The sequence below is a fragment of the Pygocentrus nattereri genome, chromosome 18, assembly GCF_015220715.1.
Source record: "Pygocentrus nattereri isolate fPygNat1 chromosome 18, fPygNat1.pri, whole genome shotgun sequence".
In the NCBI taxonomy this organism is placed as follows: Eukaryota; Metazoa; Chordata; class Actinopteri; order Characiformes; family Serrasalmidae; genus Pygocentrus; species Pygocentrus nattereri.
The window spans coordinates 18,651,373-18,939,730 of NC_051228.1; the positions used below are offsets into that span (position 1 = coordinate 18,651,373).

Genomic DNA, 288,358 nt, shown 5'->3' on the forward strand with positions numbered 1-288,358 from the left:
CTTCTCAGAAGAGTGGAGGCTGTTATCGCTGTAAAGGGGTGCAACTCTATATTAATGCTTAGGAATTTACAATGGGACGTCCAGCAAGCTCATATAAGTGGGATGTCCACATTTGGCCATGGTGTATATAAAGGCACTAAAAACAGTGTTTAATTCTGAGGGATAAAGAAAGGTTGGTAAAAAGAAGTAACGATGAATGATGACTGTTTTGGGCACATAACCCCACACAGATAATATAAGTGGAATACAAGGAAAAAATACAATATATGAACATTTTAAAAAATAAGAACACAAATGCTGACCAGAGCAAACAATAACATTTTAATTTACATTTTCAGTATTCATCACATCCCCAGATGAGCAGTAAGCACATCATGGACACAGTGTTTCTGTGAAGTGGTCAGGAGCCAAACAGAGCAGACTGGACAAATCACAGTTGACTGCTTTAGAAAACTACAGCAAGGCACGCTGGAGCTAGGGATTTGGTGGGGGCGGTGGGGGGGATTTTCAGAGTAATTTGAAGAACACTGATGGTTTGTGCACAACATGAAGACAGACAATTATGCTTTCTCTCTTTATGGACTTTTCAGAGGTAGTTCTCTGTTAGAGGTGGAAACTAACAAAATACATCTGCTCTCATTACATATAATTCAATTTGACCTCAGTTTATTTGTCACACGGCAACACTGCATAACACAATGTGTTTAATGAAAGCAAACCTTAAAAACTGAGTTGAGAAACTAGGAGGTCCTAATAAAGTGCTCCGTGAATGTAGGTGATGTCAGTAGCTAATGGGAAAAATGTGTTTTACTCGACTAGGGGGAAGAAATAAACCTAAACCATGTCAGCAAAATGCTCCCCACACTGTGTAAAAGAGCCCCCAACAAACCCCCAATGCGACAAACCTAAATGAAAGCATGTCGGATCAGGCTAGAGATTTCTGCTCCCCTGGCCAGCAATTTGAAACTTTAATGCCATTGTTATCTCCATCGGTCGTGTGAATGGAGACGGACTCCGGCTGGGAAGATTTTGTGCTGTATGTGCAGAGTTGAGCCAAAGAGAACCATGTATATATGCTCTCCTTCTGAGAAGTAGCACTTTATAGTGAGACATAAGCACAATTAAAGGACCTTCTATACTGCTTAGAAATGCTCTTCACTGCATTTAAACATATCAGACCCTCACTGCCCTGTTCCCATCCTGACCGCAAGTCTAAGTTAAGTGGCACATTGTTCTGTATTTTCCCCCCCTGAGGTCCACTAATGATGTTTGTGTGGGGTTATGTTTCCAAAACGGTCTGGACTGAAATCCGCCTAATAACTTCAGTGTGAATGGGTGGGGCTAAGTGCTCATATGTAATGTGTAGTTCTTTGTCATGCTGCAAAAGGTTTGATTTCAAAACAGGCTGTTTTTGTAGTTTAGTTTCCATAAAAGGACTGGAGAGTGAACAGTATGTTCAATGAACTAAATGCTTTTACTTTTGATTTATTTGCATCTTTACTTCTAACTTTTTTCTTTTCATTTCTATATCAAAAAATTAAAATATTTAATAAAACTGCAAAAGATGACTTATTTTACTGCAAAACGGTAACATACTTTTCATCAAATCATACTAAAAGATCAAATTCTACCTATAAACAAGTGTGAGTTTAGAGTCTGCACTCTTTTCCCAAACTTACTTGTTTCAATGAGCTAACAGTCAAAATGAATTGAGCAAAATGCAAAAAGCCCTGTTTTTGGCCACTGTAGGGCTTCAGTGGATCAAAGGTGTCGTTGACATATGTTAATCTTTTTGTGCTTTTTGTTTATTCTTTTCATATTTTTTCTTTTTATATTAAGTATGTTAATATCTACCATCTCCTACCATTGAGCAAGCTAACACTCCTTAATGATGGTAAAATGGCTGTAATACATGCCTTCAATAAAATCAAGCAAACTGTGTATGACGTGCATACTTTATAAAAAAATAGTTCCACTATTTCATATGAAACTAGACTTTACTGAGCTTAGTACAAAAGATGTTTACACTGTTTACAAAGCTGCTGTGATGTCTGAGCTGCCAAGTAAAGTAGTTAAATTAAATTTCTTTCTACATAGTTTGTTGGCTTGTCTAAATTAGATGGATAGATACAAAAATATGCAATAAGATCTGTCCTGAGATAAATAGGCAGTGCAATAATGAATGTATAAGGAGGCACAGGTAACAGCATATAATGGTAATACTGAATAAATATGTGCATATATTGGTACTGAAATGTAAGACAAAATCCAATGACGTGCAAATAATTTAAATCCTATATTTATTTGAAAATAGTACAAAGACGACGTATCAAATGTTGAAACTGAAAGTTATATTGTTTTTTTTTGTTTTTTTTTAATATATGCCAATTTCAAATCTGATGGCTGCAACACGGTCAAAAAACGTTGGGATGGGGCAACAAAAGACTGGTAAAGCTGTGTAATCCTACAAAAAAAAAAACCCAAAACACCTGAAGGTTAATTGGCAGCAGTCAGTAACATGATTGAGCATAAAAAGAGCATCTCAGAGAGGCTGAGTCTTTCAGAAGTATAGATGGGGAGGAGTTCACCACTCTGTGTAAATAGTGTAACTATTCAAGAATTGGGCTTCTCAATGTAAAATTTCTAAGAACTTTAGCTTTTTTTGTGTTCACCATTTTAGTTGTAACATTTCACTTAAAAGTCCTTATTTTCTATAACATTTACACAGATTTTAAAAAAGTGATTAATCTCAATTAACTATATGAAATTCTGAGATTAATCGCAATAAAAATTTTAATCGTTTGACAGCCCCAATATATATATATATATATATATATATATATATATATATATATATATATATATATATATATACATATATATACATATATATATATATATATATATATATATATATATATATATATATATATATATATATATATAAAAGCATAAATACAATGTGGTTGACAATGCAGTAATGCACGTCCTCTCCAGTGAATGGACAAGTGACTATGTACTGTAAACAAAAGCCTGTGTTAACAGTTAACAGTGCAATATGGAATATGTATAAATGTATCATCAAATTCGCAGTGCATGAGTGGAGAGATAATAATGTCCCATAATGTCCTATTGGTGCCCAGTGAGCCTGTCCTGTCAGTGGCTCAGTAAACAGTAATGTCCCAGCACAATGTCCTGCAAGCTAAATGACTCTGTTGCCGAAGGTATTCTGCTGTCTGACCAGTAGGTCATGGAGGGGGTGTGATGTACTGTTTAGGATAGCATTGTTTATTATAGCATAGTATATATCATAGTACATAGCATACTGTTTATTAAGTGACCTTCTTTCCACCACCACTTTAAAACCATCCTGTGAGCACCCCAAGACAGAGCCAGCCTTCTTGATCAGTTTCTTGAGGTTATTTGCATCTGCCCCTCTGAAACTGATTTCTCAGCAGACTGCTGCAAAGAACACTGCACCCGCAACAACAGACTGGTTGAACATCTTGGTGCACTCATTAAAAGACCTGAGCCTTCTCAGAAAGTAGAGACTGCTCATCTCCTGTACACGGCCTCTGTGTTGGCCCACTAGTCATATTTTGTCATCAAGCAGGAAATCTAGATATTTGTAGGTGTCTACCAGCTCATATTTTCATATTTCATATTGTCATATTTTGATATATCCTCTGCCTCCTGGAGTCCACCACCTCCTTGGTGAGTAGGTAAGTAAATAAGTAAGTAAAGCTTTATTCATATAGCACTTTTCCAGAGTGACTCACAAAGTGCTTTACAAAATGCTTACAAATAAAATACAAGACAATTAAGATCATTATGATCATATATTCAAATAAGTAATTCACGCAGTTTAAATATTCAAATGAACACCAACTTATAAAGCACATTGATCAAAAGCTGTTAAAAGCAAGAGAATAAAAATAAGTCTTTAAACGTTTTTTAAAAACTTCAATTGATTGATTGAGGAAGATTATTCCACAATTTTGGGGCATAAACTGCAAAAGCCCGGTCCCCCTTTGATTTTAAGTTAGTACGTGGAACAGTTAATAACCTCTGATTTGAAGACCTTAAAGTTCTCACACTATGAAGAGGACGTAAGAGCACAGTAATGTGTGCTGGAGCCTCGTTATGAACAGCCTGATAAGTGAGCATTAAAATTTTAAAATCAATTCTGTAGCTTACAGGCAACCAGTGTAGAGAAGCCAATACTAGTGTAATATGTTCCCTACGCTTTGTCCTAGTGAGAGGACGAGCAGCTGCAATTTGAACAAGCTGTAGACGAGCCACCTCTCTCTGTCTCAGAAGTAAATAAGGCATTGCAGTAGTCCAAACGGGTGGAGACAGAATCATGAATAATTTTTTCAATGTCAGAAAAGTGAAGGAAATTTCTAACTTTACTAATATTTCTTAGTTGAAAAAAGCAGGATTGAAGAAGGTTCTTGATGTGTAAGGAGAAACTGAGGTGGGAGTCAAAAGTCACACTCAGAGTTCTCACAATGGGCTTTGCCTTTAAACCAACACAATCAATACCTAACACCTTTTTGGACATTTCCTTAGAGCCCACAATTCTTTTCATCATTTAGTTTAAGAAAATTTTAAGAAATCCAGGTTTTAATGGCTGTCAGACAGTTGGTAAGATTAGCCAATCTACCAGTGTCATTTTGACAGATAGATATATCTGTGTATCATCAGCATAAAAATGAAAAGAATCACCTAAAGGGAGCATATATAAAGAAAATAAAAGTGGACCCAAGATAGACCCTTGAGGCACTCCACTGCTGAGAAATGCAGGGGCAGACATCCTGTCACCCACAGACACCAAAAATGACCTGTTTGATAAATAAGAATAAAACCATTTTAGTGCTGTCCCAGAAATTCCAGCCCATTGACTCAACCTTTCCAATAAAATACCATGATAAATGGTATCAAAAACTGTGCTAATGTACAAAATAACTAAAAGTGATACCTCACCAGCATCAGCATGCATTAAAAGATAATTTAAGACTCTCAGAAGAGCTTTCTCAGTGCTATGTTTTGGGCGAAAGCCAGATTGAAAATTTTCCAGAATGGCATTGTCTTTAAAAAACTGCATAAGCTGAACTGAGGCTGTCTTTTATAAAATCTTGGAAATAAAAGGTAATTTAGAGATAGGCCTAAAATTATTTCAATTTGATGAATCAAGATTTGATTTCTTAAGAAGTGGTACAACACAAGCTTGTTTAAAAAAGTCAGGAAAACAACCTGAATTAAGAGACTTGGTCTTGGTCACATTGAGGATTAGATGGTTCCTCATACACCATGTAACCAATCTTTCCACAATGTTTCTATTCTCTCCTTCCTGCCCATCCCTAATTCACCCAACCACCACAGAGTCATCAGAAAATTTCTGAAGGTGGCAGTGGTCAGCCCTGCATTGGAAGTCTGTTGTGTACAGGGAAAGAGGAAGCGGTAGAGCACAGCTCCCTGAGGTGATCCAAAGTCCAGCTGACCAGATGATCTGACAGGCAGGCTCCAAACAGCACATACTGGGGTCTTCCAGACAGGTAGTCCAAGACACATGAAATCATGGACTTGTCCACCCGCATTTTCTCCATCTTCTCTCCCTGCATGAGAAGTTGGATGATATTTAGCAGTATTTCTGACTATTTGCAAATGCTAACAGTGTTTTGATGATTTGACAAATTCTTCTGCAGTCACTTCTGGTTGAAAGTATCTTTTCCTCCTTAATCTGACATTTGCCTACCTGTGTAAATTGATCAAATTGTAAGTCGCTCTATAGAAGAGCGCCAGCCAAATGCCATAAATGTAAATGTTTACGTTGCCATGGCTACCCTACAGTTAACCTCTACGCCCACACAGAGAAACTTAGTTTTTCTAGATTTTTTTAATTGTTCCTCAAATCTGACTTTGGCCAATGATCAAGTCACAAAGTGAGATCACGGAGTTGTAACATTTGCACTCAACTTGCCAGCCCCTTCAAATGATCACAGCAAAGGAGTAGTTTCAGCTTAACTTTGGTCTAAATTACACACAGCAGGGTTGATGCAAATAAAGAAATCTGTTAATCTGCACTTCAATAAAAATGAACCTACACTGCCTCTCCCACGGGACTGGGGTTTGTACTTTAGGCCAAGCTGGCTTTTATCAGCAAGGCAGAGCCACTTTCACTTATACGGTGGCTTTCATCAGTTCATTTGCTGACAGCAGAAGGAGGCATCATTGATTTTTGACTCTGGCTGCTATTACACTCATTCTAAATAAAAGACAGAGTGACCGGCAGTGAAAGATGCAGCTAAACAGCAATCTCAACGCTTAATTTCAGCTCCTCTAAAGTCAAGGACTTCCACTGAGAGAGGAGAGCTGACGAGAGCAGAGGAGGTGATGAAGGCAATCTGGCTACACACTTAAACATTGTGGTTCTCTAAAGGTTCTTTAGTGAAAACTAAATGGTTGTGTACAGGGAAAGAGGAAGGGGTAGAGCACAGCTCCCTGAGGTGCTCCAAAGTCCAGCTGACCAGATGATCTGACAGGCAGGTTCCCAGCAGCACATACTGGGGTCTTCCAGACAGGTAGTCCAAGACCCATGAAATCATGGACTTGTCCACCCGCATTTTCTCCATCTCCTCTCCCAGCATGAGAGGTTGGATGGTATTTAGCATTTGATATGAACACTCAATGAACCCTTTGCATGATTAAATGGTTCTTTGCATGGTGAAAGGGTTCTTCAGATTCATAAGAATGTGTTGAATATGGTTCTAAATAACACCAAAAAGTGTTCTTCTATTGTGTAGTGGAAGTAACATATTAACAATACATCTACTTAATGTAAGTAATGTGTCAACAGAACATCTTCAAGATATTTACTTCAATGTGTTCAGATGTTTTACTGTAAAAAAAAATGCACCTTTTAAATTAAAAAAGTAAGTAGCTCCACTGTAAGAAAATAATTCAGGTAGTGACAAGCAATAGAACTAATTTTGTTCAATGAAAAAATCACACAAAGTATTTATTTAGGTTGAATAAAACTAGTTAGTTTCCTTGGTACCACAGGAAGTAATTATTTAGGTTGATCTGATGAGCCATTTTTTACAGTGTGGGTTAACTTGAAATGTTGAGTTAATTGAACTGAATTATCCTTTTGTAGATCCAATATTACAAGTTGTACATGTTTAAAAGCTGCATTTTACTTTTTATAGTGTAAGAAATGTTCTGACTTGAGGTGCAAAGGTCTAACTCACTCCAGCATCAGTGAGTTTATTTTGTGTTTAAATACTGTGTCATTGTATCAGTTGTGCAGGACTGATTGATATGAAGCTGCAATTGTCCATTTTGTCTCAGCATGGCCGTCTTTATGGCAGAGCTGTGAATAGTTTTTCACAGCAGGGGGTTCTCAGCCTTCCCCTTTCACCATTTATTGCTTGCTAGCAACTCAAGACAGAGTCACAATATTTCCCACAACAGTGACCTAGTTCATCATTCATAATCAATATTCCATGTGCAATATGATCAATACTCCATGTGCAATATAATTAAGACTATATGTGCAATATTCCATATGCAATACGTGTAAAATATTCTTATAGTGTAAAGACTTTTTTCCTTCTTTCTATTTAGAATGTTTATATCCTTAATTTTGTGAAGGATATAATGTATATTTTTATTTTTAATATTATATATATTGTCTACAGTCATAAACTGTACCTGTGTTAAGAAATTAACTAAATTAATTACTATATTTATTAATATTAATATTCATTCTCTGCTTGTTATTTCCTTGCTTAAGTGCCTTGCTATCCCTTTGTTGCTGCTGCACTGAGAATGTCCCTGTTAATAAAGGATGATCGTATTTTAATTTATTAAATAATAGACAAAATAACAAGAACAAAAATAAAGTGTTTAAGGCTGAAAAATCCAAACACATGAAATGGAATAATAAAAGTGCTAAAAACATACAAAGTGCCAGACACAAGGCTTAAGTATTAAACTTAGCTTATTATATATGCAGTGCTAAAAATAAAGTGCAGTAAGAATCAAGCTAACAACTGGTGAACTGGCTTACTACTTTATTAAATAATAAGTTGGCAGTAACAAGTAGCTTTATTAGTTTTTTGTATATTGTACATCATAATTTTGTGCACAACTACATGTCCTAAATTATCCAGACACATCTCCTAATTAATAGATTCATCTATTCTGAGGTGATGATACATTGCTGACACAAGTGATAATTTGCATATTCAGCCATTTGATCTCTATAGAAAAGGCAGTAGAATCAGATGCTCTAAGTCTAGGCCTAAGGGCATTATGCTCAATGCTACGCGTTGGACTGTGGAGCATTGGAACCATGTTATCTGGAGTCATGAAGTTCTACTGAACATGTTTGGGTTGAGTTGAAGTGAGGAAGCCCCACTGAACAATTCTAGGATGAATTGATATGATAAAGCTATCACTTTATGATATGTTAGAAATATGAAATCACTGAAGAGATTTCTGATTAGTTGGATTGATGAAGCTCCAGTGAAGACATTTGGAAAGTGTTAGAGAGAGGAAGTTCTACTTAATACGCTTTGAATAAGTTGGAGTGATTAAGCTCCAATGAACACTTTTGGAATGGGTTAGAGAGATGAAGCTCAATCAAATACATTTGGAATGAACTGGAGTAACACAGCTCCACTGAATTACTTTGGAATGAGGTAGAATGAGGAAGCTCCACCAAACACCTTGGGATTAACAGGAATAATAAAGCTTGGTTGATCACCTTTGGAATGAGTTAGAGGGAATAAACTCCATTTAGCACCCTTGGGATGAGTTGGAGTGATGAAACTCTGTTCAACACCTTCGGGATGAGCTGGAGTAATGAAGCTCTGCTGAGCTCCTTTGGAAAGAGTTGGAGTGAGGAAGCTCCATCAAACACCTTTGAGATGAACTGGGATAATGAAGCTCAGTTGAACACCTTTGGAATGAGTTGGAGTGATGGAGCTCTGTTGAACACCTTTGGGATGAGCTGAAGTAATGAACCTCCATTGAACACCTTTGGAATGAGTTGGAGTGAAGGAGCTCTGTTGAACACCTTTGGGATGAATTGAAGTAATGGAGCTCCATTGAACACCTTTGGAATGAGTTGGAGTGATAGAGCTCTGTTGAACACCTTTGGGATGAACTGAAGTAATGAAACTCCATTGAACACCTTTGGAATGAGTTGACGTGATTGAGCTCCACTGAACACCTTTTGGGATGAAATGAAGTAATAAAGCTCGGTTGAACAATTTTGGAATGAGCTGGAGTGATGAAGGTCCACCGAAAACCTTTGAAATGAACTGGAGGGATGAAGCTCCACTGCACACCTTTGGAATGAGTAAGAAAGATGACGCTCCACTGAACACCTTTGAAATAAGTTGGAATGAAGCAGCTCAACTGAATACTTCTGGAATTAGAGGAATTGAGCTCCATTTACAACCTTTGGTATGAGCTGGTGTGACGATGCCACCAATTGAACAGCTTGGATATGAACTGCAACAACGAAGCTCCACCGATCACCACTGGGATGAACTGGAGTAATGAAGATCTGCTGAGGATCTTTGGAATGAGTTGAAGTGATGAAACCCCATTGAACATGTTTGGAATGAGTTTTGAGTTCTGTCTGTGAAACACTGCAGTTGCATGTTGATGCACTCCAGAGACTCAAGACTAGACTCAGACTCAAATGTACCTCTCTGATGGACACGTTCACAGCTATGAACAGTGTGAATAATTTTAGTGACTACATGGACAGACACTTTATTGACCATTGCTGGAAGATCAGCTGCTGTTACTTTGAAGGATTGTGAAGCAAAGATATGCAGCCAATAAATTCTGATATACACTTTCTGCAGTGTGTGTAAAATGAGCACCGCACACATGCAGGCCTCTCCCCTGAGTAAACAGAAGCAGTGCTTCGAGCTGGTTGGCTGGTTATAGATCCTCAATGGAAATGATTTACAGTGCTTTAGTGGAATGACATAATACTTGTGACAGTTGGATGCAATCAAATCTAATCTATTGAGCAACATGCTGCAATTACCCTTAAGGGCAGAAATCCATTCAGCCTGCATTGATCCAGGAAGCATGTAGTGGGAATTAATTTGGTTGCAAATTCTACGCCATGAGGATTTTTATTGGACTTACTGCCCACACATGCAGAGCAGCTACACACATGGCACTACAAAAGCGTTTCACAAAAATAAATATATCAATAAATTAGCTTTTGCAAACGATGCAAAACTGCTTTGTAGAATTAAATCATTATAAACAGTCTTAATGTAAATCAAAAGACTGCATCAACAGTTTGTGTAAAAAAAACTGTTATCAAATGGGTTGTGTAGAATTAGTTATATTAGTCATTTTTCTACACATGCTGTTTATACATTAGTATAATTTTGCATAAATACACTGCTTATACAACAGAACTGTATAAGCAGTTATTTTTGCAGAAATGTACACAATTGTACACAAACAAACTGCTCAACAAGTCGTTTCCTACTGCAAAAAAGTTATTATACAGCCACTTAATTCTACATAAATACACTGCTTATACAGTCATATAAATCCACACAATCTGACTTTGTGAAATCATTTATTTCTATGGAAATAGATTGCTTATAATAAGTGAATTTCACATAATCTGCTATAGTCATATAGTTCTATTCCTCCTTAGACGTAAAATAAAACTCTGCTGATCATTCTAACCCAGTTTTAGCAATAAATGCTTGTTAACACTGTAGTTAACGTGGCCTATATCTGCTACTTCACCAACTTTTAACCTTGAAAGTTGGCATGCAGGCTGGTCACATGTCAATGCAGATAACAACCTCACCTAGCTAATAGCTAACAAAAAGACAAAGAGAAAGATTTAAGATGAACAGAGATAATTTGGGGATGAATGGACTCATTTGTATTGATAATCACAGCTGGTTTCCTGCAACGTTTAACCTGCAACGAGAACTGACAAGCACTAAAAAGTCGTGAGGCTGAAGTCAGCTTCTTGTTTGAATTTTCCTGTTTGAGAGAAGTTAAATATTGAGAGATATTTTAGAAGAATCTTAAAGCAAAGTTGTAAAAAAAAAAAGTCAGTCTGCGATTTCATTTACATTATTATTCTTTTTTAGCCTATACTTATACATTAGCACATTCTGAGATATATTTACATCCAAGATGATAAAATGTTTCTTCAATAAAAAGGACATGAAATGTTGTGGCTCCCAAGGTGGTTAGATTTTTGTCAAAACTTGACAAAATGGGTCTTCTTAACATTTGGGTTGTGAACCCTAGTCTAGCTAAATCTTCTGGTAATTTTTTTTTGGGGGGGGATTTTTACCCAATTTTTTGTGCTTTCTAAGACTCCTGGCCACAGATGGCTGTAGCATCATCAGGGATCAAGCTCACAATCTCCTGATGACAGGGCCAATGCTTAGATGGTTGCATAACTCAAGAGCCAGCTTTTAGTAATTTGAAGCAACTTTAAGTAACAATTTAAGTAACAATCAATTAGATGCTATGTTGAATGACATCTCTGTCGTTGCCACTCCAGATGGGAATGCCTCCTATAGTGCTATGTAACTTTGGAGGAGGAGCATGAGACCTCTCATGAGAACTGCGTAATGCTTTACAGCACCCTGTCACACACTCTTCAGCTAGCTATAAGAAGCTAGCTCAGTATTCCCAACATGGACATTATGGCAGAGGCTGTGAAGAGACCAAAGATGATGATGTTGGAGGAAGTGAGGAAGAGAAAAAGAGAGAGACTGACAGAGCAAGAGACTAGACAAGAGTAAATCTTGGACTGGCTTTAAAGCTAAAAGAGATAAAAGAGAGAAAAGGATGCGAGACTCATGGCTAACGGAAAAACAACAAAAATCCAACAACAGAGTGTTCATCCCTGCCAGTGATATTTAAGAAAAGCCATAGGCTTCAAACTTATCTGTGTCATTCCTGTCTCACAGAGTTTTGTAGTTTTTCAGGATGCTAAACATCATCTAACCTCAGTCCTGTTTCAGGCTAGCATGCAAAAAAATAAATTCATTTCATGCCAAAAAATGTTTAGTCAGTGTTTGTCAATCTTATGGCTACTAAGCAGCGTCATGTAATAAAATCCAGTAATGTTAGTGTATCATATAAGGTGACACATTTTTTCTGTTCTGATGTCTTTGCAGATGTTATGCCTAATTCCAACTCCCTGGCAGAATCCAACTACTCATGCATGCATGTCATGCAGGCTTACAGATGCTACAGACGACATTGATAATTTCATTTGTTTACACATAGAGCGTCCATATGCCTGTGTGATGCACATGTATGCAAAGGGGAGCTGGATATCTGTATCCTTCAGCTCATCAGCAAATGCATGGGTCCATGAGGGGGCGCTAAAAGCATGATTTGTGTATTTTGTGTAATTGTGTAAAATATGAAAAATACCAATTTTTGCACAATGCTACTTGAATTTTCCAAGCACTCTCATTTAATGGTACACAAATACACTTCTAATGCAACCATTTAATTCTACACATATGTACACTGCTTATACAATATCAGTAAATGAGTATAAGAAGTCTGTGTAGAATTAAATGACCACGTGAACAAACTGTTCATGTTGAACTAAATGACAACATGAACAAACTATTTATGTAGAATAAAATGACTGTCTCAGCAGACTGTTATGTAAATCATATAATTCAACACAAGCCGACTGTGTATAATATTCTACAAAACTGTTGCTTAGGTTGTTTATTGTCATTAAGTCCTACACCCTGTGCTACAGTCATTTATTTATACAATCTGCTAAACCTGCTACAGAAATTCCACACAAATACACTGCAGATAATATATTCTAAATCTACAAATATACACTACTTACACCACTATTTAAATCTACACAAATACACTGCATATACTATAGAATTAAATGACTATGACCAATGTGACTGTAAACTTTATGGACTATAAACAATATGATTGTATAGACTTAAATGACTATAAACAGTCTGACTGTAGAATTAAACCACTTTAAATAGTCGGACTGTATAGAACTAAATGACTATAAATAGTCCAACTGTAGAATTAAACCAGTGTAAACAGTCTGACTGTGTAGAATTAAGCAATGGAAAACAGTCTGTTTATATTCATTTAATTCTACAGACCCAGTCTGACTCTGTAAAATTAAAAGAATGCACACAGCCTGACTGTGTAGCATTTGATGATTATAAACAGTCTGACTGTGCAGAATTAAATGACTAATCTGTTTGATTGTGTAGAATTAAGTGACTGTAAAATCTGCCTGCAGAATTAAATGACTAATCAGTCTGACTGTGTAGAATTAGGTGAGTCTAAACAGGCTGACTGCAGAATTAAACGACTAATCAGTCTGACTGTGTAGAATTAGGTGAGTCTAAACAGGCTGACTGCAGAATTAAACGACTAATCAGTCAGACTGTGTAGAATTAGGTGAGTGTAAACAGTCTGACAGCATAGAATTAAGTGAGTGTAAACAGTCTGACTGTGTAGAATTAAGTGAATGTAAACAGTCTGACTGTGTAGAATTAGGTGAGTGTAAACAGTCTGACAGCATAGAATTAAGTGAGTGTAAACAGTCTGCCTGTGTAGAATTAAGTGAATGTAAACAGTCTGACTGTGCAGAATTAAATGGCTAATCAGTCTGACTGTGTAGAATTAGGTGAGTGTAAACAGTCTGACTGCATAGAATTAAGTGAGTTTAAACAGTCTGACTGCATGGAATTAAGCAAATGTAAACAGTCTGACTGTGTAGAATTAAGTGAGTGTAAACAGTCTATGTGGAATTAAGTGACTGTAAACAGTCTGATTGTGTAGAATTAAGTGACTGTAAACGGTCTGACTGTGTAGAATTAAAGGACAATACAGACGATGTAGAATGTACATGAAAGGAATGTAAACAGTCGAACTGTGTAGAATTAAAGGCCTGCAAACAGTCTGTGTAGAATTAAAGGCTGCTCATTGAAAGTATGGAGCAGCAGGCTGTCCATTTAAGCGATGTTAAAATGAAGTAATAGTCTGAATTAACAGTGAACGCAAGGTCATATAGAGACTTGTGGTCAGCAGATTTGCTTCAGGGAGACCACCCGGCGTTGTTTTGCAGCCGTCACTGGATTGGTGGGGGCTGGAGGCTCAGAAGCGAAGGGGAGAGAAGAGGAGAAGCTTTTTTTCAGCTTTTCTCCAGCCGCTTTCTCCTTCAGCAGCGCAGAGCGCAGCGGACACAGCTATGAGGGAGGACACATGAGGGGGCAGAGAGAGTCAATGTGCCCATTTCAGGCTGTCTGGCAGAATCACTAAGCGCGTTCCAGAGGAGGAGGAGAGCGCACCACTGCGTGCATTACAGCTGAACAGTCCTGCTCCGGCGGCTCTGTGCTGGAGAATGTGAGGATGGAGAAGTGAGGCTGTGAGGAATCAGCTGAGCGGAGTCAGAAGTTGCCTACAGCGTGTTTTTTGGGGGGTGAAAATGGGAGAAACGCTCTCGACTCTGGCTTAAAAAGAAGTTGATTCCTCGTCTGGAACTGGGGAACGCACATGGACGGAGGAGAGAAAGGCTGGAGAACAGCTCTGAGAGGCTGCTCTGCTGGAGAACGCGTTCTTAATTGTTCTTGTAGACGTTTCTAAGGTTCTTGGACGTGAAGTGGGAGCTCTGTTGGATTGTAGGTCTGTGAACGTGGAGATGGACCGCAGGGCTGAAGGCTGCCGTTTGAAAGCCACTCAGAAAGTGGAGATCTAAAACTGAGCCGAAAAGGGAGATTTACTCCGCGTCTGGAGATCGCAGCACATTTAAAACGCAGCGCAGAGGGATTTTATCATGATTTTGCTCAATGTTCTGGCTGTGCTCTTCCTGCTGGGTGAGTAGAAAGCTTGAGCAGCCTTACTGAATCCATAAAAAGTGGTAAAAACATTGATTTCGAGCTTGAACGATTTGTTTGAATGTTTGAAGGAACTGCGTAAAGTAGCGCTCAAACGGGCAGAACGAAGTGCGCTCTGTGGTAAAGAAGGTGGCATTGCAACGCTAAGCTGTCCTCCGTTTAACTGCGCGTGAGCGTCCCTTCTGAAAAGCGTGTTTTCGGCATATTTTGGCTTTTAAGTTCCTCGTGCTCGCGGAGAGGGGCGCGCTCCCGCGCGGAGCTCTCCAGGGTGCTGAAAACGGGGCCAAAATACAAACTATTGTACTCGAGCTGTGGTCAAAACGTGACCAGCACGATCACTCGGTCACACTTTCCAGTCACAATGCCCCTCACAGCCGTTCAAGCTCAAGCACGCGCCTCATTACAATTCAGCTTTTATGAACCGATCGCGCGTGAGATCCCCGCTTCTTTCCAATCAGACGAGGATGGATTGTGTTTGACGTCTCCAGAGGAAAAAACTACTTACAACTGTCGCTTCCACTTATTACGAGCCGGGTAATTTAATCGTGCGAAAGCAGCTGCAGTTCCCTGCCCCGCCGATAGATGTCGCTTTCTGCAATCTTAAGTGCACTGTCTGTCCGAAAGCACCCAGGCCTTTCTAATGAGTAAGGTCAGCTACTTTAAGGGCGCCCATTTCTGACTCAGCTTGTGTAATCTCCATAGAAAAGCTGTGGACAGAAGAATGGGATGCTATTAGGGTCAACATGCCCAATGTTGATCCAGGGTTAGAGGGGTATTAAGCCCCCTGCATTGGGTTGCAGAGCAGTGAGACCGTGTTCTCTCAAGTGATGAAGTTCCATCCAATACCGTTGGGATGAGGTGGAGTGAGCATCCTCATCAGTACCTGACCTCATTTATGCTCAATCAAATCCTCACAGCAATGTTCCAACATCTAGACGCTTCACCAGAAGAGTTGGGAGGGAAAAGACAGTAAAGAGGGAACAAATTCATCCCTGATTGTAAAAGATATGTTAGATTTTTCAACACAACATGATGTAAACATTAGCCGCAACTAATGCATTTATTATTGAATTATGAGAATATAATCATATAAAATAGATTGGCTTTCATTTTCTGTGCTTTCTATAATCAGTCATGTGCTCTACATGTTTGTATGACGTCAATGTGACGTTTTCAGCTGCGTCACAGTAAACCCTGAAATGAGCAGTAAGTAGTTCCACATGCTAAAGTGCAAATTTGATGGAAATGCATTTCATCAGTTTTATTAAAGTCATTAACATTTAGTTCTTTGTTCTTTTTGTGGATTTAACTTCATTCTCTCGAGCTGGTTCTGCTCCTGTTAATGCTTTACTGTTGCTCACTCCTCTCACTTTGGAGCTTTAGCGTTAAGCATTTATGTTTTCAAACATTTCCTGAATTTGTAGATGCGCCCTTTCCATTCCATCTTATCATGAGATCATACGTGACTCACATCTGGAGTTATGAGGCTATGAAGAGGGGCTGAGATACACGTCATCTGCTTCTCACTGTGTGGAACTGGTGGATTTGTGAGTCCATCTACATTCTGTGTAAAACTGACCAAAGGACACTCAGGAAATCACTAACGACTGAACCGTCACGCCAGAAACCCTTCATTCTTCGTTCAGTCCACATTTGAGACACATGAAATGGCGTGCAGAGAATTTACAGCTGCTGAATTTGCTGCAGCGGTTTTGGAAAGTAGTGTGAAGATTAGTGTGAAGAGCATTTTGATTATGAAACGAATGAGTAGCATTTTATATGAAGAGCCATTTTTGCAGAATTTATATACACAAATCCAGAAAGAATGACCTCAGTACAAACCTCAGACAATACAGTATGCATTCATTTTTTGATCAAAACAATGAAATTCTTAGGCAATTTAGATGTAAAAATAAAAAGTATAATACAAAAATAAATTCCATCAGTAAATAATTCCAGCAGTTACACTTGTTTAGTTGTATTCAGCATGCCAAATCAATTTAAATTGAGGTGAAATTTGAGATTTCTTGGTTGTTTTCTCAAGATTTACAATCAGTTTGTAATCATTGTGAAGGTACGACAAAACAAAAAAGGCAGAAAAGGTTCTTTGCTTCATTGCCATTGAAGAACCACCTCTAGTTCCTTAAAGAAACTTTTGGTGGACCTCTATTTGAAGATATGTGAATAACCTGTAGACAATAAAATGGTTCTACACCAATTTAAACTTTTTTTCCCCCAACAACATTGTATGTCTCAGCTAGGAACCATTTAGTAATGAGATCTCCCTTCAGCGCTGCCTCCTGTCTAACTCTCCTCATATCTCCTTCTAGATGATGTGGTGGGCTCCATGGTCAGTTCCTCCAGCCTCTCTGGACTGGGCACTCATGGCTGGAGGGCTCCGATGGACTGCCTGCGGGCGAGCGAGATGTGCAACCAGAATCCTCAGTGCAGCTCACGCTTCCGCATCATGCGCCAGTGCCTGGTGGGTCGGGACAGGACCACCATGCTGGCCAATAAGGAGTGCCAGGCTGCGCTGGAGGTCCTTCAAGACAGCCCGCTGTACGACTGCCGCTGTAAGAGGGGCATGAAGAAGGAGCTGCAGTGTCTGCAGAGCTACTGGAGCATCCACATGGGTCTCAATGAAGGTAGGATAATGCTTATCTTTGGAACCTCTGAGCTACTAGCAGGCCTGCCAGACGTAAAGCAATAGTTTGGGCAAATACAACATCAGCTGACCAACCAAGAAAAGTGTGGCATTGTTTTGCACTTTGTAGCACTGGAGCTAAGAGGCTGATGTAGCTAATAAGTAGTAGACGTTTATACCACAGCAATTAGAATGATACTTGCTGCATGTCTAAATAATGTTGGTGCTTTACAAAATCAATTGTTTTGTAATGTTCATTAACATTAGAAAAGAACAATTTACCCATGCAAGGTGCTACTCAAACAGTAAAATGGTTATCTGAGATGTACTAGTTTTGTAGAGAGACATGTCTTTACTAAAGAATCCTTGAGGAATCCACTTTTAAAATTCTTTACAATCACAAAAAATGGTTTACATTTTAATGGCCACTACAGTTGGCATCATGCTTAGCTCTTAAATAGTCATTATGGGTGTGATGAAATAGACAGTACTGTGGTGATGCAGGTCAAAATTGTGCATTTTAAACAATGGTATAGGTGATATTAAATACAGTTATTATAGATGCAGATCAAGAGTGCAAAGTGACAGGTGCTCAAGATCCTGTATTGTTGTGCTAATAAAGCTTCACCACCATGTGGTCAGTGGTGATGCTATGGTGGTCATTGATGAAAGGGATAGAAGGAGTTGAACAATTGTACAGCAACACAGGGGCTATGGTCTGTACCTGTACACAGATATAGTGGACCAATAAGGTAGGTGTTTCTGATCGGAGTTCATAAGTCAATTTAAGTGAACCTCTGAGGTGTGAATTCTCAAAGATGTGAGCCTCTGTGGTGTGAGTTGAGTAGTGAGTCAGTTAATAGTAGGTCTAACTCAAGTCTTGAGTATCTGGAGTGTGAGTCCAAGTTAAGTCTTGAATCTCTGGGGAGCGTGTCTGAGTCAAGTCTTGAGTCTTTGGGGTGTGAGGCCAAGTCAAATCTCGCATGCCTGGGACTCGAGTCCAAGTGAAATCTCGAATCTCTGGAGTGTCAGTTCAATGGGAGTCTCGTGGCTCTGGGATGCCTGTCTGAGTCATGCTTTAAGTCTTTGGGGTGCAAGGCAGAGTTGAATCTTGAGTGTCTAGGGTGCAAGTGCGAGTCGAATTTCAAGTCTCTGGTGTGCAAGTCTATGTCAACTTTTGAGTCTCTGAGGTGTGAGTTGAGTAGTAAATCAGTTATTGGTGAGTCTGGGTAGAGTCAAGATCTATTAACGGGTGAGTCCAAGTTGAGTCCAGAGTCAGTTAAGGATAACCTCAAGTCACAAGTCAGTTAATAGACAGTGTGAGCCAAGAGCTATTTAAGGGTGAATGCAAGTCATGATGTCAATCAAGGGTGAGCTGGAGTCACAAGTCAGATAAGAGTCCAAGTCTATAAAAGTCAAGTCATGTTATGGGTCATTCATTCTGTGACTGAAGTGTTGAAATGGCTAACTAGTGTAGAAGACAGGTGGAAAAAGGTGGATGAACTGGCAAGTCAGCACATTTTTACAGGATCTTCATAAAATGACAGAAATTCTGGCTAATACCTGCTGAACCACGGGAGTTACTTTATGCTGGGTTTGAAGCATTTGATGTTGCGCTATATTGAGAATTGGCTTGGTTGTTCTTTGTCAAGTGATAGCTGCTCACTTAGACGGGAGTTATTTTAAGTACTTTTTGCTCTTTTCTGAAGAGCAACTGGATTATTTTTATCAGCACGAAGCCTTCAAGTGCATTTATAAGCGTGTTTGAGAAATGTCCAGTGTTTGAGTGTGGCGAAATGAAGGCTTACCTGCATTCGTGTCCTGATTTTTCTGTGATGGAACGCTGAGACTCCTGGGACAGCGTTTAGCTTTTTGAGCGTGTTGGGGAATCATTAGAGGATTTAGGCATTTTAAAGCAGGCTGAATTATAACCCATCTGCTTTGGCAGTTGCTGCAAGAGCCACAACAAATAGTCCTATTGATGCGAGTAATCAGGGAGCGCTTTTAAAGCCACTGCCGCTATCAGGACTGCTATTTCAATGAGGCATTGTGGACTGCCAGCCGTGCTAACTGCCTGCTAAGGTAAAACACGTACAAACGTGCGCACAGAGCTTCCTTTCATCATAGCCTGTGTTTAAACAGATTACACTCTCCAGAAAGTTAATTCCCTGCAAATGTAGCACATCCTGACACCATCACATTAGAGAAATCTGTGGGGGCAACATGGAGTGCAGGATTCAGTGGAAATGTTTTATTGTTTAGCTGAGGCTCAGAATCATTAGGAGCTGCCCAGGGCAGCGGCTGCTGGCAGGATTTTCACTCTAAGCAGGTGTGCCAGTATACAGGCTAATAGCTGCTTGTTTATGCTGTCAGTTTATTGGGTTGCATATTTATTTTTTTCAGCTGTGTCTAGCAAGTTTAACATGCAGAATGGCTTCCTATGTTCTTAAAAATAAATGTTTCTAAAAGGCGCCTGGCCTGGATGCAAGATTCTTGGAAAAACTTTGAATTGCTCAATCTGTGCAGTCACAAATGAATCCTTTCATAGCTGCAGTTGGAAAATCTTTACCAAACACTGGTAGAAATCCAATTCAACTCAGTGGCAAACTATGGCTATTAGAGTGAGGCCTTCAGTTTAAGATATAAATGCCAAAAGACCAGCACTAGAGCTCGGTCATCCGGGTAGGAGCTCAGAGTAGAGCTGCTACTCCTCCACACCGAGAAGAGCCAGTTAAGGTGGTTCAGGCATCTGATCAGGATGCCCCCTGAATGCCTCCCAATGGGGGTGTACCACACACAGCCTACTGGGAGGACTCGCTGGAGGGATTATTTCTCCAAATTGGCCCGGGAGCAGCTCGGGGTCTCCTAGAATGAGCCGGAGGTGGTTGTGAAGGACAGGGTTGTCTGGGATTCTCTGCTGTCCCAACAGCTACCATGACCCTATCTGGATTAAACCTACCTATTAACCTACCTACCTATTAAACAGTTGAGCATGATGATGATGTTAGCACTAAATTCATACTTTTGCCCTGAATGGAATGTTCAATCATTAGTTTTAATAAAATAAATAATTAAGATCGGGTCACTCAAAGCAAAAGGATTTTAGGCACACTAATAAACACACACACACACACATTTTCCAAGCCGCTTCTCCTTCTGGGTTGCGGAAGGTGCTGGAGCCTATCCCTGCCCGTTCAATTCTAATAAAGCAATGCTGGATAGTCTTGTTGACTGTTTTGATATATTAAACCACACATGCTTAATAGTGTAAATTAAAAAATAATACGCAGGATTAGTGTCGCTAATGCTAACAGTATTTTGCTAATGAACACATCACTAGAGAGTGCATACCAACTTATTTCCCTTCACATTTCTGCACTGGACCCAGTTTTTGGCCTACTTTTGGCAACTCTGTAACAGCTCAGCCCCCTTATTAAGTTGTTTTTTCCTTCAGACTCTTCTTCCACAAAATCCACTACAGCTCGTTATGTCTGCCAACAACGCAGCAAAAAGCAAAACACATAAAAAGTGCCGGTTTGTGTGAAGCATCAGAGGAGCGAGTGCAGCCATGGTGATTGCAGCCCAACAGAACTCAATCAAATCCACTGAAAAGCACACCACATACAATCGGCCGCAGCTGGCCAGCAGGCTTACATGACAAATCCATCCAGGCAGGAGCACCCTCATCACCCGTTTATCTTTCACTCGACTCTGTCCAACAAGCCCGGCTGGGATTTTCTCCTGCTGAATAAATACAACAATACAAAACACATGCAGAATCAGTGAGAAAGGCACAGGGGTGGACACTGAACGAGGGACAGGATGGGAATAAAACATGTTCATGTGTTTGAGAGAGAGAGAGAGAGAGAGAGAGAGAGAGAGAGAGATAGATAGAGAGAGAGAGAGAGAGAGAGAGAGAGAGAGATAGAGAGAGAGAGAGCGAGAGAGAGAGAGAGATAGAGAGAGAGAGAGCGAGAGAGAGAGAGAGAGAGAGAGAGAGAGAGAGAGAGAGAGAGAGAGAGAGAGACTTAGAAAGATGACGAGATTTAGAAAGCTGATCTCAAATTTTGAAACGTACACAAATTTAAAAATTTCAAATAATCCTTGGAGGGGTGCACACAGGCTGATAATTATGTGTCAGCATGTCACCACCTGGCACTGGGTGACAGTCCCCATGTCCAACCCTACTGACACCCACCCTCCATTTCCCCAACCTTCTGACCCCCAACACTGCACACATGCTCACACACTCTGTTCTGGTTCATTCCTAAGGTGTTTGATGGAATTGAGGTCAGGGTTCTGTGAGGGCCAGTCAAGTTCTTCCACACCAAACTCACCCAGCAATGCTTTTATGAACCTTGCATTGTGCACTGGGGCTCAATCACGCTGGAACAGAAAATGGCCTTCCCCTAACTGTTCCCACAAAGTTGGAAGCAGACAATTGTCCAAAATGTCTTGGTCTGCTGAAGCATTAAAATTTCAATGTAACTAAGGGGTCTAGGCCAATACCTGGAAAACAACCCTGTATCATTATCCCTCCTCCACCAAACAGCTGGCAGTCAGGCAGGTAATGCTCTACTGGCATTTGCTGAACAACAGGCTCGTCTGTCAGACTGTCAGATAGAGAAATGTGATTCATCACTCCACAGAGTCCAGTGATGGCATGCTTTACACCACTCATTTCATATATTGTTATATCGCTGCTGTCAGTGCAAAACCTCATATTTCCATTTTTGTCATTTTCCAGTTTTTTACAGAATTTGAAAATACCTTTTGTCCTTTATACTGTGTCAACTTTCATGATGAATAGGCCAAAATAAACGGTACCAAATTGCTTAGAAATAAGTCTGGTTCCACTGACTTACATTAAAAGTAAAGTAAATTTTTTCCTTCTCCTGTAAAGTTACCATTTTGGAGATACAAGTTTTTGTTCCGACAACAGTGATATGTTCATGTTATTGTCATTGTTGTCACTGTTATAATGCTTTGGCAATACTAGACCTTACAGTCATGCCATTGAGGGTTTGCCAAAAAAAAGCAGAACGCTGAGGTCCAGTCTGGATGTGAAACGCCACAGCGCTCTGCTGGAGCGAAGCCTTCTCTCTCTCTCTCTCACTCTCTCTCTCTCTCTCTCTCTCTCTCTCACGCTTCAGAGAGCTGTCAGCGCTGGCGATATTCAGTCCGATCCATGACAAAGACAAGAATGCTGCTGCATGACGCTGAGTGAGAAAAAAATCTCCAACAGAGACTCTGCCAAAGCAAACACGTCTGTGGGCAGATTTAGAAACAGAAGCTTTTTGCTATTCACACCCAATTGGGTGAAGCTTTCCATCTCAATTCTTTGGCAGAAAGAATGGTCAGTGTGCAGGATTAACCGCACCTACAGACAACATGACCAGTCAGAGACACAGAGGCCTCAGAAATGAGGAAAATGGCACTCTTTAAGAGTTCGTTCCAGACAGTGGGACAGACTAAGATAAAAAAACAATTAATACTTAAAGGACTAGTTCAGTGTTTACATGCTAATCTCTATCTACCACATCTGTAATAACATCATGTAACATTTATCTTGGACAATAACGTCCCTGTGCATTTATTCAGTATTTTAAATAGTTCTTTTATGTCTATATAGAACTAGCATGTCAAAGATCAGAGTTTACCCTAATCTTACACTCTGATTTCAGTTCATGAAAGTCTACTTAGCTGATGAGCTGAATCAGTTAGGTTTAATGAGAGAGTGTGCTGAAGTCTGCAGTGTTGTGTCCTGCAAGGACTGAAGCCTGACACATGTGACATAGAAGGTGTGTTTCAACCTTTATTTTGACTGGGAAGAGGGTGACGTGCAATATAGATGAGCAAATGACAAGGGCTTGAAAAAGTTGATAAGAAATTGACCAACTAAACAAAAGAAAATCATCAAGATAAAAAAGATTTATATATTCAAAATTCAATAAAATAAACTTTGTTTGACCTTGACAGCACCACAAAGTAAATTAAAACTTGTCTCACAATGAAGCTTTCAGTTTAAGATGATCTGCCTCAACTGTCAGAAAGTGGATAATATCACCCAGCATGCCGCTTCCAGGCTGTTGTTTGAGTTGTGATGCTAATAAAGATGGAGCTGCCCCTCTGTCTGACCTTTCAGGGTCAAAAGCCGAGCAAAACTGCTCAATATTGTTTTGGAAACTGACCGGTGTGAAATGTGCAGAGCAAACTAACAGCTCTGAATTAAAGATGTCTGGGATTCTGTTAACAATGTGGGAGCTGAAGTTGACTTCCCATTCAACAGCTTGTTTTACACATTTTCCATTCCATCATAGATGGTGCCACAGTTATATTCTGAAGCCAGTACAAGCTGTAGCATTTAAGGTGGAACAGAATTCAATTAAGAAGCTGGCAAACATTAAAGATGATCATCAGCCCACTGACAGATCGGTGCTTTTGAAGGGATTAAAAAGTGCCAATGTTCCTTCACAGTCTGGAACACTACCTTTCTGTACACAGTCAGCCATTTTGGTTGCTGCTGCCTTGTTGTTGTTCTTTGACTGAGCTTGAACGTGGGCTGGTATATGTAAATTTTGTAGGCGTAAATATTAATGAGTCAAGTTACCTAACAGTTTAGGATTTTGGAATTGGCCTATTTTACTGTCCTTTCTTTGCAAATTCAGGATTTGTGTTTGAAGAAGAAAGCTCAGATCAGATCTCTGAAGTTATGTGATTATTCCAATAGTCATAAAAATAGCATACTCCGATGTAGAAATCTGATTAAGAAATCCTCTAAATGGATGGATTTTAGCTCAGTAATCAGATTTCTCAGTACATGTAAAATGTTACTCTGATTTCTTTTGGATTTCTCAGTCTGTGCATGTGTGAAAACAGACAGCAGTACTGGAAATAAGAAGCAGCATTGCGAGACACAGTAAAACACCTTTTGAGCGACGCTGAAACCAAATATATGCTTGACAAAATGAAGGATTAAATATGCTTCATCTTCTAAATGATGTACACTGCTCAAAAAAATAAAGGGAACACTTAAACAACACAATATAACTCCAAGTAAATCAAACTTCTGTGAAATCAAACTGTCCACTTAGGAAGCAACACTGATTGACAATCAATTTCACAGCTGTTGTGCAAATGGAATAGACAACAGGTGGAAATTATTGGCAATTAGCAAGACACACTCAATAAAGGAGTGGTTCTGCAGGTGGGGACCACAGACCACTTCTCAGTACCTTTCTGCTTTCTGGCTGATGTTTTGGTCACTTTTGAATGTGGGTGGTGCTTTCACACTCGTGGTAGCATGAGACGGACTCTACAACCCACACAAGTGGCTCAGGTAGTGCAGCTCATCCAGGATGGCACATCAATGCGAGCTGTGGCAAGAAGGTTTGCTGTGTCTGTCAGCGTAGTGTCCAGAGCCTGGAGGCGCTACCAGGAGACAGGCCAGTACAAAGGAGACGTGAAGGAGGCTGTAGGAGGACAACAACCCAGCAGCAGGACCCCTACCTCCACCTTTGTGCAAGGAGGAACAGGAGGAGCACTGCCAGAGCCCTGCAAAATGACCTCCAGCAGGCCACAAATGTGCATGTGTTTGCACAAATGGTTAGAAACCGACTCCATGAGGATGGTATGAGGGCCCGATGTCCACAGATGGGGGTTGTGCTCACAGCCCAACACCGTGCAGGACGCTTGGCATTTGCCAGAGAACACCAGGATTGGCAAATTGACCACTGGTGCCCTGTGCTCTTCACAGATGAAAGCAGGTTCACACTGAGCCCATGTGACGGAGTCTGGAGACGCCGTGGAGAGCGATCTGCTGCCTGCAACATCCTTCAGCATGACTGGTTTGGCAGTGGGTCAGTAATGGTGTGGGGTGGCATTTCTTTGGAGGGCCACACAGCCCTCCATGTGCTTGTCAGAGGTAGCCTGACTGCCATTAGGTACCGAGATGAGACCCTCAGACCCCTTGTGAGACCATATGCTGGTGCGGTTGGCCCTGGGTTCCTCCTAATGCAGGACAATGCTAGACCTCATGTGGCTGGAGTGTGTCAGCAGTTCCTGCAAGACGAAGGCATTGAAGCTATGGACTGGCCCACCTGTTCCCCAGACCTGAATCCGATTGAGCACATCTGGGACATCATGTCTCGCTCCATCCACCAACGCCACGTTGCACCACAGACTGTCCAGGAGTTGGCGGATGCTTTAGTCCAGGTCTGGGAGGAGATCCCTCAGGCGTTGTAGGGAGGTCATACAGGCACGTGGAGGCCACACATTTTTACACTTTAAATGTGTGTTTTTCCACTTTAATTTTGTGTGTGACTCCAAATCCAGGCCTCCATTGGTTAATAAATTAGATTTCCATTGATGATTTTTGTGTGATTTTGTTGTCGGCACATTCAACTTTGTACAGAACAAAGTATTCAATGAGAATATTTCATTCATTCAGATCTAGGATGTGTTATTTGAGTGTTCCCTTTATTTTTTTGAGCAGTGTATATTCAAATTTTCAGGTAAAGTGGTGTGATGTTTTTTTAAAAAAAAAGCAGTGGCATGAAGTTTACATCATCTTACATCTTATTCTGTGACTTTATTGGCCAGTTGTAAAGCAGAAATCTGATTACTCGTGACTCATGTAGGCCCGGAGTTTCATCATTATCTGATTACTCAAGTGTGTGTAAACTTGGATTACTGTCAAAATCTGATTTTCTGCAGTTATCAGATTATTAAGTGCATTTAAACACACTCAGTGTTTGAAATCCACGGTGTGTCAGTTCCATGTACTGAACTCTGCTTATTCAACTGTGCCAATGTAAATGAAGTTTGCCATTCTATTGCAACTTTAATAGAATGCAATAGGCAGTTGCTTCATGATAGTAGCTAGGTGCTTCGCTTCTATTAGAAATGTTTGTCAAAACAACACTATGGCTAAAATAAAAAATTTAACTATTGCTACATCTATTGTAATCATGTTTACTTGCACCTTACAGTGCTGTCACTGTAGTCTTTATGGATTTTCTATAAAATATAAGACTTTCTGATTAAAGACTATAGAACCCCCCTTCTGATGAAGGTGGGAGGAGTTTTGAGAAACTACAGCTGCTCTGTGGTGGATTCTTGAGGCTTCAAAATGTTTTCTTTTTGTTGGTGAATGTAGCAGGCATGGCAAGTTCATTTCTATGGTCCCTTTCTTGAAAGGCAGTCAATAGAGCAAACAGTGTTTAAAAAATTAAGCACCAACATGACTTTAACTCTATCTCCTCTGACATTGCCCATGTCCTGGAGGCGAGAACTTGTCAAGGCCGACACCAGATTATACTTTTTTCAGAGTATAATGCAAGGGAAAACAAGACTGAAATCAGTGTGTAGTTAATTTTACATATCAGCTATTATACTATTAAAAATAGTTACCAACAATAACAATAATAATAACAATAATAACAACATCAATACTACTACTAATAATAATAATAATAACAACAATAATAATAACAACAACCAATCTACAGATCAGGCTTACTTATTGCTTGTTTTAAGATAGACATTCTAGTGGAATGGTGGCAAATGAAGTGAAACGTCGCAGGAGGTAAAAAGCTAATGAAGCTGCTTTGTGTGCTAGTGATGTCAATCATGTGTTTGAAAACATTTATATTTCATTCTAATCATTTAGTTAATTATGCCATCATTGGCCCTCTAAGGACCTCTCATTCCCCATCAGTAAAGCTCAAGGAACACCAGGGTGCTTTCCAGCCCACTTGTGTTCCACAGCTCAGCAGCAGAGAAATCATGCTCAGCAATACTGCAAATCACAACAAATATCATTAAACACACATTTTAGGCCAGAATGCCTCTTAAAGTAAATATTTATTTTTTTCTAAGCCAGGGATACACATCAAAAGTATTACTTGTGGTATTTGATTGGACACTACAGCAGAAGTGGATTAAGCCAAGCCTTGGACCTTGGCATTTTATGCACCATTCAGAATTTCACAGACAGACAGACAGACAGACAGACAGGCAGGCAGGCAGGCAGGCAGGCAGGCAGGCAGGCAGGCAGATAGATAGACAGATCGATAGACAGAGATGTAGACAGAGATAGACAGACAGACAGACAGACAGACAGACAGACTACTTCACAGCACACAAACCACTCAATCATTTAGGTCTGTATTGCAACAGTGAGACAAACTGGCAGAAATACTAATGGATATAATAACAATAATAATAGATGTCTGGAAGTTTGTTTGAAAGCTTAATGAGTGGTTTAAGGAAATGGCAGACTAATGGATGCTACTATTATCAAACTCATTTAGAGTCATTAATCAAGTTTGCTACTTACAATTAAAAACATGATTTTGTGCTTTTCGTGTTTATTCACATACTAATGAAACACAGTCACAACAATAAGAAAGTTCAAGCAATGTCTCTGTATCAGTGAAAGAGTGAACAGGCCATTTTACAGTTTAGCAAGACATCAAATTTACACCGTGCCCTCTTTACCCCAGACGAGCTATGTTGAAAATAAAAATATACTGTAGCACCGCATGTGCTACCCCAGGCTCAAGGAAGACGCTGGAGGCAGAATTTAGGTTTGCAGCAGCCATGTTTCTTTATTCTCCCAAATAAATCAACAAAATAAACAAAACCAACTCTATGTTGGCCACTTTTCAGTGGCTGATGCTAACTAGCCTTTTCAGTCTCTTCACCAAGCTTTTCAGCTCTGTCAGTCTCTTGCTGCTGTTGCTGATGCTGCTGCTTCTTTTCTTTTCTTTTCTTTCTTTCTTTCTTTCTTTCTTTCTTTCTTTCTTTCTTTCTCTCTCTCTCTCTCTCTCTCTCTCTCTCTCTCTCTCTCTCTCTCTCTCCGTTCCCTCTCAGCTCTTTTTAAAGGCGCTCACGCTGCCAGCCAGATCAGCATCAGCTGGCTCTCATTAATCCGGGAGACATGCCTCCCTCACAGGAGTCAGGGCCGGAGGCCTCTGGCGGATCAAGCTCCATTTCCCTGGTGGAGGTCACTGAGGTAGTTGGCAAGCTCTTCAGTGGTAAGGCACCGGGGGTGGATGAGATTCGTCTGGAGATGCTTAAGGCTCTGGATATTGTGGGGCTGTCATGGCTGACGCGCTTCTGTAATATTGCATGGACCTCAGGAACAGTACACTTGGACTGGCAGACCGGGGTGGTGGTCCCCATTTTTAAAAAAGGGGACCGGAGGGTGTGTGCCAACTATTGGGGTATCACACTGCTCAGCCTCCCTGGGAAAGTCTATGCCAAGGTACTGGAAAGGAGACTCCGACCTCTTGTGAAAGGTTCTCCGGGAGTATGGGGTACTACTCCAGGCCATTCGATCTCTGTACTCCCAGAGTGAGAGCTGTGTTCATATACTCAGCACTAAGTCGGACCCTTTCAGTGTTAGCGTTGGGCCCCGGCAGGGTTGTGCCCTGTCTCCGCTACCGTTCGTCATTTTCATGGACAGGGTGTCAAGGCGTAGCCAAGGTCTGGAGGGCATTATGTGCAGAGGCCGGAGGGTGGCATCTCTGCTATTTGCAGATGATGTTGTTCTTTTGGCTGAATCACGTGGATGCCTCCAGCACTCACTGGAGCGGTTTGCAGCGGTGTGTGAAGCAGTTGGTATGTGGATCAGCACTTCCAAATCTGAGTCCATGGTCTTAGCCTGGAAAAGGATAGCATGCCCACTCCATGTAAGGGGAAGGGACTTGCCCCAGATGGAGGAGTTTAAGTATTTTGGAGTCTTGTTTACGAGTGACAGGAAGATCGTGAGATCGGCCGTAGGCTGGGACAGGCGGCAGCAGTAATGCGGTCACTGTACCGGACTGTAGTGATGAAGAGGGAGCTGAGCCATAAGGCAAAGCTCTCTGGGTACCGGTCGGTCTACATCCCGACCCTCACCTATGGTCATGAGCTGTGGTTAATGACGGAAAGAATGAGATTGCGAATACAAGCAGCGGAAATGAGCTTTCTTCATCGGGTGGCGGGCTCCACTATTTGAGAGGAGCCAGCTGATGTAGTTCAGACATTTGATTTGGATGCACCCTGTATGCCTCCTGTTGGTGGTGTACCAGGCATGGCCTACCGGGATAAGACCCCGGGGTCATCCTAGGACCCGCTGGAGGGATTACATCTCCAAGTTTGCCTGGGAGCGGCTTGGGGTCCCTGGGAATGAACTGGAGGAAGTTGCGGGGGACAGGATCATCTGGGATTCTCTGCTTTCACAACTGCTACTGTGACCCTATCTGGATTAAGCGGTTAATGACGATGATGATGATGATGATGATGATGATGATGATGAAGACTTTAACACTGCTAATATTGCCATAACACTGCTGGTATTACTTTAAATCTTATGTTGTTAGCTCAACTGCAGGTATTAGTTTAAATCTGCTGGTGTTGGTTTCAAGGTGGTAATTTTGCTGCTTTCATTATGTTCTCACCTCTGACACCAATTACACATCATGCTAACAAGCTGAGCAGGAAGTGCTTCATAGTGCTCAAACAATGTCAGTGTGTGATATTTCTGGTCAAGAGCTCTTTAACTTGCTGCAATTTCGAAAAAGACCAAAATCAGTGAGCTTATTAAAATGATTGGTCTCCAGCATTTAGAAAAGGTGGAAAATGACTTTAAACTGCTGTTTACTAAATGAAGCAAAATGATAATTCTTGGTTTGGGGCCAGTAAAAATAAAAAAATCACTGAGTTTGAGGTCAGGATCTTGTTGATTGATACAATTACATACTTGTTTATATAGTGAGTACACATGCAATTACATTTACATTTGCTTACTGTTTTATGATTGTTTCAATGTAAAAAAAAAATCACAAAAACAGTAAACCTTCCCAAATTGGCTGAAAAATAAGGCTGTACACAGAACAATAAATCTTTACAAATTCAAATAAACATAAATATCTCTTCTGCTCTTCTGGACATAATTGAAATTACATGCTTTTGTTATCACCACGGCAACTGAGCTTGCTAAGGGGTAAACTCTAGGCTGTACTGTATTAGATCTGCATTAATAAGCAGAGGGGATACAGTATTTGTACGGAGGAGTAAAAGCTTAGGGGCAAACGTTTAATACACGCTTAGCCCAGAATATAAAGCCAGCAGAGTTTCCCCTGCTGTACGACCACACTGACAGAATGAACAATTCCTCCTGCTTGGAGGCAGCGTCTAGTTTGTTCCCGTATAGCGTTCCTATATCTGTGCGAGTGGCCACTGAGGGTGATTATGTAATTAGCGAGCCACAGAGCAGCCTGGGAGCCTCACTCGTGCCTATGCAAATCTTTATTTTCAGCTGTCCATGTTAATTAGGGGATTATGTTGCAATTGGCTACTAAGAATAAAGCATCTCAGAAACAAGCCTGTGTATTATTCCTTAAAGACTGTTGTGTAGAGTTACTGAAGGAGAGACGCCTCATGCCAAGTAGGCCACTGTACAGCAGCATGGCATCGGGACAGACTCTCATTGACTCTCATCCTTCAGTGTTTGGAAGGTGGGATGTCTGTGAAAGTTGGAAACAAGTAGAACTTTAAGAATTTTGGGAAATAAGTCAATATATCAACACACTGTATTCTATAAACATTTACTAACCATATACACTGTTGTTTAACAGTTTATATGGTTGGGATATTTATATTATAAACTTTAAAAAAACTTTTTATTTAATATTTCAAAAACTTAGTTAATAGGACATGATGGAAATGGTAAATAATATACTATAATTATCTGCTTGCGTTAATTTTTTGGCAAGTTACTTGCCTTAATATTTGATCTCAACTTTTGAAATATGATAAACTCTGGATTTTAATATGATTAGAACTTCATTCTGGATCTCAATTGTATTGAAACTTCATTCTGAATGTTAATCTTATTAGAACTTCATTCTGAATGTTAATCTTATTAGAACTTCATTCTGAATGTTAATTTTATTAGAACTTCATTCTGAATGTTAATTTTATAAGAACTTTATTCTGGATATTAATTTTATTAGAATTTAATTCTTAATATTAATGTTATAAGAACATTATTCTGAATATTATTTTATTAGAACTTCATTCTCAAAATAAATTTTATTAACTTCATTCTGGACATTAATTTCAGTAATTTAGAATACATTTTCATTTGAAATACCCTGGTTTGTCATAAAGTCAATGATGCCATGTATCTCAAACAAGGTTTCCAGGACATTTGAAGGATAAACAGCCCAGATTCTATATCATACTTAACAGCAGTGATGAGGTTCTGTAATATAACCATCATTCTTCTTACACCAAACCTGCCCTGGCAGTTTGTTGGCAAAAGCTCTATTTGAACCAAACAACCTGGTTCCAGTAAGAGTTTTAGAAGCGTTTTGCAAACTCAGGGTGTTTAGATCAAAGAAAGGGCTTTTTTCTGGCATGAATAGATTTGGACATTTGGTGGCTCCACAATGCTTACATGTTCCATGCTCCAAATGTGATCCTTTCAGACTTTCACCCTCTTCACTGTTCATGGGGGTTAAATAAACATTCCTCTTCCAAGCAAGTTCACTACAGCTCCAGTTGTCCATCCATCCATCCATCCATCCAATCCATCCATTCATCCATCCATCCATCCATCCATCCATCCATCCATCCATTTTCTAAGCCGCTTCTCCGTCAGGGTCGCGGGCAGCTCCAATTGTAAAATTCTTAATTAATGCCCTAACAGTAACCTGGAAATTGTCAGTGCTGTAGCCAACACACTTTTATCTCATTGTGTTTGTGCATTCTTTGAAATCCCTGTGTTGTTGAGGGAATTTGGCCTTTGTGGCACCTCAAATTGATTCCTCAGTGTGACAAGAAGTTATAGATGACTGTTAAGAATTCCTGAACACTCAGGTGCATTTAAAGTGGAATATAAAGGGAGAAAAAGCTTCAGCTACAGAAGAATTTCTATGGACACCAATAATTGTGGTATATGGTTTTATTAAAAAGATAGTCAGTGACAAGAATTTGTGTTTTCAAGACTAAATTTATTTCAAATAAAAGTTTCTATAAGTTTTCAGTGTGCGCTAATTAATCACAAAAGGCTTTTTCCATTACCTTTTTTTACTCATCTCTGCTTGGGTGCCAGTTATTATGAAACTAACTGTGTTTCCACTATGATGATGCTCTGGGTTGCATTTTGAAACCCACTGTGGTGAATATATCATAACAATCAAGCAGAAGTCCTCCCACACTTGCAGATGCACCTGAAGCTTCCTTTAACCTCCTAACACTGCAGCTAATGAGGAGGTTCAGCGAGTACGTTTTTCGGTTGTTTTTTTTTTGGAAACAACAAAGCGACAGTTTTGCAGTTGTTTTCGTAAATGGTTTTGTAGAAAATTATATCAGTGTAAATCAAGCTAAATGTCCAATTAACTCTCTGCAGATGATGAATGTAAACCTAACTGCAATAATGTTTATTTAACATTCTGCAAATTTTTCTAATTAATTGGGAACAGTTAGCATCATTATGAAAACTGATAAGCGGTCAGAACACAGTTACATGTCTAGACTGAGCTTTTATAAAAATGTTTCAGATTTTTCTGATGGCCTGAAGTCATCGTGGACCAAATGAATTCAAAATGTTTTCCTGTAGAGGGTGAACGGCATAAGGTTTTGAACAATAGATATGGAAATGGAGGTTTTTTAAAGAGGATGTTTAATCAAAAATGATTAGACCACATCCTCCTAAAAACCCTACCACCCCCACACCTCCAACCCAAAGTTTTTAATTAGAGGAGCGCAGTAGGTCTGCGTAGGGGAAAAGGCCAGAATTCGCTAGTTATTGTTGCACCTGACAAATTGCAAAACAAAGCCATCCCCCTGCTGCCAAGTCATCTGGTATTTCTCTCTTAATGAATGGCGTTCGTTCAGACCCCACAACAGATTAACTCGGTTCTGCAGAAACAGTGTGTTTACTAATTGCATGCTTTGATTAGCAGAAGGAGCAGCTTGTGGAGGATTTAAGCTCCAGCCCACCTCGTGGAAGCATCCTGAACACTTATAAATCATGCTGCGATTAACTGTTTCTTTCATTGAGCTCTGCTCAATCCAAAATCATCCCTGCAGTAACACAACAGAATGCTGTTCACCTTCATAACATGCTTGAATTTACTAGCTAAAATGTCAACTGACAGGTCACAAATTTGTACTACTGACAGCTTAAACCAGGGGTTGGCAACATGTGGCTCCAGAGCTGCATGTGGCTCTTTTACCCTGTTGTGACCAAAGCAAAGTAACTCTGCGTTTTTGTCTATATTATTTTCTTAGCCTGTACTAGTACATCAGCACATACTGAGACATATTTACGGGCAAGAAGGTCAAATGGACATGAAACGCTGTGGCTCCCAAGATTTTTTTTGAAAGGGCAAAATGACTCTTCTTAACATTTGGGCTGCCGACCCCTGGTTTAAACCCTCATGTTATGTTGGGGGTCCTGTAGACATCAAGCTCTATCTTTTACTTTGACTCAACAAAGCAAGCTAATAGTGCTTAATTGATAAATAGAAAACTACTGTAGAAAATGCAGTGCTCTAGCAGTGGTAGATGGTTCCTAGGGAGTTGGTAGTTGCTAGGCAGTTGGTATGGTATTGCAGGTGGTTGCTAGGGTGTTGGTAGATGGTTGCTTTGGTTTCAGAGTCAGTTTCGTAATAGCTGATTTGTTGATAAGTCAGTTGCTATGTTGTTTTATTGTGTTACTTTAGAGAGGTGCTTCGGTAGTTGCTATATGGCTGCTATGGTGTTCCAGTTGGTTGTTGGGGTATTTCTTTGTGGTTATTAGGTGGCTGTTTAGTTGTTGCTACAGTACTGACAGGTGGTGGCTAGGATATTTTAGGTGGTTGCTAGGGTGTTAGCTAAGCGTTATTCAAGGCGAAGTATCCAAGGCAGTGCATTAGTGCAATGCGTAAGAGCAGCTGTTCCTCAGGTTACTGAGAATGTCAGGTCAGGACATGATCAGACTGTTAGCAATAACAGTCCATCAACTATATAGAGAGGGATGTTATAGTAGAGCTGCAACACATAAATCCCCCATTATAAAAACCTGTGACCATCCGAAAAAGTCAGCAGTGTAAAAATCATCAGCACCAGAGATGTGGAACTAGTAATACGATCAGTAGAGTCATCCTTCACCATATTCTCTACCGATGGGAAATTTTACTGGCCACTTTTCCCCTTAGAGGGAAAGGTAACTCCAAATTAACAAAAAGTAACAAAGATAAAAGATAGACTAACACAATGTGTGAAAGCGTGGGGCTAAATTGCTGTAGGCTGAATGTGTTTATATGTAAATATGTTTATTTCGGTGACATAAGAAAAAATATGAATCAGAATGAGCTTTGAGTTTTTGTATTTTCTTTTTGTCCATATGTATAAAAACAATGCTTTGACCCGTACGATATCAAATTTATCTTATTTCAAAAAGGTGAAAAAATTCAAATGTTCTATAACTCATTGCAATGTGATTATTCTTCTCACAGCTAAAGAGCCTGTGGTTCATGTTGAGTTAAACAGTTCTTTCCTTTTCCCGAGATGACGTACGGTTCGAGCACACGCACACGTGATGGCCGCTACATTGTATAATTGATTTCCTCGGAGGAAAGCAATTTCAAAAGCAAGCCCAAAACTGTTCGTCTCACGCTGCTTCCCCGTTGCTCCGATTACTGCTGACTAGCCTGCCTTCTATCTGGAGAAGGCAGAGAGGAGAAAAAAGAGGAGAGAAAGCAGCCGAGCGACAGAGCACAGCCACTAAACCCATTCTGATGGTGATAATAACAGACTGGAGTCCTATAGAAGTACAAACAGTGGAGCCCTTTTTGCTGCGTGAGTCCGATATCCACTCTCATTTACCTGATAATGTAGGCTGTGTCCAGCACATTAAGCTTTTCACTCTCAGATCACCACTAATGTAAACTCGCCTCTTCTTCATAAAAACCTAAACGCTGCACATACGTTCCGGTCTGTAATTACTCATCCAAAGGTTTTCGAAATCTAGAAATGTGTTATTCAATCAGAGACTGGGCTCATTTCAATAATGGCTTCGGCTAATGGGTTCCTTTTTAGGAGGAAAAAAAAAAACATTCTGCAGCAAAAAGAGCACTTTTCCAACAACAAGTGCATTTTTCCCCATCACATATGAGTCAATGAGTGCTAAGTTATGCAATACAAGTCAAAAGTTTATAAATGTATGTTTTTCAAAGGCTTAAAGTGACAGTTCAGTACAAAAATCTGATGTAGGGGAAGAAGCCTCTACTATCCATAAATTACTGTAAAGCTGAAATTGATAACGCACAGGTACAGGATCGTGTACAGTGGATCAGACTCAGCTGTGCTGCTGGTGTTTTTATACAATCTGTCCTCTCGCTGTCCACTCTATTAGACACTCCTGCCTTGTAGATGTAAAGTCAGAGACGATAGCTCATCTGCTGCTGCACAGTTTGTGTTGGTCATCTTCTAGTCCTTCATCAGTGGTCACAGGGTGCTGTTGGCTGGCTGTTTTTGGTTCTTAGTCCAGCAGCGACACTGAGGTGTTTAAAAACTCCAGCAGCACTGTTGTGTCTGATCCACTCACACCAGCGCAACACATACAAACACACCACCACCACGTCAGTGTTACTGCAGTGCTGAGAATGACCCACCACCCAAATAGTCCCTGCGCTGTGGGGGTCCTGACCATTAAAAAACAGGGTAACAAAGTATGCAGAGAAACAGACAGACTACTGTCTGTAACTGTAGAACTACAAAGTGCACCTATATGGTCAGTGGAACTGATTAAGTAGACAGTGAGTGTAGAAACAAGGAGGTGGTTTCCAGGTAATGGCGGATTGTAAAATAAAAAAAATTATTAATAAAATAAAATAAATAAATAAAACTGACCTAAAAAAGTTTTGAGGGAAATCAGTCCCAGGAACACAGTGATCCAGTTTAAATTTCAGAATTAATTAGACCACAAATGTGTCAATATTAGATATGCCACCATCATTTAATTTCACAAGGGGGCAGGATGTCCTCCCTTAACACCCCAACTTCCTTTCCCCAAATGTGGTCAATCAGCCAAGTGATGATTGGTGTCTGAATTTAGTTAAGAAGTAATGGAAGCATGTTAGCATGGTGCAAACTAAAGCTAAAGCTGCATTAACACAAATAGTTTTTTGGGGTGGGGGGTTGGGGGGTGGTGTCTAAAATAAATAATATTTTAAATATTTAATAAATATTTAAATATTTTTCCACTGACTCCACACTGAAATAAAAATGCAAATATCACAGTTTTGAACGCTTTTATACTAAAAGAAAAATCCAGATTTTAAATGAGTGGTGTTAATGACCAGCAAAAGACATGAAACTTTATCAACTTTATCAATATCTTGTCATAATTATTATAGTCGCATGCATAAGTTTGGGCACCCTGGTTAAATTACATGCAGATGGCTTTGCATGAGGATGGTCAGGCTATAAATACCTTCGTGGTGTGCGATGAGATTCATAGATTGAGAAGAGGCGGTACAGTACAGTGAACGTCTCATTCGGTGTGTGGAAAATGGGTCAGGAAGCAGATGTTAATGATTGGCAGAAAGGAGTGATGGCATTACAGAGTTTCAAAGGCCATAGTGTGAAGGAAATAGCTGAATTTGCAAGTGTATTGAAGCGTACGGTCATATGATCCCAGTCTACAGGAAATTCTCACCAGAATTGTTGCTGAAAGACGAAACTGATAGACAGGAACCGCTTGTGAAGAAAAATCTCTTCGCTTCCAGGCAAGAAATGCTTCTAGAATTCAACGTGGGTTCTTCATAACCAATTTCTGAAAGAACACTCCACAGGAAGCTGCAAACTGCAAGCATATGAAGCAGAGTGGCACGCAAGAGGCCTTTGCTCACTCCTGCTTACAAAGTTGCGTGGTTACGGTAGACAAAGATACACAAGACTGGACTGTTCAAGCCTGAAAATGTGTCATCTGGTGAGATGAATCTTGTTTATGCTGTATGTGAATGATGATAGTGTTGTGTTTATTGTAGACCTCAGGAAGCAGGGTATGGTTCAAGGTGGAGAAGCTCCATGATGTTCTGGGGGTGTTTTAATCAAGCAGATATGGGTTCTTTGGTTGAGGTGACAGTAAATTTGAACCACAGTGCCTAAATTGAGCTGGTGGACAACCAGGTTTTGCTTTTTGCTCATCATCTCCCCAAGGAACATAGCATTCCTATCCCTGTATTTCAAGATGTTCTCACATTCACAGGGCTGCAAATGTGAATGTGATTGGCATGATAAACATTCAGGAGCATTCACCCATGTGGGCTGCCCCACAAAATGCCCAGTTTTGAATCCTCTTGAAAATCTGTGTGTCTACCTGGAACAGTGAGCAAAACACCAGGAAAGGATCTATCAAATCTGGCCGAACTGCAAGCATTCTTTGATGCAAGAGTGGCTGAACATTGATGTCGCTTACATCCGGAAACATGTCCAGTCCAGCTAAATTGAATCACAACTATTATTCAAGCTTGTGACTATATGTTTTGTCCAGTGAGCTTAATTATTACAGTCATATGCAAAGGTTTGGGCACCCCTGGCTGAATTCCATGTAGTTCCAGGTATATACTTATGTATATATATGGTTTTGCGTGAAAATCCCAGTAGATCAGCAGTTTCTGAAATACTTAGACCAGCCCGTCTGGCACAAACAACCACGCCACGTTCAAAGTCACTTAATTCACCTTTCTTCCCCCATTCTGATGCTCGGTCTGCACTGCAGCAAGTTGTCTTGACCACCTCTAGTGGTCTAGTAATAAAGTGGCCGGTGAGTGTAGGTATACATATATATATATATATATATATATATATATATATATATATATATATATACATATATGTATGTGTGTGTGTGTGTGTGTGTGTGTTATGGATGCTAACAGTTAGCGTGAGCTATATAACTGTAATCAGGGAGTGGTCAGAAGGTTTAGACATAAGGTCAAAGTCTGGAGGACACTGAGGAGATGTAATTCACTGATCTGGACCATCAGAGCTGTGGTTCTGCACTGTGAGGAGCAGAAGAGACAGAAAAGCACTTTTAATATTAAAGCTGCAGCTCTCTGAGGGTTTTAAACACGCCACTGAAGATGCTCTATCAGCACACAGAACACCAGCATTTGCACTCACACTCACACACAGGAGGTTAATTACTAATTATACCAACTTTACTGTCAGCGGTAATTAAAACAGGAGCACAAAGACAGAGTAAAGAATAACAGGGCATTTAATCACTGAGAGAGAGAGAGTGAGAGAGAGAGAGAGAGAGAGAGTTAGAGGGACAGTACAGAGAGAGAGAGAGAGAGAGTCACTTTAGAAATCAGGCCTTCAGAGCCAAAAAGAAAATATTATATTAAGACTTTTTTCACTCTCTCTCTCTCTCTAGTCTTTCTCTCTCTTACACATTCTTACTTTCATAATTATCTTGCTCTCTCTCTCTCTCTCTCTCTCTCTCTCTCTACCTATCTCTCTCGTACGCTCTCCCTCTCATCTGTCTTTCTCTTTCATTCTGGCTTACTCTCACTCTCACTTGTTCTGTCAATGTCTCTCATTCTCTTTCCTTCTGTCCATCATTGTTTTTCTTTCTTTCTTTCTTTCTTTCTTTCTTTCTTTCTTTCTTTCTTTCTTTCTTTCTTTCTTTCTTTCTTTCTCTCTCACAACTTCTTTCTCATCTTCCTTCCTTACTCTATCAACTTTTCTCCCTCTTTTTGTTCTGTCTCCTGTCTCCATCTCTCTTTTTCTCTCTTTTCCTTGTTGGCTGGTTCTCCTTTTCTCTCTCCCTTAATTGTTTCTATCTTCTTTTCTCTCTTTCTCTGTCATTCTCTCCCTCTGCCTCTGTAATTCTTTCTTTCTGTGTCCTCCCTCAGTTGTTTCTCTCTCCTCTCTCTCGATGTCTTTCTTTCCCTGTCCTCACTCACGTTCTCTCCTCTGTCTCTTCTGCCTGCATCTGTATTTTTTCTTTCTCTCCATTTTTCTTTGTCTCTTTCTCTGATAGATGTCAGTGATGGTGGAGTCTTGTGGTAAATGAGTGAGTATAAATCAGTGAGCTGATCTGTCAGTGGAGCTCGTTCTCTTTTATTTTATTTTAGACGGATGTTCTTCTTCAGCCGCCACAACAAACTCAATGTGACTGATGAGCTTTTCTTTATGAGCTTTTTTAAAGGATTTGGGGATCATTAGCCATTAATGTCGCAGTAAGAATGCTACAAGGTCACTCAACTCTGGAACATGTCTGTGTTCTGAAAGTTTGAAGGCGCGTCTCCCTGCGCTGAATCTAATTTTGGCCTCACTGGAGGTCTCTCCATCTGTTGAACTCTTTTATGTCCACAGAGAGTGCGCTGCTCTTAATAGAATAATGGACAAAGTCGCAGCCAAGGACAGTATCAGAGCGCTGTACACACTTGCTGCCAAGAGCTGACGGTTATATACCTGCCCGGCTGAAGAACAGACAGAACCAGCCGGTGAGCACCAACCCACCAGATTTATTATGCCAGCATATCAGCGCCACCACAACCCACACTCTCTGAGTCTTTAAAGGGGAATTCCACCAATATTTCAAAATTTCTGCAAAATTCAGTTGAGATGGTCAGTTTCAGAGTGGTCTGGTTTAGAATGGTTTGGGTTTCTTTACAGTGGTGCTAGGAACTGGGGTCATCACGACTACAAGACAAACATAGCTATTTTATTTACTATTCAAAACCTACATGTGTCTGAGTTTTATATTGAATGTTGATGATAAAATAGTGGACAATCTGAAATAAAGCATTTTATTGGGGACTGTTTTGCCTCGCAACACCCTACATATATATTTCCACCATAAATTGAGTTTCAAGGCCAAACACTTCTGCAAATGGTTCTACATAGTACCAAAATGGTTCTTCTATTGCTGTGATATCAAGCTTCTATGAATAGCAGAATCCTTTTTGGTGCTACATAGAACCCTTTCTAAAAAGTTATTCTCTGCCACTCTCTGTCAACCTAAAGAACCATTTCACCACGCAAATGTTTTTTGAGTGTTAAGGGCTCTATATAGAACCATTGTCTTTACTATAGAACCCATGAAGAACCATCTTTCCTGAGTGTAATTATGTTTATTTTGTTAAAACAAACTTTACCGTATGTTTCAGTGGTGTGACATGAGGGACAGGGATGCAGTCTCACTTCCTGTTCTAAAATGCAGGGGGGTGGCTAAAATAAGACTCTGCCTACAGACTAAAACTGTTTCAGCAGTGACTTGAAAACATGGGACAGCATTTTTTTACTTAGTTTTTTATTTTAAAAATTAAACTCATGATAAAACTACATCTTTGAAAAAAAAATTAAAAAGATACTTTTGAAAACAACATTCAAAATTTTGGAAAAGTAATTTTGCAAGTGTAAATTTAGGGGTTAGGGCTTGGGACAGACTCATGTACATACATACTGAAACACACAGACAAAGGTTATTATCAATTAATTGATATTGTATTATAAGTAATTGATATTATAAGTAATTATCAAGTTGTTAAAATGTATTCATTTTTAGTGTAGAGATTACGTTTTTTTTTGCCTTGTACAATTTTCTTCTACTTGTATGTTTCTACAAATATTTTACAGTCTGTTTTGGCTTGAATCCAAGAGTTGACCTGTAATTGATGGCTTTATAATCACTGATATCTGGCAGCTTTTTGCAGCTTTTTTCGACCATCATCCCACCCAAATTATATTGCATTATTTCAAAAAACTGGAGAGGACATGTCCCTCCGAATTTGCATCAGTGGCCTTTGCAACACCAGAATCCATTTAGTAATAAAAAAAAAAAATAAATTGAGAATCCAGGTGTCCCAAACCCTTTCATAGATGATGTATGTCATTTCTGAGAAAGCAGATGTGCTGCCTCTCACTCGCATCTCTGGTGAGTGTAACGGGGACACACACTTCTATCTCTCAGTTTATCTGCCTTATTATTCCCTTCCTCTTTGTGTTTTCATGGTGGCGTTGCCCCTCAGGGACCACTGCTCTATTTTCCCCATGCAGACACGTTGTGGTGGTGGGGGGGGTGCAGGGCATGGATTAGGCCGGTGTTTGGTGGATTAACTCTTTGAGCAGACGTGTGCAGTGTGGCTCATGAAGGTGGTGGTGCTGAGTGGCAGAAGCTGCAGATAAAGCTGATCCAGGATGATCCTGTAAAAGAGCGGCGGGCAGGGGGCCATTCAGGGAGAACACAAATGTCCAGGAGAGACCAAAAGGTCCTGAGCCCAGGTGGTCGCCGTCCTTAGTGGGAGGATGTTGAGAATGGTGCATTGTGGGAAATGGCTCGCAGTTTGAAGGGCAGGATGCACCTGGCGTGTCAGCGTGGCACCGTGGCAGGGTCGCACCACCCACAAGTGTTAATCTCTGACCTCACAACCACTCAGCCGCATCGCAAAGGCTGCAGCTCACATTACTATGGAAGCTCCTTCACTGCAGGTAGAGAATAGAAACAATCACCTGTTTTTATTTCTCCTTCTCCATTTCTGGCAGCAGTAGAACGAAATATTGGCTTTGTTTCTCCAAATCAATGTAATCACTTTTCTTGAGTTACTGATTCAATGTCTTAATATAATGCATTCACAAAGCCCCATTTAAAAAAAAGAAGCTGGGATTCTGTGTAAAATGTAAAAAAAACAAAATGCAATGATGTACAAATCGTTTAAACTCTGTACTATTTTCAATAAAATATAAAGACAATATATCAAATGTTGAAACTGAGAAAGTCTATTATTTTTTTAATTTGATGCCAGCAACATTTTCCAACAAAGTTGGGACGGGGCAACAAAAGGCTGGAAAGTTTGTGTAATGCTAAAAAAACACCTGTTGGTTAATTGGTAACAGGTCAGTCACATTGATTGGGTATAACAAAATATCTCAGAGAGGCTGAGTCTTTCAGAAGTAAAGATGAGGGGTTCACTACTCCGTGAAAGACTACATGATCAAATAGTGCAACAATTCAAGAATAACGTTTCTCAACATAAAATAGCAAATACCTTTTGCTTTTCATGATCTACAGTACATAATAACATTAAAGGATTCAGGGAATCTGCAGAAATCTCCGTATCCAAGGGACAAGGCTGGAAAATACTGGAAACCAGTATTTGCTGGCTGTGATCTTTGGGCCTTCAGCTGGCACTGCATGAAAACCCGACATGATTCTGTAGAGGAAATCATTGCACGGGCTCAGAAACACTTCATTCATAACTGTGTAACATCCCTACCCTTCATACCTGCACTGAGGTATAACTTTATTAGGGAAAGGGCCTAGGTCTTAACTGATATGTTCTGATCTCTGAGTCTAGCAAATTTTCCCTCTTCTGTTACTAGTATAATAGCATATAGGTGTGGTTTGCTTGCCTTCTCATGAAAAAATACATAAATCCTATTACTATTGTGAATGTTATGCTACCAAGACCAAATACAAGCAACTCTAATAGTGTACTATTTACCCCCTCAACGACTCCAGTTATGATAACAACATATCACCAAGAAATAAAATAAAGGAAGAGCAAATCTGCTGAAATGACAGAAAAACTGGACTTTGGCTAATAAGCGTTATCATCACTCCTAAAGAAAATACTTGCACAAATATAGCCAGATATTGAACTCTTCTGACTGAATATAGAACAGCTCATACCACTGCGTAAGCCTACACACTCAATTTATGCTAGGGGAAAATGTTTTTCACGTTGCTTGAGCATGTGGTGGCCGAGAACACAGAAAATGACCCCTTCACTTCACAAAGCAAACAAAATTAAATGTTACTTCTGGCAACAATGCCAGTCAACTGTCTGTCTAGATCAAATCCAAGAACTCAAACCCTTATTCCTCTGGAACAATCTGTGTGCTGGCCTGGTACTTCAAGCAGGCTAGCAGACTCAGTTCTGTCACAACAGTCAAAGAGAAGCATCCGTTTCTCTGCGGCTGCTACTAATTCCTGTGTAACCTGTCTGAGCCTGTGCATAGTAATTAGCTTAGCAAAAGTCCATATACAGAGCTAATTGTTAATGTAAACCAAACAGTAAAGCTGGTAAACTAAGAGAACTCACTCAAATCAAACACGAGCTGGATTAGTTCACATGAGCTCAATTCTACAACTAACACAGAGAAGTACACTGACTGGCTAAACTTTGTCTAATTGCATCAGAAGTTTGACCTTTAAATTAACGTGAGAGCTTTTTTTCATCTCCCCTCTCTCTACTCCCCCCAATGAGAACATTCTCTTAAAGGGACAGTCACCAAAATATATTACTACATATTTCTGTCCTCTAGTCTCACTAATTCAGTAGACTATTGTATTATACATTCATTTTCAGCTAGGCTGCAACTGCATCAGCAAAAGTTAAAACTCTAAAACGCAAAGAAGAAATTATATATAAAAAGGATCCCGCCACCTTCTCTGGGCCAGAGCTCATTTGAAATGAACTGAGGTGAAGTGGAAAAGTGTCCTGTGGTCTGACAAATCAACATTTGAAATTATTTTTGGAAATCATGGACATTGCGTCCTCTGGGCTAAAGACCACTCAGATAGGGGTGCACATGGCATGGGTCACGTGCACATCTGTGAAGTTGCCATTAATGCTGTAGTGCATATAATGGTATGCTATATACATTTCAGGGAAGGCCTTGATAATTTCAGCAAGACAATGCCAATGTATTAGAACAGCATGGCTCCGTATTAAGAGTCAGATTGCTAAACTGACCTGCCTGCAGTCTAAAAGTCACCCAGTGAAAATATTTGGAGGGTTATGAAATGAAAAAATATGTCAAATGAGACTCAGAACTGCTGAGCAGCTGAAATCCTGTATCGAACAAGAAATGGCAAAACATTTCACATTTCACTACAGCAGTGTCTCCTCAGTTCCCAAACGTTTACAGGGTGTTGTTAAAAGGAGAGGTGAACATGCCCCCATACCAACTTTTTTGCAATGTGCTGTTGGCATCAAATTCAATATATTTTTTTCAAAAACAATAAAATTTTTCAGTTTCAACATTTGAAATGTTGTCTTTGTATTGTTTTCCTTTAAAAATATGGTTTGCATGATTTGCCTATCATTGCATTCTATTTTTATTTACATTCTGCACAGCATCTCAACCTTGTTGGGAATAGGGTTCCATTTTCATACTGGTAAGTTAACACATTTTCTCAAAAATAGTGACTTAAATCTTTAAATATCATCACTCAGTTTCTTTAAATATTGACTTAGTGTATCCAAATTATGACTGATTTTCTCAAAGAGTTTACATATCTCAAAATTATTATTTATTCTCTCAAATAATTGACCTACTATTGCAAATTAGTTTTATTTTAATTGACTTATCTTGAAATAATTAAATTATTGACATAATATCGCAAAATTATGACATTTCTCAAAATGTGCTATTATCTCAAACTTCTGATTTATTTTCTCAAATATTTGACTCACTATCTTGAAATGATGATTACCTTTCTTACATTATTGGCTTGTTTCCTCAAATAATTTATTTAACATCTCAAAGTAATGACGCATTTTCTTGATTTTGTGAGATGATATGCTGAAATCATGAATTATTCAATTTTGGGTAAGAATGCAATTATATTGGTATAATACATCATTATTACAAGATATTAAGATAATAAGGTGCAAAAACGTAGTATAATATAGTCACTGTTGTGACACAGTGAGCCAATCAGTGAGTTTGGTTCAGTTCAGGGAGAATTTGCAAGTCATTTGGTGTGTCAGACTCAAAAAAAGTGTGAGATTCTCACTCTTTTAATAATCTCTTTAAAGTCTTTAGAGACGTCTACTGTTCCGAGGGCTTTAGGGATTGTGTGCTTTTGCAGACTTTTTTTTCAATTTGCTGTCAATAGAAGCGACAAGTTGTGCGCACTGTTTTTTCTGCTGGAGATGTCTGTTTTTTTTAGTCCTGCGGGTCTTTGTTTTAGTGTAGAGAGCTCTCGCAGCTTGTTGCACAAAGCACATTCAACTTAAATAGGACCGAGTTTCAGGTTCTTAAAACCAAATGAAAGATCTCAGAAACTTGTTATACAAATATGATCTCAGAACTACTGCATTGAGGACCATTGTGTGGCCACATCATTGTAACCAGCTTGTATTTTAGGGGAAAAATAAAACAATTTTCATGTCAACTCTGACATGTGTGTCATCATTAGTGAACGTTTCTATTTTTTTGTTATTGTTTATCTTGTATTGTATAGCTAATACAATGTATTTCAAGCACATTTCTCTTTTGTAATCAAGATTAGTAAATAATCTGACTGATCAACTTTTTGCCTGAGAAGTACTAAGGAAACTTTCACTCTATTATATCAATACTTTTAATTCTTTATAATACTTACAGCTGAATTGAATCATGAAATGAAATGTCGATTTAGTGTATTGAATCAAATCGTTCATAATTCACAAAAATTGCCTTTGAATCAAATCAAAAGCCAATGAATTGTTAATCAAATTGGTTAGCTGTGAGCTCAAAGATTCACAAGGCATATCACAACCACTGTGTTGCAGGATAATTGCCAGTGGTGGACAGTAAATAAGTAAATGTAATTCGTTACTGTACTTTCGTTTTTTCGTGTATCTGTACTTTACTTAAGTATTACTTTCACTCCACTATATTTCAAAGTCAAATATCTGACTTTTTACTCCACTACATTTTGAGAAATCTGTCGTTCCTTTTGGTTTTTGTGTGTATAAAATGTAACATGTCAAAACAAAAGAACCACAAAGCAAGAACACCAATCAGGGCACAGCGGTCACTTTGTTCTGAGCTTGTTTTGACCTGTTGGTCATACTGACCCAGTGCAGCACACGGTTCAACGTCAGCGCAGCTGCATAAAATTTTGGGAGCACATACGTCCCTAAATGATGAACTAACCAGACTTTGTGTAAATAGACCACAATATAGAAATATGTACACACATGCAGTTTGACTGGCACGTTTCTTTTTTTCTGAATTCATACAAACACTTTCATTTTATAGTAAATTAGTTTTGGTTAGTTTATGTTTACAAACAGAGACCTACAGATCAACACAGTAAAGGAAAACTTATGTGTGATCCTGAGTTTAAACTTGTAACTTGTTTATTCAACTTGTTTATTAACTAATTTACAAAGTAATCTTAAACTGAAACTTTGCTTGTTTGTAAAAGTGATTTCAGAGCCACTCGGTTCTCCCTGATGGAAACTGTTTGTCTTCAGTGTTTTGTGCTTATGATCATTTTAATAGACGTCAGCGTCACTAATTAATGATGTTCTATTAAAAGACTGGTTTACCAAGAGAGACGCTGGAGGACTTTCACCTAAAATGAGTTCATGAAGCGAGTCTTGTTATAAAAATGATAACAGGACATTAGTCATAATTAATCTTTTACTACTTTTACTTTTGATACTTAAGTACATTTGAAGGCAAATTCTTTTTTACTCAAGTGGAGGTCTAGAGTAAGGACTTCTACTTTTACTGGAGTAATATTTTACCTTGGGTAGCTCTACTTTAACTCAAGTACTTGATTTGTGTACTTCATCCACCTCTGATAATTGCTAATATGCTACTTCGTCCATTTCATGCAGCCTTAACACAGAAACATCTTATCAGTCCAAAGAAAGTTGAGCGTTCCTTCCTCAGATTAGCAGAGCTGCTGTGTAGGATTGGGATTAGCCCTGGATTATGAATGCTAGATTAAAAGTCCAGCATAAGATCCACCACAGAGGGACTAATTTGAGATTTTCTGCCGCTCTGGCTCCAGTCATATGGCTGCTAAGCCCCAGTGCTCTGGGAGCAGACGTGCTCCTGAAAAAGCCTTTGTTAAGAGTAACAAGGAAGAATGGGTTTGTTCTGAGCATCATTTTTTAAAATGATTTTATTTTTTATCTTTTTGAAAAATTAATCTCTGAAGTCAGGTAGTGTCTGATTCATTTGTGACAAATTTGTTTTAATTTGCAGAAACAGAGTCTGTTATGGTCTCTTGGGGCTCTCATGGCCTTTTTATTCTCTAATATTGCTTGTTTACGTTGCAGGAGAGGAGCTTTACGAGACGTCCCCCTACGAGCCCATGCACTTCTCTGATGAATTCCGGCTTGCCTCCATTATTTCGGGTAAGAGAGATCATTTTTAATTGGAGCCACACTCAGCACTGAAGGTTGTTCTTATGAAATGCATTGTGCATCACTGACCTCCAAGGTTAGAGGCCCGTGGGGGTGGACAACATCAAATTATTGAATTTTTATTTTTTTTGTAAAATGCAGAGGGCGAGTGAACAGAGGGGTCGAGTTCAGGGCACATGCAATCAGGACAAATACAAATTTGCATCTTTTCAATGTCACATTTGTTCACATGAAACCTCAAGCTATTTGTCTATGATTCAGCAGCCCTCTCTGTTTCTCTCTCTCTTCTAAATACAGCCGGTCTTTATTTGGGCCAGAATAAAAGCTTTAAGGTGGTTTGTCACTGTTTATTGCTGTGTTACCTCGATTCAGAAATAGGTTGGCAGATTCATTTTTGGTCATAGCCTTGAAATATCACAGTTTTACCCATTTTTATCTGTAAATATTGCTAATTCATCAGCAAATACAATGTTGAGCCTGAAATGAACGATTTACTAGTCTGAAGACTAACCAGTGCATCTGTACATTAACATACTTCTTATTATTTTACAAATTTAATAAGGGAATTGGGCCCTAAGGTGGAGTTTAATGAGTTATTGTGCAGATGCACTACAGAAATACACAAAAAACATGCTAGGAATCCCTGTGGTGTCAACTAATTATGACTGATAGCCTACAATCTTAAAAAAAGATGGTTCTTCAAAGGTTTATTTAGTAAAGGCAATGGTTTTGTATAGAACAATAACACTAAAAGAATCATCTGCATGGTGAAATGGCTCTTCAGAATGATGAACAATGTATTGGATATGGTTCTATGTAGCATCAAAAAGAGTTCTTCTATTTTTATTATGTCAAGCTTGTAAGAATAGAAGAACCCTTTTTGGTGCTATATTCAGCCCTTTCAAACATAGTTACATATAAGTTACATATAAGTTAGATATGGCACAATTTGAAGAGCCATTTCTCCATTCACAAAAACATGAAAGCTTTCATGTGGTTCCATATGTCACCAAATAGGGTTCTTCTTCTGTTACAAGCTTGACACCATAACAACAGCAGACCCTTGGTGCTATGTAGAACCATATACAACACATTCTCCATCAATATAAAGAACCATTTCACCATGCAAAGAACCATTCAAGCATGTAAATGATTTTTTGAGTGTCCATGGTTCTATATAGGGCCACTGTCGTTGCTAAAGAACCCGTGAAGAACCATCTTTAAGAGTCTAGTCACTGAGATACAGGCTAATAAATGCAACAAAGCTAGTGTTACTGCATTTCTTATGTCTGTTGTTGAACAAAAACATAAAGAAAAAAGCAATTTAGACTTTATTCAGTGCAAACTGGACACAAGAGAAGAGTGTTTACTTTCAGTTGGAGAAAAAGAGGTATGATATCTAAATAGCCAAACTGCAGCTTATCTATCTCATCTCTCACTTGAGTAATCTGTTCTCTCCACTGTAATGATTATTCAAAGACAGTTACTACAATTACACAGCTCCAATAAGATAAAAACACATAAGCACTTCAACACGGCTCTCAAAAAGGCACCCCAAAGAATTTGAAGCTCTTCCCACCTTTAAGATCATTAGAAAGGGGTTTTGCTCATCTTAAAGCCAGAAAATCTCACTCAAGAGACACTGAAGACCACTGGAGGATGCATAGAAATATGTTTACAGACTCATTTGGGTAAAGCCTTTCTTTAAGGAGGGATAGGATCACTTATTGTTTTTTTTATAAAAGCCATAAAATCATTAGTACATTTTTTTCGCTTTTTCCGTTTTGTATGCATGAATGTTTTACTTTGTTACCCAATACTATGGTCCTGGCTCTACTTCTGCACATGCTGCAGCAAGCTGCTCTGTGAGCCACAGCATTAGTGAGTGCAACACTGTGACGCAGAGAAAACAGCAGGAAAAGCACATTTTTTCATTCTGAGATTAGAGGTTTATGTTTAAACATCAGATCTGATTTTTATGGATGAAAAAGCAAATGCAATGTGTAATGCACAGCTGCCTTCACATCAAGTCCAATGGGATTTATTTCATTAAAAAAAGGAAAAAGACAAAAAAGAAGAAAACAATGGACCCATTGAGAAGTACGGCTGTCATGTTTGCTGGGTAACAGCCCATTCTGTTAAAAAAATGTAATAAACACCAACAAAACAACACAACTAAAACAAACTACAACAGCAACCTGAACCCAAAATTGTCCCGGCACTAATTTGAAGACATTGTACCAACATAAAGATGTCAAGTTTCATTGAAATGATCAATGAACCCAAAACTATAATAATCACTCTTAAAAAATGGTACTTCAAGGGTTCTTTGGTAAACACAATGGTTCTTTACAGAACCATTAACTCTCAGAAAAACATCTGTGTGCTTAAATGGTTTGCTGCATGGTGAAATTGTTCTTTAGATTGATGGAGAATGTGTTGGATATGGTTCTATACAGCACCAAAAAGGGTTCTGCTATTGTTCTGATGTCAAGTTGGTAACACAATAAGAAAACCTTTTGGTGTATAATAGAACCATGTGCATGTTGAAATAATTATTCAGATCGATGGAAAAAGTGTTGTATATGGTTCTATCTGGCCCATTTTGGGGCCATATAGAACCCTTTTCAAAAAGGTTCTATGTGGAACCATCTAAAACATGTTCTCCATCCATTCTACATAGAACCATTTTGTTTAGAAAAGCACCCTTGAAGAACCATCTTAGAATGTACAGTACAATATACGGCAGGGTTTTCTTTTCCTCATTCAACATCAGACAGGCTGATTCATTAACAGAAGTCCAGTGTGAGATTCCAGTGCAAATCCACAATTTCTTAAATCAACTCTACCCATGCCCTCAGAGTATATCCCCCCATCACACATATTCAGATCCTCTTATTCACTCAGATCAGCCAACATTTAGACCAGCTCTGTTCTGTACTGCCTGAGGCTTCCAATCACTAAAACATGAGCTGGTACATCTCATTATTAATACCCAGCTAAAGCAGAGGAAAGTCCCTGACCACTAACATGAACTCTGCTAAAGTTCTGTTTACACTGAAACTGCTCTTGAAAAGACACAATAATGGTTCTTCAAGGGTTCTTTAGTAAAGATAATGGTTCGATATAGAGCCAAGAGCCTCTTGCATGACTTCATGACTCTTTGTATAGTGAAACTTTTCTTCAGATTGATGGAGGATGTGCTGTAGATCCATACTTAGAAAAGGGTTCTATGCAGCACCAAAAAGCCCTCTGCTATTGTTACGATGTCGAGCTTGTTATCATAAAACAGTCATTTTTGGTGCTGTATAGAACCCTTTTTAAACATGTTTTATATAGAACCATAGAAAACATGTTCTCCATCACTCTGAGGAACCCTTTCACCAGGCAAAGAGCCATTTAGTCATGCAAAGGTTTTTTGAGTGTCCGTGGTTCTATAGTTCTTTAGTAAAGATAAACATGATACACCCTCAAAGATGGATCTTCATGGATTCTTTGGTAAGGATAATGGTTCTTTATAGAACCATAAACACTGAAAGAACTCTTTGTATGATTAAATGATTCATTGCATACCTTGCAGACAAAACCTCCATTTTTTGTCCTTTTTGTGCAGAACTTGAACATGTCAGCTGACATTTATGATGTGTTAAAATTTTAACGTGAAAGTTCCTTTTTTGTTCCAATAGAAATGACCTGAAAATGACTTCAACGAAATTTGTAATCCATTCAAAGTAGAGAATGTTTATACTGTCTCCTGTATTGTTACAATGTCAGAGATACCAGGTTTTGCTGCACCAGTGATGGCAGCTGACACTGGAATCTCTGTTTAGCTGCTATTGGATGGTATTTTCACAATTCTGATCATAAATTCTGGTTCCGTGCCAGATACCACAGACACAAAAACACAGACTGTGCTTCTAAAAACATGTTTCTTTAAGGGTTCTTTAGTAAAGAACATGATTCTTTATGGTTCTGTAAAGAAGCATTATCCTTACTAAAGACCCCCATCCGTCTTTAAGGGTGTAGCATGTTTATCTTTACTAATTAATATAGAACCACAAACACTCAAAGAACGCTTTGTATGCTTAAATACTTTTTAGATGGAGAATGTGTTGTGTTATATGGTTCTACGTAGCATCAAAAAGGGATCTTCCATTGTTAAGATGTCAAGCTTGTAACAGTAGAACAACTCTTTTTTTGTAATATATACACAACCAATTTCAAAACGATTTCCTACTGAAACATGTAAAACACATTCTCCACCAATCTGAAGAACCATTTCACCATACAGCGTTCTTTGCATGGTGAAATGGTTCTTCAGATTAATGGAGAATGTGTGGCTTATGGATCTATATGGAACCTTTTTTTAAAAAGTTTTATGTAACACCAAGAAGGGTTGTTCTATTGTTACAATACAAGCTTGTTACAATAGAAGAGCCCTTTTTGGTGCTATACAGAACCCTTTCTATATAAATAAATAAATAAATATATAGTTGCTGTCGTTCCCAATCGCTTCCACTTTGTTATCATACCACTGAGTTGACTGTGGAATATTTAGTAGTGAGGAAATTTCACGACTGGACAGGTGGCGTCCTGTCACGGTACCACACTGGAATTCACTGAGCTCCTGAGAGCGACCCATTCTTTCACTAATGTTTGTAGAAGCAGTCTGCAGGCCCAGGGGCTTGGCTTTATACACCTGTGGCCATGGAAGTGATTGAAACACCTGAATTCAATGAAGTTGAAAGTTTAATATATCTAAAGCCATAAAGCCAAGACTAAGAGAGTAATATCAATAACACACTACAAACAGCGCAGACTAGCTTAGCACAGTAAGAGATGGCCATATGATGTGAGAATTGGTTTAAATGAAAGCATTATTTATTAAAACTACAGCATAATTTAACAAATTATAGGCCGTAACAGAATTGTATTCCAGCAACAAAGAACTTACTTCCAGGTGGATAATGCTGGCAGCGCTGCACTGGATTTTATAGCAATCCTGATACTGAGTTAATTAACGGAGTTAGGTGAAATAACAGACCATTTTCAGTGATCTTGTGATGCAAGATCTAAATATTGAGTTAGTCTGCACATCTACATATTCACTACTAAACATTGAGAAACTGTCTGCTCCAAATGGAATTATTGATACTGATGAAAATGAGCTGCTAGACCTGTTCTGCTGCTGTTTAATTCCATTTAAACTGATCTTCCTCTCCAACAACTTCACCATTAACTCAACTAATATGTTTCATTTAATCATGAGAACCAGACAATTATTTTCTATACTATGTGCTATGATAATGCTAATAGCCATTAGCTAACAATGCATTCACTGGGTTTCATATTACTTTTAGCAGCTCTACCAGCTTCTGAAAGCTGGAAAACGTATACCTGTGTCATGATTGGCCCCTCCCAGTCTCCTCATGTGCTTTTGTTTACCTTTTAGTCTTGTCCATGTGCTTCTTTGTATGGTTTCCTACTGGTCCTGCCCCTTGTTTCTTGTCTCCGCCCTTGATTGTTTCCACCTGTTTTCCACCTGTGTCTTGTGAACCCTCGTTAGCCTTCTTGTATTTAAGCCCTGTGTTTTCCTCAGTCTGGTGCTGGTCTTTGTTTGTTATGATTCAGGTTTGATGTTTGATTGTTTGTATGTTTGATATATGGTCTGAATTGTTTTGTTTGGTGTTCGCTCCTCCGGCCTTCTTACTCTGTTTATCCTGTCTTTCTTTTTCATTATGTCTGTCCCTCCTGTATGCATCCGCCTCCTTGCTCCCCAGCGTTACAACCTGAGGCAGAGTATATGGAGATATGGGGAACTCTATAAGTCGCAGACTCAAGGCTAGCTGCTCTGAGGTGATACCCAGACACTTTAGCACACTTATCATGGCTGCCAAATCACACTAAAGTGTGGTGGCGCTTCAAAACACAGCAGCAATTATTAGTGGGTTTATGTAGTGAAATTAAACTTAACATAGAATAAGGAGAATTGGGGGAGCTGTGAGGAGGATAAACCAGAAAACAAAAGGTAGTTTTCCTAACAGAACCTTCAATCACTTTCGCTCTCACTCTCTCAGCAGTGACAGAGTAACTTAACAATTCTTAAAGATATATGAACCCTATTTCCCCTAAAACATTTGACATCATAGCCTCAAACTAAACATTTATTTTGACCATTATTGACCATATTTTGGTTCAGTCTGTTCTGTTTGTATTTATTGCTGCTTAAATGGGGCTGCTTCTACTGCTCACTGGATGGATTATCCACTCTGAGGTATAGCCAACCTTCATATTTCCAAACATTCCGATTTGTTCTACAGTAAAAGCACTTGCAAGAGAAAACCTGCTGTGCTAACACAAACCACTGGAGGAAAGTGCAGTTGAGTAAATTAGGGTTAGGAGAATCCTCTCAGTCAATATTCACAGTTCCAAACTCACCCTGACAAACTCAGTGGCGGTATTTACATCATTTTTTGGAGAGTGGCTTTTGCTTTCCTCCATGTTACTGTCTCCAATCTGCCAGAGCTTGAGGGCACAAACAGACAATGGCATGTCACAGGCCTTGTTTGTTCTCTTGAATTTCTTCAATGGCTACTTTCTATGCACAGGAGTCACTCTTGGCTGGATATTTTTGGGTGGTGAATGGTACAGACTACAGTCTGTAATTGTACACCTACAGCCATATGCAAAAGCTTGAACACCTCTTGAAGCTTGAAAAAAAAAGTTATACATTGCATACAGAAAATTAAATATGGAGTTTTTAGTGCATAAATGAAGCATGAAGTGTCAAATATGCCTTACATTTTACAGGTTTAAGCTGAAACTTATCCTCAAAAGTAGAACGGTTACTTGTAAAATGTCTCTCAGCATTTGACTTCTTAAGTCAGATTCTCGTTTGCCAGTGTGACGTGCAACCAGAAAGCAGACGCTTGCAGTTAAAGATCAAAAAGGAAGCTTTACTTGGGGCATTGTAGATGCAGAGAGTAGTCAGGAGACAGGCAAGGGGTCAAGTCCAGACCCCCAAGGGGTCAACACCGCAAAATAAGAAAGGCGATCATAACAGACAAGGGAAAGGCAAGGCAGAGTCCACAAAACCAGCGATGAGTCAAAACCATGAATCCAATAAACCAGGCAACAGCACAAAAAGTCGAAGTCCAAAAATCAGATTCAAAAGAAAACACAAGCAGGAAGCCAAAACACGATCAGAATCGGAACAGGAATAACGCTCAGTAGTTTCACAGAGAAAATTTTCCCATTCCACCTTAAATGGTGCCTCCTGAATTCAAGACAATCTGACTTCAGTTTCATGACGTTTTAAGGTTTAGCAGTTTGTCATTGCAGATTTAACGTATGAGGAAACCAGCTGGAGTGATTATAAATGCAAATAATCAGTTAATCTCCAAATTATTGATGTTTATCTTAAATCTTTCTCCTTGCCATTTTGTTAGATACTAGCTAGGCAAGACTGTTTCCTGCATTGCTACAGTGACCAGAGCAATTTAGGCAACTCCTGGACTATAGTGTACAGTGCATAGTTGACCTCTAACGTAGGCAGAACCCACAAAATGTTCCGGTCAATGGGAACCCAAGGTAAGGGTTCCTAATAAAGTGGACAGTGATTGTGTAGCAATATTTTTCAGCATCCTCCACCAACAACACAAAGCACCTGATTAGGCAGTGTGAACAACCTAAGCCTCCAACAGATCCATCAAGCACTGTATGTATGGTACTTTTACTACAATACAACTTAAGTTTGGTATAATTGGTGCAAATGGGGCTGTATTAGTCACGATTATAACAGCAATTCAGTCTGACCACCAAGGAGAACAAAATTAGTTTATATGAATCATAATTACAGCATTGAGGAGGAAAAAACTTGCATGAATAAGGCATGATTCATAGCCCTGACCGTGTGGAGGCTTTTTTTTCTCCTTTCCGTCCACTGTCAACTCCGAAACTTGATTGTATTTTCTTTCACAAATTAAGTGCATAGCAGGGTTCTGAGTATATCAAGTTTTTGGAGACATCACCTGGGGTTTTCAGACCTTTTCAGGCAAAGGAAAAGTGAGCGGGAGAATACAAATATAGAAAATAAAACACACTCACCTCCCGCACTGATGGAAAGGAACAAAAGCCATCCTCCATTCTGTCATGAAAAGCTATTTTCTTTTCAATTCCTTATGCGCCAGATCACATTTCTCATTATTTACCCCACACCAGAAGTAATCTGGATCCTGATATTCGACAGATAGCATTGCCGTCTGAAAATAGCACCCAAGAGCTTCACCATGTGCACTACAGGGAAATGTGCAGAGATTATTTGGTCATTTGTTTGGCCACTTCATCAGGGATGCTCTAATCAAAAAATATGGTGGTGTTTTGATGCAGCTGGATGGTCAGGGCTCGTTTCATGGGTCATTTCCATCCGAAAACATGATTTTACCAATATATCGGTTTGCAGTGCTTACTAAAGCACTTACTGCCCCCTGCTCTTATCACGGATGCCCAAAAAAAAGGTATATTTTTTGTTGATTAGTCACACCCTGTTTTGAATGATTATGTTGTAAATTCTTTAGAATTCAAACAAGCTTATTCCTCCAAGCTCATCTCAGAGACAAACAAAAGCCTCTCAAAACACAAAAGCTTTAGTTCAAAAGGGGGGGGATGCAAACACACATTCACAAAACAAATGCATTTTTGAACAGATCACAGGACAGCCAAGATACAGTGCAATATCTCTGAACTGAGATTATTTGTTTATTCAACTTTACAACAGGGAACTGTCTGATTCAATTTGTCTGAGAGTCAGTTCAGTAGGGGAGAGCAGGGCACAAGCTAATACAACACATGGACTATTTATACAAAGATATGTATTCAAAAGTCAGAGACCGCTCTTCATTTATTTAATTACCACTAAAGACTAGTCATTTCTTAATATAAGAAAATCACACAGAAGCCTCAACAACTAAATCTAATATCAGATGTTTGAATGTTCAGTGAGTCACTCTTTACCTTTATTACAGCTTCCATTCTTTTCAGGAAACTCACTTTCAGTTTTTAAAGAAATTTCCAAATCTTTGGTTTATAGCGAGACAATCTCAACTTTAATCATTGTCAGTGTAACAACATTTTAACCGAGGTCTGACTTTGGTACAGTACTGCATATTTGAAGTATTTAAGTGGGAAAACTGCCCCAGGATTCCAAAGCAATAACGTAGCAAAACTTTCAAAACCAAAACCACCTGGAATATTATAGCAAAGGCCCAATAATACCTTAGCAACCATCCAGGGTTCCATCAGTGGCTCAGCCACACTTTGCCAATGACCTAGGACATTATAGCAATGGCCTAGCAACACCATAGCGACCACCTGGGATAACGTAGCCTAGCAACAGCCCAGCAACACCTGAGCAACCGTCTGGGATAACATAGGAAATGCCTAGTAACACCTTAGCAAGCATCTAGGAAAACAGCAATGGCTCAACAACACTTTGCCAAACAACTAAGATATCATAGCAATGGCATAGTAACATCTTAGCAATCACCTGTGATAACATGGCCTAGCAACAGCCTAACAACACCTCAGCAACCACCTGGGATTCCAAAGCAATGGCCTAGCAACACCTAAGCAACATTCCTGGGATTCTAAAGCAATGTTCTAGCAACATCTTAGCAACCACCTGGGATACCATAGCAAAGGCCCAGAAACACCTTAACAACCATTTAGGAAAACAGCAATGATTCAGCAACACTTTATCAGCCTCTTAAGATATAACAATGGCCTAGCAACACCTTAGCAACCACCTGGGATTCCAAAGCAATGGCTTAGCAACGTCTTAGCAATCACATGGGATTCCAAAGCAATGACCTAGCAACATCTTAGCAACCACTTGGGGTACCATAGCAACAGCCTAGCAACACTATAGCAACCACCTGAGATTCCAAATCAATGGACTGTAGCAACACTATAGCATCCACCTGGGATTCCAAAGCAATGGCCTAGCGACACCCTAGCAACCACCTAGGATAACACAAGCTTTCCCCTTCCAATTTATGTTGTCATTTCTATCAGAGATGTGTAGATTGTTTGTATAATAAGATTAATAATCTTGCTCAAATACCTTTAAATTATTGATCAAAAACCAAAATGTGTTAGACTGTCTCCCTACTTTTAACCATTAAACTGTCCAGGAATCTCAGTGAGAGATGTTTCTAGGACAGAAAAAAGAGGGGGTAAAAAGATTGAGGGTGGCAGAAATAGAGAAGGGGGGAGAGATACGAAGATAACAGAATGTGACGTTTAAAGGAGAGCATAAAGAAGACTGGAACATTAAAGGATGTTTGAGACAAGAGAAGCATTTCTAATCGATTAGTGCGTAACCGGCTGCTGAGACAGAACCCATCTTGAAAGGACACTTCAACTGGAGACAACTTTAAAGGAAATAATACGCCAAGCAGATCAGATTATTTATTTATTTGTCACACCAGGTGGTAGCGATATAAGAATCTTCTTATTAAAATGGTTCATGGTCAAGGCGAGACGTTCTTAAGAAAAAGGATGAAACGGAAAGCAAAGAAAGGACAGCAGCACATCTCTGAACCACCTCCAAGAGGCTCTGCTTTTAAGAAAAGTGTAAAACTCGTTTGTTTTACTAAATGAACCCAAAGGACAAAGCTGAGTCATTAGTTCAGTTGTGGAGAAGAAAGAGCCAGTGGCTGGTGAACAAGCTCTAAAGCTCTTTCACGCAAACAGATGGGTTTTGGTAGCTGATAAATGGCATTATACTTTGGGAAGATTGATTCAGTTTGTTCCTCTGCCTATTTGTCCAGGTCTGAAAGTGTCTGCTGCAACAAATCTGTAGAATGAAGATGGACAGAGTGAGAGAGAATAGAAGAAAGAGAGAGCACAGGATAAGACACAGAGACAGAAAGACGGAGAGACAGAGAGCAAGTTCCTAATTTAGTCCTCTGACAACTTCAAAGCTGACCTTTTCCCCTTCACCGAGTTCAGGCGCAAAACCCAGTCTATCTCTGTCCTCAGCCAGATCTGCGTGAGCTGAATTATCAGCTCAAGAGGCTGCTGTTGTTCAGCCTGTGTGAGAGTCATTCGTTTCTTTGCCTCAAAAAAAAAAAAAAAGTTTCCCTCTGGATCTGCTGACACTAGACCACCAATTACTAACTCAAACGTGCATCACAGGCTGGACCTCAGGCTTCCTGCTGTTCTGCACGTGCCTCATAGTGATCTTGGTCATGCTGCTTTCAAGGAATCATGACCAGAGTGATTATATTTTCATTAGGAATCTTACATCTTACATTACATTATCTTGGTTTTCAATTGCAGTTTTGTTTGTGTGTTTTAATGCAATAAAATTTTGTTTTTATTTATTGAAACAGACAAGTTTTTGTTTAGTTTCTGCTTTGTTTCAATTCATTTCATGTCTTGTGAGTTCAGGGATCAAATGGTGGCACAGGTCTCGGGGGTCTCCCAGTGGAATAAATGACTAGACTTTGACTTGAACCCTGACCACTAACACGGACGCTGGCTTGAATGCCAGTGACTCAAACTCTTCAACAGCTCAGACTTTGACTTGAACACTAATGATTCAGGCATTGACTTCAACACCAGTGATTCAGACATCGTCTTGATCACCAATGACTCAGACTTTGACTCAAACACAGATGAATTGACTAGAACATGAGTGACTCAAATTTGACTTGGATTTGAACCTAATGACTTGGAAAGACTCGAGACCCAAAGTGGAAGAAATATGGAGAGGAATCAGGCTGTAAAGGAAGTCAGTTATTTAGTTATTTGTATTTCAGTATGCTCATGATTGGCTTGTTTTATTCTTAGTAAAGTGTGAGAATTCAAGTTTGCCTCCATGAGCTAGAAGCAGCAGCGATATGATCAATAAGGCCCCACATAGCACCTTAACTCTGGTCTTACCAGGTGAACTTACCATTTTCCTCAAAAAAAACTTTCAAATATTCAAATGTTCCACCTTCAATGTTCTAGAGGTTATTCAAGGAAGAGGGCTTTCAAGGAATCAAGTCAAGCAAAGGTTTACTTATATAGCGTTTTTTTCCAACAGGCATTTTCGCAAAGCAGCTTTACAGAAAAATCCGGGTCCGAGCCCTCATGACCGTCGCCAATGGCGACAATGGCAAGTAAAACTCATTTTGAACAAGAGGAAGAAACCTTGAGAGGAACTAAGGCTCAGAAGGGAAACCCATCCTTCTCTTGTTGACACCAGATAGCAAAAAAAAAGGTTCTAACATTCGTATAAAATATTAAAATACAGAAAAGAAGTTGTTTTAATGGGCAAGGTGTGGTGTTTTTGAGGAATCAGTATTCCTGAGAAATAAAACAGGATCCCACATTAGACAAGTTCAGAAAGAGGAACTGCCATGATCTTGCCTGCTGAAACGTATTGCAGAATCATAGTAAATTAAATGGACTCAAATGGGCTGCTTTTGAGGAATCACAGCTGTTTCAATGGGTAAGGCATGTTGTTTTTTAGGAGTCATGATGTTTTGCCTGAGGAATTAAAACGCTCTCCATCTGAGATGTGTTCAGAAATAAAAACAGCTGTGATTTTGCCTGTCAAAACATTGCAGAATCACAATCAAGTACAAATGGAATCTGGCTGCTTTCAAGGAATCACAGCTGTTTTAATGGGCGAGGCATATTGTTGCTGATGAATCATATCAGTGCTTGTTCAAGAATAAAAAGATGACGGGCTCAGAAGGAAGAATACTGATTTTGCCTGACCAAGATTTCTGCAGAAACACAGTCAAGTATAATCTTATGGTGCTGGGCTGCTTTAAAAGATGTGTTAATGGACAAGGCATTTTGATTTTGAGAAAATAGGATTGTTTTGCATGAAGAATTAGGTACAATTTTACTTGAAGGGTTTACATAACACATTCATAACATCTTACACAAACACTTCATAATGTTCATGGATGTTTAAATCAACATTTATAAAAGATATTCTATCGAGAGAGATTTTTTAAAAAGTCTATTATTTTCAGTAAAACAGCTCATTTCTGGACGACCATAAAAATCATTTAGCCATTAAATGTTTTGACATTCATTTATACTTTGATTTCTTTTTCATTTTCTTTTTTAAGCATTTGTTGCTTTGCATGCCACTTTGCTACATGGACAGTAAATTACTCTTAAATATTAATAATATTAATATAAATAAATATTAGGAATCTCAGTAAGGTGGTGTCAAAGCATTTAATGAGCAAAAGGGTAAAGCAAGGTCTTTTTTATGTTGGCTGTCCAGAAATGAGGCGTTTTACTAAAAATCTAGTTTAGTCAAAATAAAAAAACTTAATTTGAAAAATATATTTCAGTAAAATGATTGAGTAGTCCATAAATGTTCATTTAAATATTCATGAACATGTTATGAAGTCTTTATGTAAGATGTTATGAATGTGTTATGCAGACGCACATCAAGGAAAGTGTTACCAGGAATTTAAATCCTGCCATAGACATGTTTAGAACAATGAACTACCACAATTTTGACAACCAGACTATATTGCACAATCAGAATCAAGAACAATCAGATGTAATGGGGCTACTTTTGAGGCATCAAGGCTGCTTTCATGGACAAAGCATGTTGTTGAGGAATCGACAAAAATACATTGCACAACAAACAGCCAACTTTTCCAGGAATAGCATGTTACTTTTGAGGAATCGCAGTTTAAGTGGAAAATGCATGCTGTTCTTGAGGAATCAGGATTGTTTTCCCTGAGCAAAGGGTTAGCATCTGCGATGTATTCACAAATAAGAACAGCTGTGATTTTGCCTACTGAAACGTACTGCAGAATCACAATCAAATTGGAATCAGGCTGCATTAGAGGAACCAGAGCATGTTGTTTTTGAGGAACCAGGGGCTCCTGCCTTGAAATCCCACCTCAGCTGTGTCCTGAAAGATGTGCTGCACATATTTTACCAGGTAAAGCATGTTACTTTTGAGGGATCATGCCCGTTTTTTCAAGGAATAAGGTGAGATCCCACCTCAGACATGTTTTGAAGGAAGAACAGCCCACTGAAACATTCTGCAGAATCCCAGTCAAGAGCTATTAAATGGAGTTGGGGGAATCACAGCTGTTTTAATGGGCAAAGCATGTTGTTTTGGAGAAGTCAGGCCCCCCGATGTGTCCAGAAAGAAGAATAGCCCAACAAAATGTGTTGATTTTTGAAGAATCAAGGCTGTTCTTACCACGGAAGAAAATGTTCTGAAGTAAAAATATGTTTTGGAGGAAGAATAGCCTGCTGAAACATTCTGCAGAATCCCATTAAGTACTATCAAATGGAATTGGGCTGCTTTTTAGGAATTACCATTGTTTTCAATGGACAAAGCATGTTGTTTCTGAGTAATGAGGCCTGTTTCACACTTCAGATGTGTCCAGAAGTAAGAATAGCCCAATGAAATGTGCTGTTTTTGAAGAATCATGACTGAGGAATAAAATGGGAACACACCTCAGATGGGTTTAAAAAGATCTGTCCAATAAAATTTACCCTGCTGTTTGCTCTGCAACATACTTTGGTGGGCATGTTTTAATTGGGCTGAACTTTTTGAACACATCTGAGGTGGCTTCTATTTTTATTCTTTAGGAAGAACAGATGCAGTTCCTAATCGTTCCTATATGGAATTAGCCGATTCCATATATACATAAAGGTATCCTGCTCTAAACATGACCAGAACAATTAAATCCTAAAAAAGGCTGGCAAATGTGCTGTAGAATCACAATCAAGTACAATCTGATGGAATTTGAATGCTTTAGAGTAATTATTGCTGTTTTAAATTTATGCTGCACAACAAATGGACACACTTTGCCCGGCAAAAGGGAATGTTTTTGAGAAATCTGGGTTGTTTTTCTCCAAGAAATTAAAAGGCATCCCACCTCAGACACAGTCAGAAGGAAGAACAACAAAGATTTTCCCTGCTCAAACATTCTGTGGAATCACAATCAAGCACAATCGAATAGAAATGCTTTTGAAAGCAGGCTGCTTTTGAAATTGAGCTGCTAATGGGTAAGGTGTGGATTGTTTTGAGTGAGGAATTAAAAGGGATCCCATCTGAGGTGTGTCCGTAAGGATATGTGGCACGTATTTTTTTCCACAGGCAAAATGTGTTGCTTTTGAGGAATGGCAGCTGTTTTAATTAGCCTAGTTTTTGAGGGATCAGGATTGTTTTGCCTGAAGAAGTAAAAGGGGTCACATCTGAGATGCATTCAGAAATAAAAACAGCCATGATTTTACTGTCAAAACATATTTGAGAATTAAAATCAAGCGCAATCAGTTGGAATTGGGCTGCATTGGAGGAAATCACAGCGGTTTTAATGGACGAGGCGCATCATCACATCTGTTATTGCCAAAGAAAAAAGGATTCCATCACTGATTTGTTCGAAATGTTGAACGGCTGTGATTTTACCTGTCAAAGCATACGGTGCAAAACAATCAAGTACAATCAAATGGAAAAATGGAATAGGGCTTCTTTTAACAGGCATGCGATGTTTTTTGAGGGACCAGGACGGCTTTCCTTGAGGAATAAAAACAGATCCCACTGCAGACGTGCGCAGAGATACGCTGTACATATTTTACCAGGCAAATATGTTGCTTTGCAGGAATCACGTCAGCTCCTCCTTCAGGATAAGAAGGGAAGCCACTTCAGACGTGTTTTGAAGGAAGCGGGTTCCTGTGCCCTTTTGTATTTGAGACTCTTTAAAAAAAGATCAGCGCTGAGCTTGAACCCTCTCCCCCTGCCCCCGTTTGGATCTCTAAACTTTGATTTCAAAGGGCCTTGCAGGCATTCTTTTCCTGGCTCTCCATTTCAGAGATGAAATGAGATGGTGTTTTTGTGCCCTGGCATCTGTGTCAGGAGGCCGGGGGGAGCCGAGCCAGGAGCCGGGAGCCAGGAGAAGCTTTCGCTCTCGTCGAAACACAGGGCTGCTTTCTGCAGCAGAGGCAATAAGCAGACAGGTACACTTTCCACTTACATGACCTTGCGAAAGCCTCTGCCTCTATGAGATGCGTTTTGAAGCCCTTGCCTGATTCCCTCGGCTTAAATAAAACATGCAGGGGAGCGCCGCGGGGAAGGGTTCTGAGCTAGAGATACTGGGGGTAAAAAAAAAAAAAAAATGTGTCTGTCAGGGAGATAACAAGCTGGCCCTGGCGTAGTGCTAATTGGCCATTGCGTACGTATACACGCAGAATACTTATCCCTCCTGCCGGCTCGTGGCAAGACCCACAGCATTGCAAATTTTCCCCCTTGAACAGTTTTGCCTACTGCAAAGAGATCTGCAATGAAAGAATGAGAAATGGAAGTAGTGGGGAAACACTGGGCAGTGGGGCTGTAGGGTTAAGACTTCATAACAAGCGCACGGCTTAGATAACATCAGGACCTTGACATGCACACTCATTACCAATAACACTCTCACTGAGTCTTTTGCACAAGTTTCAAGCACAAATCAGACACATTCCAGCCTCAAAAATGAGAAAAGATATTAACATTCTGTTAGCATTTCCGTGCTGGAACAAAACCAGGTATCTCCAAAATAGTAACTTTACAGAAGAAAAAAAAAATATTTTAATGTAAGTCGACAGAAACTGATTTTTTTCCACATAATTTTAGACCATTTCTTTTGGTCCATTCATCATGAAATTCACAGACCATGTAAATGGCAACATGCATTTTTAAACTATGTCAAAAACTGAAAAATGGCAAAAATAAAGACACAACATTCCACAACACTCACACACAACACAACACTCCAGCTGCAGCGATTTACATGTCCAGTAATGGCATATCTGTGCAGCCTGGGGTCTGCTGAAAATATTGAAGTATGGTGAGTCTAAATATGTCATCATAGACCAAAATTACACAATATAAGATTTAAGCAACCTTATAAACTCATCATCATAAGAGTGTGCAGTTGGGGGGTGGGACTATGCACAGTTTGCATGATAAACTGCAGTCTTGTAAATCAAATGTTAATTTCAGGTGCAACATGGGTGAATAAAGCAATCGCATTTTGCGCTGTGCCTGTGCTCACAGGTCCCCTGCTCAGTATGAACGTCCAAATGCTTTTCCTCAGGTTTTGTAAATCTGTAAAAGCAGGTACATCACCAAACTCACTTATATGTGTTTCTACAGAACTCTTTGTATTGGTAATCATTTATTAGAAGGTTTTCTTTTAAGTTCTTATAAACAAAAACAAACATGGCAGCTGGCGAGATAGATGCTCATCACCTCAGAGAACAAAGTAGGTGTTTCTAAATGATCCTGCATGTATTTTCTGCATGTACGCCCTTCTGGAATGTTACCCTTGTGATAGGAAAAAATAAATATTATTATTGATTATTTCAGCATAAATAATGAGATAAAATGTAATGACTAACAATCTGGACATTTGAACTCCATGTAATGAATTATGCTTTGATTGGTGTAATTATTAGTCTTATTGTTCAAAACTTTTGTAAGAATCTTAGAATATTATGTTTATTTAGGAGGCACAGTAGAGCGACAGAGGATGTTGTAGAAACTGGGTATAAAGACTTTTGGAATTAAACCTGTGAAATCTGCAATATTTTGAAAAATAAAAGTATTTATTATTATCAGTGTAACAGACCTAAATAAAGCAGTGGCTTGTCTGTGAAGAGCCCCTTTAACACCAGATTGGAAGCTCATGAACATGTGATGTTTCCAGCTCTTCAACTGGGACGCTAGCAACTCTAAAGAGAAGGTAGCCAACATTTGTGTTGTTATCCATCAAAAAAACGGTTTTTGATTTGGAGAGAAGATCAAACCTGTCGGAATTGATGGAGCGCTCAACTCTTTTTGTTCTAGAGTTTCACAAACATCTTGCATCAAAGGCCTCGGCTGTTTGAAACATTTTTTGCTTTTAAATATGGGAATGTAAATGCTTTAATTAGTCAGTTAGTTACTCATGTTACACGGTTAGAAATAAAGGTTCTGTGCAGGTATATTTTTCGATCATCAAGGTTCAGACAATGTCAATGTTCCCTTAAAGGTACAACAACGGTTTTAAGGCCTAGTTGTGAACCTTAAATAAGTTTTTCCAGGTGAAAAGTTCATATTTGTACCTTTTCATAATATAATGAAACAGAACAATAACAAGTCTGTAGGGGAGACAGGGTATGTGGCGTCAATACAACTTAGAAATCATAATATTAGTGGATTATGGTTCAGTTATGTTCCCTGACTAAAGGTTCTGAGATGTTCTTTGAAGGTGCTGCCCCAGAGACAAGAGGGGTACTGCCCCAGTGACAGTGCTATCTGTATTTCTCAGAGTGTAGTTAGTTAGTTAGGTAGGTAGCACTGAATTGATCCCAGAGGGAAACTGTTTCATTGCAGCAGCATCACACAACACAAAGTAAAAGAACTCGAACACAGACAGTTCTAAAATACACCCAGTATAAAAAGTAAAGCACACTGAGTGAAAGGGTCCCAAGGAATAAGTAGGGGAGGGTGGCGCACAACCTAAAACATTTAGTTTTTGCTTAATAATTAAAAAAATAAAAAAAGTTGGAATAATCATGTTTTTATACAAGAGACATAAACATCTCTGCTACAAATGAACACCTGAACTAGGTGCTACCATTCATGTACAATTCCACCCAAAACGACAGGAAGTGCAGTATCACAGTTCAGCTCATGGGTGGGTTCACTGCAGCACACAGAGGGTTTTCCAACCAAACTAAATTACATATCAACATCTGTAAGACACACAGACAGACCAGTTGACAGATAAACACACACGTCAAATTATACATGAACACTGACATGAAAATCTGTGTCAACATCTGGAACAAAAAGACCAAACTGACATCATTTGTCTTTGTTTACTAAAGGTGTTTTAGCTGTAACGCTGTGTAAGAATTGACTGTGAGGTACGGAGGCTGTACTTAAGCCCAGGTCCACTTGCTGTGAGCTTATCGGCTGCTTCAAAACAGTGTTGAAGGAAACAGGATGGTGATTAAAGTAATATAACAACTCAGTAACCAAAAAACCTCTGTTGAAAAAAATTACTTATATGCCGTAAAAACACACTATTTGGTACAGATCTCATTAAAACACTGGCTAATCTCTCTGAACTTTGGTGGGAGACCATGGGTAGGAAATGTGGTAATGTGGCCAGAAACTGCTGCTGCTTGACCTTCTTTGACAATGTAAAAGTCTGTGTTAAATTGTGCCTCATGTTAGGTTGTTCACTGTGCTTCCCTTTTAAATGTAATACAGTAATATCATTGTCATTGGTTTGTGTTACAAAGCTCTTATGATTGAAGATTATTTAATAACTCAGGAACTGTTCATGCAGAAGTCCAGCTGCTTCTAAGAGTTTGGAAACTTTTTTGTTCAGCTGTGCATCCAGCCAACACAGAAAGAGTTCAATGCTTGCTTTGTGTCTTGTTATACTGGTGATAATAGACATGCTCATTATTCAGAAACGCTCACATTTCACGGGCCTACGTCTGAATGTTCACTCTGCTGGACAATGAATATTATGTGTTTCTGGTAAGCAAAAAAAAGAAAAGTATTGTGTGTATTTAGTATGCAGCACTGAACATGTTTCATTAAAAACATTGTTGTAAAGTGTCCAGTGTTGGGACTGAGGAGACTTCAGCTGGCCCTCAGTGCTGAGGCCTCATCCCAATTTCCACCCCCTCGCTCCACAGCAAGGAACACAGAGACACAAACGAGGGCACAAAGCCACTCAGATCAGATCAGCTTTCGCAGCGCAGAACCTGAGGCGAAGCACTAAAACAGAACAAAACACAAACAAGCAAACTCAGTCAACTCGAGCACAGTTCAACTGGCAGCAGAAATTAAGGTGAACCACCATGAGCAGAGCTGGCATTATGGCATTAATATGAAACGGCCCCGATTTTCCCATGGCTGCTCTCAAAATCAGAGCATTTTACATTCAAAAAACACCCTGAATAAACATCATGGGTCTCCAGCGTCATGAGAGAAGTGTACCTATCTCGTAAACGGGTTACATCAGCAGTTCCTCACTACCAATCTGTGTAAAAAAGCTTATCCAACAGTTCTCAGTGGGTAAAAAAAAAAACTAATTAAAAGGCTTCGAAGAACAAAGACGAAGAGCTACGGAGCTTTCAGGAAAAAAACGCAATTAGAGCGCACGCGAGCCGTTATCAGAGCGGTTGAAAAGGTCAGAACATGTCACGGATTTAATGCTGAGACGACAGACACAGAAGATTCGCCCTCGGGAGCCTTAGGGACACGGTTTCCTTATGTTCCCCAAAGTCAGTTTTTTTTTTAGGTTTTGTTCTTAAAATCCCAAAGCTATATGTTTACTTCTCAAGCAGGCTCGCTCTCTCAACATCATTCTCTCACTTGGAACAATACAGATCTGTACAACATTCATGTTTACATAATAAAGTTATGTCATATTGCATTCAAGCACACGTTTCTAAATGCACAGTGTTGTTCAAGTCTCTGTAAAAGAGCTCCAAAACAGGTACTCTACACAACATGGTAATGCAGGTTAATAGAACAAGATTTCAGACGATTTGTATTAGTCCATTTATCACAAAATGTTTACAGTGGAGCTGCTGTTTCAAATAGAGTCAAACATTATCATTCAGAGTGGTTTGGTGTTTAATGGTTCAGATTTCTTTACAGTGGTGCTGATAGGATCCAGGGGTCACCATGAATACAATACAAATATAGACATTTTATTTACTATCCAAAACCACCAGTGAACCTCCACGAGTCTTCTGAGTTTCATATGGAATGTTGATGATGGGAAAATAGAGAACATGCTCTCTGACTTTGTTTACATATTAACCACTTATTTATGCAGAAATTGATTCTTCCCACTGCTCCATGTGCCCCTTTGTTTTGATCTTCCATGTGCATTTGTTTTGATTTTCTAGTCCTGCCCCCTTGTTTCACGACTCTACCCCTGATTGTTTCCACCTGTCCCTCGTCAGTCCTGTTGTATTTAAGCCCTGTTTTTTCCCCTTGTGTTGGCTTTGTTGGTTGTTATATGCTGTGTTGGATGTTCTGTTCTGCTTGTTCTGTTGAATTCCATCCATCCATCCATCCATCCATCCATCCATCCATCTATCCATCCATCCATCCATCCATCCATCCTGGACTGTTATGACCGTGACCCTGAATTTGCCCTTAATAAATCTCGCTTACTCGCTGCGTCCTTTGGTGGCTGGTCTTTCTGTAACGTGGAGCGAGGGGGCGGACGCAAGTCTTTCAATAGTGTTCTGATTGTTTTGGTATTGGGAAAATACAGTGGTCAACCATTTGTTTTGATAAAATATAGTTAGAAATCTTAAAAGTTCCAAATGTTTCTCAAATGACTTTGAACCAGTTCAGCAGAATCACCCATATAAATAAAGTTTATGATTATTAGCTGTATTAATATTCTAAATTTAGCAGATAACTAAAGTTAGATGTATTCTCTCATGTGTTAATTTATTTTCACTTAGAAAATTAAAAAAAGCATGTAATTTGACCAGGGGTGTTTAAACTTTTGCATATGACTGTATGCAGTACCCTTCTGGAGTAGTAAAGCTTGTATCTCTCTCTCTCTCTCTTTCTCTCTCTCTATGTAGCGATGGACTCTGCCTTGTCAAAGGGGAACCTGTGCTCTGACACAGGAAAGCCCTGTAATCCCTGCCTGGATGCAGCCAAGGCCTGCAACCTAAACGACACATGCAAGAGGCAGCGGTCAGCGTACATCGCCACCTGCAACCGCGCAACACCCATCACACACAACCAGGAGCCGTGCAACCGCAAGCGCTGCCACAAGGCCCTGCGGCAGTTCTTTGAGCGTGTGCAGACGGAGTTCAGCTACCCACTGCTCTTCTGCTCATGCCGGGACAAAGCCTGTGCCGAGCGCCGCCGTCAGACCATCGTCCCAGCCTGCTCTTTCGAGGAGAAGGTGAAGCCCAACTGTTTGGAGCTCAGAAGGACCTGCCGCTCTGACCCTCTCTGCAGGTATGACTCAGAGACACAGTCACAATGCAGAAAGTACAGGGAAGAATCAATGAGTGCAAAGATCATGGCACAAAAGATAATTGCTCTAGGGGACTTTGAGGAAAGGAGTGTATGTTGGCATCAAATCACATATACAGTATGACCAAAACATTGTAAGCTCCTGCTTCTCCAGCGTCTGCTTTGAAATCAAGAGTATTAATTAGGGCTGCACAGAAATTTCAACCATTGATTGTCAGATGAAAATAGTTTAAAATGGCACTTTCGGGCCAAACCTTGTGGCCAAATAGATCAAAAATGAAGTGCCGTCATCTATCAGATCCCTGAATCTGAATGAAAATGAGAAACAGTGATTAAAAAATCTGATTAGTTTTCTTTGCATCTTCTCAAACAGTTCAAACAGTTTACATAGTAGATCAATAGTGAAACATTCAAACACAGTCCAGTGCAGCTGCATTCCATATGCATTCGATTCAAATAAATAATACTGAGTAACTCAATATCTTTTGGTGCTAAACTTTGTCACCTTGGTTTTGAGGGCTGTTTCTGCAAACATATTCATTGGGTAGATTCTGCTGGTGTGGGTTCATGGAAGTAATTATTAACTGGTTGCTTTTCTTTTACATTAACTATCCCAACACTGGTAATATGTCATAGATGGAAGAAATATAGCTTTGCAGTGTATTATTGTCTCCCAGAGGAAATATGTATACATACATATATAAATATGTCTCTATACTGTATATACTGAAAATGTCATACATACATATTCAGTCATTCTTTACCAAAACTCAGTATTCAGCTACAAACATTTGTGAAAGAATGGGTCACTCTCAGGAGCTCAGTGAATTCCATTGTGGTACCGTGATAGGATGCCACTTGTGCAACAAGTCCAGTCGTGAAATTTCCTCACTACTAAATATTCCAGAGTCTACTGTCAGTGGTATTATAACAAAATGGAAGTGATTGGAAACGACAGCAACTCAGCCACAAAGTGGTAGGCCATGTAAAATGACAGAGCAGGGTCAGCGGATGTTGAGGTGCATAGTGCTCAGAGGTCACCAACTTTCTGCAGCGTCAATCGCTACAGACCTCCAAACTTCATGTGGCCTTCAGATTAGCTCAAGAACAGTGCTTAGAGACCTTCATGGAATGGGTCTCCATGGCCCAGCAGCTGCATCCAAGCCTTGCATCACCAAGCTCAATCCAAAGTGACGAATGCAGTGGTGTAAAGCGCTGCCACTGCACTCTAGAGCGGTGGAGACGTGATCTCTGGAGTGACTAATCATGTTTCTTCATCTGGCAATCTGATGGACGAGTCTGGGTTTGGCAGTTGCCAGGAGAATGGTATGTGTCTGACTGCATTGTGCCAAGTGTAAAGTTTGGAGCAGGGGGGTTATGGTGTGGGGTTGTTTTTCAGGAGTTGGGCTCGGCCCCTTAGTTCCAGTGAAAGAAACTCTTAATGCTTCAGCACCAAGACATTTTGGACAATTTCATGCTCCGAATTTTGTGGGAACAGTTTGGGGACGGCCCCTTCCTATTCCAACATGACTGCACACAAGTGCACAAAGCAAGGTCCATAAAGACATGGATCAGCAAGTTTGGTGTGGACTGCGAGCCAGGTCTTCTCTTCCAACATCAAAGTCTGATCTCACAAATGCGCTTCTGGAAGAATGGTCCAAAATTCCCATAAACACGCTTCTAAACCTTGTGGAAAGCCTTCCCAGAAGAGTTGAAGCTGTTATAGCTGCAAAGGGTGGCCCGATATCGTATTAAACCCTATGGATTAAGAAGGGGATTGTCACTTAAGGTCATATGCGTGTGAAGGCAGACGAGCGAATACTTTTGGAAATATAGTGTATAACACCCCTGATTCAGACACTCGACTAAATGGAATAACACAGGTTTGCCTATTCCTGGTCCTGTCGATCTGCCTATTTTGAGCTCGGTCACTGGGCTGGTTTAAAAACTCTAGAACGTTTGTCTCTACTTTAACTGAATTAAGTCTACATTCTTCTCATGTTTAGTTCAGAATTTCTCATTGTTTTCCCCAGATGTTCTTGTTATAGAGTCACGCTTGTCCATGCAAGGCTAGTCCTAGCACTGTTTTGGTGATTACAAACACTGTGACAGGACATGGCGTATAATAGCATGAATGCCATTTTAAACACTGGAGGGCTTATTTATGGTAAATGATGCTCGATAGAAAGCTTGCTGGCTGTGAGGGGAAGCTTGTATGCCTCAGTGCTGGATCTTAAGAGTATAATCAGCAGCAGTGCCTGGCACTACCATTTTGAAAAATCTGCAGGAACAAAATCTGTAGGAATTGACAGGAGAAAGGCACAGTAATACCACATCTTGGGAGCTTTCTGACTCACCCCAGCCTGGGGCAGACTTTTGTTGGGCAACTTCTGTCCTCTGAACTGTGATGTGCCTGAGGCTAGAACAGGCAGAACAAATCACAAGCCTTCTGCAAGCAGTCCATCCTGCCACTTTTTTATGGAAGGACTGTTGTCCTTGTATCTTGTCCTGAGCTCCTATATGATATCATACCATAGCAATAGCCTCGGAATTGCTAAACAGTCACCTAGGATCCCATAGCAACAGCATAGCAACACCTTGGCAACCACCTGGGATACCATAGCAACTGCCAAGCAACACTTTAGCAGCTGCCTGGAATGCCATAGCAGCAGATTAACAATTACTAAGCAATCATCAGGGATACCATAGCAACAGCATAGCACAGTAACCTCCTCAGATATCGTGACAGCAGCTTTGCAACAGCATAGCAACCACTTGGGGTAGAATAGCAATGGACAAGCAACCTCTTAGCAACCACCTGAGATACTATAGTAATGGCCTACCAACATCTTAGCCACCGAATGCAATACCACAGCAACAGCCTAGCAACATCTTAGCAACTACCTGGGATACTATAGCAATGGCCTAGAATGACTACATCTTAGTAACCACTTGCAATACCATAGCAACAGTCTTGCACCACCTTGTTAACCACCTGGGATATAACAGCAGCAATAATTTAGCAGCTGCGCTGGATGCCATAGTAGCAGCCTAACAATTTGCTAAGCTGCCAACTGGGATGCCATAGCAACAGCTTAACAACACCATAATAACCTACTGGGATATCATAGCAACAACTTGGCAACACCATAGCAACCACCTGAGATAGTATAGCAATTGACTAGCAACACCTTAGTAACCACCTGGGATCCTATAGCAATGGCCTAGCAACATCCTAGTAACTACCTGCGATACCATAGCAAAGTTAATTAAGTTAATTCACAAATGTTCATTTTCTGCATAGTTATGTTGTCGATCCTCCACTCCCCAGCCTCCATCTCTGCATGGTAGAATATCATATAAGAGATGGAACCCAAACCCAAAACACTTGTTTAGAAACTGAATCCTCCACCAACACCAGGTCCATTTTTGGAGGGCTTTTTTGACTGTGGCCCTTCTTGTTTGGGTCAAACTGAAGAAATCTCTGAAGAACATGTTACTAATCCCAAAATGTTCCAGCTGCTTCCTTGTAACTATACATTGCACTTCAACCTAAAATATACTCTCTAGCACCTTCCAGAGCCTCACAAAGTCCTCTGTTATCTATTCACGTAAGTAGTACCATATGTGTGATGAGGTCACTGTATCACTTTCATACATCTGTTCAAAGGCAGACTTGGCATTATCCCTTGGTTCTTTATGAAGACAAACTGTAGTCTACCATTTTGGCCTGCTTAACCACTCTTGGTCTTGCACGGTCAAATGTGTCTCAGGCTTATTATGTACTAAGGCTTATTATTCATTAGCTACTAGGACTTCATTGCAAACTGGTTGAGCTTGTCTTAGCTAAAAGAAGTGAGTAATAAACTGTGGGCCTGGGGTTAAGCATGTAGGTGTGGAAACACAGTTCCATTACTTACCACTAGCATAGAAGTGATACAAGTTACTAATTATTTCTGCATATATCTGTAATGAGATTACTTCACTCATTCCTATAAAAAGTCATCATATTACTTGTTGCTTTACTTCTATGTTACTCTCTAAAAGCTCTCAAAAACTTGCCCGGGCATTAAGAGAGGAATATTTTCCTCTTTTTAGCGGCAGACAGTTCAAAACCAAAAGTAAAATAAGTTGTCCCCAGACATGTGTTCTCATTATGAGATAATGCATGGCCCCTGCGAGACTAGACCACTTCAGCTTTATATGCATGTGCCATTTATCCTCCTTCTGCAATGAAGAGTCACACCTGCATGCACTGTAGACTTTGAGAAGAAACCTTCACATCCCTCTTGAACTTCTAATTATCAAGATGATTCTGTTTGTAATTATGATTGCCTGAGAGGAGGTTAATCTGAACTCTCCCAGGATTAATCCCACGAGGAGGTTAATCCCGACTCTTCTACAGAGAGCGCTTGAGTCTTAGGAAGGTACACTGACTGAGCAGGAGGAACAAGTACATTTGTAAATGCTCTGTTACCACATGAACACAGTAAACCGAGTGGGCATCGGTCTATCCCAGTGGATATATGTGTGGTTCGCATGCAGACCCTCAAAGACCCCAAGTACTGTTGTCTAGCCAGCTCAGATGTTTCCCTTTGAGTCCATTTAATAGGAGTAGCCATATATTAAACCGAGTAAACCCTTTTACATGCTACAATCTTATAAAAGATGGTTCTACAGGGGTTCTTTGGTAAAGACAGTGGTTCTGTTTAGACCATGACCACTCAAAGAAGCATTTGCATGTTTAAATGGTTCTTTGCATGGTGAAATGGTTCTGTAATGCCTGCCTGGATGCAGCAAAGGCCTGCAACCTAAATGACACATGCAAGAGGCAGCGGTCAGCGTACATCGCCACCTGCAACTGCACAACGCCCATCACATGCAAACATTTTTGGTATGTCAAAGACGTAATGGTAATTACACACAACCTACACAGTTTACATAATGTGAAGCTGCAAAATCAAAATCACAATTTACACAACAAGAGGCTGCAAAATCAAAGTTGAACCTCTAAAAAAGATGCTTTCACACTTTCACATGCGGTAACATTGAACTGGGAATATACTGTACTGTAGTCATAATTTGAAGGCTTTAATACTTACACTCATATGACTTAAATGAGTTTAAGTGGGTTTAATACGATATCGGGCCACCCTTTGCAGCTATGACAGCTTCAACTCTTCTGAGAAGGCTTTCCACAAGGTTTAGGAGTGTGTTTATGGGAATTTTGGACCATTCTTCCAGAAGCGCATTTGTGAGGTCACACATTGATGTTGGAAGAGAAGGCCTGGCTCGCAGTCTCCACTCGAATTCATCCCAATTCATCCGGTGTTGTATTGGGTTGAGGTCAGGACTCTGTGCATGCCAGTCAAGTTCTTCCACACCAAACTTGATGATCCATGACTATATGGACATTCCTTTGTGCACTGGTGTGCAGTCATGTTGGAACAGGTAAAGTGAGTTTCATATTTATGCTTACAAGTTTTTTATGAATGACTGTGGCAGTAATGAGTTATGTATACACTGTAAAGAAAAGGTTTTAAGTTAAAAAGGTTAGTGTTTGGGCTGCTTTAACATTGTGAGTTAACTGAATTTCAAATACTAAATTAACAGAACAAATTCTGTGTTTTATGCATCAACTTATTAACTGAAGTTTAAATTACAAAATGGCTTCATTTTGCTTTTATAGGATTGTGTGAATACTAATGGTGATGCTAAAACACTAAAATGACATGTATATTTTAGACTGAATGACCAGTGTAGTAGTTAATGTTTGCTAAACATTCTGTTGTTGAAAAAGCAGATTCAGCGCAGTCTAGTTTGTGGGACAGTTTGAGGCCATTCTGTGGGCCAAAATATGTACAATAGTCTCAGCATGAAAATAGATTTATCAACAAGATTTAAGATAATTTCACTTGCTAAGATATCATTTTTGCAGAGGTGTTTATGTTACTGCAGAAAAAAATAGGCAAGACTGAGAGTTATTTTACCGGGCCTGAGTTTGCTGTGTTATGAGGTGAAACAGGTAGAGTGAACTCCATGAACTGCCCTCCACTAACAATCAGTTCCTGCTACTTTCTCACCACTGACTGGCTGCTGTCCTTGGTGCTGGTCCATGGCCACATGCCAAAGTCTTGATGTAAGACAGAGAGGCTGTGCACGTGGTATGAGTAGGTCTGGTGATATCTCCGGTCAGCCAAGTGTTACATCATCTACAGTACCGCAGACACTGTAGAAAAGCTTATCTACAGCTGCTCAAACTGTTATCAAACCACCTGATTGCAAACACCGCCTTGCATGTTAGTGTTCAGCAGGCAGCTACTGTCACTAGTGTTATAAAACATCTTAAATATTTTTATTTAAATTGAATTTGTAGTTGATCTTTTACGTTTATTTAGAATATTGTTTGATTTGTTTTATTGTTATATTGTTCCTTTTCACCTCATTACTTTTCATCATTACTTCATTTTTCAGTTTTTTTTTTGCTTTTAAATTTTAATGAAAATTTTTAATTAAATGTAATAATAAATTAAAATCTACTAAAATTGATTCTTCTGTCTGTTGTCTACTCTCACTCTTCACTCTCTGAGCAATTTTGAATCAGTAAGTTTCTCTAGAACAGAACATTTCATGTCAAACCTCTCTATTTAGTACTCTACCAACTAATTATGCAATTAATTAATCAATGTTTGATGGACGTTTGGGAATCAGAATGTGAGTTGGGTTTAGGATTCATTTTTGTGTTGAGCCTGTAGTTTTCAAATGATCTGCATAATTAAATGGTTAAGCTGTAAATGTGTCGTTCGTGGTTTGGTGTGAAATGTTCTGTTCTAAAGAATCTTCCCAAGTCAGAATTTTTCACAGCGGTGGTGATAGGAACCAGATGTCCATCTCCAAAGACTCCCTCACAGAAAGTTATTACATGATATGAATGATATGAGTCGCGAATACACTGCCTGATGCCTGGCGCATTGTTTTCTCATAGTTTTGAGAAGATTTTGGGCCTAAAATGCATTTTTACAATCTATTCATGGTGGATGCATGGAGGGTGTTGTGAGACAAAATAGTCCCCAAAGAAACATTTCACTAATTTATGCAGCCATTTTGCAAAATTGGTGGAATGTCATTTTAAGGTGAAGATTAGAGATGGATTAAGATTAAATTAACAGATGTTTAGTTGAATATAAGACATAATTTAAGACATACAGGCATCTACACTGAGCTTTATCAGAGATTGTGGGAAAAATAAAAACAAAACATTTCCAATGCACACTGCGGCAAACAGAGTTAAATCATTTAATCCTTTAAGCAATAACACGAGAATGCAACTTCATTCCACACAGTTCCCATAGCGTTCCCGACTTCCTGGCGGCAGAAGTCAATGATTGATATCACACAAACCACCATAATCCTCGCAGTCTATTAGAAACAGTAAGAATAGCTGTTAAATTGAGTGGAGAATGTTAATTAGCCAGGTCCGGTGAGCTATTAGAAAATCAATTGGCTCTGTGTCAACCGAACTATTCCCCCCAGAGTCCGCCGTGTTCAGGCCCACGCGGCTAACGTATCATTCAGCAGCCATCTCCCGCTCACTATACCACACATTTCAGTCTTTTCTGAAAGCATTATAAAACATTTTGAATGTCAATGTGACAGTCACAATTATAGTGCATTGGTATGAAGCAAAATGTCAGTTTGGTCCAGCATGACTCACCTGCTGTCATTATGTGTTGGTATTTTTTATTTTTTTTGATGTTGTTTTGGCTTTGATGACGAACTTCTGGTCTAGGGAACAATTTCCTCCACCAGGGGATTAATAAAAAAGTGCACATTCATTTTTTTTCTGTATTTATATTCAAGCTCGGTCTTTGTAGCACATATTCCGGATGTGCTCTTCATACCTCCGAGGTGAGAGAGGCTGGGCTGCAGACAGTTTGTCCTTGTAGAGAGCATGATTAATAAGTGCAGGGCAGTCTGCAGGCAGCATGCTGGTCCCTAGTAGGCCGACCTCAGTCTCAGTCTGTAGAAATCACCTTGCCCGAGCCTGCAGTGGGACACTGGAGGACATCCAACCTTGCTGCCTTCCCAAAGCCTGCAGGCACAGAAATAGTGAGCTACAGTAACACAGGGGGTTTGACAGTCCCTCTCCAACAATTTCAGAACAAAGACATACACAGTCTGAGTTCATCCCTTTTACTTCCAGTCAAAATGTCCATTAAGTTATTTATTTTTCAGGAGATATCTCAGAGGGGACCACCAAAACTGTTCCCATCAGATAAACAGCACTTAAAGCTTTCATCTTTGAGAGAGAGGAGAAAATCAAGCTGCTTCAGATCTGAAAACATCCACAGGTGCTTCGGTCCATCCTTCCACTGTGAGAAGACAACTCAGCACAAACGTCTGGAAGCATGTGTAGCTGTCAAGAAGCCTGACTGAGAAAAGGAGACAGACACATCAAACAAAGAAGCTGAACAAGGGACTGACCACCCCAGAGTGGAAAACTGCAGAAAATGATCAACCAACTTCTAAGACTGAACTTTGGAGGTGTCCAAAGACACACTGATTTCTTTGACAAACTGAAAGTGACACACACACACACACACACACAAACACACACACACATACACACAAACACACACACACACACACACACACACACAATGGACAAAAGTATGTGGACACCTAATTATCAAGTTCAAGTGATTCAGTCACACTCATTTCAAACAGGCGGATATAATCAAACACATAGCCATGCAGTCTCGATAGATAAACACTGGCAGTAGAATGGGTCATATTGGTGAGCTCAATGATTTTAAACATGGCACTGTTATAAGATGCCACCTCTGCCACAAGTCAGTTTGTGAAATTTCTGCCCTGCTGCCAGACAACTGTACGTTAAGTTAAGTGATACTTTATTAATCCCACAAATGGGGAAATTCCACCTCCACATTTAACCCATCCGTGAAGTGAAAAACCACATACACACTAGTGAATAGACACACACACTAGGGGGCAGTAAGCACAGCGAGCGGTGGGCAGCCCTATCCACGGCACCCGGGGAGCAATTGGGGGTTAGGTGTCTTGCTCAAGGACACCTCAGTCATGTGCTGTCGGCCCTGAGGATTGAACCCTAACCTGCAGCCCACGACTGCCCCCAAGACTCTATCTGTAAGTGCTGTTTTTGCGACAACAATAGCTCAGCCACAAAGTGGCAGATCACTCAAACTCAGAGTGAGGCCGCCGAGTGCTGGAGTGCACAGTGCTTGTCCTCTGTTGAATCACTCACTAAAGAGTTCCAAATTGTCTCTAAAAGCAAACTCAGCAAAAGAACTGCACATTTTGAGATTCACAAAACTGCTTTCCATGGCTGAGCAGCTACACACAAGCCTAAGATCATAATGCACAATGCTAAGCTTCAGACGGAGTGGTGTGGAGCACGCCGCCACTGGACTATGGAGCAGTGGAAACCTATTCTGTGGAGTGACGAATCACACTTCTCTATCTGGCAGTCTGATGGATAGTCTGAAACAATTATGCCAGGTTGAAAAATTCAAAATAAACCTGAATGATGTAATGAAAGTAATGAAATCTCATCCCTGCAACACTATAAGGTCTAAATATAAATCTGTAAATAATGTGGTTTTGGTAACTTTTCACAATCTCAATCTCTGAGTATTTTAAGGCTATATATATTTTTATAATATTTATATATTTATTTATAAATATTTATATATTTATTATATATATATTTTTGCACTTAAATATTTTGCACTGAAACACGTTGACAGCTACAAAATATATTTTGTGTTGGTTCACATTCTCACAGTTTACAAGGAAATCAGGAATGTGAAGAGATTCAACAGTTAAATGTAAGAAAACTCTTCTACGTAAAAAAGAAAAAAAATTAAATATAACATGTTGCGGTGATGAAAATTGTCTTTAAGATACAACATGAACTCCTCAACTGTTTTGCTGTACCATATAGAGCTCCAACTCATCTATTAAAAGATATGAATGTAGGTTATATCAGTGATGATTATGCTGAGCTGTTTTGAGGAGGTTTTGTGAGAATGACCCTTATTAAGGGACTGAAATGTAACCAAAGAAAGTCACAAAAGCAAAACAGTTTTTTTCCTTTGGAAAATATATCTTTACATTGCAAGTACACACAGTGACTTGGTGAGGAGAGAAATTCTTTACTTCCCTTTCTGCCTTTGCCACTCTGTCTTTAAAAAACGTGCTTTTGGAGATTAATAATCACATTGGTTGAAAATATTGGACACTGTTTTTTATTCTCTCTTAGAAAACATCTGTTTGAAGCAGCAGTCTTTGTTATTTTTTTTTCATGGTGTCTTTTTGATATGTCTTTTTTCATGTCACGCCCGAGTACACATTGGCTGGGATTTATCTGCGCCTCTGACATCAATCGGTCAGATCAAAACTGTTTTGATCAGGCAAACAAACAGCCGAAGCCCGAGTGTTAGTCGGGCTGCTGGAACCTCGGAGGGAAGACTGTCCCGAGCTTTGATTTATTTCAGGTGACACAAATCTTCCCCTGCTTTAGATTCAGTGGGTTTCTGGCCTAAATGAGTGGACTTGTGAAGCGGCGAGCTCCTCCAGGCTCCAGACTCCTCTGAGCCGTTAGTCTTCTAGAGCAACGCTGGCTTACAAAGTCTTTGAAAAAAGCTGGAGGTAGAACCATCGCAGGGTTCTTCAGCTTGTCCCTGCAGGGAAACCTCATTTTGTTTGTCAGATAGAACGCTGTCATATCATATTCTCATCACATCTCAGGGATTATACAAGTGTGGTTTGGTGGGAATGCATGGCGGAAGGGCAGAAGTATTAGAACCTGCAGATTTTCTGACGCTTAATCCTATTGCTGTGGTGCACCATGCTTGGAATTGGAACTGTGAGATTCATTACCCACTGCAGCCTCAGACAAAAGCCATGTGATGTCTTTACATATCATTATCAGTGCTGTTCTGCTGGAGCACTAGAAAGAAGTGTGGATGGAAATTATGTACAATCCCCGAAGTGAGCAGGATTTTCATCTTTGGCCTTCGTAGGTCAGTGAGCAAAACAGCATTTATTGTAAGGATTGCTTGATATGAAGAAAGCTGCAGTTGTTTGTTTTATCTCAGCATGGCAGCATCTTTGTGGAGAGGTGCGAATACTTTCTCACAGCGTTTTCACCACATATTGCTCGCTAGCAGCTCACCACACAGCACTTCATACACACAGAGACAAAATAGTCCTAGTTTATATGATAAAGGTGGAGGGAACAAATATTTGATTTGCTTATATTCATTAAAATATCTAAGCTGATTTCTATTTGGAATGGCCACTAGGGGGTATTGCAGTGCAAACAGTAACATTAAAAATATATTTAAAAAAAAACAACAACAACAACAAACCTAGCCAAAAACAGTCATGTTGAGGAGCTAACAATACACTGTATAGTATTATACACAACACACACACACACACACACACATACACACACACACACACACACACATCTTCTAAGCCGCTTCTTCTTCTGGGTCGTGGGGGGTGCTGGAGCTATATAGTATTGTACCACATCATATTGTATCATATATACAATTTTGGCCAGTTATTAATTGATATTAATTGTAAGCCAACAAGCCTAAAAATGAAACACCCATCAATCAATCAAGCATACAATGGACACTTCCTGTTCTGAAATCTGATTGGCTGAGCTTTGTTCAAATGTCATTGTAAAATGCTTGATATACCCACACTTTCTCTCATTTGCAAAAGTATGGGCGCCCCTGGTCACATTCCACATTGTTGTTGATTTTTTGAGTGTAAAATCTCTACAGAGACACACTTCTGCACATTTTAATACACTATTACTGTCTATTTGCTGAATTTAGCACAATGACAAATAAAACAAAATGAGGCCTGTGCAAATGTGATGGCACATTTTATATTTTTGCTTTTATGTTACTGGCATGTTGCACTGTGTTCACACCAGCAGTAAAGTGATGCTGCAAGGTGTCCAGAGGTCATTCATTTTCAGTAAGCGCTGGCAATTTCTGGCAATAGGAGGCAGCATGAACCCTTGTGGCATGAAGAGGGCGGAGTCAGCGATGCAATAAATGTTATACGAATTAGGAAGAGTGAAACAATGTGGCAAACACCAATGGGAGTTGAGCAGAGTAGTACATGCTTTCTCCTCCACTGTGAAACACGGTAACACTTTCTATGAATGTCACGTTTGTAAGCATCTATAAACACATTTATAATATGTTAAACCAAATCAAATCACATTTATTGTCACATCACATTTACACAGGTGGAAAGTGAGTGAAAATCTTGCATAGGCATCTTATAGAATTTAAATACAAAAATATATATAAACATCTAAGAAGGAAAAAAAAAAAAATATATATATATATACACACACACCGACTATGAATATACACATGTACACAATATACACTAGTACATTGTTGTATTACTAGTCATAATGCATTCATACCGCACTATAAACATGGTTATAAATCTTTATAAAAATGAATTACACTGAATTACACTTTATAGCCATGTTTATCACATGTTATGAATTGTTAATATAATGCATTATAAATAGTGTTAATAACATGTTATACTGTCCATGCCAAAGACGTCAGTCCCAGCTTGGAGAGCATAAAGTAAAGACAAATACAAAGTTTATTTATTCCCTGAGATTTGTAATACTTTGTTTCTCAGTGCTGGTGCTGTTAGGGCTGCATCTTCAGGGCTTCAGTCCTGAATATTCAGATACTCCAATCAGGCCGTCCAGCCAAGAATTACTGCTACAATGTGCTTTTTTTAACCAGCGATCTCGCTTTAAATATTATATCACTGCAAACAAAGTACCCGTCAATCCCTCCCCTGAACCCCCTTTGACATCACAATGAGTGTGAAGTTACTGTGGAGTGAAGCCTGGAGAGGGAGAGATGAAATAGTCGAGTGCTGTCATTGTAATTTGTTCCCTCGCTGGTTCTAATGTTAAGTGCTAGAACCCTACACTACAGTACATTAATGTTAAATTCTGCTAGCATTCTATTGGATATGCAGTGTTAAGTTAGTGCCAAGCTAACGGTGGTGTACATTACCTTTCCCACACTGATGGCAGCTCTAGTTTAAAATCTGACATTTGAAGCCTCACTCCTAACACTGGAGGAGGCTTTTTAGGACAGTATGCTTCACTAGAGTGGACATATACAACTTATGAGTCCTTATAATTTGTTATGAACATTACTTATAATTTATTGTGCTGACAATTCATAATGCATAATAAGCATGGCTATAATGTGTAATGCATTTTTATAAATATTTATAATCATGTTTATAATGCCTTATGAATGCATTATAACATGTTATGAATGTGTTTATAGATGTTTACAAACGTGACATAGGAAAGTCTTCATAGGTTCATAGAAAGTCTTACCAGACACACTGTGCCCCTTTTTGGATCCTAGATATTTGTTCCTACTAAAGATGGAGTAACAGCAGCAGTGCTTTTACCTACGGGTATTATAGTCATTTTCATTAGTTTTTATTTTTATTTAGTTTTTCTTTTTAAAAAACAATATGTTTTGTTACACCTGCAAAAAGAAAACACTCAATGGCTGTCAATGTGTTGCAGTAATAAGCTGAACAAATAGCATTAAAATACCTTTTTAACAGGACAGAGATTGTGAAAAGTTACCAAAAAAACATGATTTACAGATTTATATTCAAACCTTATAGTATTGGAGGGCTGAGAATTTGGGCACTTAAATTGGAAAATGTTACTTAAAAATGATTTCATTTCAATTAAATCATTTAGGTTGATTTTTAATGATTCAACCTGTCGTCACTGTTTTTTTTATAACAACAACAAAAAAAAACTGCTGTTATGATTTAGTCTGGTTCATGCTCATCAATCAAGATTTCTCTGTTATCGATAAACCAGTTTTTTCACCACATCTGAATGTTTTTATGATTTTTTTTATTTTATTTTTGATATTTGATCAGTGAAAATATATATATATATATCTGCAGACACATCTCCAAAGTTCAGTTTTAGAAGGTTTCTCCTTATTTGTGGAAGTGGATTGTCTTATATCTCCTCAGAAATGTCTGCTTAAAAAAGAATAACTTGCACTTAATGTCCATTTTGTCTGGAAATTTAATTTATAAATGGTGGTCTCTGACTTTCGCACAGACCTGTGATTCTAAACGTAGTATGTCTGTTCTACATCTAAACTAAAGATCCAAAAATATCACACTACAGGCTCGAAATGTATCCTTGTTACAAGTCTTACAATGTCCTCATTAAAAATTATTCAGCCACTTTTCAAAATAATGAAATGCAGAAAACTGCTGTTCAACTCTGTCTAAAGTGAAATGTGTTCTACAAAAGATAACATGTTCTAAAGTCCTTTATTACCGAACGCTAACTGTGTAGTTATGCTGAAAGAGTTTTGGCCCCACTGTGTACTATGACAATGTTAATTGCCCAGACACTTAATAAAAACAGCTTCCATCTTCAAAAAGCCTTCATTTAGGCCTGCGTGCCAATGTAAAGCAGACTGTGAATTGCACTGAATGAAAAATAGCGAGTGGAAAAAGCTGGAGTTCGGACACGCTGGCCGTTATCTGTCCTAATTGCCCAGGGAACATCACCCGCCACGGCTCAAATGAGGCATGAAAAAGAAAGAGACTACTTTAAAAAAAGGCTTGCTTAAAATATTTGGCCTTCATACTCTCCTTTTTTTTCTTCTTTGCCCGGTGTGAGACATCTATTGTTTGAGGATGTCCCCGCTGGGCCTGAGCCAGGACAGAAAAGGGGAAACAGGACGGCTCCATCTGTTCCTAAAGCCACAGTGATAAGCACTCCAATTAGGAAATAAGTGGGACGATATTTTGCTGAAGGAAAAAGATATTTTTATCGTTTTTAGCAGGTACAGATTGAGTGATATGCAGAGCAGCTGCTAATATGTCTCACATTGCAGTGATGCTACAGTGCTTTATATGAGAAGGAAAAAATGGCCTTAAATTTGATGCACAGTACTGTGCAAAAGTCAGAGACCACCCATCATACAAGTACACATTTTTATGATGGTGTTTCTGAAAAGATGATTATACTCTTCTGGGAAGGATTTGTTGGAACATTGCTGAGAGGATTTGATTGAGCATTAGTGAGGTCAGGTACTGATGTCAGATGGTCAATTCTGGATCACTCCAACTCATCCCAAAAGAATTGGATGGAGCTCCACCACTCCAGAGAACAGTTCCACTGCTCCACAGCCCAATGCCAGGGGCATTGGGGCAGTCGTGGGCTGGAGGTTAGGGAACCAGTCTTGTGACCAGAAGGTCGCCAGTTTGATCCCCTTGGCTGACGTGTGGCTGAATGTGACTGAAGTCCCCTTGAACAAAGCACCTAACCCCCAGCTGCTCCCTGGGCGCTGTGGATAGGGTTGCCCACTGCTCTGGGCAAGTGTGCTCATAAGTGTGTGTGGTCGCTAGTGTGCATATATGTGGGTGTTTCACTGCACAGGTGGGTTAAATGCAGAGGTCTAATTCCTCTGAGTGCAAACACAGTTGGGTAATGGTTCTGAATTCAATCAATTCAACAAACACGGTGACCTTAGGATCACATATGGCTGCACCAGAGCATCTATTCTATTGCCAGTGCTTTTCTGTGGAGATTATCCAAGCTGTGTGTGCATTTGAACTCCTGTGTCAGCAGTGAGTGCACCTTAATGCGGACAATTCACTAATGAAAAAGTCTAAATTGTCCAACTTTTAGACATATAGTGGAAATGAGATATGAGTTTCTAAAACTGGAGTTCAAACACTGTTTAAAAGCTACAGCTTCTAACAACCACCTGGAAGACAGGGTAGACACCAAAACTGTCCCCGTCAGATAAACAGCACTTAAAGCTTACATCTTTGAGAGAGAGGAGAAAATCAAGCTCCTTCAGATCTGAAAACATCCACAGGTGCTTCTGTCCATCCTTCCACTGTGAGAAGACAACTCAGCACTATGAGCCTGAAAGGAGGTGTAGCTGTCAAGAAGCCTCACTGAGAAAAGGAGACAGACACATTGAATAAAGAGGCTGAACAGTGGACTGATCACCTCATAGTCCAGACCTCAACATTGCTGAATGTGTTTGGATTACTGCAGAAAATGAGCAGCCAGCTTCTAAGACTGAACTTTGGAGATGTGTCTGTAGATTTCTGTGTCTTCTGAAATAATGGAAGCTGGAATAAAGAGAGAGTGACAGACTGACCACTCAAACAACTGATATTAGAGTTAGTTATTGAGGCCTCTGTGTCATTTTCTGTTAAATAATTGTTTTCTGCATTTTTCGTGATGCTTAAAGTAAGTAACTTGTACTTACTGGCTGTTTTGACTGTACAGCATTGAATATGAATATAGTACTATGTCAGTATGTTGTTGTCTCATCTCTATTGGCCCATTCTTCATGAAATGTTAACACACTGTAAGGAGCAGCTGGAATTTTAAATTGCATAAAACATTGTGATATGACAGTGAAGACTATCTTTATGGAGCTAAATGACTGCACACTTTAAAATACAGCAAATAAGGGTTTGTGTATACAAAACATCAACAAGTAACCAACACCGAGAGCAAAGCAATGAGTATAAGTGAGCTGTGGTGTACTGTTCCCAAAAAATGGCTGTTAAAATGAAGCAGGAAAAAAAAATGTCTCAGCTACACCACCAGTTTCATGCAGTTACATCTTCATTTCCAGAATGCTCAAGATAATGAAGTGTCTAAAAACATGACACATACCACAAATGGATTGGTTGGCAATATCCAGCTATTATTTACAAAAAAATGCAAAAATACAGACCATACAGAGGAGCATTCACTCTGAATGAGCTGTATATATACCCACGGGCCACTTTATTAGAAACACTGTTGTATCTACCATTATCCAGTAACTACTATGAATTATTCAGTGTCCACTATAAATTATTCAGTATCTACTATAAATTAGTATCCACTATGAATTATTCACTATCTCAGTAATTCAATACCTATTATGGATTATTCAGTATCCACTGTGAATTATTCAGTAACTTCTATGGATTATACAATATCCAGTATGAATTATTCAGTATCCACCACAAATTACTCAGTATCCACCATAACTTATTCAGTAACTACTATGAGTTATTCAGTATCCACTATAAATTATTCCATATCCACTATGATTTTTTTTCATTAGCTACTGAGTTATTCAGTACCCATTATGAATTATTCAGTCTCCGCTATGAATTATTCAGTAACTACTTTGAATTATTCCGTGTCCACTATGAATGTTTTCAGTAACTTCTATAAATTATTCAGTATCCACTATCAATTATTCAGTCTCCACTATGAATTATTCACCAACTACTATAAGTTATTCAGTATCCAATATAAACTCTTTAGTATCCATGATGAATTATTCAGTGTCTATTATTAATCATTCAGTATCTATTATGAATTATATAGAATTTATTATAAAGTATTCAGTACCCCTATGAAATATTCAGTACCTACTTTAAGTTCTATGATGTTTTTAAAGTTAATGTGACCTTTCCTTACAAAAAAATGCTCAGTGGCCTCAGAACCGGTCTGATCCTGTTGATGCACGTCTATATATGAGGGTTAAAAAGAGTGAAAAAAAGAAAAAAATGCACAGAAAAACAACTTAATGTTGCTTCATTAATTTAGCAGTGAAGTGAGCAGTAACAAAGAGCAGGATAAGGCCCAGAGCAGAAAGCTATTAAAGCTACTCCTTATCTACCTCCTGCGAACCCTGCTGGGGTATTTTTGGAACAAGTGTGCATAGATCCACCACATTAGTTACAGGATAAGCACTGAGGACTAAATCACTTTGACGTGCAGTTGCCTGACCAGCGGCTGCCTTTTTTTAGTGGGGTGTAAAAAAAGGAGCAAGTTTTTTTCACAATTAACTTTCTATAAGCCCTATTCCTCCATTGAAAAGAGAACCTGATTAACCCTGACTGACCTCCAGCGTGTCTGTTTCACCCATAGTATAAAAGCCAGCCTTTCTCAGGTTACTGCCAAAGAGAAAACTGAAGGAAACAGAAAGACTAAATGAACTCCTTAAACCTCAGGCTTATTGTTTGCTTATTAATCTTAAGGAAAAAAAAAAAACTCAAAATGTAAATTAAAAATATAATTACTTCATAGCCTTGTTTCATAGCCACTTTGAATCACTGAATCATAACTCTTTCCAGGTCCACAAATGAATGATGCCATATTTGCATGATAATGTGACAACAGCTGGGCAAACTCGCCGTAGAAGAAAAAGATTTGAGTGCTCATTGGTTAAAGCTGCTAAGTTTAGTCACTTTGCAGACAGGTTATTCAATGGAGCACCTGACAGGTGAGCTGAAAAGAAAACAGTGATCACGGAGGATCATTGCTCCTGTTTACAAGCAGAAATGATGTGAAGTTGGCAAGTAACATGAGGCCACACAAAAACCTGCAAAATAAATGTACAGAGAACACTAAAGTCCACTAAGCAGCGCAGTGCAGTGTTGCATAGCATAGCATCATGTAGCACATTGCTGATCTAGAATACCAGCAGGATGAGCTGTTAACAGCCAGGGGAAACTTAGTTTTTCCATTTTACTTGCATATCGCTGTTGTTGGAACAAAACCTGACATCTCCAGAATAATAACTTTGCAGAAGAAGGAAAGAACATGCTTTACTTTTAATGTAAGTCAATGGAACCAAACTTTATCTTCAAGTAATTTTGACCTATTTATTTTGGGCCAATGATCATGAAAGTTACATACAATGTAAAGGGCAACAGGCATTTTCAAATTATGTCAAAAACTGAAAAAAATACAAAAACAGAGATACTGTTTTATTCTGACAGCAACGACATGCTGAATGAAATGAAGTGTTCAGCATCGTATATCAAGCTTATCATAATTTTACTACCTTTCACATACTGGCTTCTTTCAAGCTGAAACATATGAGCTGAAAAGGGCTAAACTATGGTTTTCTGTCATGTTAATATGGCATTAATGTATTGTAGTAATGGCAAAATGCTGCATAGTGTGCTGCGATGCACTGACAAATTGAACAGAGCTCTGAGTCATGGAGTGCCAGCGCAAGGTGCCAGTATGTGTACCTCCAATAAAAACAATGGTTTCCAAAGTTTCGACACTGTGTGACATGATGTGGCACAGCCACTGTGCGGTGGCCTTTAGAGACCAGTGTCAGCAAAGAAGCAGTCTGAACATTATCATTGTGTTTTCCGGCTGGAAAGCCCTCATGAAGGACAGACAATGTCAGAGTAATGCTGAAGTTGCTTATTTTCTGCTGAAAAGGTCAAATTCTTTGTTCGTTGTCATGCATTGTTGGCATGATCAAAAAGTTATGCTTCTTATTTTTTTAAGTATGAATATGCATCAAAGTGTAGCAGTATTTTGGTGCTAGTATACACGCCAATACAATTCCTGCTATGTGGGGAGTGCAGGGCATGAACTAACACATTTTGATTTTTGCAAATTTGTTTTAAAAGTATTTAAATTGGAATAATCATGTTTTTATACAAGCGACATAAACATCACTGTAACAAATTAATACCTGAACTTTGTTTCTAGCTCCTACCATTCATGTACAATTTCACCCAAAATGACAAGAAGTGCAGGGGTGCAGTTTAGCCTATGGGTGGGTTTGTTGTAAAAGACAGAGGGTCAGTTTAACACCTGCTAGAAATGTGAAGAAGAGGGTGCAGGCAGGATGGAGTGGGTGGAGACGGGTGTCAGGGCTGATGTGTGACAGAAGGATAGCAGCAAGAGTGAAAGGGAAGGTTTACAAGACAGTAGTGCGTCCTGCTGTGATGTATGGTTTGGAGACTGTGGCTCTGTCTAAAAGACAGGAGGCTGAGCTGGAGGTGGCGGAGATGAAGATGCTGAGATTTTTGTTGGGAGTAACAAGGATGGACAACATTAGAAATGAGCAGATCAGAGGGACAGTGAAGGTGGAGCAGTTTGGAGATAAAGCCAAAGAGGCCAGGTTGAGATGGTTTGGACATGTTTTGAGGAGGAATAGTGGATATATTGGGCAAAGAATGTTGGAGATGGAGCTGCTGGGTAGAAGGAGAAGAGGTAGACCTCAGAGAAGGTTTACTGATGTAGTGAAGATGGACATGGAGATGGTTGGTGTAAAAGTAGAGGAGGCAGTGGATAGGGCAAGATGGAGGCAGATGATCCGCTGTGGCGACCCCTAAAGGGAGCAGCCGAAAGAAGAAGAAGAAGAAGATACACACACACATCAGATTATATATGAACACTGATATGAGTCTGTGTGTCAGAAAATGGCAAATTTATGTTTTGTCCAGTAAACGACAGCAAATAAAAATGTATAACTGCAGCTTTACCAATTGCTAATGTTATTAATATAACTGTTAATTTCATTAATATACAGAGTTGGGATAGCTACTGAAAAATCAGTAGTTAGCTACTTTGTAGCTACTTTCCCGAAATGTGTAGCTTGCTACAATTTAGCTACCTTTCAAGAAAAAGTAGTGGCTACCTTTTAGCTACTTTAAGAGCACGATTGTCAGAATGTTTGTGAATCTCCACCTGACACACCAAACAAGCCTGACAGTGTGAACAAGACACTTCATTTAATCCTGTGCCAGAAAGAAACACACAATTGAAAATCTGCTAATATACAAAAAGATCACCAAAAAGTGTAACCAACAATCATACTTACATACCCAAAGGCATGATATCCAACACAAATCAATCATTCCAGGTTTTTCCTCACAAAAATCAACAAAAATAACTGAATACAAAGCAGAGAATTTTGTGCAGTGTTGTCAACTGTTGAAATAAAACTGCTCCAATTTAAACATTTCAGCAAGATACACTGATCATAACATTATGAGCACCTCCTTGTTTCTACGCTCATTGTCCATTTTATCAGCTCCACTTAACTTTGTTAGCCCCCATTCACCATGTTCTTCAGTGGTGAATGGGGCCCATGGACCCTCACAGAGCAGGTACTATTTGGGTGGAGGATCATTCTCAGCACTGCAGTAATACTTACGTGGTAGTGGTGTGTTGTGCTGGTACGAGTGGATCAGACACAGCAGTGCTGCTAGAGTTTTTAAACACCTCAGTGTCACTGCTGGACTGAGAATAGTCCACCAACCAAAAATATCCAGCCAAAAGCGTCCTGTGGGCAGCATCCTGTGACGGACTGAATGACTAGAGGATGAGCAACACAAACTGTGCAGCAGACGATTAGCTATCATCTATGGCTTTACATCTACAAGGTCAACCAACAACACAGGTGTGTTGACAGAGAGTGGACAGTGAGTGGACAGTGTTTAAAAACTCCTGCAGCACTGCTGTGTCTTATCCACTGGTACCAGCACAACACACACTAACACAATACCACCATATCGGTGTTACTGCAGTGCTGAGAATGATCCACTACCCAAAGAGTACCTACTCAGTGAGGGTCCATGGGGGACCAAAAACAGGGTAAAAGGGGGCTAACAAAGTATGCAGAGAAACAGATGGACTACAGTCTGTAACTGTAGAACTACAAAGTGCACCTATATAGTAAGTGGAGCTGATAAAATGGACAGTGAGCATAGAAACAAGGTGGTGCTCATAATGTTATGTCTGATCGGTGTATTTACAGACATTCACATTCAGAGTCTTTACTAAACTTCAGCAACACTTTAGCTTCAAAATCCTCATCATTGACTCTGGCTCTGTTTGGGGTGAGAATCAGGCCTGAATAATCTCTCCACCGCTGCTGAGCTGCTGCTCCACAGCAGAACTAGATTCCTAGGTAAAATAACACAATAATCCTCCTTTGCTGCTTGACTTTCTTCAATATAGTAAAAACTCTGTGTTAAATTGTGCCTCATGTTAGGATGTTTCCTGCGCTCCACTACTAAGTGAACGCTTATACACAACACTAGTTTCCATATTGTAGTGCTCAGTGTTAATGTAATATTCAGTCTTCATCAGAAAGCGTAAATAACTGGTTAAGCTGCATTTCTCTCAGACTCTTTCTCAGTAACGTCAGCTTCAACTGCAAGTAGGAGCAAAGAGAATGATTTAGATTTGAAGTCAGAAACAGCTTGATTTCAAACAAATAGTATGTAACTCTGCTTGATGCGTTGATGGTAGCTGTCGCATGCTGATTAGAAACCGTTACTGTCTAAACTGGTTATAAGAACAGCTGTGCCAGATATCGCAGAATCCAAAAACAGGCATTTCTATTGGTTACCAGTAACTTTCCTCTGACTCCCACATCTTTCAGTGATGCTGATTACACAGCCACAGACCGTCGTTCTACTGAGGAGAATAAGTGAAGTGTGATTGCCTCTCCACAACACCAGGGTGCATTATACAGGTTATATGTTATAGGTTGATAGGTGTTAGCATACAATTCCAAGAACATTGCCGTGCCAGTTGTTTCATAAGGGAAAGAAGGAAACGTCTTTTTGCTCCTTTATGACTGGTTAGCAGTGGTGAAACATGCCTTTTAGAGCTAGGCATTACCTCAGGCTATAAATCTCAAAACTAGGACAAAAAACTTGACCAATGTCACTTCCTATAGCACTCCTATAGGTATTCTAGTTGTATGTTAGTGCTAAGCTAAGCAATTAAAAACAAACACTTGAAACTTGTAAAAGTCATTAATCTGAAGCTTGTAACAGAAATGAAAAGAAATCTGAGCTTACATGTAATAGTATCTTTCAGTAAAGAGTTCTGACGTAGATCTGGCGCCACTGTTTTCCATTCTAACAACTAATCCACACCTGCTTAGGCTATAATGGTAACACTTTATTTGAAGGCTACCTACATAAGGTTACATTTAACTAAACACTATACATAATTGCATAAATCATCTTATCTATGCCATGGAGGGAAGAGGGGGTGGTTTCCAGGCATATTTCACCTGATATCAATACAATGCCATCTCAAGAGTGCTGACATAAATATTAATGTATATTGTTTAGTTAAATGTGTTTAGTGCTGTAAATATGTTCAACGTTTATTCATATCATGTCAGTACAATGTCATTTATTTCATAAAACATCTTATGTCAGGTTGCGAGAACCGTTCAAGTAGTGCTTCATGCACACATTATTCAGTGCTTATGAATGCGTCATGAAGTCCTTATGTAGGTAGCCTTCAAATAAAGTGTCACCGCTATAACTTACATTCACAGTCAGTGATGTATGTAGAACCTCCGGAAGGACTAGAGTGATGTTTAAGCCTGACTGGTAGATCACTCGGTCATGTGCTAATTATGTTGGTAGCTATTTTACTGTGTAAGTCTTCAGTCCAGCTCCCGAGGTCCTAACCAATGGAAGAGCTCACTCAGCTGTATCTGCCTAGATACCATGCAGAGAACAATCCTGATTAGATCATTTTCTATGTTGTGAATTTAACCCTTTTGTTTCCGAGCAAAATTTAATAATAGAATAAAAATATTACTACAATACTTACAAAGATTACATACAACAAGCATGATTATATTGAATAGTATTATCAGTTCCTTTTTTGTCCTTTTTTTTTAAATCATCAAGCCTTCTCAGAGGGCCTAGAAGGCCCTAACAGTTCCCCACTGGTATCTGCTATGAATTATTCAGCAAGCTCCATGCAAAAAAGAAAGCTGGTGCACATTTTTCCACAATTAATTTACTATAATCCCCTTTTCTCTATTGACAAGAGAACCTGATTAACCCTGATTGACCCCCCTTATGTGGCTTTCTTCCACTCTTTTTTAGGAGAGATGGACTGAGCGCCTGTTTTCCGAGGGATTTCAGGTTAGCTGCATGCGTTTAGCAAGGTTAGCATATCAGCACTGTTGGAGCCAGAGGTTGTATTAGTGCTGATTTTGTGTGTTTAACACATTGACCCCTTTTGCCACCATCAGCTCAGAAACACCAGAGCCTCCAACAGCTTAATTAACGATGTAAATCATCTTCAGTGCTGTGGGATTTGTTAATTAAGGCATTTAAAAACTCGGTTGCAAGCTAAAGAGCTTTTGTAGCATTGTTTGCCATGTTTCCTGCTCCCAGCTCAGTCTTTATTACGTCAAATGCCCTGTAAACAATCGCTGGAAGTCTGTGTTCACCAGTATCTCATAATATATGTCATTAACTGACCGCAGGCTTGTAATTGAACATAATTATGAATGTATTGGCTTATTTATTTGCTTGTGTGAGTGTTTCTTCCTCTTAAAAATTCATACATACTAATGTGCTCACCATGATCTCCCCTGGGTTATTAAACCAGCAATAGAGCTTGAGCTTTTGCAGCATGTGCGTGTAATATTATGAGGAACAGACTGACGGTTTGGGGTCAGGCAGACTGATTTGCAGTGCTGCTACATTCATGGTCACGTAGGCAAGATGGCAAAATAACAGAGCAAGCGAGGCTCTCCATCCAGCACTTAAAATGCAGCCGTAGATGAGCGTGTTGTGCGTGTGCACGGCACTTGAATATTTTCCAGTCTCTTCGGCGAAATTGCCACTGCATTTCTGAGATCTATCTGACATGCTTCAGCTCCGCGGGAAAAGGGAATTCATCCAGCAGAGCCTAATAATCCTTAAAGCCTTCAGAGTTGCGCCTCAGAAAGCTCCGTCTGATCAGCCGCTGCTCCCTAATTGATGATTTTCTTGCACCTTTCCGCGTCCCCCTGTGTGAGTCAGTGGCATATTTATCGAGAGATGAAGCAGCAGCACAAACAGTGCAGAGGAAGATTCACTTCCATCTCAATACGGCCGGGCAGAAAAGATGACCTTTTCTGCCTGTGCCAGAAAAGCGTGCCATTAACACCGCTCTTTGTTCGGGGGCATGGACACCCAGTAGGGAGGGATAAGGCTGGAGCTGGCAACCACAGCCAGGTCTGGAACACTGAGACAGGAAACCATCCGTGAAGATACACACAAACACAGCTTGTGGTCTGCTGCTAAAGGCCATGGCTTTTGTGGCCTGCTACTTCTGATCATTGCTAGGCCTGTTGGTTTGTTGTGGGCAAAATATTAAAGACTTGCCGCATAACATTTTAACACAATAATGATGTGCTAATGCTCCTGATTGTCTGTACTTTTGTGCCCTGAATTTAGTGTTTTGAAAAAGCATGTTGTGAACCTCTGTTTAGTTTTATGTGTTGGACAAAAATGTTCAAGCAACTGAGAAACTAATATTTTGTGGTCACAAATTAATATATTCAGGCCATGAATTTATAAATTGAGGCCACTAATTACTATATTTGCCCACTAATTACAATTACAGTTGAGGCCACTCATTACTATATCGAATCCACAAATTCATTTATTGAGGCCTAACTAATACAGTATATTGAGGCCACAAAGTAATATGTTGAGGCAACAAATTGCTATATTGAGGCCACAGATTACTATATCGAGGCCATTAATTAATATATTGAGGACAGTAATTACAACACTGAGGCCACGAATTATGAGTAACTGTATAAGTATGTGGACTCCTGACTCTCACACCTTTATGATATTGCTAGACATCCCATTCCACAACTATGGCCATTAATATGGAATTGGCCCCTCTCCAGGTACAACAGTCACCACTAGTCATGACGGGAAGGCTAGCCAAAAACAGGTTTTTGATGCTACTTGTTATACTTTTTGGTATCGTGTAGACTAATTTAATTTTTTAAACTGGCTTATGTTGACATGAAACAATAAAGTTCTGTGCAGTATAATATTAGTTTTTGTTTATATAGCACCTTCATTATACGTTCAGTGTCCCCTGTGATTGCACTCTGATATCTACTGTAAAAATTTATGTGATGCTACAGACGTTAGAGGGTTATTTACTCCTTCAGGCCTGAAGCTAGATGCTGTGAAGTGGCCGCAGCCTGTGGCCAAATGAGTGTGTGTATTTATCCCCAGGAGGGGACCATTTGAGGCAGATTGGTGGGGTTAGTGAGAGAGCGTATGCAGTCAAACAGAAAATGGCCTGGTAGTGAAGAGCTGCATCCTTGGAGCACTCAGAGGGTCAGAGAGCATCTCCTGCAGCAAAAGCACAGATGGAGTTCCTCTCTGTTTGATCTTCAGCGCTGAAGGCCAACTGGAGCAGATACAGCAGCTACAGACTTATATATAGCACTGTTGAGAAGAATCAGCATTTTCAATCATATAAACAGATTTGGTGGCAGATAAACTAATAAAATGATTCCAATATGTGCAGTTTCACAAAATCTATTCAGATCTATCCAGGCCCCGCCCACAAACATGTTCTTGCAAACACAAATGTGCTACTGTTGGAAGCAAGGTTGGAAAAGAATGCTGAGAGAGAGAGAGAAACAGAGAGAAGATTACTGAGAGAGAGAGAGAAGGACAAGAATCAGGAGTGAGGGGGGGGACAGAGAGAGAAACAGAAAATAAAGAAAGATATGCAGAGAGAGAAGAAAAAGGAGAGAGAAAAAGAAACAAATGGCCAGAGAAAGAGAAAAAAGAGACAGAGAAAAATAGAAAATAGAGAGAAAATGTAAACAGAAAAACAACAGTGAGGAAATACATAAGGAGAGAGAGAGAGAGAGAGAGACAGAGAGAGAGAGAGAGAGAGCAAAAGAGATAGATATCATAATGCATTATGTGAAAAATTGCATACAATTTACTGAAGACAGATGGGGTGCTGATATATATTGAGAGCAGGGGTTGATAGATTATTTACGGATTTATGTCGATTTGGTGCATAAACAACTTGTTTACATTTATTTATTTATTTATTTATTGGTTTGTTTGTTTGTTCTCTTGGTTTAGATCCAGATTGGCAGATTTCCACATGAACTGCCAGACGACTCCACACTCAATAACAAGCTGCCCTAACGACAACTACCACGGTTGCCTGGTGTCATACGTCGGACTCATTGGTGAGTGATTACCGATGCGGTTCTGACTCACAGAATAACTTTTCTACATCGGTTTAAAGAGCTGACTGAGGAGCTGATTGTTATCTGCCTTCTTTTAGCCAGATAGTGATTTCAGGCTTATCAACAAGCCTCATTATCAATGATCAAATAAAAAGAACCGAGCAAAACATTGAGCCTCCTGATTAAGCGTGACACCTACTAGAATGAAGTTTATTACATAATGCAGGAATTTGGATTCTTCATAATTAAACCTTTTAAAGTTTTTAGGATCAGACTAGGTTTTCTCCAACCTGCTATGGGCTTCGAGCAAATTTACAAAATTTACCCCTCATCTCATATGCAGTCAGTCAATCGAAATATGTTTGATACCAAAATCAAGTCCAGATTCTCTGAGGTTCATGTTTAAGTAGAGTCTTGAGTCTCAAAGGTTCAAGTAGAGTCTCAAGTCTCTAAGGTCTACGTCCAGACACAGTCTCGAGTCTCTTGAGGCCCAAGTCTAAGTAGAATCTGAGTGTCTGGGGTTCAAGTCCAAGTAATGTCTCAAGTCTCTGAGATCCAAGTTCAAATAAAATCTTTAGTGTCTAAGATTCAGGTTCAGATAGAGTCTTGAGTCTTTGAGGTCTAGGTTGAAGTAAAGTCTTGAGTATCTGAGTATTAAGTTCAATTAGAGCCTCAAGTTTCTGAGGTTCCAGTCCAAGTAGAGTCTCGAGTCTTTAAGGTCCAAGTCCAAGTAAAGTCTGGAGGTTCTAAGGTCCAGGTTCAAGTAAAGTTTTGAGTCTTTGAGGTTCAAATAGATTTAAGTAGAGCATTGAGTCTCTGAGTTTTAGGTTCAAGTAGAGTCTTGAGTCTTTAAGGTCCAAGTCCAAGTAGAGTCTCAAGTGTCTGAGCTTCAAGTCCAAGTAGAGTACCTTTGCTAAAAACAGCAATGGCCAACTTGAAATGTGAATTGTTTCGATACAGTCTACATTAGCTTCTTAGCTCTAGTGCTAAAACTAAAGAAATAAACCTCTGACATGTTTTTGCTGATTTGCTACATTGGCAGGGAGACTGTGTAAAACTGCTTTAAACAACACTGGAGCTCAAAACAACACTGCAACAAAAAAGCATTTATTAGCACTTTTAGATAATAATTTAGATAAAATTGCTTAAAACAAGTAACATGTCTACAAAGAAGTTTAATAACAACAGACTTATAATGAGAAATATTACATGAATTGACCAGATTTGAGATGCTTTCACTTGCTAAGTTATCATATTTGCAATAAAGATTTGTCTAACCTGCTCTGATGTTAAAGATGGTGCTGCATTGGAAAAAAATCGTAGCTTTGTAAGTGAAAACATCTTAAATATAGTCCATATATCTATTTTTTTATAATTATGAGATTGTTGTAAGAATATTACAACATTATATAGCTTATTTCTAGACAATGTTACTTGTTGTAAGTATTTCAGAGTCTCATTCCATTGGCAAATCATTTAACTTGCTATAAGCATTATTTGATGAAATGAGCAAACTATCTGCATTATTTCTCAAAACAACTGCCAATGGAATAAGACACTTTGATTACTTCAAACAAGTAAAATTGTACATAATCAGGTTGAATAATCTTTGAATATTCTCACAACAACCTCATTTCAACCCTGGCCCCTACCACTTAGCCCTTAACCCTCCATTTTTGTTGAGATAGAGGGGATAGGACGAAGTGTTAGGGCTACATGGCCGTCCAAACAGAGGTTTTCCAGAGGTTTTTCTAAACACAGTGTTATAAAATAAAAAGAGGAAAGCTGGCAAGATGACTGCGCAAGTGGCCAAAGAAACCCACAAATCTAAATAATTTTACCATTAAAAACTTAAGAAACCATCACGTTATTTTAGTTAATGTTGTTTCAATGTTTTGTGGTTCTTTTCTTCATAACTAGCATCAACAAATTGATAATAGTATGCTAATGTCCAGGTCACTAGCTAGCAAAATTTTCTGTTCCACCTTAAATATTCCAGCAGTGTTGATGCCTGAAGCACCAGAATGTAACTGCAGCTCCATTTGAGGTGAAACAGGAAATAGCTGACTTTAGCTTCATTTCTTGGGGTGGGTGATAATAAATAATTGTCTCTGTTTGAAGGGCTATGACACTCTAAATGTAACTAAAGCCCAGCAGTGAGGTTATTGAACTTTATCCTTCTCTGCTATCACTGCAGACTGTCAGAGTTGCCTACAGAAATCCATTGGTAGCCTGTTAATGAAGTAATGTTCTTTTTTATTTGAGCGTCAAATTTCATAGGGAAGATTTCAATCACTACCCCTTGTAATTCAGTTCCAAGGGGCAAGGATACACTTGAAACAAGGGGTAGGGGTGAAAACAAGCAATGGGATTGGGCCATAGACTGGCCTGGCCATCAGTTCATACGCACTAAATCACAAATGACATGTAAAATCATAAGCTTGTGTCTGGTCCTTTCAGGTTCGGATGTGACCCCGAACTATGTTGACGCGAACCACACCAACATCACCATCTCTCCGTGGTGCAGCTGCCGTGGCAGTGGTAACCAAGAGACAGAGTGTGAGGCTTTCCTGCGAGACTTCAGAGAGAACGCGTGTCTGAGTGAGTTCGGGTTGATGCAGCAAACTCTCACACGATCACCTCATGACACACGCTGCTGAACAAACATCCGCACTAAATCAAGCTAAATAACACAGTAATGAGAAAAGTCCCATCTTCCATTACACTCAGCCCTCAAACTGCCTATTCCCCTTTATAGACTTTCACTTTTCAGCTTCTAAACTCTCGTCTTATCCTTCAGATCCTTAAAGGGCCCACATCCTTGAAACCAAACAGTTTGATGTAATATATAAACACTGGTAAAGTTTTAAAAAAATAACCCTTCACTTTCCAGTCCATGTAGTCCTGCTCCCATAACAGCCTGTTATAAATTCAATGTTCAGACTAGTTTAGCTCCACCCATTCATGCTATAAGAAGTTACGAGAAGTGTTTCAGAATGGACAGCTACATGAATGAGGCACACCCATTCAGAACAGAGCTCACTCACATATACATAGTAATTAATCACTACTGGTTTTGGAACATAAACTGTCTTTACGTATGTCTTTAGGTGGGAAAACGTAATGAGAAAAAAACACTATATAGACAAAAGTATTTGGACATCCCTCCTAATTATTGACCTCAGTTGTTTCATCCACACCCATTACTAATAGGTAGTTAAAATTAAGCACTTAGCCTTGCAGTCTTGATAGACAAACACTGGCAGTAGAGTGGGTCATACTGAAGAGCTCAGTGACTTTAAACGTCATATTGTGATAGGATGCCACCTCTGCTACGAGTCAGTTGTGAAATTTCTGTCCTGCTAGATCTGCCCCAGACAACTGTAAGCACTATTATTGAAATGGAAGCATCTTGGAGCAACAACAGCTCAGCCACAAAGCAGTAGACCACGCAGACATGCAGAGTGAGGCCAATGAGTGCTGAAGAGCATAGTGTCTATCCTCTGTTTAATCACTCACTAAAGAGTTCCAGGCGACCTCTGGAAGCAACATCAGTAAAAACCTGCATATCAGGAGCTTCACGAAATGGGTTTTCATGGCCGAGCAGCTGCACACAAGCCTAAGATCAAAATGCACAATGTGAGCATCGGAAGGAAGTAGTGTAAAGACCTCACAAATGCTGTTTTGGATGCATGGACAAAAATTCCCACAGACACACTACAAAATTTTGTAGGAAGCTTCTCAGAAGAGTGGAAGCTGTTATAGCTGCAGAGGGGGACCAACTCCATATTAATGTCTATGGGATGTCATAAAAGCTCCTGTAGGTGTAATGCATAGGGGTCCCAATACTTTTGCCCATATTATGCAAGAAAAATACAGAATATGGGCCTTTTAAAAAGTTTTCTCTTACTCTTTGTGAGCCTTTGCTAGTGCTGCTGTGCCATTCCATTTGCATCCTTTGCCTGCATTTATACGGTTTTCTTCTGTTGGATGTTAGTCTGCTTGTTTATCTTTTTTACTCTAATACCTGCTTTTCCTGTCTTTTATCTGTTCCATCTTGTTCTATCATTGATTTAATGAGAGACCTTGAGCATGGAGAAGTTATATAAAAAATAAATACATAAATAAATATTGTTTTATCTCCTTTTATTCATGTTTATTTATTTATTTACATAATTGTAAAACAGCAGCTGTACTAAATGGACCGATAGAAATGGACCAAATGATTTTGTTCCATTAATGTACATTAAAGGGAAAAGCATTTTTTTCTTATCTTGGAAAGGTACCATTGTGAGATATGAGGTTTTGTAGCAACAGCAACTGTCTATTTATCCATCTATATGTCTATTCATCTTATGGACCCGTTCATCCATCCATGTCTACGTATTTACCTATCTGCATATATTTCCACAATCTACTCATCCATCCTTCCATCTGCATATCTATTCATTTACAAATTTATCCATCAAAACATTCTTTTATTTCTTCATCCATCCAACTATCCATCTATCTGCCCCTCTTTGCATCATTAATCTTTTTTGGTTTTTCATGTGTAGGAAATGCTATCCAGGCATTTGGTTACGGTGCTGATGCTGGTTTCCTCCCCATCACTGAGTCTCAGTCTGTGGTTCCATCAGAGCGACCCAACCTGCAGCCTGCCATCATCACCAAACCCGTCATCAGCTCCAATGACATCAAACCTGTGGACAGCGCATGTGTCTTCTCCACCTGTGCAAACCTAAAGGTTAGTATCTCGCCCAGATCTCTAAACCAGGGCTTCCCAGTCACAGTCCTGAATACCCTGCATACTTTTGCCTCATCTACCATACTTGGCTCAACCTTATTAACTAATTAGTTGTCCAACAGTGTATTCCTCTTCTTCTTCTTCTTCTTCTTCTTCTTCTTCTTCTTCTTCTTCTTCTTCTTCTTCTTCTTCTTCTTCTTCTTTCTCTTCTTCTGCTAACTCGTCCCACAGTTTTGGAGATATCAACACCATTCTAATACAGGAATGTTCTGTCTATTCAGGAATGGGGTGCTTGTTGCAGCTTTTTGACATACAGTTTTTATACAATCATAGTTAAATGACAATTTTTCCCATTGAAATAAAATAGGTGCAAAAATTTGTGCACCAGCTTATGTCATGTTGATACCAGTCCATTAGCAACACTCTATTTACCACGTAGGCAACCATAGCAAACAGCCTAGCAACCACCTGGGATACCACAGCAACCACCTAGCCACATTCTAGCAATCAACTGGGATACTAAAGCAACTACTTTGCAACACCCTAGCAACCACCTTTCAAAATGCTAGAGATCACCTGGGATATGAGAGCAACCACCTAGCAATATCCTAGCAATCAACCTAGAAACACTGTAGCAACCACCTGGGATACCATAGCAGGCAGGTGGTCTTTTCTAAGGGGGACAAGTAACATATGCTCATTTAAACGTATCTTAATGAATTTCATTAGCAATCACCGGAAACCACAAGTATTACCACTAATAATAAGGAGAAAAACAAGAAATACAATAGTCAAATAAAACTAGTTTAACTGAACAAAATCAATTTTTCTCAACAATCTAAATCCCAAAAACACTCCAAATCAGATGTTTTACAGCATATAGATGAGGAGCAAACGGGTGCTGATTGATTGACAACAGGTCATTAACATAATTGGGTATAAAAAAGGCATGACAGACAGTCTTTCAGAAGTAAAGATGATGAGGGCTTCATCACACTGTGAAAGGCTGCACGGGCAAAAGTGTAACAATTCGAAAATAATGTTTCTCAACATCAAATAGTGAAGAAATTTAGCTTTTCATCATCTACACTACATGAAATTCAAAATAGCCATATATTTTTTAAAAAACAATAAAATTTCTCAGTTTCAACATTTGATATGTTGTCTTTGTAGAATTGGCTTACATGATTTCCTCATCATTGCATCCTATTTCAATTTACATTCTGCACAGCGTCCCAACATTTTTGGAAATGAGGTTGTACTAGAAATAAATTTATAACATTAAAATTAATTAAATTCTAACATTCTAAATTTGGTTTTACTTACAATTAAGTTCTAGCATGCTCTAGCATTACGTTCTGTTCTAATTCAATTCACAAATTCAGTCAGCTCTAATCGAACTGTCAAAAAGAAACAATGTGGAACTGAAATGATTTCAATTTAATTATTAATTATTAAGTTCTTAAATGTTCATATTTAAGTTTTATATATGAAATTGAAAGTTTCAGCTTTTCATTTGCTTTATGGGACACATAGGACTTTTTAAACCTTACATGGTCTTTTGTGGGTGCTTCTTTACGTAAATAAGCCTGGCTGTGCAGGAGCAGGGCATTGTAGGATTTATCATCATTCACTGTGCACAGCTGTACATACACACATCTGATGCCATTTATCTAGTGCATACTACCAGGTTTTATGCACAGACATAGCACATGCTCTATGCCTGCTTTGATAAATGAGATCTAACTTCTCAGCCAAATGCACCCGATACAGCCACCAATCAGCGTCAGAGCTGATGTTTGGAATAAATCCAGTTGTTGTCAAGAAATCAAAATGATTGATGGGTGGGTGGGTGGGTGGAGCCTATGTAAACAAATATCTTTAAAGAAAAATGAAAAGAGGTTCATCAGAGGCCCTGAATTAGGTAAACCTGGGCAATTACATCACACTGCACACAGATTAAGATCATGAAATAATAATTAATAATGAGATCATTAAAATTATTAATAATAAATAATGAGATCATGAAAAGTCATCGTACATTTAATCAGGGGCTTCCAAAGTTTTGATTAGTTTTGATTAATGCTGTACATAATGTTACTTATTTGGGCCTCTTGACGTCTAAAACCATTTCCCCTTTTGTATTACAACAGCCAGCGAATATATTTATTTATTTTCTGAAGAAGTCCAGTCCTTTACTTGCTACTTCACATTATTGGCTGAGCAATTTTCTGTGTACTGCTGTTTTTTTACGTAATTGGTCATTTTTGGAGAAAAGTGGCATATTTCTTTCTTGCTCCTTAAGCAGTCTTGTGAACTGCCCTGAGTGCATGTATGTGTGGTACAAACATAAAAGAGAAAACTAGACACCTGCTAAGAAACATGCACACATCCAAAACAGTTCCACCAAGTGAAGCACAAGCAAAGTCCATAATGCTGGAATAAACCAGGTGATTTCGTCAAAACTATACTTTGATGCTGTAAACTGAGCTTATAATTCAGTTTACAAAATGTGTGTTTGTAGACGTCTTCACTGCTGGGTTCAGTGGGACTGTTTCAGCAACTGAATCACCTGCAGATCAGCTCATATAGATTTATGGATGATCTGCTTTGCCTGTCCATGATGGACAAAACTCAGGAGATTTCCGCTTCAGTGGATCACAGTGGAATTTGAGAGATGTGGCCTTGTGATGACATCAGAGGGTAATTCCACCGAAATTTCATTAAAATTCACAGTTTAGTGGTTAAGATGTAAACAGGGTCATTGTTATTGTTTTTACTGTATTGTAGTTTTATTACTTTATGTTGTGAAGCACGTCAAGCTGCATTTTATGTTGAAATCATTGTCAATAAAGAAGAAAACTAAAAACAAGTCAAGAAAAAAGGATCTTGAATCAAAGCTAAATCATCTGCCGACATGGTGAGAACATTTAACTTCATAAGATTTCTTGAAATACAAAAAAGATGCTGTAAAGTATCTTCATTTTATAAAAGAAGTACATTTGTTATCAGTCTGAGGCACTGTGGCTGGATTTAAATGACACAAATATAGTCTAGTATCTAGTATAGTATCATCATCGAAAATTAGCACAAACTAGCATAAGAATTTTGTTTGAGTGTTTTCTTAAAACCTCATTTGGTTTGTTTGAACATTAAACCCTGTAGTAAACTGTCACTGGAGCAGTGCCCCTCTTGTCACTGGGGTGGGACTCTCAAGGGAAAATCTCAGTACTTTTAGTCAGGGAACATAATTGTATCATAATTCATTGAAATCATATGTTCTAAGTTGTATTGACTCCACACACCCCATCTCGTCTCCAGGCTTTCTATCTTACTGTTCTGTTTTAAAATGTTAGGTTATTAAAAGGTATAAATATGCACTTTTCATCGGGAAAAATGTATTTAAAGTGCACAATTGCACTTTAAAACCCACTCTTGTACCTTGTATCTTGAGGGAATGTGTACATTGTTTGTGGCTTGATAAAGAAAAAAGTACCAACAGAACCTTCATGTCTAACAGTGTATGGGGTCCAGCATCTGAATGAACTATCAGCCTGGTGAAGCAAGAGTTAAAATAGCAGCAGCATGACATGTTTGTCTATCTATCAATCTATCTATGAACTGCACGAAGGAATGTCTCTCTGCTCACCTGTCCCTGATATGGACCAGTCTGTAGGTTAATAATTCACCCAAACTATAGCTATAACGATATTGCGTCCATTTTCTTTTGTGGAGTGAAATGTTGCCATCTGGGAAGAACATGATGTTTTGATAATATTTAAAAGCAGATTCATGTTTGTGCATCTGAATCCATTTTCAGATGGGAAGGTGTGCATCCTCTGGGAGAAGCAAAGCTCATGAATAGAGCAAAGAATGTGAAATATTATGCATGAGTCATCAATATTCTGCTCAGATATCTCTATGGCACAACTCGCTGCTCGTAACGGCAGCTTTTACCCTCCGCCTCTCTCTTCATGAATTAACATCATAATACTGCCAATGCATAAAAAAACTATCCACTTTATAAATGTGATGTTTTTCTGCCGTAAAATGCCACAGCATTTTTTACAGGAAGAGTGAGATTGCGTGTCAGAAGTGGAGCGGGTAGGTGGATGTTCACTCGCTCAGCATTGTGGAGGTGAAAGCTTCTCAGCTCAGAAGTGCAGGAAGCAATCAAAAGGCCACAGATGAAGCACTCTGAGATAGACTTTAGAGCACCTCTAAGTACTAATGGCAGAAACTCAAATTAAAGCGGTCACATCTCGTGTGACTCCACCGATAATCTTTGGCATTTTTGGTAATTTTGTTGCTTTCATACACAGAGATTAATAAACTGCCAAGAAACAAGCCCCCCGAGCTCAACGTGGCTGACAAAAACAAAAAAAACAAAAAGCTGCACTCAATGCTGTACGTCTGAGCCGAAGCCGCTTAAAAACACGGATTAGCTAATAAATTGCTTTTCATGCAGACAGAGCTCAAAAGCACGGAGCAGATCTACTGCCACTCTAAAGAGAAGGAACTTCCTAGGTGTTATATTTCTGATGCACATTCTGGACCAGCGCTGCTAAGAAACAGCTTGCTTCGGCTTCCTGCTGTATCTAAGCAGCTTGTTGGTGGATTCAGGGATTTCACAAGCTGCTGTTCTTACACCACATTTCACTTTTCTCTAATATACATTGTCATCGCCAGACAAAAAAGTTTGAACCCACAATACTGAATGTTTCTTAGAATTTTTTTCTTAGAATGTTTCTTTTTCTTAGAAAAAGTTTGAACCATTTTCATGGTTGCACCACACCTATCTCCATGGTTATGTTACACCTCTTTCAGGGGCTACAATAAAACCCCTTTCTATGGTTATGTTACCCCCATATTCATGGTTATGTTACACCTATGCTCATGTTATGCTACATCTTTTTCATGGTTTTGCTACCCTCATTTCCATGGTTACACTACACCTATTTCCATGGTTATTCCTATTTCCATGGTTACACTACAAATCTTTCCATGGTTATGTTATACCTATTTCCATGGTTACGCTACACCTATTTCCATGGTTATGTTATACCTATTTCCATGGTTATGTTATACCTATTTCCATGGTTACGCTACACCTATTTCAATGCTTATGTTATACCTATTTCTATGGTTCCACTACACCTATTTCCATGGTAACTACTTTGAAGAACCAGACTCTCCCTAAAAAAAACATATCTGAGAGATAACATTAGCATGTTTGTTTTGTATTCACCTCAGTGCAGCAGCTGCCTCCTGACTTCCCTCCAAGAATAGTGAAAGGGCCTGAGTTGTTTGTCTTCTTTTTCTGGATTTTGTTGGCAGATGGCAAACCAGTTATCAGGTGCATTACCACCACTTACTGGACTGTGTTGTGAAGTACTGTGGTTGGAGCCTGATGATATACTTCCCAATATACGCATTTTGGTTGTAAATATCGGTGGATATATGCATTTGGGTTGTAAATATCGGTAGATATATGCATTTGGGTTGTAAACATCGGTGGATATATGCATTTGGGTTGTAAATATCGGTGGATATACGCATTTGGGTTGTAAATATTGGTGGATATATGCATTTGGGTTGTAAATATTGGTGGATATATGCATTTGGGTTGTAAATATTGGTGGATATATGCATTTGGGTTGTAAATATCGGTGGATATACGCATTTGGGTTGTAAATATCGGTGGATATACGCATTTGGGTTGTAAATATCGGTGGATATATGCATTTGGGTTGTAAATATCGGTGGATATACGCATTTGGGTTGTAAATATCGGTGGATATACGCATTTGGGTTGTAAATATCGGTGGATATACGCATTCGGGTTGTAAATATCGGTGGATATACGCATTTGGGTTGTAAATATCGGTGGATATACGCATTTGGGTTGTAAATATCGGTGGATATATGCATTTGGGTTGTAAATATCGGTGGATATATGCATTTGGGTTGTAAATATTGGTGGATATACGCATTTGAGTTGTAAATATTGGTGGATATATGCATTTGGGTTGTAAATATCGGTGGATATATGCATTTGGGTTGTAAATGTCGGTGGATATACGCATTTGGGTTGTAAATATTGGTGGATATACGCATTTGGGTTGTAAATATCAGTGGATATATGCATTTTGGTTGTAAATATCAGTGGATATATGCATTTTGGTTGTATATGTCAGTAGATATATGCATTTTGGTTGTATATGTCAGTGGATATATGCATTTGAGTTGTAAATATTGGTGGATATACGCATTTGGGTTGTATATGTCAGTGGATATATGCATTTGGGTTGTATATGTCAGTGGATATATGCATTTGGGTTGTAAATATTGGTGGATATATGCATTTGGGTTGTAAATATTGGTGGATATATGCATTTGGGTTGTAAATATCAGTGGATATATGCATTTTGGTTGTAAATATCAGTGGATATATGCATTTTGGTTGTAATTATCGGTGGATATATGTATTTGGATTATAAATATTGCTGGATTTGCTTTTGGGTTATATATGTAAGTAGACAGACCACTTTTAAGTTTATTTATTTAGACTTTGTTAAAATGTATTGTTAAGAGTTCGCTTTACACATTTATGAGTGCTGTATTGGTGGATATACATATTTGAGAGAGGGGCTTTGGTGTTTCTCATGGCAATTAATTTTGTCTTGTGGTTGTAGTGCATCAGATGGTTCTATATAAAAATGATAGTTTTAAGTAGAACCGAAACAAAGCATACACACACAGCTGATCTAGCTTGTATAAATCCTGAACATATCATGACTTTTCTCATTTTCACAGTCACAACAAATCTGCATCATGGTGCACAGTTTAATAGCTGCATTTTTGTTTAAATAAAAGTGTCATTACTGAGTGAGGAGAATAAAACCAGGCTAAAATATGAATAATAAAATATCAACAGTTTTCTCAGACATCACATTTTATGTCGATATTGTGCAGTCCTAGAGTTTCTCTCGGAAAATATTATTTGAGGGCTGCAAATCTGGAACCAAACTATGCTCTTGACTGTTAGCATTAAAGTGTCAACAAAAATGAAAAAAAAACACATTTTTGTAGCTTTTTTGCAATAAGAACAGCTTACCGTAGTATGTAAACACTGTGAAAGAACACACCATTCTCTCCCCAGACCATGCACTTCATATATGGAAACTATGCTGCAAAAACAACCTATTTGTGATATCACTAAAGCCAAAGCAATAAACAGTACATTATGCCTACTGTAGTTTAGCCCCACCCACTTATGCTGGAGTTAGGAAGACTGTTTTAGTCTGTTTTTTGAATGATGAATGAGACACAATTCAGGAGAGCTAATCAGAATGCCCATCCATCCATCCATGCATTATCTTCCGCTTGTCCGGGGTTCGGGTCGCGGGGGCAGCATCCTAAGCAATGAAGCCCAGACCTCCCTTTCCCCAGCCACTTCCGCCAGCTCTCCAAGGTGGATTCCGAGGTGCTCCCAGGCCAGCTGGGTGATATAGTCGCGCCAGCGTGTCCTGGGTCTTCCCCGGGGTCTCCTCCCAGGTGGACTCACCTGTGACACCTCCCGAGGGAGGCGTCCAGGAGGCATCCTAACCAGATGCCCGAACCACCTCAGCTGGCTCCTCTCGACGTGAAGAAGCAGCGGCTCTACTCCGAGTCCCTCCCGGATGACTGAACTTCTCACCCTATCTCTAAGGGAGAGTCCAGACACCCTGCGGAGGAAACTCATTTCGGCCGCTTGTATTCGCGATCTTATTCTTTCGGTCATTACCCAAAGCTCATGACCATAGGTGAGGGTGGGAATGTAGATCGACCGGTAAATCGAGAGCCTTGCCTTATGGCTCAGCTCTTTCTTTACCACAACAGACCGGTACAGAGCCTGCATCACTGCTGACCCAGCACCAATCCGCCTGTCAATCTCCCGCTCCCTTGTACCATCACTCGTGAACAAGACCCCGAGATACTTGAACTCCTCCACTTGAGGCAAGAGCCTATCCCCGACCCAGAGAGGGCTCTCCACCCTTTTCCGCCTGAGAACCATGGTCTCAGATTTAGAGGTACTGATTCTCATCCCAGCCGCTTCACACTCGGCTGCAAACCAATCCAGCGAAAGCTGAAGTTCGCGGCCTGATGTCCCCAATAGGACCACATCATCTGCAAACAGCAGCGATGTGACCCTGAGGTCACCAAACCGGACACCCTCCATCCCTTGACTGCGCCTAGAAATTCTATCCATAAAAATTATGAATAGAATCGGTGACAAAGGGCAGCCCTGACGGAGTCCAACTCTCACTGGGAACGAGTCTGACTTACTGCCGGCTATGCGAACCAAACTCCAGCTTTGTTTGTACAGGGCCTGAATGGCTCGTAGCAAAGAGCCATGTACCCCGTACTCCCGTAGCACCTCCCACAGAATACCCCGGGGAACACAGTCGAATGCCTTCTCCAGATCCACAAAGCACATGTGGACTGGTTGGGCAAACTCCCATGAACCCTCCAGAATCCTGGAGAGGGTGAAGAGTTGGTCCAGTGTTCCACGACCAGGGCGGAACCCGCACTGTTCCTCCTGGATCCGAGGTTCGACTATAATCCGGACTCTCTTCTCCAGTACCCCTGCATAGACCTTGCCAGGGAGGCTGAGGAGTGTGATTCCCCTGTAGTTGGAACACACCCTCCGGTCCCCTTTTTTAAAAAGAGGCACCACCACCCCAGTCTGCCAATCCAGTGACACCACCCCCGATGTCCACGCAATGTTGAAAAGGCGTATCAGCCAAGACAGCCCCACAACATCCAGAGCCTTGAGGAACTCAGGGCGGATCTCATCCACCCCTGGAGCCTTGCCACCAAGGAGCTTCTTAACTACCTTAGCGACTTCGGCCTCAGTAATGGACAAGCCTATTCCCATGTCCCCAGACTCAGCCTCCTCACTGGAGAACGTGTCGGTGGGATTGAGAAGGTCCTCAAAGTATTCCTTCCACCGCCCAATGACGTCTTCAGTCGAAGTCAGCAGCACACCATCTCCACTATATACAGTGCTAGTGGCACACTGCTTTCCCCTTCTGAGTCGCCTGACGGTTTGCCAGAATCTTTTCGGAGCCAACTTAAAGTCACTTTCCAAGGCCTCACCAAACTCCCGCCTTGGCAACAACTGAAGCCGCAGATCGCTTGGCCTGTCAATACCTGCCAGCTGCCTCTGGTGTCCCACAGGCCAACCATGCCCGGTAGGACTCCTTCTTCAGCTTGACGGCATCTCTCACCTGGGGTGTCCACCACCGGGTTCGAGGATTACCGCCCTGACAGGCACCAACTACCTTACGGCCACAGCTACAGTCAGCCGCTTCAGTAATGGAGGAACGGAACATGGCCCATTCTGAGTCAATGTCCCCCACCTCCCCCGATATCTGGTCAAAGTTCTGACGGAGGTGTGAGTTGAAGATCAATCTGACAGGTTCTTCTGCTAGACGTTCCCAGCAAACCCTCACTATGCGTTTGGGCTTGCCTGGTCTGACCGGCATCTTCCCCCACCACCTGATCCAACTCACCACCAGGTGGTGATCAGTTGACAGCTCAGCTCCTCTCTTTACACGAGTGTCCAAAACACATGGCCGCAAATCCGATGACACGACTACAAAGTCAATCATTGAACTGCGGCCTAGGGTGTCCTGGTGCCATGTGCACTTATGGACATCCTTGTGTTCAAACATGGTGTTCGTGATGGACAAACTGTGGTTTGCGCAGAAGTCCAAAAACTGAACACCACTCGAGTTCAGATCAGAGAGGCCATTCCTCCCAATCACACCCCTCCAGGTCTCACTGTCATTGCCCACGTGAGCGTTGAAGTCCCCCAGTAGGACAATAGAGTCTCCAGGAGGAGCACTTTCAAGCACCCTTCCCAAGGACTCTAAGAAGGCTGGGTACTCTGAACTGCTGTTCGGTGCATAAGCACAGACAACAGTCAGGACCCGTTCCCCAACCCGAAGGCGTAGGGAAGCTACCCTCTCGTCCACCGGAGAAAACCCCAACATACAGGCACCGAGTCGAGGGGCTATGAGAAAGCCCACACCTGCCCGCCGCCTCACACCATGGGCAACTCCAGAAAAGAATAAAGTCCAGCCCCTCTCAAGGAGATTGGACCCAGAGCCCAAGCTGTTTGTTGAGGTGAGCCCGACTATATCTAGCCGGTATCTATCAACCTCGTGCACCAACTCAGGCTCCTTCCCCGCCAGTGAGGTAACGTTCCAAGTTCCAAAAGCCAGTTTCAGCAACCGAGGATCAGAACGCCAAGGCCCACGCCTTCGGACACTGCCCGATCCACAACGCACCGAACCCCTACTACTGCCCCTCCCATTGGTGGTGGGTCGATGGGAGGAGGGACTCATGTAACTCCTTCGGGCTGGGCCCGGCCGGGCACCATGAGTAAATGCCCGGCCACCAGACGCTCGCTGGCGAGCCCCTCCCCCAGGCCTGGCTCCAGGGTGGGGCCCCGGTAACCCTGTTCCGGGCAGGGTACACAAGTCCTGTTTTTGTGTCTTCATAGGGGTTATTATGGATCACACTTTGTCTGACCTGTCACCTAGGACCAGTTTGCCATGGGAGACCCTACCAGGAGCTTTTGCTCCAGACAACATAGCTCCTAAGATCATTCAAGCACGCAAACCCCTCCACCACGATAAGGTGGTGATCCAAGGAGAGGGCTAATCAGAATGGATCTCATATATATATATATATGACCTGTTTATGGTCATGTAAAATTATTAAAATTATTAATTATAGCTGCCTTTAACACATAAAACACCATGGTAAAATAATATAAAGGTCATATAAAATTAAATTAAATTAACATGTAAAATATAGGTTTTTTTGGGGACTGATCTTTATTAAGAAGATGCATATACTTACAATGAACACAGGTTTCACTTCATAGGTCTTTAGAGGTTCTACAGTGCACACTTAAAACAGATGGTCCTTCATGGGTAAAGAAAATAGTTCTATGTAGAACCCTGAACACTCAAAGAACCCGTTGCACGGTCAAAGGCTTCTTTGCATAATGAAAGGGTTACTCAGATTGATGGAGAATGTGCTGTAGATGGTTCTGTATAAAATCTTTTTGGAAAAGGTTCTATATAGCACAAAAGAGGGTTCTCTGTTGTTATGACATCAAGCTTATTGCAATAGAAGAACCCTTTTTGGTGCTATATAGAAAACATTCTCTATCAAGCTAAAGAACCATTTCATCATGCAAAAAAAAACATGGACATAGATTTTTTTAGAACCATTTTTTGTACTAAAGAACCACCGAAGAACCATCATTTTTAACTGCACTGCAAAAAAATGATATCAAGAGAAATCAGCCTGAATCTAGTCCAGATATTTAATATTTCTCATTTTGAGATTGTTGTATGAATATTATATGATTAGGAAACTTATTTCTAGACATTTTTTACTTTTTTTATTTAGTAAAATTATGTCAGACAGATCATTTTGCTGGGTTCAAGCATATTTCTTAAACTAAGCAAAATTATCTGCCAATACAATGAAACAATTTTTCTCAATATTATTACTCATAAAAAGTGAATGTTGATAAATAAGTTAAATAATCTTATTATAAGCTTACAACAGTCTTAAAATGAGGAATATTAGATATACTTACTAGATTTAAGACAATTCTATGTGCCAATAAATGTTTTTTTGCAGTGTGTATAGACTGTTAACATGTTCGCATGTCTCTGTTCTCACAGGACGGTGGTCAGAAGTGTTCTCCCTCCAACAGTTTCGAATGTGCAGATGAGGTAAGACTGAAATCTCTGGTCCTCAAAGAGCCACACTCAGTTCAACTGGTTTCTGCTCATTTCCAGCTGCAGAGATGTGATTACCTCAGGCGTGCTGAGAGCTCCAGCAAAGCAGAAATGCCGAGTCAGAGAGCCTGGGGCTCTGGGGGGACTCAGCTAAAAAACGCAGAGAAAAACACCTGTTTTTAGCGAGGAATTGAAAAGCTTCTGAAGACCACAAGCTCAGCCCATCACACTAGTCTAGTCTACTCATCAGATTGCAGTTTACATAACCATGTTAGGTCCATCTGACATGTACTGTAAGCAGCAGATTTGGTCATTAAGGGGGTTGTAGATCATTTCTGTCCAAAGAAAAACATCTATCTCCAAAATAGCACCTTTACAGGACAAGACAAAAATGTTCTTAACTTTTTATATAAGTCAATGGACGTTTATAAGTCAATGGATAGGGCAGGGGTTGCAACCCAAATGTTAGGAAGAGCCATTTTGTCCTTTCAACAAAAATGTAAAAAAAAATTAAAGCCACAACATTTTATGTCATTTTACCAACTTGGCTGTAAATATGTCTCAGTATGTGCTACTACGCTAGTATAGGCTAAAAATCCCACTATAAGTGAAAACACATTCTTTGCTCTGTTTTGAGCTTTAGCTCATCTATAGCTGTTTTTCTCACATCTCCAGCAGGAAACCTTTCCACAAAAGTAGAACAGTTTCTTGTAAAATGTCTCTCAACATTTGACTTGTTATGAGGCTGAAGTCAGCTTCTCATTTGCTAGCTTCTTGTTCAAATTTTCCCATTCCACCTGAAATGTTGCCTGATGTGCCAAAATGTAACTGCTGCAGCATTTAAGGTGGAATGGGAGAATTCAGACAAAAACTGATTTCAGCAATGCTTTTTAGTGTTTGGAAGTTTTTTGTTGCAGATTAAACATATCAGAAAACCATCTGAAGTGATTATAAATGCAAATAATTCCATTAATCTGTAAATTATTGATGTCCGTCAATTTATTAGCTACTAGCCCAGCAAGATTGTTGTCTGTGTTGCTATAGTGACTAGCAGTCTGCTTGCTGATTTTCAGGGTTAAATGGTGAATTGGCAGTTCTACATTAACTCCAGCGTTTAAGACCATTTATTGTTAAAACTGTGTAAGAATGATATACAGAGCTTTATTTTACTGCAAAGGAGGATTTTATTTTTACCTAAAAGTCTAATTCTGCTGTGGAGCCACAACAGGGAAATAAAAGAGTTTTGTCATTTTGGTCATTTTTGGGCATTTTTTTTTTTTTTTTGGTTCAATTATGATGACATTTTTATACAATGTAACAGCTGAGGGGTGAATTGGGATGGATGGAGAACCCATTGCAGTGAAAGCTATTCACACACCTCCACAAAGACAGTTGTGCTGAGATAAAAGCAACTACAACTTTCTTTTTATCAAACAATCCTACACGACTGACACAATAAACACACAGAATTTAAACACAGTAACAACATGTATATGAATGCTAACTTGCTCATTCACCCACAAAGACGAGAAACCAATTATGGTTTTATAAATCATAGATATTTCCATTAAAGTATATTCAGCGTGACTGAAAAATGCAGTTCAACTGAGGCACTTCCCAAACAGGTAGACACAGCATTGCACGCTAGCAGCTCAGTACAGGGTCACAACATTTCACACAACAGTAACAGTGGAAAAATACTTTATTTGATTATAGCAATTAGAAATATCAGTCGATTCCGGCCCCTCCTCAGAAGGCCTACAGTAAGAGGCTACTCAAGATTCTCCACTGGTTTCAAAGAGTTTCTATGAGTGAAATAATTACACAAAATGTAAGATGGGGTGTTTCATTGCATGTAAAGATAAAGGGTTAATAGGGTTAAATCAAACTTTTCTGTTACATGTAAAACTAATGCTGCTCATAATCAACCAAGTTTCACCAGATTGTTTGAGAGCTACAACAACCAAGACAGTGAGCATATATATCGGTCCACTAGCTTAATAAGGTTGGCACCCCACTGACCGTTTGCCACTGCTGGTCCACCTTCAGATTATTGTCCTGCATACAAGCTCTAACTATTTTTTACTCTCCTCAAACAGATTTTAAATGCACAGAGACTTTTATTACAAATTACAAATATTACAAACAAGAGAGAGAAAGAGAGAGAGAAAAATATTGACTAGGCCTGATATGAAATGATTTTATAGAAAATGTTGTTGCTGACACTGGGCTAGATTAAACTTATGTAATTCTAAATTAATTTGCAAAGTATAAATAAAGAAAGGTAGGATAGAAAAAAGAAAAAATTGGACTATGAGTGGAAAATGAGAGATGATAAGTGGAATTTAGTATAATACTCTGCTTAAACCCCAGTGAGCTACAATATTCCAACATGTTCCAGTCACTGTTGGTGAACATCTCATTCATGTTTTGTTTTGGAGAGGCAAACTGTACTATACTTACTTACTGACAGAACATTCACAGCTACACTTCTGCATTATAAACATGGTTATACATATTTATAAAAATCAATTACACGTTATAGCCATATTTATTATACATTATGAATTGTTAATATAATGCATTATAAGTAGTGTTAATAACATGTTTCCAATATTTTATTTCTCAGCGCTGGTGCTGGTAGGGGCAGATGTTAGGGCTGCATCTTCAGGGCTTCAGTCCTGATTATTCTAATGCTCCAAACAGGCTGTCCAGCCTACAGTTATTGCTATTATGTGCTTTTCTGAATCAGTGCTCTCACTTCAAATGTTACATTACATCAAGGCAAACCAAGTACCCATGAGCTCCTGCCCTGAACCCCTTCTGACATCACACTGAGTATGAAGTTAAAGTGTTATCATTGTAATTTGTTCCCTCACTAACGTCAAGCGCTAGAAACTTTCACTCTTTAACACTACACTACAGTAGTGCTAATTTCTGCTAACATTCTATTGGACATGCAGTGATAAGTTAGTGCCAAGCTAACAGTGGTGTACATTGACTTCACCACACTGATGGCAGCTCTAGTTTGAAATCTGACATTTGAAGCGTGGAATGTTTTTTTGTTGTCTATGTTTTAGTGTTTCAGTAAATTCTTTAGTAAATACTTTAACTTGAAGCCTCACTCTTAACACTGGAGGAGGCTTTACTACAGTATGCTTCACTTTACTTAGAGTGAACGATAGATAGATAGATAGATAGATAGATAGATAGATAGATAGATAGATAGATAGATAGATAGATAGATAGATAGATAGATAGATAGATGGATACATACATACATACATACACACTTTATTGATCCTGAAGGAAATGTAATAGCCAGTAGAAGACACACAACACAGGACAGTAATAGTAATAGTGGAAACAATAAAACAGAAAGAATAAATATAAAAAGATCCTACCTACAGGCATATATAAAAATAAAAAATACAACAATCTGTAATAATATCTATAACCTGAGATGAAAGATGCAGTGCAATAATGACTGTACGAGGAGGTACAGGTACTACTATAATGACCATACTGTATGAATAAATATGTGCAGATATTGGTACCAATATATATAATATATATAAAGTGTCTAGTGTGGTGTGTCCAGATGTGCAAGATGTGCAATAAGGCATGCAGAAAGTGCATTATGTGCAGCAATCGCTTCTTGGCCTCTGGCCTTTTCAGTTTAATATCTGATACGTCCTCTATATAAGGACTACATATTAAATTGATTTTTAGAACAGGGAGACGGAATAGGGGCTTGTTCCGCCCGCTCCACGCATCGACCTGGTATTGCAGTACCTCCGGGAACGGTACACCTCCTTTGGGAGCAGTCGTGGGCTGGAAATTAGGGAACAGACCCTGTGACCGGAAGGTTGCCGGTTCGATCCCCAGTGCCGAGAGTCCATGACTGAGGTGTCCTTGAGCAAGACACCTAACCCCCAATTGCTCCCCGGGCGTTGTGGATAGGGCTGCCCACTGCTCCGGGCAAGTGTGCTCACTGCCCCCTAGTGTGTGTGTATTCACTAGTGTGTATGTGGTATTTCACTTCACAGATGGGGTAAATGCGGAGGTGGAATTTGTGGTATTAAAAAAAGTATCACTTAACTTAACTTAAGGTGTCCATATGTGCAGATGAATAAAGAAACATAAGATTAAGCATGAGATATAAGACCTATGATCACAGTCCCTTGTGGTGCTCCTGTGCTGCTGACTACAGTCTCTGATGTACAATCCTTCAGCCTGACATACTGAACTCTGCTAGTGAGGTAGTCAGTAATCCAGGAGACCAGGTGCAGATCCACTTGCATCCTTACCAGCTTATCTCTCAGTTGGAGGGGCTGAATGGTATTAAAGGCGCAATAAGGTATGCAGAAAGTGCAATGTGTGCAGCAAGGTAAGATTAAGCCTGAGATATAAGACCTATGATTCATGATTTAACATTAAGATTAGATTAGGAGATTAGAGATTAAGATTCATTCCTCATCTCTCCTCTTCACTCTTCTCTTCTGCCCCAACCCCCCTGGGAAGAGTTAAAGAGCCTGATGGCTCTGGGGACAAAGGATCTCCAGAATCTGTCAGTTGAGCAGCTCTGTGACAGCAACCTGCCACTAAACATGCTCCTTCTGTCCATGACGATGGTGTGCAGTGGGTGGCCATCATCTTCCATAATGGAGAGCAGTTTGTGTAATGTGCTTCTTTCAGCCACCTTGACCATAGAGTCCAGTTCCACACCGACCACTGACCCCGCTCACCTGACCAGCTTGTCCAGTCGCATCTTGTCTCTCCTTTTTATGCTTCCTCCCCAGCATACCACAAAATAAAAAGACAGCTGGCAACCATGGTCTGGGAAGAGGGGCTTCCTACAGATGTTACAGGACCTCAGTCTCCTCAGGAAGTAAAGCCGGCTTTGCCCCTTCCTGTATAGGATGTCTGTGTTGGCTAACCAGTCCAACCTATCATCAAGCTGCAGACTGAGATACCTGTAGGTCATTACCCTCTCCACTTCAACCCCCTCAATAGAGATCGTTTGTATGGGTGGCCTATCCCTGCAAAAGTCCACCACCATCTCCTTGGTCATTGTTCAGAAACAGGTTGTTCCCACGGCAACCACTCCACAAAGATCTTCACCAGGGTCTTGTACTCCTCCTCCTGCCCTCCTCTTACCCAAGCCACAATGGCAGTGTCATTCGAAAACTTCTGCATGTGGCACGTCTCAGGGTTGTACTGAACGTCTTAGGTGTACAGTGTGAACATAAAGGGGGAAAGTACAGTCCCTTGTGGTGCTCCTGTGCTGCTGACTACAGTCTCTGATCTACAGTCCTTCAGCCTGACATACTGAGCTCTGCCAGTGAGGTAGTCAGTAATCCAGGAGACCAGGTGCGGGTCCCCTTGCATCCTAACCAGCCTATCATTCAGTTGAAGGGGCTGAATGGTGTTAAAGGCAATGGAAAAATCAAAGAACATGACTCTTACAGCGCAACCACCCTTGTCTAGATAAGAATGGGCCCAATGGAGAAAGTATAGCATGGCATCCTCCACTCCCACTTTCTCCCTGTAAGCAAACTGCAGGGGGTCCATTGCGTGTTGAACCTGGGCTCTGAGAAGAACAAATACAATTATAAGCTCTTATAATTTGTTATGAACAGTACTTATAATGCATTCGGTTAACAGTTCATAATGCATAATAAGCATGGCTATATTGTGTAATGCAATTTTATAAATATTTATAGTCATGTTTGTGATGCCTTATGAATGCAATATAACATGTTATTAATGTGTTTATAGATGCTCACAAACATGGCATTTTTAGAAAGTGTTACCAAGTAAATAAATAATATCAACTTTTTCCTGAATTGTTAGCCTTCTCATGCTGAAATGTAAGTAACCGACTAGAGATTCTACTTACAGTACATTCTTTTTACAGAGCATGCTGGATCCCAACATGGATGGCTCCATTGACTCCATGGACTCCCACCAGTCAGAGAACAACAGAGCCAGGCAGTCGTCAGCATCTCCAGCCAGCGTCTCTGCAGTAACCGTGATCCTGTCCATTACGCTTGTCAGTCAGGTCCTGTAAATACAACCTGAAGTCTACAACGCCAAGAACAATCTGACAGATCCAACCCCCCAACGCCCCCAAAACCTTGATGAAAAGTGACATTCATCCCTCTCTCTCTTCTTTAAGTGTGTGAATATGTCTCACAGTCCATCTCAAACACATTGAAACAGCGGCCAGAAGCAACAACTGCAAAAATGTCATCCTACAGTACAGAAAAACATCCATGACTGTCAGCGCAGCATCACAAACTCATCAGAGGGAGCTTTGTGAAGGCCGGTACTGATTAGCCTGACGTTTCATGGACTATAATGGAGATCACAGAGATCCAACCAACAAACTTTCATGTTCATGTCAAGAAGAAATGGCCTGTTTTTTGAAGGATGAGACAGATACAGATGACCTCAGCGCTGGACTGCATAAAAGGATCTCCTTCTGTACATTAGCATTCAGCACCACACTGAAAATAAACCTCTCTACTGCCTGCTGACATGGCACTGCAGTAGTGTATTTTGGCCATTTCATTAGCCATTCTGATGTAAAAGCTTTCATTTATGGATATGATGTAAAAAAAAAAAACTAACAAAAAAACAAAACAAAATGATGTCCCCCTGTATTTTTGTCAACTATCAAATCTTCTCTGTCGTATCAAAACCTCAAATTTTCAGTGCAGTTCAACAACATTGTGTGAGCATTTCACGACAAGTGGACCAATAAAACTCTCTTAAAAGTAGAGGTGCCAAAATCACTTTTAGTTCCATAAACAACCTATTTTTGTAAATGAGATGTTTCCACACTTTTTTTTTAAGTTTTTAAGGAACCTTCACAAAACATAAAGACTCCAAACCAATGACACTTTTAAAAAAAAAGATGCCACAAACTGTTCTTTGGGTGACAGCATTTGGTTACCTTTTTAAAAAGGGTTTTGAGAGATTCGTTATGAAGAGCATTTTAAAGGGGTGAAGAACATCACATTATGTAAAGTTTCTCTAACAATTTTAGTGTTCTACCTAGAACTTTTACATTATGTGGAGGTTCTTTAAACTTTTAATAAAACTCCACATTTGCGCATTTCATTTTCAAAAATGTTTACATTTACTAAAAGGTTCTTTGGGAAACCAAAAGTGATTGTTTTACACTCTTTAAAAAAAGGTGCCACAAAGGGTTCTTTGAGAGATGCAATTGAAAACAATGTAAATGTAAAAGTTCTACACCAATTTATGGGTCCTTCCTAGAAACTTTATATCATCTGGAGGTTCCTTAAACTTTAAAATCATATCTGAAAAAGCAGTTCTTCTATAGCATCACTTCAAAACTGTTTTTGGCAGTTTTACCTTTGGGAGTGTGTACTAATCTAAGGGTTCGTCCTAGAACGTTTACATCACGTGGACAACATAGGGTTCTTTGAGCAGTGCCACTTTTGAAGCCATATTTGAAAAAGAGATTTGTAATTGTGAAAAAACCATTTGAAGGGTTTAAAGTACCTTCAAATAATGGTAAAAGTCTGCTACCAATTTAAGGGTTCTTAAATATAAATATATAGCATATAATGAGAAAGTTCACATATCATCACATATCAAAGAACTATTCATTTAAAGGTACTTTAGGAAACCAAACATGGTTCTTTTATGGCACTGTGCAAAGAATGTATATCAATTTAAGGGTTCTTCCTACTATTACATTGTCTGGAAAGATTTTTAAAATTTTAACATCACATTTACAAAGAATAAATGGTTCTCTAAAGAACAATCCACCCCAAAAGAACCCTTTTTTGAACCTTTCTTCTCAAGAGTGTAGAATTGTACATCCAAGCTAAGAACCATTTAGGAAAGTTTCCTGTTAATATTACCAGGTTTTGTTACGACAGCGACAAAGCATAAAGAGAAGATAGAAGTCACTTCAATGCAGATTTTTAAAATGAAAGTTTGGCACACGGATCACTTTGATTCTCACTGGTGAGGGGAAAAAAACACAAAGTTCTCAGTTGAGATAAGTGAAATGCTTTTACAGTGTTTTATCAACGCATAAAGCAAGAGTGCTAGCAGCAGGGAGACCCTGAGTGAGAACAAAAAGGGGAAAGCTGTGTCAAACCTATCGCAGAAGAGAGCTGTCAGTGCCAATATCACTCCTTTAGGCTGTTATTATGTGTAATTTTTTTCCTCTTTCTTTCAGTTTCCCAAGAGACTTGGGTTACGTACATGGGAAAGTGCTCCAGGGACGAGCTGAACAAAGCGTCATTTGCCAAAAGAGTAAATTGTTAGTGTTTTATAGTGTGCAATCTATCGTGTGGCCTTACTTTTTTGTCTTTGCTTTGTTTCTCTCTCTTATGTAATAGTTTCAGACCGTACCACTCGCAGCATCGGGGCCGGGGCAGAACTGATGGAGATTATTTCAGATGGATAGAAAGAAACAGCTCCAGTGACTGAAACAAAAAGAACAAAAAAAAAAAAAAAGAAGTTTTGGTTCTTCTGTGCTGCTTTCAAAACATAAGGTGGGGGATAGGAGAGACTCAAGAATGTGTCAGAAATATTTGTCTAAGTCTAAAGAAAAATAAAATATCCTAGTAATGTTGGTGATGAATGAGTGGTGAAGTTCTACACATGCGGTCAAGTACAAAAATGTGGACACCCCCTGTCAAATTGTGTTTCTAAATGGGTTAAAATAAGTGAACACACACAATAAGAGAACACACTCAACTAAGATATGTTTCTGCAAATTTTACTGATCAGTTTGACATATTGAGTTTAATGTATTGGAGAAAAAGCACAAAAATAAAGCGTGCCATAACTTTTGCACAAGCCACATTTAAGGTTTTCTATTTTTCCCTCAGGGTGTAAATAAACTAGTCCAGAGAGGCCATGAGCTGTTGCTATAATTTTGTGGATTGTTATCTTGAGATCACAAGATAATCAATTTGTTATCTCAAGATAACAACTTTGTGATCTTGAGATTACAAGATAGTTAACTTGTTATTTCAAATGTATATCTTTGTTAAATAAACTGCAACTTTGTTCTCTTGGGATCGCAAGATAATTAACGCATTATCTCAAGATAACAACTTCATTATCTTGAGATCACAGATCTGTTAACTCATTATCTTGGGATAACTTTGCCATCATGAGATCACAAGATCACAAGACAGTTTACTTAGTGTACTTCAGTACCTTTAGCACGTGAGCAACTTTGCCAGTGTAGCTAACAAGTAATGGAAGCTTATGTACACCAATTAATAATTATCATAGTGCACATTTGCTTCAAACCATGTGAAGTTGCTCAGTAAGCTCTCATCGACTTGATTACATGATGTCTGACACTGAAGCTATGAACATGGACATATATTTGTTGTCTTTTGTATTTACATGCATATTATAAAAGCAATTGTTTGCTTAAAGCTTAAAGAGTGGGAACCTGTCACGATTGGCCCCTCCCAGTCATCCATGTGCTTTTTCTTTTGGTTTTAGTCCTGCCATGTGCTTTTATTTTGGTTTTAGTCCTGCCATGTGCTTTTATTTTGGTTTCAGTCCTGCCATGTGCTTTTGTTTTGTTTCCTCCCTGGTCCTGCCCCCTTGTTATCTGCTCCACCTGTCTGTGCTCCACCCCTCATTAGTCCAAGGTGTTTCTTATTTTTCCTCAGTGTATTTATAACCCTGCATTTCTTCAGTCATTCTCTTGCATTGTGGATGTTACCTTGTCTTGTGGTTTCTTACATATTATAGTTTGCTTTCTGTCATGGACATATCTTTTGTTCAAGCCTCTGTTACTTTGGACACTAAATTCAATATAAGCAACTCGTATTTGCATCCCGCCTCCATGCCTCAACCATTACAGAACCCTTAGAACCTGCTAGGTTTTCACAGTAATTATTAATGATGATGATATCTGGAAATTTGAAAACACTGTCATTTTACTTCATTGTTATTTAATAGAGTCATCATACTTGTATTTAAACTTAGTAAGTATTGTAGTAATACTCTTATTTCGTTGTTAAGTTTTGGCTGTAAACAAATAGGATACATTTTTTGAAATGGCCAACAAAAAAATCCAATCAGGATGGTTTTCTCTGCAGTATCAAGGTAGATGTGAGCTCTTCCATTGGTTAGGACTTCAGGAGCTGCACTGAATTAGGAATCAGGTGTGTGTCCTCAAAGTTCTATGAAACTGCATAAAAAATTTAAATATGAAATGCTGTTTTTTATTTATAAGCAGAGGTTCATTACTTTTCCCCAATTTTTTGTTTATTTTGATGGTGGCTTGCTGCTGCTGCTCTCCAGAGACCCTTATTTTAGTGTTTTGATGCTGGAGTCTGCATGGAGTAAATTATTAAATCATCCAAATCTCCTAAGGAAGTTACAGCAGAAGTTCAATGGAAAAAAAAGTCAATTAACAATGCAAAAAACAATCTCCAAATGCATCAGTTCCAAAACCACAGCCCATATTAGAGACAGTCAACACACTTTAGAATTAAATTTACACTATATGTCAAAAAGTATTCAGACAGTCCTTCTTATGAGGGAACGCAGACCTTGAATACACCCTTCTCCATAGAAAAGCACTGACCAATAGAATGAGATGCTCTGGAGCAGCTGCACATGAGCCTAAGGTCACCATGCCCAATGACAAGCGTAGGCTACAGGGGTAGACTGGGCTGTGGAGATGTGGAACTGCGTTCTATGGAATGATGGAGATCCAATGCCTTTGGGATGAGGGAGTGATTGAGAACTGACCATTAGTGCCTGAAGTGCACTTCATTACTTTTAGCACTGGAGCTACTAGGCTAATGTAGCTAACAAGTAATGGAAGTTTATGTACACCAATTAGCATAGTCCACACTTGCTTCAAACCATGTGGAGTTGCTCAATAAGCTGTCATAGACCTGATTACATGGTGTCTGACACTGAAGCTATGACAAGGGACATATATTTGTTGTCTTTTGTATTTGCATACATATTATAAAAGCAATAGTTTGGACAAAATCTAAGCTTAAAGAGTAAGAACCCTTGCTGTTAGGTTTTCACAGTAATTATTAATGATGATGAATTCCGGAAATGTAAAAACACTGTCATTTTACTTCATTGTTATTTAATAGATTGAGACCTGAGCATCCACATAAGTAGCTGACCATACTAATGCTCAATGAAATCCTCACAGCAATGTTCCAACATCTAGTGTAAAGCCTTTCCAGAAGAGTAGAAGCTGTTACTGCAGAAGAAACGCTGAAGGAGCAGATGTCAGACTGTTTATAGTAGAGCTTCAGTACATAAACCCCTCATTACAACGATGAGTGGCTATCTGAGAGGACAGTGCATCAGCACTGGTCTAGAGATGTAAAAAAGTGATTAGATGAGTCATCCTTCACCATATTCTCCATAAGCAGCGGTGGATTAAGTGATTCTGGGGTTCTAGGCAAAAGACAGGAATGGAGCCCCCTGGATGTACATTTTTAAATTAGTGGAAGCTGCAGGCTCCCGAGTGGCACCACTTGGCAATTGAAATCATCCTAAATCTGGACGATGTGCCTCATATTTCTCATTTGACTGCTGGCAACAATGTATATATATTGATACATATAGATGTTTTTTGTGTCTTTTGAAATGGTGCAGTACCCCTACACATTCAAAGCTATTCATATCAGATGTGGTCTCTTGCTGACTCACACAGGTTTTCGTAACGCACTGCTGGTGAGGTGGTCTGAATATTGCTGTGGTTTGTTATGCTTCATGGCAGCTACAGTGAGCTCATAGCCCTTGTGGCCAGTCTTAGTCCACCAAGAAAACAGCAGGAGTGCTGTGTGGACAAACTTCACCTTTGAAGCAAATACTGTTCTGATGCATCGTGTTGTAAATTGTCCTACTATCGAGCACTTTCATAAGTAGCTCTTTATATAAGTTCAAGTTCAAGCTCACGAGGCTTTATTATCATTTCAACTATATACAAAAAGGTGCAACACAGGAAGAGCAAAACAATACAATATACACAGTGCAGACAGTACAGTGCAATAAATGCAGAATAGTTACAATAAATACAGAGAGAACACAAGGAGTACAGAGTACTGAGAATATGTAGAGCTGTGCAAAGCAGGATGTAACATACTATGACTTATTAGCAGATAGCCTAGCATATGTGAGCATAGCAGTCCCTGAGGTAGCAACCAGACCAACAGCAACAAAATACAATACTTGGCTGGTACAGCATTCTAGCAGCTGATCCTGTTAAAGAAATAAAATGTGCAAAATTGGAAATAGACAGACTTGAATTACGTTAAGCAAGGAGTTTCAGTTTGAAACGCAATTATTACAAGTTGTAAATCACCTCACCAAAAACTACTGCCCGCAACAAAACTACAACGCTGAAGTCCGCTTCTTATTTGCCAGCTTCTTGTTCAGATTTTCCCATTCCACCTTAAATTGTGCAATAGTTACATTCTGGCACCTGAGGCTGCTGCACCTTCTACAGTGGAATTTGAGCAAGGAGCAGTGCAATGAGCAACAGGCAGGATAATCTGATGATTATCCTGACCTGTACAGAGACTTCTAAGTGGTTGGTGATCGCTCTCATTTTCAACATTACTGAAACATTCAACCAGGGGTCTCATTAAGCTATCACCCTGATAAATGTTCACCCTGTTCTAGAGCCATAAGTACTAATGATATTTAAGCTAATTTGAGGTTATCCTAAAGCATCCAATAATGGCCTCAGCATTTATTTTATGTCAATAACTGAATGCTCCTGGTGTTCATTAAAACAAAGGATTTAGGTATTAAGGCTGTTGACACAAAAGCTGTATTTCTAGTTGTCTCTCACGGCGCTTCATCTGCACTGCTTGTGTGAACACGAGCCTCACTTTAAAACAGTGATTTACACAGATCAGGCAGAACATTATGAGCACCTCTTTGTTTTTATTCTCATTGTCCATTTTATCAGCTCCACTTGCTATATAGGTGCACACTTATATAGTAAGTGGAGCTCATAAAATGGACAATGAGCATAAAAACAAGCAGGTGCTCATAATGTTATGCCTGATCTGTGTTATGCCTGATCTATCTAAAAGAATAAAAGTCCCTCAATTTTATCCACCTTTGGGATTAAAAATGATATAGAATTTCAATATATTTCAAAATATAACATGGCAGTTAAAATACAGTGCATAGAACCGAAATTAAGACATGTCTACTCTAAGTACTAGACTTTGTATTGGTTTATAGGTTTTTAGTCAAGACAAATGAGCTGATTGTGCCACAGAACATGCTGCTCAAAAACATCCCTCAAAATGTGTCAATACTTTTCTTCAAAATAATAGGAAGTGATGCTGAACTGTGATAACTACAGTATTGCACAGCTATCATACCATGAAGAGTTCCATACTGTCATACTTCATTCATCATCAAAACAAACAAAGCACGGGCCTGAAGCATTGTTTATGACTGAATATGATCCTGTATCTTCAGCGACGTCTCGACTAGCCTCATTATTACTCTCCATCTCAACTCATCTGTGCATCCTAATCTAAACCAACTGCCTCATCCACATACTTGTATACTACTCAGATGCAATATGCTGAATAACTCAAATCTGCATTTCAGATGGACTCTTTCATCACCCGGCACTCCGTCTGCTTCATATCAGCCCAGCAGGTGACACAAGCTGCCACTCCAGCTCACAGCGCAGCTGCTTACACTACAAATACGTCTACATCCCGTCTATGTTTTATGCATTTATATAGAATGTAAAGTGATAACACAGAGGTACCTCCTAATTGGGTTAACAAAATTAAAACTATTTTCACACGTAGCCCCATTTGTAGGTGCTCAAAATGAATTAGGCAAGTTCTGCCTTTAGTAAATGAAATGCTAACTTGGATTGTGGTCAGATTATTGACTTAGTAACTGCGGAACATTCTACTACTTTGCCTTTGGGTTGTTTTTGAAGTGTGCTCATGGTCCATCTGCACTGCGAAGTGCCGTCCAATGAGGTTTGAGGCATCTGGCTGAATCTGAGCAGATAATATGCGCTCTTAAAAAAGATGGTTCTGTAAAGGTTCTTTAGCAAAAACAATAAGCCTCATTCACCAAACTTTGGTTTTCCATAACACTTTTGTATGAATGTCATGTTTGTAAGCATCTATAAACACATTCAGAGCATGTTATTATGCATTTATAAGACATCACAAACATGGCTATAAATATTTATAAAAAGGCATTACATGTTATAGCCATGCTTATTATACATTATGAATTGTTAACATAATGCATTACAAGTACTGTTCATAACAAATGATAAAAGCTCATAAGTTGTATTTGTTCCCTCTAAGCTAAACTGAAGCATACTGTACTAAAGCCTCCTCCAGTGTTAAGAGTGAGGCTTCAAGGTGACGTGTTTATTGAAGAATTTACTGAAACATTAAAACATACATAATAAAGGACATTACAGGCTTCAAATGTCAGATTTTAAAATAGTGCTGCCATCAGTGTTTTACCCAAAGTGGGGAATCAATGTACACCACTGTTAGCCTTGCACTAAACACTGCATATCCAATAGAATGCTAGCAGACATTGGCATTACTGTACTGTAGTGCACTGTAGTTTTACAGTGTGAAAGTTTTAAGTGTTTGACATTTTGCAATGACAACACTTACTATCTCATTTCTCCCTCTCGATGCCTTCACTCCATGGTGACTTCACGATCAGTGTGATGTCAGAGGGAGTTCAGGGGAGGGGCTTGGTGATGTGATATAATGTAACATTTAAAGTGCGAGCGCTGGTTAAGAAAAGCTCATTGTAGCAATAATGTAGCACTGGTCAACCTGTTTGGAGCATCTGAATATTCAGGACTGATGACAGGTCTTGAATCTGACACAGACTTTTTCTAGGGCCTTTCTCAAATACACTTTTAAGAACAAACTTAGGAAGATATTAGATACTGAATTAAAGAGATACCCAAGGTAAAATATTACTCCAGTAAAAGTAGAAGTTCCTCCCTTTAGACCTGCACTTGAGTAAAAGTACAAAATAATTTACCTTCAAATGTACTTAAGTATCAAAAGTAAAAGTACTAAAATATTAATTATGGCTCTGATGTCCTGTTATCATTTTTATAACAAGACTCACTTCATGAACTCATTTCAGGTGAAAATCCTCCAGCGTCTCTCTTGGTAAACCAGTCTTTTAAAAGAACGTCATTAATTAGTGACACTAATGTTCAATAAAATGATCAAAAGCACAAAACACTGATGGCAAACAATTTCCATTATGTAGAACCGAGTCGCTCTGAAATGACTTTTTACATAGTAAAAGTTTCAGTTTAAGATTTATTTGCAACTTAGTTACAAGTTTAATAAAAACGTGCTTTAAACACAGGTTCACAAATGAGGTTTCTTTTATTATGTTGTATCTGTAGGTGTCTGTTCATAAACATAAACTAGCAAACTAGCAAAATTCACTATAAAATGAAACAGTGCTTGTATAAATTCAGAAAAAAGACAGATGCCAGTCACAACTGCATATGTGAACATATTTCTATGTTGTGGTCTATTTACACAAAGTTAGGTTAGTTCATCATTTATGTTGAATAGACACTCCTCAAATTTTACGCTGCTGCACTGACGTTGAACCGTGTGCTGCACTGGGTCAGTATGATCAACAGGTCAAAACCAGCTCAGAACAAAGTGACCGCTGTGCCCTGATTGGTGCTCTTGCTTTGCACTTCTTTTGTTTTGACGTTACGTTTTATACACACAAAAACCAAAAGGAAAAACTTTGGATAATGATGGTTACTGTCTACTAAAGAATCCTTGAAGGACCATCTTTAATAAGAGTGCAGCCCTAATATAATATAGCCCTTTCTGATACAAGTTGGTCCTCCGTCCAGAAGATTTTGAATATATAGTTGTTTTTTTTGTTGTTTTTTTTTTTTTGGCAAATACTAATCTGGTCTTCATGTTTTTGATTCTCACCAATGATTTACGTCTTATGATAAACCCTCTGTGAGGATTTATCATTCTCTGGTGTGGTCTTCTCTCAATTGTTCCTTTACCAAGGAAATCATTTCTGTCATATTCTGTCATCCACCACAGTTGTTTTCTGTGCTCTTCTGGGTGCTCCTGAGCTCCCCAGTCCATTAGTTCTTTTAAGAATGATTGATCTGGCCACAGATTAAGTTTTTGTCCTCTCTCTGATGGGTATCTTTGATTTTTCAGCCTAATGATGGCTTTCAGCACTAGCACTGAAGCTCTTTGGACTACATATTGAGACTTAACAGAAACAGATTTAAAATACAAATGCAAGACTTGAAATCAACTCTAGACCTTTTATGTGCTTGCATCGCATTCACACTACACAATTTTAGCCCTGATCTTTCACTCTCTAGTTTCTGTGTATCGCTGAGAGAAGTGCCAGATAGGAGGCAAATCTGCGTTCACTCGGGACTCAAAAATCACTATGTGTGAATTGTTCAAAGATGCCAACCAAGAGACTCGCAGATGCCTTGTAGGCGGCTGACAGGCTATTTAGCAAAATCATGTAGTGTACAAAGTGTTGTGACTGGTAGTGTGTGGCAACTAGTTACAGCCAATGAGAGCACAAGATACAGGGTGAGGGGAAACCCGGGGAAGTTGTACAACATCAATCATTCTCTCCCTACATTCTTTCTTTTTGCTCTTTGTTTCATATCAAAGCAGAAGCAACTTGGATCACTCACATCTTGCTGATGTTCTTTTTTGGATGAAAAAAAGTCCTGTCTTGCATGATATCTGACCACTGTTCGCGTGTGGTTTCGTGACAAGCTTGGAGACCTGACAGTCTCCTCAGAGATTCAGCTTTTGAGCCACAATAACTCAACTTTGCAGGATGGTAGAGCCTATACGCATATATGTTGCTTGTGCTTTTTGAACTAATTTGACTAACGACTGCCTAGGATACTATAGCATCAGCCTATCAATGTCTTAGCAAGCCACCTGGGATAACACAGCAACAGTCTAGAAACACCTTAATAACCACCTGGGATAACATAGCAACAGCTTAACAAGACCTTAACATCCACCTACTATACTATAGCAACAGCTTAACAACACCTTAGCAAGCCACCTGGGATAACACAGCAACAGTCTAGAAACACCTTAATAACCACCTGGGATAACATAGCAACAGCTTAACAAGACCTTAACATCCACCTACTATACTATAGCAACAGCTTAACAACACCTTAGCAAGCCACCTGGGATAACACAGCAACAGTCTAGAAACACCTTAATAATCACCTGGGATAACATATCAACAGCTTAACAAGACCTTAACAACCACCTACTATACTATAGCAACAGCTTAACAACACCCTAGCAACCAACTGGGATCCAATAGCAACCACTTGGTGTAATATAGCAGCAACCTCCTGGGATTACACAGCAACTTCCTAGCATCACAACAATTTAACAACACCTTAACAACCACCTGGACTACTATACTAATAGCCTAGCAACACGATGGCAACAAGCTGGAACACCATAGCAACTCGTTGCAACACCATGGCAGCTACTTGCTGTCTACCTTTATTATACAAACCCAATAAAGTTTTCAAAAACAATCAACTGCTACTGCAACTGCTTTAACACTAGCAACAGTCGAGCAATGCCTTAGCAATTACCTGGGATAACAGTAATGGCTTAACGACACATAAGCAATCACCTGGGATGCCATGGCAACAGCCTAGAAAAGTCTTGGGAAAAGTACCTGGGATACTACAGCAACTAAAGCAACACCTTAACAACACCTAAAAACACCACCTGGGATATTATAGCAGCAGTTGTCTTAAATGTCTTTTTAATGTCTTAAAAACCAGCTGGGATACTGTATCAACAGCTTAGCAACACCTTGAAAACCACTTAACAATCACCACCAGGCATGCCCTAAAAACAAACTTGAACACTATAACAGCCTCATAGCAACACCACAGCAGCTACCTGCTACCTATTGTTACTATATAAACTCAATAACATTTAACAGTGTTATACTGCTTTAATTTTTGAAGCATTATAAGCCCAATTTAAGTTCATTCACAAACTTTCATGTTCTAGTTGAATTTTAACTCCAGTATGTGGTAGACAGCTAAAATAACAACTTTGCTCACGTCCAAATATTTATGGTCCTGACTGTATGGAGATCACAGCTCTACATTGAAAGAAAAAAAACAAAAACTGGGCTGTCTGATCCACGAAAGAGAGAAGATTCAGGATGTGTTGGTGTGGAGGAGAGTTGACAGGAAGCCCCTGAAGTGCTTGACAACCTGTCTGTGAACTCTTGAGTTGATTTCAGAGACCTGATCGCACAGCCCCTCGGGGCTGGACAGAGCACTTGCGGTTTCACTGTTGTGCCTTTCCACGTGCTGCTGACCTCACCCCGCATCCAAAACAGCCTGGCTGTGGGCTAGCCTGACGGTCAGCCCCGACAGCTCAATGAATCAGAGGCTATTTGTAGATTAGACTGCACTGAAAAAATAGAAATACTGGCTATGATTAGTCACCTTTTCCCATCATAAACTGGGTTTTCCATTAAGCAAATAGATATTTTGTTTAAAGCCAAGCGTATGATTCATGCTTAACTCTAAATGTACAAATATTACATAAAAAGCACAGTTACAGCATAGACCCAATAGAGTATTGCACATTAAAAAGTATTATCGTATTTAGTTACAAATATTATTTATTATTTATTATTACAAAAATTACAAAACTAAAAAAAAAAAATTCCTGACCTGCTTAAGTCTTTAAGGCATATTCAACATAAAGATGGAGGCAGTCTACACTTCCAGTGCACTTTATAAGAAAAACCTTTTTCTTCTACTCACTGGCCACTTTATGTGATCCACAAATCTTGTAGGTCCATTGTATATCACTGGAGAACCCTCAGAGTCTTTTAGATTTTCAGAGAAGGTCTAATGATTTCTGTAATATTAAATCACATGCCAGTAATTTTTTGTTTATTTTCATTTAATACAATCATCACACTTGTTCTATTTAAACTTTGCACATTTTGTAGTAATACTCGTATTCTTAGTCTCATTCAAACCATTTCTGGTTGGAAGCAAAAGGGTTAACATTCTTAACATAGCCAGCAGAAAATTAGCCAATCAAGATTGTTCTCTCTGAAGTATCTAGGCAGATACAGCCAAGCTAGCTCTCCCGTTGGTTAGGGCTTCAGGAGCTGCACTGAAGGTCTTACACATTAGATTACCAAGATGACAGCTTGGTGGAAACTACACATAATTGCAAAATCTCAAATAATACCAACAAAAAATATACACCCATATAGCATGGATTTCTCATTTAAAAAGAAATTCCACATATCTACAAATGGACATATTAGTTGTGCAGCACATTTCAAGCACATCCTTTAGAACAATTTTATACCGTTTTCACAATTAACTTTTCTTTCTCTATGTTCTGCCTCTTATTGGAAACTTCATTCATTCATGAAATTTGTATAAGTAATAACACAAAAAAAATTGATTGCTTGATTGCCAACATAATTAGGAAGTGTCAGAGGAATCAACCAACTACATGAAACAATCCACTTACATGAATATCACTCTAGTGCTTCTGGAAGTTCTAGATACGTTACTGACCATATGCATGAGCTGTAGCCTAACCAGACTTCATGTAGTTGTTAGAAATGTAAAATCACGTCTATTGTCAGAAACTGAGCACTGAAGAAAAGGACTAACACAAACTGTAATTTAACAGGTGGACTTCAGTCTCAAACTGAGGTTTCTGATAACGATAGACAGATGTATAAGCCCTTGTCTCTGGATTATGGCTTTTCTGATGCTTCTGCTGTTGTTTCTTCACATGCACACTGAAGTGGTTTAAACATTGCCAATGTGACAGCAGAATAAGAGAAAACATGGTATTAAAATAGCCATCTCTCCGACATTACATAACAGCTGGAACAGCTAAAGAGCCAAAGCGGAGAGCACACAGCATCGGCCTGATTGCCTAGCAACCAGAACACAGGCATTATATTAATTGCCTAATCCATGCAGCAGCATCTGGAGAGGATGAGGGAGCTGCAGGCTGATTAAAGGAACTGCACCGGATCCAAGATATGGAATCAGCCTGGGCAAGAAGATGGAGGTTACTGACATGATAAAGTGTAGCGGATATTAAAGGAGTAGCTTTAACAAGAAAAAAATCTGATTTAACCAGCTTTTATCCCTTTTTGATGTTTCACTTTCACTTATTACTTTAACATTTAGATGAGGGTCATTCACTTGAGGTGTACTGAGCTGCTGATGAGAGCTTAGCCGATGGCATAGTGTCTTAGTCACATTTCAAACAAGAGCAAGGCATGTCTACTGATTATTCACTCATTCATTATCGAATGACCCGTCTGTCCTCCCAGGGGGTGCTGGAGCCTATCCTGGTACTCAATGGGTGGAAACACTCTGTACATTACATTCCAATATTGTTTTAGAATTTGCAAATATGGTACAGCTTCAGAGTATTAAGTAATTATTTTGAGTAACATAATAGCAAGTCCCAATGCAGTCTAACTAAATTACCATAAAATGCCCAAAAGGTTCTAAATATTAGCTGGATAAGTGTGGATTGGAACTCCACAGTACTGTGTAACTGTTTTGGGTGCAAAGTATGAAGACAGTCTGACTAAATTACACTCAAATGCACTGAAAGGTTCTAGTTATTAAATGATATAGTACATTGTCTTATAAATGGAGAACTTATTTGGAGTAACAGGGCAGTAAGTACAAACAAACTGGAATGGAAAAACAGACAAACAAACAAAAATGGAAAAATCTGCAAGTAAACAGTGAGAACAAAACCCCAGTAAGAATCACTGCTTTCTCTTACAGTCCAGATTCACTCTGATAAACAATAGACAGGTACATGCTATACAGTCACATAGAGAGGTTTAAACTAATTCCTAGATTATATTGATTTTTTTAAGTGAAAATAAATGCATAACACATTCTCTACAGAGCACAGTAGAATATAATATTTCGGCACACAGGTGATTTTTATGCTATATATATATATGAATAAACATTGACAGTGTTAATATCTAGAACCTATTAGGCATTTCTGTGTAATGTAATTTCACTTTTTTGCCACTTACTGTCCTTTTCCCCAGCACTACAGAAACTGCACTCCACACTTACACTGTTAATATCTAGAACCTATTAGCCATTTCAGTGTCATCTTCTAAGACCCCCTTAGAACTTACCACCATGTTACCCAATAGTTAGTATTTCAGAGTTTGTAACTCAAACTTACCCAGTTAATACGTAGAGCTTAGGGGCATGGCAAAAAACAAAGTGTTACTCAAATAGAACTGACATGCTGATGAACACGCTGCTCACTCTGCTCGCTCTCCTCTGTGCAACCTACTTGCACAGGAACTGAACAGCAACCAATCAGGTTGCAGTAACCAAATGTGTCACGCCTGAACACGCTGAGATTCAACACTTAAATGCACATTGATACATAAATGCACAGACTGACAAACCAACTAATGGATTTCAAAAAAGTGGCACATTATTGCATCAATTTTTCATGTTTAAAATGACTACTAAGTGGTTCAGTTCCACTTTCTGCACACATTTTAGCAACACAGAAAGTGTAACGAGGAGCGATGAGGCGGACGCATATGCTGAGATAAGCGACTTTTATTCTGGGCAAATCCAGGGTGATAGTCGAGACAGTCCAGGTTCATATAGCCAACACATAGAGATTTGGGGACAGAGATGACAAAAGGAACAGAGCCTCAAACAAGAGTCAAACACTTCAAACAACACAGAGATTCAAACCAAGACCAGCAAACACAAGGGCAAACACAGGGCTTAAGTACACAGGGAAAACAAGGGACAGGTGCAAACAATCAGGGGCGGAGTTACAAAACAAGGGGCAGGACTACAGATACCAAAACAAACGCACATGGACTAAAACAAAACACAAAAACACATGGACAGGACTGGGAGGGGCCAATCATGACAGAGAGATGCAACTCAGCTCAGGAATGAAAACTCAGTGTTCCGTTTAACTGCTCATGGTATATAAAACTACAGTTTACATTAAAATTATTTTAAAGTTCTGTGTAAATATTCTAAAGTTCTGCCATTCTGTCTACAGCAGTTTAGCCCCACTCACTCACATTGACGTTAGAAGAAGCGTCTCAGTGTGGAATACTTTTGTCATGGCAGTCTATACAGGACAGCCAATCAGAAGAGAGCTCATTTACATATATCTGTCTTAGAGACACAGCATGTTTCATTCTAAGGGATAAACAGAGTTTGGAAAATGGTCAAGTATTAATGTATGTTGACTGTCTTTGGTACATAAAAGTGACCCTCAGGGTAAAAATGTAGGATATGGATCCTTTAAGATGAACATTGAGTCATTTTCTTATGCTGGATACATTAAATCAATATTAGCACTAAAGCATTAGATCAATTATTATTCGACCACTGGTGAGCGCCGATCAATGCTTAACATGGTCAATATTTTCAGCTCTAAATCAACAGCAAATACAACGAGTGAGATCAATGCATAATCAGAGTCAGAGATCAGTATTAATGTCATTTCAGTCAAATTTACTGGTGTTTACTTTTTTACATAATTAATGTTATGCTACACTTTAAAAATATGTATTTTAATCAGAAAATTCATTTATCACAAAGATTTTAGTCATTTGTGTTATCAGGACTCCTATGTTACATTTTAACACAGTATTTTCAGCTCTATTTATCTGCTCCTTTGGGTCAAATAAGCATCTCTAGGGATGTGAAGGTGAGTCCACACTTCTCACTATATTTCATTAATGTATTCATGATTTTGTTTATTAGGCAGCGTATAACTTCTATGTGTCACTGGTGTTATGTGCTTCAATGGCTGGGTAACTAAAAATAAGTTGTAAAAATAATGTCAAATGTCACTTTTATTACTGATTTTAAATAGTTGCACAAGGTCACCTGACCACCAATAAGTCAGCCAATTTACACAGTCCTCCAGAATATCACTGGAGTCACAGTCACTGGTGTTAAACCACATTCATATAACACCATAAACTGCGTTTGAAATTAAGCTCTTCTTTTTGCGTATATATAATAGTAGATATTAATGAATATAGATGTTTTACATATATATAAAACCAAATTCACCTTCCAAATAGAGAATGGCCCATTGACACTGCAGCCTGATTCAGTTTTTTAAATTAAAAATGGGACCTTTTTTTGTTTTAATACATTTGAGCATCTCAATTCTTAATTCCTCACATCAGTCTCTGTCACACTGCTCACCACTGCACACCAAACCTACTCATGACTCACTGTTCTTATGCAGCACTGAGGAAATGTCAATACTAAGTACATCACTGTATTAACAGTTCATTTTACCTCCCATTAGAGGCGGGTTTGTGATAAAACTGCAGGTGTGGTGCTGTTAAAGTGAAAGCCACTGAAAGCTGTTTTGTCAGGAAGGACACTGAGGATAAAGGATGAGGAATAACAATGAGTGAAGTGATGCATTTAAAGCATCTGAGTACAAATACATTTACAACATCCATTTAACAGGAAAGAAATGTCAGCTTTCCTCTTAAACAAACGTATTTTCTACTGCTAGCACTCTAAGCTGGGTTGTTGAACAGTTACATTTGTCCTATCCAGGCACCGCCCCACCCACAAATGTGTTCCTTCTTGTTAGGTTGAATAAATAACCAGCTCTAAATGTAGGTATTGTGATATAAACTGAGTCTGTTCTACAGTTTCTCATTAGGTTGAATGACTAACTGACTCTAAATGTAGGTATTGTGATATAAACTGAGTCTGTTCTACAGTTTCTCATTAGGCTGAATGAATAACTGACTCTAAATGTAGGTATTGTGATATAAACAGAGTCTGTTCTACAGTTTCTCATTAGGTTAAATGAATAACTGACTCTAAATGTAGGTATTGTGATATAAACTGAGTCTGTTCTACAGTTTCTCATTAGGTTGAATGAATAACTGCCTCTAAATGTAGGTGTTGTGATATAAACTGAGTCTGTTCTACAGTTTCTCATTAGGCTGAATGAATAACTGACTCTAAATGTAGGTATTGTGATGTAAACTGAGTCTGTTCTACAGTTTCTCATTAGGCTGAATGAATAACTGACTCTAAATGTAGGTATTGTGATATAAACTGAGTCTGTTCTACAGTTTCTCATTAGGCTGAATGAATAACTGCCTCTAAATGTAGGTATTGTGATGTAAACCGAGTCTGTTCTACAGTTTCTCATTAGGTTGAATGAATAACTGCCTCTAAATGTAGGTGTTGTGATATAAACCGAGCCTGTTCTACAGTTTCTCATTAGGTTGAATGAATAACTGCCTCTAAATGTAGGTATTGTGATATAAACTGAGTCTGTTCTACAGTTTCTCATTAGGTTGAATGAATAACTGACTCTAAATGTAGGTATTGTGATATAAACAGAGTCTGTTCTACAGTTTCTCATTAGGTTAAATGAATAACTGACTCTAAATATAGGTATTGTGATATAAACTGAGTCTGTTCTACAGTTTCTCATTAGGTTGAATGAATAACTGACTCTAAATGTAGGTGTTGTGATATAAACTGAGTCTGTTCTACAGTTTCTCATTAGGTTGAATAAATAACTGACTCTAAATGTAGGTATTATGATATAAACTGAGTCTGTTCTACAGTTTCTCATTAGGTTGAATGAATAACTGCCTCTAAATGTAGGTGTTGTGATATAAACTGAGTCTGTTCTACAGTTTCTCATTAGGTTGAATGAATAACTGCCTCTAAGTGTAGGTGTTGTGATATAAACTGAGTCTGTTCTACAGTTTCTCATTAGGTTGAATGAATAACTGCCTCTAAATGTAGGTATTGTGATATAAACTGAGTCTGTTCTACAGTTCTCTGTTCTCTTCTGCTACAGAAAAAACACATTTGTGGGCAGAGCATGAAGAGGTCAACTGCAGTTTAAAGTTTTCATCACAGAAGTATTCATTTGCTTTTTAGTCTAGTTCATGGTCTTAATTACCCGCTGTAGCTTCTTCTTATGCCAATGTTTACCTTCAGAAACTGGCTGAGGCCCCTGAGATTTGAATTATGTTATCTCTTAATGTGCTGTAATCAGACACCTTTTCTCTGTAGGCATGAAACGTACAGAAAGCTATTAATGTAGAAATTAACGAGTGACATTGAGGAGGAAATCATCTGGATAGAGACAGCTCTGGGAGTGTCACTGGAATCAAATTGACATCTGTCAGAATCACTGTGCCGACAACAAGAACAACACCAACACAAACACACTTCTTTATATATAACGTCAGAATGTGAGGTCGTACATTTGCTCCATGTGAAATCCATATGCAACTGCATGTATTTAATAACAATTTGTCACATATGTATCACATATGGGAAAGTATATGTAATAACAATATGCCATATGTGTATTACATATCACTGCTGTCGGAACAAAACCTTGTATATACATATAATTCAATATATAAATAAAAATGTAAAAATATAAAAATATAAATAAATAAGATAATTTGAAAATATCTGTTGTCCTTTACATTGTTTGTAAATTTCATGATAAAACGACCCAAAATGACTATCTATGATATCTTGAAAGAAAAGTATGTTTGTATGTTTTTTTTTTCTCCAGTCAAGTTACCATTTTGTGTATATATATATATATATATATATATATATATATGGGGCCAGATTATTATTATATATTGTTGCTGTTTGAACAATACTTTCACGGTTGGCTCCTCCCACTACTCCATGTGCTTTTTCTGTTTACTTTCTGATCGTCCACGTGCCCCTTTGTTTTGATCTTCCACATGCATTTGTTTTTCCGTCCTCCGTTCCTGTTGTCCTGTGTTCTGTGCCTTTGGTCCATTCTCCGTTTCGGCTATTTGAACCTGGACCATTTTGACCATAACCCTGTATTTGTCCTTAATAAAAGTCTCTTATCTCCGCATATGCGTCCGCCTCCTCAGGCAAAGGTCCATCCCGTCTTCGACTAGGAGAGTGAGACCTCAGGTAAGCGCCTTGGGTCTACACGTCTTGAGCATCGCTGCAGGGAGGGGCGATCTGCAGCGCAAGATGTGGTGAGACAGATGGAACCTGCAGATAACCCTTACTTTGGTACTCGGTTCGTTCTCAAGCATCACTGCGAGCTCTCCATAGCTCGAGTGAACCTTGGGAACGGCCAAGAGGGTCACGTTTCTGTGTGTTCCTCCAGGTTGGTGCAGCAGTCCCCAGCCCAAGTTCCTGATCCCATGGCTGCACCCCACGGCATTCCTGATCCCGTGGCCACACCCCGCGGCATTCCTGATCCTGTGGCCACACCCCGCGGCATTCCTGATCCTGTGGCCATGCCCCGTGGCAAGCCTGATCCCGTGGCTGTACCCTGTGGCAAGTCTGATCCTGATCCTGATCCCGCACCTCTGGACATGCCGCCAGTCGCCGCACCTCTGGACCCGCCACCTGCCCCCGTGGATGTCGCTGCAGGCTCGCTTGCCTCCATGGACGTTGTTGCAGGCTCGCCTGACTCCATGAACATTGCAGCCCCTTTGTTCCCGCCCATCCCGCCTGTCCTGTCCTGGTTTCTGTCTGTGTGTCGGTTTCTGTTCCGGTTTCTGTTTTAGTTCCCGCTCCCCTGTCGTTTACGTGGTCTGTCTTGTGTTCTTGTTTCCCTCATCCTGTTGAGCCGCCTGTCATCTCTCGTTCGGTGTTGTTTTGTGTTGTGCCTCCTCGTCCTCCCTCCATTTTTCGTCCTCATTCTGTTGCTGTTTCTTCTGTTCCTGTGTCTGATGCTGTGTCTCCTGTTTCTGTGCCCTTGTCTTCTGTTCCTTGTTCTCGTGTCTCTGCTTCTGTGCCTGTTTCCACTTCTCTGCCTGTTTCTGTGCCTATGGTTCCTGTTCCGTGTTCTCCTCCTGCTTCTGTTCCTGAGCCTGTTCCTGTGCCTGTTCCATGTCCTGTGTCTGGTCCTGTGCCTATTCCACCTGTTCCTGTCTAGTTTGGTTTTGTTCTGTTGTGTTGTGTTTGGCATGCCTCGGAGTGTGCGCCTTTGGGGGGGGGTGGGGGGGTAACTGTCATGATTGGCCCCTCCCGGTCTAGTCCACGTGTTTTCTTTGTTTTGGTTTCCTAGTCCGGCACCTCATTTGTGACTCCGTCCCTGATTGTCGCCACCTATTTTCTGCCTGTCCCTCGTTATCCCTGTGTTTTATAAGCCTCGTGTTTGCCCTTTGTTTTCACTAGTCTTTGTTCTGTATGATGTTTGCTTGTTGTATGTGTTGTTTCGTGTAAGGCTTGTGTGCGTATTATTTGAAGAGTTTTTGTTAAATGTTTGGACTTCTGTGTTCCTTGTCATGTCTGTTCCTCCTGCTCTTCGTGTTGGCTACCTGAAACTGAACTATTTTGACCCAGATTTTGGATTTGACGCCTGTCCCAGCGGCAGAAGGCAGGATACACCCTGGACAGGTCGCCAGTCCATTGCAGGGCATATATATATATATATATATATATATATATATATATATATATATATATATATATATATATACTAGTAATAATTATTATAATATTATTAATAATAAATATATTATAGATATTATTAATTTATTATTAATAATAATATAATAATAGTAATAATAATAATAATAATAACATTTTGTTCTATATAGGAACCTAAATGTTTTTGCTCAGTTATTTTTGAGGTTACGTTGCTCATGTTTTTCAGTATGTTTGTTATCACTCCCACTCTATTTGCATTGTGCCCTGTCTGTCAAAACAGTGAGACACTGTCTGACAGTCGCGAACACATCTGTCTGACAGATCACTAAAAGCCTGTTCCTGGTGGAGCAGTGGGTGGCTGAAGGTGCCCTGAGGGACGACAGCCGTAATAATGATCACATCACTGACCCTTTTTACACTGGAGATGGATACGTCAACAAATATCACTCCAACTCTCTCTCTCTCTGTCTCTCTCTCTCTCTCTTACACACACACTCACTCACTCACTCCATAGAATGCTTCAGTGTCAGAGTCAAACTCAGTCTCACATAGTGACAGTTGCTTCACAGTGCTGCTTGTCAGGAGAATGCCATTCCATCACATGACAAAAAAAAAGTGTATTCAGGTTGGAAGTGACTGATTTAGCTATTTTTTCACAATCAGAGTCAGAATCTTTTTGCATTTTTTTATGGATCAGATACACATGGAATTTTACTTTTGTGTCATTTTGGAACTTGATTGTGTTGATTATTCAAAAAAATATATATTTTTTAAGGTTTCTCTGTGTAATTAAATGCTTAAGAGGTAAACGGTGTGATCTAGAGTGGTTTGTTGTGAAATGCTCTGTTCTAGAGAAACGTACACAGTCAGAGTTGTTCACAGTGGTGGTGATAGGAACCAGAAGTCCACCTCTAAAAGCTCCCTCACAGGAAGTTACTACATGAAATGGTTATGAATGCACTGCCTGAATGCACTGAATGCAGTGCCCACAGTGTCTGAGACACTGCTTTACGATAGTTTTAAAATGTTCTTGGGCCTACAATGCACTTTTTAAAATACATTCATAGCAGAGGGTGAATGCAGAGTGTTTATGAGGCAAAATAACCCCCCCAAGAAAACAATTGTTTTCAGGTTTATCACTATTTTCCCATCAGCGTAGGTTCACTGGTGATTTTCAACAGTAAATTAAATGTCTATATTTGTGTTGTAGTCATAGCGACCCCTGGTTCCTATCCTCACCACATTCTGGTTAGTTGTTAGGAATGGAAAACAGCAGCAGCAGCTCTATGTCAGAACTCCTTACTGAAAAACGAATACATACAAGTTCAGATATATGATAATGTCTGTTATAAGCGTCAGATAAAACATATGGAATGACTTTAACAAGCTCCAAATGTCTGTGTTTAAAGTAGAACAGCCAAAAATGTTCCTATGCAGCAGAGCTAGGTTAGCGCTGACATACTAAGAATCCTATAGGGGGGCTGGCAGATATCTTTGGCTTTAGGTTCTTCACTGGATACTACATATATTTACAGTTAAAATGAGTGCCAGTAATTTTTTATAAGCGAAAAACATTCTGCTCTAACCAAACCTCAAACAAAATTAGATCTTATCTTTGTGCACCAGAGATGGACTGAAAGCTGGAGTGCAACATGCTTTGGGTTCCATGCTGAAATTAGGTTGGTAGTTCATCCCTGTATCACCTAGACGCAGTTCAGTTCACGGTGAATAATTGAAGTTGAAAGGAAAGTGCCTTCGTACACGAGTGCTATTAGATAAGCTTGTCTTCTGCATCGACGCTCATTTATACTCCCCCAAAAGCATGAAACGCAAAAAAGAAAAAACTGCACCCAGCCACTGAGCTACACTTTGTCAGGCATGTTTATGTGTGAAATCTGAAGTATAAGAAAAGGCATTGTTAAGGAGTTCTGTAAAAACTTTAAATCAATCTTATTCATTTGTGTAAAGTCATTCCTATCTGCTGTGTCTAGACACACAGGCCTGTAAATCTGCTCTGGAGAGATCTATAACTAATCTGCAAAAAAGCTTTCTCTGAGCCCTTATTAATGGATATGAGTTAATTTACTAATGCTTCAGGAGTAGTTTATTAACCCCTTAGATGGCCAGGATCCACCAGCAGGCCCAAAGCTTTATTACACACTTAACACACAATACCTCAAGATTTGCATTGACATCTTAGCATGTAATAAACCTGAGATTTTAAGAGGTTAATACAGTAATCCTTTCTTGTCCAATAGCACATTGAGGAAAAATGTGACTGAATTTCTTCTGATAGAACTGAAATGCTTAAATGCTGTATTCATCTTACTTGTTGGCATCATTAAGAAGACCACATTGCCATTTTGTTACGTTACCTCAATAAATGCATTAGTTTATCTCAATAAATGATCCTTAATCAACAAAGACCTCAATGTTTAACTGTTACTGAGCAGTTAATGTGCATCACAGTAAAGCTATAATCAGTCATTGGAGCAGCTGATCGTGTCTCCACTGGCTGATCTAATGCCATGTCTCAAATTACATACTTCTGTACTACACCTGCTACACTAATGAGTGCACTTCTAATGGGATATGTGATATTTTGTGCTTACTATTTAGTGAGCTAGTATGCAGATTGGAATGTGAAAATAATAATGCAGCAGGGAATCTCAGCCGTTTAGACTATAGGTTTCATTTGTCATCGCTACAACCACAAATCAAATAAAATCAAGTCAGTGCACTCAAATACATTAGTCAATGCACTTTAAAATGTTAAAAATGTTTAAAAACCGTGTTTCACTGCATGTGCTAGACTGGTTACAGGTTTATTTCTTTACACACAGCAAAGCACTGCGGAATAAACTTGAAGCTGACAATCAAAACGGTGGCAGTGTGATTGTGACACCATTGAAATACTATTGATAACCTCAATCACATTTCAGGTTTAGTTGATTTTCTAAGCGAACACATCCTCTACAGAGCCACGCTTTGGTACATTTACACAATTACTGTTTATTTACTGAATGTAACACATCAGGGTGTAACGTGGAGCGAGGAGGTGGACGCACATGCAGAGATAAGCGAGATTTATTAAGTGCATATCCAAGGTCACGGTCAAAACAGTCCAGGGTCAATAAGCCAACACAGATAGATCGGGGGGCAGACATGACATAAACCAGAACACAAGAATAAACAACCAAACAACACAGACAAGGACAACTAACATCAGCACATAAACACATCATACAAAGACCAGCAAAAACAAAGGCCAAACACGGCTTAAATACACAGGGAAAATGAGGGACAGGTGGAAAACAGGTGGCGACAATCAGGGGTGGAGTCATGAAACAAGGGGCTAACCCAAAACTCGAACACATGGACAGGACTGGGAGGGGCCAATTGTGACACGGGGGAAAATACAAAATGTAAAATGTGGCTTGTGCAAAAGTTATGGTCTATATTTTATGATTTTTTTCAATGCATTTGAAACATTAAAATACCATATTTTAAGTGTGTCTCTGTAGATTGTGTTGACTTACACTTAGAAAATCAACAACAATGTAACATGGAGTGAGGAGGCGGACGCACGTGCTGAGATAAGCGAGATTTATTAAGGGCAAATCCAGGGTCATGGTCAAGACGGTCCAAAGGCAGATGGCCAACACAGATCAGGGGCAGACATAACAAACCAGAATCACCAACACAGCAGATAACAATTCAGACAAAAATATATCAAACAAAGACCAGCAAACACAAAGGGCAAAAACAGGGCTTAAATACACACCAGGAAGATGAAGGACAGGTGAAAACAATCAGGGGCAGAGTGACAAAACAAGGGGCATGAATCAAAACAAATGCACATGGAAGACCAAAACAAAAAAGCACATGGAGTAGGAGGAGCCAATCGTGACAAACAACATGGGATTTAGGGTGTTAAAACATTTGCATATTTGAATGTTTATGCTGGATGAACATCTACGAGAGCACTTTAGAATTTTTAGATCACATGATTTTATGCAAAAATTTTGATTGTTCGGTTGAAAATCTGTAGTTAGATGTGATCAAAATGCTGAATTTTTGATGAATAATGAAGAGATAAAACCTGATGTGTAAGATACACTGATCAATTTTAAAACTAAAAGGACTTTAACATTAGATATGAGTTATTATGGGTTAATAATAATAATAATAATATCACTGTATCATAATGGGAATTACTTGAAAGTTTAACTGTAAAAGTTTAACTAATACCAGAGAACTGCTACAGTGCAGCTACAACATGTCTGAGTGTCCGCTGTCTTCTCACTTCTCGTTTTAAATTGTGTTGTGAATAGGGTCTTATCGGCAACCATAATTTTGAAGTATTCAAACTCTTTTCATCAGACTCCAAAATGCCGAGTATGGCCTTCTAAGCTGCCATAGTTGCAAAGCTTATATCACACAACAGAGTGTTCATTGCACCACTGTTTCCCTTTAAATGAATGATTTACTATGATTCAACAGGGCTGAACTAGTCAAATTCCACGCTTTGTTGATTTTCTAAGGGAAAATAAGTTAACATACCCTCTACAGAGACACACTTACACATGACACTGCAAATTTAAGCACACAGTTTCTATTTATTTGAGTTTGTCATATTAGAAAAATAATACTATCTACTCTAATGTGCTATTATAGAAATTATAAATATATTTTATGTTCTATTCATCCCTTTATATGTTAAATTCAGTAACCTGTAATTGTGTATTAAAATGTGCAGTGGTGTTGTATTTATAGAGGATGTATACACTTATTTACTTATCTAAAGTGTCACTGATGTAAAATTCAATCAGTGTATCTAGTATGAGTCGTAGTGAAATGGCAGGTCCAGCAGTTGTGAAGGACGACTTTATGAAGCCAATTAAAAGGTGTGAATTTGATCAGAACCTTAACCATCATTCATCGGTGCGATGCTGCTCCGCTAACTGCTCCATTAATTAGCTTTTATTAATGCGTGCAGTCAGGGGAGCGCTCAGCCCTCGGGGTGAAAACATTTAGAGTAATCAGCAGCCATGAATGTGAATGATGTGGAGCTGAGATGAATGATTAATGGACTAGGAGAAAGGATGAAACCAGACCAGCTCAAGTGAACTGGGGGATGGTGGTAGGGAGGTTGGCATGGGCAGGTCGATAATACTTAATAACCAATATTTAACCTTTGGAATGTGACACCTGTGACCCTGGTGACCCCTGTGCCTTGTCTTTAAGTACAAGTTGTTCATTTTTCAGAAGATGTTTGTGAGGAGGTTAGATATTAAATAATGCACTTGGATAATGAAGGAGAAAGTCAAAGCTACAGAGAAAATGTGGCTCCTAGCAACCAACTGGAAGGCAGGATAGACACCAAAACTGTCCCCCATCAGATAAACAGCTCTCAAAGCTTTCATCTTTGAGAATGAGAGTAGAAAATCAAGATGCTTCAGATCTGAAAACATCCACAGGTGTTTCTGTCCATCCTTCCACTATGAGAAGACAACGTTTTGGGTCTGAAAGGATGTGTAGCTGTCTAGAAGCCTCACTGAGAAAAGGAGACATCAAATAAAGAGGCTGAACAGTGGACTGAACACCCCAGAGTCCAGACCTCAGCATCACTGAATGTGTTTGATTACTTCAGAAAATGATCAACCAACTTCTAAGACTGAGCTGGGGAAGTGTGTCTACAGATTTCTGTGAGAAACTGAAAGTGAGTCTCCTGAAAAGAATGGAAGCTGCAGGTATAGAGTTACACACTGAACACTCAAACAGCTGAGATTAAAGTTAGTTGTTCTATCATTTTCCATGAAATAGGTTTTTCTTCTTCTCTGATACTGAAAAGCACAGTGCTGTATGTAAATGTGAATGGCTGCCAAAGAAACTGGAGAAGCAGCTGATAAAAGCTCTATGGTTGAAACATCAGCACTCAAACTTTTCAGCGCTTTAAACCTTCAGACCAAAAGAGTTTCAATATAAGTTTTTAATAACAGCCTGGAAAAAAAAACTGTCAAATCACTATTTAGATGAAAGCTGCTCTTCATACCAAGAAAATGATGAACATAAACAGAGTAAAGACCAGAGCTGCTTCAGGATAAACTGAACCATCACAGGGTTATTACTTCATTACTCTAATCAGAACACACACACATCACTGACCTATCACTGACCTCACTGTATCCTCAGAGAGAGAGAGAGAGAGAGAGAGAGAGAGAGAGAATAATGAGAGGAGGAATGAAAGAAGAATGAAAAGAGAAAGAGAAGAAAGAGTAAGAGGGAAGAATAATAGAAAAACGAATGAGACAGAGAAGAAGAATAGAGAGACAAAAGAATTAGAGAGCAAGAAGAGAAATGAGAGAAAAAGAATGAGAGAGAGGGGAATAAAAGAAGAATGAAATAGAGAGAGAAGGAAGAGAGACACAGAGAGGGAAGAATTCAAGAGCGAGAGAGAAAGGAGAGAGAAAAGAAGAAGAATGAGAGGGAGAATTAAGATGGAGAAAGAGAGAAGAAAAGAGAGAGAGGGAAGACTGAGAGAAGAATGAGTGAGAAAAACAGGAGGGGAGTGAAGAATCAATACGAGGGAGATGAAATAGAGAAATAGAAAAGAATGAGAGAGAGACAGTTAGAAAGAGTTAGAGAGAGAGAGATTTTTAGAGGGAGAAAAGTGCAGTAATGAAAATCAGTGAGTGAAATAGTTGCAGTGATTTGTGTATCTCCACAGTGAGGACAGGCCAGTTAGGACGGGCAGAATTTATTTGATAGCTTCAAAAAAAACAATATAGCCGAGCACCAGTTGTTCAATCACTGTCAGAATTATCCCAAAAAAATCACATTACTGGTTTCCTCTGTGGCTCATCCATTGAACGTGTTTGCGTTCGTTTAACTGTGTGTGTGATTGCTGCTGTCCGACTATGTACAGTTCCACCATTCCGCTCTGCTCATCAGGCTGGAATTAGCATAATCCTATGAATTCTGATCACTCTGTACTGAACTGAACTAGACAGACTTTTATTTAAAGATTTGATGAAACCAGAGACGCTCTGACACAACCAGCACTAAGAAAAGGGACAAAGACTAGCACGTTTGCACTGAGTCATGGATGGCTTTTTTATGAAGTAAACTACTGAAAAATAAGGAAAATACGACATAACCAACCTTTAAAGACGTCTGTGGCCCGCATCATGCTCAAATAAGGAACTGCAGGTGTAGCTGTTTGTGTCTGTAAAGTGTTCATGGATCCACATAAAACCAATTTCCCCATTATCTGATTACTCAAGTACATGAAAACACACTGAACCAGTTACTAACACAGTCTGATCTTCTGCAGTTATCAGATTAAGTGCATGTAAATGCTCTCATTGTTAGGCTATGTTCAGACTGCCAGCCCAAATCTGATTTTTTGCCATATCCAATTTTTGCAGATCAGATGCAAACTTTGGTTTGAAATGTGATTCCAATCAGATATAGACAGCTGTGTCTCAGTTTGGCTGCTCTGGACGCTCAAACATAGTTTAAAGCGTCTTTCGTTTCGCTTGCAACTCAACGAACAATGTCAAATTCCAGAGTGACAGAAGTGCTGGGATTCAAGAAGAACTCCAAAGATTCACACTTATGAAAAGAATTCTGAAGAGTTTGGAGGACAAGATGATGCACCATCCATCTCTCCTGCATCTGCGTTTGAAATTGAAGGCATAGCTACGTAGTTACTGACACCTATGTCATTACCACTGTGACACATGCAAATAGACTGGTCATATTACACCAATTCAATCAGATCACTTCAAATGACAGAGCGGACAGTTGTTTGAAAAGATCGATTTAAGAAACAAATCTGATTTGCCTGCAGTCTGTATACAGCCTTAGAGAATATTTTGGTGGAGCTTGTTTTATTTAAACAATACAAAAACAGATATCTGGCCTAGCTTGCTCTTTGTTATTGGAGCGTGTGGGATCATCATGCCTAGATCGACAGAGTTCCCTGAGGCCTTCAGAAGGAAGTGTTGTAGATGCCTATGAGCCTGGGAAGGGGTTTAAGAAGTGGGCCTTGGGAGAGAGTGTGAGAGAGTAATCAGATTTCTCAGTGCACTAAAAACTCTTACTCTGATTTCTTTCAGATACCAGAAATAAGCGAGCAGCATTGCTGTGAGACATAGCAAAACAGTTTTGGAGTGACACTGAAACCAATTACAAGCTTGATTAAATGAAGAATTTAAATATTCTTCTAGATGATGTATGTTCATATTTTCAGGTGAAGTGGTGTTATTTATTTATTTATTTATTTATTTAAAAGCCACGGCTTTAAGTTTGAGTTTTATATCATGCCACATCTTCTTCTGTATGTTTACTGGCTGGTTGTAAAGTTGAAATCCGATTACTGTCTTATTCATGTAGACCTGGAGTTTCCCCATTATCTTATTACTCAAGCACATGTACACATGATCAGATTACTGTCAAAATCTTTTCTGCAGTTATCAGATTATTAAGTAGGTGTGAACACACTCATTGTCTGTGTAGGTTCATAACTACCTGTTAGTATTGGAGCCGGAATCTATTCATACTGGCCCACAACGTGACACGTACTTGAGCTATATTGTTTCTGAATGGCATCAGTGTACATGTTCATCATCACCACTAACCTACAACCAAAGGTGATGACATCTGTTCCTCACTGCCACTAACGAAGCACCCGGAATTAGAAGCTCATACAGGAGTAGCAGTGATCAAAGAGTTTTTTTAGCTCAGATAACATGGTGTACTTCCTATAAGTGATTCACATACGGACATGATGTAAACAGCAGGCCACTGAGCCCAGTGCTGTCCTGTCCTAACGAGCCCTGCGCCTAATGGTCTTCATCACCACCAGAAATGGCACATGAAATAAAGTGCTCGTTTTTTGAAAGGGAGACTCAGGACTTTTTTTATCCTCTGTACATATCTCAGAGATCATTTTCACAGATAATGAGATTTGTTAACTCGAGAGATCAATGGAGAAAGCTTGGCCTGGTTCCACTTCTACGTGCTGGGGGACTGGAGCTCACACCGAATTTAACTTCATACAGATAATTCCTCATTAGGAGCACAACAGAACGAGATTTATTTAATAAATGTTGAGATAAGTGTGTAGTCTGAGACTGATATGACTGTGCTTGTGCTTCAATGGCTAGTGCTGGTGAGAACGAAGGCTCTGAAATGCTTTAAAACATCACAACGTTGATGTTGTCAGTTGAAGCTGCTTTAAAATATTTAATAAAACTGAGCTGAGACTCAATGAAAGCCATTGCAAAGTACTTAATAAATCGCCGTCACAGCTGAACTCTGCATTACAGCACCAAGTCACAAAAAATCCTTGTGCTGTTAATGGACTAATCTCTGACTCTAATGCTGCTAATGATAGACCACCGAGTGTTAAGAACCCAGTTCAGTTTAAAGTGTGGGGCTGACAGCTGTTTTTAGCTAGAACAAGGTCAATCGCCTAGCTAACAGGCTAAAACTTAGCTAACAGGCTAAACAGCTCCTCCTGTATTATTACAGGATTTGAATTAAAGTACATTGTTAAAAAAGATGGTTCTTCAAGGATTCTTCAGTCAAGAAAACGGTTCTACATAGAACCACTCAAAGAACCCCTTCGCATGATTAAAGGCTTCTTTGCATCAGAAAGGGGTTCTACAGATTCATGCAGAATGTGCTGTAGATGGTTCTATATAGAATCCTTTTTGCAAATGGTTCTCCTAGAACTCCTTTGTGACACTAGATAGAACCTTTTTTGCTAAGAGTATATGTAATTCACTGTAAAACCACAATATGAAAGGCCTTGAATGCCTCAAACGTTCATGTTTAGTCATCTCACTCTTTCCTACACAGAAAAAAGGTGCACTGACTTTATGTAATTCAAATTTGTCCATTTGGTTCCACATAAATAAAATATGCTCTGCCTGAAAGACTCAAGAGTCAGAAGTGAAGAAGGATAACTTTTTCATCTCATCAGTAGGATTTTACAAGTTGAAAGATAACAATTCAGTAGAATTTAAAGAGTCTGGCCCAGATCCTGGCCCTGAGCTCAGGTCTTGGAGCATCGAGACCCTCGCTGATCCTCGTGGACAGAGACGGCAGTGGCGGAGCCTAACCCCCAGACAACCAGACAGGGACCCAACTGCTGGAGGTGGAGAGGAAGGAGGGGAATGTTGAAACATAGAAAGCAGCAGAAAAGGTCATTTTAAAGACAAATGTAGGCCTGTGATTGGTCAGAAGTAATGAATGAATGAAGGATGTAGCATTAGGGTCTTCCTGGCAGAACATTTACTAAAGCTTCCATTTAGATCAAAACTTTTTTTTTTTCAGTTTTCTCATTTTTGGCTAGAAGTGAGTTGATATATGTTGATACACTTTCTTCATTTATTTAAGTCAGCATTCTTTTTATTTAGTGTTCATAGTGCGCTCTGTCAGTTATCAAATTATGGCTTCTGCACCCAAGCACACACACACACACACACACACACACACACTCACACACAAACATTTTCTAAGCCGCTTCTCCCTCAGGGTCGCGGTGAGGTGGGGTGTAGGGTGCTGGAGCCTATCCCAGCAGTCATCGGGCGGAAGGCAGGATACATCCTGGACAGGTCACCAGTCCATCGCACACACACACGTAGGGGCAATTTAGCATGTCTAATTGGCCTGACTGCATGTCTTTGGACTGTGGGAGGAAACCGGAGAACCCGGAGGAAACTCACACAGACACGGGGAGAACATGCAAACTCCACACAGAGAGGACCCCGGTTACCCAAACAGTGCACTAGTATTGCTAACAGACCAGTGACATGGAAAGTTTTTAAGTCAGATGACATCGTTCAAATCATTCAAATGATTTGCCCTTTTTTAATTTGATTTCTTTTAGGGTAATTTGGATATGTCTTACAGTGCTATAACGAGGCCAGATATATATCAATATATACATGACACATGAAACCACTACATCTTCACTCTGCTCTTTTATTCTGTACAAAATTTAAGCAAATAAGTTGAGAAGTGACCTGAGTGTTGGTGAGATTTAACATTGAAACACACACCAAGCAGGAGATATAACAGGTAATATAAACTTCATTATTAGGTCAGAAGATTTTTAAGTTTAAAAACAATGTTACTCTGTTTTGGGGCTCAGAACTGGCCTATACCTCTGCTCTGATTTTCTAACTTTAAACTCAGCCTGTGTGTGTCTGAAGATGTCATACAAAGTGCCCAGCTGTTTTTGGCCAACTTAAATAGTGCAGATATAAAAATATATGAAAATACAAAGTCCATCCAAAAACAAGCAAAATTGGGTCTTTACTATGAGCAGATAATTTAAAGGCTCAGATCTCTGTATTATTATTATTGTTGTTGCAGCTACAATCCTACAACCCCAATTCCAATGAAGTTGGGACGTTGTGTAAAACATAAATAAAAATAGAATATGATGATTTGCAAATCCTTTTCAAGCCTCACAAAACTTGACTACAATTGTATGCAAAGGTTGTGGGACCTCTGATCAAATTCTGTTTTGTCGAAGTGAAAATCATTTTTCACTGAGCTGTCCAAGGCCAACTTGGAGGTATAATTCCTCCAGCAGGTCCTAGGACGACCTTCAGGTCTCCTCGCAGTAGGTTGTGTCTGGGAAACCGCCCCAGAAGGCTTCCAGGGGGCATCCGGATCAGATGCCCGACCCACCTCAACTGGCTCCTCTCAATGTGGAGGAGTGGTGGCTCTACTCTGAGCCCCACCCTCCTCACCCTATCAGGTAGATTGTAGCCCACCACCCTGTGAAGAAAGCTCATTTCCGCCACTTGTTTTCATGATCTCATTCTTTCGGTCATTACCCGCAGCTCATGACCATAGGTGGGATGTAGACATACCTATGAATGGAAAGCTTTGGCTTGTGGTTCAGCTCCCTCTTCAAAACTACAGTCCAGTACAGTGACCTCATTACTGCTTCCACCTGTCCCAGCCTGCAGTTGATCTCATGACCCCTCTTCCCATCACTCATGAACAAGACCCCGAGATACTTAAAACCTCTCCACCTGGGGCAGGTCCTTTACCCTTACCTGGAGGGGGCATGCCATCCTTTTCTGGGCTAGGACCAGGGGCTTAGATTTGGAGGTGCTGATCTGCATATTTTGGGTTTTTTTTCCAAAACTTTCCAAACTTAGCAAATAAATAGACATTGTGCACTAATATTTTAAGAAAAATGCCATACTGAAGCTTTTTTCCTGTGCATTTATGTGTAACCTGATAAGGAACGCTCAGACTTTTGCGTATGATTGCATGAAGGCATTTAGCAGCGAAGAATGAATAAAGCTACATTAATATTACATTAGAGACAACATTAAACTACTAGAGAAAGCAGGTTAATTGAAGAGCTCTTGCAGCAGACTTGGAAGGCAATGGATCAACATGAGCTCCTCAGTTAACCAGCATTCCATAGTGATTCCCACCTGGAAAAGCTACAGTACAACTAATCAGACTCCCTGGGCACAAATCCTCAGGTTATAGTCACCCACCTCTGTAACATGATCAAATCATATGTTGCTCTGGATAAGAGTGTCTGCCAACTGCATAAATGTAAAATGTAACTGTGGTATGTACTACAGCAGAAATATAAGACTCTGAATAGGTGCCAATGAACTACCTTAATCATTACTATTATCTGTTGTGTAATTAACTAGTTACTAATATCTCACAGAAAGTTCATACATGACATGGTTATGAATACATTGACTGATGTCTGAGATATTGCTATTCATGGTGGAGGGATACATGCAGAGTGTTGTGAGGCAAAATAGTCCAAGAAAAACATATTTTGATCAGATTTTCCACTCTTTTCCCATCATCATTCCATATAAAACTGTGTAGCTACACTGGTGAATAGTGAATGTCTGTATTTGTGTTTGTAGTAATGGCAACCCCTGGTTCCTATCACCACCACTGTAAAAACATTTGAACTATTTCACATTAAACCACTCTGAATCATCCTGTTTGCATTTATAACTATTAGTGACTATAATAAAGTCTTAGCACTGAAAGAGAAGTCATTATTAAATTAGTGGTTATAAAGTTTTTGATCAGACTTCACAAACTTTTTCAAGCAACTGCCTGTTATCTTGGGTGAGAACACAGCCCAAAGCCAGGGGGTAAAACATCACTGCAGATGTTTGGAGAACATCTGTTGGAATATCTGAATAGTGGTTTGCAATTATTACTTCAACAACATCAGAACAAACTCCAGCTAGCAAAAATGTGTGAAGCCGGCTGTGCTGATTAGTAGGACGCTGAGTTATTTATAGGGTGCTTTCTATTGAAAAAACCTTACATTTACAGTTACAAGTATAAAAATAATACTCTTTTTGAAGTTGAACGATTAAGATTCATCATGAGTTTATTTTTTTAAATAAATAAATAAAATTTAGAGTTTTGGTCTGTAGGTGGAGCCTTATTTTAGCCACACCCCCTGCTTTTGAGTTCTGCTTAAAATGAGCTCAGCTTGTCACTACTGAAACATTTGGTAAAGTTTCAGTAGTGTTCTCTTTGTTTTGGTAGTGAGAAAATGGAATGTTCAATCATTAATTTTAATGTAATAAACATAATTATGATATAGAGTCACTCAAAGCAAAATTATTTTAGTCTAAACCAGGGACTGGAGGATAGCTACAGACTTTAGCTTAATAGCACTGAAGAGTTAGGGGAGGGTAATAACAAATAATTGTGCCCCCTCTTTAAAAGAATGTTGCTGAACTTCACTCTCTCCTGCTATCACTGCTAGCACTTCTGCTATCTGCTAGCACTGCTAATAACCTGCTACAGAGAACACACTTCTTCACATTTTAATGGTTAATTACTGTTTTTTTACTGAATTCAACATATCAAGGAAAAAATAAGACATAAAATGTGGCATCTGCAAAAGTTGTGGCACATTTTATACTTCATAACATGCTAAACTCAGCAAATAAATAGAAAATGTTAATTGAAATTAAAGAGGATGTAGTAGACATGTTAACAAACACGTCATTTGTGATTCAAAAAGCAGTCGAGGCTGAAACATTTATTACAACTTCAGTGTAAGTGAGAAGAACTAAACTGCTGTAGACTGAATAGGCAAATATATGCAAATGCTTTGTATTTTATAACAAACAAGGAACTTAAGTGGGCTGTTTTTGTAGCTCAGTTTCTATATATGGTCTGCATGGAGTGAGGAGTGAACTCTATGTTTCAAAACATTTTAATCATAGGTTTCAGATGTTTAATTCAGGCCACAGGTATATGAAAGTCAAGCACCTAGCCATGCAGTCTGCCTTTACAAACATTTGTAAAAGAAAGGGACTATGGATGGAGCTGGAACTCTGAGCAAACTCCACCTTCCTCCACAGCTCTCGTAGTTGTAAACAGGGCCTGAGGGATGTTGAAAAATTGATTTTGATATTGTTGAATGAAAAGTGGATGTTGATATTGTTGAAAAGTGAAACCGCAGCAACTGACTCAATAACCGTAGAGCTCCAAACCTTCTCTAGCATTAAAATCAGGACAAAAACTGGGTCAGGAGATTCATGGCATGAGTTTCCATGGTAGAGGAGCTTAAACTACCAAGCACAATCCCAAGTGTTGGATGGAGTGGTGTAAAGCACACCACCACTGGACTCTGAAGAAGCAGAGACATGTTCTGTGGAGTGACAAATCACACTTCTCTATCTAACAGTCTGATGGACGAGGCTATGTTTGGCAAATGCCAGGAGGGCATTACCTGCTTGACTGCACTGAGCCAAATGTAAAGTTCGATGGAGGAGATATAATGCTATGGGTTTGTTTTTCAGGTATTGGCTTAGATCACTTAGTTCCAGCAAAGGGAAATCTTCAGCAGACCAAGACATTTCGGACAGTTGTTTTCTTTCAACTTTGTGGGAACAGTTTGGGGAAGACCCTTTTCTGTTATGGCATGATTGTGCACCAGTGCACAAAGTAAAGTCCATAAAGGCATGACTGGGTGAGCTTGGTGTGGAAGAAGTTGACTGAGCCCCACACAGAGCCCTCACTTCAACCCCATCAAACTCCTTTGGGATGAATTAGAGTAGAGACTGCAAGCCAGGCCTTCTCGTCCAACACCCGTGTTGGCCCTATCAAATGCTCTTCTGGATGAATGGACACAAATTCCCGCAGTCACACTCCAAAATCTTGTAGAAAGCTTCCCAGAAGAGTGGGGACATACAACATATATATTTCAAGACAAAGAGAGCAATTTGGTTTTCTATGATATGGGTCCTTTAATACGACAGCATTAAAATTTAGTTTGCATTAGCATTACTGTGTTTAATTAGTGTTCAGCTTTACATTATGCAATGCTGTTTAAAGAGTTCAGCTTCACAAGGGTTCAAGGGAAACAGATGGGTTTATTAACAGCACACAAGAGACTTAGTTACAGATTACAACTGAATGGATAATGTGATGAAGTTCTAATGATATTTGGATTAATTTTAGAGTCTTGAGACTGTGCATGTTTGCCTTTGATTTGCTTTTCAGTTCAGCTAGCCTGTGTAACAGTTCTGAAGCTAAAAGCTTTATAAATTCACCAGTTGGTCTCTGCCCATGTCAACATAATAACAGCACCGTGGTGTGTTGTATGTCCATCTAAGTATAATAACTAAGAAATATGAGCCGCAGTAAACACAGCAAATTCACCCATCAAATTGATACCTGCAGGTTTAAAATGGTCTTTTATGGAGTTTTAGCACCAGCTCTGAACTTGTTAAGACCAATATCTGCTAGAACTGGTTTGCAAAAGATTCATTACTCATTTTTCAGGAGATATTTCCTGAGAGATTAGATATAATCTGCATAAGGAAGAAGAAAATCAAAGGAAAATAAATGAGTTTCCAAAACTGGAGTTCAAAAAATGATTAAAAGCTTCACAGAAAATGGGACAACGACCAGCTAGCTTTCTCCTTTTGGACAATGTTTGGAAGAAATAAAGATAAAAGAGGAAAAGGATGACCAGCGACAAGTTGGATGGATACAACCAGAGGAATTATGAACAAGCCATTCAGAAGCCTCAAGGCCCAAACGCAAAGCAGGATATTCTGGGAAAACCATCAATATGGTCACCACAAGTTGGAATCAACTTGAGGCACTTGCTAGTAATAATAACCACCACCTGGAAGACCGAGTAGACACCAAAACTGCCTCATCAGATAAACAGCACTTAAAGCTTTCATCTCTGAGAGAGAGTGTCATGATTGGCCCCTCCCAGTCTTTTGTGTGCTTTTTGTTTTGGTCTTATCCATGTGCATTCTTTGTTTTGATTCCTTCCCAGTCCAGCCCCCTTGTTTTCTGACTCCGCCACAGATTGTTACCACTTGTGTTTTCCACCTGTGTCCTGTTATCCCTTGTTAGCCCTCTTGTATTTAAGCCTGTGTTTTTCCTAGTTGTTTGTTGGTCTTTGTATTGTTTGTTCGAAGAGTAAACCAGCCATTAGGGGTGTACTTTGTGTACTTCTGGTGCCGGTCCCAAGCCCAGATAAATGGTGAGGCTTGATTGCCATACCGGATCGGTTGAGGCCCGGGTTAACAACGACCACCTCTGGTGATGATGACCAGCAGGGTGCCGGTGGAAATTGGACTACTGTAGGTCGAAGACCATCAGAGAGGAGAGGAGGAAGGCGGGTTAGATGGCAGCGAGAGAGATGGAAAGGCAGGAGTGTGGAGGTTAGGGTAGGGACTCTGAACATAGGGACAATGACTGGTAAAGGCAGAGAGCTTGCAGGCATGATGGAGAGAAGGAAGGTAGATATTCTGTGTGTCCAGGAGACCAGATGGAAAGGAAGCAAAGCTAGGAACATTGGAGGTGGATTCAAACTGTTCTATCATGGTGTAGAGAGGAAGAGAAATGGAGTAGGGATAATCCTAAAGGAACAGCTTGTTCTGGATGTAAAGAGAGTGTCAGACAGGATCATGAGCCTGAAGTTGGAGGTTGATGGTGTGATTTTGAATGTGGTCAATTCATATGCACCACAGGTTGGTTGTCAGTTAGAGGAGAAATAGGAATTTTGGAGTAAGATGGATGAAGTGGTAGATGGTGTCCCTAGAGAGGAGAGATTGGTGATTGGTGCAGACTTCAATGGACATGTTGGTGAAGGGAACAGAGGGGATGAAGAGGTGCTGGGTATGTATTGTGTGAAAGACAGAAATGTGGAAGGTCAGATGGTTGTAGATTTTGCAAAGAGAATGGAAATGACTGTGGTGAACACGTATTTTCAGAAGAGGGAAGAACGCAGTGTGACATACAAGAGTGGAGGGAGGTGCACACAGGTGGATTATATCCTTAGCAGGAGATGCCACCTAAAGGAGATTGGAGATTGTAAAGTAGTGCCAGGGGAAAGTGTAGCAAGGCAGCATAGGGTGGTTGTCTGTAGAATGAGGTTAGAAACAAAGAAGAGGAAGAGAGTGAAGACAGCCAAAGATTAGATGGTGGAAGCTGAAGGAGGAGGATGGTTGCAGGCAGTTCAGGGAAAAATTGCAACAGGTCCTTGGGGGCAGTGAGGAGCTACCTGAGGACTGGGAAACTACAGCTAAGGTGGTGAGAGAAACTGGCAAGAATGTGTTGGGTGTTTTGTCTGGTCAGAGGAAAGAAGACAAGGAAAGTTGGTGGTGAAATGAGGAAGTCCAGGAGAGTATTCAGAAGAAGAAGGCAGCTAAGAAAAAGTGGGATAACCAGAGAGATGAAGGAAGTAGGCAGGAGTACTGTGAGGCTAGTCACATAGCAAAACGAATGGTGGCAAATGCAAAGGCTCAGGCCTATGATGAGCTGTATGAGAGGCTGGACAGTAAAGAAGGAGTAAAGGACTTGTATCGCTTGGCTAAACAGAGAGATAGAGCTGGAAAGGATGTACAGCAGGTTAGGCTGATAAAGGATAGAGAGGGAAATGTACTAGTGAGTGAACAGAGAGTGTTGAGTAGATGGAAGGAGTACTTTGAAGATCTACTGAATGAGGAAAACGAGAGAGAGAGGAGGACAATGGGGGGAGAGATAGTGGATCAGGAAGTGCAGAGAATTAGTAAGGTGGAAGTGAGGGCAGCTTTAAAAAGGATGAAGAATGGAAAGGCAGTTGGTCCAGATGACATACCTGTGGAGGTATGGAGATGTTTAGGAGAGAAGGCAATGGACTTTTTAACCAGGTTGTTTAACAAAATCCTGGAGAGTGAGAGGATGCCTGATGAGTGGAGAAGCAGTGTATTGGTCCCCATTTTTAAGAACAAGGGTGATGTGCAGATCTGCAGTAACTACAGAGGTATAAAGTTGATGAGCCACACCATGAAGGTATGGGAAAGAGTTGTTGAAGCAAGGCTAAGGCAAGAGGTCCAGATCAGTGAGCAGCAGTTTCATGCCCAGAAAGAGTACCACTGATGCAATTTTTGCATTGAGAGTGTTGTACAGAGAGAATGCTGTGCATTGAGAAGTACAGAGAAAGTCAGAAGGAGCTACATTGTGTCTTTGTGGATCTAGAGAAGGCATATGATAGGGTGCCAAGACAGGAACTGTGGTACTGTATGAGGAAGTCAGGTGTAGCTGAAAAGTATGTTAGGGTGGTGCAGGACATGTATGAGGATAGTGAGACAGTGGTGAGGTGTGCAGTTGGAGTGACATATGGTTTCAAGGTGAAGGTAGAGGTGAAGGTAGGGTTACATCAGGGATCAGCTTTGAGCCCCTCCTTGTTTGCAATGGTGATGGACAGGTTGAGGTCAGGCAGGAGGCTCCATGGACCATGCAGATGACATTGTAATCTGTGGTGAGAGTAGAGAGCAGGTGGAAGAGAATCTGGAGAGGTGGAGGTTTGTACTGGAGAGGAGAGGAATGAAGGTCAGTAGAGATAAGACGGAATACATGTGTGTGAATGAGAGGGAGGCAGGTGGAAAGGTGAAGATGCAAGGAGTAGAGGTCGTAAAGGTGGATGACTTCAAATATCTTGGGTCAACCATCCAAAGCAATGGACAGTGTAGAAAAGAGGTGAAGAAGAGGGTGCAGGCAGGATGGAGTGGGTGGAGACGGATGTCAGGGCTGATGTGTGACAGAAGGATAGCAGCAAGAGTGAAAGGGAAGGTTTACAAGACAGTAGTGCGTCCTGCTATGATGTATGGTTTGGAGACTGTGGCTCTGTCTAAAAGACAGGAGGCTGAGCTGGATGTGGCGGAGATGAAGATGCTAAGATTTTCGTTGGGAGTGACAAGGCTGGACAAGATTAGAAATGAGCAGATCAGAGGGACAGTGAAGGTGGAGCAGTTTGGAGATGTTGGAGATGGAGCTGCCGGGTAGAAGGAGAAGAGGTAGACCTCAGAGAAGGTTTATGGATGTAGTGAAGGTGGACATGGAGATGGTTGGTGTGAAAGTAGAGGAGGCAATGGATAGGGCAAGATGGAGGCAGATGATCCGCTGTGGCGACCCAGCGAAAGAAGAAGAAGTACTGTTCGAAGAGTATTGTTTGAATTCTGTGTTTGTTTCGTTATGTCCGTCCCTCCTGCTCTCCGTGTTGGCTCTCTGACCATGGACCGCTTTGACCCTGATTATGGATTTGCCCCGAATAAATCTCACTTGTCTCCACATATGCATCCACCTCATCATCACTCCCCTCCATTACAGAGAGGAGAAAATGTGAGAAGACAACTCAGCGCTGTGGCTCTGAAAGGATGTGTAGCTATCAAGAAGCCTCACAGAAAGTGAGCCTCCTGAAAAGAATGGAAGCTGAAATAAACAGCTGATGACAGTAGATTTAATTGTTAAGGCCTCTATGACTGTCTGCTAAATATGTGTTTTTGTACCTTTTATCCTGACGCTGAAAAATAAATAACCCATACTTAACTACTTAACTGGTCGCTTGGATTGAAAATTAATAAATGAATGGTGGTCTCTGAATTTTGCTCAGTACTTTAAAAAAAAGATTATTTTTTATTCACTTTCCTTATGGTGCTTTATGTATGTTTAAGTTTGACATTTTCAGTTGTAAAGACTCATTCAATGATTTTTAACAAAACATCACTAAAGCCAACCCACATTGAGCTCAATGGTGTTATTCTCAAGTGGCTAATTTTAACCTCATTGACTCCAGCTGATTGGCTGTTTGCAATCAAAAGGAGGAGATACATCACATTCACAATTACAATTTGAAATTTAATCAAATCTTAATCAAATACAATTGAAATCTGCAGGAAGATGGGGGAAAAAACATCTTGAATAATCAGGAGCACAACTGCAAGACAAAAGAATTTTTCATCTGAAGTGGACTCGCTGGAATGAATTACACAACAAGTTTTAATCTACGCTTCATTTAAGACTGTTAAAGCAGGCTAAAAGACATACTTTATGCATTGTACATTTATTGAACATACTGCAATGAAGTCTACATATATAGGCCCAGAGATATGTTACCTTTAGAGCAGAACCAGTTTACTGCTTTAGTGCTAGAACCTTAAAGGAACACAAACACGAGAGAAAGAAATGACGTCTTGGTGTGTGTGTGTGTGTGTGTGTGTGTGTGTGTGTGTGCGCTCCGCATGATATGGCTGCCGCTTTATGTTGTTTTTTGTTTGTATGTTTTGATGTTTCCCTGCTGGCTGAGAAGGTTGCCATCTTATCCACCGAGATAGCAGCCAAAAGTGATTTTCCATCTGCTAAGAGGCTTCTTGGGCTCGCTGTGTTTGGTAATGCTACATCACAGGTATGATACAGTCTGGACCAGCTGTCTGAGTGACTCTGTATCCCGGCTATGAGGCCGTGTGGTCTGGAGTCCTTCTGATTGACGTGACATTGCAGCCTTGGCTGGCTTCTTGGTCAATGATGCATGGTAGCTATGAGGCTGCCTGGACCAGTAGTGTTTGGCGGCATGAGCAGCAAAGCTGCAAGGCTTTCTAAGTGATGCTACATCACAGCTACATGGCTGCCTCGGCCAGCTGTTTGTTTCATGTTTTTGTGTTTCCACACTTGTTTGTTCCCTAAAAGAAACTTTTTACACAGAAATCAAAGGATACAGTCTAAGACCTCGTCCTCACATATTTGAATGTTTATGAAAATATAACTTTTTTTGTCTTAATAAAATATGATATCACGCCTAAAGATAGAGTTACTTATGCTCAATGAAAAAAGCTGCTTTAAGGCGCTCATAAATCGATCATATAATGTCATCATTTTCAAAAAACTTTATTTTGTCCAACCACATGAAAACACTGAAAAATATAGTAGGTACTGAATAATTCATAGTAGTCACTGACTAATACATACCGAATAACTCATTGTAGATATTGAACAATTCATTGTAAATGCTGAATAATTTCTAGTAGATACTGAATAATTCATTGTACACACTGTATATTTCATATTAGACACTGAATAATGCAATGTAAATACTGAATGACTCATAGTAGATACTGAATAATTGTCATTGTCAATGGTTCCCTCCATTCCTACTGTCACTACCTTCCAAAACACCTCACCTAATCCTATGACCTCTGCTCTCCTAGATTGTCCACCGGTTAGCTTCAATTGACAACTGATTAACCTCAACTGCTCACTTGTTTCCTGTGATCTATCAGTTGAGTATATAAGCCTGGGCTTTAGCACAGGATCTTTGAGAAGTATTGCCTTATTGAGCCTTCTTGTCTCTTTGTTTGCTTCACCGTGTAAGACCTGTTTTTGTTTTTGACTTTGCCTTTTGCCTTGCCCTTTCAATATTGTTGTGATTTCTGGTTTGACCTTGTTTTCTGGATTTTGGACTTCCCACATGGTTACTGTTTTTATGATCTGGCTTTTGACTCTGGACAAGCTGACCTTGATTTTGGATCCTCCTTTTGTTAATAAACCTATTTTACTTCAGTGTGACCTGCAAGCGTCTGCATTCTGTCGGAGCCTACAATAATTAATTGTAAATACTGAATAATTCATAGTAGTTACAGGATGAGGTGAACTGATACTAACTGATTTGGAAAGTTGGAAGATGACTCACCGTTTCAGAAAACATAGACTCTCCGAATTATTAAGATTTATCAGAGGAGTGTGTGATGTGACCTGCCAGCAGATGGTCATGAGTCATCTCACACACACACACACACACACACAAACAGACAGCTCAGCAAGATGCAGCAGGGTCACACACTGAGCTAACACCTAGGAGAAAAATTCCACACACATTTTTTTTAAATGTCAGGACATGGAGTCATGTATACTGTATGTCCTACATGTGTTATATATTTGAAAGTACATATATGTAATGATAATATAATAAAGATAATATGATATGTGCTTTATCTCTTACAATGTGCAAAAATCAGAGACCAGTCTTATTTAGTTTCCAGTAAAAATGATCATTAGGTACAAGTCATTTCTCAGCATCAGAAGAAAAGAAAGAAAGCATTAATTTAACACAAACACACACAGAAGCCTCAACAGATAAATCTAATCTCAGCTGTTTGTGTTCAGTGAGTCACTCTGTACTTTTATTACAGCTTCCATGCTTTTCAGGACACTCACTTTCAGTTTCTCAAACAAATCTGCAGACACACCTCCACAGTTGTCTTAGAAGCTGGTTGATATTTTTCTGAAGTAATCAAACACATTCAGTGATGCTGAGGTCTGGATTCTCTCAGTGAGGCTTATTGACAGCTACACATCCTTTCAGACTCATAGCGCTTAGTTGTTGAGTTATATGCATCATGTGCTTCAGCACTAGGAGCCCCACTTTGTATCTACCGCTTCAAGGCTGAGCTGTTGTTGCTCCTAGATGCTTCTATTGCACAATAGTAGCACTTCCATTTGGCTTTGGCAGATCTCGCAGGATAGAAATTTCATGTACTTTACGCTGCTCGTACTTTAGTAACACCCATTCTACTGCTAGTGTTTGTCTATGGAGACGTAAACATCTATACTCAATAACTCACATTGTTACACATTCCTTTGGCCATATAGTGTATCTATCCTAATCCTAATCTTAACCTCAGGAACAAAAAGAAAATATTATATCTGTTTCAGTTTTCAAAATAATTTTTTTACAAACAAAATTCTAAAAAAACTACAACAATGGCTATTTTTATCCTTCTGTCACGCGTGGCTCCTCCCACTCCCCCATGCGCTTTTTGTTTACATTTTGACATTCCACATACCTTTGTTTTGGTTCAGTCCTGCCCCCTTGTTTTCTTGACTCCACCCCTGATTCGTTTCACCTGTTTCCCACCTGTCCCTCGTCATCCCTGTGATTATTTAAGCCCCTCCTAGTTTTCATTGGTCTTTGTTGATGGATTGTTTGCTTTGTGTTTTGTGTTACCTTTGCTAGCCTCTTTTGTATGTTCTTTGTGTCCACCGTTCTCTTCATTTTGGCTCATTGACCTTGGACTGTTTTGACCATGACCCTGGATTTGCCCTCAATAAATCTCTCTTTCCTCAGCACATGTGTCTGCCTCATCATTCCCTGACTTTACACCTTTAAACTATCCTTACAAATATCCTTTCTTTTTAGGTTAGTCCTGTTTCTGCTACAATATCAGGATATCATTGTATTTAAAAACCAAAAATAAACACTCCTCTAGAGCCACGATGCAAAACCTAAGCTTTCATTCTGGTTCCTCTGTGAGATGTTGACGGTTGTGTGGTTCTCTGTGTGGCTATATGTGTGTATGTGGGTTTATGTAGTTAATTTCCCCCGGTGCTGCTCACAGATGGCCAACATTAAGCTCCATATTCTCATCTGGTGTAAAAAGGAGAAAAAAAGACACCAACAGACGCTTTCTCTCCAAAAGAGTATAAAAAATAAGAAATGAAAAAGCCCCCTTTGAGCTAAAAGCACTAAAACTACTGCTTTATGTTTAGAAGTATTCCTGCTCTGCTACACTGTGAATTCAGACAGCTGCATATTTTTGACTCAATATTCAAATCAGGAAATGTTGTCCAACCAGCACAATTAAAAACCTCTCTTTTGTGCTAAAGGACAGATGTGGGGACAGTTGTATTCACTTTGGATGTGTGCCTTTATCTCTCAGTCCTTCTCCCTGTTCAACACTTGCTGTCAATATAAACATTTCACACAAATATGCGTAAAATAACCCATGTAAGATAAAGAACTACATAAATGTTATTTTGTTTTTGCATTAGTAGTTAACGCTAAATGGATAACACAAGCTTGCAAAAAGCGTTATTAACTGCACATCATATTTAAAAATGAAACATAATATTCTTGGTGTGTTATATTCAACTACACTCACTAAATGCAACATAGGTTGCTATTGCCTTTGTTTTAGTGGTGCACTGTGTTTTAACATAAGCACAAGCATTAATATTGATGCTCTATATTTCACTTGCTGTTAAACATATAAAGACGTTTGTGTATCATAGCGTTTGGAACAAAACATGAAAAAACTTAGCTGATAAAGTGTGATAAGCACATTATAGGCCTGCTGCTAGAGTGGTGCTGTATTGAGGCTAAACCTGCCTGAGCCAGGCACCTGTTTGATGCTACATCACAGCTATGGCTGCCTGGGCTAGCTGCTGGGATAACAACTGTGAGGCTGCCTGGACCGGTAGTGTTCGGCTGCATGAGTAGTGCTATGCTGCAGCTACCAGGCCTCTTAAGTCAGCTGCCTAAGCAACATTATATCACAGCTATGCAGCTGCCTGGACTGGATGTTTGGATGACACTGCATTGCAGGTACGGGGCCTGGACTGGTAGTATTCAGCTGCAGGAAAATGCTACCTCTTTGCAGGTAAGGACATTTGTTAGTCTTAGAGGTTTCCCCGGGCTGGTCCTCTGTTTGCTGCACTGTAGTTGTGGAGTGAAATTTCCCCCATGGCTAAGTGACTCTATACCGCGGTGGGTGGAATCCCCCCTGCTAGCTGTGGACACAGTGGAGCTGTGTATATGTGTGTGTGTTCTGTATTACATATTGCTGATTATGTATTTTGTTATTTTCGGATTGTAAAGTGTCCTACATGAAGAAAAATGATGATGATTGTGATGAAGCTAGAGGCTCCAGCTCATCACTAACATGACAAACATATCTACCTCTTGATGTGGTCTGGTCAACATCCTCTTTTATCCATGTTGTGAGGGCCCAAAACCATATGGATAAAGGAATCATTAGCAAGCCTGAAAAAGGAAGGACATTGTTACAACAGACAATATAAAAATATATTTAACCACAGAATGTGCATAGGGATTAATAATTGCATTATAATGTCCAGCTGAAAGGAGAGTTCCCTTTTATTCCAACAACAATCTTAGATTTAAGTGTAATGCTTTATTTTACAGTTCCTTAAGTTCTGGGCATTAATTAGGAAAATCAGGTACAAACTCTTATGTACTACATATTTAGAGTATAGGTTGTCATGATTGGCCCCTCCCGGTCCTGTCCATGTGTTCGTGTTGTGTTTTGAGCTTCCATGTGCATTTGTTTGTTTTCTAGTCTGGCCCCTTGTTTTGGTGACTCCTCCCCTGATTATTCTCACCTGTGTTTCCACCTGCCTTGTTAGCCCTCTTGTATTTAAACCCTGTGTTTTCATTAGTCTAGTGCTGGTCTTTGTTAGCTTTGTTTGAATCTCTGTCTGTGTTGTTGTTTGTACTTTTTGTTTGATACTGATTTGTCATGTCTGCCCCCCGATCTATCCGTATTGGCTCTATGACCCTGGACTGTCTCAACCCTGATTTTGGATTTGCCCTTAATAAATCTCGCTTATCTCTGCATATGCGTCCGCATACTCATGGTAGGTTCAACAACAGGGTAATTAAATTACAATACAATGCCCAATAGGTTCTAGATATCAACTGAGTATGCACAAACTCCACAGTATTGTGTATTAATTTGGATAAAATGATAAAAGTAAAATCTAACTAAGTTTACCCTGAAATTACTAAAAGATTCAAGATATTAAGCTGATAAATTATATAAAATGCCTCATAAATAGTGGTGAAAGTATATTCACACTATGTTTCACTGTAATTTCACACAAAGTGGAAAAATAATTAATATATTTTGTTATTGTATGAAATTTGTAAGTCGTATTGAGTAAAATTAATGTAAAGAACCCAGTCACTCTAAAAAGTCAGATGGTCTTTAGCCAATACTTAAATATATGCACTGTTGTAAGATAAAAAAATCAAGTTATATGACATTTCCAGAGGTTTTATTTGCAGTTGTTATTCTATTGAGTTATGGAGACGCATTTTCTACCAGCTTAATTGTACACTGTACAACTTAATTTTCTCAATCGTTTGAATTCGCCCCGGCCACATGAACAAGCTAGAATTCCCTTGCATATGCTTGGTCCAAGTTCTCATAGCACAAACAGCACAAAAAACAGAGAAAGTTTTTCATAAGCATTGTGAGTGTTTTACCTGTTACAAATAGGCACAGACTAATTAGCCAGCTAGCCAGCCAGCCAGCTTTTCTTTAGACTGTCATAGACCATATTATAACCATTACAAACCATTTTTATGACCTATATATTATTTTGCTTTTGTGACATGAATAACTCTGCTTGCTTTGCAGTTGTGTTGAAGGTCAGTAGCGGGAGAATGAAAGAGTGAGTGCTGGGCAGATTAGATCTAGTGTTAGCAATAGGCATACCAATAGGTGTTATATCTTGAGTAAAAAGGGATAATATTTGTATTTGCATTGTCATTAAATTTCCCTGGTGAGCTAATAAAACCTGGTTTTCTGTATTGTCTACCCTGCAATGTTTGTGTAGCAAAAGATGTGATGAAGATTGCCATCACTGTGGTTGAAGGAGCCAAAATCCTGGAGGGTTTGATGTAACCAGACCCTGTGCTTTACTGATGAGGGATAATACATGCACTTACATAGTTTCACTCTCAACAGAACCAAACAGAGAGTCTTATCTGTCTTGTAATGAAATACTTTAGGCCAAATACTTCTGTGTCTTTCTTGTTTATGCATGTGATGTGAAATCACTGTACAGAATGAAAGTAGCTGTATTGTCTAATGCTTTTTTGCTTCATTCAGAAAGACTGACATTACTGAGAAAGAAGCATGAATTGGGCGAGAAAAGATTCAGTGCAATGCAAAGAGCTAGTCAACAAACATTTACATTCATCTTTAGAGATATTAGCCTACAATTGTATTTTAAAATAATTATAATGATTTATTATAATTTAATTTGATATATTTAAAATAATTTTTTGACAATGATAACGTAATTTTTTTATAATCGCCCAGTACTGTGAAGTTGGTCCCACATATTAACCCAGTTAAATGTGAATAACTATACTTTAACTTATTTTTGCATAATTCAGCTGAAATGTGGTTTGGTGTGAAATGGTTCAGATTTCTTTACAGGGGTCGGTGATAGGAGCCAAGGGTTGCCATGACTACAACACAAATATAGACATTTTATTTACTATCCAAAACCACCAGTCGACCTACACATGTCTTCTGAGTTTTATAAGGAATGTTGATGATGGTAAAATAGTGGAAAATCTGAAATAGTAAGCTTTCTTCACCTTAGAACGCCCTGCATGTATCCCTCCACCATAAAAACAGTGTCTCGGACATCAGGCAGTGTAGTCATAACCATTTCATATAATAACTTTCTTTGAGGGAGCTTTTAGAGGTGGATGTCTGGGTCCTATCACCAACAGGGTGAACACGTTTCTCTAGAACAATGCATTCTGTAGACATTTAGAAACAAATGGTAAAATTCCCCTTTAATACCTAGAACCTGTTTGGAGTTTGTACCTTACACATGATTAAAAGCTAGAACCTAAAGGACTGTAAGAGAAAGTGTGGTGGATACAGGATGATCTGAGCTGCTGAGAGATGGCTGTAGACTCCAGGCAGAGTGATGCCTGGTGATGCTGAAGCAGCAGTATGTCCAGGCTCATTAACACAGCAACAACATGAGGTCACTTTCCCCTGCCGTGAGCGGTGAGGTCAACCTTGAGGTCAGCCTTCACACTCGCATTCTCACGAGGGTTTTCACACCGCATGTTGCAGTCCGAGCTGTGAGATTCAGCACGGCTTCTGGAGCTGCAGCGTTTGTCCTGCACTTTAGATGACCTTACAGTACAGCATGAAAGTAGTTTTGATGTCAGATAACTGTTACTAAGGGCAACTAGAATCAAAGATTATTTATTTGATTAATCCAATTTGTGTTTATCACAATTCTTGTTGTCAGGGCCAGTTCTTAGTGTCTACGGTATGTGTGTAATGTGCAAATTCATATTACAGAAGCAAGTCTTATCTTAATTAATCTGAATTTTATCTTAACCTGCACAGTCAAAGTCAACAATCAACTGTCATGTTTGTTTCCTAGCAACCAACCATACACACAGCTGAAATGTAAATATGTAATGAAAAAGTAAAAATGTAAGTTTCAGCTGCCTAATGTAAAAAAGGTCAAAACAAAACTATAGTTTGATAAACTGTAAGTTGTGAATACTGTGAGAGCGCCCCCTGCTGTTTATCACAGCATCGCCGCTCCCCACTTTCTGTCTCAATTTCAAGTCATCATGGAGACTAAACGGATTAGATTTCAGAGTGAAGATGTCTATGTAGTACAGAGCCTGGACTGCACTGTATTTCACTGTATGTACTGTACTGCCGTAATGATGTTCTATGCTGAATAGACTAAATGTGAACCAGTAGTAAAAGAAAGTGAAAAAATAGTCAAAAACGGAGGTGTTTTAATTTTCCGACTTCTCTACACATTCCATCTCTTTTCACATCAGTCTCATCTACACATCTCCTGTTAATGTTCTGTTGGACTATTAAGGACCAACTGGATGAACCAGTCTGCTACAGCGCCACCCTGAGGCAGAGCAGTGCTGCAGCTCTAGTTAGTTAAGATACCAAAGACAGAAGCTGATTGTGGATGAAGCAGATAAACAATGAGCTTCACAAAATCTATATTTGAGCATCTGTTTAACCTGAATGGACAGTACAACATCATAACTATTTTAGCGACCCCCTGAATATCTTAAAATTAAAATTCTTGATGGTCTCTTAAAATATTTATGATGTTATGCTGTTTATTTGAGTAAAACAGACAGACTCAAATATATATATAACCAGGGTTATTTAGGGGGTCTTGGACTCCCAAGGACCCACTATATTTCAGACTTGACAAGCTTGACATTGTAACAATAGCAGAACCCTTTTTGGTGCTATATAGAACCATATACAATACATTCTCTATCATTCTGAAGAACCATTTTCAGCATGAAAAGAAACATTTAAGCATGCAATTAGTTATTTGAGTGTTCATGGTTCATTTATTAAAGAACCCTTCTAGAACCATATTGTTAAAAAGTATACAGTGTTTATATATTTATGAAGCTGAGGAATCATTCATTAAATCTCTCCTTGCCTCTGCTTGGCCTCCTTACCAAAACACAATAAAATAAAACATCATGACTAGGTAATTTTGTATCCTGATAAACAGTGTCAAAGGTCTACAGGTCTTAAAAAATATCAGGTAAACCTTTTTTGAATGTACAACACCGAGCTTGGGTCAAGTGATTTTTATTGTACACTGGAAAAGCCTAGCAGAGAAAACCGAGTTTAAACTGAAAAATGTAAGTAACCTAACTGCCATAGTTGTTTTTGCTTTCATTGTACTTAAAATGATGAGTTAACTGAATTGAACAGTTGATTTCTCAATAAAGTGCTGAAAAGAATGTTCCTTAGTACTTTCCGGATACTCCATGTGTGTTAGGATTTAGAGGGTGGATCATAGTAGGGGAGGTGTGAGGTGACTTTTTTTTTTTTTCATTTGTAATGGATCAAAACTTTTTTTGATTAACTAATCAAACACTGTTGGCTGTAGATGACGAGGAGATGAATTTCAACCAAACAGGGCTTTAAAGGAGCAATTGTAAGATTTTTAGTTTAAAACATTACAAAATTAATTAAAATTATCAAGAGAATGTGAAGAAATAACAGTTCTGTGTCAAAGATATTCATGTATGTATGATGGTGCAGAGATATCTACTGTATTTAGCATGCTAAGCAGCCTGTCCTGCCCTATAATACTTTGTGCCTAAAGAGGCAATAGTGAGTCACTGTAGCATAGAATCTGCCATCAGTCCAACATGGAGGATGTAGAAGTAGCCTTCTGCTCCCAGTGTGAAGCCCAATTTCACACCTTTGTCCTGATTTCACTTCCCAAGGACCCTCAGCCAGAACGAGTAAGCATGTTTTATTATGCAAGCTATTATAGTTAACTGTAAAATGTCACTGATTAAATTCAGCTGTATGCTAGCTTTGTTGCATTTGTTTATGAATATATTCAAGTTGAAAAAAGTCAGGCACATACAGTATCTCACAAAAGTGAGTACACCCCTCACATTTTTGCACATATTTTATTGTATCTTCCATGGGACAACACTATAGAAATGAAACTTGGATATAACGTAAAAGTATTCAGTGTAAAGAAGCATAGCAGTATAGATTTACTGTCCTCTGAAAATAACTCCACACACAGCCATTAATGTCTAAATAGCTGGCAACATAAATGAGTACATCTCACAGTGAACACAGAGTCCAAATTGTGTCCAATTGTGTCATTTTCTCTCCCTCGTGTCATGTGTCTATTGCCTACGGTCAAGCACAGTGGTGGTAGCATCATGGGCTGGAGCTGCATGAGTGCTGCCGGTACTGGGAAGCTGCGGTTCATTCAGGGAAACATGAATTCCAACATGTACTGTGACAGTCCGAAGCAGAGCAGGATCCCCTCCCTTCGGAAACTGTGTCACATGGCAGTTTTCCAACAAAATAACAACCCCAAACACACCTCCAAGATGACAACTGCCTTGAAGAAGGTAAAAATGATGGACTGGGCAAATATGTCTCCAGACCTAAACCTAATTGAGCACTTGTTGGGCATCCTCAAGCTCTGTGATGTCATCATGGAGGAGTGGAAGAGGATTCCAGTAGCAACCTGTGAAGCTCTGGTGAATTCCATGCCCAAGAGGGTTAAGGCAGTGCTAGATAATAATGGTGGTCACATAAAACATTGACACTTTGAGCACAATTTAAACATGTTCACTGTGAGGTGTGCTCACTTGTGTTGCCAGCTATTTAGACATTAATGGCTGTGTGTTGAGTTATTTTGAGTGGACAGTAAATCTATACTGATATACAAGCTGTACACTGACTACTTTAAGTTATATCCAAGTTTCATTTCTATAGTGTTGTCCCATGAAAATATATAATAAAATATTTTCAGAAATGTGAGGGGGTACTCACTTTTGTGAGATACTGAAGAACAAAAGCAAGAGTCAGCATTGGCAAGCAAAGGAATTAAGTTTGATGCTGAACTTGCAACATTTCTTCTGGATGGATAAGTTAACATGGGGGGTGTAAAGAGGGAGGAGAAGGAGGGACTGTGAAGAATATGAATTCAACAGGGTGTGTCATCTTACGTACTGCTCCTTGTCATGATCTCTTGTCAAAAACAGTTTTTCTTTGTGTCTGTCTGTCATCATTTTGTGTACTTTCTTTCTTGAATGTTCCTTTATGTGCAAGCATGTGATTGGCCACTCGGCCACCCTCCTAGAGGTCCCCGAGCTGGGAGACATTTACGGATCTCTCCCATCTGAGGTGACCTGGAAGAACTCCTGTCCAGGCCAGCCTGGCACTCTTTACTCCAGTTTCCCCTGCTTCGCCTCTATTTTCAAATTTGGGACCACTTTATTAGACTTTGTGAGTTTGGGGAGGAGTAGGGGATGAGTTTAAGTAGAAAGGTAGGAGACAAGTTTATTTTTAGTTTAGTTAGATTTGAATTTGTTAGTTCTCTTTGTTTATGATTTTTGACCTACGCTTGTTCATGAAGCCCCATTCAGCTTAGACTTATGCAAACTTTCATATTTGTAAGAAAGTCTAAATGTACCTGCAGCTTCTGCTTTAAATTGTGTCTGGTGTTTAGTCTGGCTGCTGGTCTAAGGAGAGACCCCACTCTCATTTTCTGAGACCCTAGACCTAGTCGTAGCATACTTTAATGCCTTATATGGCCAGGGGCCCATGACAGGCCCAAAGTTTTATTACACACTTCTATAACCTACGAATAGCTCAATCAGTTTGCACTGAAGTCTCTGAAGTTACTGTATAATAAGCCTTAGTGTGTAGTAAGCTTGATATTTTAGGGGGTTAAACTCGAGTAAATCAGTATAACAGAGCATCACAGCAATCTTAAAACAAGAGAGAACTGCAAACCACCTACAAACATCAAGTCAAGAGCAGCTCTGTGGTCAGAAGCTGACCATTGATGAAGGGCTGGAAGATGGCTAACACTAACTGTGCATCAGTCTTTAACTGTGCAGCAGCCTGGTGGAGCTATAAAAATCTGCATAACTTGTGACAGTACACATTTAAATCTATCGCTGTTGTTGGAATAAAACCTTATATCTCCATTTTTGCCTTTTTACAGTCAACATCATTTGAAAGTACCAGTTATCCTTTATATGGTGAGTAAATGTTACAGTAAATGGACCAACAGAAATGAGCCAAAATAACTTGAAAAGACGTCTGGTTCCACTGGCACAGTAAAAGTAGAGTATGTTTTTTCCTTCTCCTGTAAAGTTACCATTTTGGAGATATGCAGTATAGGGCATGCAGTAATAATGAGAAAGCAATATAACGGCCACTATTTCATTGTTTTTCATGAAGGTGATTTTTATTTCCACTTTTATACCACTCCTTTTTATTGATATTCATAAATGAAATGTGGTAAAGCAAAGGCATCTGATTTAGCTTTTAAGAAGCATGCTGAACGCATTCTGTTTCCTATTTGCATGAGGAACAGGCCATTCCAGAGTAAAGCTGGTGATTCAGAGCTTGTGTTGATGAAGGCCTGTATTAGCTTTCTTCTCATGCTGATCCTTGTGCTCCTGACAACATCCTGTGCCATATCATAGGGGAGTCATTCGTACCATTACAGACAAATGTATTTTGCTCTGACAAGCTGCGACAGCTTAATGGTGCTGCTAGAACGTGCGTGGTTCTGAGCAGAGCGGCATACAAAACACACCAATTACCATGCAGGAGCAGCGCGAGGTGAAGAAGGGTTAAGTGCAGTTTCTATTTGAATACTATTCTTTGAAGCCCATTTCAGCTCAGTATCATTTTGTGCTGCTCCTGCACAAGTCCTCTCTGTACATTTGGATAAGAGAGAATAAGAAAAGGCAAAGCAATCACTCAAGACAAATGGGATTTAAAAGACCGATCTTTTGGCGCAGCACTCTGTCCTTTACTGACCACTTCTAAACATATTAATGTAAAATTGTGTTGCTTTATGCTTGTGGAAGATCTCAAGTCTGCCATAAATATCCTTCCTGTTAGGTTAGGTGTTACATGTGCAACAGGATGTATATACAGTAAGTGTCGTTTTCTTTGAATCCACACTCACAGGACAGATTTCTTTTTAGGCAGTGTCTATTTTCTCCAAGTGAAAACAGTGTTTACCACACAGCCTGGCTATTTGCATTAAGTCTGCCTAGTAAATCATGTGACTATAGCACACCAAATTGCTTATTCTTGCTACCATTGTATGTTTTTCATAAAGAAAAGAGAGAGGTACAGTTTAGAGTTATATAGAGTCATATTAACCAGAAAATAAATTAATGCAATTTTCCATTCACTACTCAATAAGTATTATAAGTAAAGCATCAGTCTTCACCCAGTCTTTTTACATGCTTAGATGTATTTTTCAGTAACTACAGGGACTTCAGTGCATTCTTGTTGTGCTGTTATTAATTTATATATGTATGTATTAAAACTTTGTCATGTAAGCAGTTAAACAGTCTTATCTAGGATAGTACACTGATGCTGGTTGCTACAGCATAGTGGATAACACCACTGCCCCCTGCAAGTTTGAGGGGTTGGCAGTTTTTTTTTTTAGTTTTTTTTGTATTTTAATTCAAGAGAAAATTCAAGTCCCATGTGAGAAGCACAGATCAGAATAATACTATTTGGCCAGCAAAATTATTTTAATTTTCTATTAACATTAGCCCGTTTCACAACACGCTGCACTACAATTCCTAGCATGCACTGCAGCATAATGTGTCTATTATTGTAGCCTATTTCAACATTTATTGTTATATTTGTTTCATTTTTGAATGTTTCAAGTATTCACTGTGACTACCTTTATTTTGATGATGTTTTGGCATATTTTGAATAACACTGGGCATCTCACTCAGCAAAGTGTTATTTAACAATCCAATAAAAACACATACATTCTATGGCCCACAGATTTGTAGAAGTCTTTTTAATATGGCCTTTTCAGTCAGTGAAATTGATACCTTTGGTTTAAGTCTAGAGGGTATGTTTTATTTTACACTTCTTAATGATTATGTACTGTCCATTATTATTGTCTTAAATTAATCAAAAATGGGGATACTGACCCCTGACAAGAGAGAGATTTGTTGTTAAGAATGACATCAAGTACAGCTTCTTTGAAATAAGCATAATAATCTTAATAATAATTCTATGTAGGTTAATGTATAACCAGTATCAAGAAACAGTATAAAATAGTACATGATTCTGTAAGTGTAAATATCATGATATCACTATGAAGACTAAGTGTAAATAGTAAAATCATGCTATAGCAATATCATTTTACCTACACTTAGCGTAAATTGCATCTGCCTTCTTTTTGTTGTTAGAGAGTCTGGTGGGTTTCATTGCCCAGTGAAGCCAAGAAAGGCTGACTTTTACAGGGAAGGGTCATTTAAATAACAACCTAAACAACCAACAACTGACAACTTTTTGTAGCATGACAGGAGCAGCAAATTGTCAAAATGGAGCTACAACAAAAAAACACCCACAGGAAACAAAGTAGGGGAAATATGGTGCAAAATGACTTAGAAATTCTGTGTTGCTAACACCAAAAAAAGTGTGGAAAAATGTTTAGTGATTTATAAATTTAGCCAATCAAAGTGCAAATGTGGATAGACAATTAGAGAGTTGCTGAAGGGTGGATAACCAATCAGAGTGTAACAGAAGTGTGAATAGCCTATAAGAGCACAACTGACAAAATGATAGTATTAGCTGTCCATCCAGAGAACACAATTACACTGTCCCACAGCCCAGTTTATACCCCTCTAGCCCATGTTTTCGCATTGGGCATAGTGATTATAGCCTAATCTGTGGCTGCTCCAGAGCTTCCCAATTTATTGGTCAGTGCTTTTTTATGGAGATCATTCAATCTGTTGAACACCTGTAGCAGAAATGTATCTGAATTCACTCATTAGACAAGCTGTCTGGATAATTTACAGATCCATGTACATTAGTGGGCAGAGGATCTGAGGCTGAGACTAATTGGAGACATATGATAAACGATAAAAGAGGAAAAGCCTTGTGGATCATAATCAAGTTACAATCAAAGCTACACGCTGTCCTCAAAATGCAGCACCAGCATGAACTCCACAAAATGAAAATGTACATGTATGGGCCACAGTTACAGACAGCCGCTACTTGATTTCTTTCTATTCTTGCAATCTTTCCATCAGGAATGAAAAGAGAAAGGGATAAAGGAAGGCTTTCAAAAGAATCTGAAACCATTCATCTGTCCCTGATGCTGAAGGGGAATGTCTTATGCATGGGTTTACCCTTGATCAACATGAAAAAGCGCAGCAATAGAACAAAAATAGGCAAGGTAAAATGCAGACAGTCAAATCTCTATGAAAGTGGATTAATGCATATAATGAAATAACCTCAGCCTTGACAGTGAGGTTGAGGAATGAGGAGTCTATTCCTATTTTCAAAGAACCATTTGGAATTTTTGATCACCTCTGAAAGGTCAGTTTTGCAAGGCTCTAATGTAAAGCAATCAAACTTTATGGCGTCAGTAATTGCTCGCACTGTGGAAGTTTTAATTGCTTTCTAATTAATTTTAACTGATTTGCCAGATATAACTTTAGGCTGTGTGTAGCCTGGGAATGTCAGAAAAGTGGAGGACGGTCTGAGGCCATGTTAAACTTTCAAACAGTGGAATGAATAGTAAATAAACATTTTGGTCATTTTTAGGGATAATTGAACAATCTACAGACCTACACATGGCACCACAGATAAGAGTGACATCACAGCACTGAAGAACAGCCTAAGTTTAATGAGAGTCCAGAAATGCACTAGCAAGTAACAGGTGCCATTAGCTATTGCCAGACCATTAAAGATAGCAGCTGTTTCTGTTACTGTGCCTTTAGGACTGCCATATGCAAATGAGATCTGTTCTGATTGGCTGCCTTGCACTGCGTCTCATTCAGAAAGCAGTCTGGGCTATAACACCCTTTATAATTGGCTAGTATAGTCAGTTACATGACTTATATCATTTGCAACTCATGTTATTCTCCTAAGTGTTGGTGCTGTCAGAAATTTCCCATGAAAAAAAGAAGGCATCGTCTAGAACATGCACTTACAGGGGTACAATTCAACTGACTACAGTTAACATATCTTATATTTGACCACATTGTTATATTTTTCCTATAAAGATGTTGTCCAGCACACACATTGTTTGAAGTGGGTTGTCTGGGGGGTGGTCCTGGACTCCTATAAGAGTAAGTGGCCAGCCAATAAGAAGGACAAAACTTAACTTACTGCATCTCTTTTATTCCCTTAAAATGATAAAATGTACATTTTCTGACAAAACAAATTTCCTTACAGAAGGTAACCATCTTCTTTTCTAAGAGTTCATGTTCGATGTTAGATTGCTCCCTCAGGATTTCAGGTTTAAGATTTAAGGAACTTAATTTAGGACTAAATTTAAGATGGAACTCTGTTTAAGGTGACACTGAATTTAAATGCCCTGCGATGGACTGGCGACCTGTCTGGGGTGTATCCTGCCCTGAGGGAGAAGCAGGTTAGAAAATGGATGGATGGATGGATGAATTTAAAGTGGCACTCCATTTAAGGTGGAACTGCAATTAACATAGCACATTGCACTTTCTAGTTGGTTTTAAAACATTATGGTATGAAAGGGTACAAACACATGCCTTTCTCCTTAAAATCAGTAGCCACATTTACATGCAGCCTGTTAATCTGTTAATAATCCAACTACAAGCTTAATTGGAACAGAATGTGTCCATGTGAACACTTCAGTCAGAGTAGACTATTTGAGGCTATTCTGAAAACAATTTCTATCCAACTGAATGAGGTGGCTAATCTAGTAAATAATCAATTAAAAAGAAGAATAATATCCATGTAAACGCTTATATCTGATTACATTCCCGATTAGAGAGTTTAAGTATGTTAGTGACAAAATTGAAGTCTATGATGTTCAACTTTAGTCAAAGTTTATACTTCAAACTTCAAAACAGTCAGCAGGATGGACAGACATAAAACTTGCAATAACAAGTTGTTTAGATGAGTATGTGAGCAAATGAATAACATGAATGAAAGATTGAAGTTTCTTAAATCAGCATATTACAAAGCTAAAAGCCAGAACAGTAAAAGTGGCTCGGGCTGGACTTGCACAATGCTGGTTGTCATGGTGATGTCTACATTAAGTGGTATTCTACACTGTTAGAAATAAAGGTTCTGTGCAGGTATACATTTTTCATTCATCAAGGTACAAACAATATAAATGTTCCCTAAAAGGTACAGCAGTGGATTTAAGGCCCAGTTGTGGCCCAGTTGTGAAATAAGTCTTTCCAGATGAAAAGTACATATTTGTACCTTCAAATAATCTAATGTTTTAAAACAAAACAATAAAATAAAAAGCCTGGAGATGAGATGGGGCGTGTGGAGTCAATAAAACCTAAAAAAATATAACTTCAATAACTTTTCTATGGTACAGTTATGTTCCCTGACTAAAGGTACTGAGATGAACCCTTGAGTGTACCATCCCAGTGACAAGAGGGGCACCACCAGTGACAGTTTAGTACCTTTACTTTTGACAGTGTACAGAGGCATGCAATTGGCATAATCTTTGCATGTAATAAACACAGCCAGTGTTGAACCTTTAAGGGTAAATTTACATTATTTGTACCTTGATGAATGAAAATGCACCTGCAGAACCTTTATTTCCAACAGTGTCTGGTTAAAAAATGTAGAAGTGTTGTTAACACTATGACTTACACCAACCAATATGTTGAGCAGTGCTGGGAGTGGCCGAGCTCCACCATATGTTGATGCCGGTGTGTGCACCGACATTAAAAACAATGGTCTCAAATATTTGGATGCGTCACAGTGTGTTCGGTGTGTGGTGCCTAAATAGGCTATTTTTTTACTGTGCCTTTAAGACTGACACATGCAAATGATCTTTGTTCTGATTGGCTACCCTTTCCTACATTCAGAAAGCTGTCTGGGTTAGAGCATCTTTCATAATTGGCTAACATGGTCAGTCATGTGACTGACATCATTTACAATACATGCACTTCCAGGGATACATTTCAATTGAATACTGTCAACACATTTTATATATGGCATTTGACTGATTTGCAAAATGTGCCATGACTTTTGGATCAACCACAAAAGGGTTGCTAAATTTCCTTTGGGATCAATAAAGTATCTATCTATCTATCTATCTATCTATCTATCTATCTATCTATCTATCTATCTATCTATCTATCTATCTATCTAAAATGTGATTTTGTTCCAATATGTTACAGTAAATAAACAGTACTTGTGTACAAAAATGTGTGTTCTCTTCAGAGGATGTGTAACTTATATTCACAAATGTAATTTGACATATAAAAAAATAAGAAACACTGCAAATTCTTGCTAGGAAGAACTGAAAATCATACAACATAATCTGTATTTTGATGTTAGAATGTATTTTTGTTTAGCTGTATTAATACTCAAATTAAAGCTCTGATGTCAATAAACTATGGATTACAAGCTAACCGTCTTGTCATGGACCGCCGCATGTTGCACTACCGCAGTGGGTCAGATTGCTGTCTACTATGAATCTTTTGAAAAGTATGCACACAAGACACATTCACATTACACTGGGTGTCTACTGAGTGATAGTCACTAAAAAGGTCTAAAGCACACGAGGTGCATTGATAACAACAGAATAGCAGTGTAAACACAACCGGAGTGCTTCAAATGAACCCAGACAGCATGCTAACTACGCTAATCCCCAGTGAAATTCACAATGTAGAAGCTTGTTATCCCTTTCCTGCATTCAAAAGTCCCTGTTTTGCTTCTAATTCAAAACTCATTTTTCCCTGTAGCACAATTCTCTTTTTTCATTTTTAGAAGTATGACTGCTTTAAAAGGACATCCCTCTGAGATACAGTGAGAAAGCACTGTGATTCAGACAGAATCGCAGCATGTAGACAGTACTCTACACGCACGTTTGTTTCTTTGCTTCTTCTGTTATTGACAGTATTTAAGGCCTGCTCTTATCTGTGCATGTGGGGTTTGGACTGGTGCTTTGCTGTTGCAGCACATTTCTGAGCTTGGCAAAGCTAACTGCATCAGAAAAGGGAAAAAAGAGGATACTCACATCAGGAGAATGAGCCGAGGAGAAGTGAAGAGGGGAAAGGTCTAGTTCACACACACAAACACACATGCAGCGTGTGCAGAGCTTTGATAAGAAACAGAGCATCATTAATCTTTTTGGCAACTCATTGTACAAGCAGATCCGTGACAGCTGCTTTGTGATTGCTTTGACCATCACCAGACACCTGGACATACCTCTGTACACATCAAAATGACCAGGGTTTGTAAAAAACTAGCAACTCAGCAATATATATATATATATATATATATATATATATATATATTCCACAAGGTTTAGGAGCGTGTTTATGGGAATTTTGGACCATTCTTCTAGAAGGGCATTTGTGAGGTCAGACACTGATTTTGGACGAGAAGGCCTGGCTTGCAGTCTCTGCTCTAATTCATCCCAAAGGTGTTCTATCGAGTTGGGTCAATGACAGTCAAATTCTTCACACCAAACTCGCTCATCCATGTCTTTATGGACCTTGCTTTTTGCACTGGTGTGCAGTCATGCTGGAATAGGAAAGGGACGTCCCAAAACTGTTCCCATAAATTCGGGACCATGAAACTGTCCAAAATCTCTTGGTATGAAGCATTAAGAGTTCCTTTCACTGGAACTAAGGGGCCGAGCCCAACTTCTGAAAAACAAATCCCATACCTAATACCCCCTCCACCAAACTTTACACTTGGCGTAATACAATTAGACATGTACCATTCTCCTGGCAACCAGCAAAGCCAGACTTGTCCATCGGACTGCCAGATGGTGAAGCGTGATTCGTCACTCCAAAGAACACGTCTCCACTGCTCTAAAGTCCACTGGCTGCGCTTTACACCACTGCATTTGATTTGCACTTGGATGCAGCTGCTTTGGCAAGGAAACCCATTCCATGTTGCTCTCTACACTGTTCTTGCACTAATCTGAAAGACACATGAAGTTTGGAGGTCTGTAGCAATTGCCTCTGCGGAAAGTTCGCGACCTCTGCGCACTATACGCCTCAGCATCCACTGACCCTGCTCTGTCATTTTACGTGATCTACCATTTCATGGCTTATAATACCACTGACAGTTAACTGTAGAGTATTTAGTAGCGAGGAAATTTCACGACTGGACTTGTTGCACAGGTGGCATCCTATCACGGTACCACATTGGAATTCACTGAGCTCCTGAGAGCGACCCATTCTTTCACTAATTTTCTTTCACTTTGTAGAAGCAGTCTGCATGCCTATGTGCTTGGTTTTATATGCCTTTGGTCATGGAAGTGATTGGGACACCTGAATTCAATGATTAATGGGTGAGTGAATACTTTTGGCAATATAGTGTATGTGTATGTATATGTTATATGTGTATTATATATATAGTGTATATTATACATTTGTACCATTGTATTTAAAACACTATATTTAATACACAGTAGCTGGTATATAACATTAAATTGTACGATGAAGGACTAGAGAATGACCAACACAAACTATGCAGCAGCAGATGAGCTGAATTTACATCGACAAGGTGGACTGACAAGGTGTCTAATAGAATAGACAGTGAGTGGACACAGTGTTTAAAAACTCCAGCAGCACTGCTGTGTCTGATCCACTCAGACTAGCGCAACATACACTAACACACCACCACCAGTGGTGTCAGTGTTACTGCAGTGCTGAGAATGATCCACCACCCAAATAGTGCCTGCTCTGTGAGGGTCCATGGGGGTCCTGACCACTGAAGAACAGGGTAAAAGGGGGCTAACAAAGTATGTAGAGGAACAGATGGACTACAGTCTGTAATGGTAGAACTACAAAGTGCACCTATATAGTAAGTGGAGCTGATAAAATGGACAATGATCGTAGAAATAAAGAGGCGGTCAAAATGTTATGGCTGATTTGTGTATAACATTAGTTGATGTCTCACACAAAGAATCCAAGAGGCAGGAGTCCAGTTACCGTATGAATTCATACTTCTCTATATATAGACTTACCCAGTACACATTGTCTGTATAGTAATTACTGTATAAATAAATAAATAAACTGCCTATATTTTAATATCATCCAAAACGTTGGAAGAGCACAGCTTTCTTAAACTGAATAAGATGTTGGATAATTTTATTTCGGTACTACTTTCACTGCCAGGTTAGAAACTCACAAACAAATTACAGCACATGGAATAATTAGGCAGGTTAATGTGCTGTAAATAAACTTGTACTTCTGAAAACTGTTCTCATTTGAGTTTATTAATATTAGTTGTTCACTATTCTGAGATAATTATCTAGAATCCATATTCAGCTTCACTTATGCACTATTCTAAAAATATGACTGTGTAGATTGCATTTCTGTAAAGTGCATGTAATGCAAACAACAAAGGATAAATGAGTGGTTCTCAAGCACATTACTCCAGTGGAATTATTACCTCAGCTGATCCTTAACAACAGTGAAGTACAAAAATCATCGCACTATGGCACAGCACATCCGTCTAGTAGAAAAGATGGGTGAATTAATGAAGTGAACTAATTAATTCAAAGTTCTATTATCTCTTTTTATGGTACTACAAAACGGTAGAAGCCATATCGACCCTTACACTTCCTGTAGTGTATTACAGTCTGTCAGAATGACTGTGTGGATTATATGAACATTATAGAGCATTATAGAGTGCTTTTGTTTCTAAGTAAATTAGCTTATTGACATTTTGCTTCTTGTACTGTAGACTACTACATCTGAAGCCTAAGTTAACAAAGGTCAGAAATTCGGATTCAGCGTCAAACAGAACGTGTTTTATGTTAAACAGAATCTATATCCATAAGTAATTAAAGTGTATGCAGAATACCCAGAGTTGCAATTCATGAATAAGTCAAGACAAAGAGACCTTGAAGCTTTATCAGTGTCTAAAGCGAGACGGCGGTTCATAACTTTTCTTTGAATTTTCTTTTTCACTTTTTCATGATTGGCTGGTTTTTGCTGTATTTTGCATGCTTTTTCTTCTTGACATCTAGTGTCGGGTTTTAAAAAAATCACTTCTTTTCCCTTTTGGCGGGATGTAATCAACTGAGACTTAAAGGCCTGCATGACAAGGATGTGAGAGAGAATGTGAATCAAGGCATCCAAGCAGTGCATTAATACATTTTTAGAGTAAAAACTGAAGGGCTTCAGAGTCACGATATCAGTGGTTCTTAGTGCCAGTACTGAAGAACCTCAGTGTTGCACACTTACCGTTTCCTCCACACTTACACACCTGACTAACCTCAGCAGCTCATTATACAGCCCTTCATTAGCCGGATCAGGTGCGTCACAGCAGGAAAAACTCTATAAACTCTTGGGGTTCTTCATAACTTGTTTTATAGGCAAACATGACATACTTCATTAGAAGCACCTACCTTGTGTTTCCACTCACTGGCCTCTTTATTAGAAACACCCACCTTGTGCTTCCACTCACTGGCCACTTTATTAGAAACACCAACCTTGTGCTTCCACTAACTGGCCACTTCATTAGAACCACCCACCTTGTGCTTCCACTCATTGGCCACTTTATTAGAAACACCCACCTTGTGCTTCCACTCACTCGACACTTAATTAGAAACATCCACCTTGTGCTTCCACTGACTGGCCACTTTATTGGAAACACCCACCTTGTTCTTCCACTGACTGGCCACTTCATTAGAAACACCCACCTTGTGCTTCCACTCACAAAAATTAAGACTAAAGGTAAAATCAATCATTCCAGGGTTTTACTAACAAAAATCAACAAAAATAACTGAATACAAACCAGAGAATTTTGTCCAAAGTGTTGTCAACTGTTGAAATAAAACTGCTGCAATTTAAACATTCCAGCAAGATACACTGATCAGGCATAACATGATCTCCTTATTTCTACACTCATCGTCCATTTTATCAGCTCCACTTACTATATAGGTGCACTTTGTTGTTCTACAATTACAGACTGTCCATCTGTTTCTCTGCATACTTTGTTAGCCCCCTTTTACCCTGTTCTTCAGTGGACAGGACCACCAAGGAGAGCAGGTACTATTTGGGTAGTGGAACATTCTCAGCACTGCAGTAACACTGACATGGTGGTGGTGGTGTGTTGTGCTGGTACAAGTGGATCAGACATAGCAGTGCTGCTGGAGGTTTTAAACACCTCAGTGTCACTGCTGAGTCCACCAACTTAGTCCACCAACCAAAAATATCCAGCCAACAGCGTCCTGTGACCACTGATGAAGGACTAGAGGATGATTAGCTCATACTCTACAGCAAGAGATGGGCTATCGTCTCTGGCTTTACATCTACAGGGTGAAGCAACAACGCAGGTGCATCTAATAGAGTGGACAGTGAGTGGACACAATGTTTAAAAATTCCAGCAGCACTGTTGTGTCTTATCCACTCATACCAGCACAACACACACAAGCACACCACCACTACATCAGTGTTACTGCAGTGCTGAGAATGATCCTCCACCCTAAAAGTACCTGCTCTGTGAGGGTCCATGGGGGTCCCTACAGTCAATAATCCTCCTTTGCAGTAAAATTATTCTAACACACAGTTCTACCACAGTTTTCACAATAAATGGTTGCTGGATTTAACGCATAACTGCCAGTTCACCAACCTTTAAAGCTGAAGACTGATGTGCAGACTGCTGGACACGCAGCAGCGCAGATAATGAAACGGCAAAGACAGAGATTTGAGACGAACAACGATAATTTAGAGAAGAATGGACTTATTTACATTTATAATCACTCAGCTCGTTTCCTGATACATTTAATCTGCAACAATTCACAAAGCTGAAGTCAGCTTCTCTTTCTCCTGCTTCTTTCTCGAATTGTCCTGTTCCATTGTCCAGTACAATCTGGTGCCTCAGGCACCATTTAAGGTGGAACGGGAGTATTCGAATGAGAAGCTGGAGGATGAGGAGCGACTTCAACCTCACAAAAAGTCGAACATTGAGAGACATTTTACAAGAAAGTCGGGGAGAAGTTTCCTGAGATGTGAGAAAAGCGGCTGCAGCTGAGGTAAAGGTTAAAGCAGGGCAAAGTAAGTCTGCATCTGTGTTTATATTTCTAGCCTGTACAACAACATCAGCACATACTGAGATATACTTACAGCCAAGACGGTAAAATGGACATAAAATGTCGTGCCTCCCAAGGTGGTTTGATTTTTGTTGAAAGGACAAAACAGCTCTTATTAACATTTCGGTTGCAACCCCTGAGTTAAGCTTACTAGTTAGAGATGATGAGTGCGTGGGGCGAGCACATGCACGTGTCCTCATGCTGTCCATGGCTCAGTCAGGATTACATAGTTTCCAACAGCCCAGTGAATGGCCGCGTTCTGTGGTTTATTTTGCACAGATTGACTGAAGCCTGTGGCAAAGTTGTAATGAAAATTTTCACTATAGCTACACAAAAATTTGTAGGCACTGCAGTTACTAGCTCCATTTCATAAAACTGTAGCGGCTACAGGTACTAGCTACACATATTTGAAGGAAACTACACAAAGTAGCGTGCTACTTAGCTACTCCACCATCCCTGATATTGTACAGCACTAAACCAAATTCCCTCAGGTTGCATGTGTTCTTTCTAAATCATCTAGATGTTCTTATAGCTCTTACATTGCATGCCGGAAATGTGCATCATTTCATATGGTCAGTGTCAATTGCGATATCCGATTTCTGCAAGGAGTGATGTGATAAGGACGTGCCACTCTGCACTAACGCTGCTGTTTAGGGATGTCACATCACTGCTGGAGAGTTGCATTCTGACACAGGAATAAATACAGAGAGGCGTTTTAGCTGTGAATGCTCAGAGCTGTCCAACTGTGAAGTGCAATTTGCATTGGAAGTTGACAGCTCTGTAAAACGGGGCCCCTACCAACTAAAAAAACATCCAAAAACACCCTTCCGATCTGTCCTCCATCATTCCTCTGTTTGGTTCTGCTCTGATCTAGCAAATGACGACCTTTTTCTTCCAGCACAGCTTCCCCGAAACAATAGCTTTAACTGTAGTCACCGATTCATCACAGACACAAAAAGCTCTCACATTACAGAGAGATTTGTGTGAGGAAGTGCAGGAGTCACTGTGATGATTCGGAATCAGACAAACATTACAGCTATGAGGCATTAGTCTTGGTGAGCAGAGGTGGATGATACGGCTAAAAATTATCATCATGATACTTGAGACACTCTCAAGTGCCTGATACTCATTAGGATACTAATTAGGATTAAGATTTCTCCTCTTACCCTGTGCCTCATTCAAAAGGCAGTCCAGGTTAAAAACTGTCCTAAAACTTCAGCGTGAGTGCTCTTGGCTGTATAGGTGACCTAATGACCACAAAAACAAGGCTGGTTTTTTGCAGCTTTTTCTCCCTATATGGTCTGCAGTGAATGAAGAATGAATAAGCACATTTTAAAAGCAGACTTTTCGTGATATAATCAAAATATTATCACCACAAAAGCAAGGAAAAGCATTTTTCCTTTATTTTGGCCCTTTACAGGCCCCCAAAGACCACTTATGACATTTGTGTTGGTTTTATGTACCAAAAAATAGCCAAGTCATTCATTCAACTTCTTTTCATCCTTTACATTTAAACATGCTGCTTTTTTTCTCACTGTGCCTTTAAGTGGTGATATATGTAAATGAGCTCTGTTCTGATTAGCTGTCCTGTATTAGGCCTTGTTCAGAAAGCAAGTCAGGCAGAAACACTCTTTATAACTTGGGTGTGAATGGGCGGGGCTAAATGTATCTGAATAGGGGGATATATAAATAGGTTGGTTTACATGACATCACAAAACCAGTTTCATTATAGGGACTGTATGAACTGGCGAGTAATTTCTTTGTAACTTGAACAGTGTTTACATATTACATAACTCCTTTAGCCTGTATTTCAAACAAGTAAGTCAAAAATTGAGTTTTCAGTTATGTGAGCTCTTTAACTAAGACAAAATGTAATCATTATTTAAGGGAAAATGTAATTATATCAAATTTAAAAGGGTAAACAGTAGAAAATGGATATAAAACACACCAAAAAAGAGATGCATATCTAAAACGTGCACATGGGTCCGTGTTATGAGGACATGCATAATTCGCTATTATCTACAAGATGATACAGAGTGATGTGAACATTTGGTGCAGATCTGTTGAAATGCTTATGCAGAATGAGCTTCATTTATTCAGCGTTCTGTTCTGGGTCAGAGCCATCGCTATGCTTTAGAGTGTCCCCGTCATTTTTACAAACAGCAGGTGTTTATGAATCACCATATCAATGGCTAGCGACCTCGTAGCTCTGTTGTTTCAGGCTTAGACACAAACACAGAACCCATCAGGTTTAATTACTGAAACAAGAGCCATCAAATGACACTACACTAATGAATCACTGGACCTTTAGGGCGAGCTGACTGGATGCTATAAGTATTCTGACAAACCGCAGGTGTTTCTGCAGTGTGTCCTGTGGTCAAAGGGGAATTTCACCAAAATTTAAACAACACACTATGTTTATAAAAATAAAATAGTTGAAATTGTAACTGTATAAATATTTATCATACATCATCATTCATCTTCAAAAAACTAAAAATTTTACCACAGTATACTGTATTGTTTGTTTGTGAGTGGGCCATAAGTGTCATAAGTGACATGAATGCATTTATGCTACTTTCTTGCCGTTTGCTCACATGGTCACCAAATAGGTAGATAGTTTAATTTGCAAGGCAACATTCAATAAATGTCAAACCATCTATCTAACAAATGATAAATGTTAAACAGTGCTGCTTTGAGAAAGGAGCTGGTTAACATAAGCTCAGCTAGCATGATAACTGAAGTAGAATAGAACGATAATGACTCAAATCTGAGGGATTGAAGTCGAGCGGCTGGCGCTGAAGGAACAGAAAGGAGAAATCAAACCTGTTTTGTGTTGTTTGGATTGGAAGTGGTTTGATTCAACTGCTCTGCTGAAGTGTAGATGAGAAACACTATTGTCTGAAAGAGCAAAAGTCAAGTAACAGAAAGCTGAAATGGCACCTGTTCTGTGGTGTTTTGTTCTGTAGCATACTGGCTAAGCTAACAATAGCTTAGTTATCAGGCCAAATGTGCCACACAGCACTGACTTGGATCCAGCTAAATGAAGCTAAAACGATGCCTATTTGGAGGATATATGAGAGCCCAGTTGGGTGACTGTAGAGCTAATGTGTGTTTGTGTGCATTATGTGTGTTAGTGAGTCTAAACAAACTATGAAGCTTTTGTCAGTCATTTCAAATCTGTTCTTGAAACCACAATTTGGCCTTCAGTTTCATGTTTTCATGTCTCAACTAATTCAATGAGACAGCAGTTTGGTCTTGTATAGCTGGAAATAACTGCCCGGTGGCATTACCAAGATGGCTACCAGGTGGACAGACTTTTCTTATAAGGTCTTTAGCCGCTATCACGCTTTTCTGAGTTTTTTTCTTGCCTCTGGTCCCCCACCCCCATTTCTATCAGCACCATCTATCAGTGACCTCTAACCACCAGCCAGTGACCCCTCTAAAATATAAATGGATAGAATGTATTAAGTCACTGAATATGTGGAATAGAAATTTGACACGGCATCATTTTAAAATACCCGCATAATTTTTACAATATTGCAGTTTATCTTATTAATGTTATGCCAGCAACTCTTCTTTATCTTTTCCAATTTATCAGATGCCTAAATATATCTGAAAATATATGGAAAAATTTACCAAATCAGTTCAAACTGCAGTCCCACTACAAGGAAGTGAGGCATCCCTGTCCCTGATGGCTACATGGTGAGCAGTTAGACCCTATTGTTTTGAAGTAAATGTCTGAAGGTGTGAGGAACATTGAGAATTGTCCTATTTTCTGTAACTAAGTAAATGTTTTAGTGTTTAAATAAAAAATATGATTTTATGTGTGGACTATATATAACTTTTCAAAGCCATGTTTGCTGGTCATGTACTGGCATTTTTGAGTTCTGCCCAAAATGAGCTAAAATGGTCACTATCAAAACAGTCACTACTGAAACTACTGAGAAGTCACTGGTAAAGTTTGAGTAGTGTTCTGATTGTTTTGGTAGTGATAAAATAGGATGTTCCATCATTTTTTTGAATAAAATAAATGGTATAAAGTCACTCAAAACAAATCATTTAAATCTAAATCAGTGAAAAGTCTGAAATGTGTTTCAGCTCTGACTTTGAACCAGTTCAGTAGAATCATCCATATGTGCCAAAATGTATATTGTGATATATCGTCTATCTTTCTAAAGCATTGTAATATATAACATTTTTGCTATATAGCCTACTTATGGTTGTGAATTTCATTCTCAGACACAACACAGTTTAGTGTTTATCTCGTAAAGCTCAATTAAATGCATCAATTCAAGTGCGTCAGGCTAATCTGTCCAGTGCTGGAGTTTTCCTTGCCTGGCCCGATGTTAAAATGAAGGCCTAAACAAGACCTGATCCTCTGGGCTGATTTATGTTCACTTGTTTGTTCTGCTGAGTAGCATCCTCCGCTCATTATTCACCACACACTTAAACACATGTCCCAATCGGTGGTGTGCTGCACTTTAATGAGTGTTGCAGCAGCATATGGGGACACATCCACACAACTCCTCTTATGAGCTTCATAAAGGCACCCAGCAGCGCAAGCCGTGCTTTTCTCCACTGCGCAGAGTGAATCAGCATGGCTGTCAGGCTGGGTTGTGATGTGTCGTCTTTTTTTCTGACGTCGTAAGCAAAAAGACCTCCTTCATGCAGAGCTGATTATAATTATAGCACTCGATTGCATGGACCCTGTATGACCGTCTGTGGTTATGCTGAATGGCGTAGAGTGCATACAAAGTACTGAACAATACTATATTTCTGCTGTTATGTGTGCACAAAGTGTCCTAAACAGTTTGAGTGAGTGCAAATGTTATGATGAACTTCAGAAAGTACCTAAGAAACATGGGTTAAAATGGGAATAGAATGTCATATCACACTTTCTGAAGCAGGTGTAATGAGTACATGCACAGAAGGAGGTTCTGTCATCTAAAAATTCGTTCACACTCATTTTCACATTCTCAGAGAGTCATTGCTTGTAGCAGCTGCTGATGAGCATAATTCTTCAGTTAAATAAGGTATATTCAGAAACTAAAGTGGACAAAACAGGTGTTTTTTAGTCTTCCGTTTCTGAGCCCTGTGCCTGTAAGCAGAGTCAATATTTGAACCTTTCCATTTTTTGTTCCATCTCCAACATTACTAAACTAAATGACAAAATAGTTAACACACACTGGAGTGGAGAGCAGAGCAACACGTTGTTTTTTTGCTAAATAATTGTAAAAGTACTTAAGCAAGATTAATAAGATGCTCCCTATACATGTCTACTACAAATGAAAACATAAGCTGTGTCCCAATTCAGGAGCTGCATCCTTCAGAGGCTGCATTTGAGTCAGATTGTGTCAGGGTGGCATGACTAGGCTCTGTCATTTCTGCTTCTCAGGTTGCACAGACCACAGTAATAAGAAATAAGCAAGCAGCTTTGGCGCGAGATGCAACAGAACACTTTTGAAGAGACACTAAACCAAATACATTCTTGACAAAATGAAAGATTTAAATATTTTTCATCTTCTAGATGATGAATGTTCATATTTTCAGGTAAAGTGGCACAATGTTTTAAAAAAAAAGCCACAACATGTTTTGGTTTTTTTTACATTACATTTGAGTCATGTCTTCTTCTGTGAGTTTATTGGTTCATTGCAAAGCAGAAATCGACCCATATAGACCCAAAGTTTCCCCATTATCTGAATATGTAAATGCATTGACCAGACTAAATCTGATTTTCTGATCAGATGATTAAGTGCATGTAAACACACTCAGTGCCACTACACAAACCTGTTCAGTCCAACAATCACTCGCCATTAACAGGTGTATATATTTTTTATTTTATTTCTGACATCTCAGTTAATGCTCAGGACTTTCTGTACTCAGACATGACCTGGAAGTACACCTGTGCAAACTAGACCAGCATTGTCTGCTTTGCTGTGATTCGATTGTTAAATTTGTGAAAGCTTTACTAGACTGTGTAATTGGAGGAAATAGGGAATGAGTGCCATTTGTTTTGACTACCCTTTTCTCCTGGTTGTAAACATGGAGGTTTAGTTTGGTCCATTTTGATTTCTTTTTTTTTTAAGTTTGTTTTTTTGTCATTGTGTTTGTTATTTAACTCATCCTTCCTGTCCAGTTTAGCCGTCTATCACTGAGAACTTTTAGGAAAATAAAAATTAACATGACCTGAGTGAAAATGGTGTCCAGTGTCTGGTCTGCCAACAGGTTTGGGGAGAGAGCCCATTCTCATTCTCTGTTACGGCAAGACTTTAGACCAGGCCTTAACATTAGGCTTAAATTGTGGCCAAAACAATGGAACAAGGAATGGCCAAATGCCACTAAGAGAGTGGGAGAGAGAGAATGAGTAGAGCTCGTTTGAGAGAAACGCACCATGCGTGTTTAATTAATCTGGCTGCTGATTAGAGGAGAAAAATACCCAGCATGTGGAGGATTAATTCAAACAACACGCTCTTGGCCTTCACACTGCCAAAAAAGCCATTAGTATTAATATCACAAGCATGCGGCCAACGGCGGCACGTCCATGTGGTATAAATTTACAAAGCATGCAGGACAGAGCTGGCCAGGCCACCAAAGTTCATCAAACAACCGTCTCTGCAGCCAGAGACAGTAAGGACATTGAATTACCCTGTACAGCAGCCTGAAAACTGATTTCTCTCTCAATAGAAGACACAGAAGTACAGGACTACAGGTGGGCACTTCTGTCAAGACTGCCGAAAGTGAGGACGTTTGATTTGGCCCACCAGAAAGTTACCCTAAGGCTATTACTATGATATCCCAGGTGGTTGCTAGGGTCTTGCTAGGCCATTGCTATAATATCCCAGGTGGTTGCTAAAGTGTTGCTAGGCTGTTGCTATGTTATCTCAAGTGTTGTTAGGATATTATGATATCCCAGGTGGTTGCTAAGGTGTTGCTAGGCGGTTGCTATGTTATTACAAGTGGTTACTAAAGTGTTGCTAGAACACTGCCGTGGTATCCCACGTGTTTGCTAAAATGTAGCAAGGCCATTGCTATGATATCCTAAATGGTTGCTAAGGTGTGCTTTGACATTGCTATACTATCCAAGGTGGATTATTACAACTAGTTGCTGAACTGCTGCTAGTACATTGCTGGGGTATCCCAGGTGGTTGCTAAGGTGCTGCAAGGCCAGTACTTTGATATTCCAGGTGGTTGCTAAGGTGTTTCTTGAGCATTGCTGGAGTATCCCAGGCTATTGCTATGGTGTTGCAGGGCCATTGCTATGTTATCCTATTAGTTGCTAAGGTGTTATGCCATTCCTGTGGTATCCCACTTTTTCACACAACGGCACGCCTGTTCAGCCTGCAGTAGTTTAGCTCCGTCCATTCGTGCTTAAGTTATAAAAAGTGTTTCAGTTCAGATCATTTTTTGAATGAGGCACAAAACAGGGTGGCCAGTCAGAACAGAGTTCCTTTACATATATTTTTATATTTTACATATAGTTTTAAAGGCACAACCTGTTTGATTCTGTGGGATAAAGAGAGGTAAGACCACATAATGTGTAGGGTATTTCGGAGACAGAAATAAAGGAAACGTAAAAGAAAAATCAAGCCCTCTGGAAGTAGATATGATTTCTGGAGCTTTATATTTATGTGATTATCTGAAGGTAGTCTTGATTCTCCACTTCATCACCAACCTGGTATGAGCTTTTTTCTTTGGGGCAGGTGAGAGAACATTTCAAATTCAAAATCTGCAATTCATTTAGAAGAGCCTCAGATCCCAGAACCCTCTTTAATTCTGAATTGTTATTGAGTGGTTTTTGGCTGTTACCATGGAGCTGGCAGCTTTGGTTTAAAGCTAGCCCCAAAAAGCCAGGATGTTTCCAAGAATAAGGCATGGAAGGGTTTATACAGTAATTTGCAGTACAGCTGCCAACAGTGCCTACAGGTTTGATCCATTGAACATTATTCAAAGAAAAAGTCATTTGTTTGGATGCATCATTTTGTCTCTTGCTGCGCATGCCAATGAAATGACCTTCAGAACCTTCAGCAGAGATGTATGTCATGCTGAGCTGATCAGCCTGGTTTAAACCACTGAAATATGCCTACAGCAGTGTTCTGCACAATAACAGGCAGCCTCAACTGCTCTAGAGTTTTGGGGACAAGATTACACAAGATTTTTTGAGGGGCCCTATCTTGCTCGCTGTACTGTATAAATAAAGGCTAACAACAATGACTACCACAAGCTGTTTATGTAAATTATGTACATTTATGACTGACTAATTTGTGAACTGCTGATGATTCGAAGCCTGTTTGGTGTTCTAATACAACTTAAATTATAAATAACCTCTTCAGCATTTTGGACGAGGGCTCTTTCACACCAAGCCCAGCTAATTTTAAGCTTAATTAGATTTAATTCTGGTGACCATGGCAATATATATATATATATATATATATATATATATATATATATATATATATATATATATATATATATATTCCAGTAAGACTATATATATATGTATAAGCATACAGTAGTCCAAAATCTCTTGGTATGCCAAAGCATTGACATTTCTCTTCACTAAAACTAAGAGGCCTAGGCCAACCTCTGAAAAACAACCCCATAGCATTATCTCTCCTCTACCAAACAGCACAGTGCAGTCAGGTAGGTGATGTTCTCTTGGCATTCACCAAACCCAGACTCTTCCATGAGACTGCCAGATAGAGAAGCGTGATTCATCACTCCAAATAATACTCCATGTAGTTTCCACTGTTCCAGAGTCCAGTAGTGGTGCGCTTTACACCACTCCATCCGACATTTGACACTGTGCATTTTACTCTTAGACTCGTGTGCAGCTGCTCAGCCATGAAATACCATTTTGTGAAGCTCCTGATGTGCAAACATTTAACTATATACAACATCCACTATAATCTATAGCTACTCAGTGAACAAAACTACATTTAAAATTGGTTAATCTTTGCTTCATCAGTTAAAATTCAGTGGGTTAGGGTTAGTGGCATCAAGAGCCAGGGTCAACTTTGGGGAACATGACTAACCAATTGCTTTTCCCACCTCACCTGGAGTGTCTTAGACAACTTAACTGTACAGTAGTAACCCAGATGTTGTTAGGGGGTCCCCTGGAGGCTGCAGTGGCCTATGCAGCTGCTTCAGTCGCTTATTAGGTAAAGCTGGCACTGCTTAGCCTCTAAAATATTACTAGCAAATAACTGACAAATTATTAACAAACTATGATTAATGATTAGGTTTCTAGGTTAAAATATTTGCTGATTATTGGTCTGTGACTAAATATAGAAACATATGCAACAATTACATAATTCTAAACACTTATTAAAAAACTATAACAAAACATATTTGATTTATAAAGCAAGCTTGAGATTAATATTTCCTGTAAATCTGTCCTCTTTGTGTCAGCATCAAACTAAAATCCATATTTGAATCACAGAAAACTATAAAAACTCACAAATGTTTTCACTTTCACTTCTTTCACCCCTAAAGTGCTTGTTCACTGAAGGAATGTAATGTTTTTATTCCTAATGGAGCACACATTAATCCAGCCTGACCTTCCTAATGACCAGTACAGTACTTGCTGCAGGTCAGTGCTTATTGGGAGATATTTATAGTGTGTGTATTTTAAGCCTTAATGATGATCACCATTAACGACTCTGATCTGCATTAAAGGGCTCATACCATGGAAAACTGACTTTTCCCTGCATACAGTCCACAAATGGAAACTGCACTTTAGGGCAGTGTAGCTCCACCCATTCAGGCCGAAGTTATCAGGAGTGTTTCGGCCTGGACTTCTTTTCAAAAGATGCAGCCAACAGAGGATGTTTATATATATATCAGTCTTAAAGACAGCAACAACAACAGCCTTTTTAATTAAAGGGATAAAGAAGATCATGTACAAATTTAATTATGTTCAGTTCATAAAACCACACAAATATTCTACGTGGAATAAAATACCACACAATTGAAGAATATGGGCTTTTTAAAACTTTTAGTTACAAAACATGGTCATAGAGCAGCTGCTTTTGACTAGATTGTCTGCATATTTCTTTAGGTACAACACAGAACAGCCTACTGCACAGCCTAAATGCTACGTATTTCCTTCTTGCCTGCCTTTTCTATCGAACTCTGCACAAAGCTACTAAGGAAAATATACTGAAAATGGGCCTGGATTACTGTCTCCACAGGCACAGGATTTTACATTGGTCTGAAATGGCTCTTTTGTCTGCACAATCGACAGCAAATATGCCTTGTAAAAGTGTGGGGGAATTATCTAAATGGCCACAGTAAGTACTCTGTCATTTCACCGCACAGAATGACAACCAGTCTTTACTCATGGTTCAGCACATTGCTTCCACACTTATTTTTTCCCTTCTTTTTTAGATTCGTCTAGCTGACTGAATTGTCTTCAGGAATTAAATGGGTTTGCAATAATAGTTAATGTTGGCAATGTCTGTACAGATCAATCTAGAGATAAAAGTTTCAGAGAGCACTGGAGATGAGTTTTTGAGGTCACTGTGTGAAACATTATTCAACACGTAATTACAAAAAGTCCGCCTGCCTGAAACCGTGACGCTGCCAGCCTTGACACGTTAGCGCTGTGCAAGTTATTCCATGCTTACAGTGCTGTACAAAAACACTCTTGAAGCATTTTTAATAAAATCGCGAAGAGAATAGGTTGAATAATCTTGTCACAAGCTCATAATAAGAACTAATATGGTCACTGTTAACATATCATTTTTTTGCAGCGCAAACAGATTCACCATATAATTTGTCTTTTTTCTTCTTAAGATATATGATGTAAACTCTACCCAGCTTTCACACTCCTAGCCGCATTGTGTGAGACTGGTGATTTGTGTCACAGCTGTTACTGAGCTTAACGGCTCTGCCAATATTCAACAAGGTACTATTAATTAGTATTAATGAATTAACATCAGTAAATTAACATCTGCTTAATTAACATCAATGAAAACATCAATCAAAGTGCACATTCAAATCACATGCTCAAATGCAAGCTTCTGACTTTTTTATTTTATTGACTTTAACACCAACATTCATTTGACAACAATAACAAAACTGACATACATATAGCAGATTTAAATACACAGTAATAAAAACAGCCTGTTTAAAGTCTAAGGGATAAAGAGAAGTTGGAAAATGGTCAAGTAGAAATAAATTATGATGTTTTGGTAAATAAAACCAATGGATCTCAGGAAACCAAACAAAATCCAACGAGAAATGTATGATATGGGCTCTTTAAAGTGAAAGTTAAAAAGCCTTGTCTTCAGACTCATAAATAACAGACAAAAGTAACAAAGCTGTGGTTACTGAGCCTGGTAAACGTATGTATGTCTGAATAAATAGGAGCATACATTTACAAAATACATTGAAGTCTATAAGGCAAAACATCAAATATTGTGTTTGTATGTCCTGTTTTTAGCTTAATACAAGTCAAAATTCCATCCATCCATCCATTATCTAAGCCGCTTCTCCGTCAGGGTCGCGGGGGGACGCTGGAGCCTATCCCAGCAGTCTTCGGGCGGAAGGCAGGATACACCCTGGACAGGTCACTTTCTGTTTTATTAGCATTTCACATACTGTCTGTACTTTTTTGGAATTGGGTTTGTATAATGTTGAAAATATCCAGCAAAATCCTTAAATATTTATTTATTTTCACCAAATTGCCTGCAAATCAATGCTAATGTTTGCTAGCATCTCAGTGCTTTTCTCTGTATTGTGTTAGCAACAAGCTAACAGTGCTTTCACGTTCATTTTTCCATACTGAGTTTTAATACTATAAAGGACAGATGACCAAAACCATAAACAACACATTCAAGTAATATATTCTTTAATTATCTTAACATATTTTTTCTCTCTTATTATGTAGCTTTACAGCCTATAACACTAAATTTTAGCCTATTAGCTATCTCTTAGGCTAGTCCAGGATGCTCTTTGGATGTCCAGGTCAGGATAGATCACTCATTGTTAAGATATTTATTGTAGTTGGATGTTTTGTTGTCGTCCCCTTTGGCACAAAGGGAAGCCATTGTGGGCATCCTGAATATTAAACTGTAAAATACCTTTTTTACATTAGCACCTCAGCCCTGTATTTGGCATTATTATGCTAACGTCTTTGTGATGGCAGAATTCTTGTCCAGTTCATACAGAGTTTACTCACCTGAGCTGGTTGGGCTCTCATAACAAATTATGCTCACAACTCCAGTTTTCCTCCATTATCAGTTCTGACGACTCTGAGTGTTTCTGACAGGATTGCTCAGGGGCCGAAGACCGCATTTCTGTATAAGCTGCAAACAGAGGTTGTTTTTCCATTAATGACAGCAGCACTGAAACATTCATATATCTCAGTCTGATGACTGAAGATGATTGGAGTGATAAAAGTTTTAACACAGCTGCATGAGGAGCAAATACAAGGCCTTTGCCTTGTGTGCTTAAAAAAAAGAGACCAGTTTAGTTTAGAGGAGGATTTTCAGTGGACAATGGTTCCCAAAGCACTAAACCCTTGAAGAATCCAAAGTGGATTCAGTATCACAGTATTTTTCAAATATATCATGGTATCAGATGAAGTTTCAGTTAGCATAAATATAGATAATGAACTCATGCTTTCTTAGCACTGCCATCTTTGATGAAGAACATTTAATCCTACTGTTTTTGTTTACAACCTGCCATTTACTAACAAAACAGAAGTTGAGAATCTATTCAATGAGCAGCATTTAATTGTTTTCAGTCATAATTTTTTGAAACTTTACAACATTGCAAAGACATTACCAAATCTGTCATTCATGCTAACAATGGGATCTTTAAGCAGATGCTAGACAATAGCATCAACCCTCTGTTTTACTACCGTTTTAAACCTACCCCTGCCATCCTGCTCTAACAATTTCCCCTGAAATCATCTGAAACTTATTAAAGGCTACACAACTAGCAACAACAAAAAACAATGGCAGTGTACTGCATTTAAACCAGGCAAAGCATTTATTATTTAGATGGTTTATGAATTTTACACTCTGAAACATGAATGTAAAACATAGAGTGTGAAACATAGGTCCTTGACAGCACAGGATGCTGGTAAGATAGGATACCAGGAATGTATGGAAAGAGGAAGACAGGTTCCCACAAACATATACAAGCCTGTGAACATTAGGGTTCTTGGAAATTAGGAACCAGTAAATATAGGGAAATATAGGGCACTGGGAAGACAGAGCCCTGGAAACAGAGACCTTGAAACATAGGACCCTAGAAACATAGAACCTTGGGAACATAGGATCCTGGAAACGTAGGACCCTCAGAACACGGGGACCTTAAAAGCATAGAGCACTAGGGATATAGGGACCCAGTAATTGGTTTATTGCGTGGTTGAAAAGTATTTTTTGCGTGGTTAAAAAAGATAAATATTCAAACGCTTAATATAAACACAACAGAAAGTCTTATGAAAATGATGTAATGATAAAAATGCTGCAGAATGTGAATAGCACCATGCAAATTGCTTTATATAGAGAAAAAGATATACCAAAAATACAAGATGCTAGTACAGATGCATTGTGTACAACTTTGTGTAACTGTGAAGTTGCGTAGAAATGATGTTGCAGGCAACTCACAACATGCAACTATTTGCATTGAAGTTTCACCGTGTGAAGCCAGCCAGAGACCGATTGGAACATGTTTAAGTGTGAGAGAGTACTTGTTTCTGGATTCTTGCTTAATTTATGTAGAGTAAACACTGAACCTGAGGGAAAAAATTGTTTAAAAGAAATAAAATAAATTAAAAAAATAGTAATCTGTGCAATCACATGGTGAAATATACCATTCTTATGCCACAAAATTTGATGATTCTGTCCCTGAATTTTCTTTCCTCTTTGAGAAGAAGCTCTTTTAGGAGAGGAACAGTATTACCATCATTTTGGAGCCAGTGGGAAGCTGATTAACCTCTACAGGAGGCTCAAACGAGTCGACTCATTATTTCAGACTGATGAAACACCGCTGATAATCACATCAGCTGCAGAACTCTCTAATCTGACCCTGAACGACAAAATCTTAAAATATATATGAGATGACCAAAGCAGGAATGATGAATCTGTTATGTAAAACAGTTACAACAGCTCAGCACTTTTATAATTACCATACCATAATCTTTGATCTGAGAGCAGCCAATATGATAATATGTTGTGGCAATCATGATACATTACAATTCTGTACAAAAGTCACCAGTTCATTTCCAGTTGCAAATACAAGTTAATCATTTTTGGTTACACTTTCTATGTTACGTTTGTAAGCATCTATAAACAAATTCATAACCTGTTATAATGCATTCATAAGGCATCATAAACATGACTATAAATATTTATAAAAATGCATTAAACATTATAGCCATGCTTATTATGCATTATGAATTGTGAACATAATGCATTTTAAGTACTGTTCATAACAAATTATAAGAGCTCATAAGTTGTCTTTGTCCACTCCAGTAAAGTGAAGCTGTAGTAAAGCCTCCTCCAGTGTTATGAGTTGAAGTATTTACTGAAACACTAAAACATACACAATAAAGGACATTACAGGCTTCAAATGTCAGATTTCACACTAATGTACATCGCCGTTAGCTTGGCACTAAGTTAACACTGCATATCTAATAGAATGCTAGCAGAAATTAGCATTACTGTAGTGTAGTGTAGTGTAGTAATGTTACAGAGAGAAGGTTTCTACCACTTGACATACTAATACTAATAGAACTAGTGAGGGGATAATTACAGTGACAAAACTCTACTATCAAGTATGATATGTTATTAACATTATTTATAATATGTGTTTACAATTCATTCAACATTGTATAATAGACAGGACTATAAAGTGTAATTTAGTGTAATCCATTTTATACATATTTATAACCATGTTTGTAATGCTATATGAATGCATTATAATGTGTTATGAATGTGAATTTTTTCTGCACAGCCTTTCAGACCCATAGTGCTGAGTTATCTCCTCACAGTGGAAGGATGGACAGAAACACCTGTGGATGTTTTCAGATTTGAAGCAACTTGATTTTGTCCTCTCTCTCAAAGATGAAAGCTTTAAGTGCTGTTTATCTGACTGGGACAGTGTTGGTGTCTAACAGGTCTTCCAGGTGGTTGTTAGGAATCCAGTTTTCTCTGTTAACTTAAAATATTTGAAACCTGTTGAACTAAAAAATTAAGCACTGGTGAATAAACCAGCATGTTTAAGTTCATTTTAATTAGGATAACAAACACTTGTCTTAGAAGCTCATTTGTTGAGTCACTCTAATAAATGAGAGACATCTAAAACCAACAGCTGTTAATCAAAACAGACTAAACTAAATTGCAATAAGTTGACTGAGCAAAAACATTGTATGTGCACGGAATCAGTGAAAATGTTCCTGTAACTTAAAATAGTTGAGTATTTCATGGGATATATTCAGTTTTATGTATAACAACCTTAATGTATTTGAGTTAAAACAAAATGTGGGATTAGAGTGGAACTGCAGTGGAGCTTCTTAGACCATCCAGCATCTTATAGCACAGGAACTGAAGTTTGTTAGATTCCATTCCTCTGTTTTGCCTTCTGTGCTGTAGACTGAGTTCAATCCCCACCTAGGTAAGCACCCTATACTATACCAATAAGAGTCCTTGGGCAAGACTCCTAATACTACCCCCGCTTACTTGTGAAAAATGATCAAAGGCGCTAAATGTTTTGTTCTACAAAAAATGCAGAAGGTCCACTTACTATAATATACAGGATACTTGAGTAAAAGCTAAAGTATCATTTGAAACTACTCAAGAAAGTACAAATCAATCAGAACTTTATTTGAGAACACAGAAAGGTAAACGGTCTATGTTCCACCCACCTCGGGTTCTCAGTAGTGTCAGAAAGCCACATTTCAGAGGCAGCACACTGTTTGAGCATGAAGAAAAATCCTTGTGCCACCTGCTCTCATGTGATTTCTCCTTGATCGCAGTGAGCTGCAGGCTGTCTCCACACAAAAACAGATCTATAAAAAAAGAAAGGAAGGATTATGGACTAAATTTGGTTATGATTCACAATCTTGACACATGGTGGGTGTTAGTATGACTCCATAACACATCTTTATATTTACCATAACATTATATTTATCATCATTGTGGATGTTTCAGAAATCACATTCATTCACATGGAAAGATCATATATTCACACATTTCATTTAGGAGCAATGCTGTGCAAAAGTCGGAGACCAGTCCATTTCCAGGTGAAAACACAGTTTTAGTAAGTGCATGAATATATAACCTTGAGCATTTATCACTTAAAAATATTGTTATTCAACCCTTAAGTGCATGAATATATAACTCTTATATGCCTGAGAATGTTATTTGTTACTGACTGTGATAAAATATTAAAAAACAAAAAATATTTATTATATCTATACATATATTTTTTTTCTTCCTCAAAATACCAGTTGAGGTGGAGGAAGGAATGAGCTCACAGGCCACTAGCAACTGCAATTTTGCATTTAAGTGTTAAACTAATTGTGCCTTTTGACAGGTTGGACTGCAGTGGGGAATATAATAAAAAGGGAGCCCTTTTTCTGTTTTAATCATGTGCATGGACAGTCTGTAGGACAGCCAGGCCACAGGCATCTGTCACAGCCCTGACAGAAGGCTTCTGTTTCAGAGACCTGAGTTAGGAATATGAAGGGAAGTTAAAGTGATAGTTCAATTCATGAAATAAATCCAATTCACCCAGTCCCCTCCTTACCCCCAAATGTAGTTGAAAAGCCAAGATATGTTTCTTCAGTTTCAGCCGTGGATCTAGAGAGCTAATGTAACTGATGGATAAAGAATATGCTCCACCAATTAGCAACTAATTAAGCAGGCCTAAATCACACACTTGTTGAGTTCTTAAGCGATCTCTAATAGATGGCTCTATCACTGACTAGATTAACTGCTCTATCTGATGTTTGCCAGGCCTGGACACATTGAAAAAAGATTTCTCTGACAAACTAATACATTGTCCACTGAGGAGAAAACCCCTCCAGTAAGAAGACTCCATCAATATCGATCATGTGTGCAGGCTACGGTGTCAGTTTTCTGGTGCAATATGGCTGCAGCTTTACATCAGTTTAGTTGGTTTTGTATTGTCTGTGATAATATTTAGATTTTTCCACTGTGGCTAAGGATTTTGTCACTGTATAAGTGAGAAAGTGGCAGACAGTTACTTTCACGCATAGCTCATAGGCTCCTCCGTCTACCATCATACAGCCATCGCATGGCTGTCCCATATGGGAAAAGAATGTATTCCAAATGTATTTATCAAATATGTATGAAAATGCACAAAAAAACTGTGAAATATATTTTTGAATACATTTATTTGTATTTCTTATTAGATTTTTCCATTGTTGTAGTTGTAATGAAGGTTACAGATAACTAAACGGTACTGATGTCTGTGATCTGCATTGTACTTTACATTAACCATGTACATATGCAGTAAGACTCTCACCAAGCTAGGAGCATGCTAGCAGCCACAACTGATATAATTCATCTCAAAATAAGCTTAAACAGGCTCAATTCTCTAAAATATGCATGTATAAACAATCAATCAAGTAAAATATTTACTCACAGACATTGCTTCAGAGATTGAAAAAGGATGACCACAGATTAAGCTGAGCTTGCATTAATTTCCGACTGTGGTCTTCCAACACTTCTTGGGTCTCTATTTCCTCTCTTTTTTAAAAGAACATATTCAGTATATCCACTAGGAGGTGCTATTTTTTCACTCTTTGCTTTGCGTGGAAAGCAGAACACTCCTCGCCTGGCATTAGTGATGCCACAACTAAATAATATTACATTCAAACTAAAATGTACTCAACTTGCAGTCCCACTAGCAAAAAATAAAATGACCTGCGACACTGGTCTCAACAGTGTCTTTGAAGTACCTTGATCCACAATCTGGAGCTCCAATTTGTGCACTCTGCCATCTGCATTGGGATAGACTGACTCAACCACTGCCATAGGCCACATATTTTATGCTGCCTGATCATCTTTTAACCGCACAACACCCCCTTTCTTGAGACTTTGATGAGGTACATTCCATTTACGTCGCCACTGAAGTGTGGTAGATACTCTCTTCTCCACCTTGCCCAAAACTTCTCTGCAAGAGTCTGAACTTGCCTTCATTGCTTCCCATGTAGATCATGGTCAATAAAATTTCTTTGGGGAGATGGAGCAACAACCGTCTGGGTGATAAGCATGGCAGGTGTGAGTAGGAAAGGTGAGTCAGAATCTGTGGAGATCTTCAGGGATGGCCCCTTCCTGTACCAACATGACAGCACACCAGTGCACAAAGCAAGATCCATAAAGACATGGATGTCCAACATCTGTCTGATCTCACAAATGCGCTTCTGGAAGAATGGTCAAAAGTTCCCATAAACACACTCTTAACCCTTGTAGAAAGCCTTCCCAGAAGAGTTGAAGCTGTTATAGCTGCAAAGAGTAAGCCAATATCATATTAAACCCTGTGGATTAAGAATGTGATCTCACTCTATGTCTTTTGTGAGGTTGTTATTTCTCGGATCCCAGAAACCGCAAAAATTTCCTGTTGTCCTCCCTCACCAGGAAACAGTGGAACATTTGCTGAATATCAGCAGTGAATGCTACCTTCTCTTTCCTTAAATGGATGAGAACCACCAGCAAACTGTTATTAAGATCTCAGCCTGTAAGCAGCACACCGCTCAAGGACGTGGCGTGCACTTGAGTTGAAAACCACTGTAATCTGCCCAGGTTTCTGGGGATGATAGACCACAAAAAATAGCAGATACCAGCATTCTTCATTATCTGCAAGTGTTGGTGCATACTCTGCATGTCCATTCCTGAAAATCTTACCCATGAATGTCACAAACTGATCTTTCATTTCAGAGTACAACACAGAGAGGTCAGACGTGTTACAGCCTGCTCATGGTTATTAGGGAGCTCTCTAAAGGGAAGTGGGGCAACCCAGCTGTTGGCTTTGTCTTTATATACCTCAGCAATCATAATCTTTAAAAAGACTGTGTCTTCAAAAGATGGAGCCAGCTTTTATCATCTACTGGTTGAACACTCTATGTCCAATCTTGTGCTCTGCTCCATTGTGCCAGGTCTGAACCTCTTGTCTCTCCGCCGTAGTGTACTGACTCTTGCAATCAAATGAAGCTGTCATATGATGTCATGATGCAAGGTAAGACATTCAACCATTTTGCAAGACACTGGTTTTGAATGAGCTCACACTTGGCTTGTGTGCTCCTTGAAGGCATACCGCTCCCACCAGGATCCAGCCAAAATCAAGCTTTTGGGTAAAGGATGCATCATAGGGGCCACTTATCTACTGTCTAACCTTAGACAGTAGACAGTGGTCTGCTGCAGACGTGAGATGGGGTAACGGAGGGCCACATTTGGTGTGGGTATCTCAGATTTGTTGTTGGGTTGCACTCTATTAGTGGTGGTAGGGCAACCTCCACTGGAATGGTCTCTCCACTGTTTGCCTCAATCCAGAAGCTTTCTGCTCTTCTTAGAGACATGTCAATCATGCCAGAACAGGTCCTCAAATATTAAGGGTAAGGCTGGCCTCAAATAACTCAAAAGCTCTGACCTGGCAAGTGAGCGATTGCTCTGGTCATCAAGGACAGCATACATTTTCACACCTTTTTCTCTCTGACCTCTCTGAAACACTCTTACTAGACACAATTTTGCACATGATCTAGATGCTTGAGTCTCACCACAAACTTCAGTGCAATAGCAGTCAATGTTGGACGCTTTAGTTTGGCCTTTTTCTGCCTTCTCAATGTTCTCTGGTGTGGAGATGGAATTATCTAGATTCTTGAGGAACTGGACCAGGGTGCATTGCAGAGATGTGGAAATCACTATCACACTCAGTACCTTTTGTTGTAACTTTACAGTCTCTAGCCAGGTAAAAGGACAAAGCGCAACATCTATAGCAAATTCTGCTTTGTCTAAGGAAAGCTTTTCTCTCTTCCCATGGCATTCCCCTGAAAGCTCTACATTTCTTTAGTGGGTGGGATTTATTGTGAATCAGGCATTTCTTAGCTGGGCTTTCATTCTGCTTTGAGATGCCTCTGGTGAAGTCATCTTCAGAGGAGATGTCTATTTTGTGAACAAGATGATGCTTTCCCCAACCACTTCATTAGAAGGTCCAGCTCTTCATGAGATGGACTTTCTATGGACCAATTATATACTCTTTCCAGGCTATAAGGATTCCCTTGGCTGGCTACTTGACCTACACTAAACAGAAACAAAGTTACTTGACTGGTTGAGCTATGCTACGCCATAGCCACGAGACCTACCAGGCTGAAGGGGAGTTTCGTTAGTGGCTAAGGACTCTTTCTAGGTAAAAAGACTTATAGCCACTTTAGCTTCACTACATCACAGCAACTAAGCTGCCTTGGCTGGCTGCTACACCACAGATACAACACGTCCCAGCCTGAGAGGGGACCCTCCCCTGCAGCTAAGGACTCTTTCTGGGCTACAAGCTTTCCGGGGACAAACATATGAGCTGTGTTAGACTAAAGCCACAAGAAAGACCTTCTACAATGGCTATCCCTGAACATTCTGACCCATCCCTTCCAAATATGTATGTGTATACTTTACTACTTTTTTCAACATGTTTGCTTCTTATTGTTAAGGAAACCATTGAGAGAGTGGATTTCCAATTTCCAAAAGTATTGTCTCATCTGCCTTCACACGCATATGAACTTGAGCGACATCCCATTCTTAATCCATAGGGTTTAATATGATATTGGCCCACCCTTTGCAGCTATAACAGCTTCGACTCTTCTGGGAAGGCTTTCCACAAGGTTTAGGAGAGTGTTTATGGGAATTTTTGACCATTCTTCCAGAAGCGCATTTGTGAGGTCAGACACTGATGTTGGATGAGAAGACCTGGCCTGCAGTCTCTGCTCTAATTCATCCCAAAGGTGTTCTATCTAGTTGAGGTCAGGGCTCTGTATGGGCCAGTCAAGTTCTTCCACACCAAACTCACTCATCCATGTCTTTATGGACCTTGCTTTGTGCACTGGTACACAGTCATGCTGGAACAGGAAGGGGCCATCCCCAAAGCATCCAGTGCTGGACTCTATTAGCTCATTAGCTCATCTGAAGAGGCAGCTTCTGTAACTCATCCAGCACAAAAACCTCTCAGGTTCCCCTCAGCTATTTTTTAAATATGTTTTCCAATGTTTGTGCAGCACTTGTGCTGCAACCTAAAAAGGTCAACGTTCAGCCCAAAGTCTGTATTTTGTTTTTGTTCCTTCCTTGTGCTCAATCAGTTATATATGTTTTGCATAATGTAGTTTGGTGATTTAATCACTCAAACACACCCAATAGGGAAACTTCCAAACTGTGCTGGCCACCAACTCTCCACGACCAGATGTGTGATTAACTCCTGTGGACATTCAAATACCAAAATTAGCCAGAATGTACATTGCTTGTTTGAATCTCAGCCCACTGTGTTATAGGCCACAAATGTATCCCCTATATTAATTTATAATAAAAATAATTTTATTTATATAGCACTTTTCATGCCGGTGGCAGCTCAAAGTGCTTTACAGACAGGTGATAAAACATAATTATAGAAGCAATCAGGAATACAATCTAATTGCTAGTTATAACTCTTAAATTCATCAAAATTGATCATTATAATAACAAAAATGGTTTAGAAAGTTATTAGCGTCCTTAACTGCTGTTTCTTAGGTTGTTATTCCAAACCACATGGAATGTGACCCTCCTGCAGGATCTATCTGTGCATGTCCTTTCTTTACATTAGCCTTGAAGCATCAACATTAAGGAAGGAAACGTCTTTGCAACTGTATTCAGGATTTGTTGCCATGTTACCTGAGAGAGTTCTGGATCACTGCAGTGGTTTTTGAACCCAATCCTACTCCAGCACACTTGATTCATCTTCAGTCCAGATTTGATAATTAGCTGATGAGTTGAATCAGGTGTATAAGTGCAGAGAAAACACTATACTGTGGCTTATTTCATATCAACCAGATGGGCTAAGAGTATGTGTAGAAGGACACTATTAAAAATGATCACATGGTCTTTCACAGTGCGTCATAATCATTTATGCAGTATGTCTGTTTATGAAACAAGTGTCAGCCTATCTGAGAATAACAGCTTGTATTTAAATATGTCTCATTATTCGCACCAACTGCAGGATGCAACCATGTGCATAGCAAACGTCATTCTTCAACTGTGAGAATAATTTTTCTGTTCAACAACTTTTGAGTGCTTTTTATGCTTTATTTTGCTAGACTGTTGCATCTATTTGCATAGCATAGCAAGGCTGACCCTATAACCTATAACCCATATCCATATTTGAAATGTAAATGGTTATTTAGACCTTATGTTGTCTGAAAACATTTCCAGGATTTTGTCTTTTCAATAATCAATCAAACCACCACAATTTGGTGAGCTGTGATAAAATCTAGTGAGTAAATCCACCTGACCTGTATTTAAACAAAGATATTTAATGTTATCAATGTCATTGTTTTTGTATATATACAGTAATTCTGACAATTATGTCTGCAACACCATCCAAAAGGGTTAGGACAGGAGCAATTAAGACTAGAAGCACTGTGAACTGTTAAAAAAATCTTATAAAGGGGATGCAATCATGCTTGGGTATGATAGGAAGTGTCTAGTTATTTCACCCTCTGGTGTCTAAGGTCAGCCTCTTGATTTGCACATCTCTTCCTAAGTCCTCCTTTGAAGGCTCTTCATGTAACATGATGCTCATATGTTTCATATCAAAATGCTCCATTATCTTCATCCCTACTTTCCAAAACCGCTGGAGCAACTTCAGTAGCTGTAAACTCTTTGCACATCATTTCACATGAGTGGACTCTGATGTGGACTGATGGTTCAGTTCTTAGTGATTACTTGAGCTTCCATTGGTCAGTTTCACACAGAATGTAAACAAACACACAAATCCAGCAGTTCCACACAGTAAGAGGCAGATGACTCTTGTATCTCAAGAGACTTGTATCTCAAGCCCCTCTTCATAGCCTCATAACTCTGGATGTGAGTCACGTATGATCTCATGATAAGGTGGAATGGAAAGGGTGACTCTACAGATTCAGGAAATGTTTGAACTGTATTTCTGCACAGTATTATCACACAGATGGACAGATATGTATAGAAACATTTAAATTTACATGCGCGCAAATCCAGAGAAATCACTGTGCATAAAAGAAACAGCTGAAAACCACAACTGTATGCCTGTGAGTTTTGATCCATTAGACAGCACCAAATTAAAAACTGGCATGCTACTATAATAGATATCACATGGGCTTGAGAATATATAGTTAATGAACACTTTCCTTTTTATCCACAAATACAATACTTTACTTTGTACAGCGAAAACATGTATTGTGGTCTAACGAGTGAACGTTTTGGATTGCTTATGGAAATAATTGACATTATGTTCTCTAGGCCAAGAAAAAAAGGCCCATCCAGACTGTTAACATCATAACATTAAAAATTCAGCATCTGTCATAGTGTAGGAGAGTATTAGTGGGTAACCTGCACATCTGTGAAAGCACCAATAGTACTGATAACATTTTGGAGCAACATATGCTGCCTTTTAAACGCTGTCTTTTTCAGGAACGTTCAAGCTTATTCTGCACATGTTATAACAACATGGCTGTGTAATCAGAGAGTGCAGGTGTGAGACTGACCTGCCTGCCATCCAGAATTGTCTTGCCTTGAAAATGTGTAGTGCATTTTGAAGCATGGCTAATGCCATGTATGGTTGAGTTGTATTACAGAAGAATGGCAAAACAAACCAGTTTTCAGTCCATGAATATTAGGTGCCATTAAAAGAAAAAGTGATGTAACATTTACCTTTACAGCATTTAGCAGACGCTCTTATCCATAGCGACTTACAAGAAGTGCTTTGTCTATCTAGAGAAAGTATCTTTGCTAGTTACCAATAGCTTAGAGAAAAAGACAGTCCTGGGATCAGATACTGCTAGAAACAAATATGTCTCTGCAGACACCAAGAGAAAAAGAAACAGAGTTGAACGCAGAACTCTGTGCCATTCAATGCAATACAAAACTTCTCCCAATACCTAGTACCCCAATACTTCTCCCAATACCAATACCTAGTACCCATCCCAATCTACCAGCAACTGACAGTATAAATGGTCACTCTATCCCCCCACACCCCCACCCCACCCCCACAGGGTTGGAGTGACATCAGGTATAGCCTCATCCAAAGACCCTGAAACAACAGGTTTTAACAAATAAATATGAAATGAATGTGAAACTCAAAAACGGGGAGTAAATCAAGCTTATAAGTCACCTCTTTTATTCCCTGAAGCACCTTAAATGGACCAATGTACTTTCTTCTTCCCTCAATGACTCTAGTGGACAGCCACATGCTATCTTCAGCTTGTTCTTTATTTCGTTGGTGTGCCATGTCGATTCTCCACACAGACCTTCTCGCTCCTAGTCATTCAGGTGTCGACTGCTGGAATATCTGTTGTTATACCTGTCCAGAGCGTTGTAGGAGGTTGGTATCCCAGGACGCATTCAAAAGGAGTCAGACCCATAGCTGAGCTGATGAGTGAGTTCTGGGCAACCTCTGTCCACAAGAGAAATCTGGACCAATCTGATGTGTTATTGAAATGGAACAATGTTAGAAATTTTCCTAATTCCTGATTGACTGGTTTACACTGTCCATTGGATTGTAGATGAGAGCCAGATGTTAAGTTGACAGACCTCCATGTGCTCAAAAAAGGCTGACGAGACTTTGGAAGTAAACTGAGGACCCCTATCAGACAGAATGTCCTCCAGGATGCCAAAATAATGAAAAACATGGTTGAACAAAGCCTTAGCTGTCTGAAAAGCAGTAGGGAGTAATGGAAAGGGTATGAATCTAACACCACATGAAATTCTATTGACCACAGTGAGAATCGTGATAAAGCATTGAGATTCAGGAAGGTCAGTGACTTGGGCCCAATGGCATTTCTTATTTTTACCCCTACCCCTTGTTTTCGAGTGTAACCCTCCCCCTTGAAACTGAGTTAGAAGGGGTAGTGGTTGAAATCTTCCCCTCATGAAATCGGACAACCCTCCGAAAACCAGATACGTCATCAGCTGTCATCAGTCGACTTTTACGTAAACAGACAAGACAAGATTTTCTGGCCATTTCCAATACGCTGATCCCACTTGTGTGTCACATGACAGGACAGGTGAATCATATTTAAAATAGCCTGGAAAAACAATAAGGACATGTTTTCCTGCTTTATCTCCAGACTATAGCAATAATGGCGTATCACGCTGATATTTGCAGTTTATCTGAAGGAGACTGAAAAGCATGGGCCCTTGCAATTCATTTACAACATTGGTTTTACGCATCAATCAATCGAACAAGTCACCCAATAAAAAAGAGCACAAACAAAAAACTACATCACTTCATTAACAGCTACTAGCGCTGCTCTGCAGGAGACTGCACCAGTCTGCAGTGACAACAGAGGAGGGTCAAGTTCAGCTCCTCACTGCTTAAATATATTTAGGGCATCATACACTGTCAGAGAGAGGGACAATTAATTATTATCACCACCAAGAATTCTTGTGTGATGTGAAGCTGATCTTAGCTTTCTAATCACCAGCTTCATGATCGATTTCTTGTTCCACCTTAAATGGTGAATACCAGAACATAACTGCTGCACCATTTAAGGTGGAACAGGAAAATTCGCCCAGTAGCGACCAAGACATCAGCGTATTACTAGCGATTTTTATGTGTGTTATGAAGGAAATGACCATAAAATGCTATTACAATGGTTCTTACAATACAACATCTTTTAAACAGAGAAATACTTATTTATGTGTCTCTTTGTGCAGCCATCTTGCCGACGATTTGCATAGCATTCTGGGAATTTTCTCATAACCATCTGTTTGTAGTGCGCCTCTGAGGGCCATGTAGCCCTAACACTTCATCCTACCCCTCCATCTCAACAACAATCGGGACAATCCTACCCCTAGACATGAATGAGCAAAACAGAGGGGTAGGGCTAAGAGTTAGGGGCAAGGGGTGAAATGGGATTGGGCCAAAGTCTAATGCTATGTGGGACCAGAGTCATACAGGCATGGGCAAAGGAATGAGTTTACCAGCGGGTAATGTCTTAGGAATTTTGCACTTAAAACATATAGAGTAGGAGGAAACAAATGAAAGAACATCCTTATACATGTTCGTTAAAATAGGAGTAGTAGGTGCGTTAAAATAGGAGTAGTAGTAAATGCATATTTTAATTTTACAAAAGCTTCTTCAGTCTGCATGGTCCAGATAAATTTTCTTGGATTACCCTTGAGTAAACTCATCAGAGGGGAAGCGATACTACTAAAATTTCAGATAAAGTGGTGATAAAAATGAGCAAACCCAAGGAATCTTTGTAACTCTTTCACAGACAAAGGAGTAGGCTAATTTACCACTGCTTCTATTTTATTGTCATCCATTACCACCCCATTGGAATTAACGACATATCCCCAAAAAAGCAAATGATGTTCACACTTCTCACCCTTTACAGTGTTTTTAGGACAGAACGAACAGGTTTTATGTGTGTTTTGAAGTCAGGGGAGTAGATGAGTGTCATCAAGGTATGCTATATTGAATTTCCCTATCATGTCTCTCAGAATGTCGTTAATAGCTTGGAAAACAGAAGGTGCAATAGAGAGGGTGAAAAACATTACCAGGTACTCACAGTGCCCCCTAGTGGTCACAAAGACAGTTTTCCACTCATCACCCTCCCTAATTCTGATCAGATTGTAAGCACTCCAGAGATCTAATGTAGTGAAATACTTGGCTCCTTTTAACTGTTCTAATGCAACTGAAAAGAGGGGAAGATGATATGGACATCTCTGTGATGTTGTTGAGACCTCTGTAATTTATACATGGGGGCAAACCTCCATCTTTTCTCTTTACAAAAAAGAAACTTGAAGCTGTGGGCAAAGAGGAGGGTCGAGTGAAACCTTGGTCTAGGGCTTCTTGGATGTCAGGGGGTAAACTCGGGATTTGGGCAGGACAGGATTTTCAACTAAATCAATCACACAGTTCAAGCGGAATGTTAACGGTGGTATCAGCATTGGGGCTCTCTGCCGAAGAGGATCTAACAGCTACCAGAGTGGTTGAAATACAGTTTTGGAAACACTGTTCAGACTATTTTAAAATGTCATGTTCATGCCAGGAAATTGTGGCGTCATGTTTATCCAACCATGGCAAGCCTAGAATGATCTCAAATTCAGAATGGTTCAGAAACAAAAGTGAGATGGTTCACTGTGATAAGTGCTGGTCTCCAGAAGCACAGGTGCAGTCTATAGTGATGGATCCAGCTCTTACAGAACCTCCATCCAGGGCTACTCTCTTTAATGCAGTGTTCAGAGCCCCCACAGGAATTCATAGTTGTTCAACCAGATGAGAGTGCATGAAGTTACTTTCAGCACCGGAATCTATAAGGGCTGAAATGAGGGACGCGTGACACCGACTGATTAAAGAGGGCCTTTTTTTCATTCATTTGAACCACATTAAAGCACTGAGATCCACTGCTGACTATTGTTTTATAATCAAAGTCACTTTACTATTAGATTATATAAATTGAGTCCAAATGATTAGAAATAAATTTATGTTTACGATATGAATATGTAAATCTGAAAGATGCTGTGTAGGCAAATACATGAAAGTGTTTGAACTGACTCACAATTAGTGCACAAAGCCTCAAAAGGTGATATAATCACTCAAATCCAACTCTTTCTCTGACCACCAGCACTGCTAGTAGAAGAGACAGAAGTCCCACCTCCCTTAGTTACTGTTGTTATGTCTATCAAACTTTCAGCTCAGGCCACCTGGTAGCAGCCACAGTCAACAAATTAAACTTTTAAGGAAGCACAAAAGAACAACTAGAAGCACTGTGAGTACAACCTCTGAAACATTTTCATTATTATTTCAAATAAACTGCCGTTACAGTATATTCAATGCTGATATACATATATTAACCCCTTAAAGTGTCAGGCTTATTACATACTAAGGCTTATTATTCAGTAACTACAAGGATGCAAACTAGCCAAACTATTCTTAGATAAAACACTCTTGCTTGACATCGTAACAATAAAAGAGGCAATTTCTGCCCTGTTCAAAGTAAAAGGGCATGTTTGAGCAGAAATCATGGGCTCTTCTGACTTTTCTTCTGCACAATGCTACAAAATATTACATATATTAATGAATACAATGTAATAAAGTTATTTGGTGTAAGGTCTGCTGACTGAAAAAAGTGAGACAAGCTTGTTCTAGATCAGGTTTACCAAATGCAACCACTAAAAGAGCCATGTTAAAAATCTCTACAAATCTACGGGCCAAAGAACATCTATATTTTATTTAATTTGTGATTCACATTTTACTATAACCCAAACTGGCTGTTAAGACAGGAAATGAAAATGTGGAAATTGAAAATTTGACCTCTTTATTTTGGTTTTTCTGCTTTTGAGTACAGAACATTGGTCAACTGTTGGTCATCTCTGAAACGGAGCCCCTCATTTTCTCTGACCGCTGCCGAAGCTTGTTGACCCATCTGCTGTGTGATTAGATACTGCTAAGGACAGAAAACAACCCGAGAGATGGAACAGCGCATCTGTATAACAGCTAATCTCACCCTGTCAGCAGCCTCACAGTGAATATAATCCTCATTACTGCTGTATCCACTGACCTGTAACCTTTAAGCTGTCTGAAGTTTGCTTTAGTTTTAGCTCTGGTGCTATGAGGCTAATAAATAACGGGATCTTACACTCCAACAATTAGCATCGTGCTAACTAATACTGTATGACATGATGTTATGTATGTTATGTAGGTATGTCATATAGTATCAGTTAGGACCATGCTATTTAGTGTGGTGCAAGTTTCCATTACCTGTTAGCTACATTAGCCTCATAGCGCCAGAGCTAAAACTAAAGAAGCAAACCTCAGAAACTACAAAGGTTAAGGGTCAGTGGATACAGCAATAATGAGGACTGAAAAACTGTCATCTATAAACATGAATCAAAGTATGGACAGAATTCATGTGGCAAGATTACTGTTACTGTTTTTAGCTAAATAAACTACATTTCACTTGCACATAAATTTAATATCAATATACTAATATTTGGGGTGAGATTGGCTGGTGCAATACACATGCAGTGTTCATTGTTTAGGGTTCTTTATGTTTTCTATGATCAGCAGCATCTAATCACACAGCAGATGGGTATTAGAGTCTGTTCTGTTTTATTCTGCATGTAAACACAGTCACGACAGCAAATTTTATCATGTGAGAAATACTAAAGTTCTGCCTTTTCTCTCTCAGAGCAACACAGTGAAACTTGTTGCTGCATTTCTTCAGCAGAGTTGATCACTGTAATGATCCTCTACAACTCGTATAGAACACAGCACCACAGATCCTCACAACCCCAACTCTGAGAGTTCATCTCATACACACTGCACTAACTGCCTGGTTCTTTTAGAGAGATTTAAAGCCTCTGCTACTGTTTTTTAGAAAGTATAAATGACCTTAAAGCTCCTGAATGTCTATCTGTTTATGATTTTATTTTTGCAGATACTGACCTTCTGTAAAGTACAGAAAATGTGAGAGAATCTTTCTGCTTCTAATCTGTGGAGTTCAGTTCACATTTTATTAGACTGTCAAGCTCAAAGCTCACTTTTAAACAACATCTGAAAACACATCTCTTTAATTTAGCACTTAATTAACATTCTGCTTTTTTGTTTATCACTTTAATCTGATCTGTTTTTGTCTTATAGGATTTTAAATCAATATTTCTAGTTTGTTCTGTTACTGTTAAGCTTTAATTTCCTGTCTTTAAGGTACTTTGAGCTGCCACTGCTGTGAAAAATGCTCTATAAATAAGATACATAAAAATGTCACATTATTGTATGACTTTCAGTTTCTACTGCCATAAGTGTTAGCAACTTATATCATACAGACTGTAAAAGTGTCAACTATCTTTCCACATCAAAGTTTTCAGCTACATTGTAAAAAAAAAAAACAGTCAAATGACTGTCACGTAAAATTAAAGTAAAATATCCTCATTAGAAATGTACAAAAACAATAATTTTTACAGAAATTCTCAATAAAGGTTTTGCAGAAAAAGACTGTTTTACAGTTTTTACTAAAATATTATGATCAAAAACCTTCAATAAAAAGATAGCACAAAAGGTTCTGCAAATAAAAACTGTTATTTGAGCAGGATAGAGAGTTGCTGTCCAGAGCCGGGACCAGGCAGCAGACAAACAGGCTAAACTGACCAACAGGCTATTGAGACTGTTTCACTGCCCCTAATTAAACACAAAATTCGAAAATCAGTTTGTTTAAATAACTTAATTAATATAAAAATATCAGATCCAGTGTCTAACTGCAGCATCTCTGAACTAAGGCTTGGTTTGTATAAGATCACTCAACTCTAAGGCTCTCATTGTAAACGATACAATAACTTATCATAAAATTGGTGTATTTAGTCTCACAGAAACATGGATTAAACCTGATGAATATTTTGCATTAAATTAAGCCACCCCTGTAGGTTATACTTATGTACACAGCCCTAGACTGTCTGGCAAAGGAGGTGGTAAATTTGTCATTTATAAAAATTCATTAGACATAAATCAGAAACACAGTCTCACTTTCAATACTTTTGAAATTCATTTCATAAACATAACCAATCCAACCACAATTAGAAGCGTACTTACCCTAATTAGTATTGATAGGCCACCAGGACCTTATTCAGAATTGTTAAAAGAATTCAGTGACTTTGTTGCAGACCTAGCAGTGACCACTGAGAAAGTAATAATTGCAGGAGATTTTAATATTCACTTTGAGAGCACAGCAGATCCATTAAAAAAGGCACTCTCATCTATCTTAGACTCTGTAGGCCTTACTCAAAATGTAATAGGACCTACACATTACTGTAATCACATTCTAAATTTAATTTTGACTCTTGGTGCTGACATACATAATCAAACAGTTCTTCCACAAACTTCAGTAGTTTCTGATCATTACTTAATTTCATATGAACTAGATCTTAGTGAAAATGTATATACATCACCCTGTTATTACATGAAGCGCTCAATAACGCCAAATACAGCTCAACACTTTATTGAAATTCATTCCAGACTTACCAACCATAGCTTTTCCTTCATCAGACCCAAAAGAGCTAGACAGATTAACAGACTGCCTAGAAAATATGTTCAAATCAACCTTAGATAACATTGCACCTATAAAAATTAAAATGATGCAACAGTCAAAGCTCACTCCATGGTACAACAATGAAATACGTACCTTAAGACAGACAGTACGGAAATTAGAGTGCAAATAGAGACTAACCAAGCTGGAAGTATTTTACTCTGCTTGGAAGGACAGCCTTAGCAGGTACAGAAAGGAACTTATTAAAACACACTCAGCATACCTGTCCTCACTTAACGAAATCAACAAAAACAATCCTAGAGTTTTATTTAGCGCAATCACAAAACTTACCAAAAAACAGGCAAGATCTGAACCTCAAATACCCACCAACTATAGCAGCAATAATTTCATGGACTTTTTCAATAACAAAATCAAGAATATGAGACAAATATTTCAACCGATACCAGCAACCTAACATCTAACAGTAACATCTGGTGTTGCTGAGACAAAACAAAATGTGGATATAGAAGAAAGACTGGAAACATTTTGTCCACTTCAACAGTCAGAACTAGAAAAAAATTATCTCTTCCTCAAATTCTGCAACACGCGCACCTGACATGCTTCCAACAAACATATTTAAACAAGTACTACCAGCTATAATTAAACCCATTTTAACAATAATTAATTCTTCTCTTAGACTAGGTCATGTACCCAAATCATTCAAACTATCAGTGATTAAACCTTTGACTAAGAAGCCAAATCTTGACCCCAGTGAATTGTCAAGCTATAGACCTATTCCCAACTTACCATTTATTTCTAAGATTTTAGAAAAATCTGTAGCCCAGGAACTCTGGTCCTATCTACATAAGGACAACTCTAGTTAAGATAACAAATGATCTTCTTCTTGTCTCTGATCAAGGCCACATATCTCTGCAGGTGCTACCCAATCTAAGTGCAGCTTTTGGCACTACAGACCACTCTATTTTCTTGGACAGATTAGAAAACATGGTTGGAATCACAGGAATAGCATTATCCTGGTTCACATCCTACCTCACTGACCGGTTTCAGTTCATACAATTAAATAATGTATCATCTAATTATATAAAAGTTAAATATAGAAATCCACAAAGTTCTGTTTTAGGTCCTCTGTTATTCATGTTATACATGTTACCATTAGGCTTAGTTATAAATAGACATGGAATTAGTTTCCACTGCTTTGCTGATGATACACAGCTGTACACATCAGCCAAACCAGATGATAAATCCAGATTAAATAAAATAGAAGATTGTGTAAAAGATATAAGACACTGGATGCTGCAGAACTTCGTCATCATCATCATCATCATCATCATCATTAACCGCTTAATAAAGATAGGGTCGCGGTAGCAGTTGGGAGAGCAGAGAATCCCAGATGACCCTGTCCCCTGCTACGTCCTCCAATTATTCCCAGGGACCCCAAGCCGCTCCCAGGCCAACTTGGAGACTCCAGCGGGTCCTAGGACGACCCCGGGGTCTTATCCATTCTTCCCAATCATGCCTCTCTGCCATGAATGGTGTGATGATGGGGAGCGATGTTGCGGATGCATACGCTGAGATAAGCGAGTTTTACTTTGAGTAAATCCAGGATCATAGTCAAAACGGTCCACGTTCAAACAGCCAATACGGAGAGCAGGAGGGACAGACAGGACAAAATGAACACAAAACCTCAAACAAGAACCAAACACCACAAGAACAGAATAGAATACAATACATCAAACAAGATCAAACAAAGACCAGCACTAGACTAAGGAAAACACAGGGCTTAAATACAAGAGGGCTAACAAAGGTTCACAAGACCCAGGTGGAAAACAGGTGGAAACAATCAAAGGTGGAGACAAGAAACATGAGGCAGAAACAGGAGGAAACAAACAAAGAAGCACATGGACGATAAAAAGTAAACAGAAAAGCACATGGAGGAGTGGGAGGAGCCAATCGTGACAAATGGATCTTCTCATCATAAAACAGTGTGTGAGGCATTAGACAACGTATGCATAGCCATTTTATGTAATAACATTTTGTGAGGGAGGTTTTAGAGGTGGATATCAGGTTCCTATCACCACCACTGTGAACAATTCTTTCTTTCCCTAGAATGGAGTATTTCACACCGAACCACTCTGAACGACTCTGTTTACATCTCAACCATTTCATTTAATATTTTATACTGAATTTAGTTATGCTTGTGCTTAATGAGAGGACATTGCATTATATATCTCCAACTTACTGTCAGAAATCTGAGGATCTGTCCACTTTTTTAAAGGCTTAGGGCTTATTAATTATTGATCTATTGGGACTGAAAGAGAATCAGCAATTCAGTGACATAAAGCATGTTACAGAAACATCATTGTTTCAGTGTTTGAGTGTGCTCCAGTGAGGCATTCACAGCTTCGCGTTTAAAAATGTGTTTTGCATTACAAGCTTTGCTCTAATAGCCTCTAGATCAAGTCCCTGCAGCCCATGTTCCTTGTGGCTCGTGGCTCTAATTATGTCCTGCTGAACATGACAGCAGTTGCCAGTGCAGCCAGTGATCAGATGTATTATGCATCGCATTGGTAGGAGAGCATTTGTTTGAATTAAAACACTACATCCTCCTCCTGAGTGATTAAAATATCATTACTGCATACATTAGAGCAGAGCAAGCACGCATCAATCTGTGGCCCAATGCATACACAAATATCTGTGTATCTTACATTTAATCACATTCTTTTAGCTGCTGCTCTATTAGCCCTTCCAATACATGCAGCATATAATTTGTTTTGTCAGTATTCAAAATTGATTTGTTTCATAAATTATGCTGCATCACTGTGCTATCATAAAACAGTCTCAAACATCAGGCAGTGTATTCATAATGTAACGGTGAGCGAGGAGGCGGACGCACATGCTGAGATAAGTGAGATTTATTAAGGGCAAATCCAGGGTCGTGGTCAATACGGTCCAGGGTCATAGAGCCAATACGGACCAAATCAGGTACAGACATGATGAGCAACACAAACCGTTCAAACAACAGACCAAAACATCCAACAGACCGATACATCAAACAAGGCAAGGACAAAGACCAGCAAATGCCAAGGCCAAACACAGGGCTTAAATAAAGGGTAATGAGGGACAGGTGAACAATCAGGGGCGGAGTAACCAAACAGGGGGCAGGACTAAACCAAAACAAACGCACATGGAAGACCAAAACAAAGGAGCACATGGACAGGGAGGGCCAATCGTGACACATAACCATCCATCCATCCATCCATTCTCTAAGCCGCTTCTCCGTCAGGGTCATGGGGGGATGCTGGAGCCTATCCCAGCAATCTTCGGGCGGAAGGCAGGATACACCCTGGACAGGTCGCCCGTCCATCGCAGGGCAGACAGACAGACACAGACAGTCACTCACACATTCACACCTAGGGGCAATTCAGCATGTCCAGTTGGCCTGACTGCATGTCTTTGGACTGTGGGAGGAAACCGGAGAACCCAGAGGAAACCCACACAGACACGGGGAGAACATGCAAACTCCACACAGAGAGGACCCCGGTCACCCGGCCGGGGAATCGAGCCCAGGCCCTCCTCGCTGTGAGGCAACAGCGCTACCCACCACGCCACCGTTTCTTCAAAAACCTTTCTGTGAGGGAGCTTTTAGTGGTGGACACCTGGTTCCTATCACCACCACTGTGAGCAATTCTGACCCAGTACGTTTCTCTAGAATGGAGTATTTCACACCAAACCAATCTGAATGACTCTGTTTACATCTGAACCTTTTAATTTAATCTTTTATACTGAATATGGTTATTTTTTTTGTGCTCATCGAGAGGACATTGCATTATATATCACCAACTTACAGTCAGAAATTTGAAGATATGTCCTGTTGGGCACTTTTTAAAGCCTTTTTAAAGGCTTATGGCTTTCTTTTAAAATTCTTTACAACAAGCTTGTCAAAATGGGCACCTTCCAGGTCTAAGTGCTGAGGAGATTAGCATTTACCCTCATCTAACACTCTGAATTCAGTTCCTAAAGGTCTAACTAGCTGATGAACTCAATCAGGTGTGTTTGAGGAGGCAGTGTGCTCAAGTAGTTTTGGCATGCGAGGACAGGAGCCTTACAAATGTGCTTTACAACATGTGGAGGTCCTTTAACTTTAAAAAGGTTCTTAACGTTCACACAACTCATTTACAGTTCTCCAAGAAATCATTGTAAAAAAGGGTCTTCTGTGGTGCTACGTAATGAACACTGTGATGCTTGACTTACTCAACTGTTCCAGTTCCAATTTAGTCTGTCACATTTAGTTCCTAATTCTCTTGATTGGGGTTTCATTTCATTCTGTTGTGCCAGCTCAGCTCTTGTTATGCTTTACTGTTGATCACTTCTCTCCCTTTGGAGCTTTAGCTTTTTATTTTAGGCCAATAGGATCAAACTTCAGTTCCTGTGCTGATACTGAACACACCCCTGATGTGCACCACTCTATTTTTTCATATATTTATATTGAATCACTTCAAGTCTCTAATCACTCTAACTCACTCTAGTCAACAAAAAAGATAAAACATCCTCCTTGTAAAACGACCACCCACCCTTTTCATCTCATTCAGGTTAATGTAATATCTCTTAAGATCTTTATTATCAATATTTAAAGTCCATCTACATGTCAGATTTATACACTATGGGAGCTGTTAATGTAAAACAAACTCATCCTGTTGTATTCTGTCACTTTTACTTGGTTCCTGTGGAGTGGTTTCTCTGCAAATTGAGCTAGTTTGAAAATGCAGTACAAAATTTCCGTTTCTGGTGGGTGGCATTTACAAAGTTGTTGGGCTTGAGATTTTTTTTGTTAGACCTGGTAACCCTGCCTGCCATGGGTATTGCTAAAACCACAAGATCTGGCAAGGCAAGGCAAGTTTATTCATATAGCACATTTAATCCACAAAGGCAGTTTAATGTGCTACACATAAACAAAAGCAAAACAAAAGCCAAAGTGCTAAAAAGTGGAAAACAATAATAAAAAAATAAATAAAACACATCATTAAAAGAGAGCACATAATGTAAAAGCTGAATAAAACTATAAAAAGTAACTACAGTGTTATTAAAATTAGCTTATTGAAGACAAAGTGCAATGAGCTTAGTCACTGGTGCATGAAAGTCATGTTTTTAAAATTGCTCTATTTGGAGCAATTGCTCTATTAGCAGTTTGTTCCAGTGCTAGCATAACAGCTAAATGCTGCTTCACCATGTTAAGAGACCATTACTGTGGTCCACCCTGCTGGAGATAAAAGCATGGATGAGCTTCTCAAGGTCTGGCTGGGACACCAAACATTTGACCACTGGCTATAGTTTTAAATTGGTGTAAGGTTGTTTTGGTGATTGCGGTTCTCTTTGTTGCCAAACACAATAATCTTTGTTTTGTCTTCATATAATTAAAGAAAATTTTGCCTCATCCAATTATTTATTTTGTTTTTAGAAAAATATGTAAATAATAGTAACAGGTCAGCAATATGATTTTTCAGAATCTTTTCAGAAGTAAAGATGATGAGGGGTTCACCACTCAAATAGTGCAACAATTCAAGAATAATGTTTCTCCACCTAAAATAAATGAATTTGGGGATTTTGACATCTTTGTTACATAAGTTCATTAAAAGATATAGAGAATCTGGAGAAATCTCTGCATGCAAAGGACAAGAAAACCAATATTGGCTTGCCATGATCTTCAGAGCATCAGGCAGCACTGCAGTAAAAACAGACAAGATTCTGTAGTGGAAATCATTGCATGGGCTCAGGAACACTTCTAAAAACCACTCTCTGTGAAGACAATGCAAGTACCATACAAATAAAAAAACACCGCCTTCTGTAGCCTTGAGCTCTTTCAAGATGGACTGGGGTGAAGTGGAAAAGTGTCCTGTGGTCTGACGTGTTAAGATTTAAGTTATTTTTGGAAATTGTAGACACCACCGGGCTAAAGAGAAGAGGGGCCATCCAGTCCACAGTTCAAAAGCAAGCGTGATGGTATAGGGGAGCATTACTGCAACTGGCATGGGTGATGTACATCAGTGAATGAACTAAAGCTGATTCATATATACAGATTTTGGCAACAGATGTTGTCATCCAGATGATGTCTTCTTCAGGGAATGCCTTGATTATTTTAGGAAGACGATGCCAAACCACATTCTGCACATGTTATAATGGCATGGTTTCATAGTAAAAGAGTCCGGGTGTTAAACTGACCTGCCTGCAGTCCAGACCTGTCACTACTGAAAATATTTGCCGCTTTCTGAAACCAAAAATACAACAAAGGAGACCCTGAACTGTTGAGCAGCTGAAATCCTATACCAAGCAAGAACAGGAAAACTTTTCACTTTCAAAACTACAGCAGTGTCTCCTCAATTCTCAAACATACTTGTTAACTTGTTAACACTTGTTAATAATAGAATAGGTAATGCAACATAAACATGGTAAACATGCCCCTGATGTTTCTGTTGTGGTAGGACAGCAGTGGTGTGAAAACAATACATGTCTGTTTTGTGGATGCGCAGAACAGCGCACGCTTTTTTTTCTGTCTGCTATAGTCATACCTAGCATCATTTCTAATGTCTCATTTATTTTCAATTAATTATAATTTAATTGTTATTTTACTTTACAAATATTTTTGGTTTTATCTTTGCTGTAATTTACATTTATCACTTGTTTGTAAAGCACTTTGAAGTGTTATTTGTAATCAACTTTAATCAAAAATCATCCCATAAAAACCATACATTTTGAACATGCTTTCTATCAGAAATTAATAGGAACAAGCTCTGGGTGAGTTAAGACGCTAGTTTGCTCTCTGTTTCCTTCCTATTGCACTGGCTGCCAAGTCCTGAAATAGATCTAATAACTATCAGGCCGTTAAAGCACCTTGTCTCTCTCTTTGTACTGTGTAGTTCTCCAATCAATCAGTCCTGGATGGTAATTGTGGCTTAATTGCAGGTAACGGCCCTAAAAACGTGTTGCTTTATATAGTTAGTCAGTAAACCCATTTGTCTGGCTGGTTGTGTGCAGCTTCATTACCGGAAAATCCTGCAAATAAAGTGGGTGATATATACGTGGGGGAGGAGATTGATCGTCATTATGGTTCCTCTAATTAACTGAAGACGTGATTGCTTGGAAGGTGCCCACTGCAGGCATGGGGATAGCAGGATGAGGACAGACCCAGAGGAAAGGTGTAGAGGCGGAACCGTGCAGCTGCTCTAAACACTGCTTAGCATTCTACACATGAAACGCATGATCAGCCTGACAATTAGTGCCAAAAGCCCCCCAACAAGAGAGATAATCACTCAAATTCAGCTTAGCTACATCAGTCCTACTCTTTCTCCTCACCAGCATGACTGTTACAGAGCCTATTCAAATTCAGTGACCCTCTAAAATAAGTTAAGACACAGTATGGTTGGATGAGGCAAATATGGGAGAAATAAACTGGATATAAAGCTTTATTTTTGTTTTCTTGAGCATATCTAGAGGGGCCGTGATATTATGTAAAATGGACCATAATCTACATTTTACATGGAGTAGGAGTTGTTATGCATTGTGTTGTTATGAGAGACCTGAGAGTTGTTATGCATTAGACAAAAGGCCTATATTCATTTTTTTTTTTTTCGTTTTTTTTCCCCTGTCCAGTTACAATATTCATGTTTTATGTACAACAACAGTTGTGATTTATTTTCACCATGACCATTTTTCCCCTCCATCTTACAGAAATAAACAGGCTGTTTTTGTTACTGTATTTAAGCTACTGTAGGCTGAATGGGTGGGGCAAAACTGCTGTAGGCTGAATGGGTGGGGTTAAACTGCTGTAGGTCAAATGGGTGAAGCCAAACTGCTGTAGGTTATATAGGCAGGGCTAACTACAGGCTGAATGTGTGGGGCTAAACTACTGTAGTCTGAATGGGTGGGGCTAAACTGCTAGAAGCTGAATGGGTCAGGATAAATTGCTGTAGGTTAAATGGGCGAGGCTAAATTGCTGTAGCCAGAATGGGTGGAGCCAAACTGATTCAGGCTGAATGGGCAGAGCTAAGTTGCTATGGCAGTTGGCTGAATGGATGAGGCTAAACTGCTTTAGTCTGAATGGGCGGAGCTAATCTGCTATGGTTGTAGACTGAATATGCAGGCCAAACGGTTTTGGCTGAATAGCTGGGGCTAAACAAATTGGCAAGGATAAGCAAGGATAAGGATTCTATAGCTGTAGGCTGAATGGGAGGGGCTAAGCTGCTACAGGCTGAAGAGGCAGGGTTAAACTACTTTAGGGTGAATGGGTGGGGTTAAAGTGCAAGGCTGAATGAATAGGGCTAAACTCTGTCAGTCTGAATGGGTAAAATGTTTTAAAACTTGTTTGTAAACAATGTTTACATACTACATTAAAACTGTTGTGGAAGGTGACCATCAATCAGCAGTGGTCTAATCTTCTGGAGGATTAAAGTTTTCGGAATCCACAGGAGAAAGTGAATGTTTCAAGATGAAAATGTCAGAAACAACTCCCTTTCTCCTTTCACAGCGCCTTTCATTGGATTTTTGATATCGGACAGGATTGACTCCTTTTTAACTTCTTTCCATGAAGATCGTAGAGATGTCATCTTTGTCAAGCCTGTTTCTTTTGACTCAAGCTTTTTTTCTGAGTTTTCAGGACCATGGGACTGTATAAGAGTAAAATTAAAGGAAAAAAAGGCATTTTTTAGATTTATCTAAAATTTGCAATTCAACATTAGCTAATATGGTCAATAATTTCCCTGAACTTAGAAAACAACACAAGCCCCATTGACTCAAAACGCATTTATAATAGAAGTCAAAGATCAGTTGCTGAAGTTCTTAAATTAACATTTGAAATGTGACTATATGACACCAATTTGAAGCCGTTCCACTCTGACAGCTTAGGTGAGACACACTCAGATAATGTCTTACCAAATCTGTTTTTATGAAGTTTAACCCACAGTAAAAGTTACTTTTACTTATTCTACACTGTTATAAAACATGGTCCTTCACGGTTTCTTTAGAAAAGTCACTGGATCTCATTCACCAACCACTTGGAAGAACATATTTAAGAACAAAGTAAGATATTGGTGAATGAGGCCCAGTGGTATATAGAACCATTAACTCTCAAGGAACCATTTGAATGCTGATACTGTTCTTCAGATTAAAGGAGAATGTGTTATGGTTCTTTATACAACAGTTAGGTCTGGCCATGCAAGCTGATTGGTTGAGAATCGTTCTAACAGTGCTGATATTTTACCATAATATCGCATTTTATTATTCACAAACACTGTATCACTCCGTTAAGACACCATTGCTAAGCAATGAATTTGACAGCTGTAGGAGATGCTCAAGCCATTTGAACATTTACTTCTTATTTTGTGCACAAACAGAAAATGGATACTTTTCAGATCACATTTGACCGACTGCCGATTTGGTCAGGCTCTGAAGATGAGACTACACTAAATTCCCAAACTGTCATCACTACCGAACAGCTTTTCAGTCGGCAGGAGTGACAGAAGAAAATCTAAACAACCTGGAATTAGCTAGACATGGACCGAATACCATTCGCCAAACGTATTAATTTCTTACCTTATTAATTTAACTGTTGAATAAAAGCAATAGAACACTTGAGGTTATGTGTTATCACGAATAACATGTGATCTACCACGCAGACACGAGCCTTCAGCTCGTGCCTGCGACTAAATCATAGCCGTGATGTTATTTCATGATAACACACTCCCCCTTGTGTTCTATTGCTTAAATATTGAAGCCAAAAAGGTTCTTCTATTGTTAACATTGCTATATCTCAGACTTAGAAAAGTCAAATATAATTATTATTGCACTGTTTATTTTTGCCAGATCTCCTTCTTTATGGCTACGTTTGAAATAGCATACTGTATACTGTATACTACATTCTGCTGCAGTATATACTATATACTACGCTTTGTCAGTGGTATACTGTATAGTTTGCTGTACTACAGTGAAGGGGCACAATAAGCCTGCCAACATTAGGCACTGTGCCAAACAGATCATCTCAAAACCCGCTCCATTTTCCTCAGCCTTCCCATAACTGCTTAGGAACCATTACTAGCCACATGGCTTCCAAATACACCTGTTTTTCTCCATTTGATGAAAGGTCAGTCATTTTATTATTGCTGTGTTCATAATGTTAGTTGCTAATATAAGCCAGTATGACAATAATAATCCCTTCCTGGATCAGGGCCTTGTCGTGGCGGAAGGACTTTTGTGGTCTAGGGATCTTCAGAGCTAAGTCGTCGGGAGCAATATGCTCCTGGTAGGGTCTCCCGGGATGAGCAGGTCTGGAGTGAAGACCCAGACTAATGCGATCCAAAACCCCACCATGAAAAATGGACACAGAAAATCATGTGCCCTGCCAGGGAGAGGGTCCCCAGGACCTACCCCTAGAGACAGGCCTGGGGGTAGCGTTCCTTGGCGAGTGCCTGGTGGCCAGGGAGCCCATGTAATCCAGCCGGGCTTACATCCACAGTGTCGGCTCTGGAACCAAACTCCTATAAACTCCTGGTCCCTGGCTGGTGGCCGTGCATTTGGAGTTTGTCCTGGTGGATGAGAGGGTCGCCTCAATGTGAATTAAAATCACAGAGAGGAAAACTCTTGACTGTTGTATGTGATTATGCTTATGATTATTCGGCCTTCTTGGAGTGAGTGGGTGGGGTTCTGGAAAGGGTCCCTTCTACAGACTCCATAGTCTTACTGGGAGAATTCAGTGCTCATGTTGGCAATTACTGGGAGACCTGGAAAGGCGTGATTGGGAAGAATGGCCTGCCCGATCTAAATGGTGAATTTTTATTGGACTTCTGTGCCAGGCATGGATTGTCCATAATGAACACCATGTTCGAACACAAGGCTGTTCATAAGTGTACATGGTACAAATGGAGCTCCTTGGGTCAAAGGTCAATGATCGACTTTGTTGTTGTCTCATCTGACTTTGGACCGTATGTTCTGGACACTCGGGTGAAGAGAGGTGCTGAGCTGTCAACTGATCACCAGCTGGTGGTGAGGTGGATCAGATGGCAGGGAAGACTGATGGTCAGGCCTGGTAGGCCCAAGTGAACAGTGAGGGTGTACTGGGAACGACTGTCAGAGGCCCCTGTTCAGAATAGTTTTAACTGCCACCTCCGGGAGAGTTTTTTCTCATGCCTCGGAGGAGGTAGGGGACATTTTGCGACAGGCAAAAAAGGTGGTAGCTGCAATGGTGGTAGAAGCAAAATCCAGGGTGTGGGAGGAGTTTGGTGAAGCCATGGAAAAAGGCTTTCGGTCAGCTTCAAGGAGGTTCTGGACAACTGTCCGGTGACTCAGGAGTGGCCAGGGTGGCTGCACCCAAGCTGTATTCAGCAGGAGTGGAGAAACTCTGTCTTCAAGTGAGGATAAGTCCGGAGATGCTTAAGACCCTGGATATTGTGGGGCTGTCATGGTTGACACACCTCTGCAATATTGCATGGACCTCAGGAACAGTGCCCTTGGACTGGCAGATCGGGGTGGTGGTCCCTATTTTTAAGAAAGGGGACTGGAATGTGTGTGCCAACTAATGGGGTATCACACTGCCCAGCTTCCCTGGGAAAGTCTATGCCAAGGTGCTGGAAGGGAGACTTCAACCGATAGTTGAACCTCAGATTGAGGAGGAACAATGCGGATTCCGTCCCGGCCTTGGAACAATGGACCAGCTTTTCACCCTATCACGGATTATTGAGGGGGCATAGGAGTTGGCCAACCCAGTCTACATGTGTTTTGTGGATTTGGAGAGGGCTTACGACCGTTTTCCCTGAGATATCCTGTGGGAGGTCCTCCGGAAGTATGGGGTGCCGGGGCTACCACTCCGGGCCATTCGATCTCTTTACTCCCGGCATGAGAGCTGTGTTCATATACTTGGAATTAAGTCGAACCCTTTCAGTGTTTTCAACCCAGTGGACTCCACTAGGGTTGTGCTCTGTCTCCATCTTCGTGGACAGGGTGTCAAGGCATAGCCAATGTCAGGAGAGCATTATGTGTGGAGGCCAGAGGGTGGCGTCTCTGCTATTTGCAGACAATGTTGTTCTTTTGGCTGGATCACATGGTTGCCTACAGCACTCACTGGAGCAGTTTGCAGTGGAGTGTGAAGTGGTTGGCATGCAGATTAGCACTTCGAAATCTGAGTCCATGGTCTTAGCCCAGAAGAGGATGGCATGCCCACTCCAGATTAGGGGAAAGGACTTGCCCTAGGTGGAGGAGAAGTATCTTGGGGTCTTGCTCACGACTGATGGGTAGAGGGATCGTAAGATCGGCTGCAGGCTGGGACAGGCGGCAGTAGTAATGCGGTCACTGTACCGGACTGTAGTGGTGAAGAGGGAGCTGAGCCAGAAGGTGAAGCTCTCTGTTTATCGGTCGGTCTACATCCCGACCCTCACATATGGTCATGAGCTGCGGGTAATGACCGAAAGAATGAGATCACGGAGTGGCGGGCTACACTCTAATTGATAGGGTGAGGAGCTCGGCCATCTGGGAGGAGCTCAGGGTAGAGCCGCTACTCCTCCACATTGAGAGGTGCCAGCTGAGGTGGTTCGGGCATCTGATCCGGATGCCCCCTGGATGCCTGTACCAGGCACAGCCTACCGGGATAATGATGATAATCTGTGTGATTCCACACATGAGCCTAAAAAGTCAATGCCGAGTGGATGGTTTTGCTGCGATGCATGTTGAGTTTAACAAGCACTTTAATAAGCCTATGTAAGTTAGCAAGTGAACTTCATTAAATAGTGCAGCAGCATTATCTTCCTTAAATGGCCATGATGCATTTTGGGATGCAGTATATCCTGAAGGTAGCTCTGCCCGCATACTGTAATGTGTGTGTAAAGCAATTCATCACATCTTTCGCTTAATCGAGAAATTCGTGTTCATATATTGCATACTACTGACTACTTTGGGGCATGCAAACAGTATGTATTTTGAACAGCCAATAAAAACTCTAAAATGTTTGGAGGTAAACAGTCACAAAGTCTGCTGGCATGTTGTGACTCAATAGGTTTCTAATTTTACAAGTACAAAGAAAAGTGTTGAAATTATTGTCTGCCATAACCAAATACTACAGATGCAATAGACAGAGATTAAATTTGGTAAATAGCTTTAAAGTGGTACTTAACTAAATTTACAACATCGATTCTACAAAACAGTAAGAATATATTCAAGAGGAATTCCACAAAGTTTTTAAAATTTCCACATAATTCAGTGTTTATGATTTAAACGGAGAAATTCTGAGTGGTTTGGTGTGAAATGGTTCGCATGTTGCGGTGTTCATAGGAACCAGGGGTCGCCATGACTAGAACACAAATATAGACATTTTATTTACAATCCAAAACCAATAGTGAACCTACTTATTTTCCATGGAATGCTGATGATGGAAAAATAGTGGAAAATCAGAATAAGCATACATCTATCTCTCCACCACTGATGGATTTTAAAAATTACATTGCAAATCTAAAGATTTATCTCAAGACCATACCAGAACAGTGTCTCAGTCATCAGGCAGTGAATTCAATACGATTTCATGTGATAACTTTCTGTGAGGGAGCTTTTAAAGGTGGACACCTGGTTCCTATCACCACCACTGTGAACAATTCTGACTCTAGTTTTTCTAGAATGGAGCATTTCACACCAAACAACTCTGAATGACTCTGTTTATATCTTAACCATTTTATTATGGAGAAATTTTGAAAATTGGCAGAATACCCATTTAAATATCCAACGCATACCATATATAACTTACACAAGGACACCTTATCAATGTTTAAACATGCTGTTCTCATAACGAGAGTGAACTGGACCAAGATGTAGGCAGCAGTTTGATCTCCAGCTGCTGCCTAAAAGGCTCCTGGAACATTCTTACTCTTGCTAACTGATCGGTCACAACACACTTAATAATGTGTCGGGTAAAAAAAAAATGTAATGTTAATTACAATAGCACGTCCTCTACAATGTAGAGTCATTGACAGCCGGTGTGGGCTTTTGGATGGTGCTTGAATTAGCATCGTCCTAGCAAAAGTCACCCTGACCTTATAGTGGTCTCCTAGACATGGTTCCTCACTCTGAAATCCCTGCTGCAGTGTGGAAAAAGCTGATCACTGTGGAAAAAGCTGATCACGTTGTCTGCTCTCTGTTGCCTGAAGCGACTCCTCTCCATTCCATTTAGTTCAAACAGAATGGCAGAGAGGAAAACAGCCCCAGCTATAGTGGTGCTTCTATTGAAACGATAATAACCTCACAGCTCTGCCCAGATGGGACGTGAGAAGGCATTTACACACCCGCCATGCCATTAATCAATATTTGGAAATGATTTGGGAGCAATTTTGGATATAGCTGGCTGTGCCAATCGTGTTTGGCCGATCGTTTGCTCCTCAGCCAGCCACGTGCTTCAGCCCAGCTTGGCTGCCATGGCTGGATGTTACAGTGGACCGCTGGCTAAAGCCTTTATGGCTAGCAGCAATAAACAAGCCATCACCGCTGTGCTCTCACAGTCCGCTAATTAGATAATGCGCCGGGAACAAACGTGCCATTTTTTAGCAGCTTTGGCTTTGCAAAAGTACTCTCTTGTACACAGAGACTGAGGAAAAGGAAGGACTCATCTGCTCAGGCCCCAGTAGTGTAATTGAGTTTTCAAATCAAATTTAGCTCCATGTTACACTCCCATGTGTGAGTGAGGAAAAAATATAGTCCTTATTAGAAATTATATTGCAAATGAGATAAAAAGAGGACATTTAGACAGAGGATGAGAACTTGAAAGCTTGCCAAAATATTTCAAGAAGGACAGTCTCAGTTAGAACATGTTAATCCCCTCAGTGTTTCTGAACGGTGTGGAGAGAGGACTATAATAATTCAACGTCATTACGAACAACATATAAGAGATAATTCCTCGACAAGAGCAGATCCTCTTCGTTTAAAATGAAATCTCAGTGGGTTTCTAACAAAACAGTGCATTCATTATCTGCACTATGTTCATTCTGAGAACGGCTTTTAATAGAGGAATCTTGTATCTGGGGATGATTAAAAGCTTCTCAAGAGAAAAAACACTTATATAAGTATAATATAATATACTGAGCATTTGAATCCAGACGTTTCTCTTCATTAAGCTAGATCAACTACTTTGTGTCTTTGTTAAGACTAGCACAGTGCTAATGCTAGTCATAGTCAATAGTTTGTTTTACAGGTCGGTTTTGTTTGGAATTGAATGGAAAGGTAAATGTTCGGTTGAGATGGCTTCCATCGGTTTTCTGACAACAGAAAATGCTGTTGAAACCTTTACATCTGCCTGTATAAACTGTCCCTCAAATTAGCATGTGGTGTTAACAAGCTAGCCTGACACTCAGTCTGGTTTATTGAATTTCAAAGGATGAATTTTATTAAATCCTTTACTGTCAGAAGATTCAACCCAAATGTGTACAACTGCACAGTAATCCATGCCTCATATTAGCAAACAGTGTTAGCTAGCTAGTTAGCTGTGCAGCAGATACAGCCAATTTTGGTACATTTCTCAACAGCTGTGGATGTTAAAGGATGAACTGTGTATGTCCTTCACAATATTTGCCAGATGCATTTGATGGCACCTTTTGTAGATCAACTGAATTTCAAACTTAACATGTTTACAAGCAGAATTTGTCTCGAGTTATCAAGCCTAATAAGCTGCTCACTTTGAGGTGAGCAGTTCATTAGAAAGAAATTTGAATGCTTACCTTGGTTTTCTGACCACATCCCTGATAGCAAGAGGATAGTGGGCCACTGTTGGCCTGCTAATGGCAGAGTTGATGGTCCATTGGCATTGTGCTCAGCGTTTTTTCTAGGTGGTCCACCAGTGGTTAAGCAGAGTTTTAGAGAAAATTCCACTTATTATCTCATTTTCCACTCACAGTCCCATTTACTGATTTTTTTCGTCCTTTGCTTCTTTAGTTATACTTTGTAAATTATTTTAGTAAATAATTTTAATGCAGCACAGTGTCAGCAACATTTTTGTATAAAATCGTTGTTATATCAGGCCTAGTCATTATTTTATTCTCTCAGTCATTTGTAATATTTGTCTAAGTTTATTTTCCAAAATAAAAGTCTGTGTGCATTTAAAATCCATTTGGGGAGATTAAAAACTAGTCAGAGCTTGTATGCAGGACAGTAATCTAGGTGGTCCGAGGGTAGACCAGCAGTGGCAAACAGTAAACGGGGTACTGATCTTATGTCAGTGGACCGATATATGCTTGCTATTTGGGACCTTGACCAACATCCCTCTGACCAACATCCCTCCAGAAATATACTACTTTGACATGACTGTGGTGGGGCTGATCAGAAAGAATGATGAGTCAGCATACAGAGAGGAGGTGCAGCGGCTAACAGATTGGTGTGGAACCAACAACCTGTCTCTGAATGTAGACAAAACTAAGGAGATGGTTGTTGACTTCCTAAGAGTGCGAGGTGACCACCCCCTGCTTAACATCACTGGTTCTGCTATGGAAATCAGCAAGAGCACCAAGTTCCTTGGTGTCCACATCACAGAGAAACTCACCAGGTCCCTCAACACGAACTCCATAGCCAAGAGAGCCCAGCAGTGCCTCTACTTCCTGTGGAGACTGAAGAAGGCTCATCTACCCCCTCCCATCCTCACCATGTTCTACAGGGGTACTGTGGAGAGCATCCTGAGCAGCTGCATCATCACTTGGTTTGGGAATTGCATCATCATTTCACTCCACTGTGTACTTGTACATAGATGGAATGACAATAAAAGCCTCTTGACTTGACTTGGCTTTTAATTAGTTTCCTTTAACATGACAAAAGAAAGTGTTGTAGGTATTTATACTCTGTGAAAATGTAGTTATGATTTGATGTCTTGTTAATTTGAAATACACTGTGTGTGATTGTCTTACCCGAGATAGTGAGCATATATTGGTCCACTGGTTTTAAAAGGTCGACACCCAACTGACTGTTTGCCACTGTTGGTTCACCCTTGGACCACCCAGATCACTGTCCTCCATACAAGCTGTACCTTGTTTTTAATGTCCTCAAACAAATTTTTAGTGCACAGAGACTTTTATTTTAGAAAATAAACATAGAGACAAATATTGCAAAGAAAGAAAAAAAATAAAGACTGGGCCTAAAATAAAATAATTTTATAGAAAATGTTATTGAAAATGAGTAAACTGAGTGGAAAATGAGCGCTGATAAGCAAAGTTTTGCCTATTACTCTGCTTAACCGCTGGTGGGCCGCCCAGAAAACGTTGAGCAAAACGCCAGTGGACCGCCAGCTCTGCCATCAGCAGGCCGACAGCAGTCCACTATCCTCTTGCTATCAGGGACTGCATACATACATCATTATTGAAAAGTACAATGCAGATCACAGAAGTCAGTACTGTTTTGTAACCTTCATTAAAACTACTTACAACTGAACAAATATAATAACAAATACAAATAAATTTAAAACATATTTAATAAAAACATTTTGAGTATGTTCTTGTTCCATATGTGTAATTTAGAGCACAAATAACAGATTTTTTACATTGTTCAAGAAGGTCAAGCAGCATGAGCTTCTGGCCATATTAACACATTTCCTAGCCACAGTCTCACACCAAAATTCAGAGCAGTGCATAGGTGGTAAAGAGATGTGTGGCAAAGAGTATTTTCAGGTCATGCAATTCACTTTTTTGCATGTAATTTTTTTTTTTCCCATATATTTACACAGATTTTAAAATGAATAAGAGAACACATCTGAACACAGGGGTACCTTCTGCTTGTAGTGTTAACCTATATTTTATATCTATTTTATTTATGTTCCAGAACAGCCATAAAATGACCAAAACTGATAAACAGCAGCTGATTATAAATGAACACAGTCATTTCACAGGCTTTGTGTTTTTTTTTTTGTTTTGTTTTGTTTTTTTGTTTGCTTCCTACATAAACCACCAAGTTAAGTGAACAAGTTCCTCCTCAGAGGAAACTGCTGTCCTGTTTGCACTTGAAAACAGCGTGATTCCACAGCAGTGGCTCTACAGATCCATACAGGAAGTTTGAGACTATATGTTTTCAGTAATTTCACGCTATTGAAAAATGAAACACTCTACAGTGTCTCAATAAGATTCACCAGTTCAATAATATAAAGATTTTTTTTGGCCCAAATACTACCACAAACTTTCACCTATCAAAGGAGAATTCCACCAATTCTTTAAAAATCATGGTATAATTCAATGTTTGAGATGTGAACATAGTGATTACTTTTGAGGAGGGACTATTTTGTCTGACAGTGCCCTGCAGGTATCCCTCCACCATGAATTGATTTTAAGGGTAAAATATTCTCAAAACTGTCATAAAACAATGTCTCTGACATCAGGCAGTGTATTCCTAACCATTTCATGTAATAACGTCCTATGAGGGAGCTTTTATAAGTTTCTCTAGACCAGCCTTTCACACCGAACCACTCTGGATGACTCTGTTTACATCGTAACCATTTAATTATGCAGAAATAAAAAAGATACAAATAAAAGATACAAAAAAAAAAGATAAAGATACAAAAAATCTAAAATTAAGAAATAATATTGTTAGTTTTAAACAATATTTCTCTTTCTTAATGTTTCATCACATATATTATAAGGGTTACTTAACAGGAGAAAGAAAAAATGTTATTAACTTTCAATGAAAGTTAATGTAACAACATTTTTGTTCCAAGCAATTTTACTGTTAGTTTATTAATTATGAAATTTTAGCTTAGTGTCAAAGGTAACTGGACCTTTCAAATTAAGCAAAAGAAAAAAATCCAAAATAAAAAGGGAACAAAAAAAAGAAGATGAAAACAAGGTTTTGGCATGCCAGCAACTATATATGTTTTTAAGAGTCAACCACTGACATTAAAAACCCTGACCATAACCTAAATTCAGCGCACATTTGGCTAAAATATGAAATCAAACCCAAAAATGCTGACAAATATTCAAAACCAGTTTACATAAAATTAACTTGCTGACATTATTATAGACTGTGCTGAATTGATTGTAATACATTTTATTACAGACTGTGTTGCAATAAACGACATTTTTAGATATAATTTGCATTCTGCTGGTCATTTGTGCATTTTTATCAATTCAAAACATGGCAACACGATGTTGATTTTTCTTTTTGCTTTCTTCCTTTCGTTATTTTTTCCTTCGGTTTTGTGTATCCAATTTTGTTTTCAGGTGATATCAGACCTGCAGTAGAGAAGTTCTTGGGTATCTTCATGAACAGAGATTATGAAGTCTAATATTCTGAGACTGTGAAATAGCTTTGATATTTTCACTGTTGATCTGCCAGTCAAACTGTTTGAATGCATCTGTCACTGTTTTTTATTTTCATTATCAATTAATTATTCATAAACACTCTGTTGTAAACCTATTTGGTCAGCATTTTTCTCTTTTTGAGCTGAAAATTCGATGCATGTTTTAAAGACTATATGTTGTGCCTAATAAATATGACCATAATTCACGTTTATGTCAGTATCAGTCATTTTCGGGTCAATGATTATTACACTATAGAGTTTAATTGATATGGTTTGTGGAGAGCTCATTATTATGGCGTGCTTTGTGGCTCTACACTCTGCCAGCATAAAAATGTGTACATAGTTAGAGAATCATACAAATGCTCACACACAGCAGACAGGCACACAATGCACTGCAATGAGCATTCTTGCATGCTCTGCACTGCAGCATAATCTCATTTCCGCATTCTTTTCCCAACCAATCTGTTCATTCACAATTCAAACAAGCACTAATGTGGCTGCTAATCGTTTCCCTGGGATGTGGTATCTGCATCAAATGTAAATAATTGAAGGAATCAGGCTGTTTCCCCAGCAAGAGTCAGTTAACCCCCCCTCCCCGCCTCCCCCCCAGATGCTGCACAGCAGCCAGACATTGACAGCACTCTGAACCAAACCACAAATGCTAATTAGTAGGGGTGTAAAAATGCAAATGCCATAGCTGGTAATTTAAAGTGCAATGACTTTGAAATGGTATAATCAATCATAGTAAATTGTTATATGTAATGAAGTAGGTACTCATTTTTAGTCAAAAGTAGAATTCTAAAGCTATTTTCAAGTGTAAGAATCTAAAAATAAAAGCTTGTAGTATTGTTTCTTATTGTTTGACCTGCTGAAATACGTACATGGGCCTACATATTTTTATGATATTACAAATACATTGTTTCATTCCTAGATACTGTAAAATACGAAGCGTTGAAGCAGGATGCAAGTGCGAGTTGCTTTTATTTAAATGAGATTCAATTGAGTCCAAAAACACAGTGGCAGAGGTTATTGGAGCATATAAATCCATGACAAGACAATGTAAAACAGAACTAAACAAGAAACAGCAACAGGGTATATAGACAATGCAAGACAGAGGGACTGAGCAAACGCAAGGGTATAAATACTAACAGAAAAAATGAGAAACACCTGAGACCAATTAGAGGGTGGGGCTAGGAGACAAAGAACAAGTGAAGACAGGGCAGGGCAGGGTAGGAGCTAACATGACAACAAAAGTGCATGTCACAAGAAAACAAGGCACATGGCAGATATACAACAACACACAGCACTGGGAAACCAAGGCAAAAACAGAGAAAGACCAGGACAAAGAGTGAACAGATGTTACAGATACACTATATTGTAAGTATTTGCTCTTCTGCCTTCACACGCATATAAACTTGAGTGACATCCTATTCTTAATCCATAGGGTTTAATACCCACCCTTTGCAGCAATAACAGCTTCAGCTCTTCTGGGAAGGCTTTCCACAAGACTGGCTCGCAGTATCCACTCTAATTCATCCCAAAGGTGTTCTGTCGGGTTGAGGTCAGGACACTGTACAGGCCAGTCAAGTTCTTTCACACCAAGTTCATCCATGTCTTTATGGACCTTGCTTTGTGCACTGGTGCACAGTCATGTTGGAACAGGAAGGGGCCATCCCTGAACTGTTCCCACAAAGTTGGAAGCATGAAATTGTCCAAAATCTTTTGGTGTGCTGAAGCATTAAGAGCTCCTTTCACTGGAACTAAGGGGCTGAGCCCAAGTCTTGAAAAACTGGCCCACACTATAATCCCCTCTCCACCAAACTTTACACTTGGCACAATGTAGTCAGACACATAAGATTCTCCTGGCACCTGCCCAGACCCCAGTCCATTGGATTGCCATTCAACACTTTGCATTGCGCTTGGTGATGTAAGGCTTGGATGCAGCTGCTTGGCCATGAATTCCACCCATTCTATGAAGCTCTCTATACACTGTTCTTGAGCTAATCTGAAGGCCACATGAAGTTTGGAGGTCTCTAGTGATTGACTTTGCAGAAAGTTGGCGACCTCTGTGCACTATGCGCCTCAGCATCCACTCTGTCATTTTACATGGCTGACCACTTCGTGGCTGAGTTGCTGTCGTTCCCAATTGCTTCCACTTTGTTATAATACCACTGACAGTTGACTGTGGAATAATTAGTAGTGAGGAAATTTCACGACTGGACTTGTGACACAGGTGGCATCCTATCATGGTACCACGCTGGAATTCACTGAGCTCCCAATAGCGACCCATTCTTTCACAAGAGTTTGTAGAAGCAGTCTGCAGGCCTAGGGGCTTGGTTATATACACCTGTGGTCATGGAAGTGATTGGAACACCTGAATTCAATGATTTGGATTGGTGAGTGAATACTTTTGGAAATGTAGTTTATATTAAACATTTAAACAAAAATTGGCCACATTCATACATTTTCAATTGTTATTATTAATGATATCAAAACCTGATCCAAATATGTAACAAAAAATTTAAATAATAACAATAAATAAATAAATAAAAACATTATTCTAAAAAACATATTTAGAATAATGCTGATTTCTGCTAGCACCTTTACAAGATTGTAATGGTATGTTAGCACTAAGCTAATGGCCATGAACATGACCACTGTTTTGGCCATTCTAAATTAACCACACACGATTGAAGCTTGTAAAAGACAATCCAAATGTTTTATTTGAAGATAGCATGTATCTGAGCTTGTATGTATCAGTTTTGCAGTGACTTTTTCAGTAAACAGTCCCAACATAGAGCTGCTGCCACTCATATCCATTCCTAACAACTAACCCAAACCTGCTTAGACTACCGCTCACATTTACAGTCAGTGACGTATCTAGAACCTTTAGAAGAACTAGAGGGATGTACTTTCTCCCATAATTTCTCCCGTTATAAATCAAATCATGATTCGTTGGTTCCTCTACTATTTCCTAATTACGCTGGTAGTTAATCTAACGTGTAAGGCCTTCAGTGTGGCTCCTGAAGGTCTAAACAATGGGAGAGCAGACTTGGCTATATCTGCTTAGATACTTCAGAGTGAACAATCCTGAAGGGATCATTTTCTGTTGGGCATTTCAAAACTCTTTTGTTTCAAACCAAAATTTAACAATGAAATAAGAGTAAATAAAAATTCCCAAAAATCATTAATCCTTTTTTGAAGACCTGGACAGCCCAGAGGGCTGTTATTATGTGGAGGTTCTTTAAGGTTTAAAAAGCTTTAGAGACATCTCATTTACTAAAATGAATCTTTAAAGAAGCGTCTATTAAAATATTCTTTATGGAAGTTGATTGCTTTGTTTTTAAGAGTGCTGTTCATTTTGTGCATTCATTTTATTTTTAAGGAAACTTGAAAATAATCCAAAATATTGAATCCAAAATATTTAAATCCATTCAAATCAAATGATGCACTGAATAATTTCTTAATGCATACTAACCAAATTAGTATGAATAGAATGAATGAATAGAATCGTTCTGAGGGCAGAGATTTGCACTTCTTATTTGCTTCTTATTTCAAGATTAATTGAATGGAGCTTTTCTGAATCGTGCACTGCTTTATCTTCTATGTGGTGGGTTGGCAACTAAATTCTTTCTTTTTCCAGACTAAATTGATATTTGAAAAACGCATAGACTCCAATCATGGAGCTTATTACGCTTGAGCACTGTCCTGTTATGCAACTCATATTAAAAACAACAGACAATTTTGAGTCACTCAGAACTGGAGTGTTATAATAAGTGAGATTCATCTTCACAGCAGTGTCCTGAATAAATGTTACATGGCCACATAACACATCATATTTGGTGCCTCTGGCCCTCCACAGGGTTCATTCTGCAGTAAAATGTGAAATCCAGGTGACGTTTGGGTTCAGTTTTTTAGCAGAGGGAATCTCAGGCTGGTCACTGAGTGAAATAATTGTCAGAAAAAAACACTGAAATCAGATTTTTTTTTCATCACCAACTGAACAAACTCTTCATGAAAGACTTTTTTTTGAATCCTCCAAATGTGACTGGAAACCATCAGCACCTCAGTTTTTTAATGCTCTCTGATTGTGCGCGTCGGCTTCATGCATAATTCATGGTGCCCAAAATCACTGACGAGTGAACATTTGTTAAGAAAATATCTATTGACGCACGGCGCATCTCCGCCTGAAAATTGGCGATAATCTGCGCGATTAAAAACAAAAAAAAAAACGAAAAGTTAAATATCTCTGTTGGAATCATTGGAGGCTCTGCATTAATGCGACGCTCTCGCCAAGGTGCCACATTAAAATGCATGAGTCAGAGAGGCTAGCAGATTGACTCAAAAATGCACTGACATGATTAGAATCGCTGAAGGTGTATAAATGCGCATGACCCAGGAGGATGGCCATGTTGCTGCCCCAGGGAACTGTGGGAAGTGATGTGACTCAAAGGCTTCAAGACATCTGATTATCGTCCTCATGAAATGGGTCAAACAGTGTAGCCGGACAATCATCAAAGCACAGGAAGAAGAATCTCATTATATTAGAATCTCATTCATTAAAACTTTATGTACACAAACTGGACCCTTCTTCAACCATCTGCAGTAACCTTCACTGATTTTGCTAAATTCCTCTTAAGTCTTTGAGATGTAAACAGAGTGTTTCAGAGTGGTTTGGTGTGAAATGGTTTCAATTTCTTTTTATTTACTATCCAATCTTTGATTTACTATCTTTTATTTACTATCCAAAACCACCAGTGAACCCTCAGACATGAGGCAGTGAGTTCATAACCATTTCATGTGATAACTTTCTATGAGGGAGCTTTTAGAGGTGGACGTCCGGTTCCTATCAGCACCACCGTGAACAATTCTGACAATTCTTTTTGAGTCTGAATTCTGAGTCGGTAAGAGCATTTCACACCAACCTACTCTGAATGACTCTGTTTACATTTTAACAGTTTAATTATGTAGAAATAAAAAAAAATGGAAATCTAGAATTCCCCTTTAACATAGTAAAGCCTAATCAGCATTTTTGGATGAAAATAACGTGTAGATATTAGTGACAGATTAGTATCTATACTGCTGTCAAACCTTGAGATATTTGAAGCACCTTTGGGCCATAAGAGTTTCACTTTGTGTTCTTAAAGACAACTGTCAAATCTTAGTCTATGCTCATACCATAGAAAATACTTTGATAAACATGAAGCTGAGTGATGAAGATACATATACCCAAAATATCATCACAGAGATGCTCTATAACTTTTGCAAAACTTTTCAGTTACTTCTTTGATAAGCCACAGCAAGGAAGTTCAAATTTCATTAAAAAAAGGCATGTGTCCTCAAACCTTTGAGTCGTGTACATGCAATTGTCACTGACTATTTTTTATGCTGCCTTTAAGACTAATATAAACTTACACTTTTGCTGATTAATAAGTTAACACATGACATGAAAAAAAAAATTCCAATATGTCAAATTCTGCAGATAAACAGTAATAGTGTATTAAAATGTTCAGAAGTGTTCTCTGTGGATGTGTTGACTTATTTCACATCAAAAATCAACAAAAACATCATTGGACCATAAGCAACCAAATTTTTGCATACAACTGCATGTAAATAATCTCTGTTCTGATTGGCTTTCTTGTTCAAAAAGCAGTCTGAGCTGAAAGCTGATAGCTTCAGCATGAGTGGGCGGGGTTAAACTGCTGTAGGCCAAATAGGTGGATATATGTAAATACACTGCTTTTCATGACATCACCAAAACCATTATTTGCTTTTATCGGCTTAGTTTTCCTATAAGGACTGTACAGACTTCTAAGTGAACGATCCATGTTGAAACAATATTTACATGCAGCATCAAACATTATTTTCTCTGTGATATAGGCCCTTTAAAGGACAAGCAAGATTCACAAATGTTTATTTGCAGTTTTCTCTGGCTATTTTTGAGCATTATCATTGACTTATTTTAGTGAGTATGCATCAGAATAAGTGCAAAAACTGACCAGAATGAGCCTAAGACTCATTAACATCACCATGTCCTTCCCACAGTCCCCCAACAGATCATTTCCTCTTTTTCTTCAGGTGTCATTTTCAGATTGTGTTTGTGTTGACGTGTTCAGTCTCCTTTTCAGCCTGTCAAATTTAAAGTGGATCATTCAAGTCAAGACAGATGACCTGTCTGACCATTCCTGTTAGCTCCCTTCAAAAGACTGTTTTGGATCTCACTGCATAGTGAAGCACCCAATCTGGAGGCAGTTTCTATTAAACTGACAGACTGGCTGTTTCTGTTGGTTGATTTTCATTATTGTCTCATCTGTTCATATTGCTTTGCTCCATAACTCTCTCAGCTGTATATTTCTTAGCCTCCTGTTTCTCTTCTCGAAGCTAATGAAAGCTATGCACCCTCACTAGTGCCACCGAAGTCTTCTGTCAGCAGCAAAGTGTTCCTACACATTACTTTCTTTCAACATTAAAATGATAGTTTGTCCCCAAAAAAATCAGTCTTACACTTTCCCCTCTTTCCCAGACAGCCAACACATGTTTTCTTCTTTAGTTTTCAGCACTACAGCTATGAAGCTAATGTACAGCACCCTCCATAATTATTGGCACCCCTTGTTAAGATGTGTCCTTGGGCTTCTAATTTATTTATTTTTTAAATAATATAGGACAACAATGGAAAAAAAAGAGAAAAATCCTCCCTTTAATTCAAGTGCATTTATTCAGTGGGAAAAAAAATCCCACATTCAAAAATAATTCTTTTGCATGAAACCATCGGTGCCACAATTATTGGCACCCCTGTGTTATGCCTTGTATTTTTGCTTGGTTTGTGTGTTTTGTTCTCATTCCAGATTCCATTCCGCTACTTCACCCTTTCCACCACTGAACCCTGATGCTGATCCATTCCATGGTTTCATCTCCCCTCCACCTGCTTAAAGAGGCCCAAGATGGCTGAGTCAACAGGAGACTTCCTCATTGTATCACTTTGTTTTTGTGTGTAATTTGTTACCATTGTTTGTTCTGTTTGTTACTGACCCTGCTTGTTTTGACTATGCTTTAGCCTGACCCTAAATACTGTATACAGCTTAAATACTGTTAATACTTTGTACAACCCCCTTTTGCAAACAAGACAGCACTTAATCTTCTCCTATAATATTTTACAAGATGGGAGAATACAGAGAGAGGGATCTTCGACCATTCCTCTTTGCGCAATCTCTCTAAATCGTCCAGAGTCCTGGGTCCTCTCCTATGCACTCTCCTCTTCAGCTCACCCCACAGGTTTTCAATTGGGTTGAGGTCTGGGGACTGAGATGGCTGTGGGAGGAGCATGATTTTGTGTCTGGTGAACCATTTTTGTGTAGATTTCGCCACATGTTTAGGTTCATTATCTTGCTGAAAGACCCAGTGACGACCCATCTTCAGCTTTCGGGCAGAGGCCACCAGATTCTGATTTAAAATGTCCTGGTATTTCAAAGAGATGCCATGCACCCTAACATGGCAGGGTCTTTGGAAGAGAAACATGCCCACAGCATCACCGATCCTCCCCCATACTTCACAGTGGGCATGAGGTGCTTTTCTTTTATATTATACCAGACCCACTTAAGAGTGTTTATTGCCTTTATTATCTTGGTCTCATCTGACCAAAGCGCACAGTCCCAGTTGAAGTCCCACCACTGTGCGTGGTGGCAAGATAAGCCTGTGTCCTCGTCCAGGCCTGTTTGCCACTGTTCCAGTTGTTTTAAACTTCATAATTCCTCTGACTGTAGATATGGCCAGGTGTAGGCGAGTGGCTATTTTCTTGTAGCCGTTGCCTGATTTATGAAGTCGACACACATCTGCCTTACTTGCATGGTGTGTTCTCTTGTCTTTCCCCTGTTGAAGAGTGGATAAGAGAAACAGGCCTGTGTCACGTCATATTTATACCCCATGGAAAGAGAAAGTCATGAATTACTAATTAAAGGTTCCTAGATACTCTGATGAACTTTATAAACTACAGTAGAAATGATAGAAATGCTTCAATTACATTTATCTTCTCAGAATTGTTAGGGGTGCCTAATTTTTTTTAATTTACTTGAGTTAAAGGTTACATTTTTCTACAATTTTCAGTGTGAGATTATGCTTCAGAAATAAAAATTGAATTTATTTTAAGGCTTTTAACACATTTTAACGAGGGGTGCCAATAATTGTGGAGGGCACTGTATATAACGGTTTCAGCTAAGGGTACATGAAATGTAACATGGAAAAAAAATGAACAGAGGAATGGGATGAATAAGTGAAAAGTATATTGTAAGAGTTCTAAACAAAGACAAACACCAGTGTTGACAGGTTTTCCAATGCTGAAAATAATAAATAAAACTTGTTATTTTTTCACTTTCTAACTCACCTAGGCAAAAAAAATTAAGACAAAAGACAGTCCGCTTACCTCACTCTCTAACTGACCACAAAACAGATATAGAAACCCCCACTCTCAACACAAACTGCAACCAACCCTACAGCTGGTGATACTATATATACACATACACACAAGACAGCAACGGCAACACTTAGGGGCAAACCAATCTCAGAGGCAGGATCACAAGCAAAGGTCAAAACACAGAGAAACAGTAACACAAGTGATACAGCCAAAAGCACAATAACAATGCTGGTGAGCACAGGGCTGCTAGATAATGTGCAGACTGGTGCTTTACGTTGCTGGGACGTGATGTGGAGCATACATGTCATGGCGTAGAATGTACATTACATTGGAGGTGAGGACGCCCGTACATGGACTGGAGCACAAAGTAAACTCCTAGAGGAGGATTAAGACTCGGACTGGAGCGATATGGACTGGCGCTGGAGATGCTTTCTGTCTCCCTAAAAGAAATGAAATGTTAGTGTAAGTTTTGCTTCAGACCACATTGGCTTTTTTTCATTTGTATTGTTGGCTATTGAACTCAGTTTAAACCCAATACATACATTTAGAAGTGTCTCCTCAGCCACTGTTCGCTCCTCTGCTGATGCCGCCATGCTCTCGAATCCTCGCTGGCACACAGTGAACCTCGAGATATGTTGGCTGGCGAAGGATCCACTTGATCCTTTGTTTCCATGGAAAAGAAAGACTCATTTCGCAGCTGCATATGAGGGAGCCTTTGAAATGGGACAGCCTAGTCGGGCCACTGTGATGTTAACGGCCTTTAAATGCAGCCTCCAAAGGATGCAGCTGAATTGGACACAGCTAAAGAGACACACACACAACAACCACTGCATATACACATATACCGCATATAACACTTAAAAAAAATCAATAATAAGTGAAAAGAACACAGTGTATCCAACAATTAAAGAAGTCTCGTGCATCTTTTATGTAGTGATAGACAACACAGGAGCTAACAGAACTGACTAAAACTGATAAAAATTATTTGCACACACTAACTCCTTCAAAAGCATCTTTGTTTGTATCTGGGCCTAATACCGAGCCTGTCAGGTTCATCTGGTTGAAGCCTGAATTTTGTCCATGCTTTAGTCCATGTTTATAGATAAGAGTGAGTGAGAAACTATGTAATCAAGTCTACTGGAGATACTCCCCGCACTTTGAGGTGAGTGATGATTTAGTCAAACAGTTAGCATCATGCTAATTGGTGTATTTAAGCTTTTATTCTTTGCTAGTGGCATTGGCCTCATAGTTCCAGTGCTAGAACCCAGGAAGCAAACTTCAGACTGAAACCTGACTTAGTAGATCGACTATGTTTTGGGGTAAGTGGGGTAAATTGTGTAAATTTGCTGAAATGTCACTTTGAAGTGCTTATTTTTTTCCACGCAGTTCATGCTGACGCTGGAGCCGATGTCAGTGGGCTGCAGGCTTGATGTAGGTTTTGTATGCTTTAGTGTTCATTTTTGCTAACTGGTTTTCCATTCAAAGTACAGAAGCTATAAACTACCACTTATGTTGATTTGAATATCAGCTCCGTTTTCCTTACGTTACTTCATGTTATTTTATTTTACTGTGCTTTGAAGTTGCCACAGGCGTGACATTTCTCATATTGGGAGTGACAGCAGTGCCATCTTTCATTTCTGCCCGGTCAGTATTAATATAGGAGTTAATTTTTTTTTTCTACTCAGGGTGTTGAGTAAGCTGACTTCTGCTGAATATATTTAGAAAACATCACCACAAAACATCCTGACTTTAATACACTCCTCTGAGTGTGTTATTGCCTTGCACTCTGTTTCTTTCTAATCCTGTTTCTTAGTGTTGACAATAGAGGATGTGTTGTAACAGACTTATGTTGTGTGGCGAAATTGTGAGATTTTTTTTAGGGCTGAATTTCTGAACATTTGGCACATATGACATCACAGTGATGATCTACCAAAGAATTAAGCAGTTTAGCCCCACCTATTCAGCCTACAGTAGTTTAGCCCCACCCATTCAGTCTATAGCAGTTTAGCCCACCTATTCAGCTTACAGCAGTTTACGTCCATCCATTCAATCTACAGCAGTTTAGACTTGCCTATTTAGCCTACAGCAGTTTAGCCTTGTCTATTTAGCCTATCGCGGTTTAGCCCTGTCCATTTAGCCTACAGCAATTTAGCTCCATTCATTGAGCCTACAGCAGTTTAGCCCTGCTCCTTCAGCCTTACAGCAGTTTAGCCCCACCTATTCAACCTACAACAGTTTAGTCCTGCCCCTTCAGCCTACAGCAGTTTAGCCCTGCTGTGAAGTCACATGGAGTGTTGTTTCTGCTGACAGAACATATAGAGATATCTGAACAGAGCTTATTTACATATATCAAACAGCCTGTGTAATTCTGAGGGATAAAGAGAAGTTGGAAAATGATAATTTAAAAATAAATTTTCATTGTTTCCAGAAGCTAATGTTCTAAGTAGAGCATTAGTTCTTTAATGTAGGAGGACACTTGGATCAGGGGATATTCTCCAGACAGAAGATGGGAGAAGTGCGGATGCCAAAGCCTTCCTGCCGCGGAGGATACACGGAAGAAAGTTGCAAGCATCTTTTCCTTCAATAAACTCCTGCCTTGCACCGATAAACAGCTTGCCAAATGCTCCAAGGTGAATGTTTCGTCAGCATGAGCATATCAACTTCGGTCTTGATGCTACTTCTGCACCCTGTGAGGTTTGCATTACTCTCCAAGGCTAAATGCAGCAAACTGCAGCAGATAGCAGCCTAAATTAGCCACTTCAAATGTGGACATTTTCCGTGGTCCTGGAACAGGCCTCAAATCATCAATCGAGCTATTTTGGCATCAGCTCATACCAAGTTATAGCTTTGCTATCATCAGAATTTCACTTGCTATATTTTTAAAAAAGCCTATATCAAAAAAATCCTCAAATAAGAGCTTATGGTGTCATTTACATATATCTGCCTATAGCAGTTTAGCCCCACCTGTTTACACATGAGTAAAGAGTGTTTTGGCCTGGACTCCTTTTTGAGGCAGGGCAGCCAATTAGAGGAAAGCGTATTTTCATATATCTGTCTAAAAGCGAGAGTTGCAAAAACAGCCTGTTCAGTTCTAAGGGACAGAGAGGTTAAAACACTATTAATTAGGACTGTTTTTGGTACATAAAACTTACAAACCAAAATAAGTAAACCTCAAGTGAAAAAGAAAAATACAACAAAAACATAGGATAGGGGCCCTTTAAATATATAAAATGCATACTGTTCTCCTGGCCATTTTACAGAGGCACAAAGCGCCTTAGAAACCTTATATGCACAATTTGGACTGAATGCAAACCAAATCTTACCTGCATCCCAATTCAGTATGTGTATTTTTGGCTTTATGAAGGCAGAAAATGTGTGCGATTGGATCTTTGCGTTTATCTAGTGTTTTCCCTCAGCTCCATCATGCGCGCACAATGTTATCACCACATTGCCAGCTGTTCACATAGACAGAACCTTGTTTCCATCAAAAGTTTGGGGACATTTGTTGACCTCTATTTGAATTTTCTCACTGCTTCATTTCAGTGAAGTAACACACCCTGTAGAGGTTTAGTTTATCATACAGCAGCTCAGTGCTGACACTTTGTGTATGTTTGTGTTAATGTTTAAAGCACATATTGTAATGTTGTTTTCTTCTAAATAAAGCTGCTAGCCCAGAGGAAAGAAATATTCTAAATGAGATCTTCTCTTAATCTCGGGTACTTCTGCTAGACATGGTCTAAGTCCAGGTTGGAATCAGAGTGGGATTGAAGCCATTTTTTCCTGCTTCTATAATTTGGCTCCTGATAAATAAATAAACCTCAGATTTTCTCACTTTGATCAAAATATCATCATGCATATGGATTAACTCTTTAGTGTCTGACTCATCTCAGCCCAGTCTGAGCTGAGTAATATTTCCATAAGAAACGTGTGTAGGATCTCATCTTGTTCTTATAAAGCTCTGTTCTAGATCACAGATCTCTGTGGACCTCTGTGATTCTCTCTGGAAGAAGAAGTCATGCGTTTGTCATTCAGCACCAGAACTTCTTACAGTGAAACGTTGATGTTAATCTCCTCTTTTCTCCTGAAGGGTTTCAGGTGAGAGTTCAGAAATCAGTGATCCTTCATTAACACAAAACTGACATTGGATTAATTTCTTTGAGACAATCTTAAGACATTTTTCCTCTGGGTAGGCTTTAATACATTAAAGAGTTTATGCTGTAAAGATGTAAAGAGTGGTTCAGAGTGGTTTGGTGTGAAATATTCTTCACAGTGGTGGTGATAGGGACCAGTCCACTTCTAAAAGCTCCCTCACAGAAAGACTGATTGAAATTGAAATGGAAAATTTTCATTCAAATTGCATGTATATAAAAATTAGTGTAAGTCAAAGGAAAAGAACAGCAGAACTGATCAAAGTCATGTTGACTGCAGTGTCATTACCATCACATCAACCTCCCAATTCAGACACAATGACACATCAGTATGAGTAACGATTACTCACTAGCACTTACTGCCAACAGCGAACACATCCGTGTTTATCACTGGACTGATTTTAGGTAGTGCATGGTGATTTATTTTATTTGTTTATTTCCCTATGAGTGGGCAGAATTTGAGAAAACATCTGCTTAGCCTACACAATCCACTAAAGAATAAATGTACAGTGAGGGGAAACCAGTATTCAGACAGTATTCTGTTTTGTTATTTGATGTACTTCAGTGCATATATTCACTTCAAATTTACACACTCATCAGCCCATATTCATCAACGTTTAAAGTTTATGTAAGTGTAAGTAAGTGTATGTAAGAGTTGACCACATTCAGATTTCAGTGACATACAAATGTTTAATGACCTACAAACTGCTCTGCGTCTGATTCATGAAACTTTCATATGGCACGTAAATGAGAGGAAATTTGAGTGCAAATGATTCTTCTTCTTCTTTCGGCTGCTCCCTTTAGGGGTCGCCACAGCGGATCATCTGCCTCCATCTTGCTCTATCCATTGCCTCCTCTACTTTCACACCAACCATCTCCATGTCCACCTTCACTACATCCATAAACCTTCTCTGAGGTCTACCTCTTCTCCTTCTACCTGGCAGCTCCATCTCCAACATTCTTTGCCCAATATATCCACTATTCCTCCTCAACACATGTCCAAACCATCTCAACCTGGCCTCTCTGGCTTTATCTCCAAACTGCTCCACCTTCACTGTCCCTCTGATCTGCTCATTTCTAATCTTGTCCATCCTTGTCACTCCCAACGAAAATCTCAGCATCTTCATCTCTGCCACCTCCAGCTCAGCCTCCTGTCTTTTAGACAGAGCCACAGTCTCCAAACCATACATTATAGAAGGACGCACTACTGAAAACTATTGTTTTCATGAAATAGCATGAATAATTAAAGACTTGAGTATTTTGACACCATTTGCAATTCTTTAATTTAAACTGAGTATGAAGGATGTTAAGTTTACTTAATTTAAATATGATTCCATATTATAGTGCCCTCTGTGTGATTTGAGATCAAAATTGGCATGCTTTCTTAGAGAATTATTATTATGTATACTAAATTTGGTCCCAATTAGAAAACATATGTGGGAGTTACAGCATAGAGTTAAGTCATAAGAACTCTGCCCAGATGGATCTATTGACATGTTGCAGCAAAATGTGTTCATTTTGTTTTGTCTTTTTTTTGACAGTTTTGTTTCAAGAAAAGTTTTGAGATGATTGTAAGACATATGTTTAAAATGTGTCTTTTAGCATGTGTACTTAAACAAAGTTGTCAGGCTCATAGATGTGCATTATTTGATCTCAGCTTAATGTTTCTAACTTGAACAGTGTAAGACATTTACCTGTTTTAGTGTTTTAAGATATGAGTAGCACCCCAACCTGTCATATTTCATTTGCCCACAGAGAGTCTGTACTTGGAGATTCATAGAGATTCACAAGATTCATAGAGATTGTCCAATTCTAAGGCTGTTAAACACCTGCTGAAATCTGGGATGTCAGGAGCCATGTTTTGTTCAATATGACATCAGCCTCACACATTCTGATTTGGGAGAGTAGCACCCTGCCAAATTTCATGACAATCGGACAACCATTGGTTGCATAACACTTGTTTGCGTGTTATAGCACTACACAGTGTTGAGATTATAAGTGTTTGATAATTATTAAAGTTCAGGTTGATACCAGATTTGTGCAGATTGCGCAAAAACCCAGTGACTACTTTTGCATAATATACATCTCACAATCAAAACTCAAACTCAAAAGAGGTGGGACTTGCATGGGTCTTGAGGCTTTTTATTGTAGTGCATAGGAAATGTAGTGAGGGGAAAAAATATTTTTGTCTCTATGAAATACATTCCAGGAGATATGAAGCGAAATGTTTAATACTTGGCTATAGCACCACCAACTGGCGAATCCGGCTGAGCTTGTGTGCTTAATAAGCAAGAGGGACTACTACCTACTGATTAAGTGTCATGTCTGTATGACTTATAACACACAAATTTTTAAGTGGGTCTTTTCAGGTACAGATGTTTGCAAGCACACAGTTGTATGCAGAAGTCTGAACACCCCCAGTGTTACATGTTTGGTTCAGTTCTCAACTGACAATAAGTGAACACATCATCTACAGAGAGAACATTTAAATATGGTATTTTTCTTTACAGTTTAGTGCACTATTTCTATATGCTAAGTTTAACATATTAGGAAAAAAAAAAACTTTTGCAAAGGCCACATTTTCTTTAAATTTTTTACAAATATGTTAAAGGAAAGTTAGTTAAGATAAACAAAGACATTCAGAGTGGTTTGGTGTGAAATGGTTGATTGTACAGACTCTGACTCAGGTTTTTTTACAGTTGTGATGAGAGAAACCAAGAGTTACAATTACTACAACTTAAATATAGCCATTTATGTTAATAAGGAAAGTTGATTATGGTAAAATAGTGGAAAATCTGAATATATAAAATTTTCTTTGGGGACTATTTTGCTACCTATTTGCTACCATGACTGATTTTAAAAATGTATTTTGGTCCAAAACTCAAAATGTCAGTACTGCTCTGCTACTATTACTACAATATTCATTATCATTTCATTTAAGAACAAAGCACTTCACACCAAACCACTCTGAATGACTCTGTTTACACTTTAATTATTTATGTAGACAATTTGAACCATTGATGGTTCAGCAAATAAACAGTAATTGTAATATAATATGTGTTTTTTAGAGGTCAAAGAAGTGTAGAAGTAGGATGAAATGTTGCTTTTTGCTGGTGCAGTTTGTCTGGTCCTCTTTGTCATTCTGCCATTTGACTTATGCTGCTTTAAAAAAATCAATGATCAAAGTGCTGATGGTCAGGCCATTTATTCCAACACAACCTTCTAATTGATGCTCATCTGTCATGACTGACTTGTGTAGTTTTGTTTAAAATGGCATTGCAGTCTCCATTACTTTGGCCACCTCCTGTAAATCGGAGATAATCAGTCTTTGCACACAAAACACCACAGCACCACCTTGTGGACATACAACATGTGGACTCTCCACAAGGGTTAGAAGTGTCTTTATGGGAATTTGTGGCCATTCTTCCAGACGTGCATTTGTGAGGTCACTGTGAGACACTGATGTTGAGCGAGAAGGCCTGACTTGCAGTTCATCCCAAAGGTGTTCTATTGGGTTAGGTCAGGACTCTGTGCAGGTCACTCAAGTTCTTCCACACCACACCCACTCATCAATGTCTTTATGGACCTTGCTTTGCGGTGACCATGACTGGTGCACAGTCATGTCGGAACAGGAAGGGGCCATCCCCAAACTGTTCACCCAAAGTTGGGAGCATGAAATTGTCCAAAATCTCTTGGTCTGCTGAGGCATTAAGAGTTCCTTTCACTGGAACTAAGGAGCTGAGCCCAGCTCCTGAAAGACAGCCCCACACCATAATCCCCCCTCCAACAAACATTACACTTGGCAAAATGCAGTCAGACAAGTACCGTTCTCCTGGCAACCACCAAACCCAGACTCGTCTATCGGATTGCCAGACGGAGAAGCATTATTTGTCACTCCAGAAAACATGTCTCCACTGCTCTAGAGTCCAGTGGCCACGCTTTACATCACTGCATTTGACGCTTTGCATTGCTGTTACGTGTGAGCGCCTTGTGCGTTTTTTTTCCTCTCTCACTCTCTCTCACTCTTGCATTCTCCCTCTTTAGCTCTCTTTTCTCTCCTCTTTTCTGCGCCAGTCGGTCTATCTTTCACCTTATAGGTGGATCGGGGTCTCATTCATCATCCTCGTCACGCTCGTCACTTACTGGCCAATCAGAGGGCGCGTCCGGACCAAGAGAGGGGCGGGACTTTGTGTTCAAAAGCTGTTTTGTGAAGTCTCTTGTGTCTCGGTTTAGCTATTTGCTGTTATATGTATTGCTGTTGTCGTTGTTATCCGTTTGGTGCTGGTTGTTGTTACTGTCTCCCCTGTGTCCACTGGGAGGAAGAACAGTTTAGAACATGCGCACACTTACACTAGGTTAGCTTAGAGTAGCAGTCAGCTCTTTTATTTCTGCTAGTTAGGCAAGATTGTTCTCCCCCAGGCAGGTCCAGTTCTCCAATGTCATAGTTCTTGTCTTGGTGTTTTGTATACATTTATACAAAAGGACTGCAGCCTTTGGTGGGAACATAAGATTTGGGGGCTTGTCCAGGATAGATCACTGACAGGTCACTGATTGTTCATAGATCATCAAATTAATGACCTGTCCCATGGTGCTTGTGGGTGGCCTGGCACTGGTGTTCTAACTTTATGCATGTGTACAGTATGGCAACCTTTGACTTACAGTTGTTCACTGCTTCACCTAGCCTGGAGGCAATCGAAAAGTGTTGCAAGGATGACTTACTGGAGAAAGCAGCATATTATGGAGTTCAAGTAGCTAGACAGTCTGTTAAGACGTTAGAATTAAGGTCATTGATAGGTTGAGGGAAGATTCCCCAGCCTGTTACTACTTCTGTGGTGGAGAGCGTTGTTGAAAAGGTGGTGACTCCATTTGGAGCTACAGAGCAAGCTAAGCCTGAAGTTGATCTCAGGGCAACATTGCCTCGTTTCGACCCTTTTTCTCCTCGGTCTTCAATATCACTTCATGAAGCTCGTTCTAAGGGGCGCATCACATGTCTCCAGTTGGAGGCTCAGGAAAAAGCACATGCATGACAGGCAGAGCTGGACTTAAAGTTGGCCATTCATAAGAGGGAGCTTGATGTTGATTGGGAGGTCTAAGGGAATTGGAGACATGAGCAATGAAGATTGCTCCTCATCCAGCTGCCCAGCCGGACATTGCACCACCTCCTCTTTCTTCCCTATGGCCTTCTCCAGCAGCTACTCTGGTGGCATCCGCTCCTGCTCCTTCAGCTATTAATACACCTGTGTTTGATGTGAGTAAACATATCGCACTCTTACCACCATTCAAAGAGGCTGAGGTAGATACATCCTTTGGTGTGTTTGAGCGTATTGCTACTGCTTTAAACTGGCCTGGGGAGGTCTGGTGTCGCTTGCTGCAATGTAAATTAAAGCTCAAGAGGTTTGTTAGTCATTGCTCTTGGTAATGTAAGGCTCGGATGCAGCTGCTCGGCCTTGGAAACCCATTCCATGAAGCTCTCTACACACTGTTCTTAAGCTAATCTGAAGGCCACATAAAGTTTGGAGGTATGTATAGATTGACTCTACAGAAAGTTGGTGACCTCTGCGCACTATGCATCTGAGGATCTGCTGACCCTGCTCTGCCATTTTATGTGGCCTACCACTGTGGTTGAGTTGCTGTCGTTCCCAATCACTTTGTTATAATACCACTGGCAGTTGACTGTGAAATATTTAGTATTGAGGTAATTTGACAACTGGACTTGTTGCACAGGTGACATCCTATCACGGTCCCATGCTCGGATTCACTGAGCTCCTGAGAGTGACCCATTCTTTCACTAATGTTTGTAGAAGTCTGCATGCTTGGTTTTATATACCTGTGGCCATGGAAGTGATTGGAACACCTGAATTTAATGATTTGGATGGGTGACTGAATACTTTTGGCGATATAGTATATTTGTGATTAACTTTGAGATAAATCAAATATGTCGCTGAGGTTTACACATAATTATGACTAGGTTGAGATTGGGGTGCCACAAAAAATATTCAGCCAAAAGAAGCTCTTCGCACAGACATTATTTATTTAATGTGCAACAATCTCCCAGTAGAGCATAAAGAGAGGACTTCCTGAAAAGGTGACCAGTATGTAAACAGTGATCTCATGGATAGAGTGAGCTGAGATGTACAACCCCAATTCCAATGAAGTTGGGACGTTGTGTAAAACATAAATAAAAACAGAATTTGATTTGCAAATCTGTTTCAACCTATATTCAATTGAATACACTACAAAGACAAGATATTTAATGTTCAAACGGATAAACTTTACTGTTTTTTGCAAATATTCACTCATTTTGAACTTGATGCCTACAACACGTTCCAAAGAAGTTGGGACAGGGGCAAAAAAAGACTGGAAAAGTTGAGGAATACTCAAAAAACACATTGGAAAACATTTGGAACAGTTTAATTAGTAACAGGTAAGTGTCATGATTGGGTATAAAGGGAGCATCCCTGAAAGAGAACATCCACTTTGTGAGCAACTGCGTGAGCAAATAGTCCAACAGTTTAAGAACAATGTTTCTCAATGTGCAATTGCAAGGAATTTAGGGATTTCATCCTCTATAGTCCATAATATCATCAAAAGATTCAGAGAATCTAGAGAAATCTCTACAAGTAAGCGGCAAGGCAGAAAACCAACATTGCCCGTGACCTTCGATCCCTCAGGCGGCACTGCATTAAAAACTGACATCATTCTGTAACGGATATTATCACATGGGCTCAGGAAAGCTTCAGAAAACCACTGTCAGTGAACACAGTTCATCGCTCCATCTACAAGTGCAAGTTAAAACTCTGCAATGCAAAGCGAAAGCCATGTATCAACAACACCCAGAAACAGCGCCGGCTTCTCTGGGCCCGAGCTCATCTGAGATGGACTGATGTAAAGTGGAAAAGTGTCCTGTGGTCTGACGAGTCCACATTTCAAATTGTTTTTGGAAATCATGGACGTCGTGTCCTCCGGGCCAAGGAGGAAAAGGACTGTCTGGCTTGTCATCAGCGCAAAGTTCAAAAGCCAGCATCTCTGATGGTGTGGGGGTGTGTTAGTGCCCATGGCATGGGTAACTTGCACATCTGTGAAGGCATCATTAATGCTGAAAGGTACATGTAGGTTTTGGAGCAACAAATGCTACCATCCAAGCAACGTCTTTTTCAGGGACATCCCTACTTATTTCAGCAAGACAATGCCAAGCCACATTCTGCATGTGTGCAGCGTGGCTTCGTAGTAAAAGAGTGCGGGTACTAGACTGGCCTGTCTGCAGTCCAGACCTGTCTCCCATTGAAAATGTGTGGCGCATTATGAAGTGCAAAATACGACAGCGGAGACCCCGGACTGTTGAGCAACTGAAGTTGTACATCAAGCAAGAATGGGAAAGATTTCCACCTACAAAGTTTCAACAATTACTGTCCTCAGTTCCCAAATGCTTATTGAGTTTTGTCAAAAGGAAAGGTGATGTAACACAGTGGTAAACATGCCCCTGTCCCAACTTCTTTGGAATGTGTTGCAGACATCAAATTCAAAATGAGTGAATATTTGCAAAAAACAATAAAGTTCATCTGTTTGAACATTAAAAAATCTTGTCTTTGTAGTGTATTCAATTGAATGTAGGTTGAAAAGGATTTGCAAATCATTGTATTCTGTTTTTATGTTTTACACAGCGTCCCAACTTCATTGGAATTGGGATTGTATGTATGTATGTTTTAAGAATATAATTTATTCATCGCTGTCTTTCAAAGTGCTTTACAAAAGAGAAAATACAAAATGGAAAAAGATGAAAAGAAATGAAAGAAAACCTGCTGAACATGCAGACATGAACAGCTATACCTCCACATTTCTTGCCAGCATGTGAGAAAGTGATTAGAGTTGACTTAATATGGTTTCAGCAATACATTTATTTAACCATGTTAAAATCATAATCAAGGACATAGGCTAAAATAAAATATTGAGTAGAGCCAATTTAGTCATTTGTGTAGTTTGCTTCCAATGCTGTGTCATTACAGTTGTAAAATCCATGCAAAACTAAAACAAAATATTCTTAGAAATGCTTCAAGCACAGTGTAATGTTGGGGAGCGATGCTGAGGTGGATGCATGTGCAGAGACAAGTGAGATTTATTATGGGCAAATCCAAAATCAGTGTCAAGATAGTCCAGGTTCAAATGGCCAATACGGAGAGCAGGAGGGACAGACATGACAAAATGAACACAAAACTCCAAACAGACCAGAAATAAACAAAACTCTTCAAACAATACATACGCTTCGAACAGTAAAAACAAACAAATACCAGCAAACACAAAGGGCAAACACAGGGTTTAAATACAAACCAGGACAATGAGGGACAGGTGGAAACAATCAGGGGTGGAGCCATGAAACAAGAGGGCAGGACTGAAAACCAAAACAGAAGCACATGGACAGGACTGGGAAGTAAACAACATGAGCACATGGATAGGACTGGGAGGGGCCAATCGCGACACACAGCCACTTGCAAACATCATCACATTAATCATCACTTGTTTAAATTGCCAATAAAATCATAAACTATAAGGAACCATATACTCAAGTTTGTTCTTAAACTAGAGTTTTCAACCAAAGCCTACAAAATTGCCTACTTTAAGAATAACTGCAAGAAATTAATTAGAATGCAAAAAGTATTAAGTTTCTTACCCAAAGATAGCATGGCACACGTCATACTGAAACACCAGCATGTTTTATTATAACACCTGTAAACATACTCAGGATCACATCCCCCAACACCAGTATTCTATATTAACACTAGCCCTCCTGAGATTTCAAGATCCTCAGGACATCACCCCTCCTTCTTGCCAGCAAATAGCAGGACCATACATCACCCTTTATTATGTTAATTCACAGAGGAGGACTGAGACAGCAGCTCTGTGTGTGAACCTTGTTTGCTGGCTAGTTCACTTCGACCTTGCCAACAGTATGAACGACTGACTGAACAAACTAACGAAACGAAATTAAACTCGTACAAGGAAATGTTGAAATTATGTTAAACTGAAACAAGGAAATACTAGGAGTGTGTTTTATTTACACAATGAACAACGGAAATGCACAAGTAATTTCACCAAGTAAACGCCAAGAAATGGGTTGGGTAAAAATAGCTGTCAATCAAAACAGGATTCAGCCTTTCGTCTGATCCTTCAATCATTTTGCAGAAGCTCCGCGTCCAGACCCGCCCACAGCTCCATTCACCACAGAGACGCTCTGCGTTCGGGGGCGGGACAAAATCGTGGCATTTATCCAATGACCGGCGAGTTTCGAAGCAATGAAAAAAACGTCTTTGAATGAGCGGTCCTGTTGAAGTGAAAAGACACTCAGCTTTTAACGCATTTGTAGTGAATGAAATGTTAACACAACTGAACATATTTGACATTTTAGGGCAAGCTGAGCTTCCCTTGCAGTCTTAGAGAAATCGCCACTGCTCCGTCCGTCGCTACTACGCGCCCTTGAATTATAACTTTTGAAACACGATTCTACAGATTCTCCGTCGCGCTGTCGGATCGGTAACATATTCACTCGGGTTGTAACTTGAAGTTCACCTTCAAGTTGTGTCATGTTAGGTGCTTTGGGAGCTGTAGGAGCTTTCTGTGGGCATGGGGGGTTTCCACTTCCACCGCACTCCATATCATTACCAAGACAATGGGCGTTAATCGCTTCACAGCAGGGGAGTGGGCTACATGGTCGCTGGTTTCCCTTACGAAAATTTTCGTAGCTCGCGGAAGATTAGTGTTAAAGCATTATAGAAACTCATCTTGACAGAAGAGTCATACTATGCAAAAATCATTCTGCACCTGGGAAGGGGCATCCTGAAAGCCAGGCTAGAAACTACTAGAAGCCTGCCTTGTTTTTGCACCTTGAGAAGGCATGGTCAAGTAAGGGCTTCCAGTCTGCTTAGCAAGATCACTGGCAGGCCTTAAACGGCTGGATGTTACAGCGGCACCTTGGCTAGTAAAGATCCTTGCCTTTAACAGGGTGAGGGGACCTGGGTGGCTTTGGCTCACTATCTGTGGATTATACCAGCTCGGTCTAGAGTACGGAGCACCATAACTGCCTTGAGAAGAGGTTGTCAAGCCACCTCCTAAATCTTTTGGTTGAGATAGAGGCGTGCTTCCTTGTCCAACTGAGGCATAGGCAAGTTGGTCTGAGAACCTTTGAGGTTGGGAAGGTGAAGGACCAATATTAGCCAGCTGGGGTCTCCCTGACTGTCCTGAAGATTGGGCCCAGAAGCCACCTTGTTGCTGAGGGGTCACGACATCATCTCTAGGTGTGGTTTTCATTCTTGTACCAACAGACTGCTTAGAGAAACCCTGAACACTGGGTACAGACTGAAGGCTAGCGAAGATCCCAATTGAAAAGCATCTTGTTGGGGAGTCCCAAGAACACCCTGCCTGTGCAACTATGTTGGAAAGCTAGTGGAGGAACTAGATAGCTGAGATTGAGGTGCAAGTTCATCAAGATGTTCACTTTGGAACACAGGCCGGTAGTTGCCAACAAAGCTAGTTGCAGGAATTGCGACAGATGAGGGCATCTAGCTGCATAGCTCAACAGGTTGAGACAATCTAGAATCCTGGCTACTGTAAGTAGTCAGCTTCCCTGCGATGGACTGGCGACCTGTCCAGGGTGTATCCTGTCTTCCCCCAGCTGACTGCTGTGATAGGTTCCAGCACCCCCTATGATGCTGGTAGTGTTTCAGATGCAGTGTATAGTGTAAATGCCTTCTGATGGAGGGAAGATAGACCTGATGATCTTTTCAGCTGTCTTCACTTTTCACTGAAGGATCCTGCGGTGGGAGGCAGGGCAATTCCTTCATCAGGCAGTAATATAGCTGCTCGCTTCTGATCCTTACATGAACCTATCCGTTCTTCCAGAAGAGCATTTTTGAGGTCAGACACTGATGTTAGATAAGACGGCCTGACTTGCAATCCATCTCAAAGATGTTTGATGGGGGTGAGGTCAGGACTCTGTGAGGGCCAGTCAAGTTCTTCCACAACAAACTTAACCAGCAATGCTGGAACAGAAAAGGGCTTTCCCCACACTGTTCCCATAAAGTTGGAAACATACAAGGGTTGTAAATGCATTATCCCTCTTCTACCAAACATCACAGTTGGCAAAGTACAGTCAAGAAAGCCAAACCGAGACTCATCCATCAGACTGCCAGATAGAGAAGCAAGATTCATCACTCCACAGAGTCCAGTGGTGGGTATACACCACTCCTCCCCCATTTGGCATTGGTAACTTAAGGTTTGCATGGAGCTGCTTGGTGATGGAACCCATGTCATGAAGCTCCCAGCACACAGTTTTGTGCTGATGTCAATGCCAGAGGAGGTTTGGAACTCTGCAGTTATTGAGTCAGCAGTGTCGCTGACTTTTATGCATTATTTGTCCAACTCGGCAACGCACTCTGTAACATGGTGTACGTTTACTGACATATCTTAATTGAGTTGATGTGGTTCCTAAATACGTCCAATTTTTCTTTAATATGACTCACAGCTGATCGTGGGACTTCTAGGAGGGAAGAAATTTCAAAAACTGACATTGCAACAAAAAAACAAAAATGTTTGTAAAGGCAGACTGCATGGCTAGGTGCTTGATTTTAACTTCCTGTGGCAATGGAACAGAATGAAGATCAATTGTGTAATTTATTAGGCCTAATCCCATTTACCCCTTGCCCTTAAAATTTAGCCCTAGCCCTCAATTTTGTGCATTTACACCGAGTGTTGTTAAGATGGAGGGGTAGGGTGAAGTGTTAGGGCTATTTGGCCCTTCAAACGAAGATTTTTCAGGGGCATGCTCCAAATGGAATGTTATGAGAAAATTCCCAGAATGCCCTGTGAATCATCAGCAAGATGGCTGCACAAGTGACCAAAGAGACTCATAAATCTAAGTATTTTCTCTGTTAAAAAGCCGTTGTATTGTAAGAACCATTGTAATAGCGCTTTATTTCCTTCATAACATGCATAAAAATCGCTAGTAATACGCTGATGTCTCGGTCACTACTTAGCAAGTTTTCCTGTTCCACCTTAACTCGTGTAGCCGTTATATTCTGGGACCTGAGGTTGCTGCACCATTTAAGGTGGAATGGGAAAATTCGATCATGAAGCTGGCGATTAAAAAGTTCAGCTTCATATCACAGAAGAAATCTTGGTGGCGATAAATAATTGCCCCCCTCTCTGAAGGCATATGATGTCCTAAATGATGCCAGAGAGCACGTCACTGTGAGTACGTCACAGCGGCAACATTTTGTGCTATAAGCTCCTAAATCAACCAAAAGCAGAAAGTACCTGAAATATCATGGCTTCTACTAGTTGTTTCATCTGCTCGGAGTGTGGCATCTTTAGTTTAACCCCCTTTTCCACCTCTAGTGATAATGATAGTGGCTGTGTTTGTGCTAGCTAGTTAGCTCTCTGGTGGAGAAGGTGGACCAGCTAGAGCTGCGCATCTGGGGGTTATTAAAGGACAGATAGCAAGATTCAGTGTTAGCAGCTCCGGGTGCCCTAGGGAGAGTTGGCACCCCCTCGACTCTGGTGTTAGAGCCCTCACAGCAGGGTGAACAAGTGATGACTCAGCGGTCTAGCTGGAAAGTTAAGGCTAATGCTAATGCTGAGGCCAAAGCTAGCCCACCGGAACACCATGCTCCCTGATTTGTATGTCAAACAGGTTTATCCCTGCTCAGTGAAGCACCCACTGTGGAGCCTGTTAAAAGTGCCCTGGTTACAGAAGACTTGATTGTCCGACACGTGAAATCAGCTACTCCTTTCAGGGCGCCAGCAGTAACAGATGTTTATCGGGAGCCAGATCGCCGGACATTAGTGGCAACCTTAGACTGTTAGCTAATAAGAGATATTCGAGGATAGTCATTTATGTAGGGGCCAATGATATCCAACTGCGACAGTCTGAGATAACTAAGGGTAATATTAGAGAGGTGATTAAACAGGCCCAGACAATGTCCAATGTCGTAATTTGCTCTGGCCCCATCCCAATGTGGCACGGCGCTGAAGCCTACAGCAGACTTTCAGCATTAAACTGCTGGATATCCAAGTGGTGTTCTGAAAATCAAGTGGGCTTTATAGACAATTGGTTGAGTTTCGAGGGCAAGCCTGGTCTTATAGGTAGGGATGGTGTCCACCCCCTGCCTTACTTTCTTGCAGCATAGCTCATAGTCTTTTAGTTAGTCGGCAGAGTAGTGTAAACAGCTGCTGACAGACCAGAGCCAGGACCAGCCCACAGACAGACAGGCTAAACCGACCGTCTGTGAACCGCCTTGAAGCGTCACCCAGGTTCAACTTTATTGAGACTTTATTTATTTATTTATTGTGTCTTTGCCCCGAATTAAAAGTAAATTTAATCATAGAAAAACTCAATCAGCCCGTTTAAACAACCTGATCAACATATATCCATATTCAGATGATAGCACTAACACCTTAGATCCAAAATTTGGACTACTCAATATAAGATCATTATACTCAAAAGAAATTATCGTAAATGAAATTATAAGTGATCATAAATTTGACATTTTCTGTCTCACTGAAACATGGGTTAGACCAGATGAATATTCATCTTTAAATGAAGCCACCCCTGTAGGCTATAATTATGTACATAGGCCAAGATTATCAGTCAAGGGAGGTGAAGTATGTGTAATCTACCAAAATACTCTAGATATTAGACAGAAACAATGTGACACTTCCTTTGAGGTCCTTTCCATTCAAGTTACAAATCCGGTCACAAAAAAGAACGCATTTTACATTTACAGACCACCAGGGCTCTACTCTGAATTTTTAAAAGAATTTCGCTGCAAACCTAGCTGTGTGCAATGATAAAGTAATAATTGTAGGAGATTTTAATATCCACTTTGAGAAGGTGGATGACCCACTAAAAAGGGCATTTACTTCAATTCTAGACCCAAAATGTAACAGGGCCTACACACTACTGTACACATTTGATTTAGTTTTGACACTAGGTCTTAACATAGACAAGCTTAATATCCTACCACAAACCTCAGCAATCTCCGACCATTACCTAATTTCGTATGAGCTATGACTTAGCCATAATATATGTATGTCCCCTCACTATTCTACAAAGCGCTCAGTAAAACCGTTTACCGCCTTACAATTTATAGAAAATCTCCCAGAACTATCAACCCCAGTTTTCACTCCATCAAACCCAGTGGAGCTATATTTACTAACCAATTATTTAGAAAATACCTAATGATCTACTTTAAAAAACGTGGCGCCACTTAAAATAAAAATAATAAGGCAGAAAAAGCTCACCCCAGGGTACAAGGAAAAAACCCATACCTTAAAAGGAAAAGTTCGGAAACTAGAGTGGAAATGATGACAAACCAAGCTGGAAGTATTCCACTCTGCTTGGAAGGAGTATAGAAGTATAGAAATGCTCTCAATAAAGCTTCCTCAGCATATCTGGCCTCGCTGATCGAGAATAAAAAACATAGTCCTAGAGTACTGTTTAGTGTGATTTTCCTGAATCACAAAAAATCAGGCAGGTACTGAACCACATTCCGGCAGCTCTCATCAGTGAAGTTTTTATGGACTTCTTTAATAATAAAACTGAAAATATTAGACAACAAATTCAACACACAGTATTTAATCCAACTTGGCTGATAATCACAGTTGTAGAAAAAAGGCTGGACATTTTTTACCCAATCCCACAGCTAGAGCTATAGAAGATTATCTCCTCTGCCAGTTGCACAACCTGCATACTCGATGCAATTCCCTCAAAATTACTTAAAGAAGTACTGCCAGTTATTATAAACCCTCTTTTAACTATAGTAAACTCGTCCCTTAGTCTGGGCTATGTTCCCAAAGCTTTTAAACTAGCTAGTTATCAAACTAGTTATCAAACCTCTGATCAAGAAACCAAATCTTGATGTTAGCATGTTGTCAAATTATAGGCCTATTTCTAACCTGCCATTTATATCTAAGATCTTAGAAAAAGCTGTGGCCTAACAACTTAGTTCATATCTACATAAGACCCATATATATGAAAAATTCCAATCTGGATTCAGGCCACATCACAGCCCTGAGACAGCTCTAGTTAAGGTAACTAATGATCTTCTTCTTGCCTCTGATCAAGGTTATGTATCCCTGTTAGTGCTACTTGACCTCAGCACAGCTTTCAATACAATAGACCACAATAATCTCCTATAAAGGTTAGAAAACATGGTTGGAATCACAGGGAAAACACCATCATGGTTCCAGTCTTACCTAACAGAACATTATCAATTCATCAGTGTAAACAATTTATCTTCCAATAATTCAAAAGTAAGATTTGGAATTCCGCAAGGCTCTATTTTAGGACCATTATTATTTACACTATACAAGTTACCATTAGGCATGGCATTAACTTTCATTGTTACGCAGACGATACACAACTGTACATAGCAGCCAAGCCTGATGACAAATACAGATTAAAGAAAACAGGGGACTGTGTAAAAGATGTGAAATGCTGGATGTTACGGAACTTACCCCTACTCCAAAATTGTGGTTGGTTAGTGTAGTGGGTAACACCTCTGGCTTCTGCGCTGTAGACTGGGGTTCAATGCCCCACTTGGGTAAACCTCCAGGTGTCAGTAGTAACGGCATTTATGGTGGTTGGTTAGTGTACTGGATAACACCTCTGCCTTCTACGCTGTAGACTGGGGTTCAATCCCCACCTGGGTAAACACCCTACACTATACCAATAAGAGTCCTTGGGCAAGACTCCTAACACCACCTTCACCTACAGTATAAAAAAAAATTATCAAATTGTAAGTTGCTCTGGATATGAGCGTCTGCCAAATGCCATAAAAAAATCCAGAGATCCATGGACACAAGGAATTATAGTAAACTGAGATGCTGGTGCTGTCATCCCGCTGCTCGCACGCGGTCACTCAGGTTTGTAGACGGTGGAGCGGAGGGATGCCAAACGGTTTCAGAGTGCTCCCGTGTCTGTGTGTCCTTCTGGTTCTCTCCTTTTAGTTAAGCTGTCATAGTCAGACCTGCCGGAGTCTGGAAATGTTCACATTCCCTGTTTTACGTACAGACAGAATAAAACGAATTCCCTCTCCCTGCCATTTTTCCAAGCATGACCGCCCACAAGTCTGGCCGGACACTGAAGGATGACTGACTGTCAAGCCCTCCTGCTACCCACTTCAGACCAGCTGCCCACACCCCAGCTACCACCACGTACCTTGGACTAGCTGCTCACCCTACACTGATGTTCTCATAGACTCCTAGCTATTACTACTAATAATAATACTGCTATTAATATTAGTAGTATAATCACTTGTAGGTAGTTTGACCAGAGAATGATGCCCCCCCTGCCCCCCTCCTCTGCTGTCACTGCAGACTGGCAGGGTCGCCTACAGAGCAGCGCTAGTAGCTGTTAATGAAGTGATGTAGTTTTTTGTTTGTGCCGTTTTTATTCAGTGACTCATTTGATTGATGCGTAAAACTGAAGTTGTGAATGAATCGCGAGTGCCCATGCTTTTCAGTCTCCTTCAGGTAAATGGCAAATGTGATATACCTTTATTGCTATAATATGGAGACAAAGCAGGAAAACATGTCCTGATTATTTTTTCAGGCTATTTAAAATATGATTCACCTGTCCTGTCATGTGACATGCAAGGGAGATCACCACAGCTGGAGGCAGCATATTGGAAACGGCTGGAAGACCTCGTCTCGTCTGTCGCTGATGAAAACTGATGATGTATCCGATTCTTGAAGTGTTGTCCCATTTAATAGGGGAAGATTTCAACCACTACCCCTTGTAACTCAGTTTCAAGGGATGCTCCATGGAAGCTCCAGTGCAATACACTCTCTCTATATATACTTATTTAAAATGTATATCTGTTGATATACATGTTTACATACGCACTACATTGTATTACTTTTTTTTTCTTTTTTCCCCTATCTACTCTGAGCTATTGCAAAGTAATTTCTTTATAATGCACACTGTATGGTGTAAATTTGAATGAGAAAGTCTGTCTAAGTCTAAGGGGGAGGGTTACACTCGAAAACAAGGGGTAGGGGTAAAATAAGAAATGGGATTGGGCCTTTTTTATAGACTAAAGAGTGAAGGGCCAGCTGAGAAACTGTTTACATTCTTGATCAAATGTCAATGATATGGGCAGTTTAAAAAAACGATATGCAATTTTGTATAGCTCATTGTTGACTCGGGACTGGTAAAGCTCCCATATGTTTAAAACTGTTTTCCCCTTGATACATTTAAGTATTGTCTTAAAAAATACATTTATACAGCATAACACAATTATACATATAAGGCATGTGGCTAGAAGTGACCTGCCTACTATCTCTCCCATTCCAGCAGTGCCTGAACAGTACATTTTCCCATCTCCTGCCACAGTGGTGTCAGAAACAGGACAGCACCCCTAATGGCCTGAAGTACAACTGCTCAACAAAGAATTTGAAGGTGAATGACTACCGCAGCAGAGTATACACATGAATGAAAAAGAAACATTCAGCATTCATTGTTTGACTTTTTACAGCTCTTTCATGAATTAAACATATAGGTTTCTATTTTTACCAAAAACTCAACAGCTGATTAGTGAATAATTTATGCTTTGTAGAACAGATTTTTCCACCTCAGGAAAACCCACAAACCTAAGGGAGTCTTCCAGGCAGATGCAAACCCCCATCCCCCATCCCCCAATAGTGAACCTATACTTGTATATAGAGACTGTTCAGGGCAAGAATGTGAGGAATCTGAACCAAGTCCTCAGATAGAAGGCAGGTGTACCCAATGAAGTGACTTATAGAAAGTAAAGGCCAGCCTCAAAACCTATTTTGAGTAAACCAGAAAGTAAGCACTTGGGTATTCAAAGCATTTTAAAACCAAAGAGACAAGGCACAGGTCCATCCATCCATCCATCCATCCTCAACCACTTATCCGGGTGAGGGAAACTGGGTCCTGTTCTTTTTCATCATATGGGTTTTTTTTTATCACCCTTTGTCTGGCTAGGACCTGTTTGCCTTGGGAGACCCTCCCAGGAGTTTTCGCCCCTGACAACATAGCTCCTCGGATCATGTAGGCACGCAAACCTCTCCACCACTATAAGGTGGTGATCCAAGGAGAGGGGCACAGGTCATACTGACATTTTATTAGATCACTTGAGTAAATACAGGACAAACAGTCAATGTAACTACAATAGCATTTATCACATTGGGTGGATACTCAACCTTTGATAAGTCACACTGGGCACAAAAACTGACACAGGCCTGAAATAGGAGGCCCCCCAATGTAGGCTTCTCCAGTTGAGCTTAGGCTTTGAGATCAACTGTAGAAGCTTGGTGAACTGGAGCCGCCAGATGGTACCTCAGCCAGAGGAGACTGCCGTGGCTGCGTCAAGCCCACAACAGAGCCTGGTTGTGTAAAGCCACAAAGGCTCTGCAGACCACCACTGGTGCTTGAAAGCCCACAAGAACCCCTAGGTCTTCAATGCTTGAATGGCTGAGCTGTACTGCTCAAACTTTGAAACTAGGTCTCCATGTTGACCACTAGGGACACTCAGCACCTGGGAAGGGGCAACTTCAAAGCCAGGCTGGAAACTGCTAGAAGCCTTAGAAGGTAAGGTCAACAAAACCATTCAGATTTGTTCTGTCCTACCTCCATAGCCACTAGCATCCCTCAAGACACATAAAGTAGTGACCAGTATACAAAACCTACAAGACAAAACTGGAACCAACTCAAAAACTCATGTTAAGTGAATATAAGCAGACTAACATCACAATGTCCATATCAAATTGTTACCTTTTACCAGAGGTGGACGAAGTATACAAATCATGTACTTAAAGTTAAAGTAGAAATACCCAAGGTAAAATATTACCCCAGTAAAAGTAGAAGTCCTTACTCTAAACCTCAACTTGAGTAAAAGTATAAAAGTATTTTCCTTCAAATGTACTTAAGCATCTAAAGTCAAAGTAGTAAATGATTAATTATGACTCTAATGTCCTGTTATCATTTTTGTAACAAGACTCGCTTCATGAACTCATTTTAGGTGAAAATACTCCAGCGTATCTCTTGGTAAACCAGTCTTTTAATTGAACGTCATTAATTAGTGACGCTGACGTCTATTAAAATGATCATAAGCACAAAACACTGAAGGTAAACAGTTTTCATCAGGTAGAACCGAGTGGCTCTGAAATCACTTTTACAAACAAGCAAAGTTTCAGTTTAATATTACTTTGTAACTTAGTTACAAGTTGAATAAAAACTTAATTTAAACACAGGTTCACAAATAAGTTTTCCTTTACTATATTGCATCTGTAGGTCTCTGTTCATGAACATAAACTAACCCGAAACTAATTTACTATAAAATGATAGTTTTTGTATGAATTCATAAGAATAGAAACATGCCACAACTGCATATGTGTACATATTTCTATATTGTGGTCTATTTACACAAAGTTTGGTTAGTTCCATCATTTAGGTAGATGTATGTGCTCCCAAATTTTTACACTGCTGCACTGACGTTGAACCGTGTGCTTGCACTATGTTGGTATGACAAACAGATCAAAACAAGCTCAGAACAAAGTGACTGCTGTGCCCTGATTGGTGTTCTTGCTTTGCATTTTTTTTGTTTTGACAAGTTACGTTTTTATACACATGAAAACCAAAAGAAACGAGTGGAGTAAAAAGTAAGATATTTAACTTTGAAATGTAGTGGAGTGAAAGTAAAAAGTCACCCAAAATGGAAATACTTAAGTAAAGTACAGATACACAAAAAAACTACTTAAGTACAGTAACGAATTACATTTACTTAGTTACTGTCAACCACTGCCTTTTACACCACCAAGCCATGTTACCAACCATGACTGCTCTGAAGTCCTGAAACACATTAAGCTGCAAAGGGAAATTCCCATACTTCAGCATGCTACATGCCTTCTTTTAAATGCTTCAATTAACCCAGTTGATGAACAGCACCTGCTCATGTCACATGAATTCTCATGCCCACCACACTTAAGAAACAGCAGATAGTCCTCATTATTATATTATATTATTATATGCCCATAGTACACCATACTGCTGAGGAGTTTTAAACCAGGGATTACATTAGGAATTAAGTCTTTAGCTCTCATGAAATGGGGGTTACATTCTCCCTACTTAAATATATGCACGTCCCATTGCATATCCCATAGGCTGCGATGTCGCTGGCACTTCTAACTGCCTAACCCTGTTTAGGTCAAAATCATCAGCATCAAAGCCATTTAAAGACCTTGTAATGGCAGTATTTAACCCCTGAAACAAGGAGGTTACCACTGAAACTAGGGGGTTCCCTAACTCTGGGTAGTGCAACCTTCTAACTGGTACTCTGTCTCTACTCGACCTTCTAACATGGTCTTCAGATTTAACTTGGGGGTCGGTAACATCAACATTACACTGCTCTAAGTTCTTCTGCCTAACAGGTGAGCTTTCTTCACTTGCAGATGAAGTATTAGGGTTCTCTGATCTTTCACCGTTTCTTTTTACATCTTCCGTGTCACCATCAGGCTGTACTGTTTCACAGACCATAGGTATTTCTTCTTCTCTGATGCCAGAATTCTTCATTGGACATTCAGGAACAGGTAAGTGCTCCATCTCTGTTGGTTCATGTATGTTTTCAGGTAAGTCTGTGACTCTTCTTTCCAAAGGTAAGTATTGCAGTGTTGGTGCATTCTGCGACTGTGGTGAGCTTCCTTTCGTCTGCTCATCACCAGTACAAGGAGTATCATACTCATACGTAATTCTCATAGTTTCTGAAGGCGGAATACGACTGAAGTGGTAAGTTGGTACCTGGTCATCTGTCTCATCCTCCCGATCACTCACATCGTTTGTGACAACACATGGATTTTGCCTTGTTCTGGGCCTCTTGGGTTTCTCTGTTGAGTTGGTAGGTTCCACATCTGAGGCTGGAAGAAATCCAAATGGAAGTAGCAAATCTCTGTGCAAAGTACGAAGGGGACCTTCTGCCTTCTCAGGTTTCACAGTATAAACCGGGAGTTCACCAGCACATTGGATAACAACGTACACGGTAGGTTCCCACTTGTCAGAGAGTTTGTGCTTCCCCCCGATCCGAACGTTCCTCACCAGCATTCTATCAGCTATATCAAGAGTAGATTCTGTAACCAGTTTGTCAAACCTCACTTTGTTTTTGTGAGCAGTTTTCATGGCTGCTTGAGTAGCTCATCTATAGCTTTCCTCAAGGTGTGTTTTTAGAGTAGTCATGTATTGTGAATGTTATGGGGTTCGGTTGTCCTCCACAGGTAGTCCAAAGGCAAGGTCGCCTGGAAGTCGAGGCTGTCTCCCAAACATTAGCTCGTAGGGAGTGAAGCCTGTGACTTCATTCTTGGTGCAGTTGTAGGCGTGGACTAAATATTTTACATAGTTACTCCAGTGGGATTTTTATTTGTCTTTCAATGTACCAAGCATGTTCAGTAAGGTATGATTAAACCACTCGACAGGATTGCCTCTCGGATGGTATGGACTAGTCCTGCATTTCTGAATTCCTAGAAGGGCACAAAGCTCTTTGATGAGAGTAGACTCAAAATCAGTGCCTTGGTCACTGTGCAGGCGTTCAGGTAGACCATAATGGGCTATAAATGTATCCCACAGACATTTTGCTACTGTGCGGGCTGTCTGATTGGTTGTTGGCACAGCTATGGCATACTTTGTAAAATGGTCTGTGATGACAAGGACATCTTTTCTTACTGTCAGGTTCGATGGAGAGGATACATACAGACCAATTCAAGTGGTCTGGTAGTCAGAATGTTAACAAGAGGAGCAGCTTTATCAGGAAGAGCCTTCCTACGGACACACCTGCCACAGGTTTGGATTTTCTTTTCAACATCAGTGGGCATTTTGGGCCAATAAAACCTAGATCTAACAAGGTCTTAAGTGCGTTCCATACCCATATGTCCCATTTCGTCGTGTAGGCTCTGCAGAACTATGGGCCTGAACTCTGAAGACAGCACCAACTGATAAGAGGTCTGGTTCTCTCCTTGTCTACGTCTATACAGGACACCATCTCTCAGCTCCAATTTGTTCCATTCTCTGAATATTAGAGAGACATCTGGTAGCTCTTTGCGCAATGTAGGGGGTGGTTTCTCTCCTGTCTCTAACTGGTTTATGACTGGTGCAAGCATTTGATCGTCTCTCTGCTTTTCAGCCATCTCTGCATTGGAAAACTTGGGAAGGACATGGTATCCAGGAAGAAGTGTTTCCTCTGTCAACTCCTCAGGGATGGCATGTGCATGTAAGGCAAGTGACTCTACTAAAGCAATGCAAAACGGTCTTGTGGTCAGATGTTTCTCACAAATAGCTTTCACCACTTCATGTTCAGATTTCTGAATGGAAAGTTCTCTTTGGGGGTACTGAGTGAACTATCTAATACGCTCATGCTCTTTCTGAGAAGCAGGATCATCAATCAGCTCCCCATGAGGTCTTCTTGACAAGCCATCTACATCCAGGTTTTGCTTGCCTCTCCGATATTGCAAGTCAAACAAGAACGTTGAGAGTGCTGAAAGCCATCTGTAGCTAGTAGCATCTAGCTTAGCTGAGGTCAGAATGTAGGTAAGTGGATTACTGTCGGTCAGCACTGTGAAGGTGTTCCCATAGAGGTAATAACTGAACTTATCAACCACTGCCCAATTTAACGCAAGAAACACCAACTTATGGGCAGGATATCTGGCTTCACTGCGTGTAAGGCCCCTGCTTGCAAAAGCAATAACTCTCTTTACACCACCTTGGTCTTGATACAAGGCCGCACCTAGCCCCGTGGTACTTGCATCCGTGTGGAGGATGTACGGTAGCTTAGGGTTTGCAAAACCAAGTACTGGAGCTGTGGTGAGTTTGTCGATAATGGTTTCGAAGGCTTGCTGACTACTTGCTGTCCAGCGACCTTGAAAAGATTCTTTGGGGTCTAGATAGTTTTTATCTGTGTCTTGTTTCTTGGCTACTTTTTTTCGTGGAGGGTAGCCAGAGGTCTTGGAGTAATCTTTAACGAACCTCCTGTAGTATCCTGAAAATCCTAAAAATGATCGAAGCTCTTTGAGATTTTTTGGATTTGGCCAGGTTTTCAGAGCAGCTATTTTTATCAGGATCTGTCTCAACTTAATTTCTTGGAAATTCTCTCTTGCCATTCTTCAGGGAAGGACTCACCAAAACTAAAAGATAGAGCACTGCTTTGGGTCTTCTCCTCACTAGCACTAAGCCCTGTTGAAGGTGCAGGTTCAGGAATGATACTTGTGATGGAGTGTAGTTCAGCTATTATGCTGTTGGTCGGTATTGTGATGTCATGACTGGTTTCGTTCTTCAACATTACTGGTAACTTATAGGGAGCATGTGAAGGATTTGTCAACACGCAGCTGGACACAAGAACACCTCCAGGTAAAGAGGTAGAAGGTGGCTCGACTATTGCCCATGGTTCAGCACTGACTCTGCTACGAACAACTCCTGTAAGGCAGACAATTTGTCCTGCAGGTATGACTTCTGGTGTTTTTGCTCTTCCATAAAACTTCGCATATTTGGTCACTTGCAGCTTGCTTCTCTCGAAGGGACAGTGACTAACACAGCCTTATACCCATAAAGGGTTGGACAATGATGAGACTTCTTTAGCTGTGTGTACTGTCTGTACAAAACATCTAGCGTGTTTGTCCCTATGAGCACCTGAGAATGCTCAGTAAAGCGGAAATCTGGAACTACTAGTGCTAAAGTTGGGACTTCAATTTCTTTTCCAGAGAGCTCTCTCGGGAATGTGATATTAACTTCAACAAAACCCTCATACGGGATGGGCTGTCCATCGGCTCCTTCAATCTCAAGCAGGCTAGTTAGAGGTTGAGTAGGCTGTTCTGATTAATGAGCTTCATAAATGGAACGTCATTGTGGTGACATGTGAGCCTGTGTCTAAGAGACAATTGCAACTTCTCCCAGCTATGAGGACTTCAGCTGTGCACTTTGTTCCAACAAGTCTCTCTCTAGTATGGTGGCATTTTCACTTTTCTCTTTCCGAGTGGGACATTTGTTGTGCTTAGTCCCTGTCAGTCCCGTGACAAGGACTGCCTTAACTTTAAAGGAAGCTTGCTCTGTTCTTCCCACTGCTGCTGCTTTTCCTTGAGTTCCTTTCTTTTTGCATAGACTAAAGATGGATTGGGCTCAGTTGTGCAAAACCACATGAGAAACAGTACCAAGGCTTTGGTTTAAGGTTGGCATTAGTAGCAGCAGATGAGGTTACTTGGATTGGTTTGTATTAGAACTGGAAGACTCTTTAGATTTAGGTGGGAGCTTTTTAGCTTTTGTGGACTTGGATGGAGTTACCGGGTTAACTGGGCTTGTAGCTGAGCAATTTGTGCCTTAAGTTGTTTTGTCTCTGCAGAAAGCTCAGCATAGCGGGATGACTGATTGTCACTAGGTGGGCTGACACATGTTACTTGTGAATTAGTCACAACTCTCTGCCGGGGCATGCCAAGATGTAGTTTCATGCACCTTTCTTTAGCAGCTTTTCTGTCCTCCTCTGTACGCAGCATCAGGAGTAACTTTGGGAAAGATGGTGGATCTGCCCTTTTCTGCTCTAACTGGAACTCAGTAAGAATTGACTGATCCCAGCACCCACAACAGAATTGCTTCAGAAGCCGATCTTCAGGTTTGCTAGCTGTAATACCTCCTCTTTTTGTGGCTTTCATTAGTGCGACTTGAAGTCTGTGCAGATATGATGACGGTCTCTCACCTGTAATCTTGAATGTGTTTAAGAACTTGGCAAAAAGCTCATCTTTAACTGTTCCAAATGCTGAGTCGAGCAATTCCAGGTAAGTATTAGGTAAAGCAGAAGGACCTAAAGGTTTAATTACAGTTGCAGCCGGTGGTGATAGGCTGTTGATAATCTTCCTGGAAGGGTCCAGGTCTGAAATGTTGGGACCTCGCAGCAACGACTCAACATTTGTTCTCCAAGTGTCATAGTCAGCTTCATTTGAAGGACAAGGAAAACTCCCAGAACACAATTTGAGACTACTGGGAGCATGTGACTGTGATGCAACTTCTCCAGTCTTTACTATGTGCTCTACTATTACTCTTCAAACTTCTGGTGGATACACAATCAGGATTTGGACTAGTTTCACTTGGTTTGTTCAGTGTAATGGAAATGGATGCGGCTGTAACTGGATTCTCTTTAACAGGTGAAGTGGACTGAGAGGACATGTTAGGAGTAAACTGGTGAGTACTATCAATGTTAGCTGTGGGTTCTAATTTATCAGCATTGTCATCTTCACCAGTACCCCATACTTCCCCTAGGGTTTTGCCCTGAGCTGCTTGAGCGATGGACTCATTGACTTTTGCTAACTCTTCTTGAGGTACTGCAGCAAGACTCTGGCCACTCAAGTCAGCAACACTCTGGAGCTCCTCAAGATACAACTTGGTTGCTTCACTCCCTGCTTTGATTGCATATACACTGGAAAGGGCTTTAATCTGGTAAGTTATCTCAGGGTCGGAAGTAGTTATACTCAAGGGGCAGTAAAGGCTCTACTGACCTCATTGCACTATTGAAGCTGTTCTCCACAATTACCTGCTGGTAGTCCTCAGACTCTGTATCTCCAATGTGTATTAGCCTAGCGACAGACCCATGTTTTTTTTTAGATAGTCAAAGAGTTCCTTATCTATCGGAGCGTGGGTTAATCCACTTAACTATGAGAGAGTTTTGAACATTTTCTCTCCATACTATCTCCATCTTAAAAGTGTGTTTCGTCACAAGTTTGTTTCTTTAAATTCAAGGTTAGCAAGATTTTGTATGATCTGTTATGCTGACATTAGCACCACCTCCTGGCTGGCTCGCCACTTTTGTGTAGCACTCCTATCGGTTAACCTGATAATTTGCTTACTGTCCAGTAACAATGAGGCTCAGTAGATACAGATTATACAGGAAAATAACCACTCTAGGCCAATACATCTAGATTCGTAGAGGAGGTGGGGGTATGTCAGCATTAAACAGATACAAGAGAGGAGTTTAAATTAAAATGAATGTCTTTACTTGATAAAAAAAATGGCAAAAATAAATACAAAACACATGACTTCAATCAAAACCAATAAATAAAACAAGAAAAAAAGATAGATAAAGTTTATCAGTCTGTCAGTCTCAATCCTACCACATAACCAGGTAGTTCAGAATGAATTCAAGAGCAGTCAGATGTGGCAGTTCAGTCTCTGGGTGGCTCGCCATCAACTTCACAAAAGGGGTTCCAAGACGAGATGAGGAAAATCCACAAAATCCAAGAGGAAATCCACGCTCCAAGATTTCCGATGCCCTCAAAAACCCTGACCTGCTTAAGTACAACAGGTACAGTAACCAATTTCTCTATGTATCTAAATCTCACTGACCATAACTCTTGATTACATTCAGTTCATTATAATTATTTACATCACTCTATAATTACAGTGAATAACACAGATTTCTCATTAACAGAAATCATCTTTCTTTTACAGGTCTTCAAATCAATAACAGGTAAGTACTTCAACTTTTTGTATATATTTTCCCATATTACAAAATAACACTCTTTTTTTTCCTTTCACAGGTATTAAGCTGCAAAACATCTCATAACACCTATTTAAATTCAATAAACCTTTCAAAAACCAACAAATATAGTCTTCCTTCTTTAAACATGTACCACAACTCATTACAAGAACTGAGTGGAATATACCTCTGCGCTGAACATGTACCTTTTGGTCCTTTTCCCTCAATAGCTCTAGAACCAGCAGCAGCTATGAGTAGGAAAAATGCTTTACTCAATGGTCGTTAACTGAATTTTGAACTAAACTCGATTAAAAGCAACAATTTTAATAGATTTTACCTTTACTTGCATTTTTATCTGGATTTTATCAAGTAATGTAGCTATTTACACATGAACTAACTTACCATGCCATCTGGTAGCATAGCTAGCTAGCTTGATTCAACTCATCAAAAATCGTGTTCATAGGTCAGGTTTTTTGCCATTTAGTGTCTTGCTTCACTTCAACAGTCAAAGGTGGCTTTGGCCTCAACCTAAGAACTTTTTTTTCATCAAGAAGAACTGTGTTTGTGAGCTAACTGCGAGCTCCTCCCTCCGTGGCACGCTGATAGGGAAAGAGAGAGAAAGGGACTGTGCTCCCCGCTGCTCCATCGCTGCCCAATCAACAGCAGCCAAGGCGGGTCAAGTCAAATTCTCCTATACGATTGGCTGCAGCTTAGCACACCAACTTGGCTCAAATGGCGCTTAACCCCTTAACTGCTGAGGAGTTTTAAACCAGGGATTACATTAGGAATTAAGTCTTTAGCTCTCATGAAATGGGGGTTACACACAGCATCCCAATGGGAAATGGGGTTGTAAAAACAAGTTAAACATTCTCTACTACACAAGGTTTTAGGTAGACACATGGTGGAAACGATATCCCAGCAAATTAGATGATGCAGCACTGACTGTGTGTAATATCTAGAATTTTGCTGCAATTGGTGAGAAATGCTTTTACAGTTACTTCACATTTTGATAGATATTTTCAGGATTTCAAGATACAGAAAGACCACAATATGATCTTTACATTTATACAATCTAGGCTATATTAAAAATACTAATAGTAAAAAGAGCTGTACTCCCTCTTCACCCATGACTGTGTACCTGTTTATGGCTCAAACACCATAGTCAAGTTCGCAGATGACACCACGGTGATAGGCTTGATCACAGATAATGATGAGATGGCCTACAGGGACGAAGTACAGCATCTCTCCTCATGGTGCCATGACAACAACCTGGCACTCAACACGCACAAAACAAAGGAGATCATCATGGACTTCAGACGGACTAAGAACCAGGCTCACACCCCCATCTCCATCAGTGGAGTTGCAGTGGACCAGGTGTCCAGCTTCAAGTTCCTTGGTCTCCACATCTCCAAGGATCTCACCTGGTCCTTGAACTCCTCCGTCCTCATCAAAAAGGCGCAGCAGCGCCTTTATTTTCTACGGAGCCTCAAGAAAGCTCACCTGTCTCCCAGGATCCTGGTGAACTTTTACCGCTGTACCATTGAGAGCATACTCACCAACTGCATCTCTGTATGGTACGGCAGTTGCTGCGCTGCTGACCGCAAAGCACTCCAGCGGGTAGTAAAAACGGCGCAGTGCATCACAGGCACCGATTTACCCACCATCGAGGACATATACCACAAACGCTGCATGGGCAGGACAAGAAACATCATCAAAGATGTTACCCACCCAAATCATAGACTTTTCAGCCTCTTACCATCTGGCAGGCATTACAGGAGCCTCCGCTCCCGCACCAGCAGGCTTAGGAAAAGCTTTTTTCCTGAGGCGGTTATCCTGACGAACGCTACACAGTCACTTTAAAAAACTGCACTTCCTACACCTTCTGCACTGATGATATACTTCATTCATACAACTTTCATTTGTATTGCTGATCCCTGATCTGTACAGTATCTATTACATCTACATGTCTATATTCGTATACGCATGTGTATATAATAACCTACATTCATATTACTGCATATCTCACTTTATGTATGTGTTATGTATATATGTATATTATATACTATATATTCAATATGTACATTCCTGTATATAAACTTAATACACAGATAGATAGATACATATAACACTGCATATATAACACTGTATATTTTATATTGTATGTCTCATATTTTATATTACATATTTCACATTTCACTTATACACACATGTATATAACAGTTATATTTATGCACTGGTCACTGTTACCACCGCACTTTATGTAAATAATGTTATATATTGCACTTCTGGTTAGATGCTAACTACATTTCATTGGCCCTGCACAATGACAATAAAGTTGAATCTAATCTAATCTAATCTAACAAAAGCTTCCCAGCACACCACTCAATATATAGTCAAGTTTTTACCCAAAGATAAAGCCACATGTACAAGGATGAGAACTTATTAGGAATCCAAACTACTGGGAAGACTTTCTAAAACAATGCCATCAACATTTATGTTCCTGAAAAGTTTAAATTTGAGCTCAGATACAGACATGTTTCATTGGAAAATTCAGACTCCCATTATCTAGACATTGAGACATGGACACTGTGATATTATTGATGTTGTACCAGAATTTGAGTCTAACTTGATGGCATATCCTAACTAAGTTTAACTTGGTTGTATTTCTGATATGAAAACATGAACATTTCACAACAATATGACAAATTTTGTTTGACAGGTTTGCAGAACAAAACACTCAAAAGTGAAGCTTATCTTAAATTACAGTGTTATGAAATCAGTGCCATTGTGAAAACTAATTTCAATAATATCATAAACCTTTTATAAGGTGACTGTCTCTACCCCTGCATATGACCCAAGATAATCAAATAGACTTGATATAGTCCTCAATTAACTACACCAACTGTAGGTTTCTCCAAACTTTCTCCAACTGCACTGTTTGTTTATTTAATTAAAAACTATTTATGTATAAGTTTAGTTTCAGCTGAAAATGCGTATTGAAACTTATACATCAAATTATTTCATGTTTCAAAATGATTAGATTTTATTTACCTCTCTCTCTGCTAGCCTCTATTACTTCTTTGTCTTCACTGATTACTGAACAAGCACACATTAAGCATGCATTCTAAAAGTGTAGTAGGGTTGGTGGAAAATAAAGCTTCATTGCTGCCATCTGGTGGAACTGAGAGGTTAATGCAAGCCATAGACTAACTACATAGAAAGTGTTTTTTCTTATTATTTAGTTTTTATGCTTCTTTATTGGTATAAAGGGGGACTGATTACTTCCCATTCTACTCTGTCGACTTCCTGTAGTTTTAGTTGTGCATGTAAATAGTGTGGTATGCCTGGTAGGGACAACAAAAGTTCCGGTGTTGGAAAGTACTTCCACTTTTGGGCAGACAAAGAGGAGCCTCAATTGTTTGGCACGTTCTGTTGTCTCTGGAAGAATGAGTCCTGGTCATTGCAGTTTTGTAAATAAAAGTTGATTCAGAGTTAGACACAGGTCTCCAGCCTGAATACCAAGTCTATGTGGTGATTAAGCTCCTGAAGGAGTACTCAACTTCGCAGTCCAAGCTACCAGTAAAGTGCCGCTGTATGTTTTGAGTGAGTAATCTTAGCTTCTCTGGCTCATCCAAGGGTAGAGTATGATTGCAGATTAAATAGTGGATCAAGACCTGGTGGTCTGAGGGCCACTGGTTTTTCCCTGGGTGTTCTTTTATAGATGCCTTCCAATATATTTGCACTGAGCCACCTATTTTAGGGTATTTTATGCATTGTTTTAGAGATTTGCTGTTCAGGTGCCCATTGGTATTATTATTTTTATTTACATTTTGGAACAATATATGAACTTGAGTCCCTATTTATGGTAGAAGTTTTATTAAAGAGTGGTCAACGCCTCTCTGTCTTAACTTGTGGTCAAGCCCTCTCTGTCTTAACTTCTAAAAGACTGAGACCCTCTGAGATGCTCTTTTTCTATCCAGTGATGTTACTGACCTGTTACTAATCAACCTTCAGGTGTTTTTTTTTTTTGTTTAGCAGTACACAACTTCATTTTTTTGTTGCACTGTCACAACTTTTTTGGAAAGTGTTGCTGCCATCAAATTCAAAATGGGCACACAGTATATTTTTCAAAAAACAATAAAAAATTCTCAGTTTTAACATTTGGTATGCTGTCTTTTTACTGTTCTCAAATAAATATAGGGTAGACACATGGTCAAAACGATAGCCCAGTAAATTGGATGATGCAGCACTGATTGTCAGTAATATCTGTAGAATTTTGCTGCAATCGGTGAGAAATCCTTTTACAGTTACTTCACATTTTCATAGATATTTTCAGGATTTCAAGATACAGAAAGACCACAATATGATCTTTACATTTATACAATCTAGGGTAGATTATTAGCATACCACTCAATATATAGTCAAGTTTTTACCCAAAGATAAAGCAACATGTACAAGGAATCCAAACTAATGGGAAGACTTCCTAAAACAATGCCATCAACATTTATGTTCCTGAAAAATTTAAATTTGAGCTCAGATGGACATGTTTTATTGGAAAATTCAGACTCCCATTTTCTAGACATTGAGACATGGACACTGTGATATTATTGATGTTGTACCAGAATATGAGTCTAACTTGATGGTGTATCCTAACTAAGTTAAACTCGGGTTGTATTTCTGATATGAAAACATGAACATTTCACAACAATATGACAAACAAATTTTGTGTAACTGTTTTTCAGAACAAAACACTCAAAAGTGAAGCTTATCTTAAATTAGTGTTACTAAAATATGTTAATTGGACGCTAAAATTTTCACTTAGGGGAGTAATGGTTGAAAACACTTTTTTGGAATTCTATGAAATTATGGAAGTGCTTACAGTGGTTTGAAATCAGTGCCATTGTGAAAATTTATTTCAATAATATCATAAACCTTTTATATGCGTTAGTCAAGGTGACTGTCTCTACCCCTGCATATGACCCAAGAGAATCAAACAGACTTGATATACTCAAGTAAATTCGAGCTAAACTCAATACAACCCTTACTTTAAGGTTGGACACAGTGAGGAATCGTAGGTGATGCTGATAAACTACTTCGTTGTCAAATAGAAAATAAACACCAGAAACTTTTCAGCTTATATTGGCTACGGCAGTGGTTTTCAATCTGTGGGTTTTGGTGGTTCTGCAAGGGGAGCATTGCTGGTCATTCCGTTTTAAATGCAAGACTTCATGTTACGAATACATTCACCCAAGCCAACAATTTAAATATGACAAATACCTGTGATACTGTGGCTGCGGCCCTGAGTTGATCATACATTTAATCTCATGAACGTAGAAAACTGAAAAACCCTTCTGAAACTACCAAAGGCCAGACCTCAGCATCCTCATAGCTAGTTATGGCTATGCTTACAGACTCTGATACTTAAAATGTATTTTGGGGAGATCAATTTTCTAAAAGTGTAGACATGCAAGTGTGCCCATTGCTGCAGAAATGCTCTTGCCCATGTAATATTGTTTTCCTCTAGATAAATCTGGATTAAATATAGCACATTATTGCAAACTAAAAATTAAGTGGAGGTATTTCCAGCCTTTTGACAGATAATGCAAGTCGAAAGAAAACCATCAGAATTGCCTAAACTCGTGTTAACAAGTAACAGGAGTAAAAGTACCATCACACCAAACTCCCAATTCAGATACACTGGCATAAGTATGAACATGATTACACACCAACAGCAAACATCCATGTTTGTCATCAAACTAATGTCTAGATATTGCATGCTGGTTTTCTTTCCAAGTAGGCACAATTTCAAAAATTGCTTAGCCTACACTGAAGACCAAATGTACAGTGAGAAACCAGTGTGCAGGCCCTTTTGTTTTTCCTTTTCCAGCACAAACATTCACTTCTAATTTATACACACCCCTCACCTCTCATCAGTTTAAAAAACAAAACCAATACAAACTTCAGCAGCTTTCATGCATGATCTGTGAAATTTTTGTTTAGCAGATGTTGGAAAGCCACTGTAGCCAAGCGAAACAAGAGCAGAGGAGCCAACAGATGCCACCTCAGCCACAGGGGATCGCTGGGGTTGTGTGAAGCCCACGACAGAGCCTGTCGGGGAAAAGCCAGAGGGGTTCTTCCCACCAGCATGCGCGCTGGAAAGCCCTCGAGACAACTCGTCGGCCCTAGATGTTGGACTTGCTGGACTGTACTGGGAAAACCTTGAAACTAGGCCTCCATGTTGACCACTAGGGGCACTCGGCACCTGGGAAGGGGCATCCTGAAAGCCATGCTGGAAACGTCTAGAAGGCCACCATGTTGCACCTTGAGAAGGCACAGTCAGGTAAGGGCCTCCAGCCTGCTGAGCAAAATCACTAGCAGGCCTTACACTGCTGGATGTTACAGGGGCACCTTGGCTAGTAAAGAGCCTTGCCTTTAACTGCGCGAGGGGACCTGGGCGACTCTGGCTCACTGCCTGTGGATTATACCAGCTGGGGCTAGAGTACGTAGCACCAGAATGGCCTTGAGAAGAGCTGGTCAAGCCACCTCCTAAATTCTTGGAGGAGACAGAGACTTGTGTCCTTGTCCAGCTGGAAAATCATAGGCAAGTTGGTCTGAGAACCTTTGAGGTTGGGAAGGTGAAGGACCAACATTAGCCAGCTGGGGTCTCCCTGACTGTCCTGAAGTTAGGGCCCAGAAGCCACCTTGTTGCTGAAGGGTCAGGGCCTCATCTCTAGAGGAACTAAGTAACTGGGATTGAGGTGCAACTCCACCAAGGCGTTCATTTGGAACACAGGTTGATACTTGCCAACAAAGTCACTTGCAGGCCTGGTACAGAAGAGGACACCTGGCTGTGTAGCTCAACAGGTTGAGACAATCTAGGATCCTGGCGAACGTCAGCAGTCAAACTAGAGCTGGTGCTACTTTGACCAGATACAACCTTGGGATTCCCTCCATCTGTCAGGGTTCTGGAAACATAGGCTCCATCATATGAAAGGCCAGGTTTTAGGAACTGAGGTAGAGGGACAGAGACATCTGCCCTGGCCTGATCCTGAAGAGGTCCTTTATGCCATACTTGGAGGGGGAAAAGAAGATCAAGACTCATAACTTGAATCCCAAACACAAAACCTTTCTGATTTGTTCAATCCTACCTCCATAGCCACTAGCATCCCTCAAGACACACAAAGTAGTGACAAGTATCCAAAAGCTACAACACAAAACACATAACTAATTCACAAAAACTCACATTGTTAAGCAAACTAAGACCACAATGTAAGTCCACATCAAAGTATTACCTTTCACACCACCAAGCCATGTCTCCAGTAGTGACTGCTCTTAGACTAAAGTCCTACAAAACTCCCAAGTGCACCAGCTGCAAATGGAGATAGCTCAGCCTTCACCCTGCCTTCTTTTAAATCCCTCAATTCAGTCAGCTGATGGACATCACCTGCTCACATGTCACATGACTTTTCATTCCCTCTACAGTTAAGAAACAGCAGATTGATAGCCTTCATTATTATATGCCCACAGCACACCATACTTCTTTTCTAATCACTTAAACACCTCTAAGAGTTTCAACACAATTTGAGAGACACACAGTGAAGCATATCAATAATACTGTTGATGTTCTTCCAGATATTGAGTTTTTGCTGATGGCTTATCTTACCTTAATTTGACTTAGGCTGCATTTCTAAAAACAAACATGACAAATGAATTGTCATACTTTGTAAAAATAACACAGGCAAAAGTCCAGTTTATATTACATCACAGAGATTATTAATCAGACTCAACTCATTGACTACTCTCTTTGCCGTTGTCACCAGTGGTGTCGCTCATGGGGACCCTTGACACAGATTTTTTTGTAAAGCTCCTCTTTGTGACAACACCTGTTGTAAAAACATACATAAACTTTGAATTGACTTTGGGTTTTTTAATTTTCCACTCCTCATTCAAACATCAGACAAAACTCGCTCCGCATGATTAATTCTCCTGTGCTTTAGTTTAGACATAAAACTGTTGTCAAACTACAACCCAATTACCAAAAATGTTGGGACCTGTGCAAATTCTAAATGAAAACAAAATGCAATGATGTGCAAATAATTTAAACCCTACATTTATTTGACAATAGTACAAAGACAACATATCAAATGCTAAAACTAAGAAATGTTCTTGTTTTCTGAAAAATATAGGACCATTTTGAATTTGATGACAGCAACACGTTCCAGAAAAGTTGGGACAGGAGCATGTTTACCACTGTGTTGCATTACTTCTTCTTTTAACAACACTCTGTAAGTGTCTGGGAACCGAGGAGACCAATTTCAGTAGTTTTGAAAGTGACATGTTTTCCCGTTCTTACTTGATATAGGATGTCAGCCGCTCAGCAGTTCGGGAATCCTTTTGTCATATTTCTCATCCATAATGTGCCACATGTTTTCAGTGGGTGACAGGTCTGGACTGCAGGCAAGTCAGTCGAGCCCACTTACTCGTTTACTATGGAGCCCTGCTGTTGTAACACATGCAGAATGTGGTTTTACATTGTGTTGCTGAAATAAGCAGGACCTTTCCTGAAAAAGACGTAGTCTGAATGACAACGAATGTTGCCAAAACATTCAGCATCAATGGTGCCTTCACAGATGTGCCAATCCCCAATGCCATGTGCACTAATGCACTCCCATACCATCATGGATGCTGGCTTTTCAACTGTGCACTGATAAAAAGCCTGATGGTCTTTAGCCCAGAGGATACAGCGTCCATGATTTCCAAAAGGAAATTCAAATCTTTATTTGCCAGACCACAAAACACTTTTCCACTTTGCCGCAGTCCATCTCAAACGGCCCAGAGAAGGTGGTGGCATTTATACATGATTTCTGCTTTGCATAGTAGAGTAGAGTTTTAACTTGCATTTGTGGATGCAGTGATGAACTGTGTTCACAGACTCTGATTTTCAGAAGTGTTCCTGAGCCCGTGCAATGAATCATGTCTGTTTTTAACGCAGTGCCACCTGAGCGCCCAAAAATCTTGGCCACTCAGTACGGGCTTTCAGCCTTGTTCCTTGCATACAGAGATCTCTCTGAATTTGCTGCATCATTTAATGGTATTATGTACTGTAGATGATGAAATCCACAAGTTATTTGCTATTTTATGTTGAGAAACGTTGAATTGTTGCACTGTTTGCCCACAGAGTGGTCAACCCCTCTCTGTCTTAACTTCTAAAAGACTGAGACCCTCTGAGATGCTCTTTTTCTATCCAGTGATGTTACTGACCTGTTACTAATCAACCTTCAGGTGTTTTTTTTTTGTGTTTTTTAGCAGTACACAGCTTCTTTTTTTTTGTTGCACTGTCCCAACTTTTTTGGAAAGTGTTGCTGCCATCAAATTCAAAATAAGTATACAATATATTTTTCAAAAAACAATAAATAATTCTCAGTTTTAACATTTGGTATGCTGTCTTTTTACTGTTCTCAAATAAATATAGGGTTTAAATGATTTGCACATCATTGCATTTTGTTTTCATTTACATTTTGCACAGCATCCCAACTTTTTTGGAAATGGGGTTGTAAAATCAAGTTAAACATTCTCTGCTACACAAGCTCATTTGGTAGACACATGGTCGAAACGATAGCCCAGTAAATTGGATGATGCAGCACTGATTGTCAGTAATATCTGTAGAATTTTGCTGCAATCGGTGAGAAATCCTTTTACAGTTACTTCACATTTTCATAGATATTTTCAGGATTTCAAGATACAGAAAGACCTTTACCTGATCTTTACATTTCTACAATCTAGGGTAGATTATTAGCATACCACTCAATATATAGTCAAGTTTTTACCCAAAGATAAAGCCACATGTACAAGGAATCCAAACTAATGGGAAGACTTCCTAAAACAATGCCATCAACATTTATGTTCCTGAAAAGTTTATATTTGAGCTCAGATACGGACATGTTTTATTGGAAAATTCAGACTCCCATTATCTAGACATTGAGACATGGACACTGTGATATTATTGATGTTGTACCAGAATATGAGTCTAACTTGATGGTGTATCCTATCTAAGTTAAACTCGGGTTGTATTTCTGATATGAAAACATGAACATTTCACAACAATATGACAAACAAATTTTGTGTAACTGTTTTTCAGAACAAAACACTCAAAAGTGAAGCTTATGTTAAATTAGTGTTACTAAAATATGTTAATTGGACGCTAAAATTTTCACTTAGGGGAGTAATGGTTGAAAACACTTTTTTGGAATTCTATGAAATTATGGAAGTGCTTACAGTGGTTTGAAATCAGTGCCATTGTGAAAATTTATTTCAATTATATCATAAACCTTTTATATGCGTTAGTCAAGGTGACTCTACCCCTGCATATGACCCAAGAGAATCAAACAGACTTGATATACTCAAGTAAATTCGAGCTAAACTCAATACAACCCTTACTTTAAGGTTGGACACAGTGAGGAATCGTAGGTGATGCTGATAAACTACTTCGTTGTCAAATAGAAAATAAACACCAGAAACTTTTCAGCTTATATTGGCTACGGCAGTGGTTTTCAATCTGTGGGTTTTGGTGGTTCTGCAAGGGGAGCATTGCTGGTCATTCCGTTTTAAACACAAGACTTCATGTTACGAATACATTCACCCAAGCCAACAATTTAAATATGACAAATACCTGTGATACTGTGGCTGCGGCCCTGAGTTGATCATACATTTAATCTCATGAACGTAGAAAACTGAAAAACCCTTCTGAAACTACCAAAGGCCAGACCTCAGCATCCTCATAGCTAGTTATGGCTATGCTTACAGACTCTGATACTTAAAATGTATTTTGGGGAGATCAATTTTCTAAAAGTGTAGACATGCAAGTGTGCCCATTGCTGCAGAAATGCTCTTGCCCATGTAATATTGTTTTCCTCTAGATAAATCTGGATTAAATATAGCACATTATTGCAAACTAAAAATTAAGTGGAGGTATTTCCAGCCTTTTGACAGATAATGCAAGTCGAAAGAAAACCATCAGAATTGCCTAAACTCGTGTTAACAAGTAACAGGAGTAAAAGTACCATCACACCAAACTCCCAATTCAGATACACTGGCATAAGTATGAATATGATTACACACCAACAGCAAACATCCATGTTGGTCATCAAACTAATGTCTAGGTATCGCATGCTGGTTTTCTTTCCAAGTAGGCACAATTTCAAAAATTGCTTAGCCTACACTGAAGACCAAATGTACAGTGAGAAACCAGTGTGCAGGCCCTTTTGTTTTTCCTTTTCCAGCACAAACATTCACTTCTAATTTATACACACCCCTCACCTCTTTCATCAGTTTAAAAAACAAAACCAATACAAACTTCAGCAGCTTTCATGCATGATCTGTGAAATTTTTGTTTAGCAGATGTTTGACCAGCCGGCCAAATGATAAATTAGCATCAGCACCTAAAGTCAAGCACTAGCCTCCATGCAATTTTCATGAAGCATGCCCCAAGTCATCCAGATGTTTTGGAAAGGAGGCAATATAATGACAGCTTTCAGTGGCTGCACATTGCTCCCCCTACTGAGCAGACTACTAATTCCCCTGGCAAACCTACCCGTTCGAGTTGATGGAATGTTCAGGGCAAAATTGTGAGGCATCTGAACCCCTTAGACAGAAGGCAGAGAGTAACCACTTGGGTGTTCCAAGTGTTTAGAAACCAAAGAGACAAAGCACAGATCAATACGGACATTTTATTAGATCACTTTAGTAAAACAGACAGGACAAACAAGGTCAATTTAACTACACCAGCATTTGTCAAACAATGGGTAGATGCTCAACCTTTGACTGAGGGATCACGCTGGCCAGAAACCTTGTATGATGCAGGCCTGAAGTAGGAATGGTCACTCGGGCCCCCACTGTAGGCATCACCAGTTGAACTTGGGCTTGGAAAGCCACTGTAGCCAAGCGAAACAAGAGCAGAGGAGCCAACAGATGCCACCTCAGCCACAGGGGATCGCTGGGGTTGTGTGAAGCCCACGACAGAGCCTGTCGGGGAAAAGCCAGAGGGGTTCTTCCCACCAGCATGCGCGCTGGAAAGCCCTCGAGACAACTCGTCGGCCCTAGATGTTGGACTTGCTGGACTGTACTGGGAAAACCTTGAAACTAGGCCTCCATGTTGACCACTAGGGGCACTCGGCACCTGGGAAGGGGCATCCTGAAAGCCATGCTGGAAACGTCTAGAAGGCCACCATGTTGCACCTTGAGAAGGCACAGTCAGGTAAGGGCCTCCAGCCTGCTGAGCAAAATCACTAGCAGGCCTTACACTGCTGGATGTTACAGGGGCACCTTGGCTAGTAAAGAGCCTTGCCTTTAACTGCGCGAGGGGACCTGGGCGACTCTGGCTCACTGCCTGTGGATTATACCAGCTGGGGCTAGAGTACGTAGCACCAGAATGGCCTTGAGAAGAGCTGGTCAAGCCACCTCCTAAATTCTTGGGAGGAGACAGAGACTTGTGTCCTTGTCCAGCTGGAAAATCATAGGCAAGTTGGTCTGAGAACCTTTGAGGTTGGGAAGGTGAAGGACCAACATTAGCCAGCTGGGGTCTCCCTGACTGTCCTGAAGTTAGGGCCCAGAAGCCACCTTGTTGCTGAAGGGTCAGGGCCTCATCTCTAGAGGAACTAAGTAACTGGGATTGAGGTGCAACTCCACCAAGGCGTTCATTTTGGAACACAGGTTGATACTTGCCAACAAAGTCACTTGCAGGCCTGGGTACAGAAGAGGACACCTGGCTGTGTAGCTCAACAGGTTGAGACAATCTAGGATCCTGGCGAACGTCAGCAGTCAAACTAGAGCTGGTGCTACTTTGACCAGATACAACCTTGGGATTCCCTCCATCTGTCAGGGTTCTGGAAACATAGGCTCCATCATATGAAAGGCCAGGTTTTAGGAACTGAGGTAGAGGGACAGAGACATCTGCCCTGGCCTGATCCTGAAGAGGTCCTTTATGCCATACTTGGAGGGGGAAAGAAAGGAAAAGAAGATCAAGACTCATAACTTGAATCCCAAACACAAAACCTTTCTGATTTGTTCAATCCTACCTCCATAGCCACTAGCATCCCTCAAGACACACAAAGTAGTGACAAGTATCCAAAAGCTACAACACAAAACACATAACTAATTCACAAAAACTCACATTGTTAAGCAAACTAAGACCACAATGTAAGTCCACATCAAAGTATTACCTTTCACACCACCAAGCCATGTCTCCAGTAGTGACTGCTCTTAGACTAAAGTCCTACAAAACTCCCAAGTGCACCAGCTGCAAATGGAGATAGCTCAGCCTTCACCCTGCCTTCTTTTAAATCCCTCAATTCAGTCAGCTGATGGACATCACCTGCTCACATGTCACATGACTTTTCATTCCCTCTACAGTTAAGAAACAGCAGATTGATAGCC

General features: G+C 39.6%; 2 protein-coding genes and 1 pseudogene across 2 annotated transcripts; 2 read left to right on the forward strand and 1 right to left on the reverse strand.

The window, feature by feature from the left end:
• Window positions 1–14,209: 14,209 nt before the first annotated feature.
• On the forward strand, window positions 14,210–121,823 carry gfra2b (GDNF family receptor alpha 2b). Its single transcript, XM_017711204.2, has 9 exons — window positions 14,210–14,909; window positions 17,261–17,575; window positions 47,640–47,717; window positions 69,363–69,747; window positions 96,607–96,716; window positions 99,177–99,317; window positions 101,273–101,460; window positions 113,214–113,264; window positions 119,191–121,823. The coding sequence occupies exons 1-9, from the start codon at window positions 14,870–14,872 to the stop codon at window positions 119,341–119,343; spliced, it is 1,461 nt and encodes a 486-aa protein (XP_017566693.1). The 5' UTR covers window positions 14,210–14,869; the 3' UTR covers window positions 119,344–121,823.
• Window positions 116,921–117,087, forward strand: LOC119266075 (annotated as a pseudogene).
• A 164,810-nt stretch (window positions 121,824–286,633) lies between the features above and the next one.
• On the reverse strand, window positions 286,634–288,251 carry LOC108420387. Its single transcript, XM_037547083.1, has 3 exons — window positions 288,145–288,251; window positions 288,001–288,056; window positions 286,634–287,914 (listed from the first exon to the last, which is right to left on the reverse strand). The coding sequence occupies exons 1-3, from the start codon at window positions 288,162–288,164 to the stop codon at window positions 286,737–286,739; spliced, it is 1,254 nt and encodes a 417-aa protein (XP_037402980.1). The 5' UTR covers window positions 288,165–288,251; the 3' UTR covers window positions 286,634–286,736.
• Between the last annotated feature and the right edge of the window lie 107 nt (window positions 288,252–288,358).

What these genes read in the sequence shown, in the direction of transcription:
- gfra2b (XM_017711204.2), top strand. Translation starts at nt 14,870, where the DNA reads ATGATTTTGCTCAATGTTCTGGCTGTGCTCTTCCTGCTGG. An exon ending in CCACATGGGTCTCAATGAAG is followed by an intron (nt 17,576 to 47,639) that starts GTAGGATAATGC and finishes TTTACGTTGCAG; the next exon opens with GAGAGGAGCTTTACGAGACG. An exon ending in GTCATACGTCGGACTCATTG is followed by an intron (nt 96,717 to 99,176) that starts GTGAGTGATTAC and finishes TGGTCCTTTCAG; the next exon opens with GTTCGGATGTGACCCCGAAC.
- LOC108420387 (XM_037547083.1), bottom strand. Translation starts at nt 288,164, where the DNA reads ATGGCTTGGTGGTGTGAAAG. An exon ending in ATGGCTTGGTGGTGTGAAAG is followed by an intron (nt 288,057 to 288,144) that starts GTAATACTTTGA and finishes TTTGTGTTGTAG; the next exon opens with CTTTTGGATACTTGTCACTA. An exon ending in GGATGCTAGTGGCTATGGAG is followed by an intron (nt 287,915 to 288,000) that starts GTAGGATTGAAC and finishes TCCCCCTCCAAG; the next exon opens with TATGGCATAAAGGACCTCTT.